The sequence below is a fragment of the Cotesia glomerata genome, linkage group LG6, assembly GCF_020080835.1.
Source record: "Cotesia glomerata isolate CgM1 linkage group LG6, MPM_Cglom_v2.3, whole genome shotgun sequence".
Taxonomy (NCBI): domain Eukaryota; kingdom Metazoa; phylum Arthropoda; class Insecta; order Hymenoptera; family Braconidae; genus Cotesia; species Cotesia glomerata.
The window spans coordinates 26,020,234-26,308,591 of record NC_058163.1 but is presented as its reverse complement, the minus strand read 5'-3'; the positions used below and the strand labels follow the sequence as shown (position 1 = coordinate 26,308,591).

Below are 288,358 nucleotides of genomic sequence, written 5' to 3'. Positions count from 1 at the left end.
AGAAAAAAATTTTTTTAATAAGAAAAAAAATTATTATAATGGTTTAATTAATTATTAATCTACCGGTTTCGTCGAAAGAAGCTTCTTAGAAGATTGGGCGTGGAATTAGCACAAATATTAATCCACACACCCATAAAGTATCATAAACACACATGTATTAGTATTAAGGACAATGATTATGAAGAAGTGCGTGACATGCTCATAAGTTAATAGGCTGATAGCCACAGATTACTTGGAATCCACGTGGATATAAAATTAAACTATTCCCACGTAGGGGAGTAAAATAAATCATTAATATAATAGTATAATATATAAATATAGATAGAGAAAATAGTCAATAAAAAAGCTTAGTCACCGTACCAGGTATCACATATTATAGTTAAAAATTTGCAGCATCTGTTATTAAATGATCACCACAATAAACAAATAAATTTCGACAAAATGATATGAATACAGATAAAGATTATCATACCTTCTCGCCCAACAATTAATGACAATTATTCAGTAAGATTGAGAAGCTGAAGTAGATCGAAGCATTAAAATATCCGCGGGCATGGTTAAAACCACTTGCTAAATAAATTGTTATATATAATAGTAGGGATCATCGTGTATAGTATATAGTGAATCGTGAATCATACAACTCGAGTTGAGTATTACCGTGTACGCGTGGTCGAGTTCTACGAACACCTTCCAAGGTAAAACGTCAGCCGGCTGTTGTCCACCTGCTGGAATTCCTCCCATTTACGTCATTGTCGGCTTGTAATCTCTTGATTTCAATTATTATTATTATTATTATTATTAAAAACAAATAATTAATTTAAATCTGGATTAATAATGTGAATAAAAAAATAATAATAATAATGAAATGTACTTAAAATTTTGAAAAATTGCCATTTTTATTATTATAATTATTAATATTATTAAAAATAAATTATTAATTTAAATATGGATTAATAATAATAATAATATCAATAAAAATAAAAATAAAAATAATAATAATAATAATAATAATAATAAAATTTACTTAAAATTCCGAAAAATTGCTATTTTTATTATTAATATTATTAAAAATAAATAATTAATTTAAATATAGATTAATAATAATAATATCAATAAAAATAATAATGAAATTTACTTAAAATTTTTAAAAATTTCAATTATTATTATTATTATTATTATTAAGATTATTAAAAATAAATTATTAATCTAAATATGGATTAATAATAGTAATATCAAGAAAAATAATAATAATAATAATGAAATTTACTTAAAATTTTTTTAAATTTTCATTTTTATTATTATCATTATTATTATTATTAATATTATTAAAAATGATTTATTAATTTAAATATGGATTAATAATAGTAATATTAATAAAAATGTATACTTAATATATGAAGATCGGTATTTTAAATTTAATAAATCAAGGATAGTTAATATTATAAGCCAGCTATACCCGATCCAAATTGTTGGAGAATGACTAATTTTTCATTATTAATTGTTCACCATAATGTTTTATCGGTATGAAGTCTCAATACCATCAGAGAAAATTTAGGTGACAATAATAATTAAAATTTGTTTAGACAATTATTATTAGAGAAAGATGTAATTTTTTACTCAGTGTAACTTTTTTCAGTGACTGAAAAAATAATTCGGTCAGCCCAGACCAGGACTCGAACCTGGATCTTTTGGTTACGCGCCAAATGCTTTACCAGTTATACTATCCGAGACCTATCCATAATTACTATTCAGTTACCTATTAAGTTAGACTGAGTAATTCTCATTTGGCCAGAAATTTTTAATGTATATTTAATATATGAAGATCGGTATTTTAAATTTAATAAATCAAAGATAGTCAATATTATAAGCTATTAATAATAATAATAATAATAATAATAATAATAATAATAATAATAATAATAATAATAATAATAATAATTAAATTTACTTAAAATTTTGAAAAGTTGTCGTTTTATTATTATTATTATTATTAATATTATTAAAAATTAATTATTACTCTAAATATGGATTAATAATAGTAATATCAATAAAAATAATGAAATTTACTTAAAATTTTGAAAAGTCGTCATTTTATTATTATTATTATTATTATTATTATTCATGCATCGAATTTGAAATATCTAGTAATTAATAATAGTAACATTAAAAATAGTAATAATAACAATAATAATAATAAATAAAAACTTTGATTTTTAAAAATAAAAAAAAAATGATTATAATAAAATTAAATTAAATGATTAAAAAAATTAATCCAAATAGTTCTTTATATATAATAATAATAAATAATAACAAGTAGTTGTAGTTTATTGCGGTCGGCAAACACTGCACTCTCAGTTACGCAACACACGGTTTTATTTAATGTCAGAGTACTCAAGAGTTCAACAATGAAGTAAGTTTATCATACTCTCTATTTTTTGCTGTCTTGTGGATGTCAATTCACTAGATCGTTGTATATTATTATTATTATTATAATTATCATTATTATATAATATTGTAGAGTAAATGGAGTTTTCTTTTAATAAATTCAGCTTCCATGAATAGAAGAGCTAGTTAAAAAGTATCAAGAGCTGGTAGGTGCATATAAAATTTTATTTCACGTTACGTGATTATCATTATGATCACGATAGGATGACTATCAACTCTAGTGACGATGACTAATCAGCTTAACGTGAAGTTGGTCATGATCATATTGAGATATTAAGTCAAATTACCCCAATGAACAATCCTAAAAGATGTTAATATTATTATTATTAATAATAACAAGATTTTAATGTGTGTTTTATAAATTAACGCGTAATGACCCTACATCAATCATTAACGTCGTAATTACGAGAAAATAATTTATGGGACTTTCATATCACAAGGTTCTACACACATTCTTCACCTTATTTAATTTTTTTACTTCAGACCATTTCACATAGACAAGAATAAACTCTTGCGTAGTGGTTCTGTGAAATTCCTGGTCGATAATGTCCCGGAAAGGTATGAAATCATCACATGTCCGCTTGCAACCCCATTATTTAAATATTCTTCTTATCTTAATCTTTCGCATTGTTTTCTTCATTGATTTTTGGCCTGCATTGTCCACTTTAACCTCAATTTTGTCCCAACAAAGTAGTATAACCATTAATTATCTAGTTTGTTGTGAAGAATATGAATAAATTATGGTAATTTTAATCATTAATCAATTCAATCATTAGAAAATACTTCAAGTGTGTTTATATAAAACGAAGAAAAAATTATTTGTTAATTTTAAGCAAACAAACTTAAGTTAAATTGACAAAAAAACTATTTCTTCTCTTCTGATCGTTTGAAGGATTGATTTTTTTATTTCAAAAATGACAAGTACCTTCAATAATAAAATAAACTTTTAGGATGTAATTAAAAATCAATAACAATTATTTCTAGAGGATAAAAGAATTAAAGACCACAAGAAGTATAAACCAATAATTAAATTGACATTGAAGAATATTTTGGGGATTTTTTTACAAGTTATTTTTCGATTATTTTTCATCCGCTAATTTAATAACTGATAAGTTCTTGGAACAATCGGGTTAAATATTCAAAGTACGGAGAAAGTTTTTTTTTCTTCCTATTATATATATTTCGTTCTTCCAAATTATTGATTAGAGTTTTCAATCAATATTTCCTGTTCTTAATTAAAGATTTCTTCACAGAAAAATAGAACATTTAATATAAAACAATTTTTATAGTCTTCATAAAAATTTTGTTATAAAATAATCTTCAATTAATTAAATTTTCCAAATAAAATCTCCGTCTCAATTCTAAAGTTCCCGTCACCAAGTAACGTAACTATAAATTACGCCGTGGTAATTTTGTTTTGAAAACTATGAATAAATTATTTAAATCATTCTAACTAGCAACCTTGCAGTCACTATGTGACTGCCGTGACTTGTAAAATATAAATAAATAAAATTTTGCTAAAATAATGAATTTTTTTAAATTGCACTGTATTTTTTTAAATATTGACGTTTTTAAAGTTATAAGCTCATCCCGATGTTACCCTCATCAAGAGCTTTCATTTGAGTACCTACATGCATTTTTGATATATTTTTCATATATACATATATATTTTAAAGATATAAGCTCATCACGATGTTAGACTCATCGAGAGCTTTCATTTGAGTACCCACATGTATTTTTGATATATTTTCCATATATACATATATATAAATATATAAAATATATGAAAAATTGATGTGGGTACTCAAATGAAAGGTCTCGATGAATGTAATGTCGGGGTTAGCTTATATCTTTAAAAATGTCAATAGTTCACGAGATACAAGGTCAATTCTTAATTATTAAAATTTTTAAAGATATAAGCTCATTCTGATGTTACACTCATCAAGAGCTTTCATTTGAGTACCCACATGCATATTTGATATATTTTCCATATATACATTTATATAAATATATAAAATATATGAAAAATTGATGTGGGTACTCAAATGAAAGGTTTCAATGAGTGTAATGTCAGGGTGAGCTTATATCATTAAAAATGTCAATAGTTCACAAGATACAAGGTCAGTTCTTAATTATTGACATTTTTAAAGATATAAACTCATCCCGATGTTACACTCATCGAAACATTTCATTTAAGTACCCACTTGACAATTTTTATATATTTCATATATATGGTATTTGTGAAATATATAAATATATAAAATATATGAAAAATTGATGTGGGTACTCAAATGAAAGGTCTCGATGAGTGTAACATCGGGATGAGCTTATATCATTAAAAATGTCAATATTTCTCAAGATACAAGGTCATTTCTTAATTAAGTATCTAGAGATAGAGCATTTTTAAATTCAGCCTAAATACTTATCATAATAAATTTACTATCATCAAGAATGATATGAACCTTTGAAAAGGCATAAATTAAAGTCAAGACACTAAATTTCTTCTTTAAACAATTAAAGAGTTTTCTACTAACTCCGATCACCAATTTTCGACTCCAATCATGACTCAAATAAAATTTCCCCTTGTATAAATACCTGGAACAATCAAACAAAGTTAAACTATTGACAAAAAAAAAGTTCCAAGCAATTAAAAATCAATAATCACCTTTACTGAGAACATAAATAATTACCTCGAAAACGTAAAAATAAAAAAGCGCTGAAGCCTTGAAGTTGCCTTGAATAGTCACCGGGACATCCCCTGAGAGGTTGGTTCCAGTGAATCCGAGTTCCGACGAAGGTAAATTCCGTTACGGACACAAACATTTACACTGGTGTTATTTGAATAGCGAGGGCGCAATAATCGAGTCATGGGCAATACGCAAGTACTCTCTTATTATTATTATATTAACAATTGTTTGTTTCAGAGATCCGAGCGAGAGAGAAGATGGATCAGTGGTTTGCGGACCGAATGAAACAGAGAAGAATAGAGCGAGTGTCTCGTGCCTCCCGACAACTCAGCGGCGAGAGCGGGAGCCCACTTATTATATAGACGGGCCAGCACACATGACTCCTAACAGTCGACACGCGGCAGTCGGACGAGACAAACCTGTACTAAAAACTATTTTTATTAACAATATTTCTTATAAAAAATTACAAAATATTTTCTTCATAATAACAATAATAATTTATATTTAAATTCACTCAGTGCTTAACCTTAAAATAAGTGTCAAATTTTTTGGCGGGAAAATTAAATTAAAACAAGTGAATTTTTTTTAGTTAATTTAAAAAGTGCAAATGGTGGATGATTTTTTTAAATACATTACTCTGAAGTTAACTGACATAAATTTTTTTAACAATTAAATTTTTATGAAAAAAAATTCCAGATGTGAAAATTAAAAAAAAATTATCAGTGAAAATTTTTAAAAACACTTTTATGACATTAAAAATTTTTTTATAATTTTATAATAATTAAATTATTATAAAAATAATTTTTAAAAAATCCAGATGTGAAAATTAAAAAAAATTATTAGTGAAAATTTTTTAAAGGACTTTTATGACACTGAAGTTGACATTAAAAATTGTTTTATAATTTTATGACAGTTAAATTATAAAAAAAATTAAATTAAAAAATTGCACATGTGAATATTAATAAAAATTACAAGTGAAAATTTTTAAAAGCACTTTTAAGACACTAAAGTTGACATTAAAAATTTTTTTATAATTTTATAATAATTAAATTATTAAAAAAAAAAATTTAGATGTGAATATTAAAGAAAATTATCAGTGAAAATTTTTGAAAGGATTTTTATGACATTAAAAATTTTTTTATAATTTTATGACAGTTAAATTATAAAAAAAATTAAATAAAAAAATTCCACAAGTGAATATTAATAAAAATTATCAGTGAAAATTTTTAAAAAAATTTTCTAATTATAATTGATTTGTTATAAAAATTTTAAAAATTAACAGCTGACAGCTAACTTCAGTATCATACTTTTATAACACTGAAGTTGACAGATTAAAAATTTATTTATAATTTTATGACAATTAAATTATTTTTAAAAATTCAGATGTGAATAATAATAAAAATTACAAGTGAAAATTTTTTAATTATAAAAATAAAAAAAATTGACAGCTGATAGCTAACTTCAGTATTTTAATAAATTTGTTGAAATAATTAATTTTGACATTTAAATTATTATAAAAAAAATTTTTTTTAAAATCCAGACGTGAAAATTAAAAGAAAATTATCAGTGAAAATTTTTAAAAGCACTTTTATGAGAATTAAATTATAAAAAAAAATTCCAGATGTGAATATTAATAAAAATTACAAGTGAAAATTTTTATAAGAATTATTTAATAACAATTGATTTGTTATAAAAATGAAAAAAATTGACAGCTAACTTCAGTATTGAAATACTAACAATAAGGAAGAAATATTTGGATAAATATATAAGAATAAATATACCTGGAGATATATAATCTTTTATAGAGATTTTATATGGACAAGCAGATAATCGAAGGCTGGCGGGGCGGGATTCCCGTGGAGAAAGCCGCTGATGACGGAGGAAGGACTCAATGTAATTGGATCTCATGTGAATTAAAGTGTCAATATCTGTAATTTATCTACAATTAAAATAATACAACAAACAAATAATTAAAAATATAGAAGAAGAAATATACCAGGCGATTATTGTAAATAATCGCCTTGCGCTAGTGGTTCCTGGCTATGGGCGAGCATCCAATAAGAATAATCTTGTCAGGTAATCGAGACACGGAAGAGCAAGCGGAGGATGTGAGGGCGAAGAGAAGACGGAGGGAAGACAAGAAGAAAAGTTACAAAATTTGCAGCAAAAAGAGTGACAGTGAGAGTGATAAAGATAAAGGTGAGTTCCGGACTTGTGGTAGTTCTTCTTCTTCTTCTTCTTCTTCTTCTTCTTCTTCTTCGTCAGGGAGTCCCGCTGAAGGACTGCCACCGTCATCATCATCGTCATCTCGACGACACCCGTCACTTCTCGTGGTATCGTCGCTCGGGTTCTTGAGGGTGTCCTCGCCCTCGAGCCTCCTGGCTGGGCTGCTCCTCGTTAGTCTACTGGTGAGTCACTTCAGGGCAACTTTGGCGGTGCCCACGAGAATGGAGCACCAGCAGAGCCACCGTCACCAATACCGTCATCAACCTGAGAGCCTCGAGGCTCACGAGCCGCCCAAAGAGGGGACCGGAGACAATGCTGGGCTTCGTGATGATGACGATGATGAGCTTGAGACCTTGAGGAGAAGCATCGTGGAGGGTCTCGGTCTCAAGAGGATACCCGATCCTTCAAAGGTATTTCTCACGCCCGACCCGGCTTCCAACATGTTATATATGCTAACCCATTCTCTTATTCTCTTACTTTCGAGCTCTATGCTTTTATCACCCTCTTTTGTGCATGTGTCATGTGAGTATGCACACGGAAATCAAACGTTATTTATTCTTCCAATGGCTTCTGCTTTTTTTTATGGTTTTAGTTATTTTTATTTATCTGGAATGTTAGTTGGGAAATTATCTCAGAACAAATGGTAATTTTTTATTAATTTAAATTTACCTTCAAGTTTATGAAGAAAATATTTTTTTTTTTTTTTTCAATTGTTTTAGTCATTTTTATTTATCTGAAATTTTAGAATAGAATTTTTAGTTATTAGGTAGGAAATTATTTGAGAAGAAATGGAAATTTTTTATTAATTTAAATTGATCTTACAATTTATAAAGAAAATATTTATTTTTTGTTTTCTTTTTAATGGTTTTAGTTATTTTTATTTATTTCAAATTTTATGAAGAAATTTTTTAGTTATTAGTTGAGAAATTATTTGAGAAGAAATGGAAATTTTTAATATTTTTTAATAATTTAAATTTATCTGAAAGTTTATGAAGAAAATATTGTTCTTTTTTTTTTTTTTAATGGTTTTAGTTATTTTTATTTGTTTAAAATTTTATGAAGAAATTTTTTAGTTATTAGTTGAGAAATTATTTGAGAAGAAATGGAAATTTTTAATATTTTTTAGTAATTTAAATTTACCCTAAAGTTTATGAGGAAAATATTTTTTTTAAACGGTTTTAGTTAGTTTTATTTATCTGGAATGTTAGTTGGGAAATTATCTCAGAAGAAATGGTAATTTTTTATTAATTTAAATTTACCTTAAAGTTTATGAAAAAAATATTTTTTTTTTCAATTGTTTTAGTCATTTTTATTTATCTGAAATTTTAGAATAGAATTTTTAGTTATTAGGTACGAAATTATTTGAGAAGAAATGGAAATTTTTTATTAATTTAAATTGATCTTACAGTTTATAAAGAAAATATTTATTTTTTGTTTTCTTTTTAATGGTTTTAGTTATTTTTATTTATTTAGAATTTTATAAAGAAATTTTTTAGTTATTAGTTGAGAAATTATTTGAGAAGATATGGAAATTTTTAATATTTTTTAGTAATTTAAATTTATCTGAAAGTTTATGAAGAAAATATTGTTCTTTTTTTTTTTTAATGGTTTTAGTTATTTTTATTTATCTGGAATGTTAGAATAGAATTTTTAGTTATTAACTGAAAATTTATTTGAGAAGAAATAGAAATTTTTAATATTTTTTAGTAACTTAAGTTTACGTTAAAGTTTATTAAGAAAATATTTAATAATTAGTTATTAGATTCTTTGAAAAGTAATGAAAAATTTGGGAATTGTAATTAATTTAATTTTAATACAAAATTATTAATTAGTTGGTAAAGATTTTTTTTTTTAATGAAATTCTTTAAGAAGAAATAGAAAATTTAGTAATTGTTTACCTCATATTTTTTATTGCTTTGAAATTCATAAAAAAATATTAAATAATTTTTTTTTTAATTAAATTGTTTGAGAAGAAATGCAAAATTTAGTAATTGTTTACTCTAAAGAAGAGATTTACTTGAAAAAAAAAATTTTTTTTGAACACTGAAGCAAGAAGAAATTTTCTTCAGTCAAAAAAATTATTTTTCTAATGAAGATCTTTTATTTTCTAATAAACAATACTCTAAATCATTTAAATTATAATTAGAATTTCATTTTAAATTGTATTTAATAGTTTGTTTTTAGAAATTTGCATATTTATTATTGTAAATCCTTCTTAATAATTGCTTACAACTTTTTCTTACAAAATTCTTAAAAAATAAATGGATTAAAATTTATCGAAAATTCAATCACAACAAATTTGTTTAATAATATATAAAAAATTCTAATGCTGAAAAAAAACTCATTTTACAGTTAAAAATTTAATGATGAAATCAAAATTTTCATTGAAATTATATTACAAGAATTTAAAACTCTCCTACACTTTCGACATCTAAAAACTCAAACGCTTTATCATTTAAATTTTCATTAAACTACAAATCGCTCATTTGAATAAATTAAAAATTAGGAAATATTGTCCTAAAGTTAAGTTCAAAAAACTCGAATTCTTTCCTGAAGAAAAGAAAAAATTTTTCAACAAAAGAAAATTTAAATTTATTCTTCGAAAAATTTACAGCTTTGATTAAATAAAAATCTTTGAAAAAATGACTTTGGATGTTAACAAGTGTGTTGTTAACATTGCAGAGCCAAAAACACTTTAGTAGAAATGAATGAATCGATTTAAAAATACTTGTTTGAAAGAAGAATAAGAACGCGAGATTGGTATTTAAAGTTACAAAAGTTAAAGTTAAACATTGGCAACAGGTGTTACGCGGTTCTTACAAATAAATCACAGTCTCTTGACCCAGGCTTTAAATAACTATTTTTTGCTATCATCTATAATTATAATTATATAACTCGATCATCATCATCAATTATTATTCCTAAAAAATTAATTAATATTTAACCAAAATATTTTTTATAATTTATTTTTGTGCACAAATTTTCTAAAATATTTATTTTCTACCAAAAATTTTTCTCAGCAAAAATGAAATTAATAACTATTTATTAAATCGTACATCAGTTGAACATAAATATAAAGGTACTAACTGGAAGAATATACATTAAATATAAAATAACGGAGCGCTCGGAATGTCGCTGGGAAATTCCTCACTAAATGGTTGCTTCAGCTTCAACATCTTATTACTTGAGACTTGTCGCGAAGTAACGAGTTATGAAGAGTAAAGAGTAGATTGTCAGAGCAGCTTGTATGAAGATGATGATGATGAAGTCTATTTGATGCGGGATTCCCGCGGATGCTTTACTTGTATTGAAACAAAGTCTTGAGTCTTGAATTAAATGATTCTTGGGCACTTTTAGTGATTACTTCAGACATAATTACTGTGGCTCGTTAGGAGTTTGGTTTTTTAAGATTAATTTTTCGAACACAACTCTCAATCAGCTATGGTATGAGATGGACGTAATGTGTTATGTGTTAGCTGTAATATGTGTCGAGCGGCGCTTCAAAGACCCGTCAAAACTCACCCGAAAAACAGTGATTTAACTCCTCGAGATTACTAAAGCGGCTCTGGACGACTCAAGTAAGACTTAAGTGAGTTTAAACAAATGCCAGGTGGTGGTTAACTGAGTAACTGAAAGAAGAAATAAAAGAAGAAAGAGCCTGATGATGCTGAGTATTGTGTAGAGAGAAAAGGCGTCGCGACGCACATACTCACTTTTTAAAATTGTTCCTTCTTGAGTTAATATCAGTCGAGGTTTTTAGTCCACGCTCTTTCTTCATTATGTCGGTAATACACTCTCAACTTCTTGCACGAGATTTAAATGAGCAATTCCACTGTCTCGAGGACCAACGCCATAAACGGTACCTTTATGACGCGGTTAAAACCTGAAAAAAGTTTTAATAATTATATTTAACCGCGTACAGGCTTTTAATGTTGTTTTTATTTTATTTATTTTTTTTTTTCTTCATTTCGTAGAAATATGTTATTTGTATTTTCTTTATAAATATTTTTAAAAAACTTACCGAGCTTAAATTGAAGCTTTTAAGCTGTAGATTATTGGTAGTCTTTTTTTATTTTTTTATTAAGTGTTTTAGGGACAAAAAATATTACTTGAGACTTGAAGAGATTTTTTTGACAAGAGTTATACTTAAAAAAATTTATAAAGTTTTATTTCTTTTTTTTTTTTTTATGGAAAAATTTACTTTTGTTAAATTGTACTGTACTTTCTTAAATATTGATGTTTTTAAAAATATAAGCTCATCCTGATGTTATACTCATCAAGAGCTTTCATTTGAGTACCCACATGCATTTTTGATATATTTTTCATATATACATATATATAATGTATATAAATATATGAAAAATTGATGTGGGTACTCAAATGAAAGGTCTCGATGAGTATTACATCAGGATGAGCTTATATCTTTAAAAATGTCAATCGTGCACAAGATATAGAATGACATTTCTTAATTATTGATATTTTTAATGATATTAGCTCATCTTGATGTTACACTCATCAAGAGCTTTCATTTAAGTACCTACAAGCATTTTAATATATTTTTCATAGATACATATATATATATAATATATATAAATATATAAAATATATAAAAAATTGATGTGGGTACTCAAATGAAAGGTCTTAATGAGTGTAACATCGGGATGAGCTTATATCTTTTAAAATGTCAATTGTGCATAATATAAAATGTAATTTCTTAATTATTGATATTTTTGAAGATATTAGCTCATTTTGATGTTACACTCATCGAGAGCTTTCATTTGAGTACCCACATGCATTTTCATATATTTTTCATATATAAATATATATAATATATATAAATATATAAAATATATAAAAAATTGATGTGGGTACTCAAATGAAAGGTCTTAATGAGTGTAACATCGGGATGAGCTTATATCTTTTAAAATGTCAATTGTGCATAATATAAAATGTAATTTCTTAATTATTGATATTTTTGAAGATATTAGCTCATTTTGATGTTACACTCATCGAGAGCTTTCATTTGAGTACCCACATGCATTTTCATATATTTTTCATATATAAATATATATAATATATATAAATATATAAAATATATAAAAACTTGATGTGGGTACTCAAATGAAAGGTCTTAATGAGTGTAACATCGGGATGAGCTTATATCTTTAAAAATGTCAATAGTTCACCAGATATACAATAATTTGCAGCCTAAATTCTTATCATAATAAATTAACTATGACACTAAATCTCGCTTCTTTAAATTTTTTTGAGTAATATTAAAAATATTACTCAAGACTTGAGTTAAATTTTCAATCATAATTTATTAGACAAGAGCTGTAATTACTTTTAAAAAATTAAAATTTTTTTTTAAGGAAGAAATAACTTAAAATTTGTCAACAAAAAATAAAATTATATTTATCTCCAAGGAAGTTAAATATAAATATTACCTCCGTAATTGTAAGTAACAGATAAACGTACCGCCCATCGATTCCAGTTGCACAAAATTTAAAGGGTTTAGCCTTGAGCTATTGATGCAATAAATCTTACCGGATTGAGAAATTTCCGTGCGGTATAATTACTAAAAAAAAATTAAAAAAATCAATTAACTCTAAAACTAAAAACACACATTTGTTTAGTTTTAAATTGCAATTACAATATTTAAATATTTTAAAAATAAACTACCGCTTACTGACATATTTATACACTTTTTTATGCAGTCTATTATAAATAATAAATCCATTTAATACTTATTTCTTAATTAAAAAAAAAAATAATAATAAACTAAAATAATTTCGTTAAAAAGATAATTGTTTTAAATGATTAATAAATAATTATGATTATGATAATTTAGTGATGCAAGATATTGTGTTGTGAATTGAGATACTTTAAAGAAGAAATAATAATAAAAATAGAAACGATTCTTGACCCAAGTAAATATTAATACGAGATAATATCAGGGCGAGCATTCGGGTCAATTATAATCCGTTTGCCCGGCAGAGAATCAATTAAGAGGGCTAAGTTTAATCGGTGAATCGTTTTATTAAATAAATCTTATTTTTTATTTATTAGCTTCCCAATCCGAGTTTTTCGTCCACTTAGCCCGGACAGAATTTTACTGGGTCAATGTTTGCGAATGTCAACAACCCAACTGACTCTTAATAGCATCATCTTCATCTTCATCATCATCTTCATCACTTACACCAGCATTATCTTAAAACATATTAAATATCTCAATCACTTAATAACTTACTCGCTTTTTCTTTTTATTCTTGGTCTTGATCATTCACGCTTATCTCGAAACACCCAGGCAATTTATCCTTCCGCTTGTATTATATATTTAGTAATTAGCAACCTCGACGTCTCGCCTACTATTTGTCCATTTAAATTTCTTAATTCTCCTCTTTTTCTTCAGTCTTTTATTTCTTCTTCGGTCTCGGTCTTGCCGAGTGCTAAACTTTTAGTTGATTAATTTTTTTTTTTTTTTTTGTATATCCAGGCTAACGTGAGTCAGACCGAGTACGAGAGAGCCCACGGAGAGTACCTGACCAGGCTGCAAATGTCCAGAGCACCTGGTGACAGAAGACGTAAGAGACTTCACACTTTTAATGCAACAGGTAATTAATATTTATTCCATGGATTGTTCTGAAAATAATTGTTTTAGAAATTATTTCATTTTTATAAGTCTTGAAAATTTCTATAAAAAATTTTTTTAATTTTTATTTATTAAAAATTAAAAAACTATAAAATATTTTTTTAATAAAATTTTGCTTTATTAAATTAATGACTTTTGTTAAATTGTACTGTACTTTCTTAAATATTGACGTTTTTAAAGATATAAGCTCATCCCGATGTTATACTCATCAACAGCTTTCATTTGAGTACCCACATGCATTTTTCATATATTTTTCATATATACATATATATAATATATATAAATATATAAAAAATTGATGTGGGTATTCAAATGAAAGGTCTCAATGAGTGTAATGTCAGGGTGAGCTTATATCTTTAAAAATGTCAATAGTTTTCAAGAAACAAGGTCATTTCTTAATAATGACTTTTGTTAAATTACACTGTACTTTCTTAAAAATTGACATTTTTAAAGATATAAGCTCATCCCGATGTTACACTTATCAAGAGCTTTCATTTGAGTACCCACATGCATTTTTGATATATTTTTCATTTATACATATATATGATACATATAATATATATAAATATATGAAAAATTGATGTGGGTACTCAAATGAAAGGTCTCGATGAGTGTAATGTCGGAATGAGCTTATATCTTTAAAAATGTTAATAGTTCTCAAGAAACAAGGTCATTTCTTAATAATGACTTTTGTTAAATTGCACTGTACTTTTTTTAATATTGACGTTTTTAAAGATATAAGCTCATCCCGATGTTACACTCATCAAGAGCTTTCATTTGAGTACTCACATCAATTTTTCATATATTTATATATATCATATATATGTATGTATTAAAAATATATCAAAAATTGATGTGGGTACTTAAATGAAAGCTCTTGATGAGTGTAATATCGAGGTGAGTTTATATCTTTAAAAATGTCAATCGTGCACAAGATACAAGGTCATTTCTTAATAATGACTTTTGTTAAATTGCACTGTACTTTCTTAACTATTGATGTTTTTAAAAATATAAGCTCATCCCGATGTTACACTCATCGAGACCTTTTATTCAAGTACCCACATGGCAATTTTTATATATTTTATATATATCGTATTTGTGAAATATATAAATATATAAAATATATGAAAAATTGATGTGGGTACTTAAATTAAAGGTCTTGATGAGTATAACATCAGGATGAGCTTATATCTTTAAAAATGTCAATATTTCACTAGATACAAGGTCATTTCTTAATTAAGTATCTAGAGATGGAGTATTATTCGAATGCAGCCTAAATACTTATCATTATAAATTGACTATTGGTATTGAATTTTGCTTATTCTCTTAATAATATAGATTATTATTATAAAATCTAAAAAATTATTTTTTAAACTTTCCTCACGCCGAATTACTAGCTACAAATAATCAAAATTAAAAATGATAAATAATTAAATTAAACGACATATTAGTTAGTAAATCCAAGTTTCACTTTCAATTATTTATAAGAGTTGACTTTCATGGACTATTGAGCAATTTTCTCGGAATTATTGATAAATTAATAGCGTGATATAATGTCTTAATATTTTATTATTCAAAAAAATTTTTAGCTAAAGCTTTCTGACATGTAAAATAATTAAAAATATATTCAAGCAATAAATTATCGAAACACTTGAAAAAAAAAAAAAAAAATATAAATAAATAATTGGTGAATTTAAAATCAAAAAAATGAAAGATTAAAGTTAATTAGAAAGACTTTCACGGTCTAAAAGTCTAAGACTTATGTGGAGGCGAGTGGATGGTAATTCCTTGCATCCTGTTTATTCTGACTCGTCATAACCGGACATTCTGTATGTCATCTCAGAAAATATGTACGTGAAGATATATATGTATAGTCAATGAGCACAGGAGCTCCAGTAGTCGCGGGGTCAAGCTGGGGCCCGTTTCCGGTCCACGTTTTCTCGTCTGATGAGACGGGACGAAGTCTCCTGACCTCGATTTGTCCAAGCAATTTTCTAACTTATCTCACTATTAAGATTTAATATTTAATGTTAATACTAAGCTTGTATGTTTACAGTATCGGCAATCTCTTTTCCTCCTCACCTTATTTTTTTCACTGTTTATCATAATTATCATTATCATTATTATGTTTTTAATCTCGTAGTAGTCTTCCGAGATATCGATAGGAGACCTATGATCAAAGAAACTGAATTAACTGAATTAAACTCATCTGAGATATCTAATATCTTATATCTAATGTATAATGTCTAATAATATTAAATTAGTGGATATGTCCGTGTATATATATACTCATATATTAGCATTAGTCATGTCATTAATTATCTTACCGTACCTTTATATCTTTTTTAGTATATACATATGTATTAATTTAATGTATTTAAGATGGATTTAATAGAGATGTTGGCTGGCTTCTTACGAAATAGAAATTCCGATGGAATGTACAATGTAAAGTTTACATCAATGCACTCGCTGAAAAATAGTTATTACATTTTTATTATTATTTTCGAAGAAAATATTTTTTTTTAGGTTGAGAAGAAAAATCTTTTATTAAAATGAAAATTCATTCTAAAAAAAAATTAATAGGAGAAGGAATAAATGAAATTTTAGTGAAGATGATAAAAATGAAGAAATATGTGTTTTAAAAATAACTAGCAACCTTGCAATCACCATAAGACTGCCGTGACTTGGCAACTATACATAAATAAAATTTTGATTTATTAAATAATGACTTTTGTTAAATTGCACTGTACTTTCTTAAATATTGACCTTTTTAAAGATATAAGCTCATTCCGATGTTACACTCATCAAGAGCTTTCATTTGAATACCCACATCAATTTTTCATATATTTCATATATTTATATATATATCATATATATTTATATATGAAAAATATATGAAAATGCATGTGGGTACTCAAATGAAACCTCTTGATGAGTGTAACATCGGGTTGACCTTATATCTTTAAAAATGTCAATAATTAAGAAATTACTTTTTATCTTGTGAAATATTGACATTTTTAAAGATAGAAGCTCATCTCGATGTTACACTCATCGAGACCTTTCATTTGAGTACCCACATCAATTTTTCATATATTTTATATATTTATATATATATATATATATATATATATATATATATATATATATATATATATATATATATATAAATAGATATATATATATGTATATATGAAAAATATATCAAAAATGCATATGGGTATTCAAATGAAGGCTCTTGATGAGTGTAACATCGGGATAAGCTTATATCTTTAAAAACGCCAAAAATTAAAAAAGTACAATGCAATTTAACAAAAGTCATTATTAAGAAATGACCTTGTATCTTGAGAACTATTGACATTTTCAATGATATAAGCTCATCCCGATGTTACACTCATCGAGACCTTTCATTTGAGTACCCACATTAATTTTTTATATATTTATATATATATTATATACATGTATATATGGAAAATATATCAAAAATGCATGTGGGTACTCAAATGAAAGCTCTTGATGAATGTAACATCAGGATAAGCTTATATCTTTAAAAATGTCAATATTTAAGAAAGTACATTGCAATTTAACAAAAGTCGTGGTTTAATAAGGCAATATTTTATTTATTTATAAAATAAAATTTATTTTTATACTTTCCAAACTAGAAAATAGCCCGGAAAATGAAGCGAAGAAAAGAGCGTGGGCGCGGAATTCTCGGAATCTAAGATATTTAGACGGACTTTTTTAAACAGTGAATAAATTGCGATGACTCGTTGATTCTATTTAATAGTTTTTTAGCCGAGTGTGAATAGAAGATATAGAATACGTATTATATATAATAAATACCAAATTATATATATATATATATATATATATATATATATATATATATATATATATATATATATATATATATATATATATATATAGCTCGGATCTCAATAGTCAATATCGTATCAGGGCGTAATCTATGGAAGAAATAAAGTTTGATACATAGCTGAACTTAAATAGAGCCGAGCGTCTCAACTGACTAATATATAGCAATATATAATAAGATTAATAAGAGAAGCAAAGAGTAAGAGGCTTTATCACTCACTCACACGGCACTCGATTAAAAATAGATACAATCCAACGGGTGGCGCCTTCCCACGCACTTGCCGTTTAAGCGCCAAAGATGCGTGGGATAAGATTTGTATGACACGCGCGATCTCACCTTGTGTGTAATGTGTAATGTAGCAACACCTTTTTAGTTTTTTAATAGTACGAAATTTTTCCCAACGCTCTCTAGTATTTCTTCTTTATTTTTTTTTTTTTTTTTTTTTTTAATTATTATATATATTTTTAACGGTTCAAAGAAACGATGTCGTAAAGTCATTCCTCCCCGTCATGATGGGCAAGCAAATGTGTACAACCCATTGTCGGTGACATTTTTACGAGGCGGAAGTTGAAATAGATGTGTGATGACAACTTGACATACTCAGTTTTCGGTGCCCTTACTTATCTATACTTTGCCTCATCATCATCATCAACATCATCATCATCATCAAAAGCTAACAAATTTAATATTGCCGTTAATTATTTTAACATCCTTTCAATTTTTTAAAATCTTTCAGTTCTTAAGTTTGTTCTATTTTATGATTATTTTTAAAATACACATTTCCTAATTTTTATTCTCACTTTTTTCATTTCTTTTTCTAATATTTTTTTTTTATTTTTATCCCTTGTATTTAAAATTTTTAAATTAAATAAAATTAAAGATTTCAGCTTTTAAAAAAAGCTTCTAATTATGTATCTAGAAAGAATATTTTCAACTGCAACTTAAAAACTTATCATAGTAAATTGACTATCGGTAAGAATAATAAGAAATTTTAAAAAGGCACAAATCAAATCAAGACCTTTGCAATGACACTAAATATTACTAAAAAGTCCAATTTTATCATATGACTATCCCGAAGACAAAATTTTTCTTATTTTCTTAATAATATAGATGAACTATAAATAAATAAAATTTTGCTTCATTAAATAATGACTATTGTTAAATTGTACTGTACTTTCTTAACTATTGACCTTTTTAAAGATATAACCTCATAACGATGTTACACTCATCAAGAGCTTTCATTTGAGTACCCACATGCATTTTTTATATATTTTTCATATATACATATATATAATGTATATAAATATATGAAAAATTGATGTGGGTACTCAAATGAAAGGTCTCGATGAGTGTAATATCAAGATGAGCTTATATCTTTAAAAATGTCAATAGTTCTCAAGATACAAGGTCATTTTTTAATTATTGACATTTTTAAAGATATAAGCTCATCCCGATGTTACACTCATCAAGAGCTTTCATTTGAGTACCCATATGCATTTTTGATATATTTTTCATATATACATATATATAATATATATAAATATATAAAAAATTGATGTGGGTACTCAAATGAAAGGTCTCGATGAGTGTAATATCAAGATGAGCTTATATCTTTAAAAATGTCAATAGTTCTCAAGATACAAGGTCATTTTTTAATTATTGACATTTTTAAAGATATAAGCTCATCCCGATGTTACACTCATCAAGAGCTTTCATTTGAGTACCCACATGCATTTTTGATATATTTTTCATATATACATATATATAATATATATAAATATAAAAAATTGATGTGGGTACTCAAATGAAAGGTCTCGATGAGTGTAATATCAAGATGAGCTTATATCTTTAAAAATGTCAATAGTTCTCAAGATACAAGGTCATTTTTTAATTATTGACATTTTTAAAGATATAAGCTCATCCCGATGTTACACTCATCAAGAGCTTTCATTTGAGTACCCACATGCATTTTGATATATTTTTCATACATACATATATATATAAATATATATATATATATATATATATATATATATATATATATATATATAAATATATAAAATATATGAAAAATTGATGTGGGTACTTAAATGAAAGGTCTCGATGAGTGTAATATCAAGATGAGCTTATTTCTTTAAAAATGTCAATAGTTCTTAAGATACAAGGTAATTTCTTAATTATGTAGAGATTAATAATATAGATTATTAGTAAAAAGTTTTAAAGCATTTTTTTTGTTTAATATAACTAATTTGTTACAAAAATAAAATAATATCTCTTACTAAATTGAAAAATATTTTTCCAGAAGTGCCGAGTCGAGTAAGAAGACAAGCGATAGAAAACGAGCACCACCACCTGTTCTTCCCAATAGAGATGCCAGTGGACGCTGAAGTAGAGCACGCGAACTTGAGGCTGTTTCTGACGACAGACCTTGAAGAAGCGCCAATAGAAGCATCAATTTACAGACTGACTAACTCCTCGCGACACTTGGTGGCCAGAGAAACAATCCAAAGACTCTCAGGCCCGCGGTGGATCGAGCTGGACACCACGGAGGTTGCTGCTTACTGGCACGAAGCTCTGGAGGACAATTTGGGTCTGGAGCTGCGCTTGGAGAGTCTTGTGGGGAGAAACATCGCCTTTTCTAGCCCAGTTTTTAACGTGTTCACAACGAGCCACGGCTCGCGAAGACGCAGGTCAGCTCCAGAGCAGCTGATGTCGCTTCACAAGGGTCGCCGGACAGAATGCCGGGACAACAATAAAAAGTGCTGCCGCCATGAAATGACGGTGATCTTCAAAGACATAAAAGGGTTTGAGTTCATAGTTCAGCCGAAGAATTTTGACGCTGGGTACTGCAAAGGACGGTGTCCTCCTCGGTACAATCCTGCGCACCACCACGCGCTTCTTCAAAGCTTGATTTGGAAAGAAGACAAGCGCAAAGCGCCCAGACCCTGTTGCGCGCCCAGCAAACTTGCCGAGCTTGAGATTCTTTATTTTGATGAAAATGATCCTACCAAGCTTAAAGTCTCCAGCTGGAAAAACATGAGGGTTCTTGAGTGTGCGTGTTCTTAAAAGCTGGTTAAAGGAAAAAAAATAAATTTTTAATTAGATTTAAACCGAAGAATTATTTTTAATAATAACGAACAATAATTAACTCAGACAGTGGAATTATGTAAGTGATTTTTTGCAGACCGACTAATGATAATGATAACAATGATATAATGTCTAAAGTCAATGTTTTGTCGTTAAAACATAATAACATTATTGCGATACTTTATTATAATTAACAAAATATTGATATTGGGTAATTGTTCTGTCTCGAGGCTCCACTTATCTTTTAAGTTACAAGCTGTCAGTTTTATTTATTGCCAGTCACTTCCGTGGATAACGTGTTCTAATTTAGATTTTTTTTGAATCTTGAGGAAAAGCTTATGAGGTTATGAGTTTGTGGGATTTTAATTTTAATTTTATGACCTTTAGGAATTTTTTTTAATAAATAAATTATAAAAAAGAACTTTGGGTCAATTTTTAGCACAATTTCACTATGTGATTTCTGTGACTTGTGGACTATTTTAATTTATTAAATAATGACTTTAGTTAAATTGCACTGTACTTTCTTAACTATTGATGTTTTTAAAGATATAAGCTCATCCTGATGTTACACTCGACAAGAGCTTTCATTTGAGTACCCACATGCATTTTTTATATATTTTTCATATATAGATATATATAATATATATATTATATATAAATATATAAAATATATGAAATATTGATGTGGGTACTCAAATGATAGGTCTTGACGAGTGTAACATCGGGGCAAGCTTATATCTTTAAAAATGTCATTATTTCACAAGATACAAGGTAATTTCTTAATTATTGACATTTTTAACGATATAAGCTCATTCTGATGTTACACTCATTAAGAGCTTTCATTTAAGTACCCACATGCATTTTTGATATATTTTTCATATATACATATATAAATATATAAAATATATGAAAAATTGATGTGGGTACTCAAATGAAAGGTCTCGATAAGTGTAACATCGGGATGAGCTTATATCTTTAAAAATGTCAATATTTCACAAGATATAAGGTCATTTCTTAATTATTGACATTTTTAGAGATATAAGCTCATCCTGACGTTACACTCATCAAGAGCTTTCATTTGAGTACCCACATACATTTTTATATATTTTTCATATATTCATATATATAAATATATAAAATATATGAAAAATTGATGTGGGTGCTCAAATGAAAGGTCTCGATGAGTGGAACATCAGGATGAGCTTATATCTTTAAAAATGTCAATAGTTCACAAGATACAAGGTCATTTCTTAATTAAGTACCCTGAAAACAAAATTTTTCTTACTCTCGTAATAATATAGTCTAAAAATGAAAATTTTTATAAAATTCAGATTAAAGTAATAATGAAATTATTGTAATTTTTAAAATTATGCACAACAATGTCAACATATTTAATATCTAATGACTTTATAACTACATTGGCATTAAGAGTTATAAAATAGTATCTGTTATTGGAGCCATAAAGGTTAAGCTGAGCAAACAACCGGTAAGCGCATAACGCTTGTGTTACAATTACATCTGATCGAGGTGTTACAATTGAGGCCTTGCGCTGACCTCATATTAAAAAACTATAAGGAAATTAACGTCAAAACGGACTATCATTCCTATTAAATAATCCAAGTGTTATTAAATAAATAAAAAATTAAATAAAAAGCCAGAAGACTTATAAAGAAGAAAAATAAATTTTTTAAATCTTATCAAATATGTGGAGCCGCGATTCTAAACAATTAACAAAGTGTTTTTTTTTTTTTTTTTTTTTTTCGTATTCATCTCACCAAAGATTTCGCACAGGAAGTCTGACCTTCTTCTTATAAAACTTTATTTTCTGCCTCTCGTGACTGTGATATTAAGAATACGAAAAATATTCTTCCTGTTTCACCATATGACTCTGTAATTTTTATATTATTAATATTAATATTAATTATTATTGTATGTAGTTAATTATAATTATAATTACACTAATAATAATTTTAATAATTATTGTATAATGCCATAATTATTAATAGTAAGATACTGAAATTAAAAGACATTTGATCATTTTTATAATTTTTTTAGTAAATAATTTATAGCAAGAAAATTTATTTAAAAATTTTCATCAGAATTTAAAAAAATTTTTAAATTTTAATCTTTGAATAATAATTTTATAGAGTTAATTTCTTTTTTAATAAATCTTTCTGTTAATTACAATATCATAAATTATGATACTGAAAGTAATAAACACCTAAAACAATTTTTTTTATTAAAAAAATTATTACAAAAAAAATAAAAATTCCACCATTTAGAAAATTTAAAAAAACTGTAAGTACAATTTTTAAAAAATATTTTTTTAGTTCTAATTTAATTAATGACAAAAATAAAAAAAAATTTTTTTATTAAAAAAATTATTACAAAAAAATAAAAATTCCATGTAGAAAATTTGAAAAAATACAAGTACAATTTTTAAAAAATATTTTTTTAGTTCTAATTTAATTAATGACAAAAATAAATTTTTTTTATTAAAAAAATAAATCATAAAAATTCCATTATTAAAAAAATTTAAAAAACTATAAGTACAATTTTTAAAAAATATTTTTTTAGTTCTAATTTAATTAATAACAAAAATAAAGAAAAAATTTTTTTTATTGAAAAAATTATTACAAAAAAATAAAAATTCCATGTAGAAAATTTGAAAAATTATAATTACAATTTTTTTTAAATATTTTTTTTTGTTCTAATTTAATTAATGACAAAAAATAAATTTTTTTTATTAAAAAAATCATAAAAATTCCATTATTAAAAAAATTTAAAAAACTATGAGTACAATTTTTAAAAAATATTTTTTTAGTTCTAATTTAATTAATAACAAAAATAAAGAAAAATTTTTTTATTAAAAAAATTATTAAAAAAAAATAAAAATAAAAATTCCATGTAGAAAATTTGAAAAATTATAATTACAATTTTTTTTGTTCTAATTTAATTAATGACAAAAAATAAATTTTTTTTATTAAAAAAATCATAAAAATTCCATTATTAAAAAAATTTAAAAAACTATGAGTACAATTTTTAAAAAATATTTTTTTAGTTCTAATTTAATTAATAACAAAAATAAAGAAAAATTTTTTATTAAAAAATTATTAAAAAAAAATAAAAATAAAAATTCCATGTAGAAAATTTGAAAAATTATAATTACAATTTTTTTTGTTCTAATTTAATTAATGACAAAAAAAAAATTTTTTTTATTAAAAAAATAAATCATAAAAATTCCATTATTAAGAAAATTTAAAAAACTAAGTACAATTTTTAAAAAATATTTTTTTAGTTCTAATTTAATTAATAACAAAAATAAAGAAAAATTTTTTTATTAAAAAAATTATTACAAAAAAATAAAAATAAAAATTCCATGTAGAAAATTTGAAAAATTATAATTACAATTTTTTAAAAATATTTTTTTTGTTCTAATTTAATTAATGACAAAAATAAAAAAAATTTTAACGGTCTGCTAATTTCAGTGTCATATCAATTAAATGTAATTAGTTATTAGTTATTAATAATAATTAATTGTGACTATTGTATTGATTATTATAATTAAATACAGTAAATTTGAACTTATATATTTTCTATAGTTATTATATAGAAATATAAAAAATTGTGTGCGAGTTATATATATATGGTGCTCGATGTAACAATTATTACTCGATATGTCACAGTGTGTTCCTTAGTTCATTAATTATTATTATTTTTATAATTAATTTTACGGACGATAATATTATATAAATTTATTTGCATGTGTATATTTATTCCTCTAATTCCTGATAAGAAATCTCATTTGAAATTATTAAAAATAATTAAAATTAATTTGTATAACACTTAGCATGTGTTAAATAATTTCAAATTAGATTTCTTCTTAGGAATTATAAATCACTAATGTACATAGATATTTATTGATTAATTAATTAATACACTTGTAACTTTTCACAATCATTATTGTATTTATGTTTATAAAATTGTAATTAGTTATAGTAATAATAATAAGTGTAGAATAATTAAATTTAAAATGTATAAAATAATATTTAATTGAATCTCAGCGGGAATCGCTCCCCGCATTTTTATATTTTCACTCACGTGAGGCCGTTTTAAATATAGTTTGTTTAATAAATAATTAGGGTCTATTTTGTAAGGGTAGACTGATTGTACGCCTCATAGAAAATTTTTAATAAATCAACGATTAGAATTTAAAAAATTAATCCTCTTGTTTATTTCCTTGAAAAAATCCTCTTTTTTATTTCTTCTTTACTTAACAGGATATTTGTGTTCCATCTGAAGAATATGAAGAACACAGCCGTCGAGCAATCGATAAAGAAGCTTGTGTTTTAAGTACAGAGAACTGGAAGCAGATGACTCTGCGGGCCTGAATGATCAGGAGGAAAATTAAGTTAAAAATATTTAAAAATAAGTGTGATTAGATTGGGGATTAATTATAAATTACAAGCACGGTCTACATTTATTTATGCAATTTTAGATAAACAAATTCTATGGAACTAATTAGGTATTATTAAAAATAAGACAATCGATAATTAATTCATGTTTTGCTATTTTTATTAACTTTCTTGTTCGATAATTATGTTAACTTTTTTATTGCTCAATTAGATATCACCAGCTGGTACCCGCGTATTTAAATATTCTGGAGTACAGTTTTAACGGTAACAATTTATAAAATAGAAAATTTTTTTTAACTATTATAAATTTCTTTTATATTTTTTACATCAATTATTTTTAACACAAAAATTACCATTAAATTTTCCTGATTTGATAAATTATTAACGAAAAAATTTTTTTCAAGTAATTATTGAATTAAAAATAACAATTAGCAAATTAAAAATAACAATTCATGATGAATGATTCAAATTTTCAATATTATGGCAAAAATATTGGTCCTATAAAAAAATTTTTCAAACAAAAATTGTTGATGTAACTTATGAACTATTGAAATTTTTAAAGATATAAGCACATCTTGATGTTACACTTATCAAGAGCTTTCATTTGAGTACCCACATCAATTTTTCATATATTTATATATATTATATATATGTATACATGAAAAATATATGAAAAATGCATGTGGGTACTCAAATGAAAGCTCTTGATGAGTGTAACATCGGGATGAGCTTATATCTTTAAAAATGTCAATATTTAAGAAAGTACAGTGCAATTTAACAAAAGTCATTATTTAATAAATCAAAATTTTTAATTTTGATTATTTGTAGCTGGTAATTCGGCGTGAGGAAAGTTTAAAAAATAATTTTTTAGATTTTATAATAATAATCTATATTATGAAGAGAATAAGCAAAATTCAATACCAATAGTCAATTTATAATGATAAGTATTTAGGCTGCATTCGAATAATACTCCATCTCTAGATACTTAATTAAGAAATGACCTTGTATCTTGTGAAATATTGACATTTTTAAAGATATAAGCTCATCCTGATGTTACACTCATCAAGACCTTTTATTTAAGTACCCACATCAATTTTTCATATATTTTATATATTTATATATTTCACAAATACGATATATATATATATATATATATATATATATATATATATATATATATATATAGATATATACAAAATATATAAAAATTGCTATGTAGGTACTTGAATGAAAGGTCTCGATGAGTGTAACATCGGGATGAGCTTATATTTTTAAAAACATCAATAGTTAAGAAAGTACAGTGCAATTTAACAAAAGTCATTATTAAGAAATGACCTTGTATCATGTGCACGATTGACATTTTTAAAGATATAAACTCACCTCGATATTACACTCATCAAGAGCTTTCATTTGAGTACCCACATCAATTTTTGATATATTTTTAATACATACATATATATGATATATATAAATATATGAAAAATTGATGTGAGTACTCAAATGAAAGCTCTTGATGAGTGTAACATCGGGATGAGCTTATATCTTTAAAAACGTCAATATTAAAAAAAGTACAGTGCAATTTAACAAAAGTCATTATTAAGAAATGACCTTGTTTCTTGAGAACTATTAACACTTTTAAAGATATAAGCTCATTCCGACATTACACTCATCGAGACCTTTCATTTGAGTACCCACATCAATTTTTCATATATTTATATATATATTATATGTATCATATATATGTATAAATGAAAAATATATCAAAAATGCATGTGGGTATTCAAATGAAAGCTCTTGATAAGTGTAACATCGGGATGAGCTTATATCTTTAAAAATATCAATTTTTAAGAAAGTACAGTGTAATTTAACAAAAGTCATTATTAAGAAATGACCTTGTTTCTTGAAAACTATTGACATTTTTAAAGATATAAGCTCACCCTGACATTACACTCATTGAGACCTTTCATTTGAATACCCACATCAATTTTTTATATATTTATATATATTATATATATGTATATATGAAAAATATATCAAAAATGCATGTGGGTACTTAAATGAAAGCTCTTGATGAGTGTAACATCGGAATGAGCTTATATCTTTAAAAATGTCAATATTTAAAAAAGTACAGTGCAATTTAACAAATTTCTTGTGAACTATTGACATTTTCAAAGATATAAGCTCACCCCTACATTACACTCATCGAGACCTTTCATTTGAGTACCCACATCAATTTTTCATATATTTTATATATTTATAAATATTATATATACATATATATAAAAAATATATCAAAAATGCATGTGGGTACTCAAATGAAAGCTCTTGATGAGTGTAACATCGGGATGAGCTTATATCTTTAAAAACGTCAATATTTAAGAAAGTACAGTTCATTTTATCACAAGTAAATAAATTGATAGTTAATTAAAAAAATTCTTCAATAACTAGATAATCATTTTTACTACTTAATTTTCTCTTAAAATAATTTTCTTAATATTCCTTATAGAGTCTTAATAAATAATTTTTCAACAGTAATAAATTTAATAATTATTTAATAACTTTTCCTTATCATAAAAAATCTTCCACTGTAAAAAAAATAACTAATTTGAATTTCAATGTTACATACTTAAATATTACCAAGTGAACTATTTCATAACTGAGTTGATATAACACCTACAACGTTAACCTCGATATTTTATGATCTTCACTATAAATATTTATAAAAAATTCCCAGCAAAATATTGATATGTCTCGATGACCGGAAAGCTGAAAAACAAAAAATAGAGTAATAAAGTCATAAAATAAATTTAATAATAAATATTAAGATAATAAAAAAGAAAAAGGAAATAATAACAATAATAAAGTATTTAAAGTATTAATCTAATTCCCTTAGGTAGAATCGATGGGATCGAGACGATATTAGCTCGGGGCAATTTTGAAAAATCCCAAGTAAAAGATCGATCTCGCCCACATTTACGGAGATGCTTCGAGGAACCAAACGAGTTTGTGCTCGCACGAGAAACCAAACGATCGTCTCTCGACCTTTTGAACCTCCCTATCATCCTCACCTCACCCTCTTGTAAAGCTAAGTATATATATATATATATATATATATATATATATATATATATATATATATATATATATATATATATATATATATATATATATATATATATATATATATATATGTATAGGCATAAAAAGATGCACTTATCTTAAACTTATTTCTCATAGGTTCAATCGAAAGAACAACCCTGTCGCCATAGGCTCTATACTCTGCAAATCAGAAAAAAAAAAAAAAAGAAGAAAAAAAATAATCTGAATCAGAAAATAATGATAAAAAAGTTAAGACTTTCTCCGAGTATTTACGAGAAATCGTACAAATTGATTGACAGTAAGGACAGTAATGACTCACCATCAACTGATCATCTGATCAGTAAGTTATGTACTCATTCAGTTAAACTGGTACTGGCGTCCCGATCCCAGTATCTCTTCGGTGATTCCCTTGATTTCCTCTGAACTCTTTTATCTTTTGTTTGAGGCAAACTTATTTTTCTTCTTTCGCAAATACGATTTATGGAAAAGTCTTCTACGTCAAACGTCAACTTAAATTTAATCTTAATCTCACTTTTATTCCTGTATTTAATATCTCTGTCGCTGTTATTTTATCTTCACAGTTTTAGGAAAAGGAAACCATTTGTTAGCTGATAAGTTGCCTTTTTTATTTTTTATTTTATTTCTTCTTTTGAATTATTTCTTTTGGTTATTTAAATATTTTTTATTAATTTATTTTTTGGATTATTAATGTCAAAATTAAGGACGTATAAATTTTTTTTTTGCTCTAATTAATTTAAGAATTTTAGGAAATTTCAGTCAAAAATATATTTTTGAGGCCTTATTGACTTAAAAAAAAATTTTTTTTTCAATTTTCTGTTTTAAGAATTGAAAATTTTATTTAAAAAAAATATAAATAAAAATTTTTGAGGCCTTATTGGCTTAAAAAAAATTTTTTTTTAATTTTCTGTTTAAGAATTGAAAATTTTGAATTTTTAGCTACAAAAATTGAAAAACAATTCAATTTGATTTCAAAATTTTTTTTAATTTTCAATTTTCAAAGCCAAAAATTAAAAATTTTCAATTTTCAGTGTTATAAGTTTGAAGATTTTAATTTTTTAGCAAAAAAGTTAAAAAATAAATATTTTTGAGGTCCCATTGACTTAAAAAAAAATTTTTTTTTCAATTGTCTTTTAAAAATTAAAAATTTTCAAATTTCAGTCAAAAAATTAGAAATAAATATTTTTGAGGCCCTTTTGACTTAAAAAAATTTTTTTTTAATATTTTTTTCCAATTTTCGGTTTTACGAATTGAAAATTTTGAAATTTTAGCTTCAAAATTGAAAAAAATTCAATTAAATTTCAAAATATTTCAAATTTTTAAATTTTCAATTTTCGAAGCTAAAATTAAAAATTTTCAATTTTAATAGTCAAAATTTGAAACTTTTAATTTCTTGACCAAAAATTTGAAAAATAAATTTTTTTTTGTTCGCGCTTTCGATCATAATTAAGAACTTTATTTTTTTTTGTTTTTCATTAGAAGAAAAAATTTTTTTATGCGCCTTTTTAATTATTAACATGAAATATTAATTATTAATCAATATTATAAGATATAAAATCACTGACAAATTGTCTTCTTTATAATTTCAACAAAATAATGAAGAAATGAATTTTCTTATTAAAAAAAAATTAAATTATATTATGAAACTATTTTCAAATATTTGTCTTGATTAATAAGTATATTTACTTATTTCCTCATTTCAGATAATTTACAACTCTACAACAAGTTATGAAGAGGCATAAATCATTAATGTACCTCATTGTTATTGCCACTGATAATCTCATGAAATATTGTTGTTTGACTTTTATTTTACAATATGAATAATCATTGCGATATGTTGCTTTTATTATCATTATTATTACTTCAAATTTGCACGGTATATCTATAATTGTTGTACTAATATATGTATATGTATGTATGTATTTGTAACGAACTGATACAAATAATGTGACAACGATGCGTGCGTTTATATAACGGTGAGCATTGAAAGTATCATCATTGAAACGTCGGCAGTCTTTCGGACAACACTATTAATTATTTTAAAAATGAAAGGATTCATTGCTATTTTCGTTGTTATTCTCGCTTCTGCATATCTTCAAGGTTAGTTTTATTTTTTTTTTTAATTTTTATTTGAATTTTAACTTGTAGATAAGTCAATAGTGAGTCGTAATTATTAGCTTCTAAAAATCGCGATATTTGATAAATATATGATTATTTTTTGTATACAAATTATCTTACTGAAGATAATACTTTGTAATATGTATATTTAGTTTTTAATAAGTAATATATTATTTTGTTTTTATTTTTAAAATTATTTTCAAAAATTTTTTTAATTTCTTTCCTTTTTTTTTTATCTAAAAAGAAATTTTTTCAATATTAATTTTATGATTGCAATTTAATCAATTACAAAAAATTATAATTTAATAAATTATATTTATAGAGTTTTATATGTATTTCTTAATAAAAAATTGAATAATAAATTTAGAATTTTTACTTGAAAATTTTAAAAAAATATATCTATTAAAAAAATTGATAAATAGTGATAAAAAATTGACATATTTTGAAAAATATGTCAAATTTTTTGTCTTTTTAATATTTTAAATATTTTTTTTTTCTACACGACTTTTGCCTTGACACTGAAATTTATTAATCTAAATAAATGATAACTATTATTAATAAAAAACTTGAAATATAGTTTCAGCTGGACAAGAAATGTGCCCACCTGAAAATTGTCTTAAAGCTGAAGCATGCGAGGAACCAGTACGTAGTACGTCAATATTTTGTACCAATGGGTTAACCTGTTGTTCTATAGGTATTTAATTCCTGAAAATTAAAATATAATAATAATTGTAAATTGTTAATGAAAAGAAAAAATTTTTAGTGAAAAACGAGTTCCAAAACCTATGTCACCATTCGGGAGGTGAGTGTATGTCATCTTGCAATCCAAGAATATCAATTCATCCTGAAAAAGCAAAAGATTGTAAGTCAAATGAAGTATGTTGTGTATTAGTACAGTGATGGCGCTATACTACTGAAATCATTAAAAAATAAAATAATTGTCATTTATTTGGAAACTTTATTTTGAAAATCTCTGAATTTTTTTATTTTTAATTTTTAAACTAAAAGTACTATTTTATTATTTTTATTTAATCAAAAACTAGCAACTTTGCAGTCACTATGTGACTGCCGTGACTTGTGAACTATAAATAAATAAAATTTTGCTTTATTAATAATGACTTTTGTTAAATTGCACTTTCTTAAATTTTGACATTTTTAAAGATATAAGCTCATCCCGACGTTACACTCATCAAGAGCTTTCATTTGAATACCCTCATGCATTTTTTATATATTTTTCATATATTTATATATATAATATATATAAATATATAAAATATATGAAAAATTGATGTGGGTACTCAAATGAAAGGTCTCGATGAGTGTAGCATCGGAATGAGCTTATATCTTTAAAAATGTCAACCGTGCATGAGATACAAGGTCATTTCTTAATTATTGATATTTTTAAAGATGTAAGCTCATCCCGATGTTACACTCATCAGGAGCTTTCATTTGAATACCCACATGCATTTTGACATATTTTTTATATATACATATATATTATATATATATAAATGTATGAAAAATTGATGTGGGTACTTAAATGAAAGGTCTTGATGAGTGTAACAACGGGATGAGCTTATATCTTTAAAAATGTCAAGATTTCACAAGAAAAAAGGTCATTTCTTAATTATTGATATTTTTAAAAATGTAAGCTCATTCCGATGTTACACTCATCAGGAGCTTTCATTTGAGTACCCACATGCATTTTGATATACTTTTCATATATACATATATGTAATATATATAAAATATATGAAAAATTGATGTGGGTACTCAAATGAAAGGTCTCGATGAGTGTAATGTCGGGATGAGCTTATATCTTTAAAAACTTCAATATTTCACAAGATAAAAGGTCATTTCTTAATTAAGTATCTAGAAATAGAGTATTTTAAAATGCAGCCTAAATACTTATCATAATAAATTAACTATCAGTGAGAATGAAATGAAACCTCGAAACGGATCAAATTAAAATCAAGACCTTTGCAAAGACAATAAATTTTACTACAATAATCGATTTTCTTAATAATATAGATTAATAATTGTCAATTCTAATGAATAAAAATCAGCAAGCTGATCAAACAGATTTTCGTTTAATACAGTACAGAAAGAAAACTGTCATTTAACGTTATTTATAAACCCCTTCTCTGCCTAAGAAATTTAAAGTTATCAAGCTTTACTGTATACAAAAAAAAAGCAAAAAAAAACTGTATACAATATAAAAATAAAGACGATGACGAAGAAGAGAATGAGAAATAAGAAGAGGAGGGTATGACCTGAGGCAATGCAGGCAGAGCCATTGCAAGGTAGAGCCATTGTGAAAGCCTGAGGCCAGGCGGGAATAATGCCGCGCTTGGAAGGATGCCCTGGAGAAGGAGAAGGACACACAGAGGGAGACCCGACCTGGTGCCAGCAGAAAGGGGCAGCCTCAGGCGGGGACGAGGTTGCTGGTTGCTGGTTGCTGCTCCGGGGACGGAAACGGCCGGAGATAGTGCGGTTTTTATTTTAATCGGGGGATTTTGTTCCCAGCGTTCTCCGGGTAGACGGGGCATAGCGTCCAGAATCATCCAGATGTAGATGTAGATGCCGAGAGCTGCATAGAAGTCTACGTAAGAGGAAAGAAGAGAAGAAACTGGAGAGAGAAAGAGTGAATTTTGGTGGAGCTGCTGCTGGAGGCAAGCAAGAGACAATGTGCCTGGTATGGCGCCTCCAGCTAAATAGCGACCAAGGCTCTTGGAACAGAGAACAGAGCCAGTAACGATGCCTCCAGGGCAGAAGGACTGAGCTGTCCTGGAGAACGATAAGCACTAAATGAAATATTAATGAACGCAACGACCACTCTCCTCGTTTAATATATACACTTACTCTTACTCTATTATATTGTATTATGTATTATGTCTGTTGTGTTATATATCTTCTGTGGACTAGACGCAAGCACACTGTTATTCTTGATCACCCTCTGTGATCTGGATCAAACGAGGATTAAGTTCTAGGCCGTTGGTCTTGTCAGTGGTTAGCTTCTTAGTCTTGTCAACAATTCGATGTATTGCTTGATAGTTTATGAAAAATTTATTTATTAAATTTCGTATAAAATTTCTTCTAATTGATTGTATAAGAGAAAAATGTAAGAGTATTTAATAAAAAATCATTTTTTTAAATTTCCTATTTTGCGGTTTTCCGCGGATTGATATTTTTTATAAAATTATTTGGTAAATAAAATTTTGCTTTCTTAAATAATGACTTTTGTTTAATTGCGGTGTACTTTCTTAACTATTGACATTTTTAAAGATATAAGCTCATCTTGATGTTACACTCATCAAGAGCTTTCATTTGAGTACCCACATGCATTTTTGATATATTTTTCATTTATACATATATATAATATATATTTTAAAGATATAAGCTCATCTTGATGTTACATTCATCAAGAGCTTTCATTTGAGTACCCACATGCATTTTTTATATATTTTTCATATATATTTATATATGATATATATAAATATATAAAATATATGAAAAATTGATGTGGGTACTCAAATAAAAAGTCTTGATGAGTGTAACGTCGGGATGAGCTTATATCTTTAAAAATGTCAGTGATTGACAAGATAGCAGTCAGTTCTTAATTATTGACATTTTTAAAGATATAAGCTCATTCCGATGTTACACTCATCAGGAGCTTTCATTTGAGTACCCACATGCATTTTTGATATATTTTTCATTTATACATATATATAATATATATTTTGAAGATATAAACTCATCTTGATGTTACATTCATCAAGAGCTTTCATTTGAGTACCCACATGCATTTTTTATATATTTTTCATTTATACATATATATAATATATATTTTAAAGATATAAGCTCATCTTGATGTTACATTCATCAAGAGCTTTCATTTGAGTACCCACATGCATTTTTTATATATTTTTCATATATACTTATATATGATATATATAAATATATAAAATATATGAAAAATTGATGTGGGTACTCAAATAAAAGGTCTTGATGAGTGTAACGTCGGGATGAGCTTATATCTTTAAAAATGTCAGTGATTGACAAGATAGCAGTCAGTTCTTAATTATTGACATTTTTAAAGATATAAGCTCATTCCGATGTTACACTCATCAGGAGCTTTCATTTGAGTACCCACATGCATTTTGATATACTTTTCATATATACATATATGTAATATATATAAATATATGAAAAATTGATGTGGGTACTCAAATGAAAGGTCTCGATGAGTGTAACATCGGGATGAGCTTATATCTTTGAAAATGTCAATAATTCACAAGATAAAAGGTCATTTCTTAATTATGTATCTAGAGATAGAGCATTTTCGAATGCAGCCTAAATACTTATCATAATGAATTGATTATTCTCTCAATAATTTAGACTATTTTTTCTTTGAATGTCAAGTCTTATTATCATATTAATGAAAATATACAAGTGAATAAATACCTTTTTCTTTAATGTATCTAATTTCAAAGAAGAATAGTTTTTTAAATAATTTTCATAGTTAAAACAACATGTTAGATAAAACAAGTTACTTTGGAAGTCTTACAAGTTTAACGCCATGTTTACTCCGAAAAATTGAAAACTTTCGAGCGGTTAGAATATTCAAATTTAATAATATAGACTTTAAAAAAGGAAAAACAATTTTTTTTGCCAAAAAAAAATTATTACTTTACATAAAATAAATTTTTAATTGTCCCAGAAATAAATTTTTTTATGGATCTTTTATAGGTAAGAACAAGGAATTAATTCATTATAATATTTCAATTTTTTATTATTTATATTTTCATGCCAATTAACACGTTATATTAAACAAAAATTGATCTAGTAATTAATTATCAATATTATTGATAATATTGTAAGAATAAAAAATAACAATTATACCGAATTAAAATTCGAGCGACCAAAAAAAAATCAATTACTTAAATTAATTAAAATTTCCCAGAAGAAATAAACAATAAATTTCCGTAATACAAGTATTAAAAGCTCTGGACAGCCCAGCCGTCTAATTATTTAAGTAAACTGACGCTGATATGCGTCCTGATAATGAAACAAAATTTTCCTTGTTTAGAGCGGGCAAGTTACCATAAAAAGTTAAGTACAACGATATCTTGTTCTAAACGCTTGCGGTAATACTCGTCTTCTCCGCCTTCGCTGGCTTTCTCTTCACTGTTCCTTCTTCGGTCTTGCAATCTCAACTTTAGTTATATTTTTTGTTCCCGTTCCTCTTTTTACTTTACATTGTTCGGCGTTGAAGATGCTCCGCATGACGCCTCCACAGCCACAGGGTGATCTTACTCGTGCACGATCCTCACGAGTCGCCTGGGGTCATCTTGCCATAGACCTCGTGGGGCCGCTCCAACATTCCCAAATCTCCGTCAAAACTTTGTCTAATTAATCAATAAAAAAACGAAGAAATCAATAAACAATTTTATTTCGGAAAGAAATCGAGAGACTTTCTTATACTACATTTGTATTTTTCTACATTTACAGATTTATACATACGGTGAATTTTCTTTATGGCAAACATAGACGGGGTAAAATACTAAAATACCCAGAGGCAGTTATTCTCGCTGGTTAAACTCCTCGGTCTTCTCAAAATGATTCACAGCCTGAGGTAATTTACATTCGTTTGCGTGGGTGATCGCCGGCTCACTCTCCCTCTCTTCTTCAATACTTTACTACTATACGTTAGGTCTTTTCCTTTTCCCTTTACTCTTTACTCTTTGTGCTGTTGCATTACATGCAGATGGATACAATATAGTTGGAAAAGGTTAAGCACACACCCAGTTGGAGGTCGGGTCGCCCAAGCCCGATACAAGTCCACCGAATCCAGGGTGAAAGAGAGAGATAAGGGTACACATTACATATGTATGTATTTATATTCCAGCATTTACATACATGAAAAGTAATATTCTTGCATACTAGACAGTATTTTCAATATTAAAATATTATTTTCAATAAACAAAGAAGAAATGTAGATCTTGTTCGGTTCACTTAATTTATTTATTATTTTTTTTATTCAAATACTTAGAAAGTTTCACTTTTATTAAATTTATTTGTTTACATTTATCAGCAAGACTTGAAAATAAAAAAATCTATAAATATTTTGTTCAATATTCCAAAAATAAAATTTTTGGAAAAATATTTTAATAATTTTGAATATAAAAAATTTACTCCATACGCGGAATTTTTCATTTCTTGACTTTAATATTATCATGAAAAAATGACATTATTATTTTTATAAAATAAACTATTTGATTGAAAGAATTAAACTCGTGAAAATGCGCGTTTGAAAATTAAAAAAATTATTATTATAAAAAATAAATTGTAATATTTAATGAAGATTGCTTCAATATTTTTTTTTAATCTCTAAAAGTTGCATTTAGTAGATTTCATAGAAATCTAACTATTGCATTGGTCCTCATGACGGAACTTTTGAAAAATTTTGCTATATTTCGACTCAGCTCGTCAAGCGGATTCAGAAAATGCATATGGTTCAAAAGTTTATATATATATACGATATAATCGGCATTGTCTCTTCTGTAACTCTCGTAATTCTATACAGATCTCAATAAAACGTAACATACTTATTCTTAGGACGATTTCCGAGGTTAAGTTCTAAGATGAGCCAAATCTGTCGATTAGTTTAGAAGTGAGAGCAATTCAAAAATTTTCAAAAATCGCAAAAAATTTTCACTTTTACCATATTTCCGTGCAATAACAATGGAACGCGATATCTTATCAAAATTCTATAAATGATATCTGAAAGCTTATTAAATAAGCTTCAATTTGTGTACTTATTTATTTCTCCAAATTAAATAGTTTAGAAATAATAGCAATTCAAAAATTTTCAAAAATCGCAAAAATTTTCACTTTTACCGTATTTTGGTGCAATTACAATTGAACGCGATATCTTATCAAAATTCTATAAATGATATCTGAAAGCTTATTAAATAAGCTTTAATTTGTGTACCTCATTATCAGTCTAGGCCAAAAATCACCTACTTCCTCAGACAGATACAATGAAATTTTACTTTTGCATTCGTTTTGACGTCATTGTTGTTTAATCAGACAGAAATTTATTTTTTTTTTTTTTTTTTCGTATGCAACCCTAGTAGTATTTTTATTATTCATCATGAAATCTACTTCCATTTCGGCTGCCGAATGGCCTTTTTTTTTGATTGATTTTCTCTATAATAATTTATTCATTAATAAATCCTAAAAATTGCTGTATAAAAGTCAATTTCAATATTTTTATTTAATTAAATGTAGCAATATTAATAATTAATTTTCTTTTCTCTTTGCGTTAAAATTTATTAACAAGGCTTGAAAATAAAAAAATCTATAGAAATTTTCTTCAATATTCCAAAAATAAAGTTTATGGAAAAATATTTTAATAATTTTGAATACAAAAAATTTACTCCGGTACGCGGAGTGATTTATTTCTTGACTTTGATACTCCAGATGAAAGTGAAAATTCACTTGGAATTTTTGCGTGTCCTGTGCAGCCTTTCGCGAAAAGTCGCGGCATTTACACACTGCCGACATGTAAGAAGACAAGAATACTTATACTTATATATTACTTGAGAGTACGCGGAGTAAAGGCGAAACATTTAAAATACCCCGGAGGGTTTTTGGTACTTGGCTCTGGTCTGTCTTTCTCTCTCTTGGAGAGTACCTATCATCCTTAAATCGAACTTGCCGGAGTCCGTGCTGGCTCTGGGGCATTTCTCTTTCCTTTCTCCCCAGTATTTTCATAATGCAGCCTTGCAAATAATTCCGATTAGATCACGTCAATTTTTATTTACATTTTTTCATAATCTTATTTTATTATTTTATTATATAGGTTTTTTTTTATCTAGTCAATTGCAAGCCTTCCGGCGGTTATTCTAGATCATAACTAATGAGAACGGAAGAATTCTTGAATACCTATAATTTAACATTGAGACTGAGGTGCGATCGTTCTTCCGCAAACTCTTGCTCCGGGTACGTATCACTGTGCATATGTTTCTTTCTCTTTTCCGTTCTAGATTATATTAATGTGGATACCAACACACGTGTTAGTGTGTACATTCACTGGTTTTAAAAAAAATTCTTGTTGAGTTTAAAAAAAAAATAATAATAAAGTCAGCAAGTATCTGACGATTTTTTAATTTCCTTAAAAAAATAAATTATTATGAAGAAAATTAAATAAAAACAAATTAACGTCTGAAGTTTACACATGTGAAATGACAAAATTTATTTTGTTTTTAATAATTTATTAAAGATAAAGGTAGAAAAAATTAATAATATATTTCTTCTTTGTTTCAGATTATTGTTAAAATATATTTATTATTATTTTATATAATTTAAGCAAAAATAAAATTTTAATATTGTAATTTTTTCTTTAATTTTCTTTATAATTATTTATTTACTTATTATATCTTTATTTACTTATTATATCTTATTATATCTTTAAAAATGTCAATAATTAAGAACTGACATTGCTATCTTGTCAACTAATGATATTTTTAAAGATATAAGATCACCCTGACATTACACTCATCGAGACCTTTCATTTAAGTACCCACATCAATTTTTCATATATTTATATATATTATATATATGTATATATGAAAAATATATGAAAATGCATGTGGGTACTCAAATGAAAGCTCTTGATGAGTGTAACATCAGGATGAGCTTATATCTTTAAAAATGTCAATAATTAAGAACTGACATTGCTATCTTGTCAACTAATGACATTTTTAAAGATATAAGCTCATCCCGACGTTACAATCATCGAGACCTTTCATTTGAGTACCCACATTAATTTTTCATATATTTATATATATTATATATTGTAACGGGGTGGTTAGCCCTGTCCAATTGGTCACCCCTTTCCTCTTTGAAAAGGGCGCCACTGGGATTTTATACTCGGTGTCCCAGAAACCGGGGAGCATGAGAAGGAAAGATCGGGTCGTGAGAAGTTGAGAAAGGCTGAAAAATTAATACTGAGAAACAATTATTAACAATTTAATTATTTATTCAATATAAACAATTTTATTTTAACAAAATTCCTTAATAATATTACCCTTAAAATTAACCTATCAATTACTTAATTGTGAGGACCTCTCACCTACGCAGGCACTTGCCAAAACTTATAACTAAATATCCTTAAATTCTTTCAACTATAGATCATTACGCATCTATCTTCTTAATTTCTTAACTCTACATAGACCATTACGCATCTATCCTTAATTTCCTAATTCAATCATAGACCATTACGCATCTAGATTCCTAATTTCTAAATTTAATCATAGACCATTACGCATCTAGATTCTCAATTTCTTAAACCCTCGTCCAACTGACGGAATAACAAACAACATGTTTTACCCAATAAAAACTTCTTAATTATTCAATTATCTGAACTAATTTCACATAAACAACCTCGTCTACCTGACGGAATACCATATAATCTTATTCAATTCCATATAAAATCATCCACCGGACGTTAACTTCATTTCTCAAATTTTCTTAAATAAAATTTTAACCAATTTTCCTTAAATAAATTTAATCTCCAGATTAACTAAATTTACCAAATTCACCAAATTTTCTTATCGAATTTATCTAATAAATTATCCTTAATTCAATCAATTATTTAATAATTGATTTAGCACTTTTCTAACTTAAACAATTCAATTACATTTATCCACCGGCCTAAATTTAATTTTCCAAAAAACTTTACAATACTATCATAATCTACTAAATTTTACGCCAACACTTGTTTACTGCAAATAAATTTTACTACATTACATAATCACTAAATTTCTGTACTAGTTCACTTACTAAATTTTCTACTAATATTTTCAATTAATAAATTCTACTGAACTCATTACAGGATTTACTAAATTTAATCTTCCTAGACAAAATTCTAAACATCAACTATTCGAATCCTAAGCGTCTCAATACAACTCTTAACTACATACATTCTAGAATGACCTTCACTGACTTAATTACGCATTTTCATTTCTTATTCAAATTTACTTTTCGTTGTATCTCGAAAATTCTTAACTAAAATTAATTTATCATAGCCAACAGGCCTATAATAAATTACTTATAAATTCTCTACAGTAAATTCACAAATAAACTCTTAATCTCATTCTTTTAAAATAAATATCCAATAACAAAAACTAGCTAAATGACCTTGGCGCATGAATTTCTAAAGTACAAAACTTGCTAATATAAAAAATGACCGCTCGAGAAATTAATTTTAATTATTTCAGCCTCTTAATTAAATTAATAATCAATTTTGGCCTAAAAATCGAAAATACCTGGAGACTCAATTATTGTTTTATCGAACGACGATTCTTATTCGCGTCCAACTTGGCTGGCTCCGCCGCTTGACGTCTTGTCGTCTCAAACCACTATGTTAGCTTCCGGTCAGGGCTTGTCCAATTCCAAATACCGTAATAAACTCCTCAGTAGTTGCTTTCTATCGTCGGCGTTCAAAACTGCACTCTCTTGACTTATCTAATCTCAACAAGGTCACTGATTCACAAAAGGCAAAAGGCCACTGGCTTCCAGAAGGGAAAAAGCCTCGATGTTTTTCGTGCTCGCTCTTTTATAACCCTCAGCTCAGGCTCTCGAACTTTCCTATTGTTACGCCCCGCTTCATTTTCCGGGAACAGTAGTGGGGAATCTTGATTAGCACGCCCGGTGACAAGTCGAAACTCTTGTCAAAAATCGAAAAGTAAGGGAAAACCCTTACCTACCGTGCGTCAATTATCGGGGTCGATAATGACCCCGGGAAGTTCGATTTTCCCTGTTACAATATATGTATATATGAAAAATATATGAAAATGCATGTGGGTACTCAAATGAAAGCTCTTGATGAGTGTAACATCAGGATGAGCTTATATCTTTAAAAATGTCAATAATTAAGAACTGACATTGATATCTTGTCAACTAATGACATTTTTAAAGATATAAGATCACCCTGATATTACACTCATCGAGACCTTTTATTTAAGTACCCACATCAATTTTTCATATATTTATATATATTATATATATATGTATATATGAAAAATATATCAAAAATGCATGTGGGTACTCAAATGAAAGCTCTTGATGAGTGTAACATCGGGATGAGCTTGTATCCTTAAAAATGTCAATAGTTAAGAAAGTGCAGTGCAATTCAACAAAAGTAATTGTTTAAAAAGGAAAATTTTATTTATGAAATAGCTTGAGCAAATATCGAATATGGACTTGCAATTAGTGAAAAAGCACAATTAAAGATAAAGAGTATTATCGTTATCATTATAATTATAATTAGCATTATTGTTAAAGTTATCAATGTCCACATAAGAGTAGATAGTGATAGCCAACAATATATTTTTATTGACATGTAAATCACTTGAGGTTGGATGGGATAAAATGAGCGTCGTGGTCACCATCGCCCGGGGGCTTTCTTAAGAAAATAATGTGATGTTTTTGTATCATATAAATACATACATATAATATATAAATGGATATATGTATATACAGACGTGGAGAAACGGGCGGCGTAGTTCAAGGGTTCCCGGGGGCGTTAAGCCACGACGTTGTAACGAGAAGAATCCAGAGAAGAGTCGCCCAGAGCGTCACATATTTTAGGGCTTGCACTTCTCCCCTTCATTTATTCTTTTCTGCCTTATTCACTTCGGCACCTCGGGTTTCGTCCACTTGGTGTATAGTAGTGCTGGCGAACGTGTCTACCAACCGGGTCGCGGCAGACCCCGGGGCTTTTTTTTCATCGTCCCGATAGAGGTACGCTCAAATAAATTAAAATATACATTCTAAATAATACAAATGATAACGATAATCACCGGTGAATTTTCTTAAGGGTAAAGGATCATTAATTCAAGAACCAGGAATTTATAATTCTGCACTGATAGAAGGATTTAGTTCTATTTAATAAGATTTAGTAACAGAGATACTAAATGATTTAGTAACAAACCTTTCATTACCAAATATTTAGTAATAGGTACTAAATCGTTTATTAAAGCCCATTTAGTCCCACCAAATAAATATTTAGTAGTATTTAATAAATGATTTATTGCTACTCAATAAATCGTTTATTGGTATCAAAGAAATTAATTTTTTAACTAATTTTAGCGTGTAATCTAACTTTCTAACTTAAAATAAATAAAAATAATTAGAATAAATAATTTTAAGTAAAAATATAAGGTATTATAAAGAAAAGAATCTCATTAAATTATATTTTTTTTGTTTGAGACGTTTATAAAATTTAAAATTAAAGAAGTTTTTAACATATCAATAATAGACAAATTAAAAAATGTAAACTAAACTCCACTGAGAAAAGACATAAATAGAAGACATTTATTGGGAGCATGTGTGTTTTTGAAGGTTTAATAAATTTCCTAAAATCGAGCTGAATAAAATAATCTAAGTTAATGAATAGGTTATATATCACATAAACATTGGAATTAAAGCATAGCCATCTACCGACAATACTTACCAAAGAAATATTTAGTACCTGTTACTAAATATTATTTGGTGGAACTAGATATTTATTTCTATGTAATAAGGCTTTGTTCATATAAATAAATCATTTATTAAACTGTAACAAATATTATTGATAGGTACAAAATATTTGTTTCTCCCAAATAAATGAATAAAAATTTTGTTACTAAATCCTTCTATCAGTGTGTGGTTTGCACTGTGGAAAATTTGCCGAGTCGATGATTTTTAATTGATTTCATTCTTTCGAAATAAGAATTTTATTTATATCGTTAAAAGAAAATTCTGCAAAATTAATCTTTATTATTAAGAGAATAAGAAAAATTTCGTGTCCAGAATAAGAATATGATAAAATCGGTTTTTTTTAGTGAAATTTAGTGTCATTACAAAGGTCTTGATTTGAATTTGTGCCTTTTCATAGAATTCTCACCGATAGTCAATTTATTATGATAAGTATTTAGGCTACATTTGAAAATACTCTATTTCTAGATACATAATTAAGAAATAACCTTATATCTTGAGAACTATTGACATTTTTAAAGATATAAGCTCATCCTGACATTACACTCATCGAGACCTTTCATTTGAGTACCCACATCAATTTTTCATATATTTTGTATATTTATATAAATATATATATAAATATATGAAAAATTGATGTGGGTACTCAAATGAAAGCTCTTAATGAGTATAACATCGGGATGAGCTTATATCTTTAAAATATATATTATATATATGTATATATATGAAAAATATATTAAAAATGCATGTGGGTACTCAAATGAAAGCTTTTGAAGAGTATAACATCGGGATGAGCTTATATCTTTAAAAACGTCAATATTTAAGAAAATACAGTGCAATTTAACAAAATTCATTTTTTAATAAAACAAAATTTTATTTATTTATAGTTCACAAGTCACACAGTGATTGCGAGATTGCTAGTAATAATTATAAAAAATTTATTGATTTTTTTACTTTATTTTAAATTTTAGATCAAAGAAGAAATGTGAAAAAAATTGACGGTTTTTTTTTTGGAATTATTTTTTGGAAATTTTTAATAATTTTAACAAGGATTTGTTTTCAATTTCTAATTATTATAATATATAAAAAATTTAATTCAATATTTAGGGATGAAAATTAAATTTTACAATTAAAATTATAAAATAAATATAATTTTATTTAGTAGATCATTAAAAATGTAGGAATATGAATTCCGTAATAACGAAGACAGCTCGTAGTTAGAAGAAGAGTTGTTGGTACTCAAAAGGGTCGCGAAGTATATATGTGCGATTGCCCATTGGGAATAATGGGTTGGGTATTGTTGAGTACATGGGCAGTGTAGCAGCATTACAACCCGAGCCGAGAGAGACAGTAAAGAGCAGTACAATATAACACAAAGGGAACGTGCCCGCGGGGAAAATAAAGATGGATCCAAGTAAACCAGGTACGAGCACAAGCGAGAGGGTGAGAGCGACTGCAGAAGAGTGCAGGGGTACTGTCGTATTGGCGGTATGCCCGCGGGCCAAAACGGCCACGGCCGACAACATCGTTCCAGGATAGCTCAAGGTGCTCCGAACCCAACGCGATGGATCTCCATACGTTAAACCTCTCCAACTTTACTCGCTCTTTCAGGATCCTGGAAAACCTGCATCACTTGCTTCGAATTTTTCAAGCTGGATGATAATCTCCGAAATTTACGTTTAAAATTCATTTTTATAATAATTTTATGCATGACTAGAAAAAATTTCTAGTTATTTAAATTAATTCATTTATTTGGAAACAATGTTTGTTTTTATTAAATTATATTATTTCAAAAATTTGATTTTTGGAACATTGAACTAAATTTTAATAAAGATTATTTTGTTTTTAAGTCGATAAATTCTAAAATAAAAAATAAGAAATAATAAATTAGTTAAATTAATACGTCTAATAGAATAAAATTAAAGACTTTAATTCTACTGAAAATAACTAAATAAATTTTTATAAAAAATTCATCAAAAAGTGCTACTTTCTTAAATATTGATGTTTTTAAATATATAAGGTCATCCCGATGTTACACTTATCAAGAGCTTTCATTTGAGTACCCACATGCATTTTTGATATATTTTTCATATATACATATATATAATATATATTTTAAAGATATAAGCTCATCTTGATGTTACACTCATCAAGAGCTTTTATTTGAGTACCCACATGCATTTTTGATATATTTGTCATATATACATATATATAATATACATAAATATATGAAAAATTGATGTGGGTACTCAAATGAAAGGTCTCGATGAGTGTAACATCAGGATGAGCTTATATCTTCAAAAATGTCAATAGTTCGCAAGATACAAGGTCATATCTTAATAATGACTTTTGTTAAATTGCACTGTACTTTTTTAATTATTGACGTTTTTAAATATATAAGCTCATCCCGATGTTTCTTTCATCAAGAGCTTTCATTTGAGTACCCACATGCATTTTTGATATATTTCTCATATATACATATATATAATATATATAAATATATGAAAAATTGATGTGGGTACTCAAATGAAAGGTCTCGATGAGTGTAACATCGGGATGAGCTTATATCTTTAAAAATGTCAATAGTTCACGAGATAAAAGGTCATTTCTTAATTATGTATCTAGAGATAGAGCATTTTTGAATGCAGCCTAAATACTTATAATAAATTGACTATCGCTGAAAATGATATGAAACCTTGAAAAGGCACAAATTCAAGTCAAGACCTTTACGATGACACTAAATTTCACTGAAAAAAAAATCGATTTTATCATATGACTATCTTAATTAATGAATTATCCATATGCATAACCAAAATAACTCTTGATCCTGAGACTTTCTCGTCGATATATGATCCACAATATCCGAAGAAACAATGTAAATATTTCGATAGCCAGGAATGGGAGAAACGAGATAGAGAGTCGCGCGCGCGCTCCTCTGGCCCGCAAGTGCGGTTCAGTTGCAGAGAGACCGTCGAGCCGTGCATTCCGTCCGTTCTGGAGCACGTGCTGACACCCACGTGGTGTACCTGTAAACAATCAGTAACTCACAATAAATAATATAAATTAATCAATTAAACTTGTGAATAAAAAGTGAGTCAGTGCTGGAGTGTGGATTTTTTCCCGAAGGATTTATTTAAAGTGGAGCACAGAAAATCCATCAACCTGGAGCCGACTTGTCAGAAACGGTATTTAGAATCTAAATTTACAATTACAATAAAAAAAAACTAAAACAAAAAAAAAATAAAATAAAAAAAATAAAGAAGAATAATTGAAATAAAAGTGAGTTAATTAATTGACAATAAAAATTTATTAATTAAACAAATGTCTGACAGGGCATTGACAAATGTGCAATTATCGTAACACTTAACACTTAACACTTGGTAAGCTGTTTAAATTAATAATCAATAATCGCACGTGTATCAATAAATCACTCGGCGTATTTTGAAAGGAAGTTTTTTTAAACATTCCAGTACTTGTTTATTTTTATTGATTGCTTTCTTATCTCGGAGTAATTGCGATGGTTTTATTTTCACAGCGTTTAATCTCAATCTCGGATCATGAACCCATAAATTTATTGGAATCCTCTTGAGTCCTTGCGCTTACACTTGTACTTATATACTCACTCTATCTTCCATATCTATAATTGACAGAAGCAAATTATTAGCTCGTATAATTAGAGAAATCGTACGTGTTTAACGTCTGATTTATCGTCTATTAACTCATCTTACTCAATTATTATCGGCAAATAATTACATCAAATTATCGCATACCTACACGCTTTAGCTTTATCATTTTTTTATTCATATCGTGACTCAATCGCTTCTTTGTTAATAAATTAACACTTTTACATTATCCAATGTTTCTTTCGCAAGTGTCACCTTAGCTGGTAATATTTAATTATTTTTAATACCATGACAAAAAAATTTTAGCAATTATAAAATTAAAGAAAAAAAAATCATATGTAAAAATTAAAAAAAAAAGATATGTACAATTTTTTATTATTAAATTAAAATTAAAAAAAAATTTGTAATAGAGATAAATAAAGTGAAATTATATTTTTGCCATCAAGTAGATTAAAACAAAAATTACTTAGATTTTTTATCGTTCAAAAGGAATTTATTATTAAAAAAATAAATCGTGAGGTGAGAATGTGTTTTAAAATGGCGTAGGTTTAAATTATCACGGCAAACTTCACTCTGCTCAAAATTTTTGAAATTTCTTCCATTTTGTTCCAAAAAATAATACTTATTATTATTATTAGTATTAAAAATTTCGAAAAAAATAAAGTGAAATTACAATTCTGCCATTAAATAGATTAAAAAAAAAAATTACTTACATTTTTTATTTTTCAAAAGGTATTTATTATCAAGATAATAAATCGCGAGGTGAGAAAGTGTTTTAAAATGGCGGAGGTTTAAATTAACGCGGCAAATTTTTGAAATTTGAAATTTCTTCTATTTTAATCTGAAAAATAATAATTCTTACGAGTATTTAAATCTTGAATTGTGATTAGAAAAAAAAATAATGAATAAAAATAAAATTGAGTATTTTGAGATAATAAAAAAATATTAAGAAATAATAAAAATTTTTCAAAAATTAAAAATTACCTCGGGTACAACAGAAAACATCCTGAGGCGATACAATAATATCTTTTTACTACTGCCAGCTCAATTGTTATTGTGCATCAATATATATTTATAAATAATATGTAATTGCGTTCATATTTATCGTCGAATGGAAAATTACTTGGCCGTAAAATATAAAAAATGACGATGTAATTTGTTCAAGCAAAATATTAAAAATATTAAATATTAAATATTAAAGTGAAACTATAAAAATTGAAGTTAGTATTGTGGAATATTTTTCTTGTAATTAAAGTAAATGTATTAAAGTAAAATTAGAGGTAAATTTAAATAAAAGAGAAGAAAAAAGAGGCTAGGGTGGAGGAGAGAACTTTGTTCCTTGGTGCCCAAGGGCCCAGAGAGACTTTGTTGAACCAAGGGCAGATGCGGGCAGGACGCGTGCCCCCGGGCCTTGCTCCAGGCGCGGACGAGCTCCGTACTCGCAGTTGCCGTAATTAGAACAGATCGCTTGGAGGTATGTGCCCGCGGGCCGACGAGTCTCCGCTGAATCGAAATTATTCATGAAACATGCTCCCGGACATATTTTCCGACAAATATTTCGTTTCATTTTACCATCATGATCTTTACGAGAAAAAAATTGATATAAAACAAAATTACGCTTCATTTTATGTAAATCCATAGTTACTTTTTTTTAAATATATATTTTTAATTGAAAACATTAAACACATTTTTTTACCGAGTAATACTTTTTTAAATTAAAATTTTGTTTAGCAATTTTATTCAATCATTTAAAGTTTCGTGTTTATTAAAACTTTGTAATTGGAATATTTTTTTTTTAGTACACATAATTTTTTTATTTTGTTTGTGTAATTTTTTTTATGAAATATTGAACAACTATTTCTATTTTAAATTAAAGAATTTTCTGCAAGTCATTAAAAAAATTTTATTAAGATTCAAGTATTGATTATTTTTAATTTAAATTTAATATTTAAGATATGGCCGTAAAAAAAATTTTTTTGGGTTTAATTAAAGAAGAAATTTATTTATTTGGATAAAAAAAATACAATAATTTTGAAGCAAAATATGAGACTTAAATTTTGATTTTATATTTTAAAAAAATTAATTATAAAAAGTTTAATTAATTTAAGAATTGAATAAAAAAAAATAAAAAGTTTAATAATAATTAAGACGAAACAATAGCAAAATTTTCAATAATTTCTTTTTAAAAAAATGGGAATTGTTATGACAAGAAATAAAATTGTAAACAATTTTATTTCTTAGCAAAGAAATTGTTTTTTTCTAAATCTAGAAAATTTTTTTTTCAACAAGAAAATTACCGTGAGAAAAATTTTATTTCTTCAGCTAAAAAATAAAATTGTTTAAAATTTTCAACAAATTAATGTCTAGTTACAATTTTTTTTTAAATAAATTTTTTTTCTAATAAGATTTTTATTAAATCTTTTAAAATAATCTATTAAAAAAGATAAAAAAAATTAATTTGAATCAAGACAAAAATTCTTAAATAAAGTAAAATTTATTTAGACCAAAAAAAAATTAATTTAACAATTTTTCTACTCAAAAAAAAAATAAATTTCTTCAAGATCATTTTTTAGATTTAAATTAATTTTTTTTCAATGTCCATGTTAATAAATTATATTCTTATTATTTTTAAATAAATAATTAATAAATAAAAAATTTTCTAGTAACGTGTTATTAAAATTTTTAATAGAAATTAAAAAAAAAACAAATAAATAATTTTGTTAATTTTACAGAGATTTTATTAATAAATACAAACTAAATTTAATTCTTATTATTTAAAAATAAATAAAAAATTTTCTACTAGCGTGTTAAAATTAAAAATAAAAATTATAAAAAGCAATACAAAATAATTTTGTTAATTTGAGTACAAAGATTTTATTAATAAACACAAACTAAATTTAATTGTTATTATTTAAAAATAATAAATAAACAAAAAATTTTCTAGTAGCGGGTTAAAATTTAAAATAAAAATAAAAAAAAGTAATACAAATAATTATTTTAATTTAACTCCAAAGATTTCATTAATAAACACAAACTAAATTTAATTGTTATTATTTAAAAATAAATAAAAAATTTTCTAGTAGCGTGTTAAAATTGAAAATAAAAATTATAAAAAGCAAATAAATAATTTTGTTAATTTAAATCCAAAGATTTTATTAATAAACACAAACAGGTATTTGTATGTATTAATTTATTGAATGAACGGTGGTACTAAAGGCGTAAAATATAGATGGTTAAATTGACAGAGAGTTACCGTCTGGTGAATAAGTGGGTAAGTAAGTGTAGAGGGAATGGACCGAGAATGAAATGGAGCAAGACATGCATTGGCGCGTGTCGGGAGTGCCCTCGTCGACATTACATCTAAGATACAGCCTCTATATACTGCTCAGTACCCGCAGAACTTACCAATGATAAATTTAAAAAACAATATTTAAAATAAAAAAAAAAAAAGAGAGAGAAAATAAATAAAAGTAAAAGAGTAAGACGTTAAACCCGAGGGAGAGTACAAAAGTATCAGTGAGAAAGAGAGAGTAATATAAATTGCATGTACCTACATATAATATAAATACTATTCTAGTATTTATATATATAAATACAAGCTTAGTTATGTCTTGTTACTTTAACTTTGCGTATTTCTCCCAGCAACACTCTTAGGGTACGATGCAAGGATCACCGCTGGCAACCGGAGAGATTTACGCCGCTTTCGTTGTTTTACGTACATGTACAAATATATATGAAATGTTTTAAGTTTATATACATATATATGATAGGAGAAACAAGACGACGGGCTGCATAGGTCACGCGTTACGAATTTCACAGTGGAATGCAGGATTTGCTTAATGATATACGTCCCGAGGATATTGAAATAGGAGGCGAGTGAATGCCCACGTTGTTGTATTTCTACTATACCTCCTATATACCCTCCTTTCCCTCTCTAAACTCTTCTTTTTATTATTCGCTTAAATCATACTCTTACTTTACTTATTGCTCTTTACTGCTTAGTGCTCGAAATTTTTACGCGGTCTTTATTACATCTGGAACATTGCTAATCCATCGGGTTATTGCGAGACGCTAAATTCATTTCAGCTTATCTTATTATTCAAGATCTAAATCTAAAGCGTCTACTTACCAGCAGTATATTAAATTGTTTTATTATTATAATTGTAAAATTTCTTATTATAATTATTATAAATCTCTGATTTTTATTTACAAAATAATTTCTAAAACATTGGCTGTTTTTTTCACACTATTTCTTTTTTCTGAAACAAAGTAAAAAATCCATTACAAAATTTCTAAAGCATATACTTAAAAATTATCAATTAAAATTTCTTTTTATTTGAAAATAATTAATAAAATTTTTTACAAATTACAATATTTACTAATTTAAAAATAAAAATTTCAGATTTCAACAAAATTATGCCAAAAAAATCTTTCTGTATTTTTTTTATATCATTTCTTCTTTAATTTTAAATCTCAGAAAAATTTTTTAATGTAAATAATAAAGTTTATGCTTACAAAAATTAAATTTGACATATTTGATAATTTTAATTGTAAAATTTATTTTCATTTTAAAATAATGAATGAAATTTTTCAAAAATTACAATATTTGCTAATTAAAAAAATAATTTATTTAAAATTTCCAATTTTAACAAAATTATGCCGAAAAATTTTTCTATTTTTTTACGGCATTTCTTATTTAATTTTAAATTTTTAAATAAATTTTAAAAATCCATCAAAAAATTACCGAGCTGAGTATTATGATTATAGTAAAAATTTAAATAATAAATCTTATATTTACAAACATTAAATTTAAATATTTGATAATTTTAACTGTAAAATTTCTTCTAATATCAAAATAATGAATGAAATTTTTAAAAAATTATATTTGCTAATTAAAAAAATAATTTATTTAAAATTTCGGATTTTAACAAAATTATGCCAAAAAATCTTTTTATTTTTTTTTACGACATTTTTTCTTTGATCTTAAATTTGAAACTAAATAATAAATTTCTCAGACAATTGCTGAGCTGATTATTATTATTATTATTATTATTATTATAGTAAATTTTATACTTACAAAAATTAAATTTAAATATTTGATAATTTTAATTCTAAAATTTTTTCTCATCTTAAAATAATAAATAAAATTTTATTTAAAAATTAAAAAAAAATCAATCAATTTTTTTCACACCATTTCTTCTCAACTAAATTTTGAAACAAAGTAAAAAATCCATCGTACAATTGCAGCACTAAGTATTATCATTACAATAAAAATATTCGCAATAAAGCGTGTACTTACCAGTAAAATAAAAAAAAAAAGAAAAAAAACTAAAGTAATGTATAATTTTCTTGTTAATTTATATACTAAATATTATTATTGTTAAAATAATTCTTTAAAACAATTCCAACGGGCCGTTATTATTTACCGAGACAACAGCTTTCGTTCCCTCTTTACTTGTTCTTAAACTTTAGTATTATTCTCATTGGCAAATCACCGCGGGAGATATGAGCGATGTGCGTTAGTGTACAGATAAATGCATGCAGGAGTTTGTAGTCAGTATTATACACAAGTAGTAGTAAAGCGGTTGTATATGCCGACGACGATGAGAAGAGTCACTTCTCATTCTCTCGAGACGGTCAGTTGAGTACATGTGGGGGTGGGTGAAGGCGGTAAAACCGCAACCAAGACCACAACAGCCTCCACTGTACCACCGCACACTTAACTGCCTTGGGCTTAAAACCACGAGAGTCCAGGTCCAGGTATATATAGCAGAGGCTTCAGACCCCCGGGCAGTGACAACTTCCAGGCGATATTCTGCTCTACTCTTCTTTTATCTTCTGTTTCTCTGTATATCCTTTCTTCGGGTCTACAATGTACATACACTCCAACCTCTCGACTATTATTCATATATATATTTCCAAACTACTGGACCCAATACAAGTGATATTGACTCCTAATAAGATTTTAAGTCGCGGAACCGCCTTGAAGAAATAAAATCTTTAAAATGCTAATTTGGCAATTAAATAAATTATTTATTCGCCGACTGTCATGATCTTAAATAATATATGTTTATTAGTATTTAATAAAATAAACTAGTAACCTTGCAGTCGCTATGTGACTTATGAACTATAAATTAATAAAATTTTGCTTTATTAAATAATGAATTTTGTTAAATTGCACTGTACTTTCTTAAATATTGACATTTTTAAAGATACAAGCTCATCCTGATATTACACTCATCAAGAGCTTTCATTTGAGTACCCACATGCATTTTTGATATATTTGTCATAAATACATATATATAATATATATTTTAAAGATATAAGCTCATCCTGATGTTACACTCATTAAGAGCTTTCATTTGAGTACCCACATGCATTTTTGATATATTTTTCATATATACATATATATAATATATATAAATATATAAAATATATGAAAAATTGATGTGGGTACTCAAATGAAAGGTCTCGATGAGTGTAACATCGGGATGAGCTTGTATCTTTAAAAATGTCAATGGTTGACGAGATAGCAACGTCATTTCTTAATTATGTAATATATATTTTAAAGATATAAGCTCATCCCGATGTTACACTCATCAAGAGCTTTCATTTGAATACCCACATGCATTTTTGATATATTTTTCATATATACATATATATGATATATAAATATATAAAATATATGAAAAATTGATGTGGGTACTCAAATGAAAGGTCTCGATGAGTGTAACATCGGGATGAGCTTATATCTTTAAAAATGTCAATAGTTTACGAGATACAAGGTCATTTTATTGGTGAGAATGATGTGAAACTTCCTTAATAAAATAAATAACAATATTTAAGCAAACTTGGCAAGGATTGGTTACGCCACTGTTCTCGAGAGTATCGTAGGCGGATGAATCCACTCTCGTGCTCGACTGCGGGCAGTAAATAAAAGTCGCTCGAATCGTAAATCCGTGTTCTTGCCTTCGTATCTCATGGTTTCAGCACACTCGTGTTATGTGTGATTTTTTACATACCTGGAACGCACGTTAACTCAAGGATCACGTGAAAATTCGCAACATGATAACGCATACCACATACTGAAATAATTATTTTATTATAACATAACAGATTGATAATGTATTCAGCTCGATAAATTTTATTGACAGAGACATAAATATCGAGACATGATTTTTAGTTTTCAAGACACGCAATTCATATTGAGAATATCATTCAAAAATTACTTAGGACATTTTTCTTCACAGAAAAAAAATAAACTTTAATCAAGAGAAAAATTCTTTAATTTTTTTTTAAATTCTTTAAATAATCAAATAACATCAAGAAAAATTTCTTAGTCTAAAAATTTTTCTTGATATTTAATTAATAATTTTATTTATTTTTTTTTTATAATTAAATGTATGAATTATGTTTTAGACGAAAATGTGAGCCTGATGGAAAGGAGGCAAAGGCTGAATTAGCTGTGCAACGCAATATGTTTCCTAGCGCTCAAATTAAAATGAGGTACTTTCGAATTATATATGAACTTTGCTCTAGAAATTTTCTTCGTATCATTTTTTTTCTCTAATAAAAAACTTATGTAGTATCTTAATAATATTTTCTATGAAAAAAATGTTTATTAAAATAATATACTCAAAAGTAATTATAAAAGAAACATATCTTAAAAATATGTGCATAAAAAATTATTTATAACTACATAATATTTAAAATTTTTTTTTTTTAATTTTTTATATGCAAATATTCCTTATATATTTTAAAGATAAATTTATAAAATATTTTAATTAAAACATTTACTAAAATCGGCCTAAAAAAATCAGCTATTAAAAAAATATTTTATGCATATTTTTTAAATTTATTTATTAAATTTTGAACAACTTTTGTTTAAAAAAACATTTTATAGCCATAATATAAAAAATTTGAATCATTCATAATGAATTGTTATTTTTAATTTGCGGCAAAATTATTGACGCTCTTCGTAATAAAAATTTTTATTAATTTTTCAATAAAAAAATTTTGAACGTAAATCTAATTGACATCCTAATGTTGAAAAGTATATTTGTCAGATTGCTGTCGCCAAGCAGTTCGCCAGCAACATCGCCCACGATGTCTAACTCATCGTCTCCAACACCGCCAACACCAGTAGCTCCTGCATACAACGCTAAAATGCCAGGTATACCGTGTGTTGCAGCAGCATCGAGGTACACCGCGCCAGTTCACATCGACGTCGGGGGTACCATATACACCTCCTCGTTAGAAACGCTTACAAAGTGAGTACAGTAGTTTTCAATAACATTCAAGTCCGCCTGTTATGTATAGATAAAATAATTAATTAAAATCCTAATTGAAATCCCGGGAGCAAAAAAAAAATCCCCGACTCAGAATTTCATTTTTAAATTAAATCGAAAGCTTCAATCACATCCGAGCTATTAACTATCGAACGCATTGAAAAACCACCCAAATAAATAACGAAATAAACATATAGAGTATGTGGGTGATTCTCTGTAAGGACGTCTTAAATCTGTACAAAATTGTCCGACCAAATTATTTTTGATTTTATTAGAAAAAAAAATTAACAAGGGCTACAAAACTATCAGCTTAATTATAATAAATAAACAGCCGAATTAATTTTTGCTTTTTCGATATTTGTGTATCTTTTGCCATATAACATCACAGGGGACTGATTTTTTTTATCAAATTGAAAAAAATCAAGCAAATTATTTCAATGCATTCAACTTTTTAAGTTCTCAATCAATGTTTGCATTAATTAGAATAATATTAAGACTTATGGATCCAATTTTATAAATAAATTATAAACAAAAATAGCTGCATTGATAGAAAGATTTATTTGTATTAAAAAATATTTGTTAATAGTTAACAAATCATTTATTAGAGACCACTTTTTAGTATTAAACAAATATTTCTTAGTATTTAAAATGATTTGTTTGTATTTAATAAATCTGATATTCGTTTATTAAATATTAATAAATCTTTTTAAATACTAAGAAATATTTGTTAAGGACTAAAAAGTGGTCTCTAATAAATGACGTTAAATATTAACAAATATTTTTAACTATAAACAAATCCTTCTATCAGTGTGCCAGGGGACTGAGTTTTCAAGTGGCCCAGACACATATTTCCAGAACAAACGGTGCTTTGACACTAAATAAAATGCCGATAAAGCGCTAACAGCCCTATGGTTATTAACTTACGGCTACACTGATAGAAGGATTTGTTTATAGTTAAAAATATTTGTTAATATTTAACAAATCATTTATTAGAGACCACTTTTTAGTCCTTAACAAATATTTCTTAGTATTTAAAAAGATTTATTAATATTAAATAAATGAATATCAGATTTATTAAATACAAACAAATCATTTTAAATACTAAGAAATATTTGTTTGATACTAAAAAATGGTCTCTAATAAATGATTTGTTAACTATTAACAAATATTTTTTTAATACAAATAAATCCTTCTATCAGTGTAGTTAGATCCTTATAAACCTTACAAAAGGTAAAATAACACGCTAGATTTTTTTTTTTTGGCTTGAACTTCTGGCAGGGGACTGATCTTAAAATGCCTGGGACAAACTTTGGTTTAATGAATTTAATGAAACAAATGAACTTTCAGTACTTTTTATTGAAGAAGATTGTTAGTTAATTAATTAAGTTTATAAACATTATGGACCAAATTATATATTATTGACGAATAACTTAAAATTTAATCTTAAAGTTTTAATTTTGGGACAGCCCAGGGGACTGGCATTTCGGTGGTTTACGAATTTATAGCAAAAAAACCAAAATTTATTCCATTTTAGTTTTCAATGCTCCAAATAGAAATGTTTTTTTACTTCCGTAATAAATTTTTTTTAGTATCAAAATAACAATTTTTCTAATAAAAAAATGCCTGGGACAGCAAAAAACATCCTTACAGAGAATCACCCATATGCATATAAATAAATTTATAAATTTATACATTGAGATGACGCGAACAGATCTTGATGAAGAACCAGCTCTTCCACTTGGATTTACACTGGGTTATTGCACGCTCCGTTGCACCTTCCTCCCTCATTACGTGTCATTGACCTTATTATTTTGTCGAAAGTCCTCCAATGCATATAATATAATATTAAGATTAACTGCATACATACTTATTATTTATTGATATCCGCACACACACAGAAACCTGCAAGATCATTAGGATTAAAATGATTTATCGTAACTATCGTTGAGACATCGGTCTCTTCTGTTGTGTTGTAAAATAAGTATTAAGTATATAGATATATACTTGGACTACTTATATTATGTTCCATGATAAGTTGTAAGTGTCCAATCAAACTCAAGTGGATTAACGGTCAAAATATTTAATGGATATCTGCAATTCCATTGAGACATGACAAGTATATTACTTTTGAAATATTCTTGAGAGTTTGATCAATGTGCTGAGAACTTTAGGTCTATTATAAGTGTAAAATTTTATAAAATTTAATTTTATTTAAATTTTCTGATAATTTATACTTATAAAAATAATTTAGCATGTATCTTGAATATTTTGTGAAATACATTCTTTTGAAGAGTCTATTAATCTGTAAGAAATATTACTAACATTTAAGTTGACAGACATTAGAACTTTTTTTAGAATTTTATAACGATGAAATTATTGTAAAAAAATATTTAATAAAGAAAATTTTACATGAGAAAATTAATAAAATAAACTAGCAACCTTGCAGTCACTATGTGACTGCCGTGACTTGTGAATTATAAATAAATAAAATTTTGCTTTATTAAATAATTACTTTTGTTAAATTGCACTGAACTATTGACTTTTATAAAGATATAAGCTCATCCCGATGTTACACTCATCAAGAGCTTTCATTTGAGTACCCACATCGATTTTTCATATATTTTTCATATATACATATATATAATATATATAAAATATATGAAAAATTGATGTGGGTACTCAAATGAAAGGTCTCGATGAGTGTAACATCAAAATGAGCTTATATCATTAAAAATGTCATTAGTTCTGAAGATACAAGCTCAGTACTTAATTATTGACATTTTTAAAGATATAAACTCATCTCGATGTTACACTAATCGAGACCTTTCATTTGAGTACCCACATGGCATTTTTTATATATTTTATATATATATATATATGGTATTTGTGAAATATATAAATATATAAAATATATGAAAAATTGATGTGGGTACTCAAATGAAAGGTCTCGATGAGTGTAATGTCGGGATGAGCTTATATCTTTAAAAGTGTCAATAGTTCTCAAGATATTGGTCATGAAAGATACATTCTCAAGAAATGGTCATTTCTTAATTATGTATCTAGAAATAGAGAATTTTCAAATGCAGCCTTAATACTTATCATCATAAATTATGAAAATTTTTAGAAGTATTTTTTTATCGTAATTGACTTAATAATTGTTAGAAAAATTTTTTAAATTATCAGCTGACAGCTAACTTCAGTACCATCTTACAAGTAGATGCTCTAAATAAATTTTCAATCTAAAAAAATAAAAAAATAATGTTTAAAAATTGTATTAAGTAACTCAAGTTTGATTTTTATGTTAAATAAATATTAAAAATAATAAATACGATCAAAGTAATGCTGGGTACTACTTATATTTGAGAGTAAAGCCTTTCTCGTGAGAACCTTCATTAACGTCAGCTGAAGAATTTAAAAAGTATGCAAGTCCACTGCAGAATGCATGCATAAAACCGGCGACAATCGACCGTTGCACAATAAAATAGTCAATGCAATGAAATGTAATGCAATATAACAAATCAACCGACTCTAATTCATTAAAGTACGTATTACCATAATTAAAGTAGGGATTACCATTCACCGCGTCGTCTTAATTTGTCTTAGTCTTTATCCGAGCTCATCTCGACTCTGTTTTTTATAAAAAAAAAAAAACGTATAAAGAGATACAAATACATTAATACGAAAGCAGAGCGATTGTGAGTGATGTGAGCCGATCATTTAGCGTTTTCCCATAGCGTAGTAAGCTACGAACGGATCTGACCCGGGTTGGGACCTCAGCCAGGAATACCCTGAGGTAATCACGGCTCACGTCCTCCGCCCCCGGTCTCGTTTATTCTTCTCGTCTCGTATCCTTTTCTTCTCATTCGAATTTGGATTTTTTCCTGTACCTTCCTTACCTAGAGGTAAAGGGCATCCCCTTCTCTATTTTTGCATCCCTTTCCATCATTCATTCATTTATTTATTTATTAAACAATAAACCCAAGTCAGAGACAATTGCAGAGTTACTGGTATAGATATTTATAAATTGTCTATAAAAAAAATATAAATATAAACAGGAATTTTTTTTAAATAAGAAATGTAATAAAAAAATTAATTTGTTTAAAATTTTAAACAATTTATTTTTCAGCTAAAAAAAATTTTAAAAAGTAATTTGAAAAAATAAATAGAATTTTGCTTTATTAAATAATGACTTTCGTTAAATTGCACTGTATTTTCTTAACTATTGACCTTTTTAAAGATATAAGCTCATCCCGATGATACACTCATCAAGAGCTTTCATTTGAGTACCCACATGCATTTTTGATATATTTTTCATATATACATATATATTTTAAAGATATAAGCTCATCCCGATGTTACACTTATTAAGAGCTTTCATTTAAGTACCCACATGTATTTTTGATATATTTTTCATATATTTATATATATTATATATTTGTATACATGAAAAATATATCAAAAATGCATGTGTGTACTCAAATGAAAGGTCTCGATGATTGTAACATCAGGATGAGCTTATATCTTTAAAAAAGTCACTAGTTCACAAGATACAAGGTCATTTCTTAATTATTGACCTTTTTAAAGATATAAGCTCGTTTCAATGATACACTCATCAAGAGCTATCATTAAGCTCATCCCGATGTTACACTCATTAAGAGCTTTCATTTAAGTACCCACATGCATTTTTGATATATTTTTCATATATACATATATCTATATATATAAAAGAGGATGTTTGTATATATGACATCGATAAACTCAGAAACTATTTGACCGATCATTATGAAAATTGGTATGTATGTATTTTTTCACGGAGAAGGTTTATATGCTATGCCCATTGATGTAACTCGCCATCAGGCGGCGCTGTAAACTATCGACTTCCACCCCGTTCAACCGATTGTCATAAAAATTGGTACGACCATGTATTTTTCCACGGAGAAAGTAAATATGATGTCCATGTTATTAAATATTACCATCAGATAGCGCTTCAATGCATTAAGTTCTATAGCAATCAACTGATTTAAAATTTTATATGCGGCAATGAAGGCAATAAAATGTTTTCTCATTAAATTCAGTGAGTTATTTTACAACTTATATTAAATAAGAAAATAAGAGAAATAACTAATCTTCATTTGTAAACAAAAAAATATAATTTATTTAAAAAGCAAATCAGCTCACTTCAAATATATAATTTGTTATTTAACATCAATATTTGTCTGTCAAAACTAAACGTAATTTTTTTTTTATACCTGAACAAAATTTGCTGGAGTAATTTCAAATATAATTGGCTTAAGAACATCCGGGAACACAAAATATTTTATGTTTACCGTCGAGAAAAATAATGTGAACTACTTGATGGTGTTAAAGGAGTATTCTGAGCTGTTAATTCTAAAATTTTATGAACATCAGGTAGAATATAAGTGAATTCGATATATTACATATAAAGTCATAATTATAACTATAGAAAATACAAGTTTGCGATCAAAAACAACAATTTAAAAATGATTATCTCTTCTTTTTCTTAATTGATACGATTTTCGGGTTATCCACATTTACAATATTGTATTGAGCATATGATCAAGCCTTGCGTCGTATTTTGATCGCCGATGTTGAGATGAACTCGATATTTTTTTGTATACATCACAAAGCCATATTAAAGCAAATTTTAAGGGAGTTGGGAAAGAACGGATCGGGGAAAGGGGGGACCTACTCAGTGGGAATTTTTCCGTAATTGAAAAAATAATCAGACAGCCCAGACTGGGAATCGAACCCAGATCTCTCGGTTACGCGCCAAGGGCTCTACACTAACTGATATGTTTATTAGAGTTTGGTTAACAATTTTCACCCGCTAGAGAGAAAGCTTGAAGAAAATGAACTCGAAGATGAATGATGGTTGACATATTGCGATAATAGAATTAATTAATTGCAATGTATTGAAATATATATGTACTTTGTTTAATAAACTAAGCTTTAGCCCGGTGAAGAGGGCTGGGTTCGCTAGTATTTAATATATATACATATACAAAATATATGAAAAATTGATGTGGGTACTCAAATGAAAGGTCTTGATGAGCTCAACATCAGGATGCACGGAGAAAAAAGTGTTACTGTTGCTATTATCACGATACAGTATAGTGATGATCACGATCCACGTATGACTATACTTTAGATGCGCATATGTCCAATCTAGTGGATCGTGATTATCACGATCCACATGGATTCGGATATCGAATGTCTATATTTCTACACTGATAGAAAATTTATGTTGACTCAAGAGATATTTTCTTGATCTAAGAATTTATTTTGGCAGACAAATGATTATTTTGCTTCAAGAATTTCTTGTCTTGATTTAGATTTTCTTGGCTTAAGAGCTATATTACCTTTAATCGATACATTTAAGTTTTTCAATCAAAATAACATTATCGTTTAAAAAACTTAAAATAATTCATCAAAGTATAATTCAAAAACTAAATAGTCTTTAATTGTTATACCAAAAAAAAAATTATTTTTTGGAAATAAGTAAATTAATGACTCAAAAAAAAAGCCATTCTTAACACAAGGCGGTAACATCTTGAATCAATGTTATCGCCTATCTTGAACCAAGAGACAAAAATTCTTGAAAGAAATATATCTATATCTAGTTTCAAGAGTTCAAGTTTTGAAGAAAAAAAGTTTCTTGAATGAAGATTGTTTTTCTATCAGTGTATGGTTTATAGATGATTATTAGTTGTTTTTGATTAAATGTTAATTATATGTTATTGCAGATTATTTTTTTTTTTAGTTTTTTCGTATATTATTGTTATAAACATAAATACAAATTCCTTGTATAGCTTGATTAGTTTAAAATTTTTGTGTAGTTTATATGACAGTCAAGAATTAAGTTAGGTTTAAAAATGTTTAAATAATGACTGACAGCAGTTGGAATTTATTTTATATGACTTTTTTTTTTATTTTTAAAAATATTAGCCTAGAAATTTGTATTATTGATATATTCATTAAAAATACGCAATTATTTTTATCATAAGAAAAATATTTTTTAATGGAATTTTTACTTCTTTATTACTTCATGTACTCTATAAAAAAAATAACATATTTTTGCGTAAAGTAGTATGGGATCAAATTATTTATGCTAAAAAAACCTTTTATGAAAACACAAATGTTATTTATTTAATATTTAATACAATATATAATGTTCATTGTTTTTCTTTATCAACGCAGTAGAATTATATATAATAACCACGGACACAGCATTAACACAGTTAACATAGGAAGATTTATTTCTTTGCTAGACCTTCAAAAAACGACACGAGTTTTTCAAGATTCCACTCGAGTAATTTATCAACAACCCAATTGTCCATATCGCTGTTAATATAAATTGGTGCAATTATCGCTATTTCATCACCAAAATTGTAAATAAATAAACTCATGTTTCAGACTTGGTTATGTGTGGTGGCACTGAACGCGTCGTGGATAGTGATAATCACGATCCGTTTCGCTGTAGTAAGAAAACGTTTTGAGATATTCACTATACAGTTGAGCGTGATATTCAGTATTCACTGTTTCGAGCATAACTGCATTCGTATGGTGAATATGACAATACTGTTTTGAGCTAATCACGATACTTCGTTCACGATCCACTGGATCGCTATAATAGCATAGTATATTACACATCTAGGGCAGTAAAATAAGAAATGTCTCAGATCACATGTAATTGTTGTCCGAGGCGAAGCCGAGGTCAATAAACATGTGATCTGAGGCTTTCTTATTTACTGCCCGTGGTGTGTATACTATTTTTCTCCTCGACGGAGGCGGAAAGCGGCATTTTCGTTTAGCGCAGCGGGAGGAAAATTGACGCTTTCCGCCCGGAGGTGAGAAATAGTATATTACACACCTGTGGCAAGAAAATGAGAAATGTCTCAGAACACATATATGTTGCCCGAGGCGAAGCCGAGGTCGACATATATGTGGTCTGAGATATTTATTATTTTCCTGCCATAGGTTTGTATACTATTTTTCTGTCCGACAGAGGCGGAAAGCGGCCGTTTCAGCGGGCCGTTGCCACTTTCCGCCTGGAGGGCAGAAATAGTATATTACACACTTGTGGCAAGAAAATGAGAAATGTCTCAGAACACATATATGTTGCCCGAGGCGAAGCCGAGGTCGACATATATGTGGTCTGAGATATTTATTATTTTCCTGCCATAGGTTTGTATACTATTTTTCTGTCCAACAGAGGCGGAAAGTGGCAACTTCGTTTAGCGCAGCGGGCCGAAAGTTGCCACTTTCTGCCTTCGTCGAACAAAAAAATAGCATACACTCCTCGGGAAATGAATAAGAAAGCCTCAGATCACATGTTTGTTGACCTCGGCTTCGCCTCAGCCAACAATTACATGTGATCTGAGACATTTCTTACTTTACTTCCCTAGGTGTGTAATATACTATTTCTCCGTGTGAGCTTATATCTTTAAAAATATCAATGGTTCACAAGTTACAAGGTCATTTCTTAATTATGATACTAAATTTAACCATAAAAATCCATTTTATTATATAGATAGTATGACCCAGAAAGTTTTTATTGTATTAGTGTATATTGCTTATATTGTTTCTTGATTTTGAACCGCGAATATGTGTGAAAAGAGTGTTCTAATGTATTGTTTATATTGTTTAATTTGATTATATTGTTTATATCGTTTATTAAAATGATCAGGCCAATAAAGAGGTTTCCTTTTTCTTTGATTTATTTAAAATGAAGTGTTTTGTTTATATTTTGTTACTGATAATGTGATCCCCGTTTATGACCCTGGACTCCGACGAGCAAATTTCGAGCCGGGGACAAATATTGATATTTATTTATATAAATTCTGAAAACGTGGACGTTACAATAGATAGATAGGTAGATAGATAAAAAATTTATTTGGCTCTGGAACCTAAACTCCCTCAAAGCCATCAATATTTAAATTACATTGGTTTACATAGGTTACAAGATTACTTAACTAATTAAAGGTTTACAATTAGATTTAATTTCAAATGTTATAAAATCCAAATAGATTATTTAATACAAACAACTTAATTTAAAGTCATAATAATTCTACAAGAAAAAATATTTAAATAAGATCAAAAATAAAGATTGCAATTGTTAATTGTCATGTTTAAAAAAGTGATTGAAGCAAGCATTTTTAAATTAAACAAAATTATCTACAGCCGCAGTCTCAGCTATAAATACACTACATAGATAATTTATTTTTTATTTATTCTCTGGAACAAAATCCTTGACTTTTTAGTTTCTGACTATAAATTTTATACGAAATTGAAATTGATAATTAATAATATATTTTTTTTTTAAATAAATGATAAAAAAAATTCCACGAGTATAAATTGTAAACAATTATAAAAGCAATTGTTTAAAACTAATTTATATTTAGAATAAAAAGTAAAAAAATAATGTAATTCATACAAAAAAAACAAGAGGTAATACATTACATGCAGTGATGGCAACCAAAAGTTTAAGAGAGTACCTACACATACCTATAAGTCTCTTAAAGTTTACCCCGCGGTATTTCCAAGTCGAACATCTCGAGGCTAGCGCGGTCGTCATTATTATACGTTATCAAGAAGGAAGAAGGTATGGGAATCAGCCTTGGGCGTCCGGATAGGTGGATACGTACCCCTTTCGCCTCCACCACCTACAGATGCCTCACAGCCTCCTTTCCAACCATTTCTCTCCCCCACATCCACCATTACCTCTTCCACCCTCGCTCTTTACCTGTGTACGTCTCGATTGTGTGTGAAGATACATATATGTATGTACCTCGCCATTCGTCTGATGCCGTAACGCATTCACGTTATAACAATTCGTTGCTGGCGAATCCTCGCTTCTATTATATGCAAAATGCCGTCCGCGACCTTGCTCAAGCCCTCAAGCATTTTGCCTGGGAATTCGTGGATGAATTTTCGGCGTCAATTATACTCGGGTTTTATTTTGTTTCTGCCTTAAAGGAATTTAATTTTTAAAATTAAGATCGTTAATTGGGTTTCAATTTTTCAATTAATTACTAACAAGAGAAAAAATAATTACCTGTTATATCTTAGGGATACATGATTAATAAAAAGAATTTTTATTTTCAAAGGGTTGGACTTACTTAGAGCGCAATTTTTAGATAATTGTTTTTAAAGAGAGTTTTTAATTAATTTTTATTAAAGTTCTTGTGAACTATAAATAAATAAAATTTTGCTTAATTAAATTGGACTGTACTTTCTTAAATATTAACGTTTTTAAAGATATAAGCTCATCTTGATGTTATACTCATCAAGAGCTTTCATTTGAGTACCCACATACATTTTTGATATATTTTTCATATGTACATATATATAATATATATATATAAATATACAAATTATATAAAAAATTGATGTGGGTACTCAAATGAAAGGTCTTGATGAGTAAAACTTCAGGACGAGCTTATATCTTTAAAAATGTCACTCGTGCACAAAATCCAAGGTCGTTTCTTAATTATTGACATTTTTAAGGATATAAGCTCATCCCGATGTTAAACTCGTCAAGAGCTTTCATTCGAGTACCCACATGTATTTTTTATATATTTTTTATATATACATATATGTAATATATATTTTAAAATATAAGCTCATCCCGATGTTACACTCATCAAGAGCTTTCATTTGAGTTCCCACATGCATTTTTGATATATTTTTCATGTATACATATATATAAAATATATGAAAAATTGATGTGGGTACTCAAATGAAAGGTCTTGATGAGTGTAACATCGGGATGAGCTTATATCTTTAAGAATGTCAATCATGCATAAGATACAATGTCAGTTCTTAATTATTGACATTTTCAAAGATATAAGCTCATCTTGATGTTACACTCATTGAAAGCTTCTATTTGAGTACCCACATGCATTTTTGATATATTTTTCATAGATAAATATATATAAATATATAAAATATATGAAAAATCGATGTGGGTACTCAAATGGAAGGTCTTGATGAGTGTAACATCGGGATGAGGTTATATCTTTATAAATGTCAATTGTACATACGATAAAGGTGATTTCTTAATTATTGACATTTTTAAAGATATAAGTTCATCCCGATATTACACTCATCAAGAGCTTTTATTTGAGTCCCCATATGCATTTTTGATATATTTCTCATATATACATATATATAAATATATAAAATATATGAAAAATCGATGTGGGTACTCAAATGAAAGGTCTCGATGAGTGTAACATCGGGATGAGCTTATATCTTAAAAAATCTCAATAGTTCACAAGATACAAGGTTATTTCTTAATTAAGTATCTAGAAATGGAGCATTTTTAAATGCAGCCTGAATTCTTATCATATTCAATTGACTATCAGTGAGAATTAAATGAAACCTTTAAAAGGCACGAATTAAAGTCAAGACCTTCGCAACGCCACTAAATTTCACTAGAAAAATCTATTTTATTAAAAAAAAAAAAATATTAAAAATAATTACAATACTAAATAAATATAATAAAATATTAAAAATAATAAATATTTATTTTCTCCGAAGTAAATTCGTTCCGGCAGCTTTCACAAAAATAATAGAGTTCCGATAAAGTAGAATAAAACGTTATCGTGATTATCCACGGGTAATAACAATGATTGAGTTCTTCGGCGGAAGTAGGTGCGTACCTCAGTGGTCAGAGAGTTCATCTGGCTCTCTTAGCTCAGAATAAATATTAAAAATAAATAATAACAACATGAACAAAAATAAGTACGTGGAGCAAAGCTTGCTCGAGGATATATCCAAGTCCCCGAGGGTCTGAGCGCGTGTCCCTATTTCGAGAATGCAATAAGAGACTCGCTTGAGGCTCTAGCGGCGTTAATTAAGGTAAGAGAAGGTCGTCGAGACAGTTTGATGGAGAAACATCTGCGTCTGGGTGAGCCTCGGGCTCATCGGGTTGCAGCAGGTGCCGATGTCGATACACTTTTTGGTCATCTCACCTGCTTACTGCATCTTCGCTCATGCGTCTACCTTTTAATAATAAATATACTAATTACACTAACAATTTCTTAGTTAAAACTTATAAATTATTGATAATAATAAATTGTCTTTCAGGTACCCCGAGTCGAGACTGGCCAAGTTATTTAACGGTAGCATCCCCATTATGCTGGATTCCTTGAAACAACATTACTTCATCGATCGAGACGGTGGCATGTTTCGACACATTCTTAATTTCATGAGAAATTCACGGTTACTTATACCTGAAAATTTCGCCGACTTGGATTTACTTCTTGAGGAGGCCCGGTACTTTGATATTGCGCGTAAGTTATTTTATTTTTACTCTTAGGATGACACTTACCTGAAAAACCAGGAAATTTCATTGAAAATTTTTCATTCTTTGATTTTTGTTAAATTGCACTCTATTTATTTTATAATTAACATTTTTAAAGATATAAGCTCATCCCGATGTTGCACTTATCAAGAGCTTTCATTTGAATACCCACATGCATTTTTGATATATTTTTCATATATACATATATATGATATATATAAATATATAAAATATATGAAAAATTGATGTGGGTACTCAAATGAAAGGTCTTGATGAATGTAACATCGGAATGAGCTTATATCTTTAAAAATATCATTAGTTAACAAAATAGCAATGTCAGTTCTTAAATATTGACATTTTTAAAGATATAAGCTCATCCTGATGTTACATTAATCGAGACCTTTCATTTGAGTACCCACATGCATTTTTTATATATTTTTCATATATACATATATATAATATATATAAATATATGAAAAAATGATGTGGGTACTCAAATGAAAGGTCTTGATGAGTGTAACATCGAGATGAGCTTATATCTTCAGAAATGTCATTAGTTCACAAGATAGCAGTGTCGGTTTTTAAATATTGACATTTTTAAAGATATAAACTCATCTCGATGGTACACTAATCGAGACCTTTCATTTGAGTACTCACATGTATTTTTGATATATTTTCCACATATATAATATATATATATAAATATATGAAATATATGAAAAATTGATGTGGGTACTTAAATGAAAGGTCTTGAGGAGTGTAACATCAGGATGAGCTTATATCTTTAAAAATGTCAATAGTTCACAAGTTACAAGGTCATTTCTTAATTATGATACTAAATTCAATCATTTTATTAAATAAATACAGTGACCAAAAAATTTTGCTTATTCTCTTAATAATGTAAATTAACCACTTTTTACCGTAATCTGATGGCCTTCGCGTAATTTATTACACTATTCCGGATTGTAGAAAGTTTTACAAGTAATTAGTTCCAATTTTTATTACTTCAGATTGTAATAAATTATTTTTTATTAATTAAAAAAATTATAACACTTAAATTAGCAGACTTACAATAAATTGTTAATTTTTCTTGAAATCAGGCTTAAAAAATTATTTTAAAAATGTAATTAAATTTTACAGCAATGTGCCGACAAATAGAGCAATTAAAAAAAGAACGTACAAAAAATGGAAGCACAGTGGAATCATCAAGCCCACTGTCATCCCTGATAGGCCGAGACGGAAGAGTGACACCACCCAGCAGAGACGGTGACAAAAGATCAACACCGTCTTTCGAGTGTCTGGCTTTGCACGTGAGCCCAGACCTCGGAGAACGCGTGATGCTGTCAGGCGGGCGTGCGCTGGTGGATGAAGTCTTCCCGGAGACAACGCAAGCGGTAATTGACGCGCGCTCCGGAGTCGCCTGGCATCAGCAAGATACTCGTCACGTAATTCGGTTTCCTCTCAACGGGTACTGCAAGCTCAACTCGGTCCAGGCGATCACGAGGCTCCTCAACGCGGGCTTCAGAGTGGTCGCCAGCAACGGCGGTGGTGTTGAGAGCCAGCAGTTCTCGGAGTACTTGTTCGTTAGACAGGGCATCAACACTTGACAGCCTGCTTCTTGCAATACCATTGAAAAATCTTAAGATAAGACTCAACATCCAAGAAGTTTATTGTTAAATTATTAATTACTTAATTTTCTGCTATTTCTTCTTCTTATATTTTTATTTTTATTTTTATCTACTTGTTATATATATACGTTACTCTTAACATGTACCTAATGTATTTATGAATATACAATATTATTTTATTTCATGTAAATATTTAATAACATTTAAAACTATGTATGACAACTCAAAGACTTAGCTTTGATGTTTTTTGGGTAAAAGATGCAAATAAAAATGTTTATTACTTTAATTTTCACTTTTAACTCTATAATTACATTAAATATTCTTTTTAAAATATTATTTGTGAGAAAGAGCGCGAATAGCGCGTTTGAATTTGCGCGCGAACCTCCATTTTGTGGAACAAGACTCCATCTTGTCAAACTTAGTCTTGAATTTGACTAACAATGCTTTTCACCTAAAAAAAAATGTTTATTACTTTAATTTTCACTTTTAAGTCTATAATTACATTAAATATTCTTTTTAAAATATTTATAAATAATATTTATATTGGCTAATAATGCTTCTTTCTTAAAAAAAGATGTTTTTTACTTTAATTTGCACTTGTAACTCTATAATTAAATTAAATATTCTTTTTAAAAAATTATTTGAAATAAAAAGCGCGAAAAATACGTGGAATACGCGCGCGAACCTCCATTTTGTGGAACGAAACTCCATCTTGTCAAATTTAGTCTTCAATTTGGCTAACAATGCTTTTTAACTTGAAAAAAAAAAGTTTATTACTTTAATTTTCACTGTTAATTATATAATTACATTAAATATTCTTTTTAAAATATTATTTGTAACAAAGAGCGCGAATAGCGCGTTTGAATGCGCGCGCGAACCTCCATCTTGTGAAACAAGACTCCATCTTGTCAAGCTTAGTCTTCAATTTGGCTAACAATGTTTTTTCCTTAAAAAAAAAAATTTATTACTTTAATTTTCACTTTTAATTATATAATTACATTAAATATTCTTTTTAAAATATTATTTGTAATAAAAAGCGCGTTTGAATAAGCGCGCGAACCTCCATTTTGTAAAACAAGACTCCATCTTGTCAAGCATAGTCTTCAATTTGGCTAACAATGCTTTTTAACTTATTTCTTCTTTAAGGACATTGTTGCAAGCTCAAAAAAACATTCATTTTTTTTTTAAGAGACATTTTATTCAACAAATATACAAAAAAAATATACATATAGTGAATTTCTGTTTATTTTTAAAAATATATTGTGTTGTACTGCGCTTGTAGATGATCTTCTGGAGGTTCTTCACAAAAAAGTGTCAGGCGGTGAGTAAGATATCTCTTCTTTAGATTATATGAAATAAAAAATTCCAAAAAATTTATTTAATGGATAGATTAATTAAAGATTTTTATTTTTGACAAAATGGCGACTTCTCAATAAAAAAATTATTTACATTGCGAAAATATAAAAGAATATTAATATTATTAATTAAAGAAGAAAAATTATTTTTTTTTTGTTGATAACTAAAATTTAATTAGATAAGAAATAATTTTAAATTATTTTTATGTATAATTAATTTTTTTTTTTACACTGAAAATCAATCTATTGAAAATCAAATAATTAATTTAAATTTGTTATTAATATTATTATTATGTAAATAAAATGTAATTCCGACATATATGTCACATCAAACATGAAATTGATATTGCATTTGCTATTGACATATCAACGAATAATAAATAAGCAAATATATAATAGGCACACATATAAAATTGATAAAAATAAAAATGTGTAATTTTTCATGAACATAATTATAATTTCAGTAAAATCACAAGTTTTAAAATTGAACAAAATGAAATAATAAATTTTGATTGTAAAAAATTAAACGTAGACTTTGACTTTGAAGCGTTTGAAAAATAGAAGCCACATGAACTAATAAAATAAAGATGTATAAGTAAATAAATATAAAAATAGGGGAGGTGTGAGTATAGCCGGGTTACGTTGACTGGGTTGATAACGTAACCGCAGGAATAAGGGATAAAGCGAACAAATGTTAACGCTCAAGGGTAAGTTACCATGGTTACTGTGAACTCAATATCCGTGTAGCCGGAGGATTATACTGGCCTCGGGCGATAATCCCTCGCCGCGCAAAACCCACCAAGCGAAGCGCCTAGCTGATTATATTCCATTTCTGTATATCGCCGACGGGTTTTCAGCTTCCAGCCTTTGGTCTTCAATACCACCTCTCGACACACGTGCTATCGCCAACAGCGATCACCTTCAAGACTATTAGAAAATTTTTTAACAGCCAAAAACGCCTCGTGATATAAATCTCTATATATAGGTACATGAAAATAATCATCATCATCATCCACACTCTACATTCAGAAAAAAAAATTCTTTTTGAAAAAAATTAATTTTTTGAAAATTTCAAACAATTATTTAAACACTATGTGACTGCCATGACTTGTGAACTATAAATGAATAAAATTTTGCTTCATTAGATAATGACTTTTGTTAAATTGGACTGTACTTTCTTCAATATTGACATTTTTAAAGATATAAGCTCATCCCGATCTTACACTCATCAAGACCTTTCATTTCATTACCCACATGCATTTTTGATATATTTTTCATATATACATATATATAATATATATAAATATATAAAATATATGAAAAACTGATGTGGGTATTCAAATGAAAGGTCTCGATGAGGGTAATGTCAGAATGAGTTTATATCTTTAAAAATGTCAATATTTCACAAGATAAAAGGTCATTTCTTAATTATTGACATTTTTAAAGATATAAGCTCATCCCGAAGTTACACTCATCAAGAGCTTTCATTTGAGTACCCTCATGCATTTTTGATATATTTATATATATAATATATATAAATATATAAAATATATGAAAAATTAATGTGGGTATTCAAATGAAAGGTCTCGATGAGGGTAATGTCAGAATGAGTTTATATCTTTAAAAATGTCAATATTTCACAAGATAAAAGGTCATTTCTTAATTATTGACATTTTTAAAGATATAAGCTTATCACAAGGTTACACTCATCAAGAGCTTTCATTTGAGTACCCTCATGCGTTTTTTATATATTTTTCATATATTTATATATATAATATATATAAATATATAAAATATATGAAAAATTGATGTGGGTATTCAAATGAAAGGTCTCGATGAGTGTAATGTCAGAATGAGTTTATATCTTTAAAAATGTCAATATTTCACAAGGTACAAGGCACAATGCTGATTTTTTTCAAAATAAATTTTTTTAGTTTACAAAATTATAAAAAATAAAATTTCAATTTGAAATAAAAAACATAAGAATATATAAACAGATAAATGAAATTATTCACTATTTCATAAAATGACAAACCCGAATTATTTTTTTTTTAGATAAAACAATTTTTTTGTTCGTACCTTTATTTTTCTTATTATTTGTTTATCTCGACTACCTGACTTAATTCATACAATTTGTAAAAATATCATACTGTACCAAACACTGTTAAATCCATTATTTTTACATTTATTCCGTGTTTTTGGTTTATTATTTATTTAATTATGTTTTTCAAAATCATTATCGTCTAATAAATTCCACTGTGGTGGCAGTTGAGGAAAAAACGTCAGCTATTTCAAGCTGTAGTACGTTTTTTTTTTATAATATTCTTTCAACAATTCTATTTTGTGTATGATATATTAATATTATTATTAGTAATATCATAATTATTATTATTATTAATATTATCATTATCATTATTATATATTACAAGTGACGTTAATTTTTTGACGCAGGATTATTTAAACATTTAAAATTTAATTTTATAAACTATTATTTACACTTAGAATACACCACGCACTTTTTTTATTTTATTACATATTAATTAAATAAATTGCTATCTTCAACGAGACTAGTTCGCCGAAATATCAAAATAATTATATAAAAAACAGAAAAAAAAAAAAGTAACTTACATTTATAACGCATTATTAGTAACAAGTCCTTAGAATAATTAGTTAATATACTCAATAGTAAAAAGACCGCACTTACATGAGTTTAAAAAAATAATGTACGGTCTTTTATTATTTGATTAATTATGTATTAAATAATATTTTAATAAAACTTGAGATAAATATACGATATAATTATAAAGTGTAATTAAATGTGATTTGATTTAAAATAATTTGTCGCGTTATTTTGTTCAGGAATAATGATTGTCTCGCAACACAATTTATTTTTTACGGATTTTTTTTAATTATATTTTTTCTTTATTATTTTATATCAAAAATGAAAGAATTCACGTTCTAGATGCCATAAGGATGTATAAAAAAATTCTATTATTTTTTTTTGTCAAAAAAAAAAATTTTTATTAATTTTATTATCATTTTTTTTTGTCTAAAAAAAAATTATTATTAATTCTATTTTTATTTTAAGTCCAAAAAAAATTCTTATTAATTCTAAAATTTTTTTTAAGTCCAAAAAAAATTTATTATTAATTCTTAAATTTTTTTTTATGCCAAAAAAAATTTTTTTCAATTCTAAAATTTTTTCTAGGTCCAAAAAAAATTTTTATTAATTCTATTATTTTTTCTAGGTCCAAAAAAAATTTTTATTAATTCTATTATTATTATTTTTTGTCCAAAAGAAATTTTTATTAACTCTATTATTATTTTTTTTGTCAAAAAAAAAATTTAGCTAGTCAAAAATTTTTTTTTTGTATTTCTGGACATTTCATAAAAAAATATCAATTTTCAAAAAAAAAAATTTTTTTTTTTGTAATCAACTTATTTTTGTAAAAAACGTCCAAAAATGCAAAAAAAATTTTTCTTTATACTAAAAATTTTTTTTGGACTTAGAAAAAAAATTAGAATTTTTATTATAGCATCTGTAACGTGAATAAAAAATTAATTAATAATAATAATAATTTTTTAAATGTTTTTTTTTAATTATTCTTTAAAGTGCGCAACCAATATTGTGATAATCATTAAAACTGTACAATGTACTATACAAACAATTGTTTCGTAATTGAAACTTACATTTGTTTTATTTTATTTCTTTTATAAATTATTAATGCAAACGATTAATCTTCACTGAATTGTCAAAAAAATCATTAATAATATTTTTAAATAATAAAACTGAGAATAATTAATTATAAAATGACGCCATAAAAATTTTTTTTTTAAATTAAATCAATTATTTTTTCAAATTATAAATCAGGTACACGATTTTTTATTACACATTTATTATTATATTTTTCTGATAAAAAGAATCGTGTTTATTTAATTATTTTTTTTATTTTCAATTTAAATTTTTAAATTTAATCACTTACGTAAATTTAATTTTACTTAGTTTAATTAATTAATAGAAAAAAACATAACAGCTAATTTACTAAAAAACATTGAAAATCTAAATTACAATACATAGAATAAAAATAATAACAATTAAATGGTGAAGAATAATCGAGTAGCCACTTAAATATTCGGTTGTACCAATAAGAAAAATTATTTAATATTAAAAATGTTTTTTTTCACATAATTATAATAATTAATAACTAATAATAATAATTAATAATGACAATAATAATAGTAAGAGATAATTATATACTTATAATATATTGTACAAATAAAACTATACAATTTGGACAGTGCTTCACGGATTATTAATTATTTATTTTAATTAACTAATTAATTATTTGCAAAAATACAATTTACTAAATATATTACCATATTATTATAATTATTAATAATAATAAAAAGAATATTAATAAAATAATAATATTTACTTATAATATAATCATAATATTTATAAAAAAAAAAAATTAATTAAAAAAAAAAAATGTAACTAATTACTTATGATACAACTTGCACTGCACGTCCAAATGTATAGACCAAGTATTACAATTAAAGAGCAGACATACACATAAGTGGCAATGTATACGCACATAAATGATTGTATCACTCCGAGAAGGTTCTCAGATAAATCTTTTCAACATACACGAAAAGAACAAGATGACACTGGATATAATCCCAGATTATACTCAGTGATATCTGTGGTGGAAAAAATTCCAGATGATAGCTAACAAAATCCAGATTATACTCAGTATAATCTCCGATTATACTCAGTACAATCTGAGATTATACTCAGTATAATCTCAGATTATACTGAGTATAATCTGGGATGGTATCCAGTGTTATCTTGTTTTTTCCGTGTATTTTTCGTTTTACATCAATTAATAACATTTAGATCTTTATCACTGAGTAGAATAGAATTATTAAAAATTGATCGAAAGTAATTTGAAAAAGATTTTTTAATTTAAACACAACCGTCCCACAATCCCTATTCACAATTTACATAATCGCATTTCACTAAACGTTTATATGTTCACTATAAACCAGCCAATCCATGGTATTTTTTTATAATTATTATTATTATTATTTTATTACTTTGTTTTTCTTCAAAAAAATAAAGAACAATCTATTTATAAACCTATGTATATAATATTATTATACATTAAAAAACTTTTTCAGTCGTTAATAGGAAGTGTGTGTGTATGTTGTATTATCGACATGATATTATTATAATTATAACTATTTATATCGCAGTACTTACTTCAAAAAATACATCGTAGGAATTTTATTTAATATTAATAGAATTTATTGGAGTATTGATCTTCAAATTACTAATAAAAAAAATTATGTCATTTTATAAAATTATTTTTGAATGAATGTAATTACTTGGATTAAAAATTTATAAAAATTTTTTTTTCTTTGCATAGAAATTCTTGTTTAAATAATTAGTCATTAATTAATTAATTAAAAAAAAATTAACTCTGAAATAATTTAAAAAAATTTCAAAAATTAATTAATTAATTAATTATGAAATTAGTTATTAACTCAATTAATTAAATTGATAATTAATTAATTATTAATTAAATTAGTTGTTCACTTAATTAATTAAATTAATAATTATTTAATTATTAATTAAATTAATTATTAAATTTTGAAATTACTACCGCGATAAAAATTATAACTATTATTATTTATCAATTAATAATAATCAATATTTGATTATCAATAATCAATAAATGAATTTGGAATTTATAAAAAATACCAGGCCGATCCGAGTGAACATTAGCCGAGTACACGTCCCATGTATACAATTTACGTATAACGCAATATTGTTGATATTATCATCATCATTATCTGAACAATTAGAATAATAATAGCAGCAATAGTAACAGCATAAATAGCAGAGGAGGACCGTCGAGGCCAGCTCGAGCCAATCACTCGCGTTCCTACCCCTTACAGAACATCACTTCAAGTATGCTTTATAGAGCGTTGTGCTTCTACACGACTCCTTTTCTTGCTCGAGGAGGAACAAAAGGTCCCTAAAGTTAACTCTCTTCACTCGCGGCCTCATTGGCATTGGTCGGTTACCTCCTGACGCGGAAGCATTCACACTCGCACTCCCTCCAGGGTTATTTGTCGAACTACCAGTGTCTAATTTCGGCTTTTTCCGCGGACCTATCGCCTGCAATGCTGTAAGATTCGCTTCACGTTGCCGTAATTCTTCCATCTCAGCTCTTTGCATCTGAAGAAATACAAAAATTTATTTATTCATTCATATAAAACTTGTTTAATTTAAAAGAAGATGATAAAATTACCTCCTTGGCTTTAGCTTTTAATTTAGCTTGCTCAGGATCCTCGTTTTTCGCGCGGCTTTTCGCGGCCTTCAACAGCAACTCACGTTCCTGTTCTTCGTGTCTTCTACGTTCTACTCTGTCGAGTTCCTCAAGAAATTTAAGCTGAGCTCTCACGTCTTGCGTTACTTCATACCGAGGGTCAACCTAAATTAGTTATAAAATATTTAAAATAATACTAGTAACCTTGCAGTCACCATGTGACTACCGTGGCTTATGTAATATAAATAAATAAAATTTTGCTTTATTAAATAATGACTTTTAAATTGCACTGTACTTTTTTAACTATTGACATTTTTAAAGATATAAGCTCATCCCGATGTTACACTCATCAAGAGCTTGCATTTGAGTACCCACATGCATTTTACATATATTTTTCATATATACATATATATAATATATATTTTAAAGATATAAGCTCATCCTAATGTTACACTCATCGAGACCTTTCATTTGAGTACCCACATGAATTATTGATATATTTATCATATATACATATATATAATATATATAAATATATAAAATATATGAAAAATTGAAGTGGGTATTCAAATGAAAGCTCTCGATGAGTGTAATATCGGAATGATCTTATATCTTTGAAAATGTCAATCGTGCACAAGATACAAGGTCATTTCTTAATTATTGATATTTTAAAAAATGTAAGCTTATCCCGATGTTACACACATCAAGAGCTTTCATTTGAGTACCCACATGCATTTTTGGTATATTTGTCATATATACATATATATGATAAATATAAATATATAAAATATATGGAAAATTGATGTGGGTACTTAAATTAAAGCTCTCGATGAGTGTAACATCGGGATGAGCTTATATCTTTAAAAATGTCAATAGTTCACAAGTTACAAGGTCATTTTTTAATTATGATTGTTTTTATAAATAAAATACTCACTTTTATAAAATCTATCCGATGTTCAGCGATAACCGCCAGTTTTTCAACTAAATTCTTTAACCTTTCTTGAGTCGCATGAGATATTAATGCTGCGACTTCTTGATTTGGTTCTTCAAGCCCGTAACTCGAAACTAAAATTACATCAAATGTTAAAAAAATTTTTTTTTAATTTTTAATTAAAAAAAAAAAAAATTACCAATTTGTTTAATCCTCTGCTGAAGTGGCGAGACATGTAAGAAAACTTCATCCTTACAAGACCGTATTTGCGTACCGACAAATTCTGTAGATCCAAGAATTCTCTGAGACTCTTCAGCGAGATTTACACCTCCCATCGCCGCGACATCGTTGATGTCATCATCACCCCTTTAATTTAAAAAAAAAAATTCATGAAATAAAATTAAAAAAAAAAAAAATGTAAGAAAATAAAATATGAATATTAATAATTACGTGTAGCCTGCTGATGAAAAAGTCTTTTTTTCTTTTTCTTTATTCGGTGGTTTAGTAACAAGAGAAGGCACTGTGGTTTTATTAACAGTAGTGGCGGCGTTAACTGTCTTACCCTGCGTAACAGTGGGTATCGTTTTAATAAGTGTGCTGGTAGTTATCGGGGATTTCTGTACAGTTGGCGAAGCCAGTCTCACATTCGTAAGCGCTACGGTTGATTTCACAGTATGTGCCACTGGAGTGCGAACTATTGTCGTCATAGGTCGTATCTAATTTGAAAATTAATTATGTTTTTACTATTATTTTAATGACATTGATTGATAATAATTAAAAATATTCAGTTCATTAGTTTATTGATTAATTACCAGTCTAGATGAGATCGCTTGAGGCGCTCGAGGACCAACTGTTGATGTTACTACAGAGGGAGGTGCCATAACTCTTAATGGAGCTGGTGAACTGGACACTACTACTGGTACCGTCGACATTGCAACTGTTGGCCTTATTTGATTCTAGAAAATTTTATTTAGTTAAAATTTTGCTTTATTAAATAATGAATTTTGTTAAATTGCTCTGTAATTTCTTAAATGTTGACATTTTTAAAGATATAAGCTCATCCCGATAATACAATTATCAAGAGCTTTCATTTGAGTACCCACATGCATTTTTGATATATTTTTTATATATACATATATATAATATATATAAATATACAAAATATATGAAAATTGATGTAGGTGCTCAAATAAAAAGTCTCAATGAGTGTAATGTCGGGATGAGCTTATATCTTTAAAATTATTATTAGTTGATAAGATAGCAAAGTTAGTTCTAATTGTTGACATTTTTAAAGATATAAGCTCATCCCGATAATACAATTATCAAGAGCTTTCATTTGAGTACCCACATGCATTTTTGATATATTTTTTATATATACATATATATAATATATATAAATATATGAAAAATTGATGTGGGTATTCAAATGAAAGGTCTCGATGAGTGTAATGTCAGGATGAGCTTATATCTTTAAAAATATCATTAGTTGACAAGATAGCAATGTTAGTTCTTAATTATTGACATTTTTAAAAATATAAGCTCATCCCGATGACACATTCATCAAGAGCTTTCATTTGAGTATCTACATGCATTTTTGATATATTTTTCATATATACATATATGTAATATATATAAATATATAAAATATATAAAAAATTGATGTGGGTACTCAAATGAAAGGTCTTGATGAGTATAACATCGAGATGAGCTTATATCTATAAGAAAGTCAATAGTTCACAAGATAAAAGGTTATTCTTTAATTATGTATATAATTAAAATTATTAAAAAAAAATTTTAAAGATAAAAAAAAAATAAATAAATAATAATAAAACATACTTGTGTAATGATTGGAGATGATGCTATCGAATAAACAACATTTGGAGGTGGTGGTTTGATACCATCGATGACCAATTCCTTGGTAACAAGTGATTGCCTTAAAAGCGGCAAACTCTTTTTGAGAAAACCAATTAAACATGGCTGAGGTGATGCGTTTAATAATTTCTCGAGTCTATCACAAAACTCTTCAGGTTCAACTTTAGTATCAATTAACTCTTGTATTAACGACCGTACATTACGTTCCACTGCTTTAGGTTCCCGACTAGATAATTCTAACAAGTTTGCTAAAAATTTACGACACTTTTCTTTGGTATTATCTGCGGTTTGGCGCTATAAAATAAAAATCATCAGGGTTAAATAATTAATACAATCATTCCCCACTATCACTCATTGCATAGCTCCAATAAGTACCTGTTGAGGTGTTATTGGCGCTACTGGAGTTGTCGTGGCTGGCGTCGTTGCGGGTGTTGCCGTCGTAGTAGAACTCACTACTGTTCCTGGTGTCACTGTCGTCGTGGTTACGCTCGCAGCTACCGTCTAATTAATTAATAAATAAATTTATAATTAATAATCATTGTCAATAAATCCACAAACCAATTTACTGTAATTTATCTTTAATAAAATTTTAAAATCAAGCCAAACGATTTTATAATAAATAAATAAATAATTTATTTACTTGCTTGGAAATTACTCCAAAAAAATAAAATTTTAAATGCAAAATTTCAAGACGCACTCAAACCTCATAGACCCATTTAAATATTTTAAAAATATTATTTTGAGAAATAAAAAATTAAAAAACCCCATAATATTTTTTATAAAATAAATCCTGATAAATTACAATGCTCACTAATTGATAGAGTAATTATTGTAAGCTAAAATTTATGTCCCAAAAAATAATTACGATAAAATTAGATAATAATTTTTTTTAATTTAGATACTAAGAGAAGTAATTTAAAAAAAATATGTTCTTCAGCATGACATTAAAGTTAGCAGTTATTAGAGAATTTTTAAATATTTTTTAACAAAAAAATTTGTTCCAAAAAATTATCTTTAAAAAATTGCATTTTTAATTTTTTAAAATTTCTACATGTCAATTTTTTAAATATTTTTTTTTGCTATAATTTATTTGTTAAAACAAATTCTAAAAATAATTAAGTATCTGCTAAATTAATAATCATTTCTTCAGCACATGCTTAAAAAATTTAGCAAATAAAATTCTTTAAATAAAATAAACTCCTAAGCGATTGCTACATAACATGCAAATACTCGTATGAACGTTGATGCACAAAGCTAGGAGCTATAACAATAAAAAAAAAAAGTGATATACTGTAAACCTTACCAGAATCATTCAACTAAAAAATAAATAAAAATCTAAAATTCTACACGAGCATTTAAAAATCGGTCTGAAAAGGTATGAGGTGCGTCACCTGAACGGGTTTTCGAATGGTGGCGAGTGGTGGCCCAGTGAACTGAGCATTCAGCCTACTTACAGCCGGTACAGAGGTCAGACGATAAGCAGTTGCTCCAGGAGTCGAGGCAACCACTGCGTTCCCCGCAATGTTATTAGGAGTGACAGCATTCCCGCCAGGAGTTGCCGGGACCGGGCCTACCCTTAAAAGTTGATACTGTCCATTTTCTGTTTTGACAATCAGGTGTCCCTGGGTACCGGGTTGCAATCCATGAAGAGCTTGCAGTGTAATCTAAATAATAAAATTCAATAAACGAAAATTCGAGTTATAGAAAATTTCGTAGAACTGTTACCTACAAAGGTTGCAATAAATAAAATTTTGAACTATAAAGGCATTTAATTAAAGTCACGTCAACATTATTTATTTCAATATAATGTATGAAATTTATACGTTATAATTGGCAAATTGTCTAACTCCATTTTAGAGAATCTTCCATTTATATGAAAAAACAATTGATTCAAAATTTAATATCACTTTAAAAAACCATTTAATATCATTAATATCTAATAGAAGTATAATATTTTAGTTTGAATCATTCAAATAATTTATAATTAAATGAATTAGATTATTGCTGTATCAAAATGTTAAAAAATCACCCTCTAAAAAATAAGGAGTTAGACCAATTGCTAATTAGACCATCGAATTTATTAATTTAAATAACCAGTAATATTTTTCTGAGTTAAAAAATTCAAATATTGATTGTCTATAGTATTTTCAAGGATCAAATATTCAATCATCATTATTACATCTTACAATCATATGATTAAAAATGAGAGAATGAATCTCAATATAAACACTAAGATTTATTATTTAGCGACGTTTCGTGCACTTTATTTACACTTCTTCAGGCTATTTTTTTTTTTTGGTTTGAAAAAGGTTATTTATTTTTAAAATATTCTAATTTTACACTGAGAAAAAAAAATTCTTTTATCAAGAAAATTTTCTTGATACAAGAATTTATGTTCTTGAAAATTTTTATATTCTTAGCTCAAAAAATTGTTAAATTGATTGAGATAATTTTTACTTAATTTAAATAAAGCTATTTTTTGTTTATCCAAAGATAAATATTGATGTTTTTCTCTTCAGAAATTAATAATTAATAATAATAGAATATTTTATCGTCAGCGAGTTTCTTGAACTAAGAAATTGTTAATTGAGTAAAAGTATTTTTTTTTACATAATTAAGTAACAAAAACCTTATAAAAACTTAATAATTATTTTTTTTTATAAAATATTCAAGTGGTCTTTTATTTGAAGCATCTCTCTTAAAAACTGTCAATTTAAAAAGCTTAAATAAAATAAATAATTTTATTTTATATAATGAATTTATTAATTTGAATGATATTTGAGAGAAATCTTAACAAGTTGTTAATATTGTAATTTAAAAAGATGTTTGAGATTATGAATATGCTGTTTTACCTTATTACATTGTAAAATGTAATTGACTTTGTAAAAATGAGACGAGGATGGTAACCATAAGAGTAACTATTGTTATTTTAATTTATTTTGTTTTATAAGTCAATTATTTGTATTAACTAAAAATAATTTATTTTTAGTTTGCCTGATGAAGCTGAAATAAATCAGCAAAACGTTGCAATTCCTATAATTTAGCATTTTTATTTATTGCCCAAATTGCCAAGATTTAATCATTTAAATAAAATAAATAATGATGGTAAAAAAAATAAAATTTTAAAAACAAAAAAAATGATCTGTGTTTTGCCTATGAGGCCTTCCTCAGTCTATCTAAAAAAATACAAACAGAAAATTAATAAATAAAAATAAATAATTATAAATAAAAAAAATTACCCCTGGACCTCCAGGTCTAGTATTGACAATATGCGGCCCAATAACAACCCTAGGAGCAGCGACTTGTTTCCCAGGTTGCTGACCAGCCACGGGAGTTCCCGGCCTGACCGCATTGACATTAACAAACTGGACATTGCTAGGCACAATGGACGAGGCGACTCCTCCAGCTTTGGCCTGTAACGTCGTGGTGACGACATTACCAGCGACAGAAGCCGGAACGGACATCGGAACAGAAACCATGCCCCCAGGTGCACCACTACTAGTCTTAATAACAAGCGCAGTACCCGGGTGCCCAGGTTTATTAACCCCACCGACAACAGTTTGCTGTCCACTTTGAGTCACTACCGAGCCGACATTGCTGACGACGACATTCGAGGCACTCTGAAGCACAGTTCCCTGCGAAGAAACCCCGAGAGTCCCGTTGGCTAGCTGCCCGACAGTTTGCGCGGGGAAAGTTAGTTTATTATTAACATTAACAACACCAGAGGTAACCACTTGCCCAGCTACTGCCGGGTTGTAGATCAACTTTACGGACTCGTGGGCCTTGGTCAGGGCGATGTTGCTCGGCTGTTGCTGGTTGCTCGTCACCTGGACCTGGTTGATCGGGAAAGCACTACCGGCACTGCTGATGTTCCCCCCGCTGGTGCTTACAGTCTGGTGTTGTTGTTGGTGTTGGTGCTGCTGCTGCTGTTGGTGATGATGTTGTTGATGTTGTTGGTGTTGTTGGTGTTGTTGGTGTTGTTGGTGTTGTTGATGTTGCTGTGCTTGATGTTGATGTGGTTGATGTTGCTGCTGCTGCTGCTGCTGCTGCTGATGTTGGGTAGAAACTACGACCTGGGAAGAGCTGACGACGTTAACTGGCAGCAAGGTGGTCGTAGTAATGGACTTGGTGACTTCCTGAGTCATCAGTGAGTTGTTTACGGTGGTGGTACCGCCGCCGTTGGCAACCCCATGTTTCTGTACCGCGCTGGGGATGCTGCCCCCGTTGGAAATACCCGTTGTTAACTGGTGATGATGGTTCTGGTGACCGGTGGCTGAAGTTACTAAAGAGTGACCCGCGACTGCCGGCGACGACGTTACCAACTGCGTCTCGAGCGAGCCCACGATCGCGTTTACCGCGGATTCATCGACGTCCGTGCTGAGAGCTTCCTCCAGAAACTTAGCTGACGCCATTTTCTTCCAAGCTCCAACTGTAAACTAAAATACGCAGGCGCGTGGCCAAAATAATTCCCATGGTGCATTGCCCCCTACCTCGGGCTTACTCAATCGCGCTCTCTCTTTTACACAAAGTATAATCAGTGTTACTGGTAAACTTGAGCCCGATGCTGATGATCCTGATCCTCTAATAGTCCACATTGCTATCAATTCAACACTATTATAACTGGGTTTTAATTTTGTGTTTTATTTTTTAGTTATAATAAATCTAGAACTTTGTTGATATTTTTTTTTACAACACACTTTTGGATATTTTATTATGTTAATTGTTGAGACATTTTTTTTATTACACTTTTAAACACTAATAAATTTTTTTAACATTTCCAGTTAACTGTATACGTAATTATAAACGCTCAAAGCAAAAGGAGTGATAATCATAAAGCTCCTTTCCCAACACAACACTACATATATCAATTTCAATGGCAATATGGCTGCTGTCAATAGCCGCTGAGTTGTTGAAACACGTCACCCCGCCAAAATACTCCGGGGGATATAATAAATTTATTTTGGGTTATTTATAATTGTTTTTTTCATTTTTTAGTATTTTAAATGATTATTTTGAGGACTTTTTTGTTTATTCACTTTTACTATTTTATTAATCTATATTTTCACACTATTATTATAATATACCTATAATTATTTTGTTCTTAAAGACACACTGGGGGCGTTGTTGTTTCACACCGGATTTGTTAAGACGCTTTTTTCAGGATTTTTTCTGGTTTTTATTGTTTTATTTTATTATTTAATTTTATTTATACACTGGGTTTTTTATTTATTTGAGATTTTTAGGAAAAGTTGGAAGAAAAAGAAAAAATTTAATGGAGTTTTAAAATTTAAACTTTTCCCGCTGGTTGGAATTGTTTTGAACAGTGTGGCGCCACTTTTGAAATATTAAAAGTAATTACCGTAAAATTAAACTACTATTTGTAAAAAAATAACTGATTTTTTTAAATCAATAATTGTAAGTAAAAAAATATTTTTTCTAATAATTTTTATGATATTAAAATATAACACTAAAGTTAGCCAATATTTTTAATTTTTTTTCAATAATTAAATTAGAACAAAAAAATATTTTTTTTAAATTGCACTTACCGTTTTTTAAGTTTTTTACAAATGAATTTTAAAAAAAATTTTTTTGTAACAATTTTTTCAATGAAAAAAAATTCTTAAAATTTTTAGATGTCGGCTAACTTAATTTTCATCATTTAAATTAGCAAACATTAAAAAATTTTTGACTTTTTTTTATTAATTAAATTAAAACTAAAAATAATTTTGAAAAAATTGCACATATAGTTTTTTAAATTTTCTCTTTTAATTTTTTTAAAAATAATTTTTCAATAAAATAAATTACAGAAATTTTCAGACGTCGGCTAACTTAATTTTCATTATTATTTAATGGATTTCTTAAAAAATTTCAGCTGAAAATTTATAAATCTAGTAAATAAATTAAAAGAAGTATATTATAAAAAGTTTGTCAGTCTAAGAAATATTTTTATTAATACATAAAAATTTTCTTTGAATAAAAATACAAAGTAAGTCGCTAAAAACAATGATGTCTAATTTAAAAGTAAGGATAAATATAAGAAAACACCCCAAAGCTTAAAGTTATCTCTAATATTGTTATAACAATACCTAAAAAAAAAGAAACTGCAGCTAAAATTTTTATCCAATTTGGAACCTTTTTACGTTCTTCAGGTAAATACTTTTTGATAAATTGATCAATTTTATCTTCAGCTACGTCCATCTGCACAGGTTTGCCAGCTTCAATGTCGATGGGTGGTTTGTATTCTAAAAAAAAACCAAAAATGTTCAATTAATCTTTTTTTTTCCCTAAATATTCAAGAAAACACCAATCAACAGATAATTTACAATTTTTTAGATTTTTACAAAAAAATTTAGTGAAAATTTAATGAAAATGAAGTCAGCTGACATTTCAAAATTTTTAGAAATTTTTTATTGAAAAAATTTCAATTAAATAATTTAAAAAAAAAATTTTACATGTAAAAAACTTGAAAAACTATGAGTGCAATTTTTTAGATATATCTTTTTAATTTTAATTTAATTAATAAAAAAAATCAAAAATTTTTAGACGCCTGCTAAGTTCAGATGAAAATTAAGTTAGCCGACATCTAAAAATTTTAAGAATTTTTTTTCATTGAAAAAATTATTACAAAAAAATTTTTTTAAAAATTTCATTTGTAAAAAACTTAAAAAACTGTAAGTGCAATTTTTAAAAAATATTTTTTTGTTCTAATTTAATTATTGAAAAAAAAATTAAAAATATCGGCTAACTTTATTAAGTTCAGTATCACAAAAAATTACCATAGAGTTCTGCATACGTGGGAAGCGTCATGTTTATTAATGAAGTTATCTCTTTATCCATACCTGCATCACAGTTATTGCATTCCGATCTCTTAAAAATCAAAATTAAAATTTATTAAAAGAAAGAAAATTTATTGAATAAAAATAAGTACTTCTTCTTATTAATTATTAAATAACTAATTTTATTTAATATTTACATTCATGTTAGGTAAATTTTTGGACTCGGAAGCCAAATAAGCGCTTGAGTTTGAAAGAAATGAATTCCAAATTTTGTCTTTTAAAGCACTGGCTTCCATTTCTTGATTCTGCTGGTTAGTTAATCACAGAATAAATAATAATATTCACTAAAAAACTTTCAAATTATAGATATATATAAAAAAATCTCTTACATTTTTCTCGTCAGTCTTCATCCAGTCGTACATAAATCTCCAATTCGGAGACGGGAACATTAAAGCCATTGGAGATAGCGTCGCGTGAACGAACTCTTTTCTGGTCTCTGAAATAGCCGGCATCGTCACAAACTTAAAAAGTGATTGCAAAAAATTATTAAAATAATATAAACACGTTAGCGCGTGATAAAACACCTAAGTACTAACGTTACAATTGTAATAAATGAAAAGAAGTTCTACTAGTCAGAGGAACCTTTGTAGAAAAAAAAATGTAGCAGGTAGAAAATTTTTCTCCCTCTATGGCTAGGATTGTCTTATCTTACCAATGTAGGTACCAAAATTTTTATGACATGAACTATACAAAGATTTCTTTCAAGCTCTTTAAAATTTATTTGTCCTTCAATTCACGCCCTTAGTTTTTGAAACAAAAATATATTTATTGTACCTATAGGTAAAATAAATTTTCTTTTGTCATCAAAAATTTAACATTGTTTTTTTTTGTCTTTCTAATTTTTTTAAGTGAAATCAAAAATGAGTAAAAAATTAAAATTTTAATAATTACAAATTTTTTATTAATGATAACACCTAAATTTTTGGACAATTATTTTCATCAAACTTATAAATTTATAATTTTGTTTTTGGAATTTAAAATTCCTTTTTTTTTAATGATAATTAATTTAGCAGATAGTTGATAATTTTAAGAATTTTTCTAACAAATAAATTGTGACAAAAAAAAAATTATAAAAAAAAATGACATTTCAAAATTTTAAGACTAAAAATGTAATTTTTTAAAAATAATTTTTTGGAGTAAATTTATGTGTTAAAAAAATTAAAAAATTTTTAAGTGACAGCTAAATTTAATATCATTTTTTTTTATAAAAAAAAGTCAAAATTTGTAATTTAAAAAATTAAAACAATTATTGTAATAAAATTTCTATTTACTTAAAAAATTTTTCCTTTATTTAAAAAGTCCAAATAATATTTTTTTTTAGCTTAATTTTCATATAAACACAAAAATTAACTTTTTGCAGTCAGTGTAAATAAATAAATTAATTAAAAATGTTTAGTCACAAAACCATAACATTTTATTTTTCAATTATGAATTATGAAAATTTGTTAACAATAAATTAACTAATAAGTATGAATGAAAAACATAAGCGCGTTAAAGTTTAGTTTGAATTTATTGAATGGTCTGAAGCTCGCGCGCTACGCAACGATGCAAAATCTTTTGACTCCATTTTATTGTAGGTAACTTGAGAATTTTTTGTGATTTTTAAATATTAATTTCTCAATAAATATCTCGGTAACTGATATATTTTATTGCAAAAAAAGAAACCTGAATATTTGGAAAATCTGATTTTTAGTTTTTTTTTACTTCATCTAATCCATGACTGATAGTATAATTCGAGAAATACTGCAAACGTCTGATTTTCTCGTAAGACTCTGAACAAATACTAACATTTAAAAATTTTATTTTTTCAAAAATTTGTCCGGTAAAGTATAATTTAAACCTCACTATAAGATAAATAAGGACCTTAAGTATTAGAAAAAAATTAAATTTACTCATAATCTAATATTTTTTATTTTACATTGGCGGCGAAAGGACCTCCTTAAATGATTAAAATTAGTTAAATTTTATATTCGAAGTAAATATTCAAATCATTTATTTAATGCTTTTACTCTTACCAGTTGTAATAAACATCTTTTAGTTAACTCTGTTTTATTTACAAAAGAAAATAAAATAAAATAACAAAACATATTTCGGTACAAAAGGACATTGTAACCGAATTCTCAGAACCCATAAAAAGTACTTGAATAATTCAAGGACTATTTCTCGCCACATGGAACTTAAAACCCTATGAGGAAAAGTCGTAAAAGACACGTGTGAAATTCAATAGACTCTTGTTCTAAAGTAACAAAGAATAATACAAAACCATATGTAACTAAACAAAAATAAGATTGTTAAATAACATTTACTGTTAAAATCTAACTTTATATAATATTGTAGTAAAGCAAAATTAAGTTAAAATAATTAATAATTATTATCTTGTATTTAATTTATAATTAATAATTATTATTTAATTTATTATTAAACGATAATGTCTATTCTTTTATACATGATAATAATTAAACTGACTTATAATTTTATTAGAAAATCCGATTGTAAAATAATAGAAACAATATTTAATTCAAGTTATTAATTAGTCAAACTCAAACATTAATTCAACATATTATAAACAATATAATATATATATTTTCATGTTATAGTTTATTATAATTTTTATTGTAATTTAATTTCAAGTTAATTATAAGTTAATTTTTATTATAAATAGATTTTAAAAGGGTCTGTTAAATTAATAAAAATAGTTAAATAAACATAATGACTGTATTGCTAAAAGTGTATATTATTGAAGTCTAACTTTCAGGCCGATAGGCTGAAATAAATATATATAGATCCTAACATAAAATTCCTAACATAAAATTGAGATGAAATGTATGTGGCATCAAACTATTCGTAACGTGATTGGTCGAATATATCATAAGCATGAAAATATATGCAAATGCTATAGTCAGGCGCGCGCTTGCGCGCGCAAATTCAAATTCTAGTATAGAGAAAATACATGTTAGTATATAAGGATCATTTATATGTAGTAGAAAATGTGTGTGCTTATGTATTCCTTAGAGTGGATGTAAGTATGGAAGTTATGGTGGGAGAAGAACGGAGTTTGAAGCTCTTCGGAAAAACTATGTAACGACACTTCTCACCGAGAGCTTAGATTGCTAAGATCACGTCATTGTAAACCTCAATTTTATATTTTGAAGCTTTTTAATATTTTGTCAACTTGAATAATAAATTGAAACCAACTAAATAATTTTGATCAAAATTAAATAACGTCTAAATAGAATTCTTTTATTTAAAATGATTCCTTTCCCGCGCTGAAACCGAGTATTTTAATACTCCCGGGCGAAATAACTACAGTAAGTAAAGTTTTCCCATAATAAAATTGAGATGAAATGTATGTGAAACCAAAAATTAATTATCAGCGTAAATAAGATCGAACAATCATTTTTTTTGATCGAACAAACAATAACTAGCTTAGATTGATTGAAAAAAAAAAAAAAAAAGTCTAGATACCATAATTGTCGGCGCTAGGTTTAGATCAAATTTTTGAAAATTAAAAAAAAAAAAAAACGAAAAACGAACAAAAATTTTTTTTGTTCAAACAATCACGAACAAACGACGAACAATCGAATTAGCAAAAAAAAGTTGCAAAAAATTGAGTTTTCCCCGCCAACTTAAGGTAGCCGTGAAACCAATTTATTCGTGATGTGATTGGTTGAAAATATTTATTCTCATTCTGATTGGTTGAAAGTGAATATAATATACATAAACTACACATAAATATATCATGACCATAAATATGAGGCGCGCGCTTGCGCGCGCAAATTTGAATTCTAGTCAATAAATAAAAATAACATCCACTAGATGGAAGCATAACATTGCGCGCGCAATAATTTTAAAAACTAGCCTTAAAATTCTAGGGACTTTTAAAAAAAATAGTAACTTTTTTTTTTTATTATTAAATTACTATTTTTTTGCTATAGTTTAATATTCACGGTGACACTGTACACTATATTATAGAGCTAGGACAACTAACCTCTCATCCCCATCTTTTTCATTTCGCCTCGCTAAGGTAACGGTACGTGTATATGCAACTACTCCAATTAAATCCTTAAATAAAAATATAATCTTTGTATTAGTAAACATAAAAAATTTTTAATTTTATAAACAATTACCAAAACTCAATTTTTCTGAGAATATTCTTTCTAGAAATGATCTGAAAAAAAAGATGAAACAATTAAACTCGCCACTGTGCTCGTGATAGTTTGGAGGTTATAATTGATACTAAATTGTGTTTTTTTATTTTTTGTATTTCAGATTTAGCGATAAAATGGCAATCAGACCAGCATACCGGCCGACAATTGTCAAGAAGAGGACAAAGAAGTTCGTCAGACATCAAAGCGACCGCTATGACAAGCTCAAGGTATAACCTCTTGCTAAGTATTTGTTTATACACATTAATTTTCTTAAAGTCAACAATTACTTATTTGTTTAATTATTCAGCGTAACTGGAGGAAGCCCAAGGGTATTGACAACAGAGTACGTAGACGTTTCAAGGGCCAGTACTTGATGCCCAACATTGGATACGGTAGTAATGCTAAAACTAGACATATGCTACCCACTGGATTCAGGAAAGTCCTCGTACACAATATCAAGGTAATTTTTACTCCAAATTATTTATTAGAGTGGCAAAGATTTAATTTGGAAATTAATCATCTTTCATTTCTTAAAATGATGAGACTTATCAATTAAATAATAATACTAAAGTTAGCCAAAGTTTTTAATTTTTGCTTTATTTATTAAATTGAAACTAAAAAATATTTCTTTTAAATTGCACTTGAAGTTTTTTCAAATTTTTTACAAATCAATTTTTTATTTTTTGTAATACTTTTTTTAATATAGAAAATTCTAAAACTTAATTTTTATATTAATTAAATCGTCGTTAATTTTTATTATATTCTTTGATATTAATTATTAAAATTACATTGAGATCTTAAAAATTAAGAGCAGATATCTGACAATTTTTAGAATTTTTTTTTATTGATAAATTTATTGCAAAAAATAAAAATTTCACATTTAGAAAATTTAGAAAATATGATAAAAATTTTTTTTATTTTTAATAATAATAATAATTTATTGTTTAGCAATTAAAATTTTATTTAAAACTAAAAAATTTTTTTTATAATTTCTTTTAATAATTTTTATTAAATTCAACAATCTATCCTGTTTTTTTATTTCGTCTGGGAGCTGATTATAATATCGAAAATTAATTATTATAAATCAATAATAAAAAAAAAAAATTAATTGTAATTTTTCTTAATTTCTAATTGTAAAATTTTTTCATAATAATTTAACATATAAAAATTCTAAAAATCGACAGAAGTCTATTAATTAAATTAACATTTTAATAATTGTCTCGATATTAGAGTGTAATTTAAAAAATTTATTAAAACTTAGTCAAAAAAAATTTATTTTCCAAATTATGAATTTTATATTTAATAATTTGCTAAATAAGTTTTTTTTTGGTTAAATTATAATATTTGATATTTTTTTTTTGACAAGATTTGATTAAAATTTAAGATCGTTTAAAAATTGTTATTTTTAATAATAATTTATTTTTTTGTTTTAGGAGTTGGAAGTCCTGATGATGCAGAACCGTAAATTCTGCGCTGAAATCGCCCACGCAGTAAGCAGTAAAAAACGCAAATCCATTGTTGAACGTGCCCAGCAATTGTCTATCCGTGTAACGAACGCTAACGCACGTATCCGTTCTGAAGAAAACGAATAAGCTGGAAATTTGTATTTTACTTTTAATTAAATATAAACAAAAACTAAACAACATTCACAGTATTATTCATTATTATTAACTGAGGTTTAAAATATTTTCTAGGTATTAAAATAATTCTATTTTTATTTATATTTATAGTTACAGTTGATAATCTCAGTAAGACGCAGAACAAAAGAAGTACTGGATAAAACAGTTGCGTGTCAAGCCAGTAACTATTTCTGATTGCATCGACAATCATGCGAGTCCCCTCATTATAATCACACGATACTGAATCGTCTACAGATCTTAAAATGAATCATTAAATAAAAACCCAATAGATTAATATATCTGTAATTTTATATTATATATTTTACAATAGAAAAGGTAAAAAAAAAAAAAAAAAAAAAATAGGACGAGGCGCCGTAAAAAATAAATTACAGATCTTCTGTACTGCACTGGAACAGATTTAATTCCCGTTTAAGTTAGCGAACCCGAGTACTATACAGAGTTCGCGTGTCAAGCGTTAACTGACCCAGGAGCAAAAGATTATCGACCTCTGCTTGACCGTCTTAACTTACGACGGGTAGTAACACACTTTGACTGAAAAGCTATGCGGACGTTACTTTGCATATTCTGATATGTCTGCTGGATATATCCAGTCTTCTCTCCGTACTTCTAAAGTTTGAACCATTTTATTCAACTATTTTATATTAAAATTGTGTTAAATTGCACTGTACTTTCTTAAATATTGACATTTTTAAAGATATAAGCTCATCCTGATGTTACACTCATCAAGAGCTTTCATTTGAGTACCCACATGCATTTTTGATATATTTGTCATATATAACATATATTTTAAAAATATAAGCTCATCCTGATGTTATACTCATCGAGAGCTTTCATTTGAGTACCCACATGCATTTTTGGTATATTTTTGATATATACATATATAAATATATAAAATATATGAAAAATTGATGTGGGTACTCAAATGAAAGGTCTCGATGAGTGTAACATCAGGATGAGCTTATATCTTTAAAAATGTTAATAGTTCACAAGATAGAAGGTCAGTTCTTAATTATTGACATTTTTCAAGATATAAGCACATCTCGATGTTACACTTATCAAGAGCTTTCATTTGAGTACCCACATGCATTTTTGATATATTTTACATATATACATATATATAAATATATAATATATATGAAAAATTGATGTGGGTACTCAAATGAAAGGTCTTGATGAGTGTAACATCGGGATGAGCTTATATCTTTAAAAATGTCAATAGTTCACAAGATACAAGGTCATTTCTTAATTATTTATAGAATTGAGTAATCTAAAATAATTTATATTATTTCATAGGAAAAAAAATCCGTCAATAGAGCAAGCAGCAGAGCGTTAACATCATGACAATCATCCGACAAGATCACTTCCCAAAATCATTAGCATTTCCTATCACGCATTAGTACAATTGTTACAATATTTTCATGCGTATAGTGACAATTTTTTCACTGGTGTTAATTTTTTTCATTACTTATTCAGCGATTTCAATGACCGTGCAAGCAATTGCTTTTATTTTCTATTTTTAAAAATTTTTAGAGAAGAAATAATGAAATTTGATAATTAAAAATTTTTTTTATAAATAAATTATAAGAAGAAAAAATTATTAACAAAATTCTATGTTTAGAAACTCAAAAAAATTACAAATTTAATTTTTTAAAAACAATTTTCTAGACCTAGTTTATTTTTAGAGAAAAATAAAAAAATATAAAAGTTTTAAGATTTTGATAATAGAAAATTAATTGTAAATTTTTTTTTACTTTTGTAATAATTGATTACTGGGGTGCATAGCAGCATATCAAACTTTCTAGAATTTAATTGGGAAGAAATAGTTTTATTTTCTGCATTAATTTGGATTTATTTAATAGTACACCGCACTGAGAAATAATATATAACAGTATATAATAGTAAGAAGAAGTTTATAATCAATGATAGATTATCTGAAGCTGATGATCTTATGAAGTCGACTTTTAAATAATGTAAGTCGGACAAAAAATAAAAACCGAAGGCCGGGGGCTTAAAAATAAAATCAAAAGTTTATTACGTCGATTAATTTGTAAAAAGAGTAAAAAAGACAAATTAGAGAGTTGACTTTCTTAGCCACGGTAAATTAAATAAACTTTTACTTTGAAAAAGACTGTTATTTATATTTACAAGAGTATGAAGATAAAATATGAGTTTTAGTTTTAGCAATTGAAGAATACAAATGATCCTGCGTACGAATCGATAAACAAAGGGAGCTCTGGACTGGACATTAAACACCTGAGCATACTCGTAATGCTGCTGGCAGGTTGCAATGGAAGGGTCGTAGTATATTACAATATAATAGCACAGTGGACGATACTTTTACGACGTAGGTAAATTTCAAACGTTTCGTGGTGTGTAAATCCGCCGGCCGCTGGCCAGTTCTTCACCGTGACTCGACCCGACCGGATTGTGCCTGGTGTTCTCGATACTCTCTAAGCTTTCGTTCTAATCTGTTTGTTACCATCTACCCAACTTCTCTTTGCCAAGTATTATTTTCTTCATCGATCCAAGACTGCTAAATAATATTATTTACTTATTTTACTCAACAATTACAACGAGTAATTTATTATTTCTTCTTTGATATAATATTTAAATTTTTAATTGTGACATGAAAGTTTAAAATTTTATCTCTTATTACTGGTAAGAATTTTTATTATTATTACTTAATCCCTTTTTATTTATTTAAGTGCAAGAAGATGAATAATTTTAATATTTCTTCTTTAAAATTTATTTAATATTTTTTTTTTAAATATTTTTTCTATTAATTATTGTGACATAAAATGAATATTAATTAATTTGTTATATTAACTGATTAAAAATTAATTTAATAAAATTGTTTTTTTTTTTTTTTTTTAATTATAATATTTAAATTTTTAATTGTGAAATGAAAGTTTAAAATTTTTCCTCGTATCATTGGTAAGAATTTTTAGTTTTATAATTATTTTTTCAATAATTATTAAGCGCAAGAAGAATAATTTTATCCCATAAATTTTAATGTTTCTTCTTTAAAATTTTTTTTTTTTTAATATAGTTTTTCTAATAAATTTTTTATATTAATTATTTTGACATGAAATGAATATTAATTGGTTTGAAAAAATTTATTATTTTTAAAGTAAAAAAATTTTTTAAGAAGAAATTTTAACTTAATTTAATATAAGAATTTTTATCTTCATTTAAAGCGATAAAACTCTTATTTTATTTAATTTTTATCAAATTATTTATTTTTTATTAACATAAAAATTGTTCGAACTTAGAAAAAAAAATTTCTTGACTAAAATAAATTTTATTTAATTTAATTTATGAATTTTTAATTTAAAGTAATAAAATTCTTATTTAAATATTTCTTCTTTTGATTTAAAATAATTTTTTATTCGTATTATATTTTAGAAACTATTAGCAATTTTTGAATATCAATTTAAAAAATATCCACGTTGATAATAGAACTTATTATTACTTCAAAATATTTACATAAAAATTGATCGAATTAAAAAAAAAAACAAAATTTTCTTAATTGAATTTTATTTAATTTAATATAACAATTTTTTGTCTTAATTTAAAGTAATAAAATTCTTATTTAAATATTTCTTCTTTTGAATAAAAATAATTTTTTATCAGTGCAATATTTCTAACACTTTAGACAATTTTTTACATCAATTTAAAAAATATCTACTTATTTTTACTTCCTTATTTACATAAAAATTGATAGAATTTTTTCACAAAAAAATTTTCTATTAAAATAAACTTTATTTAAAAATTTTTGTCTTAATTTAAAATGTTAAAATTCTTAAAAAAAAATCTTATTTAAATATTTCTTCTTTTCAATAATAATAATTTTTTATCAGTGCAATATTTCAAAAACTAGGAAATTTTTTACATCAATTTAAGAAATATCTACTTTGATAACAGAACTTATTTTTACTTCACCATATTTATATAAAAATTATTAGAATTTTTTAACAAAAAAAATGTTCTATTAAAGTAAATTTTACTTAATTTAATTTAATAATTTGTCTTAATTTAGAGTTATAAAATTCTTAAAAATGAATATCTTATTTAAATTATTTCTTCTTTTAAATAAAAATAATTTTTTATCAGTGCAATATTTCAAAGACTTTAAGCAATTTAAAAAATATCTTTAATAATAAAACATAATTCAAGATATTTACATAAAAATTAATAAAAAAAAATTTTATTTCCTCACAAGAGTTTATTTAAAAAAGTCAATGATACTATCAATCATTGTCGCGACGACCTAAATGTAAATTCCTTTATCCCTTAAGGGGTTGCCGCCAAGTGAAACAAATCGTGATAGAATGCAGTCATGTAACAATGAGCAAAAAGTGATTAAAGGAATTAAAACTTGAATTTTTCTAACTCTGTACTTATTTTTGAGCTTTACCCAAACAATGTATCGGAACTCTTCAAGGATTTACCCTTGCACTTCTTTACACTGCAATAATTTATGATTAATCGATTCGCCTATAAGTTAATGTAGTTTTCATAATTTTAATTTTTATTAAAAATGTTACGTCCGCATAATGACTTCAATACAAATTTAAATCTATGAAGTAATACAGTTCTTATTATTATTAAAAAAAAAAAAAAAATAAAATTGGAGGACACTGAGGGGCTTATTTAACTAGGAGCTTACGGTTCAGTGGCTGCACATGGGTGCACTCAGGTGTGGTCTTTGTTGTCTTTCCTGCGCTTACAGTAATGTAGGAAATGTCCATAACATATAATAATGTTAGCAAATATTCTGGAACCCTCTCTCCGAGCGGCTGCCTACTTTTACCTGTGAATCAATTAAATAAAATCAAACTTTGTTTGCCCGAGTTTTTATTTTAAACACACGTAATAAGTAAATAAAAAAAAAGACAATTAATGGTTTAAGGTAGTAGTTAATTATTCCTTGACTTTGACTTTGAAACTTGTCTAAATTTTAACTTAAAAATGTTAAAGGGTAGGCAGAATTACATAGAATTATCTTGATTAAATATTTAATCGCAACCTTGCGAAACTGACCCACGTTATCGACATCATCGTTTACTAATTTAGTATGAAAGGTGATATAGATTTAGGAATAACACTTTTATATTATTTTATTTTATATTAGTCTATAAAAGATTCTTTTTTAGTTTTATTTATAAGAGGAGTTTTTTTTCAAGTTTTTTAAGTAATTTTTAACACTTATTTCTTCTTTAGAGTATTAAAGAAATTATACTTGAAATTTCTTCTCTAAATAATGTATAGTATTTATTTTTTGGACATAAAAAATAAAAAAAAAAATTTATTTTTAATTTTATTTCTTCTCAAAAATATAAAATGATTTTTTTAATTATCACTTGAATTTTAAATCTTTAATTGAATGTAAAGATTTATATAAATATATTTTTTATAAAAATAAATTTATTTTATTTTATTTTGTTCTTTAATTTATTTTTTAAAATTTTATATAAATAAATGTTTTTTAAATTATTCAAAAAAATTTTAATTATATTATGAATTTTAAAAAAATTTTCTTTTTTTATTTGGTTTTTTAAAATTAAAAAAAAAATTTATTGTAAAATATTAATGTCTAAAAAATAAAAAATTTTTTTTTTTACTTAGAAAATTAAAAAATAATTATTTTCAAAGTTATGACCATAAATTCGCTGTAATTAAAAAAAATTAAAGAAGAAAACTTAACGCAGTAATTTTAAATTAAATTATATAAAAAAAAAATGGATAAACAATTTTTTTTATATAATTTAATTTAAAATTACTGCGTTAAGTTTTCTTCTTTAATTTTTTTTAATTACAGCGAATTTATGGTCATAACTTTGAAAATAATTATTTTTTAATTTTCTAAGTAAAAAAAAAAATTTTTTATTTTTTAGACATTAATATTTTACAATAAATTTTTTTTTGTATAAACAATTGTACCTGTGATTAGTATAAACATTTGTATAAACAATTTTTTTTTATATAATTTAATTTAAAATTACTGCGTTAAGTTTTCTTCTTTAATTTTTTTTAATTACAGCGAATTTATGGTCATACCTTTAAAAATAATTATTTTTTAATTTTCTAAGTAAAAAAAAAATTTTTTTATTTTTTAGACATTAATATTTTACAATAAATTTTTTTTTAATTTTAAAAAACCAAATAAAAAAAGAAAATTTTTTTAAAATTCATAATATAATGAACATAAGTTCATTAAATTTAAACTTTGAAATATAATTCTTTGAAGTAACAACTTGAAGTTACTTAAAGAATCTTTTAACAAAACTAGTTAAAATATTTTGATACTTCTAATTATATCTAACTATCATTGACATGTATTTTTAAATAAAACTAGAGTACACTTGAATCAATATCACACCTGTTAGATATAATTTACTCACCCTCGTGCTATAATTTGTCATAGCTGATAATGACAACCATGTCCTAAATAACAATCATAATCACTAAATCTGTTATTTTAACAGGTAAAAACGTATCATCGTTGAATAATGTACTCGCAGCTGGTTCTTTTCGCGCTCATATTAGTCAGTAAGTATATTCTCTGAAATAAAATTAATTAATCATTATTATTAAAATGTCCAAGGCAAGTGCCGCTATTGAATAAATTATTTATATTCATTTAAATAATTAAACAGCGGGTCAATATTCAAATTCGTCGATTGCCTGACTGATTAAATATTACTTGAATAAATCAAATCAAAATGTAATTTTCTAAATATTTAAGGAATAACTAAAATTTAGGTCACACTAATTACCTAGAGCTTTTGTAATTTATCACTTTTTTTATGTTAATTCAGACGGTGCAAGTGTGATTTCAAGTTACGGGTGTGGGAGAGAAGATCATCAGAAATGTATCACGTTAGCAGATCCGTTGCTAAAAGATCCTCATCTTATCTTCCCTGATAATATGGAAGACATTGATTTAGTTTGCAGGTAATTTATTATTTTTTTTTACTTCTAAAATAAATATAATTATTATTATTATTTAAATTAGAAGTTTAAAAATCATTAATTAAAACTTTTTCAGTCATTAAAAAATAAAATGATAATGGAGATTAATAATTCTTTAAAAAAATTTTAAATGATATAAAATGGCAATTATTTGAAATAAATTTAAAAATTGTAATACTTACATATTTTTTTTTTATACTAACTAAAAAAAATTAAATTAAAAAATTAATATTTTCATAAAAGTCATTTCTTCTTTAGTAATTTTTTTAAATCTTTTGAAAAATAAATTAAATTTTAATTTATAATAATAAATAGGTTTTATTTGTACCACATAAGTTGTGTTTTACAAAGTATTTTACAAAGATTTTTTAAATCTAAAGTAACTCCGTTTTGGTCTCTTATTCTAACATAGCTTTGGTTCACTTAATTCTACTTTGTACTATTCACTATGAGTGTGACTGCAGCGCCAGTCAAAATATGAACTACGGGAGGCTGTCAGAGTATGTTTTTATACGTATGTCAATAGCAAGAAACATAAAAATAAATAAATTTTATAAATAATTGTAAAAAAAAAAGTTATAAAAAATATGTGACAATTTTATACACCGATAGAAGGATTTGTTTGTTAATGAATATTTTTTAACTGTTAGCAAATATTTATTTAAAATCAAAAGCAAAAATAGCATTTTCTTTTGACACTTTTTATAATCCTATAGCTGGAATACATGATAATAATTCAATTCACTAAATAAATTAACCTTTTTAATATTTATAAATACAAAAGATAATTATGAGCTATGATAGAATTCGGTATTTTACAATAAACGTTATTACCCTAGCGGTTTTGTAAATGCCGAAAAAATGTCGCAATTATACAGTATTAATGCGGTATTTTTTCAGCATTTTTGCGGTTGTTTTGGTCAGTTTTTTTATCGAAAAATTACGGAACATTTACCGTAAAAATGCGATACATTTACGCTGGAAATGCGGCATATTTACGGTAATAAGGCGGTAAAATGACTGTATTAAAACCATATTTAAAAAATGGTGTCAAATTAAATAACGCTTGGACTGGGATTCGAACCCAGAACCTCCCGGGGACATGTCGGCTACTCTACCATTTGAGTTACCCGGTCTGTACCATATTGTTTTTTTACTTATTTTATATACATTAAGCCACACCGTCCATCTTACGATAAGCATATTTAAAATTAAATAATATAATTATATATGTGAAACAATATAACTTTTCGATTTTAGAAAATTTGCAACTTTCTAAGTGAGAAATTAAAAATTGAAATTAAAATTAGAATATATTTACTTAACATATGTATTATTTTATATTAATTATCGCTAAATACCTAATTAAAAAATAATATTCCACATATTTTTTATTCAAAAACAGTATTTGTTTTTGCAAAGTAGCGATGGAGAATAAAAAGCAAAATTTGAAATTTTTCATTTTATTCATTTCTAACATAGAAGTGAACTAAAAATAAAACTAAATCTTTAATAATTGTCCATTATGTCAGAAAATATTCGGCAGAATTACTGTATTATTACAGTAATTATTTGGAATTTTTTGGGTAAAATTTGGGCATTAATGCGGTAATTGTATAGTATATTTTTGGTAACTGTACAGCATAAGTGCAGTATATATACTGTATAACTACAGTATAAAAACTGGCCAAAACAACTATAGTTTAACCGCATTATTACCGAATTATAACGGTAAATATACGGCATGAGCATAAATGCCGAAAAATTACGGTATTTTTACGGCATTATCAAAACCGCGAGGGTATAATGTAATATAATTAATACAAATAATTTATAAAAATGATTTTTGTTTATAAGAAATCTTCATATCATATGATATTACAAGCAAAACAAATTCACTCAACAAAATATTTATTAACTGTTAATAAATATTCGTTAACTATTAATAAATAGTTATTAACTATTAATAAATGTACTTTCCTACCAAATAAATATTTATTGAATGTTAAAAAATATTTATTAAAGTTTAATAAATTAAATAATTGTCTTCAAATAAATTAAATTATTAATAGTTAATAAATCCTTTTATCAGTGTAATAATTGCAGTTTTGTTTTTTAGTTAAACGAATCAACAACAAGTACGTATAATGATAAAAAATAAAAAAGAATGCAGTAAATATTTCTGCTGGTATTTTTTAAGACACAACAACTCTGGTGTCTCATTTTTTTTTAATTTATTAAAATTAAAACAAAATAAATACTTCCACGTGTACTTACTTACAATTTTAGGAATAATAGCCTCCCGTAACTCCGAAAGTAACCACTGCGAACGCTTCAGTCGATTTCATTTCCCCTACCATTGCTTCACTCAGAGCGAATAGATCTTTTTTTTTATTTTTTTATAATTATTTATTATATTAATGTTGTGCACCAAGAATTTACACTTATCTTTTTATTTTTACTTCAATTGTTTATACTTATGAATTTTAATTTATAAATAAATTATTTATAATTTTTAAAATAATGGATAATAATAATAATAATAAATTATTCCAGATCATGGGCAGGTTTTGTCGACTGCATAAAGCGATATATCGACCGTTGTTTCTCTAAACAAAGAAGAGATCAATTTAATGCGGCGGTCGAAGCTCCTATTTCTTCAGTTCATCAAATGTGCTCTGTGTCAACCTATCAAGCTGGTACTCTATTTAATTTGCTTACCTAAATTGAAACAATCCATTAAATAGAAAAGAAATAAAATAACAGTGAAGATAATCACAACTATTTCTTCTCTATAGAAATAAAATATTTATACCGTAAATGAAAATTAATTTAGCAGATATTTATTAAATATTAATAATTTGTTGCAACAAATAAATTATAGCAAAAAAAATTAGAAAAAATCATTTTTCAAAACAAATTTGTTTGTTAAAATAAATTTTAAAATTTTCAAGTTACTGCTAACTTTAATGGCATATACAGTGAAGGTATAACAATTAAATAAATATCTATATTTATATATTTAATTAATATTTTTAGAGTATCTTCAACATGCTAGTTGTTTAAAAGCAACAGTAACAGAGCCACAACATTGTGGAAACGAATATAGTGCCCTGGTGAACGAAGTTTCACGTGGAGAAATGGCGCGAGCTAATCTCTGCTGGTAAATAAAAATAAAATCACATATTTTTGTTAATAAATTTTTTTTTTTTTTTTTTTTTTTTTGATTAATTTCTCATCAAGTTTCTAATTACTTTTTAGTTTACATCACCACTTTAGATCGTGTGTAATTACTGAGACACGTAAGAGATGTGACAGAGGCGATCCTTCAGGTCCAGCTTCAAGATTTTCACGGCAAATTCTTGACCGTGCTCTTAGTTTCCTACAAGAACAATGTCAAAATTATATGTGAGTAATTAATTAATAATAATAATAAATTTTATAACAAAATTACTTTTAAATTAGGAGACACTTGACAATTTTTTGATTTTTATTGCAAAATGAACTAATACTAGAAAATTACTTTTAAAAAATTGTATTTATAATTTTTTAGAGCTTCTATAGATGGAATTATTTTATGACTGAAATTATCAGACAGCTAATTTAAAAAAATTTTTTAATAAGTATTAATATTTGGTTAAAAAAAAAGAAATGACCTTGTGTCTTGTGAACTATTGACATTTTTAAAGATATAAGCTCATCATGACATTACACTCATCAAGACCTTTCATTTGAGTACCCACATCAATTTTTCATATATTTTGTATATTTATATATTTATATATATGTATATATGAAAAATATATCAAAAATGCATGTGGGTATTCAAATGAAAGCTCTTGATGAGTGTAACATTGGAATGAGTTTATATCTTTAAAATATATATTACATAATTAAGAAATGATCTTGTATCTTGTGAACTATTGACATTTTTAAAGATATAAGCTCATTCCGATGTTACATTCATCGAGACCATTCATTTGAGTACCCACATCAATTTTTCATATATTTTATATATTTATATATATTATATATATGTATATATGAAAAATATATCAAAAATGCATGTGGGTACTCAAATGAAAGCTCTTACTGCGTTTAACGTCGGGATGAGCTTATATCTTTAAAATATATATTACATAATTAAGAAATGACCTTGTATCTGGTGAACTATTGACATTTTTAAAGATATAAGCTCATTCGGATGTTACATTCATCGAGACCTTTCATTTGAGTACCCACATCAATTTTTCATATATTTTGTATATTTATATATATTATATATATGTATATACGAAAAATATATCAAAAATGCAAGTGGGTATTCAAATGAAAGCTCTTGATGAGTGTAACATCAGGATGAGCTTATATCTTTAAAAAGTTCAATATTTAAGAAAGTACAGTGCAATTTAACAAAAGTCATTATTTAATAAAGCAAAATTTTATTATTTTTAGTCCACACAACAGAGACTGCGTAAATTCAGTAACTGATACTACGATCCCACTGTCAGTTAGTTCCATCGACGAAAGCTCTAGCATCTCCAGTAGCCGAGGTGTCAGTCGTCGTCCTTATCACCGTACATTATCTCCTGACAGCTATTCTGGTCAAGCAAGCACTTTCCACGGAGCAAGTACTAGTGCAATAAATGGTCCGACTCCATACAGGAGCACCGGAAGATCTCTGAATGTTCTGCCAAGTAAAACAATCTTTTATTCCAATAGAATTAAAAAAAAAATATATGCGAACCTAAAATAGCCGAGGCTTGTTGAATCCTATCATAAGTATTTATACAGTGATTTATCACTTTGTAGAAAATGAAGAGTTTGACATTCGCCCTGCACCGACGATCGTCGCCTCTGAAACTCAGCGGCAGTCGACTACAGAATCTCCAATTCCCAGTTCGGAATCCGCGACACCTAAGAGTACTGCCAGCTCAGCCACAGAGCCTGAAACTAAATTGACCGAAGAGAAGAAAGAATCTTCGACGATTGCCCATAGTATTGAAGAACCGGCTGTCGTTGTAACTCAGCGGTCACAAAATTATGGAAGAGGTATTTCTTGGACTACACCTACTCCAAAAGTCACTACGGAAATTCCAGCATGGGCTACTAGTTCTTGGGTAACTTCTAAAGATGTAAGATTTTAATTTCTTAACTTCCCTTTTATTTAAAAGAATTTTTTACAATAAATAAAGGGAAGTTATCTTAGATTTTTTTTCAATCAGCAAAAGTCTGACAGTTTTTGTTAAAAAAATAAAAATAAGTCTATATTATTAAGAAATTGCCGTGTATTTTGTGAACTATTGACATTTTTAAAGATATAAGCTCATCCCGATGTTACACTCATCGAGACCTTTCATTTGAGTACCCACATCACTTTTTCATATATTTGATATATTTCTATATATTACATATATGTATTTATGAAAAATACATCAAAAATGCATGTGGGTACTCAAATGAAAGCTCTTTATGAGTGTAACATCGGAATGAGCATATATCTTAAAAAATGTCAATAATTAAGAAATTACATTGTATCTTGTCAATTACTGACATTTTTAAAGATATAATCTCATCCCGATGTTACATTTATTGAGACCTTTCATTTGAGTACCCACATCAATTTTTCATATATTTTGTATATTTATATATATTATATATATGAATATATGAAAAATATATCAAAAATGCATGTGGGTACTCAAATGAAAGCTCTTGATGATTGTAACAACAGGATGAGCTTATATTTTTAAAAATGTCAATAATTAAGAATTGACATTGTATCTTGTCAATTATTGACATTTTTAAAGATATAAGCTCATCAGGGTGTTACATTCATCGAGACCTTTCATTTGAGTACCCACATCAATTTATCATATATTTATATATATTACATATATGTATATATGAAAAATATATCAAAAATGCATGTGGGTACTCAAATGAAAGCTTTTGATAAGTATAACATCGGGATGAGCTTACATCTTTAAAAATATCAATAGTTAAGAAATTACTTTGTATCTTGCGCACGATTGACATTTTTAAAGATATAAGCTCATTCTGACGTTACACTTATCAAGACCTTTCATTTGAGTACCCACATCAATTTTTCATATATTTTATATATTTATATATATTACATATATGTATATATGACAAATATATCAAAAATGCATGTGGGTACTTAAATAAAAGCTCTAGATGAGTGTAACACCAGGATGAGCTTATATCTTTAAAAATGTCAATATTTAAGAAAGTACAGTGCAATTTAACAAAAGTCATTATTTAATTAAATAATTTTGTTTGTTTTCAATGTTAATAATTTTAAAATATAATTATTACAAATTAAATTAACAACTGTCTGATTTCTGCTATAGAAATAAATTAGCATGCTTTTAAATCTTTGGGTAAAATAAAAATTCTTACGAATCTGTAGTGTAACTCTTTCCTAAACTTTTAGATGCAAATTGACTCATTCCTTAAACTTAGTCATAAGTCATAAGTCACAAGCATGAGCATGATAACTAAAATAAACATTTTTTTTCATACCAGGAATCAGTAACTGAATCATGGTACCCAGACGCTGGGAGTTTTGGCGGAAACAATCTCGATGAACCAAACCAGCAAGGTCTGAGAAATGGACAATCTCGATTAAGAATGAATTTATGTCTAACAGTTATTTTAATTTTCGCGATTTATTCAATGTAAATTAAATTACTTTAAATTAAGTAGATCATCGAATCTTGTATAAAAATTAGAAATTTCAAGGGCGAGGCAATTAATTAATTGAATTATAAATATAAGAAATAAATCGTGTTCCAACGATTTATCATCATTTCCATTAATTAATAATTATAATTAATTATTATAAAAGTTAACTTAAATTATCTTTGGAAATGTATATTGTATATAATTATAATAAGATTGTTATTTTTAAAAATTACGTAAAAATAGACATCGAGCATTATTGAGTAATTAAATTTTCAGTATTTTAGATGTAGAGTACCGCTCGTTCTAGTCCATTTAATTACATAATTTTAATTACATAAAATATTAAAAAAAAAAAAATAACAAATATATTTTTTTTCATATACATCTTTTATTTTCTTTTTAATTTTTATTTTTTTTTCTTCAAGTATATTTTTTCCGAATCGGCTAATAATTATATACATTAAAAATAACGCAGGCTAGCACAGAAGATAAATTATAACATAAAAATAAAAAAAACATACACAAATATTTATCGTTTAAAGAAAAAAAAAAATTATTAATACCGTTCTATTTTATTAATATCTATGTACAGTAACTAATGCTGACTAATTTGAAAAAATTGATTAATAAATAATAATAATAATAATATATATTTATATATATATATAATATATCTATACTTTCCTTTACACATGACAACTCATTGAATAACAATTCGTTATTATTACTTAAACGATTCGTATTCTTTTAATTAAATTATTTAAATTTATTACTTTGTTATTGTTATTATCACTCTAATTTATTTAATTATCAACCTCTAAATATCGCACTTTATTAGATAATGCAAAAATATTCTATTGGAAGAAACTTTGTATTTATAATACAATTGATTTAACATAACAGATTTTTTATTTATTTTTTTTTTTCAACTAATCTACATAAATTTGTTTTAATAACACTTAAAACATTTTTTTTCTATCCTGCTCCCGGGTTAATTTGACTTAGCGTCGTTAGTTCAACTAAATCTATTTAAATTCATTTAGTTTTATAATCACCGTATGTTTTTTTGTGCTTAGTATTTATTATTTAAAAACCGCAAATACGGAATTAAAAATTGTGGGCTTCATTATTCTTGGTCCTCCAACAAAATATCTTAAATAATTAAATTTTTCAATAAAACAATTCAAAACAATAAAGTTGAAAAAAATTATCAATTTTATTTTAACACATATTAATGGTATTTCAACAATGTGTTTATCTAAAAAAAATATGCCTCATATTTTAACACAAATATAAGATTTATATAAAAGCCATCTCAATATACATTTGAGATCTGTAATAAGTAATACTTATGGGAAAGAATTTTTTTTCAAAGTAGATCAGTAAAATTTTCATTTTTTCTGTTAATCAGAGGAAATGTATAATAATTGAGAAAAACAGTATTTTTATCATGCACTATACTGTTGAACTACTTTACTTTCTTCCTTAATTTTCTTAACTTAGACGAATATTTAGAAAAACACTAACTATCTTGGTTTGAAAAAATTTTTTATTTTGAAAAAAATTTGAATCCTGCTAAAAATTTCTTTGATTAAATTAATTTGCATCATTTCCTGTATATAGTTATGACTCAATAATTTTTTAGTACGATTTAAAAAGGCTAACAATATCACTATGATTTTATGCAGATATAATCATCACTTTATTCCAAATTCTTGTTAATATCATGATGATTTTCGTAATCAAATTACTAGAAATTGTCTTTCTCCAACAAGAAAACTAAAAATTTCATAATCTAGAGAAAAAAAAAGTTTGTTCCCATAAATATTTTTACTTGTTATAGGTTTAAAATGTATATTAAATATGGCTTTTATATGAATCTCATATTTGTGTCAAAATAATAATAATGAACCTCATCATGATATCAGATGATTTTTACACGGGATTGTTACCGTGTTGTGCCCTTTTATCATGGGTTTTATGTGTGTTTATTCGACATTATTAATCTTAAAAAGATTAATATTTATATATTTTTTGCCCTCTTGGCGGAAAGTGGCAACTTTGGTCTCACTGCGCTAAACAAAGTTGCCGCTTTCCTCCTTCCTCGGACAAAAAAATATTATACAGCCCTTGGGAAGTAAAAAAGAAAACCTCAGATCACATGTTGATTGACCTCGGCTTCGCCTTGGCCAACAATTACATGTGATCTGAGGCTTTTCTTATTTTCCTTCCCAAGGGGTGTAATATACTATTAAATATTTTATCGCAGTGATATTGAACCTCGGAGATTTTTTGTCCAGAGATATTTTTTTTTTTTTTTTTTTTTGATATTTTGTTGGGGATATTTTGTCGGAGGATCAAGACGTCTGATACCAAAATTGTGTCAAGTATAAATTTTCTTATTTGGAATAAACTTAAAATTTTTAAGTTAAAAGAAATAAAAAAAAAAATAACAGTAAATTTATAACTAATTAATTTACGTAATCTTATGAAGCTTGACTAGGATTTCTCCTTAGTGGTGAATAGATAAATTTTATAATTTATATCTAATAAAATTTTTCTTACACACTTTACCCTTTATACATTTTAATAATCACCTTTTTTTTTCTGTAAGACTTACTTACGGAAAAAAAAAAAAAAAATAAAACTCGACAATTTTTATATACATATGTATACATGTGCAGTCGAATGTAAATAAAACGCATGATATGACGATTTAAATGACATTAGATTAGGCCAACAATTACGGCGTTACTTATTCAGTATCTAGAGAAGAAATAAACTAAAAAAATATTATTTAATTAATTTAAATAAACACTGACGATTAATAACTCAATACCGTGAGCGATTGGCTGAAGCGTGCTAATTAAAAATAGTAATAAATACATAATATATGTTTATAAAATAAATACACGCTTACCAAAAATATATTCATGTTATTAATAGTAATAATAATAAGAATAATGATGATAACCTTGGTTATATTAATCAACCAAATGGATATATAGTCACTATATAATTTTCACTTCACTCCAAAGGTTTGTTGGCATTTTTATTTTAAAATACTTAGTATTTAAATCTAATCGTCCCACTCATCGTCATCACTGGTGCCACTGCTCGAGTCTTGACTGTCCCCAGTGTAACCGAGCAAACGCGAACGCTCGGCTAAAGCTGCCGACAGAGCCGAGGCCAGTCCACCTTGAGCGACTCCTATCGAAGTTGGTTTTGGTTCATTAACCACGGGTTTTAATTCGATTCCTTGCCTTATTTGATTTAGTAAATCACTTCTTGAGTCCATAATGGGAGTTGTCTTCTTTTCTGTTTGCTCGACTTTCTGTAATTTTTTTTAAATTTGTTAGGGGAAAAATTAAGATACTGAATTTTAGACATTTAAAAATTTTTTAGATTTTTGTAACAATTTAATTATAATTAAGAAATTACCTTGTATCTTGTGAAATATTGAAATTTTTAAAGATATAAGCTCACCCCGACATTACACTTATCAAGACCTTTCATTTGAGTACCCACATCAATTTTTCATATATTTTATATATTTATATATACTATATATATGTATATATGAAAAATATATCAAAAATGCAAGTGGGTACTCAAATGAAAGCTCTTGATGAGTGTAACATCGGGATGAGCTTACATATTTGAAAATATCAATAATTAAGAAATGACATTGCTATTTTGTCAACTAATGATATTTTAAAAGATATAAGCTCGACCCGACGTTACACTCATCAAGACCTTTCATTTGAATACCCACATCAATTTTTCATATATTTATATATATTATATATATGTATATATGAAAAATATATCAAAAATGCAAGTGGGTACTCAAAGGAAAGCTCTTGATGAATGTAACATCAAAATGAGCTTATACCTTTAAAATATATGTTACATAATTAAGAAATGACCTTGTATCTTGTGAAATATTGACATTTTTAAAGATATAAGCTCATTTCGATGTTACACTCATCGAGACCTTTCATTTGAGTACCCACATCAATTTTTCATATATTTCATATATTTATATATACTATATATATGTATATATGAAAAATATATCAAAAATGCATGTGGGTACTCAAATGAAAGCTCTTGATGAGTGTAACATCAGGATGAGGTTATATCTTTAAAAAGGTCAATATTTAAGAAAGTACAGTGCAATTTAACAAAATTCATTACTTAATAAACCAAAATTTTAATTTTTTATAGTTCATAAGTGATTGCAAAATTACTAGTATTTTATAAAATAAATAAGGAATATTAAAAAAAAAGAAATTTCTCACGGCTAATAAATAGAAGTAACAACCAATTACCAACTTGTAAAACAATAAACTCACCTTAAGAGTAGTGCCATTTCTAATTGCATCCATAAGTTTCGGCCTCAAGTCGTTAAATTCACCGTTATTATTACCACTAATAGAAGACGACGAAGAATTAAAATTACTCGCGGGACTACTGTCCGCATTGAGCTCCGGAAGAGGAGGTGGTGGAGGTGGCGGAGGTGGAGGAGCTGGAGCACTGCCCGAAGAATTCGACACATTGGATATACTTGAGCTGCTCCTAGGCGGCGGCGGCGGAACCGTGGGAGGCGGCGGAGGCAGTGCGGGTGATCCTGCCGGCGGTGGTGGCCTCGACGGCAGAGTCCTGTGTGCAGGTGGAGCGCTTGGCGGGGGTGGCGGGACGTTTGTCCGTGCTGGAGGCAAAGGTCTCGTAGTCCGCGATTGGTTCTATAAATAAACGTGTGACACAATACGTGAGACCTCTTGCATGTTAAATATTTATTATCTGCTACTTATCCTACTATATTAATTCTGTAATTTAATACGCATCACACGTAATGATGCTACTGGTATGTACTGTAATTGTTACTGTATTGATAATATAAGTACTTACATTATTTATTCCCGGACTGCTGGTAACGGGGACCGTTCGCGCTGGTATCGGTGGTGGATTGTCTGCTGTCGGTGGCGGGGGAGGTAAGGGATGATGATTGTTATCTGCGGATGTTGGAACCGAAGTACTTGTTAAACCTAATTCATTTTTCACAGCTGTTATTCCGCCGTGGCCACGAATAAAATCGTAAATAAAGTCACGGGTCTCACGGCTTGTTAGTTGCCGCTGTGTCACACCAGCTACGTCGAAAAATTTTCTTAATGTTGGATCTATTGACTCTGGGTCGATACATTTACTGGTGTTACTACCTAAATGCACTACGTGTCTGTAAAAATTAAAAAAAAAATTATAATTAATTTTTTACAAGCTAGTAAAATATTTTTACAATAATAACCCTAAAATTATAAATGATACTAAAGTTAGCTGATGTTTTAATTTTTTTTTTTAATAATTAAATTAGAACAAAAAAATTGCACTTGTAGTTTTTCAAGTTTTTAACAAATAACAATTTTTTTTTCTTCATTTTTTTAATCAAAAAAATTTTTTTTATTTTTAAATGTCGGCTAACTTAATTTTCATAAATTATGAATGAAAATTAAGTTAGCCGACATCTAAAAAATTTTATGATTTTTTTTTTTATTAAAGAATTATTAGAAAAAAATAGAAAAAATTTTTTTCATTTGTTAAAAACTTCAAAAACTATAAGTGCAATTTTTTAGTTATAATTTAATAAATTAAGCAAAATAAAAAAATCAAAAATCTCAGCTAATTTTATTATTATAAATTATGATACTAAAATTAGCCGACAAAAAATATTTGATTTTTTTTTTTATTAATTAAATTAGAACAAAAAATATTTTTAAAAAATTGCACTTATAGTTTTTGAAATTTTTTACAAGTGAAATTTTTTCTTTTAATGATTTTTCAATAACATAAATTACAAAAATTTTTAGATGGCTAATTTTATTTTCATCTGCAATTAGCAGACATTTGACAATTTTTTTATTCTTTTTTTTTCTAAATAAATTAGGTCTAGAAAATTATTTTTCAAAAATTGCACTTATAATTTTTTAAAGCTCCTAGAGATGAAATTTTTTAAATACATTTTTTTTGCTATAATTTATTTGTTAGAAAAATTTTTAAAATTACTAAATGTCTGTCATTTTATGAAAATTAAGTTAGCCGAGATCTAAAAAATTTTTTTTTATTAAAAAAATTATTAAAAAAAAATAAAAAAAAAATTTCTTTTGCAAAAAAACTGCAAGTGCAATTTAAAAAAAATTTTTTTTGTTATAATTTAATTATTGAAAAAAATAAAAAAATAAAAAATGTCGGCTAACTTTATTATTATTCTCAATTTCAACATCATTCAAAAGAACGTTTAAAAAAATTTTTAGAATTTTTTTTTATTGAAAAAATTATTAAATAATATTTCATTTGTAAAAAAAAGTTTAAAAACTAAAAATGTATTTAAAAAAAAACATTTTTTAGTTCTAATTTAATCAAAAAAATCAGCTAGTTTTAAAAATAATAGTTTTTATTATTTTTTTTTTTTTAATAATAATTTTATATTTTGTAAGTAATATTTAAAATAATTACCTAAAATTTGAAGGTTGACTAATATCAGCTACAGTTAATTTTCTTTTGTGATCTTTCTCACGCTTTTTCTTCCTCAAATACATCGCACTACCAGACAAACCCCCGTTGACACTCACCGAAGATGAGGACCCGTTGATCATATTGACACTGGTGGTCGAAGAAAAAAAATTAGTCGAGCTATTGGGACTCCTCCTTGGCAACGTGACTACTTTTTGCTGAGTATCTGTTTCTATTCTAGTTTTACGCTCCTGCCGCCTCTGTTTATTGCTATTGAGTCTTTCTAAAATAATATTCCTACGAACAATGTTATCATTATCATCATCATCATCATCATTATAATCATTTAATTATTTAAAAGTTAAGTAAATGGTCTATTACGGTAATTTTCTAAATTAAGTAATTACCTCATAATAACGGCTTCGGTTTCATTAGCAAAATTAAATGCAACCATACATTCTTCGCCTTCAAATGTATGGAAATATCTCAGCGGAGCATTGTAGTCCATCGAATTGTACAGCTCTTGTTCCCACAGCATTGCTTTTCTTTGAGGACAATATAATCGTAGAAAATAACTTCTTTTCGGGTTATCCCGTATCAATGTTATTATTCCGGTATTTTTTTTTATCCATTCTCGGTGGTCGGGTAATTCTGTTAAATACAATTGAATTACACCCGCTGCTAGGCACTGTAAAAAATTATCTATATTATTAAGAGAATAAGAAAAGTTTTGTGTCGAGAATAGTTATATGATAAAATCGGTTTTTTGAGTTGAATTTAGTGTCATTGCAAAGGTCTTGATTTGAATTTGTGCCTTTAAAAGGTTTCATATTAATCATTCTCTAGATACATAATTAAGAAATGACCTTGTATCTTGTGAACTATTGACATTTTTAAAGATATAAGCTCATCTTGATATTACACTTATCGAGACCTTTCATTTGAGTACCCACATCAATTTTTCATATATTTTATATATTTATATATATTACATATATGTATACATGAAAAATATATCAAAAATGCATGTGGGTACTCAAATGAAAGGTCTCGATGAGTGTAACATCGGAATGAGCTTATATTTTTAAAAATATCAATAATTAAGAAATGACCTTGTATCTTGTGCACGATTGACATTTTTTAAGTTATAAGCTCATTTCGATGTTACGCTCATCGAGACCTTTCATTTGAGTACCCACATCAATTTTTCATATATTTTGTATATTTATATATATTATATATATGTATATATGAAAAATATATCAAAAATGCATGTGGGTACTTAAATGAAAGGTCTTGATGAGTGTAACATCGGGATGACTTTATATCTTTAAAAATATCAATAATTAAGAAATAACCTTGTATCTTGTGAACTATTGACATTTTTTAAGATATAAGCTCATTTTGATGTTACACTCATCGAGACCTTTCATTTGAGTACCCACATCAATTTTTCATATATTTATATATATATTATATATATGAATACATGTATATATGAAAAATATATAAAAAAATGCAAGTGGGTACTCAAATGAAAGCTCTTGATGAGTGTAACATCAGGATGAGCTTATATCTTGAAAAACATCAATATTTAAGAAAATACAGTACAATTTAACAAAAATCAGTAATTAATAAAGCAAAATTTTAATTTTTTATGGTTCACAAGACTGCAAGATTACTCGATATTAATTAATTTCACATAATTTTTAATAAAATTATAAATAATAAATAAAAAATATTTTTTAATAAATTACTCTAATTTATAAAAAAATATTTATATTTATATCAAACGAAGAAAAAGTTCCCAAGTACAAAATACAAGATTGAAATAAAAATAATATCGATAAATCAAAAGATATTTTTACATATAAAAAATCGCTTGGTGGTCGTTAGATAAAAATAAACTAAAAAAAAATATAGTGCCTGTCAATGACACTCAATCTTTATCAACCGACAGGCATACAGAAAAGAATAACACACACAGACATTCTCACAGCACATACTTACACACCAAACGATTTTTTATCTCTCATTGTACCACTGAATATAAAGTATAAAATGTCATGGTGAAAATTGAGGGCAATAAAACAATACAGTAAAAAATAAAACTGAAAATATTCTCACACTTAGTACTCGACAGAAATGTAGGTCAGTGTTAGGGATAATTAAACGTTAAAAATTCACAGACACTCTTACTTATCATTAGAAACAAATTCATAAATAATATTCACTGTTTCACTAAATAATTTACCTGACAACGATTACCAATTAATCGAAAAATCTCTTCATTTTCCTCTGGTTTGAGGAGCACACATCCCCGATGCTCTTTCGCACCCGTCGACTTCATTTTCTCATCAATATAATTATTTCCAGGTTATGTTCATCACTATCTACTGTTCCCTGGTTTTCGTGTATTTAAAAATACACGTACAATAATGGACATGTCAAAAAACATATTTATCATTGTTATTGTTGTAAATTTACAAAATTAATTTTTTAATCAACCGCAGTAATTAAAATAAATAATTAATAATAATTACATGGTAAGTTAAATGCCCGTCCGTTTGCCACTTTAATGAAAACATTTATAGTTGCTCTTAAAGTTAAACTCGTAGTTGCTAAACTAAAATCTTCTCTGCTCTGATGTTTCAGATGAGTCTTACAACTTACAACTACTACATTAACCAAGTACAAGTACACTAGTTACCAGTATCAGTAGTAAAACACCACCCACGAAGTGGTGTCTCTCAACACTCAAACAGGAAACTCAAATGACGGTTTGATGACATTCCCATGCATCCGGTTCGTTTGGACCTTGTTCCATCATTCCTCCATTCTTGCGACAAAATATATCACGTCAATTGTCGCTATACACATTAAAAAAAAATATACACAACACTTTAATACGTATCAAGGCAATAATTACTTTTATTAATTAAAAATATTAATTAATAGGTACTTTTCCCTTGACATCGTATTTTATTAGAAATAAAAATGACATTTTTTTTATGAAAATTAATTTAGCTGATATTTTATCATTTTTCTAATAAATAAATAAATAAATTGCTAAATAAAAAAAATTGACATTTAGAAATTTTAATAAATTAAAAATGCAATTTTTTTTAAATAATTTTTCGGAACAAATTTTTTTTTTAATAAAATTAAAAAATAGTCGACAGATAACTTCAATATTATTGTTTTTAAATGAAAATTAATTTGTGAAAAAGTTAGCAGTCACTTGACCATTTTTTAATTTTTTTTTAACAAACAAATTTCTTCCAAAAGATTATTAAAAAAAATGCATTTTAAAATTTTTTAAATTTCTTCATGTCAATTTTTTTTTATAATGTTTTTTGCAATAATTTATTTGTTAAAAAAATTCTAAAAATTATTAAATATCTGCAAAATTAATTTTCATAATTTTAATAATTTTTTTAACAAATAAATAATGGCAAAGAAAAAGTTAACATGTAGAAATTTTAAAAAATTAAAAATGCAATTTTTTGTAAATAATTTTTTGAGAAAAATTTTTTTGTTTAAAAAATGATCAAGTAACTGCTTTAATGACATTGTTTTTAAATAAAAAAAAATCTAAATTTTGTAAAAGTTTAAAAATTTATACTAACATTTGTAAATATATTTTTTTTTCAATGACAATAAAAAAAATAAATACCTTTTGGTTAATATTAATAATACTGAAGTTAGCCGTCAGCTGTCAATTTTGAAAATTTTATTAACAAATCAATTACAATAAATGCCTCTAAAAATTTTCACTTGTAATTTTTATTAATTTTCACATTTAGAATTTTTATATTAACAATTATTCATAATAATTTAATAGCTAAAAATTTCTAATTTCTGTCAACTTAATTGTCATTAAATTAATTTAAACTAACCTTTTAGTTTATAAAACATACAATGGCACGATTATCAACTAAAAAATTCCGGTGTTATCGCTCCAGGCGTTTTTTGTTTTTCGATTATTGTATACTTTTATCGGTGATTAAATGTTATTGATTAATTTATCGACAAAATCAAGGCTGCGCCGAAGATGGAAAGCTAATAAATAAAGTTTGCATGTATGTGAGTCATGATGACGCATTGGTGAATAATAAAATATAAATATTAATAGAAATTTATTATTATTGTTATTTAATAATTATTTCATGACAATAACAATATCAACAATAATAATAATTCAATTAATTTTTTTTTTACTTTTTAAAATGAGCCCAAAAAAAGTATGAAAATTTAGCCGACATTTAAAATTTTTTTTATTGAAAAAATGACTACAAAAAATAAGAAAAAAAAATGTTCTTTTGTAAAAAACTTTAAAAATTATAAATGCAATTTTTTTAAAATATTTCTTTTTCTAATTTAATTATTAAAAACGTCAGCTAACTTCAGTATTATAAAAAAGCGCGTTTGAATTATTTGGCGGGCTTTATAAAAAAAAAAAAAAAATAAATAAAAAAGTAACTGATTAGATTGATAGAGGGAGTAGAGAGAGAAGGAAGATGTTTTTTTTATTCATTTTAATTTTCTCGCGGGCGCAGATTGCAAATGGCCGCAAGTGGACACAACTTGTTCACCTATCATGTCAACAAATAATGTCGTGCATTATCGGATAATAAATGTAACAATAGTGATGATAGTGTCGGTGTAGGGGTGTTTTGTGGCAATAAATGCCATTAGTGTTAATAATTAGTTTTGAGTTATTTTTGCGCGGGAAAAAAAAAATATTAGTTTAAGTAATAATATAATAATTATTATTACACACCTATAGAGAGTTGTAACGCGTTTGCTGGGTGATAGCGATGTCTGGATACCGCAGAGTTAATTATTATGAGCTGTGTCGACTGTGCACCAGCAGCGAGGGCAATAAAATGAACATATTCCGCGACGAGGGACGTAGAAGACAGTTGCAGACTAAGATACAAACTTATTTACCTGTCCAGGTATGGAATTATTTATTTTTTAATTTAATTCAATAATAAATAAATTAATGATTTAATTTATAATGATAAAATAATAAAATGTGTAATGGAATATTTTTCTTCAGGTACTTGAAGAAGACTCGTTGCCAAAGATAGTGTGTCATGAATGTGTCAGAAAGCTGGAGAGCTTCATTGAGTTTCGCGAGACTGTGGTCAGTGCTGAGGGCATGCTGGAGTCCTACTTTACGTCTCTGAGATTCTCTGAGGACTTTCTGAAGGAGGGCAAAGTTTATGTGAAGAGCACGGAGAAAGAACACCAGTCGCCGGTTCCAGAAGACCCGCTTAAGATTGAGAAAATTGTGACAGTTCCAGCGGTGCCGAGCCAGATTGTTATAGAGCCGCAGCAAGCTCAGCACCAGCCGGTAGTTGTTAGCAATCTTAATGCTTCTAATATTCAAATTATTAGCGGGGTTCAAGCTAGGGTCCAACAGTACAAGTGTGCCATGCAGGTATGACTTTTTTGGATGGCCAAAAAAGGGATTTTTTTTAATTATTGTGAAAAAATTTTAATAAACAAATTCTATTTAGAAAATTTTTAAAATTGCAAGTGCAGATTTTTTAAAAATATTTGTTTTTATAATTGATTTATAATAATAATAATAAAAAAAATTGTCAGATATCTGCTGATTTTAGTATCATTTTTTTTTTAAGTTTTAAATTTAATTGATATGAAAATATATGTATATATAGAATTCACTTTTAATTTTAATAATGATTTCTTTTTATTTAAAAATAATTATCTCTCTATTTTTTGTACAAAATTTTTTTTTTATAAAATATTAACGAGTGTTTGAAGAGATTATGAAAACATTTATTTTTAAAAAAATAGCTTCAAAAAATTTTTTTTAAATTTATAATAAAAATTTTTTCCTCAAATTTGAATGAAATAAAAAAAAAAATTAATTTTTTATAAATCTTCAGTGTACTTATATAAGCCCTTGAAATTATTAAACGTTCTGATAAAAAATATCTTCCAGATGCAACCTGGAGGAGTAGCTGCGGCAGTAGTTGAAGCTACAGCAGAAACTCATTACAGTTATCAGCAACAAACCTCCCAAGTGTCTCCACAACATCAGCCTACCCATGGAAATCGGCTTGCTGATCAGCAGCAAGCCCAGCATATTCAAGTTCAAAATCAAATATCAAGCCAAAGTCAAATTAACCAGCTGCAGAGCACGCGACAGGTACAAGTGACACCCAATCAGCAGCAGCAACAGCAGCAACAGCAGCAACAGCAACAGCAACAGCAACAGCAGCAACAACAACAACAACAACAACAACAACAACAACAACAACAGCAGCAACAACAACAACAGCAGCAGCAACAACAACAACAACAACAACAACAACAACAACAACAACAACAACCTCAAAATCAGAACCAGGCTCAACAAAATCAACAGGCTCCTCAGCCCCAGCAGATCCAACAGCCTCAGCAGTGTCAAATGACCCAAATGCAAATTCGTGAATTTGAGAAGAGACTGCAAATAGAAAAACAAGTGCGAATGTCACCGCAAGAGAATCAAACGCATCAGAATAATAACGTGTTAATAAAAGCAGAAATAGCGACGGATCAAAATCAGAGGACACTAAAATCAGAAGTTGTGGACTCTAGTAGTATTAATTCGCCAAATGAAAATGTACAGCAGAATTACGCAACTGTCCATCAGGGTACGCCAGAGGTGTTCCTCAGCTTGGGATTTAAAGAAGCCGGACTTAATCCTAATGCCCAGCAATCGAGTGACGAAACCAAGGACTTCAGAGATTATATTAAAAGTTCAACAGACGATGCACTGTCGCGTAATTCTATCGGACAGATATCAGAATTTCTTCGAATTCGTTCGTGTCCCGAGCCGACGACATTGATTACCGTTAATCCCCAAGTTATCTGTCAGACTACCCGAGGCTTGGCGTGCCGGGAGTGTGGAAAAACATTCGACTCTGACAGTCAAATGAACAACCACCAGTGCCCCAATTCTCCGATAATAAGTGACATTACGGACATCAGCAAGGAGGATTCCGTTCAGAATAACGCCAACTTGGCGACATTTAATTGCGACATTTGCAGCAAGCCTTTCAAAAGGAAAGAACACTTGTTCCAGCATCGGAAGCTTCATACTGGGGAGAGACCTTACGTTTGTACGACCTGTACCAAAGCTTTCAGCCGCAAGGAACACCTGGTGAGGCACTCAGTCTCTCATACTGGGCAAAAAATGCATGATTGTGAAATGTGTGGCAAAAGCTTCTCGCGCAAAGATAATCTGCACAAGCACCGGAAAACTCACGGGGTAGCTGGTCCTTATATTTGTGAGACTTGTGGCAAGTCTTTCGTCGTCAAGCATTACTACCTGGTCCATCTGGGGACTCACGCGCCCCTCGACGGGGACAATTGCCCGGATCCGCTACCGTACAAGTGTGATCAATGTCACAAGGCCTTCTCGGTCAAGCAGTATCTTACAACTCACAAATCCCGGCATAGAAAGAATGCTAATGCTAATGCTAATAATCCCGGTGGTTTGTCAAACTCTCAAGCTCAAACTCCCCAGCAAGTACCAACAGTTCAAAATAATGGGATAAGTGTCCCCAGTAATGGGGTTACGAATACTAACGGGCAACCTAATGACAACGTCGCTGAAATTCACAGCGTTATTGAGAGAAATGACTCCCAGACTAGGCAGCAGCAACATGGATCATTTGATAACAATCAATATCACGGTAATGTTCAACAGTTTCAATGAGATAAAGATAAGCGTGTGTACTACGTACTCTTACCTAATGGCAATAATCACAAAATTGTGCTTGTTTAAGTTTGGTATTTTTCAAGGTTCTTGCTTAGACTTTACTATTTTTTTTTTCATTTGATAAATTAAGTCAAACGTTGAATTGAAAAATTATTTAATTAGTTATTTTGAAGGAAAATTAATTGCAATTATTTTTTGAATGAAATTAGGAAAAAGTTCAATTTAAATTTTTTTCTGAAGAAAATTAATAAAAGAAATTAGGAACAACGGTTGACCTTACAGGCCATCTCTGTAACTTCCCGCTAATAATATACTTAAGCGCTCAAAATTAGACATTACGTTTTTGAGCTGTTCGAGAAAAACCGCTAGAACTTTTGAACGAATTAACCGATTTCGACGGGATTGGCTAACGTTAAGAGCTGTTTAGTTTTTAAAATTTATATGTAAAGCCGTTTAAAAGTAATTCCAAAAAAACATCATTTAAAAAATTTTTTTTCGTAGTTCTTTTTTTCAATTTTCCAAATTTTAAGTAATTGCTCCTGAACTTGTAACAACTTCTGAAGTTGTTTTTGATGATGGTTCTTTAGTTGTTGATAGTGGTGATAGATTTATTGGTTTTGTTGGACGTTGATTTAAAGGATGAAAAGATTCAGTTGGTTTTGGTGGTCGTTGACTTGAAGGTTGAGGCTGGGGAGAGTCAGTTAATTTTGGAGGGTAAGGATGAAGATGAGGGTGTGGTTTTTCAAACTGATAAATTAATACAATCTAAAACTTGATATCGGGAAACAGTATTTTTAATTTGACATTGATGGTGATAACATAATAGTGTGATAGAAAATTACGGAACGGCGTTTTGGATAAATTAAAAAATTTGTTTATCTATTTAGATTCTTTTATTGATGATTTATGGACAGAGTCAAGAATTCTGGTATTTTTTTTGTTAGTATATACAAGAATATACAAATAGTGATTATATTTTATGTATAGAAAAATTAAAATTGTAGAAAACATTTTTATAATTTTCATTTAATAGAATGAAGAATTAATGACATGAATCATTCGATAATTAGAGCATTCACTGACGTATTCATGATAACAGTGTTCAGTTGTTACATTAATAAAATAGTAATGCTGGCATTTAACTCGATATAAATTACATCCGTAGGAACGTTGTTCCTTGTGAACATACTGGTAATTAAATGTATATGGAATATATATAAACGGTCGAATCAATTGTTTAATAGGCAAAATTTGATAAGCTTTAAAGTTATTACAATCTCCCACCAATGAGTATGTACATAAACTTTGATTATTGAGACGATTGTGGCAATTAATTTGGTACCAATTGCAATATTCCGGTGTTTCGTGTTTCAGAACAAACTGACTGGTGTGAAAAATGTGAGCAGTATCTGTACTTTGATTGTTTTGTTCTGCGGTTTCTTCAGTAGTTGGAGTTTCTGCTGTTGAAGTACTGATTACACCAATAGTAGCTGGGTTCAGTGTTGTATTAATAGCCTCAAATGCTGAAATTGGTGCACCTGTAGTTGATTCAATTGGTGTTGTTAGAGCAGGGAATGATTCTGGCGTTAAAGTACTAAATACACCATCTGTAATTGATTCGAATGGTGTCGTTGAAGCAATAAATGATTCTGTAGTTATTTCAGGTGTCAAAGTAGTAGTTGTACTATCTTCAATCAATTCATTTGGTGTTGTTGACACGAAGAATGATTCAGCAGTTGTTTCTGGTGTTAAACTACTAATTTCATCATTTTTACTTGATATTGTAGTAATACTTATTTTAGTTTCTGTAGTTGGTGTATCTGTAATCATTTCAGGTATGAAAGTAGTAGTTGTACTATCTGTAGTCGATTCGATTGGTGTTGTTGACACGAAGAACGATTCAGTAGTTGTTTCTGGTGTCAAAGTACTAATTTCATCATTTGTAGTTGGTGTTATAGTAATACTTATTTCAGTTTCTGTAGTTGGTGCATCTGTAATCATTTCAGGTATCAAAGTAGTAGTTGCACTATCTGTAGTTGATTCCATTGGTGTTGTTGACACGAAGAATGATTCAGTAGTTGTTTCTGGTGTCAAAGTAGTAGTTGGACTATCTTTAGTCAATTCATTTGGTGTTGTTGACCCGAAGAATGATTCAGTAGTTGTTTCTGGTGTCAAAGTACTAATTTCATCATTTTTACTTGGTGTTGTAGTAGTACTTATTTCAGTTTCTGTACTTGGTGCTTCTGTAATCATTTCAGGTATCAAAATAGTAGTTGTACTATCTGTAGTTGATTCGATTGGTGTTGTTGACACGAAGAATGATTCAGTAGTTGTTTCTGGTGTCAAAGTACTAATTTCATCATTTTTACTTGGTGTTGTAGTAATACTTATTTCAGTTTCTGTACTTGGTGCATCTGTAATCATTTCAGGTATGAAAGTAGTAGTTGTACTATCTGTAGTCGATTCGATTGGTGTCGTTGAAGCAATAAATGATTCTGTAGTTATTTTAGGTGTCAAAGTAGTAGTTGTACTATCTTTAGTCAATTCATTTGGTGTTGTTGACACGAAGAATGATTTAGTAGTTGTTTCTGGTGTCAAAGTACTAATTTCATCATTTGTACTTGGTGTTGTAGTAATACTTATTTCAGTTTCTGTACTTGGTGCATCTGTAATCATTTCAGGTATCAAAGTAGTAGTTGTACTATCTGTAGTCGATTCGATTGGTGTCGTTGAAGCAATAAATGATTCTGTAGTTATTTTAGGTGTCAAAGTAGTAGTTGTACTATCTTTAGTCAATTCATTTGGTGTTGTTGACACGAAGAATGATTCAGTAGTTGTTTCTGGTGTCAAAGTACTAATTTCATCATTTGTAGTTGGTGTTGTAGTACTACTTATTTTAATTTCTGTAATCGGTGAATTTTTAGTTGTTTCTGGCGTTACAGTACTAATTGAACCATCTGTTGATTTAATTGATGTTGTTTCGTTAACAGTCGATGGTCTCAATGTGGTCATCTCTTCAATTACTCCTTTCAAATCCGTTATCGTTGATTCTGTTGGCGCTGCCTGTTATAATAACATTTTTTTTAAATTAAATAATTTCATAATGAATCAAAAACAAAAAACTACTAGGATCTACTAAAATATGATTGTTCAAATACACGTGGATAGGAATTAGTATTTTGATTTAACCTAAAAATTTATATGAACAAGTTACTCATGTTTAAAAAAAAAATTACAATAATTACCTGAACAAGAGCACTGGCGAATAAAATCACAAATAAATAGAACAACATCGTGGTAAATAATAATTTTCGATTTACTAAAAAAAATCTCGGTACTTTACTTTAGACACTGTAATTAGTATTGAAGCACCGGAACGTGAATGATAACTAAGGATCGGGTCCGTAAATGTTTATCATGGCCTTAAGGGATAAGTAATTAGAAAAGTATACACTAATTACTATACTCTTCATGTATAATATATACATACAGACAATTATAGGTAATATTATCGTCCATAGTTATCATAAATACATTTTTTTATCTCAGGAATGTGGACAAGATAGGATCATAACTCTGTGACGTTTCGGTCATTTATTTGACCTTCCTCAGGCATCTGAAAATTTCACATGTTAATAACCAACAACATAACATAACAATTGTTACAAATACAATATTTACCATAATACGAATTCTAACAATCACTATCTTACATTGCACAGTTGCCTTAGTCTTATAAATCTTTACAGAATTAATAAAACTGGTAAATTTATTAATTATTACAAACTCCAGAAATAAAGTCAACACGTGGAGTTTGTAATAATTAATAAATTTACCAGTTTTATTAATTCTGTAAAGATTTATATGACTAAGGCAACTGTGCAATGTAAGATAGTGATTGTTAGAATTCGTATTATGGTAAATATTGTATTTGTAACAATTGTTATGTTATGTTGTTGGTTATTAACATGTGAAATTTTCAGATGCCTGAGGAAGGTCAAATAAATGACCGAAACGTCGCAAAAATAATAATGTAATTTTGTTATTATGATCCTATCTTGTCCACATTCCTGAGATAAAAAAATTTATTCATACAGACAATTTTCAATTTTCTTAGCGGGAAGTTAAAAAATTGAAACTTTTATTAATTTCTAATAAAATTTATAAAAAAAATTAAATTGTAATTATTCTTTTAACAATATTTTAAAAAAAATTCAATTTTAAATTATTATTTAAATAAAATTTTTGAAATATAGAAAGAAAGTACTATTTTAATTATTTACAAAAAAAATCAAACAAGTACACGCGCTTATTATCAGCAGACATAAAAAACACTGCCGTAAATCTGATAAAAATTCACTGTTTTGTTCACTTTAAAAAATTGATTAAGTATCGTTTTACATAAATATATTTATTTATAGATTTCATCTATTAATATCTAAAAACTCTGAAAAATTTTTTGTATTTTAATAATTGAGATAATCAAACGATAAAATCAAGCAAAAAAAAACCCCGATCACACAACAAATACCACATGCATATATAAAAAAAAAAATATGAATAAAGATTTGATTTAATGTGGTTTAAGAGACTGATAAATATATTCAGATTAATGGTGTATATATTTTATCAGATACAAAGTATTATCGAATATGAAGACAGTGAACTGCGTAGCCGATTTTAGCCTAGATTTTTTTTTTATAAATATTAATAATACTATTATTAAAAATATAATTTGAACTAGGCAGTTGTGACTAATGGGAGCAAGAGTTTTAAAAAGAATGAAAGGTTTAAATATAAATAAATAAATAATAAGTATATACAAACTTAATAAGAAAGAACATCAAAAATATTAACTATTATAGTTTTTGTGTAGTACAGATTAAATAACGGAGCTTTGTTTCCGTTATTAAACTATTTTTTCATAAGATTCCAATAGATAAATATTTTATATTCGATAATATTTATTATTCAATTTATTTTATTTTATATAAATATATTAAAATAATATTCTTTGCTTTTTATTAAGACATAAGACATTAAATTGATTTATTATTTTTGGAGCTATGGTTTAAAAAATTCTTAAATTATTGGCAATTAATTAATTAATTAATTTATTGATGAAAAAAAAATTTTAATGTGATTTAATTGATATTATTCATTGGATTAACGCTGTGCAATAATTATCGCTGTGCGATAATTTAGTCAAAATTATTTTGTATTTATTTAAAATTTTTAATATATATTTTCGGCTTAAATCAAACGCGCCCCATAGCTCTAATAAATCAATTAGTCAAAAATTAATTATAGAAATGGTGTGATTGAAAATTTAGTTTATATATTTGTATAAATATGTATATGGATAGGATATAAATATTAAGACCAAAGATATATTGTGAAAAAAAAAAATAATTATTATTATTATTGAATCGTGTGTAATGTTTATCTAACTAGACCGATAGTTAACATTAATTATTATTATTTTTTATTGATTAATTGAAAAGTGTTAGTGTGACTGGAGTGCAAGACTTAATAGAGATTTAGAGTGCCATCGACCAAACTAAATTGCATTTTATGATCTCTTATTATTAGTTATTATTATTAATTACAATTTAATTGTAATTAATTTAAGATGAAAAAATACAGGAAGAAATGTGTGAACAAAAAGAATGTTATTTGTGTAAAATTGATACAAAAACTGATATTTGTATTTGGCTAATTTAGAATTATACCTGATAATTTAGTGCGATATTTAGATAGATATAATCTATTAATCCATCGCAATTATTAATAAAAAAATAACTCAATATTGTCTTCTTTTTATTATCTTTCCACTACTCTTCAACTAATTAACTAAAAATATTTTTTTAAATTAAATTAAATTATCTTCTTACAACATAGTTTAGTTACACCCGTAAGACTGTCAAATATTTATACGGTGCTGGTGTACGAAATAGTTTTCTCCAGATTAAAAATTCATTTTTGTGTTTATTAAGAAAAGAAAAGTTTTAATAAATATTTCATTTAAAAATACTACGAGGTTAGTATGTGGTTTATTTCTTAAACGTTTAGTTAATTTTGTATTTTGTATATAAATCATTGAAAAATAAACATGGCAGCTTTGTTTATTTCTGGTAAGCTTATTATAATTTTTTTTTATCATTAACTCAGTAATAAATTTGTATTTAAAAAATTCACTGATTTTTTTAGAATTTTTTAAATACAAATGTTAATTTTTTTTTTAATTTAAACTCGATTTTTTTAGAATTTTTTAAATATTTGGTGTACAATAATGCGCTGGTCTAAGCGCAAGGGGGCGTTAGTGTGCGGGCTTCAAAGTGGGAAGTAGTATATTACACTACGAGGGCCGAAAGTTGAATTTTCGGCCCTGCGCGTCATTATGCCCGAGGCGAAGCCGAAATTGGATTGAAAACTGGAATGTATTATTTACGTACCAAGCCGTGCGTAAAGTTGAAATTAAAAATTTTTAATTTAGCGGTAAACAATAACGAATGAAAACGGAGCCTCGGCTGTTTTCGAGTATAAATATCCTATTAAACTAAAGAAGAAATAAATAAGAGGAGTTCTTAAACTGCCAATTCTTAGAAATTTTGATTTTAATTAAAGTAAATAGTTAATCTTTTAAATGAAATGGTTTTGGGTATGAGTCACGGAAAAATTCTTTACTTTCAGCTTATTCTGAAGCAAACTGTCTAAAGCAACGTGGAGCTCCGTTTATAATTTTAATTTCACCGTTTCATTTCATAAATCTAATTTTTTCACCATGTTTATTTCCGTTCGTAATCAATTTAAGAGTTTACTCGTTTTTACTTTCTATATATTATGGTCGAATTTAAACTTTAATCATTTTGAGACTATGGAATTTTACAAAATTATGAGAAGTTTTCAAAAAAATGACGCTTATCATGATAAATTTGAGTCGGACTCTGCGAAAAAAAAGGAGTTTTGTGGATACCAATGTTGATACTAGTGATCAATTAATTGAAACAAATGATCAACTTCCATCAAAAAATAAAGATGTTAGAGAGTCCAACTCCAATCAAGTAATTACTCTCCAAGAATATGAAAAGCGATTAAAAAAATTGGAACTAAAGCTAGTAGCTGACCACAAAAGTATTTTAATTAAAAATTATACTTTATAAATTAAAAAAAAAAATTAACCCAATGGTTGACCCTGAAGGCTATCCCTGATACTTTCATACCTAGGCACACTTTTCACTTATTTTATTTTTGAGCTTTTATTTATTATTTTTGTATTCTTTAAGCGCCTTAACCTAAAAATATAACATTTTATATAATTTATATTTTTTATTCCGAAGATCGGTAATTTCATTAATTGAAGAGTTCAGTAATTCAAAGCCAACGTTCCCGATCCAAATTGACGGTAGACTAAATTTTAAATTTCATTAAATTTTAATTTTTACTTATTATTTATTTTTACCACATTATTGTCGGTATGGGCACTCATACCATCCTTGGGTGAATATATCTATCTAAAAATTAAAAATCTTTATTTAATTAAGATTAAGGTAGTTCTTTCCCAACCTATAGTTTATGCTACTGCTGTCTCGGTCACGCGCTAGTGTTGCCTCTCTTACGGGCTATTGCTCACTTACTTCCACGCATCACTTTATTTGTTTACTTTACTAGTTTATCAATGATTTCTCAAAAACTACGTGGTAGGGAATTCCAGAGTTTTGTAGGGTAATTATACATGTATTAATCTAAGTAATGTTAGTTTTTCGTGAGATTCTTAAAATTTCTTCAATACAAAAATAATAAAACTCACGGTTTTCTCTCTCTTTTCCCATACCGCCTGTGTAAAAATGTCATTTTCAATTGCAATTATCTTCGGTTAGACCGTGGTAAATCGTCTCTAAATTTTTAAATTTTAACAGCGTGTGTATTATGTATTTAACTACTTCTATACGGAGTTTGGGAGATTTCTTGAATTTTTGCTTTTTGGGCCTAACTACCTTAATAGTTAATAGCTCTTAAGGAAGTATAGGACGTACAGTCCGTCCACTGAGTTTCATCTCACAATGCATATATATAGCTATACTATAGTACGTGACTTGAGAAGGACTAATGTTGTTCGAGACTGTACTTTCAGAAAACTTAACAACATTTTAGTTTACTAGTGATTTAATTAAATTTAGCTTACCGAAATAATCTTTTATGCATTAAATAACTATATTATTATCAAATAATTGATAATTTATTTTAAATTTGAATAAAATAATAAGTTTTTTAATTTTAAATATTTTTTAAAAAGTTTGGCAACGCAATAAATTTTATCGCGGTTGCGCATGCGTTGACTGCTCTATTCGTGTTTGAGATGTGTACGTGTGTATCCACAGATTCGGTAGAATCTGGCGCCAAGTTCCGTTCAAATTCGTTGTAAACGGAGCGCGAGACTACCGACTGTGTTTACTGTAAGCAGAACGGTATTTTGAGGTTGCAAAATTTTATTTAATTCTACGGTACTTCTTGTTCCTAAATTTTATATTATAACAGTAATTCATGCTTTATTTTACTGATATTAATTAATTATATTCCATTATAACAATTAATCTACTTGAAATTATTAAATTTTATCAGCACAAACTATAGCAAGCTCAAAAATTTCGATCCTGACTTTTTTTCTATGTAAAAAGTGACATGCCACAGACTAAATAATTCGAGAATTCATGGTTATCTTCCAATAGATGGGAAACTACAGTTAAAAAAATACATTTCACAGCTTGCATCTACATCCGCCAGGGTGCGCTGGAATTGTTTTTACATAAACTGTAGCTTCGAGGGGATAGTTTGCTATAAAAAATGCAGCCAACGCGAGATTTAAGTTGGTACCAATTGTAAATTTTTATTATAATTACAAAAAATACTAAAATCTGAACAAAAACAGTTTTACTGTATAAAAATCGCGCCAAGTCCACGTTCATAAGACTATCAAGATAAAAAAATTTCTTTTTTCTTTACAAAAAAAATTTTATTGTAAATTTGAAAATTAAAAAAAAATTTTAGAACGTACTTGGTGTGCGTCATTGTGTATTTCAATTTTTTTAAAGTCCTAGTAAATAGATTTTACGAATTTCATTAAAAGTAAAATATTTTGCAACCATGCACACTAAATACGTTCCAAAATTTTTTTTTTTATTTTCAAATTTACAATAAAATTTTTTTTAATTTCCGAAAATCAAATACAATCATATCGGTTACTTGGATTTTTTAATTTTTTTATTTTATATCTTTTTGTAAAGAAAAAAGAAATTTTTTTATCTTGATAGTCTTATGAACGTGGACTTGGCGCGATTTTTATACAGTGAAACTGTTTTTGTTCAGATTATGTTTACAAGTAATGCTATTAAAAATATTAAAATATTAAAGCATTAAAATATTGATTATTTAATTATGTTATGTTTTATAATAAATAACAACAATTTTATAATACTTTTCTTAACCTATTTGATATTTCTTTTAACCTATTTCATTGAAGCTTTAAATTTCCCGCGTGACCCACCATGTACGGCGTTGCCGTCAACATAACCCACATTTGCTATGGCTGACTATTTTTTTTTAAATTTAGATTTTTTAAACTCAATTATTTTTATAACTAAGTACCCTCAACTTAATTTTACTTTTTCAATAATTTTTGAAAAATTTTTTTTTTTCTTACAATGATCTTTTCGAAGCTTTCTCATTATTTTTTCATCGTGAAATTTATTAAAACAAGAGTAGTTGTGAGATTTGGTATGTCATTACAATGTTAAATGACCTGTTTTAAATCTTGTTTTATAACTAAACTATGAACCCTATAACCTAGCTCTTTGAAATTTTAACACAACACGTATTAAATATATTTCTATCGATCCTAAAAATTTTAAATTGATCTCATTATTTCGACTTAACTCCCATACCTCCTTAAGAGCGGTTTATAGTTGATTTTCAAACGTGTTTTTCTCATGTATGTGATAAAATTTCGAAAAAAAAACGCTTCGCTCTTCGATAGATAATTAAATTATCGAAGAGCGAAGCGCTTTTTTGGAAAATTTTCATTTATTTATGCATAAAATGCGTTTTAAGATTCCATTTGTTGTACAAGTATGACAGAGATACTTTCGTTTGTCCAATAGAGGGCGAGAGAGAGAAAAAATGTAAACCCTTCTTAACCCTTCAGCACTCTCGCTGTGAGATTTTCTCTCACGCTCATCAATAACTCAAATTTTCTTTCAAATTTCAAATGGAATGACTATGTGATTTTTTTTATATCTGTCAAAAAATTAATATTATTTCAGATTGCAATATTATTATTTTAATTGTTCTATACTATAAAAAAATAAAATAAATTTTATTAACTCTGTGAGATATTTTCTCATCGCAATAGTAAAGTAGGGGGGTCAGAATTTAAAAAATCGGGTCTGATCGGTACAGTTCGGAGGTTCCCGTAAGAGTGCATTTGTGTTTGGATGTATTATTATTAAATAAGTCAATTTTTTTTTGTTTTAAGAAATTTATTTTATTTAAGATTTTTTAAATTAAAGGGACTATAAGCATGCGTGCGCTTCCACATAAGGCGTGAGAGTTTTTCTCATCGCGCGAGTAATGATAGTAAATCGTTTTGCGAGAGTGCTGAAGGGTTAAAGCAAAATGACACTGAAGTTAACAGACATTAAAAATTTTTTTTAAATTTTATGGCAATTAAATTATTATAAAAAAAATTAAATGAAAAAGTTCCACATGTGAAAATTAATAGAAATTATAAGTGAAAATTTTTAGAAGCATTTTTTTATTGTAATTTATTTGTTAACAAAATTTTTTAAATTGACAGCTGACGGCTAACTTCAGTACCATAAAGCAAAGATGTTATATTCTTTACTCAGTGAGACTTTTTTCGGCCACCGAAAAAATAATAACTCGGAGATGCTCAGACCAGGAATCGAACCTGGATCTTTTGGTGTCGCGCTAACTGCTCTACCCTTAACAAGCTATCCGAGACACTGTCCGTAACTATTATTCATTTTATATAATAATAAATAATAATATATTTTTTATAGGTAAAAATCTGAAATGAATATTAAAAACAATATATTTTTTTAATCATTGAATTTATAGTTCCAGAACTATCAGATGCACCCGGCGGAATTAACGACAAAAATGACCAACGGCAAAGAATGTGAAGCACCAAAGTGCGTTCTCGCTCCATATTCCAAGATGGAGAAAAAAAAATCGAAAACGCGCAGAAAAAAATTCCGCAAATCTATGCAATAATTTTAAAGTTCAATTAATCAGCGAGATTGACTCCCCAAATTTTGACAGCATTTTCCACCACCAAAATGAGCTAAAAGAATTTTATTATTTTCTAATTAAAATTTTTGTTCTAAAAAAAAAAAATTAATTACAAATTCGACTAAAGTTTTCACAACCTAACTTGTATTACTTTAATCTCGTTAAAAAAAAATTGAAAATAATTACAATGACAATAAAAAAAATAACAAATAGGTAGTAAAAGTCAATAAATATTTTTTTAAAAACTGTAATTATTATTAATCGTAATAATATGATTATTGACAATGATGCGGCTATGTGCACATTAAAACACCTTATTCATTTTATCTTACAAGTCCAGCTTCTCGTACACTATGTACAAATATAATTATCCTAAACATTAATAATTAATAATTAATCATAATAAACCGTAATTGTTAATATACCGAGGTTATACATTTATTTGATTAGTTAACTAAATACGTTTTATTTCTTCTTCACATACTCATATTAATATCAATGTTAATAATATTTACCATAATTAATCATAATAATAATAATAATTAATTCTATCTATACAATATACAGGCTCTTAAAACTCTTCTTATCACTGGCATATTATTTACATCTTAGAGTAATAAATATAGGGTATGATTTATGGGGTTTTTTATTTTGTTTCTTCTCAATGAGTTTTATCATTAAATAATTCTTACTATTATTTAACTAGACATTTATTATATCCGATAGAAAAATTTAGCTAAATAAAATAAAAAAAGTATTAATTAATATTATTAAAAAAGATTGAGGCAGATCGTACCAAAGATTTTATCGGCACATATAGTTAAGATTTCTTCAACAATTTGTACAGGATTTCTTGTTGTTAATTTTATATTTTTAATAATTATTTTATTAGTTAGTAATTAGTATTGCCATTATTTTAGATTGGTTTGAATTTAAAAATTCAAAAACAATCTTTGGTGCTTTTAAATCAACATACCGTTGATTTATTAATTTAATTAATTATTTTCACTCACGTATCATCTTCTTTCAATAAAAATCGATTATAATTAATTCAACATTAATTTCTATCAAACTATAAATAAGCTTAATGGAAGATATGCTAATTCTGTAACATTAAAAATTATTTAATTAATTTTTTCCGTCCTTTATTTATTTGTAAATAATTAAGTGCATTAATAAAAGTTTTAACACTTTGGAAGTAACGGTTGCACAGCCGTTGTGAAGATTTATTATTTTAGTTATAAAAATGTTATTGACAATTACAACTGAAAAAAAAAAAATTATTTAATTTATGTATTACATTATTTACATTTTAATTTAATAATTAATAAATAGTCGGAGCGAAATAAATTTTATAAAAAATTCTATTATTTCTTCTCGTTAATTATATTATCAAAAACAACAATTAATCCAGACATTTATTTATTTATTAAGCTATATACACCTGTAGATCATGGCACGATCACTTTTGTTATGTTAGCCGTGAGTATTTTTTATCAATTGAAATAAATAAATTATTTAAAGAATAAATTCTGTGCGTAAGATTTCTTCTTCCAAATTAATAATTTAGATTTATATTAATATTAACATTATTATTATTTATGTTATAAAGGTAATTAAATAACATAGAATTTTTAAAATTTGAATTTATACTATTTTTTATAATAATAATAATATGAATGTACATAAAAGTGGCGATGAAAAAATTACTAAAAAATAAACAACTTAATTTTAATGACTCAGATGAAAAAAATTAATCCCTTTTATTTATTTTTTTCATTAAATGAGCTTATTATTATACTGAAATAATTAATATTATTTTTTTAATAATCCTTTGTTCAAATAATCACGTTAAGTAATTTATATAATAGTTAAAAAATTATTTTATTATTCAATAATTGGTTTTTTGATCACTCACTATTCTTCATTAATAAATTACAAACATTTTTCACTCGATCATAAACGCCGTAATTTTTATAATAGATATTTCTTTAATAAATATATCAAGATTCTTTTTTCAATAAAAAAATGTTTATATTTGTTTTTTTTTTTAATTCTTAATCATTGTATAAATTTAAAAAAAAATTAATGTGATTTTAGAAATATTTTTTTTAAAATGAATTTTTAATTTTGTTATTACAATAATAATTTTTTTTTTGTACAATAGTAAATTACTCATGGCCTAAGGTATCAATCGTTATCTTTGAGCATTTTATATTCTTCAATTACTTCAGTAATTAATTAATTAATTAATAATTAATCATTTTATCTGTGTTTGACAATAACTTTTATAAATATACCTAATATGCTTTTAATCTTTATGCTCACAAACATTTTTTTATTAACTCACACAAAATCACTTTCGCTTTTAAAAATTACAATTTTACTTCCACATATTTATTTTTTATCAATATAATAAACCTGATATAAAAAAAGAAAAAAAACAATTAAAGAAAAAAATACGGCGATAAAAAAAATTTAACTAAAACAAAAAAAAAATATTAAAAAATATTTTGATTTATCTTTTTACCTACTGTACACTGACAGAAAAAAAAATAATAGTTATTATTAAAAATAAATATATACATAAAGAAAAATAATAACAGAAATTAATAATTAAAAAATATCAAGAAGATAACACAAAAATATCCATTTGCACGGAAAGAACAAGATGACACTGGATATCATTCCAGATTATACTCAGTGATATATGTGGTGAAAAAAAATTATGACATTAAAGTTAGCAGTCGCTTGACAATTTTTTAATTTTTTTTAATAAATAAATTATGGCAAAAAAAAATTATTAAAAAAATGGAAATTTTAATAAATTAAAAATGCAATTTTTTAAAAATAATTTTTTAGTTAAAGAAAATCAAAAAATTGTCAAGTGACAGCTAAATTAAATGTCATAAAAAATTCCAGATAGTAGCTAGTATAATCCAGATTATACTGAGTGATATCTGGATTATACTCATTATAATCTTGGATGATATCCAGTATCATCTTGCTCTTTCCATGTGACCGAGTTTAAAATATTAAAAAAAAAAAACATCTTGATCATGATCCATACACTTCAAAATAATAATAATAATAATAGTAATAATATTTTGTCTTACTCTCAAAAAATGCACATACTACTAAATTACAGTGAAATATTTTTTGTTTGGGCACTTTGTAACATTTCACTAGACCCTCAGATCATAAACATATTATGTAATTAATGATAATAATAAAACAATAAACTAATAATTTAGATATAGAAATATAATAAAAAAAAGCGAGTGTCTTCTCTTTCAAATGAGTCACATGAGTGTACGTTTTTTAGTTTAAATGTCTAACATTGAATTAATATCGTACATCTTAACATACCTTACAACTAAATATTACAATTATTATTTTCCATTTTTATATACATTAGGCAGATATATATACATATATTTATATATATAATATAATTATATATATAATATATATAATATATACATAGTTCTAAATAATCAATATATTCTTCATTTAAATTTATTTACCTAATCTACTATAATATAAACCTAGTAAAGAGCCATTAATATTACTGTATTTTATACAATTAAAATTAATTATCACCTAACTTGGCATCCTTGGGGTAGAGGTGCAGGCGGACAACCGGGTGAATGACTGGCCGCGTTGGCCGTACTGAGAATATTAAGATCCTCTGATTTGGAAGGCTTATCATCTTCTTTATCCTGCTGTTGATTTCCAACTCTTTCATTGTCTCTCCCCTCAATATCTCCTTCTCCACTCAACTTATCAACAGAATTTTCCTTTCTAGCCTTATTATCAACACTCCCAGCGGGTGCTTTTAGCTCATAACCTTCATGACAACGCGTAAGTTTTAACCTAATCGGTGTAACTTTAACAGATTTAACATTATCAAGAGAATTAGTAGCAGCTGCGGGATCACCGGAGGCTTTTTCAGCGCTCGAATTATTATCCTGATACCCCGAATCATCTTTAGCCTTCCCACTTTTATCCAAATTATCCTCTGACTGAGTAACGCGTTCATTATTACTGCCACAAGCTTCAGAAGCCTCATTAGGAGTCTTTTTAAGCTTGATAATAAGCTTAGGAGTAGTAGAAGAATTTCCCTCATCAAGAATCTGAACCCTGCTCTCCTTTCCCCGCTGTTTCTTCCTTTTCTTCCCATTCTTATCCTTCTTACTCTTCTCCTGAGGCGCATCATCATCCGCAAAGTCAGCCATGATCATCTTCCTGAACTTCATGCTCTCTCTTTTAAGCTCCTCAATACTAGGTTTATTCTGCATATTACTCAGCCTTTTCTTCGGAGGTCTAATCCTAGCTTCAGAACCACCAACATCCTGAGCAACGACACCAGTACTGATTTTAATCTTCAACTTAGGAGGCCCACTATTAGGAGCCGCAGCAGGAGGTTTGGGTTGACGACCACGTCTCCTATCAGCACTAGTCCCCGCAAGCCTTCTTCTATCCGTATTATCTTCATCAATCTCATTAATCCCTCCACTTCTTTCCTTCCTTCTCTTCTTCTCCATATTAACCATATCAACAACAGCCTTATAGTCTTCTCTAGTAGGAATGCTGGTCATAGAAGCCACAGCCTTGGGAATAGTAATAACAGTCCTATTTATCGGCTGTATAATCGGTACAGAAGTAATCTTTTCCGTAGGATCCTCCATATTCATATCTTGCGAGACATACTGCCTCAGGAGCTCCTTCTTTCTCATTCTCCTTAAATTAGACGTCCCAGAAGTCATTGAGACACTAACTGGAGGAATAGTCGGCGCTTGAGGCACCAATTGATTAACAGAAGTCGAAGCTACGTAATTAGCAAATGGTCCCTTGATCTTAACCTTCAATTGGTTCCTAGAATCACTCAATGACATCTTGGTGATATCACTGACTCCTGATGACAAATCAGCGTTAGGATCATTAGGATCTACGGTATTAGAATTGAAAACTGACTTGGAGGCAAGGTCAGAGTGCAAAGCACTCAATTCTTCCTCAATATCCGGCAAAGTATTATCTGCCGCAGCGCCGCTGAAGGAACAAATCAGATGATTAGCATAAGACTGACCATGTAAAAAAGAAGCTTGGCCTTCTACGGTAGAATTGTAGGTCCTCATATCCACCGGGCCTGGAATAACCGGAAAGACAGCGTCGTTGTTGTAAATTTCTTCAGATTCTTTGGAGAACACTGGAGGAGTCTGAGGTGGTGATGGAGAAGCAGTAACTCGCTTTGTTTTATGCACAGTTGGACTAGACAAACTCTGCAACGCGTTGTCTTTAGCTAGAGCTAAAGAGCTCTCCCGTTTCTCAGTAACATCAGTAGACTTCTTTCTCTCCCGCATGGTCTTAAGATCCGCGATGTTAGTCTCATTAGTGGAATCTTCATCAGAGTCAAAGTCATAAACAGTCCCCAGGAGTTTATTTTGTATCGAGTCGTCGCTGATAAAAGAGCTGCTTAAATTAACCAGCGGAGTTAAGCAGACATTTTGATTATTCTTCCCTCTGCCTCTGCCTCTTCCTCTTCCTCTTCCACGATTATTTTGTTGAGTTCCTTTCCCGCCTCTTCCTCTGGACCTGGAGGTTCCAGTAACTTTAGCTTCTTGCCTGGGAGATTTTCCGGGTGATTTTCCTTGAAGAGAAGTAACTCTTGCTGAAGTTCTCGTTGGTTTGGAAGGACTCTTCTTTCCGTGAGACGGGGTTTTCTGACCTGGAGTAGCTCCAGAGTGCTGGACGTCTTCAGGAACAGTCTCCGCAGTTTCAGAGACAACTGGTTGAGCTTCAGGGACACTTCTGTTGTCCATGAAGATCATCGGGGTGCAAACTGCTGGAGATTCTACCTGAGTTTGGGTTGGTTCTTGTTGATGTTCATTCTGCTCCTGCTCCTGCTCCTGCTCCTGCTCTTGCTGCTGCTCTTGCTGCTGCTGCTGCTGCTGCTGTTGCTGCTGCTGCTGCTGTTCAACTGGAGGCAATAAATTCTGGACAGAAGGAGGAGGAGGAGGAGGAGGAGGTGTAGGTATTTTCGTGGGAGACACCATAGCAGCAGTGAGCGCCATGTTGTGAGACGAGGAAGTAAACGCAGCAGTACAAGGCGAGGCTTGAATATTAAGAGAGTCTTCCAGAGGCTTTGGAACATGTGGCAGAATATTTTGCCCACTTGGAAAAGCAGCTCCAAAGGCTGTCGCAAACATCGCGGTGCCTGTTGCGGGGTAAGACAACGACGTGGGACAATTCTGGGGTGGAAACAGCGACACAGGTGGCGCGTAGGTGTTTCCATCGGGGTACAGATGGTAAGGACCACTCTCCAGGCTTCCAGGAGGGAACGGCATCGAGGGCATGTTCTTGTACGGCGGCATGGCCACGTGCTCTTCCGTAGAAGACGCGGAGGTTATCGAGGAGGAGGTTGACCTTCTGGAAGGAAGAACCTGGCTCTCTTCCCACCTGGTGTCAGGTCTCACACTAGGAAGGTCGTTGTACGGCGAGCTGCACTGGGTGTAATCTTGTCTCATATCAGAGGATCCGTCGTCCTTCTCTAATCCCCTGTCTATGTCGTTGTTCTGGGGATCTTCTTCTATACCAGGCATTAAATGCCTGCTGACCATCTCCATTGGTATGTTCTCACCAATAGGTCCTGGTAAGAATCCCTGGTTCATCATCGGGACCTGGAGTTGCGATTGCAACCTGGAGTCAATTTGCTCCAAGTGGCTCCGGGAGAACGGATGTTGATGCTGGTGTTGCTGCTGATGCTGTTGTTGCTGTTGTTGCTGTTGTTGCTGTTGTTGCTGGAGAATCTGTGGATATTGGTCTATAGTGTTAATTTGAGAGTGAACTAGCTCAGAAGTGTCATGCATCACCGAGCCAATGTCATTCACATTCGTGAAAGGATGGCTTGCAAATCTATGATTCTGACTCGCTATCAAGTGGTTCAAATGCGGGACTTCATTCAAATCAAAACTATCCAAATTACTTGGTGGAACGCAACGTCCATCAGATTCAGCGCGGTTTAATTTTGAACAGTCGTCAATGCTAACTTTAGAGCCTAAATTTTCATCGCCATAAGCTGGGCCAAAGGTGTCATTATTGCTAGTGTAACTCTGCTTTCTTTTATCGTCATTTTTGCACACCTCGGTTGGCTCTAGAGCTTGCTCTTGGTCCTTTAAATTCAACTCAATTGTTGGAACAACTGGCTGAGAATTTACCTCAATAATTTCCGGCTTCTTTTGATCTACCTCTTTTTTATTATTATCATTATTAGAGTCATTCTCGGCGTCTTGTTGGCTGGAGTTTGATTTGTTACACATGTTCATCCTGAGCGACCTTACAAGATCAAGAGTTTCTTCCCTAGCGCTGTCCTCCTTCTCCTCCTTCAGCCACATATTACAAACATCAGTGTTGGTAAATGAAAAGGCCACGTGTTGCTGACGCTCTTCAGGATCCGTAGGAATTGTAAACCCGTCATCGTCGTTTATCTTCTCGTTCAAAAGAGCTTGCCCGAACTCAAAAAAGTCCGAGTCGCTCTGGTCCTTAGACTGACCGTGAGGAGGAGAAAATATCGACCTGTTGATAGACTTTTTCCTTTTGGGAATCGCAGGGTCTTTATCTTCACTAGGCTTGTCAGAGTGAGATTTTTGAAAGACTTCTTCAACTACTACTGATGGCTTGTCTCCTAAATTACAAGGCTCCAGTCGCTCATTAGGATTTTCGTTCTTCTTACCAACCCTACAAACCTCAGTAACATCCAACTCAATATCACCATCAATTCTCGGCGGATCTACTATTTTTTCACTAGGTATTACTTCAATAATCTCTTCACTAGCATGATTCTTCCGCCCCTTATCCCTTTCTCTCTCCTGACTCATTACCCTATCCTCCCTATCGATAGTTACCTTATCAATTTCTTTATCCTGCACCTCAGGAACCTTCTTTTCAGATTTAGCTTTGAAAAGTTTATCAAGATGCTCTCGCTTTTCCAAAAATTTATCCAAATTCTTCGAAGACTTTTTCGGACTATCCCTTTCGGCTCTTCGCTGTTTCATTTCTTCTTCCAAAAGCAACAAATGAACCGGACTCTTATTACCCTTTTTAATTTTCTGCTCCTCTTTAGGCGCCTCCAGCAACTTAGTCTCACTTATTTTCCCTGAAACAGCAGACGTACTAATATTTTTCCCCTCAATTTTAGCTAAATCTTCCGAAGAATCCCGAGTATCATCAATATTACCCGACTCATCTTTACTTTTACTCAATTTATCATTACTCAGCCTCTTATCATTCTTCCTGAGCGAAGCCGCATTTTTACTAACTTTGTCTTCTTTAGTAGCTTCGCTAGATTTTCGTTTGCGTGCTTCAGGCTTAACCTTCGTGGGGGTCGTAATTTCTTCCTCCTTTTTATTACACTTGCCACTGGCTTGCTGCTGCTGCTGCTGCTGTTGCTGTTGTTGCTGCGAGTGTGATTCTCGTTGCTGAGACTGATTTTGCGTTTGAGATTTACCAGAGGGCTGACTGCTTGTGGTCTTTTTACCCTTGGCCCGAGCAGGACCTCGCGGCCCATCATTATCTCTGGACCCACTGAGCAAATCTTGGGTATTTCCTGAAGAGACTGCAACTGAGGTTGCTTGCTGGTGGACCCTGTGTTGCTGTTGCTGTTGCTGTTGCTGTTGCTGTTGCTGTTGCTGCTGCTGTTGCTGAGATAACTTTTTACCTGAGACAGTACCAGCCGACACTCTTTGATCTGGTTTTTTATGTTTGGTAAATGACTGCCTTGATTGGTTTGGATCTTTAGACACTGAGGTTGTTCTAATTGATGATTCTTTTCTCTCAGCAGGCGGCGGTGGAAACTCGGATCCATGCCGCCCGTCGGAAGTTTTAAGCTTCTTATCAGGCAGCTTCTTGAGTTTCCGCCCAGCCGTTGTCTTTTTATCCTGACTTTCAGCGGCGTCATCACTGGTCGTAGTCGTCGTAGTAGTCGTAGTTCTACTGCTACCACTACTACCACTACTATTATTATTACCACTTTGCCTTTTACTACTCGATAATACTTTAGAAGAACGATTACTAATATCGCTCTCGGAGGAAGTTGACGACGAAGACTGTTCTTTCTTCTTCGGCGATCTCACGGAGCTCTTGACCACCTCTTGGTCATCCGAGTCGCTGCTAGAGTCTGAAGAACTGCTGCAACTATTGCTGCTACTCGAGTCACTGTTAGTACTCGAAGAAGTTTTACTCTCCGGCTGAGATTTCTTCGGTTCCTCTTTCTTAACAATTTCCTTCTTTAATTTCCCCTCTGGAGACTCCTTAATTTTATTCTTAGCTTCTGAGACATCAGAATTGTCCACTGGAGGAGCAGGTTTGGTTCCCAAGCCGCTTTTAATATGCTCAGCGGCTTTTTTAGCCGCTTGTCTTTGAGGAACATACGCCAAAATCTCACTGGGATCTCCAAACTCTTTCTCTTTATCAAAATCATAAATATCATTGTTCTTAGAATCTTTATGATGTAATTTACCATCCCTGGGTTTCTTAACAACACTTTTTTCTTTAACCTTCAAATTTTTCTCCTCAACTGGAGATTTAATCTGCGATTCCAGTGGCTCAGCAGGAGTTTCCTTTTTATTCTGCGAGCGCTGCATTATTTCAGAAGCTTTTTTAGCTGCCTGTCGTTGAGGAACAATTAACGCAGAAGGAATATACTCTTTTTCCTTTTTCTTACCTTTAACATTCTCTTTATTGCTAGTTTCTGCGGATTCATCCTTAGAATCTTTATTAAAACCTTTAGATGTAGTATTTTTAGAAATATCCGCAGCTGAAAATTGTTTAACAGCAGCTTTACTGATAAAAGGCGCAGTGACAGATCTACTGCGATCCTGAGAATCAGAATCAGTGTCAGAATAAATATTAGCAGCAACAGAAGGTCCACTAGTATTTTTATTCAATGAATATAATTCATCGCTATCACTACCACTTCCAGTAAGTTCTTTTTCCATATGCTCTAACGTTCGAGATCTTGCATTAGAATTATTACCCTGTTTATTATCACTTTCACTGCTATTGGGTGCTGCTGGCCTGGGCCGACTAGCAATACTTGTTGTCTTTTTCGTTCTACGTCTTGTTACTTTAACCGATTTTTTATTATTAGAATTAACAGGCTCATCCTCCGAACTCGACTCCGTTTCTATTTTATTTCTCGCGGAATTTTTATTAGAAGAGGAAGAATTTTTACTTGTAGTGGACGTTAATGATTTAACAGTAGGTTTAGCAGTATCAAGCTCACTACCACTCATAGAGGATAATTCACTATTGCAAATATCTTTTCGTCTTACATTACCATTAAAGTAAAATTTCTTATTAGACGCACCATTAAAATCAGTCATAGGTTTTTTCTCGTCACTTGACACCGGTGTTGGTGATTTAATACCCCTAATACGTGCAACTATCGTATCAAAGTCACGTGTATGATCTTCAACGTCCGAGTGAGAATAAAGACGATCGTAAATAGACGGACCGTGATTAGCTTCAATAACAGCAGCTACAGCAGCGGGTGGTAATGATGGATTATTAGACAAAACAGCGGCTTGCTTATGAAATGTTTGTTCGCGTAGCTTTAAAAATGACCTACACAATTTTTCACGTCTATTAACCATATAACAGAGATTACGCACACGCTCTAAATCTTGCCTTAATTGTACAAACGTCCGCATTTTTTCAAGATCAGCAGCCTGACCTTGAGCCCGAGCACCGGCACTCGATAGCTCACCACAACGCGGGGCTAATAATGGTTTATTATGACCAGCACGTCTTTTTAATTTCCAATAATTATAAATATAAGTTATTGCATCGGTATCAACGTCTAATTGCTGGCAAGTAATGTCTTTTAATACAACGTGTTTATCAAATTCAGCCTCTATTTCCTGCAATTTAGCAGCACGTGCCTGATTTTTTTCCTCAGATGTCATGTCTTTACGCTTACGCTTGTTCCGGGTATCCCCGGGCTCGTCAGAATCTGAGCCAGCTTTATCACCAGTACTACTGCCGCCAACACCAACTTTGTCTTTATTATTTATCCTCCCGTGCTTGAGACAGTAAGACCTTAATTTAACCCCGTCGTCTGCCTGCTCGTCCTCGATAATTGCCTTCATCTCGAGCCCGGATTTAAACGCACACGTCACGTGGTACGCTGTTTTGCAGGTCTTTATACTGCATTGAATACAAGCACCTACGCGCTCACGACACAGCACGCAAATAAGTGCCCATCTGCTTTGTGGAATACTGGATATTTTAGTGATCGGCTCCATACGCTCGACACAACCGATGCTTACCTCGGGGATCCACAGCGCACATGATACGTGCGCCCATTTTTGACCGCTACGTGTACTTTTCATTGCACCACCTTTGTTCGGACATAACACGCAGTCTGGCCGCTGACTTAGAGAGCAAGTTCGACACAGCCAAGAGCCGTCCGGTATCGAGGTGATACCGTAGCATGCTTGGTGAACGCATATATTACAAAAGTCACAGAATACCATCTCGTTATTCTCTTCAGAGTCCGGGGATCTGCACACATCACATATTACGTTCTCGTCAAACTCTATTCCCAGACCCTCCTCGTTTTTTACTATTGTCTGGATTCGTTCCCAACAGCGCACCTCCAGCTCTTCGATCACTCGCTCGAGTTGCGGCTCTGTTATCGCTGGTTGGCCCGCCTGGTAAAATTTTTAATTATTTATTAATTAGTTGGTTTTTTTTTTTAATTGTTTTTTTGTTTGTTGCTCTTACCTGAGCTCGTTCTCCGTTTAATACCTCCAGCCAAGCGATATCAGTGTCGTCGAGATCGTAAGCACAAGCCTTTTCAGCCTTCGCTGGAGTTGTGCTCAAGTGATGTTCGTCGGGATTGAAAGAATCATCACGGGATATTCTGATAAATTTTTTAGGTCTGAAATTTATAAAATAAAATTTGTTAATTTTTTACAATACTAAAGATAATAATAGTTAGCCGACGTTTTTAATTTTTTGTTTTTTTTTGTTTATTAAATTATAACTACAAAATATTTTTTTAAAATTGCACGTGTAGTTTTTTAAATTTTTTACAAATTAATTTTTTTTTTTATTTTTTTGTAATAATTTTTTTAATTTAAAAAAAAATTCTTAAGATTTTTAAATTTTGGCTAACTTAATATTCATATACTAAAGTTAGCCCTCAGCTGTAAATTAAAAAAATTTTTACGTAATTTTTATTAATTTTCACATGTAGAATTTTTTAATGAAATTTATTTTTATTATAATTTAAGTGCTACAAAAATATTAAAAAATTTCTAATGTCTGTCAACTTTAGTGGCATTTCTTTTTTAATTAATAAATTTAAAATAAAAAATACATTAGAAAATTCTGTAATTCTAGATAAATATATGAAATTTAAATTTTTTAATTGATTGGAAGGATAAATTAATTTATAATAAAAATTATTGAGGTAATTATTTACAAGTGGGGTTAAATTTATTTTTGGCGATATTTAGGTGAATAATTAACATTTAAAAATTTTTTTTTTATTCTGCTTGTTTTATAGTAGTGGTATTGAAAATATAAAAAAAATTAATATTTTGATTGTAGCTTTTTTTGCCTTTAAAAGTTGGAAAAAACTTTGGCTCTAGTTTTTGAATAAAATTTCTATTTTTATCTTTTTTTGATATTTTTTTTTGTCAAGTACATAAAAAAAACGCTTTAACAAAAAAATGGAAATTACAATTTTTTAAAAAATTCAAATTATTTTAAAAATTTGTTAAAATTGTGATCAACTTTTTTTTTTTTTAAATTGTTTAATTTTTTTTATGTATTTTTGATAATATACTGATTAGCCGTCAGCTGTCAATTTTAAAAATTTTTATAAAAAAAAAATCAATTACAATAAAAAAATGCTTCTAAAAATTTTCACTTGTAATTTTTATTAATTTTCACATGTGAAATTTTTTAATAAATTTTTTTTTACAGTAATTTAATTGCCATAAAATTATAAGAAAGTTTTAATTTCTGTCAACTTCAGTGTCATTATTTATAAAAAAAAATGAAAATAAAAATAGTAGACCCTTGCAAATAATTACCATTATTTTTGTAGCAGTTTTAAATGTACAAAAAAAAAAGATTATTAAAGAATTTTAAAGACAAAAAATTAGAGAAAAAAAAATTGTATTAGACTGGACAGCCAATAAACTAAAAATATAAAGTATTATAAAAACCAGTCTTTAGAAAAAAATATTAAAATTATTAAAGAATATTTAGAAAACTTACAATTTAAATTCCCCATGAGGTTTATTACTACTCGATTGCTGGGTGACAGTAACGGTAGGCTCTGGAAGTGAATCGGGATTAACAGGGACCTGAACACCACGTTCCCACTCCTGTTTCCACTGATCAGTAATAACCCAATACTCATTAAGACTAAGAGGTTCACTGTCAGGTAATTTCATCGCACTTATCAAGTCTTTACGAAATAATTCAGCGGGAATTTCGTTAGTTGCACGATTGTATATACTTTTGATATCAGCAAGCGGCCGAGAAGTCCAAGAGGCTCCAGAAGACCCGGCACCTGCACCACTGCTCCCAGCGGCACTACTACCGGCACTTGCACTTGCACCGAAACTTCCAGCCCCAGTTGTACCAGTACCAGTAGCACTGGCTCCAACATTTGACGGTACAATCGCCATCGTTTCTTCCTCTTCGGAGGGCCCAATAGTTGATACCACAGACGATGTACCCGCGGCTGTTGGGCCCAATTTGCATTTGCGTCTTTTAACCGCGGCCGGGCAGGAAGCCAAGTCATTATCGTTTTTGTTTATTCGCTTGCCTCGTTGTGCCATCACTACTACGCCAAGTTATCTATAGGTACGTAGGCACATGTAGGTAAGCTATATGTACCCTAAAACAAAATAACAATACAAACAATCATAGATATTAATTACAACCCACTAAAATTAATTAATTATTAAAAATTTTAAATTATACTCACTACATAGCTGTCCATATAAATTTATCCGTTTTTAATAATTCAGATATTCAAAACTGTAAAATAAAAATTTTTAATTACAATAAGTACGATAATTAAAATAAAAAAAAATATAAAATACAGTATTTATATTGGCAGCCTAATTTAAAAACACAGTAATTGAAAATTAAAAAATTTTTTTTATTAAAAAAAAATTTGCGCGCCTAATTGATAAAAAATTTTATTTTTTAATAGAAAATAAATATTTTTAAGAAAAATACTTGAAATTAAGCTCTAAAAATTATAAAAAATGCAGAAATACTAGAAAAAAAATATTGAATTTAAAATTGAGCAGCTGAATATTAAAAACTGTAAAATAAAAATTTTTAATTACAATAAGTACAATAAAAAAATAAAAAATATAATATAATATCAGCAGCTTAATTTCAAAACACAGAAATTGACAATTTTAAGATTTTTTAATAATTTTTTTTGTTAAAAAAAAATTTGCGCGCTTAACTAATAAAAAATATTTCAATATAAGTATTTTTAATAAAATAAATAAATATTTTTAAGAAAAAATACTTGAAATTAAGGTTTAAAAATTATAAAAAATACTAAAAAAAAAAAAAATGAAGTATAAAAATTTAGCAGTTAGCAAATAAATAAAATATTTGCGCGCCTAATTAATAAAAAATTTGATTTTTTAATAGAAAATACTTCAATATAAATATTTTTAATTAAATAAATATTTTTAAGAAAAATACTTGAAATTAAGGTCTAAAAATACTAAAAAAAAAATTAAGTATAAAAATTTAGCAGTTAAAATTGAGCAGCCGAGTATTAAAAACTGTAAAATAAAAATTTTGAATTAGAATAAATACAATAAAAAAAATAGAGTATGTATATATATTTTCAAGTGTAATGAGAATTAACTAAAACGTTAGAGGTCACTGATTATTTAAATGATATTATAATATACACTAACTTGTCCTGAATTTACGTAAACATTATCATATAATTTAAGGCTTTTAATAATTAACCAGCTAAATTATTTTTTAAAATGTCAGTTTATAAAACCACAACAATTAATAAATAATATGAATGTCTGTATTATAAGTAAAATGTAAATAAATAAATAAATAAATAAATAATTACCATTGGCTCATTGGAGTACATTAGCAGCATGTGTATGTATTATCCGTCAAAGTGACGGCTGACCACCGTGGATATAATAGTGGTTGTTGATGTTGACAATAATATTGATATAAGTAGTAGTAGTTGTTGTTGTTGTTGTTGATTAAAAATAAAAAATTTAGGTAAATGAATAAACTTGAAAGACCACTGTGGCACTGACTGTGGTACTTGATACTCAGCTGTGGAAAAAACACAAGAGAGGTTATAAAAAATAATGTTGTGTTTGATAAAATGAATATAAATAACAGTGCTGTGAGTTTTAATTATTAATTAATATAAAAAAATAATTGTAATGACGCCGGGATAACCCGGGTATTTAATGTTTAGATGGAAGTTAAATCACACAAGAGGTTGTACCCCCACATCTACGGGTAAGTACGAGAGAGATCATGTAAACATTGTCTTGACGTTAATAAACCTGTGAATTAATGGGACAGTATTATCACACAGTATAATAAACTCACTAAGCGTTACGCTGTACATGGAGGCACCGGGTTACCAATAATCTCCATAATCCACAATAATTATTCACAAGAAAACGATAGTGTGTCGTATAGAACAGACAAAATGCCTCACGGCTCCATTACGCTGCTGCTGCTTTTCGCTCTTGCTCCTAACAACATTGACAATACAGATGGCAGTCCAGTCGCCGTCACCGTCAGTACAGCAGCAGTCAGTTATATTAGCAGTACAGCCGACATTGGATACATTGGACGACCAACCAACGAGATGTTCACACTGTACATCACCTGCTATACTTTTATCTCTTTGTTTTTTTCTCTGTCGCTCCGCAGCGGAGCGCAACACGGTTGTCCTTCTTCTTCTTCTTCTTCTTGTTCTTCTTGTTCTTCATCGGCTCGTCGGTCGGTCGTCAGTCGTCCACCCTCGCCCACCAGCCAACCGACCCAACCTGCAACCAACGATCACACGGCCAGACAGCTCTACTATACAGCTCTGCTCAAGTTTTATACGGACTGTAGACTGTACAGTTCAGAGCAGACGACAACAACGACACAACGAGCAACAACAACTATACTAAGGCACACCACCAGCACCATTAAATACCTTATTATTGATCTCTATTAGCTGAATATATTTTCGCGCGCACTCGTACACGTGATTACTACTTGAGTGATAAAATTATTTTATTTTTTAGATTTTTTATTTATTATTTTTTTCATCCTTAAATTTCGTCATTTTTTTTTGGGGTTTTCTTTTTAGATTCAGCAATCAGGGATTTAATTTTAGTGGTTTTGGATTCAATTGTGGAGGTAATTTAAAAGTACTCCTAGGATAATGAAGGGTCTAATTGGTTCAAATTGAAAAACGACATTTTTTATAATACTAAAGTTAGCCGACGATTTTAATTTTTTGATTTTTTTTTAATAATTAAATTAGAACAAAAAAATATTTTTTAGAAAATTGTACTTACAGTTTTTAAAGTTTTTTACAAGTGAAATTTTTTTTTTTTATTTTTTTGTAATCATTTTTTGAATAAAAAAAAATTCTAAAAAATTTTCAATAACAATAAAGTTAGCTTACTTAATTTATTAAATTTGAACTAAAAAATTGCACTTATAGCTTTTGAAGTTTTTAACAAATGAAAAAAATTTTTTTTTATTTTTTTGTAACAATTCTTCAATAAAAAAAATCATATAAATTTTCAGATGTCGGCTGACTTTATTTTCATTAATTTTCATCATTTTTTGGGTTTTATTTATGAAAATTAAGCTAGCTGACATCTAAAAATTTTTAGAATTTTTTTTATTGAAAAAATTGTTACAAAAAAATAAATTTTCGTTCATTAAAAACTTGATGACTATAAGTGCAATTTTTAAAAATTATTTTTTAGTTCTAATTTTATTTATGAAGAAAAAATTCAAAAATTAAAAACCTCGGCTAATTTATTTTTCATGAAAATTAATTTAGGATATATTTAATAATTTTGTTACAAAAAAAATATGGCAAAAAAGAGTTATAAGAAAAAATTGACACTTAGAAATTTTAAAACGTAAAAATTGCAATTTTTTAAGAAAAATTTTTTTGTTAAAAAAAATTAAAAAATTGTCAAATTATTGCTAACTTTAATGTCATCTTTTATTTAATTTATTAATTAGGTTTAGAAAATTGTTTTTTAAAAATTATGACATTAATTTAGCTGTTAATTTACAATTTTTTAATTTTTTTTTAACAAACAAATTTGTTTTAAAAAGTTATTTTTAAAAAATTGCATTTTTTATTTTTTTTAATTTCTACATGTCAATTTTTTTTTATAATTTATTTATTTAAAATATTGTCAAAGTTATCAAATATCTGCTAAATTAACTTTTATTTAAAAATTGCATTTATAGTTTATGAAAATTAAGTTAGCTGACATTTTAAAATTTTTAGTTTTTTTTTTTTTATTGAGTTTTTACAAAAAAAATTTTTTTATTTATAAAAAACTCGAAAAACTATAAGTGTAATTTTTAATAAATATTTTTTAGTTATAGTTTAATAAATTAAAAAATTAACTTTAGTATTATTTATAGATTTATTTTTATTTGTAAAATTGAATTTTATACTAAATTTTAACAAAAAATAATTAAAATCCAGTATCAAATTTTTGAAAAATCTAAAATATATATCATAATTACATGAAAAAAATTTAATACAAAAATTCCAGATGTAAAAATTAAAAAAAAATTACAAGGGAAAATTTTTATTATTATAATTAATTTTTTCTAAGCATTTAAAAACCGACAATTGTTGGTAATTATTAAAGGAATGATTAAAAAAAAATAATATTAATAACAAAAGATCATTTGACATATACTTTTATTTTTCAATTCTATATCAATGTATAAAGCAATTATTTTTTCTTCATTACGTTCGAATCGATACGTTGGTCAATTACCCATTTAAGTTAGTCAATAATTGTTTTTTATTTTGTTTTTTTTTTTTTTTATATAAAAAGAATATGCGAAAGATGATAATGAAATAAATATGCATATAAATAATCACAAGTTACTATAATACAGATTAACTATTATATAAAAACAATCATACACTCACGTCTGCATTTTTAAAAAAAAATGTTCACTTGCTTTACTTCATTTCATTAAAATTGAGCACAATATAATAGTAATGATAATGAAAAATAAAGAGATTAATTAAAATAAAATAATTACAATTGAAACAAAATTAGTTTTATCACAGGATTAAAATTAATCGATAATGTTATATAGTCAATTAATAATTCAATTTATTTTCACTGTCTTGATTTTGAATATTTACTTTTTCCTTTTTTAATTATTTAGTATGTATAATTCATATGAAATACAGGCAGTATCATGAGTTAGTATTTCATCGTCTCCAAAACATTCAGTCATATCTAATTTTTTTTTGCTTAAAAATGAATGATTATACAAAAAAAAAAAGCATAATTAATAATTAATAATTATATTATAAAGAAAATAAAAATAAGAGTATTAATAATAATAGCAAACAATGTACAAGTATTTATAAATTAAAAAAAAAAAATCATACGCTGAGGAAGAGCATTTATCGACTGTTACTTTCTAAATAATGAATTTGATTTTATTAACTAATTATCCCGTTAAACTATTTATAATTTATGATAATAAATGTAGGCGCGTAATGGCTGATAATCCATTAATTTTACCATGATAATTAATTAATTAATTATTATTTTTTTTTATACAAATACAAAATTGTTTATATTGTCTCTCAGTAGATAAACTTTGTAATTAATGTTTGCATTTAATTAATAATTTTAATTAGCTTAAATAATTATTTTCTGATGATTCTAATCTACCGCGTTACGATATACTAAGCCTTTTTTTTTTATTTTAAATATTTATAATGATAAATTACGATGAAAAAATGAGTACATTATAAATGGCATGATATAAATATCTATTGAAAAATTTTTTATTTAATTATTTTTATTTGGGTATTTATCGGCAAAAATTTAAAAAATAATCTCAGCTTATTTTGATTGCAACTACACGCTGATTTAAAAACTAATCCAAATATTATTTATTATTTTCTTTGACTTAATTATTTTTTAATAAAAATTTTTAATAAAAATTCATACTGAGCAGACACATAAATTCCATAATAGTGATCATCACTCTTCTTGCATTTTAATTATCCATTAATTAATCAGTATACTTATTGTAAGTGTAAAATTTGTTCACTCTATAATAGCAATAGCTATATTTATATTTATATCTTTATATATATATTTATATATTTATTTATATTTATATTTATATGTATATGTATATGTATATGAATGAATGACCTCATGACATAAGACGACATTGACCCTTTAAATAATATTAATTTACTTCTGGTATCATACGAAAGAGAATACTGTCCTTTCGGTCGTCTGCTAATGACTTAGATTATGTATTAATATTTATAGTAATAATAATAATTAATATTTATATATAATATTTATATTCATACGGTACGGCCTTCAATTAATGAGAAAATTACACGGAAAAAAGTAAACTGTAATAAATAATAGTCGATTTATAATAAGATGGTAAAAATTACCATTTCAAACAGTAAAATTGTGATTTTACTAATCACTTTATTAGATTTATTATTTAAATGCTTTAATTTATAATTTACATGGAAGAAAAAGATCCATTTACTGACACTGGCTTAGTTAATTGACACTTGCAATTTTATTCTAATTGAAAAAAAAAAAAAAAAATGTTCTCAAAAAATCAATTATCTTAAATTTTATAATTCAAAAATTATATTTATTAATTTATTAGAGTCGATTTTTTTTATTTAATTAAAATAAAACTACAAGTGTCAATAACTAGTTCAGTGTCAATAATTGGGTCTTTTATCTTATCTAAATAAATGATCGCATGCACGGAAAGAACAAGATGACACTGGATATCATCCGAGATTATACTGAGTGAAAAAAATTTTTAGATAGTAGCTAGTATAATGCAGATTACAATGAATATAATCCAGATAACAATAAGTATAATCCAGATAACAATGAGTATAATCCAGATATCACGCAGTATAATCTGGATTTTTTTTAGCTACTATCTGAAATTTTTTTTCACTACAGATATCACTGAGTATAATCTGGGATGATATCCAGTGTCATCTTGTTCTTTCCGTGTGATATGTAAAAAATGTAAAATACTATTACTAAATTTCCAATACAAGCTACGTTAATATTTACAAAGTAAAATGGTAAATTTCAAACACAACACTAAAAATCAAACTATAATTATTGACTTGTTTGGACTGGTAGAATATATATTTTAAGAGTATAATTTTTACTGTTTTAAATGTTAAATTCTCCTAGATTGAGATCCTCTTCTTTTCATCTGAGTTCCCCTTCTCCTCATAGAATGGACTATATATTGAAACGGCAATTTTTACTGTTTGAAACAGTAATTTTTTAAGATGACACACTGATAGAAGAATTTCTTAGTATTTAAGAAAATTTCTTAGTATTTAAGAAAATTTCTTTGTATTTAAGAAATCATTTCTTAGTGTTAAAAAAATATTTCTTAGTATTTAAGAAATATTATAAATACTAAGAAATGATTTCTTAAATACAAAGAAATCTTCTTAAATGCTAAGAAATCCTTCTATCAGTGCAGAGTCGTTATTTACTATAGTAACAGCTACTCATAACTTATTTTCGACATAAAATAATAAAAATTGCGGCTTTTAAATTTTCTACATTAAGTTCTTTCATATTTATATTTTAGCCACCCCGATTTTCGCTGTACTATAAAAATTAACCGGAATTTTACAGTTAACTTTTTTCCGTCTACCTTCCAAACATTATTATTATTTTTTCACCGTCATATCCACGATTACAAACGCAACTGTTCTAAAATTTTTTGATTTAATTAATAAGTGCTCGTAGAGATATCAATTGAATAGAACCTTTACCTCTGAATCATATTCGTCACATCTTTAATCGTGTTATGAACATCACTAAGTAGTCTTGTGTTCTCTGTGATATTACGAGTACCAGCGGCTCTCAATTGCCGTGCCTGTAATTCAAGCCGTGACAATAAATCACGAAATTGAAATCTCGCGTGAGATGGCGCACCAGCAACTTCCGTAGAATTAACTTCCTGAAGTAGCCCATGAAGAAGACCAACTTTATCAGACAATTGAAGCCAACTGGCCATAACAATAACCGGAGTACCTTTTAAATTAGTTATACTACCTTCAATAGCATTTGATAATTCTAATACGTCATGTTTAGCTCCTTTAGTCTCTTGTTGCTTACCACTCACATTATCCTCCTCCTGCTTATCGCAATTAGGCGTAGCATAAATCGAAGATCCAAAATACTTTCCCGAAGAACCAATAGATTTAGAACCCGAGGGTTTAGCCGGGACTAAAGGCTTTTCAATATTATCCCCACTCCCAGAAGTAGTTGAATTACCCGGGTGACTAATTCTACTATCACTTTTACTAGTAATAGAACTCCTAGTGGAAGCACCACTGTGATCTTCAGGACTTTCTTCACCCGGATCACCACCGTCTTGTTTATTGATACTCCGAGTGCTTAATTTAGGACTAAGCGGTTGATTTTCCCACGAGGATTCTTTATTTTCCCACAAACGTTTCAAGCTACTGATACTACCCGTGCTTTTGCGTTTATCATCAGCGTCATCATTCTCCGACATATCAGCACCCACGTCATCATTTTTCTTAATTTTATCATCCTGCTTATCAATATTATCCTTCTCAACCTTTCTCAGTCTCGCTTTAAAATCAATTATCTGCCCATCATTATTATCATCTTTTTGCAAATTTGATTTCTTATCAACCTTTTTTAATTTAAACCCAACACTCCCGGGATTCAAAGTGTCTGGCGATACTTTAGTAGTATCTTTATTAATATTATGACTCACTGATTTTTCAACATTACTCAGCTGATTATTTGTCTGGTCATAAGGTGAGTCATTTAAACAATTTAACGAAGCGTACTCTCCTTGAATAGGCGATTTATTTACTGTAGACTGATCGATATTAAAATTAGCACACAACTCGGAGAGTAATTGAGAGGCCGGATCTAAATGCTGTGAAACTATATTACTAAATACATTAGACTTACGTGAGGTACCACTTTGCTTCAAATCAGCGTTTTGTTTTATTTCATTTATTAATTTAAGCTCAAGCATTTCTTTCATACCCGGTTTTAAATTAAATCCGTCGTCTGGATCATTGTTAGAGGGTGGCGGTAAAGGTGGCGGAGGCGGTGGCGCTTCAGTCGGCGGTGAAAGTATCCCATCATTTTTTTCTTTCCCACGGAAAATATTTTTTTTGTCCTCTGTTTTATTACTCTCACTTCCTCCAACACTAGTTGTCTCTCTACGCCTCAAATTAACGCCAAATCTAGAACTAGCTTCTTTAACAGAAGGCTCAGCAGTTCTTAGGTCATTATTTTTGTCATCTTCTTCAATAATTTCTTCCTTAGACTTGCGATCTATTTTTGATTTTCTAACACAAACTGGAGAACCGGAAGGTTTGTAAGGAACATCACCAGTTGTAGGTGGATTAAACGTCGAAAAATCCGGGGGGTCAATATTAGGGTCACAAGGCGGGGGTGGAAGATCTACAGGCGGGGGAGGGAATTCCAAGTCTGCTAAAGTCGGCTGTACCGATCTTGAGGGACTAGCTGTTCGGAATGTCGAGGTATTGGGATTGCGAAAAGTTCTGAGTCCAATGTTATCATTATTATTTTTACTGCGACTCGACATGCGGCTGCGGGGTGAGTTGGGAGGCTGGTAAGTGTTAACAACACCGCTGGACGAATTACTGCGAGTCATTTGTGGCTGGTTTCTTAAATTATTTTGTCGCGGTGAGAGCGACCGGTGTTGAGACGTTTCGATAATATTTATTGCTTCGTGTGGTTGCTGGTGTTGAGGATGTTGTTGTTGTTGTTGTTGTTGTTGCTGATGTAGGTCAATAGACGATGGAGATTCGTGGGCAGATGGCATACCGCTTTGACGGAGCGACTCTAGATACGCGCCTATTCGAGCGCCTTTTGGTAGTGTTCCGTATCGATTTATAGCACGTTTAACATTTTGTACTTCCAGGGCACCCACGTGGACTAGCTGTAATAAATAGAGTTTGTTAGGGTTGATAATGTTGGTTAATATTACTGTTATTTTTTTTTAATAAAGCGGATTCTATTCAAGCAGTGCTAGATGCATTTACCGGACGGCTCGTTGCTTTTTATTTTAATTATTTATTTATATTTTGTAAAAAAAAAAAATAGCGGTAAAAATAATTTGGCTACCACCTTTGAAGCGTCAATAAATAATTTTGTTTAATTGTTTTAATTTTAGTTAGTTATACCTTCTGTGGTAGTACTTCCTTAGACGAGTACTGTCTCGTTTTTATTTGTTTCTGATTGCATATGTTGAGTATTGGTTCGGGTGAAGCCGATGGCTGGGGGAGAAAATTAGACTCCGTCCCCTGGGATCCGTCGCCGTCGTCCTCCAAGTCACAGCCTCCTGGAGGTATTGATTGTGTTGCCATTGTCACGAGATCTCGCGTGATACCTGAGTTGTCATTTAATAAACAAAATAAAAATAATAAAAATAAAATTGTGTGTATTTATAGGTGATTCTCTGTAAGGATGCTTTTTTGGGTAATCGGAAAAAATAGACCGGAAAAAATTTTTAAGTTATGAAAAATTCATATTATTTCATTAAAATTGTTATAAAATAAAAACTATTGTATCATATCCACAATTTTCCTGAAAAACAAATATTACCAGAATGATCACTCCATTTTTTGTTAAAAAAAAAATATTATAATTTTTATTTTATAATAATTTTAATGAAATAATATGAATTTTTCATAACTTTAAAATTTTTTTCGGGTCTATTTTTTCTGTTTTTTTTTGCTGTCTCGGTGATTTTTTTTTTTTATTAGAAAAATTGTTATTTTGTTACTAAAAAAAATTTACGAAAGTAAAAAAATATTTCTACTTGAGAGACTGAAAATTAAAATGAAATAAATTTTAACTTTAAAATTTTAAGATTAAATTTCAAGTTATTCGTTTATAATATATAATTTTTATAAACTTAATTAGTTAACTAACAATTTTCTTTAATAAAAATTACTGAAAATTCATTTGTTTCCTTACATTCATTAAATCAAAGTTTGTCCCCAAATTTTTTTTTTATTTATAAAATTAGATCCATAAGTCTTAATTATTCTAATTAACGTAAATATTCATTAAGAACTTGAAAAGTTTAATGCATTGAAATAGTTTGTTTGATTTTTCTCAATTTGATAAAAAAAAAAACAGTCCCCTATTATGTTATATGGCAAAAGATACACAAATATCGAAAAAAAAAAAAAAAATTCAATTGGCTGTGTATTTATTATCATTAAACTGATAGTTTTGTAGTCCTTGTTAATTTTTTTTTCTAATAAAATAAAAAATAATTTGGTCGGAAAATTTAAGACGTCTTTACAGAAAATCACCCATTTATTGTGAGTATGTTTAAGGTATTTTAATTAAAAACGAATGTGTTTTTTTATTAAAAATAAATGCTAAAGCGTATCGATGTAATGATGATGGTGGTAAGCGCTGGATAAAAGCACGAGCGAATTTTTTTTTTTTTTTTCAGGTTTATTTTATGATGCTTATCAGGTCATTCTCCATTAATCGAACGATCTTTCAACTATCCATAGGCTCACTATATATTTTAATGGTTTTATTAATTACCAAGCATGAGTCAATTATGAGTATCATGATAATAATTATTAAAAGTGTTAGTAAACTCACGTAACACTGCTTGAACGTATGATGTAATCTTTTAGGTGATAAAAAAAATAAATAGTATAATAATAATAATTTACATATGTAATTAGATTATATAAAACTATTTTTATTATTTTAATTAATTATGTTTATTATATGAATTAAAATTCTACTACGAATCTACTGACTTCATGCATTTTCTATAAAATTATTTATTATTATTATTTTTTTTTTATTATTATTTACAGAAATAAAAAATATTTCTGATTAATTAAATTAATAAATTAAATATAGGGAGTCTACAATTTTTGAATGAAATTTAATTTTAATAATAATAAAATAAAATTCCGTAACAACTAGACTAAGTACTTAGGCTTATTACATATTATATAATAATCGAGTTAATAATAAAAGTCATAAATTAATAAAATTAGATTCCAGGAGAATGACCCACGTGCTGTTTTTTTTTAAGATTGTTTCACGATGCAAATTATTTATTAAGTTAAATAAAGGGAAAGAAAATAATTAAAATTTATTTATAATAATGGGATGATAATTAAGCAGTACGTGCATTATTTATATGATAATAAAAAATATAAATAAATACGCGTTAAAATACTTTTAGAAATATTATCAATACCATTTAGATCGGTTCCATCATCAAGATTTGTAGTCCCGACAGAATCGATATTATGCTGATCTTGCTCCTGGTACGCAGAGTCACGAAACGAACTGCATGACGACAATAAGCTATTGAAAAATAATAATAAAAAAAAAAAAAAAAAAACGTGTGGATTATTAAATTTATTATGCTAATTTTATAAATACACCCGAATAAAAATATTAAGCCAAGTGTTTACAGCCGTACCTGGTTCTTTTGGGCGGGGCAGGAGCTTGTTTTCCTCTTTTATTTGTAGAGCGACGCATCTGTACCATGTTACTGTTAGCTTTGTTGGTAAGACCACCCATGAAAGTACTAAGTTTAGTGACATTACTTCCAGCATCTATATTAAATTTTATTTTATTAGTATTGTACTAGTAACCTTGCAGTCACTATGTGACTGCCGTGACTTGTGAACTATAAATAAAATTTTGCTTTATTAAATAATGAATTTTGTTAAATTACACTGTACTTTTTTAAATATTGAAGTTTTTAAAGATATAAGCTCATTCCGATGTTACACAAATCTAGAGCTTTCATTTGAGTACCCACATGCATTTTTGATATATTTTTCATATATTCATATATATAAATATATAAAATATATGAAAAATTGATGTGGGTACTCAAATGAAAGGCCTTAATGAGTGTAACATCGAGATGAGCTTATATCTTTAAAAATATAAATATTTCACAAGGTACAAGGTCATTTCTTAATTATTGACATTTTTAAAGATATAAGCTCATTCCGATGTTCCACTCATCAAGAGCTTTCATTTGAGTACCCACATGAATTTTTGATATATTTTTCATATATACATATATGTAAATATATGAAAAATCGATGTGGGTATTCAAATGAAAGTTCTCGATGAGTGTAATATCGGAATGAGTTTATATCTTAAAAAATGTCAATATTTCACAAGATAAAAGGTCATTTCTTAATTATTGACATTTTTAAAGATATAAGCTCATCCCGATGTTACAGTCATCAAGAGCTTTCATTTGAGTACCCACATCAATTTTTCATATATTTATATATATTATATATATGTATATATGAAAAATATTTCAAAAATACATGTGGGTACTTAAATGACAGGTCTCGATGAGTGTAACATCAGGATGAGCTTATATCTTTAAAAATGTCAATAGTTCTCAAGATACAAGGTCATTTCTTAATTATGTATCTAGAGATACAATTTTTTTTCTCTTAATAATATAGATTACACTAATGTAATAATCAATATACTAATAACTACCTTGCGTTAAACCTGTGTTAGATAATTGGTCAGATACTAAAACAAGACCATGAATATTTCCTGTACTTCCTGTTTGGGATTTCTTGTGATTATAAGAAAACATCGGAGTATCACAACCACCTTGTAATTGTTTTTCTACCTCTAAAAAAAAAAAAATCATCATTTATAGCTTATTTACAAATCAAAAATATTAATAAAAAAAATAATATACCCTCTGTAATACTGGACTCTTGAAACATATTTTCCAACGAATGATGAATTTCTTTGAACGTCGGTCGTTCGATAGCCGACCACTGCCAGCACTGTCTCATCAGCTCGTAGACTTTCGGAGGACACCCTGGAGGACACTCCATCCTGTAGCCCTTCTCCAGCATATGATAAACATCAGTCAGGTCAACACCAGGATACGGAGACATTCCATAGGTCGCAATCTCCCAAAGTAAAATACCAAACGCCCATACGTCAGATTTTGTTGAAAATTTATTATAAGCTAGTCCTTCAGGCGCAGTCCATTTTATCGGAAATTTAGCGCCAGCGTGAGCAGTGTAGGTGTCATCACGCATCAGTCTCGCGAGACCAAAATCAGCGACCTTGACAAGGTGATTCTCACCGACGAGACAATTACGCGCAGCTAAATCTCTGTGAATAAAATTACGACTCTCAAGATAGCTCATACCACTTGCTATCTGTGTTGCCATGTGCATCAACACTACCGCGTTTATTTGATGTTTACTTTCGTTACGTAAATAATCCAATAAATTTCCTTTGCTCATAAATTCAGTGATAATATAAAAAGGTGGCTCGCGCGTGCAGACACCCAACAATTGAACAAGATTCCGATGTTTCATTTCTTTCATTATCGCTGCTTCTTCTAGAAAATCTTTCAAGGCCATTGTATCCTCTTTAAGAGTCTTAACAGCTACAGTCATATTGTAACGCTTCCAGACGGCTTCGTACACGTCACCGTACTGTCCACCCCCAAGTTTATGTCTCATCACAATGTCAGTGCGATTTATCTCCCACTCATCCGGCTCAGGACTAAGTGGAAATACTGTTGGTTTATTGTGTTTAGGCGCTGGGTACAAAAGTTGCGTTATCAATCCGTCAGCTAGCATTGAATGATGATGAACCAATTCTGCCAGGGTGTTAAATTTACTCTCGGTTGTTACAAACATCTAAAAATAATTTTTATTAAAAATAGTTTATTTAAGTTTGAGTTTAAAAAAATGACACTGAAGTTGACAGACATAAAAAATATTCTTAAAATTTTATGGCAATTGAATTATTATATAAAAAACTAGCAACCTTGCAGTCACTATGTGACTGCTGAAACTTGTAAACTATAAATAAATAAAATTTTGCTTTTTTGAATAATGAATTTCGTTAAATTGCACTGTAATTTTTTAACTATTGACATTTTTTAAGATATAAGCTCATCCTGATGTTACACTCATCAAGAGCTTTCATTTGAGTACCCACATGCATTTTTGATATATTTTTCATATATACTTATATATAATATATATTTTAAAGATATAAGCTCATCTTGATGTTACACTCATCAAGAGCTTTCATTTGAGTACCCACATGCATTTTTGATATATTTTCATATATATATATATATATATATATATATATATAAATATATGAAAAATTGATGTGGGTACTCAAATGAAAGGTCTCGATGAGTGTAACATCAAGATGAGCTTATATCATTAAAAATGTCAATAATTAAGAAATGACCTTGGATCTTGTGCACAATTGACATTTTTAAAGGTATAAGCTCATCCCGATGTTATAATCATCAAGACCTTTCATTTGAGTACCCACATGCATTTTTGATATATTTTTCATATATACATACTTATAAATATATAAATATATGAAAAATTGATGTGGGTACTCAAATGAAAGGTCTTGATGAGTGCAACATCGGGATGAGCTTATATCTTTAAAAATGTCAATAGTTCGCAAGATACAAGGTCATTTCTTAATTATGTATCTAGAGATGAAAAATTGACAACTGTCAGCTAACTTCAGTATCATGGAAAAAAATGAAAAAAAAAAAAAATGAAAAAAAACCTTTCCATCACTGTCTTCATTGATTCTATAATGATAAACACGTCCCTCGTATCTTAATGAAATACTTCGTTGTCCAGGACTGCTCTCAGACTCGCGTACAAGAAAACTCCCATTGATCCCCGAGCTCAGCAGATATTCAGCAGCGTTTCGCGCTATTCTCCCATGGTACCAGGAATGTTTTTCTAAAGAATTTACTGGTGTTACATAATTCGAGGGTACCCATCCTACTTGACCGGTACTTGAGTGTGCTTCACACCATTCACCGCTCTTATTATAACTTAATATTCGTACTTGTTCACCTATCAACAATAATAAATTGCTTAGTAATTTAATCTATAACAATTGATACTTTTTATCTAAGCAAATTGACATTCAAAAAATCATTCTCTATTTAATTATTACTATCACAATTACTATTAATTAATAAATAAAAAAATTAAATAAATTTGTTAAATTAGGATAATAAAATAAATAAAATCAAAGCGATACCTTTTTTTAAACTAAGCTGATTTTCACCACCGGCTTGAAAATCATAAAGAGCAACAAACAACTGAGGATCATCCTCCTCCTGTGCTAAAAGGTTTTCCTTACTGGTCCATCTATTAGCAGCCTCGAGTAAACTTCCACCCGTGACATTGGAGTGTGCAGAAAAATTCGACTGCTGTGACAGTGATTGAACACTCGAACCCGTGGGTGGATCACCTTCAGGCAATGCTGGGATATGTGGCAATGGTCTACTTTGTAAAAGAGCTTCTGGAAAAAAAAAAAAAAAAAAAAAAAAAAAAAAAGTAGCATTCAGCATTTACAGCAGCGTGTACTTACTTTTTATATACTAACTATTAAGACACTGAAATTAGCAGACACTTTTTTTATTTTTCTTGAAAAATAAACAAGGTGTAAAAATTTATTTTTAAAAATTTCATTTATAATTTTTAAAATGACATTTAAGTCAGATGAAAATTAATTTAGTAGATATTTGATAATTTTAAGAATTTTCTTTTAACAAATAAATCATGACAAAAACGAAGTAGAAAAAAAAATTGTCATGTAGAAATTTTAAAAAAATAAAAAATGCAATTTTTTTTAAATAATTTTTTGGAAAAAAATCTATTTGTTAAAAAAAATGAAAGTGGTTAAGTGACTGCTAACTTTAATATCATTAAAGTTAATAGTCACTTGACAATTAAAAAAATTTTTTTCAACAAACAAATTTGTTCCAAAAAATGATTTTTAAAAAATTGCATTTTTAATTTTTTTAAATTTCTACAAGTCAATTTTTTTTTTAATTTTTTTTTGCCATAATTTATTTGTTACAAAAATTTTTAAAATTATGAAATATCTGCTAAATTAATTTTCATATTTTTAAAAGCTCTGAAATATAATATTTTTTAAATAATTTTTTTTTTTGATAAATTAATTTGTTAATAAATTAAAAAAAATTATTAGATGTCTTTCAATTTCAGTGTCATAAAAATTAATTTACCAGATATTTAATAATTTTAAGAATTTTTCTATTAAATAAATAACTGATAAAAAAAATTTTTAAAATTAAAAATGCAATTTTTTAAAAAAAATATTTCAGGACAAATTTTTTTGTTAAATATTATTAAAAAATGGTCAAATAGCTAACTTTAATATTAAGTAAAAAATTGTTTAAAAAAATTTCATTTATAATTTTTAAAATCTCTAAAATATATTTCTTAAATAATTTTTTTGTGATAAATTAATTTAATAAATTAAAAAAAATTATATCCTTAAATTTCAGTGTCATACTATCAATTCAATAATAATACTCTACACACTTGATAACAATAACAAATTAATTAGCATAATCAAACATCCGTAAATAGATAAATAAAGCCGACTATTGAATAAAATAACCCAGACAATAACACTATTGAAAATTACTTAACAAAACAATTGAAAAATAACAAGACAAGCATATGGAAAAATCGATAACACAAGTGGTGAGTAAAAAAAAAAAACATTACGGATAACATAAAACAACAATTACATATCAATAGAGTCTATAAATATGAAATATAATTACCGCTGTGCTCTGTAAATATATTAGAACCAATAAGCCGTGATTCTTTAGGATTTCTTGGTTGTTTTCTGGTTTGTCTTACAGTCGAGCCGGTGGGTATGACTCTGTCCTTGGTTTGTTGAGCACCCATAGTTTGACAATTAGCATGCCCCAGCACTTATAATTCCCCCTAGATACTTATTACAATGTATCTACATACACTATTTAAATAAAATAACTCCGGTATGTAAAGCTTCCGGCACCCAGATATTTAATCATGTTTCTCCAACGATTATTATCATCTAGATTCAGACTTTTTTTATAAAAAAAAAACCACACACTGTGTTATATCTTGACAAAGCACATTTATCACTATATGTTACGAAAAATCCCTATTTATCATGACACCAATTATAATTTACACTTACAAGTCATCATTACAGTACGATTTATTGTTAACGTAATAATATTTTATTTAAATAGTATTGTTACGTTAAAACATGTCAATTAAATCTCCACACCACGACTCCGGCCATATTTGACAGCTTTTGACGTCGATTATTTTGTATCGTGCATTACCCGCACCTAGAGAGGGGACTCGACTCACACTTTAACATGTTACACACACATACACCTCACTGTGAACAACAATATATATCAGAGGGGGCTTGACAAAATTTAGTTATCCAAAAAAAATAAATCACGTCATTAAAAATTAAAGCACCACAATAAATCCAACAATTTTATAAATTATAAATTATCAGTTCTTTTCTCAGCATTAATTTATTTTATTTGGAGCAAAAAAATTTTTTTTAAAGAAATTCAACCAATCTCATTGGTCTATCAGTGTTGTTATATATTTATATATATTTATATACATATATGTAGCAGTACAGTATGAAAATGAAGTTAGCTGACATTTTTAATTTTTTATTGAAAAAATTTCAATTAAACAATAAAAAAAAATTTCACATGTAAAAACTTGAAAAATTATAAGTGTAATTTTTTAGAAAAATTTTTTTAGTTGTAATTTTAATTAAAAAAAAAAAAAATCAAATTTTTAGACTGCTAACTTCAGAGTTGTTAATTCATGAATATGAAGTTAGCCGACATTTTAAATTTTTTATTAAAAAAATTTCAATCAAACAATTACAAAAAAAATTGCACATGTATAAAACTTGAAAAACTACAACTGCAATTTTTTATAAATATTTTTTTAGTTGTAATTTAATTAAAAAAAAAAAATCAAAAATTTTTGACGAAAATGAAGTTAGCTGACATTTAAAAATTCTTAGAAATTTTTTATTGAAAAAATTTCAATAAAACAATTAAAAAAAAAAATTCACATGCAAAAACTTGAAAAACTACAAGTGCAATTTTTTTTAGTAGTAATTTAATTAAAAAAAAAAAAAAATCAAAAATTTTTAAACATCTGCTAACTTCAGTGTCATTAGTACAGTGTGTATGTATATAAAATATAAAACAGGGATTTTATAACTACTGGAAGTCTTTCTAGTTGGAATTATTATTAGTGAGCATCAAAATGGTCTGTGTTGTGAATCTACTGAATTTAACACTCAACTTTACCGTCTATATAATTATTACAACTTCCAACTTCACTTATTATTTCAGAACAAACTCCTTGCTCTGATTGGTTTAAATAAATTCACACTGACAGAGCAGTCCAATGAGAAGCTTAAAATTTTCTGGCGGCATTTTACAGCTCCCAAATAATATTGATTAAATAAATTTAAATATTAATTTAAATTAAAATAACTTACAGATAATTAAAAAATAAAATAATAATAAATTAATTAATTATTTTAAAGTGACTTGGAGTTGAGTGAGTTAAAAGTGGTTTAATTAAAATGACAAGTTTGAGGCGGCCATTTTGGTTAATCACGTGACCGCTGGTTGCCACCAGAGAGAGCAACTAGTCTCGGTCTTGATGATGAGAGAGGTGATGAAGTGAGTGCGCCGGGTCAGATTAGCTCAAGGAAGTCCTTAAAATTATCGCGTGTGTTAACATTACTTTACAGTTGTAATTTATTAAAAACCTTTTGAAGAATAATTAATAAAAAAATAAATTAATAAGTAGTATTAATAAAAATGGATCCACGGAGGTTAACGGAATATTTACGTGCGACGATTGATCCAGCTCAGCAGAAAGATGCGGAGGATCAACTTAATCAGGTGAGCCGCCCCTGAAAAACGTGCTCGTGGGTTATACCTTGATGCACATCGTATTTTAATCGACATGTGGCTTTTTTTAAAGCTATTGCTTATTATTTTAACAATTTAATCTTCATAGCTATTTTTTTTTTCATTTATTTTAGACTTGTAGCTATTTTCACAAAAATTATGTCTAGATTTTTTTTATTATTCATTATCTCAAAGGACAATTATTTAATGATGATTATTTTAGCTTCGCATATGTATATAAAATTACTATTTCATTTTATTGCTAAATAATAAAAATCTACAGTTGCAATAGATTAATTTTAACCTTAATTTTTATGATTATTATTTTTATTTCAATTTTACAGCTCATTTTTTATATTCTTGATATATATATATATATATATATATATATATATATATATATATATATATATATATATATATATATATATATATATATATATATGTATGTATATATGTATTTTTTATTTTTATATATTACTATATGTTCTAGTACTTGCTTGTACCATCCCTAGTATTTAGATATAATAAATTTTTATCTCCAAATGGACTTAAGACTTGGATGTAACGAATAAATGATTCATATCTGATTAAAAATTTCTAATGAATATTTTTTTTTCAGATTCATAAAATCATTGGATTTGCCCCGACGCTTTTGCAAGTTATTATGTCAGGAGAAGTCGAAATGCCTGTTCGTCAGGCAGGTAAGTAAAATGTCTAAATTATTTTAGAAAGGTCTTATAAATTTTTAATGCTCATTATTAATGTAATTATTTATTATTGTGTTTGTCTTTCAGGTGTTATTTATTTGAAAAATTTAATAGTCTCTAATTGGGCTGATCGCGAGCCAGAAAATGGTGTAGCACCATTTAATATTCATGAACAGGATCGGGCGATGATACGTGATTCAATAGTTGATGCAGTGGTTCACGCACCGGAACTCATAAGAATTCAACTGGCAATGTGTATTAGTAATATTGTCAAACATGACTTCCCGGCACGCTGGACGCAAATTGTTGATAAAATTACTATTTACTTACAAAATCCTGAACCTACTTACTGGCCTGGTGTTCTTTTAGCGCTTTATCAACTGGTTAAAAATTTTGAGTAAGTTTAAATTTTTAATTTTAAAATAATTAGGGCCCAAATTTTTAAAATAATATAACGGCGAAAATATTGGTCGTATAAATTGTTTAAATTTTTATTTAAAAAAAAATGTTTCTTATGATTTTTTTTAAATCAATATTTTCGCTGTGATTCCAAAATTAAGGTTCATAATTAAATGTTCAAATTTTATGAAAATTAATGCAGCAGATATTTAACTAATAATTATGGCAAAAAAAATTTAGAAAAAAAAAGACTTGTAGAAATTAAAAAATGCAATTTTTTAAAAATAATTTTTAAAAACAACTTGTTTGTTAAAAAAAATCAAAAAATTATCTAGTGACTGCTAATTTTAATGTAATAATTTTATGAAAATTAATTCAGCAAATACTCAACAATTTTCAGAAATTTTTTAATAAATATTTATGGCAAAAAAACTGACATGTAAAAATTATAAAAAAATTAAAAATGCAATTTTTTAGAAATAATTTTTCAAAACAAATTTGTTAAAAAAAAATTAAAAAATTATCTAGTGACTGCTAACTTTAATGTCATTCAAATTTTGTGATAATTATGGATCTAACTTTAGAAATTATGGCCAAATTTTTTATCCTAAAGAAAAAACATAAGACATTTTTTTTATAAAATTAAATTTTGAACTTTTGTTTGGAAAAAATTTTACAGCACTAATATTTTTCCCGTAATATTAAAAATTTAAACAATTTAATGTGAAATCACATTAAAGTTGGCAGTCACTTGAGAAATTTTAAAATTTTTTTACCAAACAAATTTGTTTAAAAAAATTACTTTTAAAAAATTGCATTTTTAATTTTTTAAAATTCCTATGTCAATTTTTTTTGCCATAATTTATTAAAACAAAATGATTAAATATCTGTTAAATTTATTTTCATTATTTTAAACTGTTATTTTGAATTTGCAAAAATCTTGGCACTAATTATTAACAAAATATTTATTTTTATTTATCAAGGTACAAGAAACCTGAAGAGCGAGGACCATTAAACGAAGCAATGACATTATTATTCCCAATGATTTACGAGCTGATAATCCGCCTTTTACCAGACCCATCAGAGCAATCAGTTCTCCTCCAAAAACAAATCCTAAAAATATTCTTCGCATTGACTCAGTATTCTCTGCCCTTGGATTTAATATCCAAGGAGTCATTTTCCCAGTGGATGGATGTGATCCGACAAATAGCAGACCGTCCAGTGCCCCCAGAAACAAACAACCCCGACATAGACGACGACGAGCGCGCCGACTTACCCTGGTGGAAGTGTAAAAAATGGGCCTTACACATTCTCCACCGTGTATTCGAAAGATACGGTAGTCCCGGTAACATCACCAAAGAATACAAAGAATTTTCCGAGTGGTATTTACGTACCTTCAGCGCGGGTATTCTCGAAGTATTACTGAAAATACTGGACCAGTATCGCCGGCGTATATACGTATCCCCGCGCGTAATACAGCAGTCGATAAATTACATAAACCAAGGAGTGAGTCACGCTTATTCGTGGAAATTCCTCAAGCCACACATGTTTGAAATAATCCGCGACGTTCTATTTCCCATTTTATCCTACTCAGCTTCCGACGAGGAACTTTTCACCAACGACCCTTACGAGTACATTCGTCTTAAATTCGACATTTTTGAAGATTTTGTATCCCCAGTAACAGCAGCGCAAACCCTCCTACACTCAGCTTGCAAAAAGCGCAAAGAAATGCTCCAAAAGACAGTTCAATTTTGCATTGAAGTCCTGACAAATCCAACAGCAGATCCCCGTCAAAAAGACGGAGCTCTTCATATGATAGGCAGCCTCGCGGATGTGTTGCTAAAAAAAAATCTTTACAAAGAACAAATGGACAAGATGCTCATGTCATATGTCCTTCCAGAATTCAGCAGTCCTCACGGTCACATGCGAGCACGTGCCTGCTGGGTGTTACACTACTTCTCAAAAATAAAATTCAAAGAAGAGCACATTTTAATAAACGCAACAAAAATAATTGTCCACTTACTATTAAATGACTCTGACCTACCAGTCAAAGTTGAAGCTGCTATTTGCCTCCAGTCATTATTATCATCCCAGGAAAAATCACAGAAATGCGTAGAGCCAATGGTCAAAAATATAACCCTTGAATTATTAAACATCATAAGAGAAACTGAAAATGATGATCTAACGAGTGTTATGCAAAAAATTGTTTATACGTATACAAAACAATTAACTCCGATCGCTGTTGAAATTTGCCAACACTTGGCGACAACTTTCAGCCAGGTTTTGGAGACAGATGAAGGAAGCGATGAGAAAGCTATCATGGCTATGGGGTTGTTGAACACGATAGCTACTTTATTGTCTGTTATGGAAGATCAGCCGGAAATAATGGCTCAGCTTCAACCAACAGTCTTGAGAGTTATTGCTCATATATTTGGACAAAGTATTATTGAATTTTACGAAGAAGCACTTTCGCTAGTTTATGATCTGACTGGTAAATTTATTTCTGAAGATATGTGGAAGGTACTTGAATTAATGTACCAGTTGTTCCAAAAAGACGGCTTTGATTATTTCACTGACATGATGCCGGCTTTGCATAATTATATTACTGTTGATACTCCGGCATTTTTGTCCAATGAAAATCATATTTTAGCTATGTTTAATATGTGCAAAGCTATATTAACTGGTGACGCTGGAGAAGATCCTGAATGTCACGCTGCTAAATTGTTAGAAGTAATTATTTTGCAGTGCAAAGGAAGGATTGATCACTGTATTACACCTTTAGTCCAGTTGGTTTTAGAAAGATTGACTAGAGAAGTTAAAACATCGGAACTGAGGACAATGTGCCTGCAGGTGGTTATTGCTGCGCTTTATTACAACCCCGCGTTGTGCCTACAAGCTATGGATGGGCTGCAAGGACAACTGGGACAGTCGACGGAGCCAATTGCGTCGCATTTTATAAAACAGTGGATTCATGATACTGATTGTTTTCTGGGGCTGCATGATCGCAAGCTTTGTGTCTTTGGACTTTGTACATTGATCAGCATGGGACCCAATCGGCCACAGGCGGTAAATGAGTGCGCTCAGCAGATTATTCCTTCGTTGATACTTTTGTTTGATGGGCTGAAACGCGCTTATGCTGCTAAGGTTGCTGAAGATGACGATGAGGATGGTGATACTGAAGACAGCGAGGGCGACGAGGAGGTTTTGTCCTCTGATGAGGATGAAATTGATGACGCTAGTCAGGAATATCTGGAGAAGTTACAGGACAAAGTTACACGGTCTGCTGGACAGCATGGGTTTAATATTAATGCGTCGATACAGGATGGTGATAGGTCTGATGTTGATGATGATGACTCGGAGTTTGAAGCTAATGAAGAAACGGCGCTTGAGTGCTACATTACTCCTCTTGATTTTGATGAGAATAATCAGGATGAATATGTTGTTTTTAAGGAAGTTATGCAAAGTAAGTTTTTTTTTTATTTTTTTATTAAATTTTAATTAATATTTAGTTTAATTTATTTAATTAATAATAACTAGCAATTTTGCAGTCACTATGTAACTGTCGTGACGTAAACTAAAAATAATGACTTTGGTTAAATTTCACTGTATTTTCTTAAATACTGACATTTTTAAAGATATAAGCTCATCCCGATGTTATACTCATCAAGACCTTTCATTTGAGTACCCACATCAATTTTTCATATATTTTGTATATTTATATATATATATGTATATATGAAAAATATATCAAAAATTGATGTGGATATTCAAATGAATGGTCTTGATGAGGGTAACATCGGGATGAGCTTATATCTTTTAAAATATCAATAATTAAGAAATGACCTAGTATTATGTGCACGATTGACATTTTTAAAGATATAAGCTCATCCCGATGTTACACTAATCGAGACCTTTCATTTAAGTACCCACATCAATTTTTCATATATTTTATATATTTCTATATTTATATATATGTATATATGAAAAATATATAAAAAATGCATGTGGGTACTCACATGAAAGCTCTTGATAAATGTAACATCTGAATCAGCTTATATCTTTAAAAATGTCAATAATTAAGAAATTACCTTGTATCTTGTGAAATATTGACATTTTTAAAGACATAAGCTCATCCTGATGTTACATTCATTAAGAGCTTTCATTTAAGTACCTACATGCATTTTTGATATATTTTTCATATATACATATATATAATATATATAAATATATCAAATATATGAAAAATTGATGTGGGTACTCAAATGAAAGGTCTCGATGAGTATAACATCGGGATGAGCTTATATCTTTAAAAATGTCATTAGTTCACAAGATACAAGGTCATTTCTTAATTATGTATCTAAAGAATTTTCGAACGCCGCCTAAATACTTACCATAACAAATTGACTCTTTTCTATTCTATTAATAATATAGATAATTATTATTAATTATAATAATTATATAATAATAATAATAATAATAATAATAATAATTTAATTAATTAAATTTAAATTTTAAAAAAAATTTATTACTAATTGTTTTATAATTGATTTTACAGACATTGAAAGAACTGATCAAGCGTGGTACGTAGCTTTAACTGGTCATTTAACAGTAGAACAGCAAAAAGCCCTCCAGGAAGTAATATTGCTTGCTGATCAACGTAAAGCGGCCTTAGAAAGTAAACGAATTGAACAGAGCGGTGGTAATTATTTTTTTTTATTTTTCATTTACAATAAGTACTTGTCTAAAAAATTAATTGATGGATTTTTTTTTACTACAGGATACGCCTTTCATTCACAGACTGTACCCACATCATTTAATTTTGGTGGGAAGCCACCAGGTCGATAAAAAAAAATTGTCTATGTGTTTTAGATTTTTAGGTAAACAAGAAATATAAATAATGAAGAATAAAAATAAAATAATCAACTTAAATAATTAAAATAAAATTGTCAATAAATTCTTCACTTACGGCACTTGTATCATCGACCACTTTTAAAGGGTAAAAAAATTACCTAATTATGCATTTTCTATTTACTATTTTTATGTAAAATGATCAACTGTACATTACTATATAAAGGAAAAAAAAAAAAAAAATAACTTGATAATAAAAATATGATCACGATGTTCCAATATCTGTGACGATAAAGAAAATTCAATTTATAAAATAACAATCAAAGTTTAAATTACTTTTGTACAATAAGAACAGTTATAGATTTATTCAAGAGTACACTTGTCCAGTCTAAACCTTTTAAAGCATATATATTTATTTACATAAATATGTTTTTTGAATGATATTATAAATTATATATTTTTCATGCTTATACATATATAAATATTTTTTTTTCTCTTTCATCAGTATCTCTTTTTTTAAATATTATTTTGTTATTATAATAATTGTGAAAATAAAATAATTTTACTTTATAATTTATAATTAAAATTTTTCGGGAAAGTATAAGTAATTTAAACAAATATTTCACTTATTAGATCATGCAATGTTCTAAGCAATTTTAAATTAAGTAAAAAAAAAATATTGACTCTGATTAAAGCCCGCCGAGAAAAATTTAATTTGTAATATTTGTTAAAAAAAAAATTCTATGTAATGTTGACATAAATACAACAAATTAAATTTTTTTTAAATACTCCAAATTACTTTATTTTTTATTATCTGTATACTTGTTAATTATTCGTCTTATTAAAAAAAAAAAAAAAAATAATATTAATTGAGTATCTTGTTGTGTTAAGTGATTAATAAATTTAATAATAGTATGTAGCATTTATTATTCATATCGAGGAGTACAAAAAAAGTAACTTCGGTATTCAAGTTTAAATTACATTTTTTTTTTTTTTTTTTTTTTTTAAATTATTAATACATAATAATGCAATCCATAAATATTTTTATGGCTAGTGTATTATTATGAACACGACGAAGCGACAATTATAGAATTGATTTAATTGAATCTGAGGAAAAATTTTTAAAATTGTAAAAAATTCTTATTATTTCATTAAGATTATTATAAAATAAAAATTATAAAAATAATAATTGTGGTGAGAATAATGAATAAATAAAAATTGAATAGTCTTTAAGTGGATCGGGTAAGTTAGCTTAAAAAAATAATAAATCTTCTTTAATAATTAAAATCACCGATCTTAGTAATGACCTTTGTTAAATTACACTGTACTTTCTTAAATATTGATATTTTTAAAGATATAAGCTCATCCCAATGTTACACTCATCAAGAGCTTTCATTTGAGTACCCACATGCATTTTTGATATATTTTTCGTATATTCATATATATAATATATATAAATATATGAAAAATTGATGTGGGTACTCAAATGAAAGATCTCAATGAGTGTAACATCGGGATGAGCTTATATCTTTAAAAATGTCAATAGTTCACAAGATACAAGGTCATTTCTTAATTATTGACATTTTTAATGATATAAGCTTATTCCGATGTTATACTCATCAAGAGCTTTCATTTGAGTACCCACATGCATTTTTGATATATTTTTCATATATACATATATATATAAATATATAAATATATGAAAAATTGATGTGGGTACTCAAATGAAAGGTCTTGATAAGTGTAATGTCAAGATGAGCTTATATCTTGAAAAATGTCAATAGTTCACAAGATACAAGTTCATTTCTTAATTATTGACATTTTTAATGATATAAGCTTATCCCGATGTTATACTCATCAAGAGCTTTCATTTGAGTACCCACATGCATTTTTGATATATTTTTCATATTTACATATATATGATATATATAAATATATGAAAAATTGATGTGGGTACTCAAATGAAAGGTCTTGATGAGTGTAACATCGGGATGAGCTTATATCTTTAAAAATGTCAATAGTTCACAAGATACAATCTCATTTCTTAATTATGTATCTAGAGATACTTTTCAGGAAAATTGTAGATGTAATACAATTATCATTATTTTTATTTTATAATAATTTTAATGAAATAATATAAAATTTTTCTTACTTTTAAAATTTTTTCCGAATAATTAAAAATTAGGTTTAAAAAATTTTTATCGTCTCGCTTCGTTAGATACAAATGGAGATCTTTTATTAAAAAAATAAAAAAAAAATGACATCCAAGCGTTTATCACCACGATTACAAAATTATATTTAAAAAATAATTATCAGTTACATTACTCGATAAATAATTGGATCTAGTAATTACTACGGCTATCACACTTGGTATTAATTTAAATTTAAAATACAATTCAAATCACTTGGTTTATTTTTTTATTTATTAATAATTATCCTCAGTATCAATATTTATTTATATATAAATCTCCACGATATTTTCTGTTTTTAAATATTATTATTATTAATAGTAGCTATTATAATAAAAAATAAACAACAGAATCGGGTAATTTAAAACTCGCATGAATGTGCTTAAAATTAATTATTATTATTAATGTTAATTTAATTAAAATTGTCCCAGCAATTAAACGATGTCTTAGATGGTATTACGACGACATTGAAAAATTTGGCTAGCCACAACTCACTTATTTTAAATAATAAAATTATGTATAATTAATTAAATATTGTATAGATATTTATAAGTAAAAATTACTTGTATTTTGACAGAAGCAGTCTAGAGTATTGAACTAAAATGTTATAAAGAATCGCAGATTTATTTTACAAACGTGATTAATTTTTTATTCAATTAATTATGATAATTGTTCTTATTTACGGACGCGCAAGTAACAAATAAATGTTTCATGTACGTCCGATTATTATTAATCCACAGTTTTATTTTCTAGTAGCAACTTTCAGTGAGATTGCGTGTAACATATATCTTCATAAACTTGGAATAAAAATGTATCACTTGAGACACCGCTCAAAATAAAATGATCCCACGTACCCACCTCTCATGGCTTTCGTTACATTTTGTTCAAAGGCCCGTCGGTTTGTTTGTAAAACTTCAGCCGCGTCTTTATTTAAAGGATCTTCTGGATTCGGTTCCTGTTGATAAAATTATTATAATTATTTTATAAATTATCATTCAATTGAAATAAAAAATTAATTTGAATTTTCTAGAACTTTGATAGAAGCTTTCTTTAAAGAGATATCTTGAATAGATAAGAAACAAGCCGCTTTTAATCCAATGATAATTTATTAAGTCAAGTTAAAAATTTTATCAATAAAATGTTTGATAAATAATTTATGTAAAAATTAATTTAGCAGATATTTTATAATTTTAAGAATTTTTTAAATAAATTATAGCAAAAAAATTAATGTGTAGAAATTTAAAATGCTATTTTTTAAAAATAATTTTTCGCTAAAAAATTGATTTAATTTTTTTGAATTTCTGTCAATTTTTTTTTGCAATATTTGTTAATTAAATTATGAAAATTAAGTTAGCCGACATTTAAAAATTTTTAGAATTTTTTTTTATTGAAAAAATGATTAAAAAAAAATTTTTTATTTGTAAAAAACTTTCAAAACTATCAGTGCAATTTTTTAGAAAAATTTTTTTTGTTCTAATTTAATTATTAAAAAAAATTAAAAACCTTGGCTACCCGGAAAGAACAAGATGACACTAGATATCATCCGAGATTGTACTCAGTGATATCTGTGGTGAAAAACAAAAAAAAACAGATAGTAGCTAGAAAAATCCAGATTATATTGGGTGATATCTGGATTATGCTCATTGTAATCTGGATTATACTAGATACTATCTGAATTTTTTTTTACTAAGTATAATCTGAGACGATATCCAGTATCATCTTATTCTTTCCGTGTAACTTTAGTATTATAAAATTATAAAACATCGGATGAAAATTTAGCTGATATTCAAAAATCTTTAGAATTTTTTTTTATTAAAAAAATTATTATAAAAAAATAAAAAAACAATTTTAATTTGTAAAAAACTAAAAACTGTCAGCGCAATTTTTTAAAAATATTTTTTTGTTCCAATTTAATAAATAAAAAAAAACAAAAAATTAAAAACGTCGGCTAACTTATAGTGATAAAGTTAGCCGACGTTTTTAATTTTTAATTTTTTCTTTCAATTAAATTAAAACAAAAATATATTTTTTAAAAATTGCATTTTCAATTTTTCAAGTTATCTACTAATGAAATTTTTTTTTATTTTTTTTATAATTTTTTCAATAAAAAAAAAAATTCTAAAAATTTTTAGATGTCGGCTAACTGAATTTTCATAGCTACCTTTAGTGTTATAAAATATCTGCTAAATTAATTTTTCTAAATCCTGTAAGATATTAAAATAATAAAAAATTTACCAAAAATAGATATTGTAAGCCATAGACAATCGAGTTGATGGTGAGCACAGGTTTCCAATCTTCTCTCAAAATATTTAAACAAACATTTCCTTCGAGATCAATGTTTGGATGATAAACTTGCGTTTCACACTTGACTTTAGGTGGCTCATGTGGGTAATTGGGGCCGACTTTAAAACTGAATGTGAATTTACCGCCCCGATAAAAGCCCTAAAAAAATTTTAAAAAATGACAGCTGATTACAAAAAAAGACAATTAATAATAATAGCCTTACCTCATCGGGGCAAATAATTAATTTGAAAGTTAATAAATCATCAGGATCAGGAAATTCAGTGCCACATGTCTTCGGCAAATTTAACTCATTAATATCTTAAAAAAAAAATACCAATTAAAATTCGATATAAAATAAAATAATACAAGATTATAAACAAACCTTTCGTGATCCTCAATTGCGCAGCCGATGCTTTCTTTTGGCTACCTGGTTTTGGTGATTCGCCATCTTTCTTAGCTTGTTTCAATGAAAATAATTTGATCATCTTAACCTTTACCCGCGTTTATTATCTATTTAACAATACTAAATTTAATTAAAAAAATAAATTAACTAGGATTAATCAAATTTCACTAGTCATTAATAACAACAAAGTAAAAAATATTATTGTTTTTATCACAATAGAAATATAGCTAAATATAAGTGCTAAATAAATATCTCTTGTGTGTAATGGTAATGTGCGTCAGTCACTCGTACGACCTTGCTACTCCAACGGAACACGCTGGCCCTCTGTACTCAATAACTGTTTTCTCGGAGTCACTTTTTTTCCCCGTCAAATTAGCGCTAGACTATTTTCACGTGAATTTTAAAAACTTAAAATAAATTTTACTGTCAAAAATTTTTTAATTACTTTATTGTTTTTTATTTTGCAGAAAAAATATTAGTAATTAATTAAATAATAAAAAATACTCAACTGATAATTTACAAACGTTGGAGCGACGCGTAATTTTAACACAAAATGGAGAGTGGTTTAAATTGAACGGTTTTTTTTTTAAATCGTTTCCGTAGTAACGAGAGTAATACAAACAACATTTATGTCAAAGTCGAAATGTTTTGTACTTAATATTTTAGTGTTGTTGTTATTGTTATTATAAATATTAATTTAATGTTATTGGAGTTGGTGTAAAGCAAATAAAATTGTAAGTATTTGCAATAATATACTTTGATACTGAAATTAGCAGACAGTTGACATTTTTTTTATTTTTATTGCAAATTAGTTATAAAAAAAAGTATTTTTTTTAAATTTGCACTTGTAATTTTTTTAAAATTATTAAATGTAGAATTTTTTTATTAAAATTTTTTAGTTATTGTAAAAATAAAAAAAATTGACAGGTGTATCTTAATTTTAGTTATTAATACACAAAACAAAGCCAAGTTCCAATCAAAACATTTTTTCCTAAATGAAAACTCACTAATCAGGTGAATAATAATTATAAATAAAATTTTTTTAATTTTATTTAAAAAAAAAAATTATTTTAAAAAATTGCATTTTTTAATTTTTTTACTTTTTAAATGTCAATTTTTTGCTAGGTATAATTTATTTGTCAAAAAAATTCTAAAAATTAAATATCTAAATTAATTTACCATTATTATTAAACATAAATAAATAACTCCAAATTTGTAAAAAAATTTTAGAATGAAACTTGAGGTATAGAAATGACACTGAAGTTGACAGACATTAAAAATTTTTTTAGAATTTTAATGAGAATTAATCCAGCCGATATTTATTAATTTCTAGAATTTTTTTAACAAATAAATTATGGCAAAAATAAATGAGAAAAAAAAATTGACATGTAGAAATTTTAAAAAATATTATAAATGCAACTTTTTTAAAATAATTTCTCAGTAAAGATTTATTTGGGAAATAAAATTAAAAAATTATCAAGTAACTGGTAACTTTAATGTCATAGAATTTTATGGCAATAAAATGATTATAAAAAAAAATTTCACATGTGAAAATTAATAAAAATTACAAGTGAAAATTTTTAGAAACATTTTTTTATTATAATTAATTTTAAATTTAGCTGTCACTTGACAATCTTTTAATTTTTTTTAACAAAAAAATTTGTTCGAAAACATTATTTTTAAAAAATTGCATTTTTAATTTATTAAAATTTTATAATAATAAAATTAGCCGAAATTTTTGTTTTTTTTATTTTGCTTAATTTATTGAATTATAACTAAAAAATGTTTTTAAAAAATTGCACTCATACTTAGTTTTTAAAGTTTTAAACAAATGAAAAAATTTTTTTGTAATAAATTTTTAATAAAAAAAATCATAACAATTTTTAGTCGGCTAACTTTATATTCATTAAAATTTCTACAAGTGCATTTTTGTAACAATTTTTTTTTGCCATAATTTATTTATTAAAAAAAATTGTCAAGTGACAGCTTAATTTAATGTTATTTATAATTAATTTGTTATAAACATTTTTAGAATTAACAACTGAAAGTTAACTTAAGTATCATATATAAAAACCAATAATTGTAATAATAAATTAATATTTAATTTTAGAAACAAACAAACCAAAAATGCGAGCCCATTTAAGATGGGTAGACAAAGTCCAAGACAAAAGCGAGCAATGTATCTACGACTTGTGTTTCAACCCGGACGGATCTCAGCTTCTTGTCGCAGCTGGCCAGCAAGTCCTCGTTTACGAAACCACCAAAGGCGCGTTGGTCCAGCCCCTAAAAGGCCACAAGGACACAGTTTACTGCGTGTGTTACTCCCGAGACGGCAAGAGATTCGCCTCAGGAGGCGCGGACAAGTGCGTTATCGTCTGGACCTCCAAACTCGAAGGAATCCTCAAGTACTCTCACAACGACGCAGTCCAATGTATGAAATTCAACCCAGTATCCCACCAACTATTCAGCTGCTCAATCTCCGACATAGCCTTCTGGTCCAGCGAGCAAAAAGCCGTACAAAAACACAAATCCGGCGGTCGGGTGAACTGCTGCGACTGGACAATAGACGGCCAGTACCTAGCAATCGGCCTCTCAGCGGGCTACGTCTCCATCAGAAATAAAAACGGCGAGGAGCAGCTGCGCATAGACCGATCCAGCGGCTCTCCAATCTGGAGCGTGTCCTGGTGTCCATTACGCGACGACACCAACGTGGACATCCTCTGCATCGCAGAGTGGAACGGAGTGCTGTCCTTTTACACTCCAGTCGGCCAGCAAATCGGCCGGGAGCGCGCTCTGGACTTCATACCGCTAAAAGTCCTTCACTTTCCCGAAGGACAGTACTTGCTAGTCGTCGGGAGCAACAAAAAGTGCTTATTAATGAACCACGAAGGCATTCAACTAACAGAAGTCGGAGACTTGCAGTCATCTTGGATCTGGAGCTGTGCTATTCATCCTACCTCCGGTTACATAGCTCTAGGCTGCCAAGACGGGACTATAACTTACCTCCAGCTCACCTGGAACATCGTCCACGGTCTCTACGGCGACCGCTATGCCTACAGAGAGAACATGACTGACGTAATATTTATTTTTATTTATTTATTTGTTGTAATTTAAATGCCAAGGCATAAAGTCAAATAGCAAGAAGTAAAATACGTAGAATTTTGTTTCACATAAGTAATAAAATTTAGATTAGAAGTATTTGCTTCAGGGGGTATTCTAGTCTAGAAGCATGAATTTCAGGTAATTTTTTTAAGTGCCGTAAAAAAAAGGCAATCAATATTTTTACCAACCATTTTTTTATAAGTTATTTATTAACATTACAAGAATATAGAAAAAAATAAAAAAAGTTGAAAATTTAAAAAATTAGCAGCTGATGAAGTGGGGGGGGGGGGGTCTCAAAAAATTGGCACGTGACCATGCCCACGATTCCAACCCTCCTAGAAATCGGAAATAAAAAAGATTATTAATTTAGAGTAATGTCGTTATGGTATGAACTAGGATTATCCCCAAATTTCAATTTTTATTATTTTTAAAAAGTTTGAAAAAGTCAAAAAAAAATAGTACAAAAAAATTTTTTTTTTTCAGGCAGTCGCCATTTTAAGAAAAAATTTTTTACAACTTTTCCCTAGTTCATGCCATAGCGACATTACTCTAGGTTAATAATCTTTTTTATTTTTTTATTTCCGATTGCTAGGAGGGTAGGAATCGTGGGCATGGTCACGTGCCAATTTTTTGAGACCTCCCCACTTCATCAGCTGCTAATTTTTTGAATTTTCAACTTTTTTTATTTTTTTCTGTATTCTTGTAATGTTAATAAATAACTTATAAAAAAATTGATGGTAAAAATATTGATTGCCTTTTTTTTTACCGCACTTAAAAAAATTACCTGAAATTCATGCTTCTAGACTAGAATACCCCCTTAAATATAAAAATTTTGTAATATTTATAAATAATATACTTTGAATTTGAAGTATATCTTAACTAATGTAATAATTTAGTATATTCAGAAAGAGTAGCATGATTACAATTTTATATTATAATATATTTTATATAATAAAATAATATTATATTATTAAGTATCTTAATATACACATTTTTACACTTTACCAGTATTTCACAGTAATATAAATAGAAATCTAGCTAATCTAAACTTAAAAGAAAATCGAATAACTTCGATTTAAATGATTCTAAGCTGAGAATTTGGGATTTCAGGTAATAATCCAACATTTAATATCAAACCAAAAGGTCCGGATTAAATGCAAAGATTTGATCAACAAAATCGCAGTTTATCGCGACAAACTTGCGGTTCAATTACCTGAGCGTGTAATTATCTACGAGCCATCTGGCACAGCCGACGGGATGCACTACAGAATCCAAGAAAAATTATCCAAGACAATTAATTGCAATTTGCTAGTTGTTACATCCAACAACTTAGTCTTGTGCTTGGAAAAACGACTCCAGAGCTTATCATTCAGCCAAGTGGTAGAGCGTGAGTGGGTATTGGACAGTACAATTACGTACATAAAAGTAGTAGGTGGTCCAGCTGGAAAAGAATGCTTGATAGCTGGCTTAACAAGCGGGCAAGTTATTAAAATATACTTAGACAATCCATTCCCTGCGCACTTGACCAAAATTGATGGCCCGGTTCGCTGTCTTGATATCAGTTCAATGAAAGAGAAGCTTGCTGTGGTGAGTGAGCATGGTGTGCTCTCTGTTTTTGACCTATATACTGAGTACAAAATTTATGAGTCCGAAGATGTTACCAGTGTGGCATTTAATAGAGCTTTTGAAGACATGATGTGCTTTTCCGGGCGGGATTATTTGACAATAAAAGTCGGAGATTTTCCGGAGTTCCGGCAGAAATTAATTGGCTATGTTGTGGGGCACAATGGTTCTAAACTTTATTGTATTAATGGGACTAATATTGTTACGGTGGACATTCCTTTGTCGACTACGATGTACCAGTACTTGGACGCGGGGATGTTTGACGAAGCTTACGCTGTTGCTTGTCTGGGAGTCGCTGAGAGTGATTGGTTGGCTTTGGGGACTTTAGCGTTGGATAAATTGCAGCTTAATATAGCGCACTCGGCTTTTGCGAGGCTGAAGAAGCTGAGGTATATTGAGGTGGTGATGGAGATTGAGGAGAAGCTTAAGAGTGGAGAGTGGGGACAAGAAGCTTGCATGGCGACGGCTGCTGCTGCGATGGGAAGGTTAGTTAGTTAGTTAGATATATATTTATTTGTCCTTAGAGCCGAAGCTCCCTCAAGGCCATCAATAAGCAATACATTTTTTATATCGACGTTCTAATTAGCAAATTGTCTAACTCCATTTTAGAGAATCTTCAATTTGTACGAAAAAAACAATTAGTTCAAAATTTATTATCACTTTAAAAAACCATTTAATATCATTATAATCTATTAGAGATATAATATTTAGGTTTGAATCATTCAAATAATTTATAATTCGATTATGGCTACATCAAAATGTTAAAAAAATATGGCGTTAGACAAATTGCTAATTAGAACGTCGATATATATATATATATATATATATATATATATATATATATATATATATATATATATATATATATATATATATATAAGTATACAGTATTAAAATACAATTACAATAGTACTATTAGTTTGATAACATAACAACAGTAGAGCAAGGTTTTAGAGTTACCTAATACAGTAGTTAATTAGTAAATTAATAAACACTTTGAAACAGAAATTATAATTAACTAGCTGACTCGGTGAACTTCGTATCACCTACAATATATTTTATTACACATTTTGAACAGCGATTATCAATCTTTAAACTCTAATTTACTTCGATAAAGAATAAATACTGCACGGAAAAAAGTAAACTAATATTTACTCGGATTCCGGTTAATTTTTATAGTTTCAAACAGTAAAGCGGACATCGGGGTGGCAAAAATATAAATATTACAGAACTTAATGTAGAAAATATAAAAGCCGCAATTTATAATTTAATATCCAAAATAAGTGATTAGTAGCTGTCACTATAGTAAACAACGACTCTTTCATCTTAAAAAATTACAGTTTCAAACAGTAAAAATTGACATTTCAACATACAGTCCATATTATGAGGAGAAGGGAAACTCAGATGAAAGAGAAGAGGGTCTCACTCTGGGAGAATTTAACATTTCAAACAGTAAAAATTATACTTTTAAAATATACATTTTACCAGTCCAAGCAAGTCAATAATTACAGTTTGATTTTTAGCGTTGCGTTTAAAATTTACCATTTTACTTTGTAAATATTGACGTTGCTTGTATTAGAAATTTACTAACTTTATTTTATACTTTTTACATATCACTAGAAAATCGAACGCGCTTTGCGCGCTTCCGTCGACATATTTATTGTCGGCAATTTAATTAATCAACATTTTTACAAATTTAACTCATTAATATTTAACCGTTGCCATGGTAACCGTTGCTATGGTAAATGTTATCATAGTAACCGTTGCTATGGTGACAGTTGCTATGGTAATCGTTACCATAGTAACCGTTGCTATGGCAACCATTCTCATAGTAACCGTTGCTATAGTTACTATTGTCAAAGTGGTCACCATAGCAACGGAAAGCGACAACAATGAAAACGTCACACCAACTTTTTAATAAAGGATAAGATCATTTTTTAGGTACGAAATGATAAATATCAAAGTCTGAATTGTTAATTATTATACTTAAACATTTTAGACATTTACATAGCGAATATTACTGTTTGAAATAGTATTTTCTCCCATTTAAAGAGTAAATTGTAACGTTTAAATGGTAAATATTATAAAGTGAATAGTAAAATCACGATTTTACTGTTTGAAATGGTAATTTTTAGCAGTTGATCATTACTTAGTATAAATCGACTGTTATTTATTACAGTTTATTTTTTTCCGTGTGGATTATAAAAGATTGTTCATACATATTACAGGTTGAGAGAAGCTGCTAAGCTTTATCAGAAAGCGGGACTGCAGCAAGCTGCGCTGGATATGTACTCTGATTTGAGGATGTTTGATATTGCTCAGGAGTTTATTGCGACGGGGAATAGTCATGACAAGACTGTGTTGTTGAGGAAGAGGGCTGAGTGGGCGAAGAGTCTGGGAGAGCCAAGGGCTGCTGCTGAGATGTTTTTAGCGGCGGGAGATGTTGAGAGGGCTATTAATATTGTTTCGGAACATGGATGGATTGATATGCTGATTAAAATTGGGAGACAACTGGACAAAGCGCAGAGGGACAGTTTGTATACGATTGCGAAGAAGTTGAGGGAAATGGGGGCGACTCATGGAGCTGCGGAGGTATTTAGTAGGTTGGGGGATGATCCGGATGTTGCTGATGTTTTGGTAGATGCTCAGGCATGGCCGGAAGCTTTTGAACTGGTTGAGAGGAATCCGAAATTAAAGTCTAGGGTCTATGGACCTTATGCTCGGTGGTTGGCTGAGACTGGACGATTTTCGGAGGCTCAGGAAGGTAATTTGATTTTTTTTTTTTTTTTTTTTTTTTTTTTTTGGGATTGAGGAGTAGGGGGTTGATGAGGAAAAATTTTAGCGTTTCAGATGGCTGGACAGACTGAAGAATCTATAGCGGTATTGAGTACTCTGGCGAATAATGCGGTGCTGATGAATAAATTTAGGGATGCTTCTTATTTTTACTGGCTTTTGTCTCAGCTTAGTTTGAACTTGCCGAAAAATATTGAAGATATTAAAGCTATGTATCATGAGTACTCTGACAAGGCGGATATTTATTACGCTTATTATGATGTTTATAAGTATATGGTAAGTTTTTTTTTGGAAATGAAAGGTGTGGATGATTCTTGTGAATTGTTGATATTTTTAAAGATATAAGCTCATTTTGATGTTACACTCGTCGAGAACTTTCATTTGAGTACCCACATCAATTTTTCATATATTTTATATATTTATATATATGTATATATGAAAAATATATCAAAAATGCATGTGGGTACTCAAATGAAAGCTCTTGATGAGTGTAACATCGGGGTGACCTTATATCTTTAAAAATATTAATATTTAAGAAATGACCTTGTATTTTGTGCACGATTGACATTTTTAAAGATATAAGCTCATTCTGATGTTACATTCATCAAGACCTTTCATTTGAGTACCCACATGCATTTTTGATATATTTTTCATATATACATATATGTAATATATATAAATATATAAAATATATGAAAAATCCATGTAGGTATTCAAATGAAAGGTCTTGATGAGTGTAACATCGGGATGAGCTTATATCGTTAAAATATCAATAATTAAGAAGTGACCTTGTATCTTGTGAAATATTGACATTTTTTTAAGGTATAAGCTCATCCCGATGTTACACTCATCGAGACCTTTCATTTGAGTACCCACATCAATTTTTCATATATTTTATATATTTATATATATTACATATATGTATATATGAAAAATATATCAAAAATGCATGTGGGTACTCAAATGAAAGCTCTTGATGAGTGTAACATCGGGATGAGCTCACATCTTTAAAAATATCAACATTTAAGAAAGTACAGTACAATTTAACAAAATTCATTATTCAATAAAGCAAAATTTTACATTATTCAATTTAATTAATTAAATTTTTAGGCTGAACCATTTACTTCATTAATGCCAGAAGCTTTGTTCAACATATCAAGATTTCTATTAATAAAGCTCCAAGGTGTTTGCATGCCCAAAATATCCATGATAACAATCATCTACTGCCTTGTGAAACAAGCACGAACACTGGGTGCAAATAAGCTGGCAATGCAATTGCTGGAACGGTTACGAGGAATGAGGGTTCCCGATTACCTGCAAGCTCAAATAGAAGTGGAGACTCTGGCTGCGCGAGCTAACCAGTACCAAGATCCTGAAGAATTACTGCCTCTGTGCTACCGTTGCTCAACATTCAATCCTCTTCTGCCAGCTAATAACTATCCCAGTAATCGGTGCGTGCAGTGTAATCTAAAGTTTCATCACTCGTATGTATCCTTCGAAATCCTGCCTATTGTCGAGTTTGAACTGGAAGACGGAATCTCGAATGAAGAAGCTAAGAAACTTATCGAGGAGCCCATGTCGATTCCAGAAGACGCTGAGATCACTGAAGACCAAATGACCATAGCTACTGATCATACTGATTTATTTACTGCTCGGCTTATTAAATATGAGGTTTGTTTATTTATTAGATGATCTAATAACTAATGTTTTTTTTTTATTAATTTTATTCATTTAATTAATAAATAAAAATAAAATTTTTTTTGTATTTTTTAGACAAAATAAAAAATAAATTTTTTAAATAAAAAAAAAATAAATTAAAAAAAAAATTTTTTTTTTAATAAAAAAAGAATGAATTTTTTTCATAAAAAATACATAAATTTTTTTAATAAAAATAAAATACTTCGATAAAAAAAAAATTTTTTTAAGAAAATTAAAAAAAAAATTTTAAATCAAAAAATTAAACAAGAAATTAATTTTATTATTTATATAGGACAAAGTTGAAGGATCAACAATTAAAGTAGGACGAAATGTTTTAATGAGTTTAGAACCTTTTGAAGTATTAATTGTTCCTTGGCCAGAACCATTTAAAATTAGATACTACAGAAGAATATTAACTGACCTTCCAATTACGTATTGTAGCTCATGCTTAAGAGTAAGTTAATTATTTAATTTTATATTAATTAAACAACTGTTTAAATTTGTTATTATAAATAGTGTAATTTTTTTTTTAGTTGTTTCAAATGGAAGATTTCGAGATAGCGTTAATAAGAAACGGCCATTGTCCGTTTTGTCGAGACGCAAATGCAACAATAAATTAAATAAATAAATAAAGTACCTGACAATCTAAAAAAATCCGTCCAATTAAATTTAAAATTTAACTAAGTAGAGAAATTATTGTATAAATTTAATTTTAGTGTATCATAGAGAACATAACAAAACAGTTATTTAAACATTTACTTACTACTGTACGCTAATTGTCACCACTGTTAGGTAAATACTTCCCGTTATTGTAAAGATTGTCAAATCACTGATCAGTATCGAGCAAGCATGTCTCTGATCTTTAACATAGTCTTCTTCATTGTTTTTTCTACATCTATTACAATTATTTATAGTGATACTACATTAGGAGTGACTCGCAGCGAAAAATGTAAGATTTTTTTTAAATTTATTATTCATTTATTCATTAGAAAATTTTTATTGATAATTTTAATTGATTTTTTAGTTTTCCCACTGTTTAGTGTTGTAAGATTTGCAAATTCAGAATGCTCAGGCTGGAATTCGTTCAATGGAACTTGTTTTACACGTAAAGAATGTTATAATTATAAAGGAACAGCTTCTAGTACTTGTGCTAATGGAATCGGAACTTGTTGCATTTGTAAGTAATAAAATAACTAAAAAATAAATTTTAATTAATTAATTTAATTGTTGATTTGTAATTTAGTTAAAAGAGAATGCGGATCAGTTACAAGTTTAAACAACACATATTTTGTGAACCCTGGATACTCTTACAGCTATGCAGGTGGTCAAAGGTGTACAATAACTGTCTATCCCTGTAATTCAGATGTCTGTCAATTACGCATCGACTTTATGAAGTTCAGCTTAGCCCAGCCAAATGCCACCGGGGTTTGTGATAACGATTTTCTTCTTATATCTGGCGGGGCATCAACAGTACCCAGACTTTGCGGAGAAAATGATGATCAGCATGGTAAATAATTTGAACTTAAATCTATATTATTGAGAGAATAAGGAAAATTTTCGTGGCTAGTGTATTTATATGATAAAATGGGTTTTTATGGTTAAATTTCTCTATCTCTGGATACATAACTAAGAAATTACCTTGTATTTTGTGAACTATTGACATTTTTAAAGATATAAGCTCATCCCGATGTTACACTCATCGACACCTTTCATTTGAGTACCCACATCAATTTTTCATATATTTTTCATACATACATATATATAAATATATAAAATATATGAAAAATTGATGTGGGTACTCAAATGAAAGGATTTGATGAGTATAACATCAGGATGAGCTTATATCTTTAAAAATATCAATATTTCACAAGATAAAAGGTCATTTCTTAATTATTGACATTTTTAAAGATATAAGCTCATTCCGATGTTACACTCATCAAGACCTTTCATTTGAGTACCCACATCAATTTTTCATATATTTTGTATAATTATATATTTATATATATGTATATATAAAAAATATATCAAAAATGCATGTGGGTATTCAAATGAAAGCTTTTGATGAGTGTAACATCGGGATGAGCTTATATCTTTAAAAACGTCAATAGTTAAAAAAGTACAATTTTAATAAAAATTAAAATAAAATTATAATTAACTTTTATTTTCAGTTTACGTTGATTTTAATGGAGCTAATCCGATAACAATATCAGTAGATACAAATACAGATTATTCATTTTCTCGCGAATGGAACTTAAGGTTACGACAAATATCTTGCGATTCATCGTGGCTGGGTAATAAAAAACTCTAATAATGTGTCAATAAATAATAATAATAATGGTGTAACAATAGAGCTAATATATGTTTATAATTTAGCTCCAAAAAATGATGGGTGTCTTCAGTATTATAAAGCAATAAGTGGTACAGTGACAAGCTTTAATTACGGGACAATACCAAATACTAGAGGTAAAAATTTTTTTATTTTTAGAGCATAATTATAGATTGATTAGTTTTTAGGGTGAAAAAAAATTGTTTATCTCAAGAGTAAAACTTGTAGTTTATGAAAAAATAAAATTTTGAAAGAAAAAAAAAATTAGTCCAAATTTTAAAGTGACTTATTAATTTTTAAAATAAATTATTTAATTGTTCTTCTTAAAAAAAATTTTTTTCTGATTATTATTGTAACTCCAAAAAAAAATTACAATGCTGTTTTTTTTTATAAAAGTGAAAGCTGAGTTGAAAAATATCATATTTATCAATTCTTAGATTTTTTCAAAGATTATAAGTTGAAAAAAAAATTTATATTCCAACAAAAAAATTAAATTGATTGATTTATTTAAATTAGATTGATTGATAATTTTAAAAATTATTGAGCCACCAAAAAATGTTGAGTAAGAAAAAAAATTTTTTTTTTATAAGCTACAAATTTTACCCCTAAATTAAAAAAAAAATTTTTTTTTCGCTCCACCCAAACAATTATTGTAACTAACTACAAAAATAATTTAATAATCAATTGGTTAATATTTTATATAATATATCATATAGTTTCAACGCCACTTCTAACTCCAAATACTCGACAAATACAAAATTTAAATTACGGAGTCTGTATTAAAATGGCTCCTGGGTACTGTACTATCGAATGGTCGCAAGCAGACGCGTCGTCCTTTACTATTTCCAGTAATTCGGGTATTGTTGATAGTACGGCAGGTAATTAAAATAAAAAAATTTTAATAAATAAAATAAAATTGTACACGGAAAGAACAAGATGACACTGGATATCATCTTAGATTATACTCAGTGATATCTGTAGTGAAAAAAAATTTCAGACAGTAGCTAGAAAAATCCAGATTATACTGAGTGATATCTGGATTATACTCATTGCAATTTAGATTATACTCATTGTAATCTGGATTATACTAGCTACTATCTGAAAATTTTTTTTTTACTCAGTATAATTTGGGATTATATCCTGTGCCATCTTGTTCTTTACGTGTAGATAATAATTTGAGCAGATTTTTGTGATAATAAATAATTTTCTTAGGCATCGATTACTCATTATCAGGAGAACTATGTACACATAATTTTGTAATAGTACCAAATCCGTCAGTAAATGGTACACGTTATAACACAGACAGATTTTGCGGTAATAGTTTTGAAACAAAACAGAGCAGTTCAAAGCCGTTTGTACTTTACGTAGTAACAAATCCAGATCCGAACGAAAACTTAGCTGAGAGTGATGATTTTGTAGACCACGACTTGGCTAACAGAGGTTTTGTTTTAAAATACCGTCAATTGGCCTGTGCAGTATAAAATAGATCGTTTTATAAATTTACAATTACAGTTATTGAAATTAAATAATTAAATTAAATTATTTTATGTAGAAACCAATTTAATTAAATTAGTATTTATTTTACCTAACTAACTTCAATAACTTAGCCAGTTAAAAGCGAAGCACCAGCGTGGTTGTTAACACGCTCGGTCATCGCCTGGTACCAGCTGGATAATTTTGTGTGCTCCAGAGCGTCTTTGAATGCCTGGCACCCTTCAATACTGCGCAGTATGCCGTAGACCGCCAGGTCAGATAGGTCTGGATTATTGCCACCCATAAACGTCGATCCTCGCGCGTCTACTGCCTTCAGCCAATGGTTCAATTCGTCGAAGAACGACTCTCGGACGTTTGTCTTCAGGTGGTGCCTTTTTTGCAATCTCTTTCCTATCATCCACATCGCCCATGCTCCTACGTTTATCATTATCTTCCTTTCCCACGTTGGGAAGTATTCTTCCCATTTCCCTACCTTTAAAATTTTTAAAATTAGTTATTATTTTGGAGAAAAAAAATTAAATTTGTTCCGAAATTTTTTTTTTTTAATTTCTAAGGTTTTATTTCATTCTCACCGATAGTCAATTTATTATGATAAGTAATTAAGCTGCATTTAAAAATGCTCTATTTCTAGATTCATAATTAAGAAATGACTTTGTATCTTGTGAAATATTGAAGTTTTTAAAGATATAAGCTCATTCCGATGTTACACTCATCGAGACCTTTCATTTGAGTACCCACATCAATTTTTCATATATTTATATATATATTATATATATATATGTATATATGAAAAATATATTAAAAATGCATGTGGGTACTCAATTGAAAGCTCTTAATGAGTGTAACATCGGGATGAGCTTATATCTTTAAAAATGTCAATATTTCACAAGATAAAAGGTCATTTCTTAGTTATTGATATTTTTAAAGATATAAGCTCATCCTGATGTTTAGCTCAACAAGACCTTTTATTTGAGTACCCACATCAATTTTTCATATATTTTATATATTTATATATATGTATAAATGAAAAATACATAAAAAATGCATGTGGGTACTCAAATGAAAGCTCTTGATGAGTGTAACATCGGGATGAGCTTACATCTTTAAAAATATCAATAATTGAGAAATGACCTTGTATCTTATGAAATATTTACATTTTTGAAGATATAAGCTCATCCTGATGTTACTCTCATCAAGACCTTTCATTTGAGTACCCACATCAATTTTTCATATATTTTATATATGTATATATGATAAATATATGAAAATGCATGTGGGTACTCAAATGAAAGCTCTTGATGAGTGTAACATCAGGATGAGCTTATATCTTTAAAAATGTCAATAATTAAAAAATTATCTTGTATTTTGTACACGATTGTACTCAAATGAAAGCTCTTGATGAGTGTAACATCGGGATGAGCTAATATCGTTAAAATATCAATAATTAAGAAATGACGTTGTATCTTGTGAAATATTGACATTTTTGAAGATATAAGCTCATCCTGATGTTACTCTCATCAAGACCTTTCATTTGAGTACCTACATCAATTTTTCATATATTTTATATATTTATATATATGTATATATGAAAAATATATGAAAATGCATGTGGGTACTCAAATGAAAGCTCTTAATAAGTGTAACATCGGGATGAGCTTATATCTTTAAAAATGTCAATGGTTAAGAAAGTACAGTGCAATTTAACAAAAGTCATTATTTAATAAAGCAAAATTTTACTTATTTATAGTTCATAAGTCACGGCAGTCACATGGTGACTGCAAGGTTGCTAGTTTATTTCTTAAAATAATGATTAAATTAATTTTCATATATAAATACTTACATCTGAAAACCATTGGAAAGTTTCATAAGATTCACCAAGTGTTCTATAAACATTTGGTGACAAGGTGTGAACTAAAACCTCATCAGCCCATTTTCTCCATTTGCGTTCTTCCCTAAAAAAAAAAACAAATTATAAAATAATCTAAAAAAATTAACAAAATAAATATAATACTTAATTACGCAAACATCTGACAATTTTTAAGATTTTTATAACAATTAAATTATAATGAAAAAAATTAGGCAAAATGATTCCACATGTAAAAATTACAAAAAAATGTAAGTGCGAATTTTTAAATTAAATTACATGATATCATCAAGAGTCCGATCTTTAGGAATTTCTCCTTGGTGCATCAAGAAGTACTTGTTAATAATTTCCTGTTTGAATTTTCCACTCTCGTCGTTCATGGCAATGACAGGATAATACTCAGCAAGATCATTCAAATTGTTGGACATGTCAGTTAAATACGAAGCCAGCACTGACACGATCATGGAGCTGTCATTCAGCGGACGGTAGCCGCCGTCGACCTTGGCGACCAATATCGGAACCTTTCTGTAACTCGACCAGCTGATTTCGCGTCTTAGCACGGGGTCCACTTCTACGACGTCGTAAGAGATTCCGTAGTAGTCTAAAAACGTCCGAACTTTGCAGCAAAACGGGCATGATTGATACTGGAACAGGGTGAGCTTCAAACCGGTCGAGTCTACCGGCGACAGAATCTAAAATTACAAGGAATATTTATTAAATTTTGAGAATTTTTGTAATTATTAATAAATTATATTCAAGCCAGCTGTCACTTAAGAATTTTTTAATTTTATAACAAACAAAATTGTTCAAAAAAATTATTTTTGAAATATTGCATTTTTTATTTATTAAAATTTCTACATGTCATTTTTTGATGAAAATTAAGTTAGCCGACACGTAAAAATTTTTGATTTATTTTATTAATTAAAAATTAGAACTAAAAAACTATTTTTAAAAAATTCCACTTATAATTTTTGGAATTTTCTACATGTGAAAATTTTTGTTTTAATTTTTTAAAAATTATGTTTCAATAAAATAAATTATAAAAATTTTTAAATGTCGGCTAATTTAATTTTCATCATTTTTGACTCAATTTTTTTGACAATAAATTAAAAAAAAAATGATCAAATATCTGCTAAATTAATGACATTAAAGTTAACCGACGTTCAACAATTTAAGATTTTTTTTATTAATTAAATTAGAACAAAAAAAATATTTTTACAAAATTGAACGTATAATTTTTAAAACTTTCTACATGTGAAATTTTTTTTTTTAATTTTTTCAATAAAAGAACTTGTAAAAATTTTTACATAAAACTAACTTTATATTTCACATAAGGCTAACTTTATTGTCATGCTAAATTAATTTTAATAAAAAATTATAAAAAAATATTGACATGTAGAAATAAAAAAAAATTGTCGTGACTGCTAACTTTAATGTCATAAACAAACTCCATAATTAGTAAATAAAATTTTTAACATACTCTTCTAGACGGTGTGATCGGAGGCTTGTACTTGAGGAGTTGAACCGGTAATTCGGTGCCCTCAAGTGACAAATTTTTTCTGTCACGTTCAATTTTCCAGAATGCATAACCTGCTCCTATTGCTGTACCAACCAATGCACCGATTATGCTTGTCTTTAAAAGCCCACGAGTAGGTTTTGGCTCCTGGACAACTGTCCTGAATGACTTTGTTAACTTTAAGTCATGTGTTAGTGGAGTTTTGTTTAAAAAATAACACGAAAAGCGTGTTGATTTACGAAAAACAGCCATGATTACTGACTAACTGAAATAAGCTCACTGGATTGCATAAAGTTTGATAACTTTTTTTTAAATTACCGTGCACGGGTACGTGAGACGACACTCCGTTTTTTAAATTCACCGCTTACTGACATTAGGTAAGTTGATTTCGTCATGGTGTTACAGTTATTATTGACTGCAGAAACAAAAATGCCGGCCATTTTGAATTTTATTATATAGTTCACAAATTTATCCACAGATGTCTCTTCCAGTAACTTTTTACACTTTTTACATAATACTAGAATTCAAATTTGCGCGCGCAAATTGTAAAGTATAATAATTAAGAATTCAGACTTTGATATTTATCATTTCGTACCTAAAAAATGATGTTATGATATGTAAAAAGTATAAAATAAAGTTAGTAAATTTCTAATACAAGCAACGTCAATATTTACAAAGTAAAACGGTAAATTTTAAACGCAACGCTAAAAATCAAACTGTAATTATTGACTTGTTCGGACTGATAAAATATATTTTAAAAGTATAATTTTTACTGTTTCAAACGTTAAATTCTCCCAGAGTGAGACCCCCTTCTCTTTCATCTGAGTTCCCCTTCTCCTCATAATATCGACTATATATTGAAATGGCAATTTTTACTGTTTGAAACTGTAATTTTTAAAGATGAAAGAGTCGTTATTTACTATAATGACAGCTACTAATCACTTATTTTGGATATTAAATTATAAATCGTGGCTTTTATACTTTCTACATTAAGTTCTGTAATATTTATATTTTGGCCACCCCGATGTCCGCTTTACTGTTTGAAATTATAAAAATTAACCGGAATCCGAGTGAATATTACAGTTTACTTTTTTCCGTGTATCTTTGTATAGTAGGTAGTATAATTAATTTTTCTCCGTGTACCCATCAAAATTCCACTTCTTGTAATAAATAATCCATCATCCTCAAATTTCATAGAAACCAACCAAAAGTGATACGTAAAAGGGCATCGGCCTGATCTGAGTGACTTTCGACCAAGAAAAAGAGAGCCAAGTTCTTTTTCAATTACCAGAGTTCTCTCCAGAGACAATATAAGCCCGCGGACATTTTTATCGTTCCTTGGAACCCACCCACGAAATTCCTGCGCCAAAACAATCTGACCGACTTGAAGTAACAGTACGTGAGTGTTTTTATTTATAATAACAATTATTACTACTCTATATAAGTTTATTTTAAATTCCTCTTGGACGTCAGAGGACCTACCATCATCAGTCGTGAAGTCCTTCTTCTAATTACAATGATCGAAGGGATTCTGCGAAGGCATACGAGAGCCCTAAGTGGTAATCATCCCCTGATGGCTATTCCCTATGGCCGGATGCTCAAAAACCAAATAAGTTTCTTCTCCAAGAGTTTGTGAGCGATAAAAAGCCCCCAGGAGTTTTCTTCTCAGTCTCTGATTATTCTAGACGTGATCCACCCACGAAAGAGAGTTCTCTTGACATTCCGCTGGCTTAAAATCAGTATTAGTCAGTCTGTCGTTCCTATCCATTCGGCCTTAATACACGGAATGTTTTTGATTCTCCGCGATGACCATTTCGACGTCCCTTCAGGTGATGCCGGTCCTTATATATATATTCTCCAGCGAATGCTCTTCAAATAACAGGTTGATAGATTTTTACTCCGCTAAAATTAGCCCGAGGGTTTTTTTTTTAAAGTTTGTCATTTTTAAAAAATACTTTTTCGTCTTTTAAATTTATTCTTCGGACAAGTATAACAATTAATCCTCAATCACTGTAATCCCGGCAAGCTGTTTGAAATTTAAATAATATAAATATTAAAATAGTGTTTAAATTTAAATATAAGCGAAAATAAAGATCCAGTTAGGTGGGGAATTACTGGCATTACAAATCGCATTCAAATGAGAGCGTTGTATGTATATATATGCCTTGGTCTTGGTCCTGCATAAACGTTCTTGGAAAGGTATTCTCAAAATTCAAGATCATAATAATCATTTGAATCGGTCCACTTAGCGTGCGTGTAATTTGTCCAGGATGTTTTTCTGTTTTGACTCTTTTTTGCTTTCTCCCACTTTAGTTTAATCTTCTTTAAGCCAACACCCCGTCGCCAATCCACTCGATCCTCTCAAAAAGTTAGTCATATTTTTTACTTTTTTTTCGAAGCCAAAAGACATAATAACCGTGATAAGCAGGATTATCGAAATCATAATTTAAAATTATGATTATTTATTTTGTTATCTAATAAGGAATTATTTTTTGTAATTGATTCGCTGCATTATGAGTTCAAATCACTGCACTAAAAAAAACTAGTTTAAAAAAAATTTTGCGTTGAAAATTTGATTTGTTTTAAGATAGTTTGTTTAAATTAATTCTAGAATTTTAGAACAGAATTTTATTTTAAAATTAAAAATTATTTTAAAATTAAAACACAAGGTAATAATTAATTAATTTTTTTTTAGGATATCAATAGTTTATTATTAATGTATTTTTTGATTAAAAATTGAATTTCTGATTAATTTTTCTTCTATAAAAAAACAAGATTAAAAGAAAAGATTTTAAATTTTCTAAAAAAAATCATTTATATTTTTCTTAACAATTTTTTTTTTTAAATTAAGACACAAGGTAATATTAATTAATTTTTATTTTTAGGATATCAATAATTTATTATTTTTGTTATTTTTTTGATGAAAAATTTAATTTTTGATTAATTTTTCTTTTATAAAAAAAAAAGATTAAAAGAAAAATTTTTAATTTTCTAAAAAAAATCATTTATATTTTTCTTAACAATTTTTTTTCTCAAAAATTAAGACACAAAGTAATATTAATTAATTTTTTTTTTAGAACATCAATAATTTATTATTTTTGTTATTTTTTTAATGAAAAATTTAATTATTTCTGTTGATTTTTTTTTTTTACAAAAAAAACAAGATTAAAAGAAAAATATTTTTTAAATCAATGATAGAATAATAAAAAATTTTTTTTCCAAAATTTTGTCTAATCTACAAAGAAAGTCAAAGAGAATTTGCAAAAAAAAATTAGCACTAACTTTCGTGACACGAGTGAACCTTCCGTGATACTACTATGATTTAAAAATAAAATTATGTATTGAGAATAACTTTCTCAAGTATATTATAGTTATTCCGTTAAAGTATATAACATGATTATAAATTTGAATTATTTCGTCTACTTAGATGAGGTCTAAAAATTTTTCCGGCGCGTATAATAACAATAATTAAAAATTCCAGATTAATAAAATGTTCGAGGTCGATTAACCCCGTTTGCGGATGATTTTGTGTGCTCAAAAAGTGTAACGAGTTTGCGGGTTCTTTTGAAGGGAATAAACGCGATGATGTAACACAAGTTTAATTACAACTTTGTAATTAAAACTTGAAAATAACTTCTTGAATTTGAAATAAACTTCAAGATAAACTTAATTTGCACTCTGTAAATTAGCTTACGTCGGGAAGACATGATGATGATGAGGTGTATATCTTATAAAGAGTTGATATTAACTAAAAGGTCTTACTTTTTTTATTTTTTTAAGTATTTACAAAAGTTGTAATTGAAAATTTTCTACAAATCCTAGTAATTTTATTTAATTAATAGACCAAACAATATTTTACCATTGCTGGTAATTCATTTAAAAATAATTAAGTAAAAATTCGCGTAAAATTTTTTTTTAATTACATAATTCTTAAAAATTTAATTGAAAATAATTTTAGACTTTCAAATTTTCTAAAAAAATTTTTTTTTGATTCCAAAAAAATAAAAATTTCTAATCCCAACTTTTGACTCAAAAATTGAATTATAAATTTTAATTAAAATTAAAAAATTTGCAACTCTTGAGTGAACCCTTAAATTTTTTTTAAGAAAATTAAAAACTAACATAAAAAAAAAAGTTTTATTAAAAATTTTCTCGAGCGTGATCTCGTATTGGATCTGCGTTTCTACTCTTTCATCTTCCCTGTCTGAACGGTACACCCATGACGATAAATCATGGTAAGCGGTAACTAGTAACCGATTCACATTTATACGACTGTTGTGAGATATTAGCTATTACAAAGAATTATGAGCAAGTCTCCACTCTTGTGTATCGCTATCTCACTCAACTTATCATCTATTCTCTTTTTTTTCTCTCTTTCTCTTTTGTATATAATAATTCCACAATGACTGTGATCGCGCGTTATGAATTACACCGCGAAACCCGCTATCGTTTCGGTTTTCGAATTAGGCGTCGTAATGATGGACGGCTCATCCGATACCAACAACCTAAGACGCTAAGATCCATCTGTTCTGTGGAGTATTTTTCATTTGCCGTAATGCACCACGGAGAATTAACTTTTTATAGTAGATACGCATCCAAGAAAATTTTCTTATGCTAGAAATACCACTTTTTTAAAAAGGATTAATTAATCATGCCTTTAATTCCGCAATGGAATTATATTTTGTTGTTAATTCTATTTTACTGATTTATTATTTTCATTATTCATCTTCATCTTCATCTCGTATTCAAATAATTATTTTTTCTATTCATTGCATGCGTTTTACATAAGCCATATATCGGTGCTTGCTAGAAATTATTTTTAAAATTCGATCAAAAATAAGTTTTAAATATATTTTATAATGAGTGGACGTCGAAAAAAAAAATTTTTTGTATTTTTAATGAAAAAACTTGATCTTTAATTGAAAATATTATTATTTTATTAATCTTTCATACTTTTGATCACAAATTGGTTGGAAGAAAATTTATCATGATCCAAGGTATTGCTAACCAAAATTTATTAAAATTAATTATTCTGAAGCGAACACAGTTGTAGTTTCAATATCTTGACAATGTTAATTGTATTGAATTATAACAATGTTTCATTGTTATAATTCATCTTTATTTTGAGGTGATTTTCCAGTTGGAAAAGCCGAAATGTTGAATGGTTGAAGAATTAATGACGTTGGAGAATAAATAGCATGAATCATTTGATAATTAGAGCATTCACCGACGTGTTCATGATAACAGTGTTCAGTTATATTAAAAAAATAGTGGTGTTCGCATTTAACTCGATATAAATTACATCCGTAGGAATGTTGTTTCTTATAAGTATAATGGTAATTAAATCTGTATGGAAAATATGTGAACGGTCGAACCGATTGTTTGTTAGGCCAAAATTGATAAGCTTTAACCTTATTACAATCTCCTACCAATGAGTATGTCCAGAAACTTTGATGATTGAGATTATTGGGTACTCAAATATTATGGGTACTCAAATGAATGGTCTCGATGAGTATAATGTCGGAATGAGCTTATATCTTTAAAAATGACAATAGTTCAAAAGATACAAGGTCATTTCTTAATAATGACTTTTATTAAATTGCACTGTACTTTTTTAATCATTGACATTTTTAAAGATCTAAGCTCATCTCGATGTGACACTCATCAAGAGCTTTCATTTGAGTACCCACATGCATTTTGATATATTTTACATATATACATATATATATATATATATATATATATATATATATATATATATATATATATATATATATATATGAAAAATTAGTGTGGGTACTCAAATGAAAGGTCTCGATGAGTATAATGTCGGGGTGAGCTTATATCTTTAAAATATCATTAGATGACAAGATAGCAATGTCATTTCTTAATTATTGACATTTTTAAAGATATAAGCTCATCCCGATGTTATAATCATCAAGACCTTTCATTTGAGTACCCACATGCATTTTTGATGTATTTTCCATGTATACATATATATAAATATATAAATATATGAAAAATTGATGTGGGTACTCAAATGAAAGGTCTCGATGAGTGTAATATCGGGATGAGCTTATATCTTTAAAATTGTCGATAGTTCACAAGACACAAGGTCATATTTTAATTATGTATATAGAAATAGAGTATTTTCGAATGCAGCCCTAAATACTTATCATAATAAATTGACTATTGGTGAGAATGATATGAAACCTTGAAAAGGCACAACTCGAGGTCAAGAGTTATCTAACGATTTCATGTAATTTTGTAGATGACAGAAATTCCTAAAGTTTTAAACCCCAATAAAAATATTAAATAAATAATCGTATTCAAGCTATCATTTAATTCTTAACATGATGATACACATTCTAGTTAAAATCTCATATAAATATATACATACATCCATACATCTCTAGACTTAGACTTTTAGATTCTAGTAGCCTGTGGGCCCATCTGAAACTCGGCATGACAATTAAATCTCTTTTAATCGCTGGTGAGTAATTGTTCGAAATTAGAGTCGCTGTCAGTTTGGACCGCATGAATTCGAGCAGCTCTTTCATTATCCTCTACTCCACACTCGAGTAGACAGACATGGAGAAAGAAAATCAGAGAGTACGAAAAATAAAATTTCGAATAAAAAAGGCATCCTTTCACTCTCGCTTTATTATATCGTTCTGGTATCTCGCAATGTAGAGGTATATACTCTGGCTTTTTTATCTTTTATCTTGCTCTACTGTTCCACAGCAGCACTTAGCAAAATACATCCCAGTGATTATTGGCCGCGATAATGATCGAGTCGCTTGGATGCGAGAGTTGTCTATGCCAAGTTGAGATTATTGCTGCCCATCCAGTCCATCCTTAGGCAATGCGAGGGTGGTTATTAGGACCCAGTAACATCTTAAAGTCTCTTGTCACGCCCTCCTTGCTCTCAATCCTCACCCAAGTACCTGTCACTTTTTTAACTCAACAGTTTTTTTGTTTAATAATAATAACAATCATAATAACTTTAATTTATCATTGTAAAGTTGCGGATATTTTTTATTGTAACTTTAGATTTTTTAACAAGTAAAGTCAAAAAGTTCATTCGAATCCTAATTTTAATCCTTAAATATTTTTTTATAAATTAAAATTTTATTTTGATTATTTTATTTTAATAATTATTTTAATTAGCATTAATAATCATTTAATAAACTTTTTATAATAAAGTATTGTAATATTTTTCGTTTTAATTGTAAGAGTTATTATTGAGGATGGTAATGGTCACTATCGAGGATAATAATTATGATTTTTTATGTGGAATTTAAATTAGCTTAGAAAATAATTATTATAGTTTATGATGGTAACTGTTACCATTTTTCAATTATTATTTATTTAATAACCTAAGTGCTATTTAATGAATATTAAGATATTTTGCATGGATATTCTGACAAAAGATATTTTATCTCAAGGATATTTTGTCCGTGGATATAGACTCCGGTCACCGTACTATTAAATGCTACAAAATTAAATTAAAGAAACCTACAATAACTAGATGGTTGTTTTTACTATTTAAATTTATTTTTGTAATACCCGACTAAACCAACAATTTCAGATAAGGTCCTTAAAAAATAATAAAAAGTTCATTTTTATTTTATAATTCAATATTTCAAGATTTCTTAACTAACTCTTTATTATAGGGCAACTTCTAACTGTCTTGTTAGGGGAAAATTTAGCGACCATGCGCCACCTCTCGGGAATTCCCAGAACTAGGTTTAATCGAAATGATTGTATAGCTATAGTAAGCATAATATGTCGTCACATCAGGATATATCAAACTAGTATTTAGTTATATTATTTTTAATCAATCTTAATAAATTCGGATTGATATTAATTTTTTTTAAATATATAATTAAATGAACATTATAAAAATGATGTGAAAAAATAGATTTTATTTTTTTTTTTTAGCGCGTATGGCTGAATTAAATTAGCCAAAATAATTTACGATTTATTTTTTGGATAAAAATTTTTCTATTTCATCACCTTAATTATTTTTCTAGTATAAATATAATTTTAAGAGAAAATTATTATTTATTACAAACCGTAATTTTTATATCAACCACACGATTTTTATAGCCAATTATGATAAACATTAACTATGAGTTTAATAATCAATAACAGTATTCGTTAAGCCGCCGACTACTTATTATTAATTCGCAAAAAGAACTTGGCTACCAGTTGGCTATAAATAAAATAAATAAAATAAATGAAATAAATAAAAAATGTAAAATGATAACCCGAAGACAAATACATAAAACGTGGATCTAAAAATGGTATTAAATAAAAAAAATAAGTGAAGTGATGTGATGTGATGAGTAAATCCCTACAAGGAGCTTCTACTCCATTAACGACAATTTAATGTTAAATTAAATCCTCCCTCTCGCAATGTAATGCAGCTTCTTGAAATAGCCGACCGCGAAGATATAAAAAGGGACAGGGTATGATCATCAGAACTAAACAAAAATACAAATATATAAAAGTAAAGAAGCGGGTCGTAATGGCACTTGGAACGACATAGTCGTTGGTTATACACGGTGCTCGTTCGAATACTCTATCCTAACTTATATACGACCGGTTTTTATGTTACTCGTTCACCATCAGGGATTCTTAACGATCGAATTTACCGATCAACACTCAACTTTTATCGATTATTCCCCAGCGTCCTTAAACTTGGACATTTACGTTATATTACGACAATAACCGCCGGATCGTACCTCCATTGATGTAATTTCAAGAATCCAGTAGCTAATTTAATCTTATGTGCCCGCAAGTTTAATATTTTAATTATTGCAATTTTTAGATCAATTTTATTTTATTAAAATTATTTATAGAGGATACATTGTTCTTTTTGTTATAAATACACTCATATTGTAAGGATCTGTATTGATAAAAAATTAATTTAATTCAAGAAAAAATTTTTTAGCTAAAAAAATATCTATTTTATTAAGAGAATAAGAAACATTTTGTGTCTAGGAGAGTCATGATAAAATCGATTTTTTTTAGTAAAATTTAGTGTCATTGCAAAGGTCTTGATTTAAATTTGTGCCTCTAAAAGGTTTTATAGTATTTTCACCGATACTCAATTTATTATGAGAAGTATTTAGGCTGCATTCAAAAATGCTCTATCTATAGATACATAATTGAGAAATGACCTTTTATCTTGTAAAGTATTGACATTTTTAAAGATATAAGCTTATTCCGATGTTACACTCATCAAGAACTTTCATTTGAGTGCCCACATGCATTTTTGATATATTTTTCATATATTCATATATATAAATATATAAATATATGAAAAATTGATGTGGGTACTCAAATGAAAGGTCTTGATGAGTGTAACGTTGGGATGAGCTTATATCTTTAAAAATGTCAATAGTTCACGAGATTCAAGATAATTTCTTAATTATTGACATTTTTAAAGATATAAGCTCATCCCGATGTTACACGCATCAAGAGCTTCCATTTGAGTACCCACATGCATTTTTTATATATTTTTCATATATACATATATATATATATATATATATATATATACATATATATATATATATATATATATATATATATATATATATTTATAAATATATGAAACAATGATGTGGGTACTTGAATGAAAGGTCTTGATGAGTGTAACATCGGAATGAGCTTATATCTTTAAAAATGTCAATAGTTCATAAGATACAAGGTCATTTCTTAATTATGGTATCTAGAGATAGAGCATATTCAAATGCAGCACGAATACTTGTCATCATAAATTGACTATTGGTAAGAATTATATGAAACCTTGAAAAGGCACAACTCCAGGTCAAAACTTTTTCAACGTTACCAAATTTAACTATAAAAACACTGGCCACAAAATGTTGCTTATTCTCTTAATAATTTTGATTATAAATAGTGCAATATATTGCTAAATGTATGAAATATTATTGAAAAAAAAAAAATTAACTTAATTCAAACTCGTAATTAAATAAAACACGCATTGCGCTTTTACTGAAATATTTAGCTAACTCCACTTATTTAAAGTATTCGAAAAATAATTAAACCAAGGGTACTCAGTAGAATTTTCTTCTTAAATATACTGTACGCATACCGATGATCATGATATAACCAGCAGATTGCGATGCAAATGAAAAAAATTGAAAAAATAATGGCGCCGAACGAAGACGCGGGGCGTGTTTATAAATATCGTGTACCCCTGTACTAGTTCAGTACATATATGTGCAAATAAAGTACGAGTATGATCGGTGTTACACACTTTTCTATCTTATTTACTGGTGTATAGATTGGAATTAAATTGGCGGAAAGTGAAATAAAGACACGGCAGGCGTCCTTCCATCTCGTCGCTCCTCATTCCTCTCGATCTCAACTTGTCTTCTTCACCTGTCGTCATTGCCCATTGAAATATATAAGTACACATGCGCCGATTCCGGTTGCCGATCGTCCTCCGCTTCCTCCAGCTCTTCATTGCAAGAGAAGATACAATTACAAGATCGACACGAGATATTGCGAGTAGATGAAACTTCTCTACTCAATGATCGGTTGATTCTTCCTCCCTGTTGCTACTGTAATCCTCCGATAGTATAATTATCCTATTAATAGACAATTTAATGAATTTTATTTTCAAATATTTTTAAAAATTTTATAATCAAGTTTATCAAACTTATTAAATAATGATTTTTTTTTAAATTGCACTTAAAACTTAAAACTTAACTCTCTTGAAAGGAGACAATTTAGCGATCATGCGCCATCTGTCGGCGATTTTTAATACTATCTATTCTAAAAAAATTAGATATAAAAATATTTTAATTTTCATTTAATTTAAGTAAAAGGTGATATTTAATGAATTCTAATTAATTATAACCGGAAAAATTATTTCCTCAATATTATCGATATATTTTCATTCGATATAATATTAAAAATCTTTATTAGTCTGGTATAGAGTGAAGATGGTTGTTGATGACGACACCTCATCTTCAGAATATGTATATATATGTATAAGATTATTATTAGACGTAGAATTATCGTTTCCATGCATCAACGTCGTGTTTGTTTGACCTATTATGTGTGTTTGGTAAATAAAATACAGGTGCTATTGCTTTGGCAAATGAGTTTTATTGTGTTGCGTACTTTCTTAGTGTATAAGTATATGGATGTATATAGCGGGTGATTAATTACACCCGAGTCATGTCGATCATGGGATTATTCATTTTGAAATGGCTAAATCATTTAGTAAACATGATGAAGAGGATCACATGATAAAGACTATGAAGAATTCGAGTAATTCATCTTGGCTCGGAGTGTAAATAAATTAGTCAAAAAAAGTGAATAATTATCTCGAGGTGTCGTAACTTTTAACTACATACTGTGTTGAGAATCTATAGGTAGTTAATTTTTAAAAATTGCCCGTTAATCTATTTTATTGAAGGATTAATCACAGTCTTTAAATCCTTGTTATTGAATATTAAATTAAACGGAAATATTTATAGCAAATAATTTCGATTTAGTTGAAGCAACAATGTAAGATTTTTTGTTTATTTCCGTTGAATTTATCGCAATTATAGGAGATGTATCTACTTTTATAGCTCTCAAATTTTTGAAAATAAGAGCAGCGTCCAGTAAACTTTTGATGTTCTGAATTGCATACACATTGATGTGTCCTGTAACAAATAAAATTATTTTGGCTTTAATAAGTATGGAAAAATTTATTTTACATTTTTATGTAACTAAGAATTAATTATAATAAAGAGATATAAATTTTAAATCGAAAAAAACATGTACATACCTTAAAAAAATTGAATTTTGTTTAGTAATATTTGCAAGTCGATCAAAGAAATAAAAAATTACTGCACTTAATATTATTTTTATGGAATATAATCCTAAATGCGAATAAAAAATAGCTATTTTTTCATAATTTATTCTCACCTGTGTTTAGTCCAATCAACAAAAGATCTGCAAACATAAAAACACATGTAACTATTTCATTTTTTGCTAAAGGTACACTGCAGACTTTCCAAACAGCTATTGCCTCCTCAGATTCTATTACTCTAGCAGTGAGAAATCCAGCTGAATATAAAATAAATACAATCACTACTTTATAAATTATAAGTAAAATATATAAATCTTTATCTTTTATGTAAATCAAGTTATTGATAAATATTTTGTTAAAAAAATACGAAAAATATTACCATGTGCAAAAATAGTGACATTCATACTAGAAATATGGAATTCACATATCAGATCATCATCGTGGATTATATTATCACGGACCCGAGTAATGCTGGGTCTTAGTGGAAAAAAGTCTTCGTCAATCTGAGTAAATACTGGAATGTTTTTTTGAATCCGAAAAATTGTAATTGCTGCAACCGTTCCAAATCGCATCAATACTTGTAACTGTGATAAATATCAAAAAAATTATTATCTTTGTTGAAAAGGCTTAGAGTTATCCAACTTATGAAAAAATTTTCTGATTTAACTAAAAATTAATGTCACATAAGCTTTAAAAAAATTATTTTTATTTTGTAACTTAATTTATTATCCTTAACTCTGTTATAGCGAGATGATTGAACGATCATGCGCCATCTGTTGGAAATTTTCAACACTAAATTTGATCGGAAGATCTTTTATGGTCATAATTGGCCTGATATAGCTAATTTTTAACTATTTTTGATATTGGAACATCAAAAATTGTAAATAAATCTATTAAGCCATGTATGGTTATCAGAAAATTTTTTTATAGTTATAAATAAGCATATCAAAAAATTTTTTATGGGTTATTAAATAATAAACTCTATGCAATTGTTGTAATCAATTTTTGTAAGATTATATAAATAAAAAATTTGGAAAATCCAAAAGTGCACGACTCATAATGCTCATTTAATTATGAAATATTAAAAAAAAAAAAAAAAAACATAAGTCGTTCGAAATTAGTTGCCGAAAAAACAGCTGTACTAGAAAGGTACTGCACAAGCGCCCCTAGTGGAATAAATGTACATAATATCTATAGATATAGATATATCACCATCCATGTTAATTTTACATGGATATATATAGATATACAGTCTTGTAATTTTCGTTTTTTATTAATTGTAATTAAATGACACTGAATTAATTAGCCATTTGCATTCGGTGACCTACAATTGTCGATTAGAATTAAAAAAAAAAAAATTAACTCAAACAATTGAGTTTTTCACAAGTTACAGTGTTTCCGGAGTTTCATACATGACGGACAGGAAAATTTTTTGACCTATTTTGATGTTTTTTTTCGCTTCTATTGCACTAAATAAATTTTTAGAAAGTATGGAATCAATCTCCATTAAATTATCTCGACAATAGTATGCAAAATATCTTGATTCCGTGAATTAACAAGACTATAATACTAAAAATAGTTGGCAAAATGAGGCGAAAAAAATTTTTCGATCGTAAAGCAATCTCTGATGCTACGCATCATGAGTCGTGCAATAAATAAATAAATAAATAAAAAAATAATTAAACAAATATATGTACTTAAAAAATTACTTTGTCTTGTTCGCTGTAAAGTGCCAAAAATTTAGCATCTGGATCGTTGAATGTCTCAACCCTACAATTAGCTCCTTGATGAATTTGGTTTAAATCGAATTTATATTCAGTTATTGTATACTCATATTCAACAAACAAACGACGGTTCAAGCCAACGCTATTGTTTAAAAAAATTATTAACTTAAAATATTTTTATTGTTATAAGTAGTATGAAAATTTATTATAAATAACCATAGATTTCTGCCGTAGTATACTTCAGAAGTAACAATTTCTCTCTTTCGAGAGACATTCCAAAATTTGAGCTGTTCTCTCGCGGATGTTGTGACTGCAATTAATCCCTTGGCGCCTGTTGAATAACTGATCTTTTTTAGAATCTTACTTACAGAATTTGTAACTCATTGATTTTAGAAATTTAGAGGATATAATTACCCAAGTACCATAATTTTATTTGAACGACAGAATTTTGATGTTTTGTGTGATAAATAGGTTGATGGTTTATTCGGTCTACTTTGTAAAAGTAAATAGATCCATTATTTGTTCCAACAGCTAAAATTTTTACTAAAAATGATGTGGAAAAAAAAAATAAGTTTTTCAATTCAAAAATTATATAATAAGAAATATTTTTTTTTATTTAAATTTTGAATAACTTTTATTTGATAAATTTTTTTACAGGACCAATATTTTCGCTTTGATATTAAAAATTTGAATTATTTATTTTAAAATTGCGGCAAAAATTTTGGCCTGATTTATAAAATAATTATCAATTATTTTTTACAAAATAAAACATTATTCTATTCATTAATTAAAGCTCTGAGTAATGCAAATTGTCATTAAATGACATGATATTACCGATGTTATGACTGACGATAAAAGTGACAAGCGACAAAATGTTAATCGAACATTTTAGAACTGATAAATTTCATTATATTTCTATAATTACATTTTTAATTCTTATATTTGTATTACAAATATAAATAATGCTGTGAAGCGGGAAAGAATAGGAGTTACAGTAATTATTACGTGAAGCGTTCCACATTCACTTAACAGGATATTGGTAGGAAAGGATTGAGAAAGAAATGTGGAGAGGATCATCTTAATGTGAGTTTATACACTGATAGAAGGATTTGTTTATAGTTAAAAAGATTTGTTAATATTTAACAAATCATTTATTAGAAGCCGTTTGTTAGTCCTTAACAAATATTTCTCAGTATTGAAAAAGATTTATTAATATTTAATAAATGAATATCAGATTTGTTAAATACAAACAAATCATTTTAAATACTAAGAAATATTTGTTTAATACTAAAAAGTGGTCTCTAATAAATGATTTGTTAACTATTAATAAATATTATTTAATACAAATAAATCCTTCTATCAGTGTAGAATATGCGAGAAAAAATTATTAGATAGCTCGGACTGGGATTCGAACCCAGAACCTTCCGAAGACATGTCGGCTACTCTACCATTTGAGCTATCCGGTCTATACTAAATTTCCTTTCGCTTATTCTATATACATTAAGCCACACCGTCCATCTTACGGTAAGCATTTTTACAAATATAAATAATACTGTAAATTACGGTGAAATACTTATTTAATTCAAAGACTTTTGACGTTAAGACGTAGAATTTTTCTTAAATAAAAAATAATTAATTTTATTACAAAATAAATGTAAGTAAATTAAAGAAAGTCATATTAAATAAATTTTCCATGTACGTAATTGATTATATTCTTACCCCAAACATCAAAGCAAGTAATTACTTTATTTTCTCCGAAATTTTTAGTGAAATTACAAGAATTTTGGCCCAGTTCGCGATTACTATTTCCGAACAACTTCCATTTTTGGTAGGAAAGAAACATTTGTTTGAAAACACTTTGGAAAAATAATCTCCACTGTTTTAGTCTCACTGTCGGAAATCGCTTGTCTATAATTTGACTCTTCCAATAAATTGCATCTTTTTGGAATAGCGTTCCCCATAACTTATTTCTTGCAATAATTCTTTCAATGGCCTCGTGAAAAGTTTGACACACAAACCGAAATTTGAAACGTTCTTTGTTGCTTAATTTTAAGAAAATCTTTTCCCAAATTTCACGAGGAAAAATTTCCAGTGCATGCTTCATGTTCTCCAAATTAAAGGTTTATAATAATTTAAAATTAATGACAGTAAATTTAATTAATTTATAAATATGCTGCATATACACTTTGTCAAACTAATAATAAAAATATGTCTCTAAATAATGATTATTTTACTTTTGTTTTAGAATGTTCTGTAAGTCGACAGACTATTAGATCATCACGCTATTAAGACTGAAATATATTTTTATAATTATCATGTATAAGTAAACTTTACTTACAAAATACTTGAAATTAATTTGTTTCTAGTGTTTTTTTCATCAAGAATTTTAACAGAAAAAAAAAATTATTTACGCCGATAAGCTCAAAGAAATTTTGAATTTCGACTTAATAAAGAAATTTCATTTTTGATTTAATTATTAATTTTATAAACTATCAACTAATTAAATTTTTTTTTAATTATTAATTTTATTTTTTAAATTATTAACTATTAATTTTTTGAATCATTTCAATGTTATAAAAAAAACCTTTAAGTTTACTCCAAATTTATTAATTTTTTGGTCAATTTTTACAATTTATTTTTTTGTATAAAAACTTGATTTACTTTTTCTTTTACTTTTAAAAATTTCCTTTATTCATATTTCAAGAGTACAAGTGTAATTTGTTAGTTGATAAGAATTACAGAGTGTTCCCATTTTTATAGCTAAAAAATTTTACACTTTTGGTTGATAATGTTATAATTTGAAAAAATTTATGTTTTTGTTATTTCATGTTCTTGAATTTTTTTGTGAGTAAAAATTTGTGAAAATCCTCATTAATTTCTTAAAACTTGATTTAAATTAGTACAAATTATAAAAAAGGCCATTCGGCAGCCGAAATGGAAGTAGATTTTTCAAATAAAGAAAATTGATTTTTAATAAAATAATATAATAACACTAATAATGTATAACTTATTTATGAATTAAAAACATAATTCAATGATAAATTTAAAACTATTTAGAACAAATTTTGGAAAAAAAATTATCTTTTGAAGAAAAAGTTTCTCAAAGAATTGCAAAGATTATAAAATTTGAATTATAAATGACTAAATTTTAAATAACTGCTTAGGAACAACAATTTGCAAATCAATCAGATGTTTGAAACCGGATAAAATTTTAATTGAAGAAAACAATATATAGAACTAATTTGTGACATATTTACTGACGAATTACCTGAAAACATTACACGAAAGACTAATCATTATCGTAATTATTGAATTTACATCATGATTAAGCTATGATGCAGACAATAATTTTAAAACGGCTGAAACAGTAAAACTGTTTCATTAAACGAACTCTAAAAGGAGTAATATTGCGGCTATTACACGGGAAAAAATTTATGGGAAAATTTACGATACAACTATTGTAAATCTGGACTATACTTTTATTACTATTAATTGTCAAATATTTTATAAGAAAAAATACTATTTATTCATGAAAAAATACGATATTACTATTGTAAAAAGTAAGAGATGAAAATTTCCAGTGCTGCCTCTGTATCTTTCCAATAGAACTATAGCAAATTTTACAATAGTTGAATTGGAATGTTTCTCAATTAGTGTGAGTGATGGCCGTGCACAGCGCTAGACTCCGAGTTTATGTAAATGTTAAAGGATATGGGTCTTTGTTTACCTTGGATAGCGTAGAGGGAGAGTATCTGGCTGGCCAACACAGAGTTCTGGGTTCGATTCCCAGATAGCACGAAAAGGTTGGTTTCTTTTTTCGATTACTGAACAGGTACCAATTAGTCCAACCTTCTATCTCTCTCCCTCCCTAATATTTCTTTTAAAAAAACCAACTGTGAATTTTTACAATAGTTGAATTGTCAAGTTCACAAACACATATTGTATAATTTGCTCTATAGTATTCGACTTTTTAAGACTCTTGCTAGTCTTATTTGTTTTGGATAAAATTTACAATAGTAGATCGTAAAAATTACTAAATGAGAAGTAAAGTCCACCGTTACTATTTTATTTAGTAAAAATTACAATAGTAAAATAGTAAAAACTCCTTTAATTTTCTTTCCGTGTACCACTTCTGAGTAGTGGAAATTGAAGCTTATTAAAAGAGCTTTACTATGCATTTTACCGAATTTTGATATCTTGTCTCGATCAATAATTATATCAAGTTGAAGTAGTAAAAACATCAATTTTTACGATTTTCAAAATTTCAAAATCCTGTCATTTCCAAATTACTCGCCCGATTAAGCTCATCTTCGAACTTAACCTTGGTCTTGATCAATAGATAAAGCATGTTGAGTTTGAGAAGAATCGGTTATAAATTGAAAACGCTATCGTGCTGACAAGCCGCGTTATACATTTTCTGACTCAGCTCGACAAACTGAATCAGAAAACGACTAAATTTTTTCAAAGTTGCACCATGAGGACGGCTGCAATAGTTAGATTTTTACAAAATCTACTAAAAAAAAAGCCCAAATCGGTCCACATAATTTTTTTTTACCCAAAAAAATTAAAAGATAATTAATGTTAAGTATGCAAGAGGAAAAAAAAATAAATTTTATAAATTCTTTACACAAAATTTATTTTTTTCAGTGGGATCTTGTATCGTCGATGATGAAGCACCGACCAGGTTACCTAATGTCCGCACAATGGCGACAACAGCATGTTCCTCTCTGCCTCTACCTGACTTTTCTGGACATAACATTCTCACCATTAATAAATCTCCGAACAAGGGTATATGCCGCGATATCTCTCCTCGTATCTGCAGAGCTCACTAGAGTTAAATATGTTATAAATCCTCGGATGAAATATTAGAGAATCTTTTGAATGCAACTAATGTCCCGGTTTTCCCAGTTATGTTTCTACATATGATACTCATATTCGCATAAACATCAGTACATCATACACACAACTTATCGTGCAGAAAATCCGATCGGAAAATTTTTTAGATTTTATTTAGAAAATTTGAAAAAAATATTAATAGAATTTTTTTTTAATTTGTTCGATATCCTGCGAGCTTCATTAAAAATAATTTAATAACTTCCGTTAAAAAATTAGTAGTTAATAATGTTTTTTTGAAACTAAGCTTAAAGTTATTGAACGGATTGTTATAATTTTTTAATACTTTTCCAATTAAAATTGATGTAATAAAAATCATATTTATTTAATGATTATAATGACCTCAAACCGGTATCTAGTATTTAATTTTAGTAATGTTTAGTATTTACGCACTACTGGTTCAAATTGAGTCATTGAAAATTCTAAGTAATTTTGAAGGAATAAATAATAATTTGAAAATTTTTTTTAGGTTAAAAATTAATAAAATATAATTGAAACTCAAAAAATGTCGACTAGTTTTAAATTTTTGGTCATTTTTATTACATTTTCTTCAATAACGCAAGCAGATAGTTTATTAACACAAGATCAAGTTGATGTTGAATGTGCTTTTAGAAATTCTTTAGTAAGTATATTCATATAAATTTGAAAATCAAATTTTTACTTTAATTTATTCTTTCAAACAGTGTGATTTGAATCTCAAGCGTCCATGTTGTCATATAAGAGACGTTTGCATGCCAAGTGGGCCGGAAAATCTCTTCAGATGCACTGAAAAAGGTTGTTATGATTTAGCGTTACTAGAACCATAAGGGCGTATAAAAAAATTTTTTTTGCTCCAATCAATGTAAAAATATTGAAAACATTAACATCTATGGAAAAAACGAAAAAAAAATTTTTTTTGTGACACGCCCTTATGGTTTTAAGAAAACATTTTTCTAAAACCATAAGGGCGTATCCTGTTTTTTCGGTTTATTATCAATTATAAGTCGGAGTAAGAAAAAAAAAAGTTTGGAAAATCCAAAAGTGCACGACTCATAATGCTCATTTAATTATGAAATATATAAAAAAAAAAAAAAAACTTAAGTCGTTCAAAATTAATTGCCGAAAAAACAGCTGTAGTAGGAAGGTACTGCACAAGCGCCCCTGGTGGAATAAAATGTACATAATATCTATAGATATAGATATATCACCATCCATGTTAATTTTACATGGATATATATAGATATACAGTCTTGTAGTTTTCGTTTTTTATTAATTGCAATTAAACGACACTGAATTAATTAATCATTCGCATTCAGTGACCTACAATCGTCGATTAGAATTTTTTTAAACAAAATTTAACTCAAATAATGGATTTTTTCACAAGTTACAGTGTTTTCGGGTTTCACACATGACGGAAAGGAAAATTTTTTGACCTATTTTGGTGTTTTTTTCCAATTCTATTGCAGTAAATCAATTTTTAAAAAGTATGAAATTAATCTCCATTAAATTATCTCGACAATAGTATGCAAAATATCTTGATTCCGTGAACTAACAAGGCTATAATAATAAAAATAGCCGCCAAAATGAGGCGAAAAAAATTTTTCGATCGTAAAGCACTCTCTGATGCTTCGCATCATGAGTCGTGCAATTGCAAAGGTGATAGAAATCATCACTCCACAACTTAATTTATATCAACAAATATTTATTTGAGTGACAAAACGAATGAAAAATTAAGAAAAAATAAATTCATAACAACTTGAGAACAATCGGTATGTCTTCAAGTTAATAAAATTAGCCGCAAAGTTTTTCAAAATTGATTTTTTTTTACTTCAGATCTATTTACAATTAACAAAAGAGTTTTGTAAGCCATTTAGAATTGTAATTTTAAAAAAGTCATTCAAAAAGAACTTTGTTCTTGAGAATTGTTATGATTCTTCAATACCAATATCTTGAAGCAAGTTTGATCTAAATCATTTTTGTACATCAGTCACTGTCCCACAAAATATCATCGATATTATCAAAGTTTAATTTTCAGCCATGATCATAGTTTATAAATTTTTTTGTCATTATCTAGTTAAAAAAAAAAATTAAGAAATCTTTTTTTTACACGCTTTTTATTAGCTTCACTTGTATGTCAGTTTGTCAGTTTGTCAGTTTGTCAGTTTGTCAGTATGTAACTCTCCTTCGCATAAAGAGACTACCATAATGATATTATTTAAATTTTGATTATTATCAACCTAGAACCCAGGTGATGACCTTCCTAGTCATCCTCTGATGACCATCCCGAAGTTATATCTCGAAACCAGGTGTTTTCCTCCGTAGGTTTTCATCGGGAATGGCACAGATAAACCCGTACATCAACCCGGAATCCTCTGATGACCATCCCGAAGTTATATTTCGAAACCAGGTGTTTTCCTCCGTAGGTTTTTTACACGCTTTATATTAGCTTCACTTGTATGTCAGTTTGTCAGTATGTAACTCTCCGTGGGTAATTTGCGCGCCTGAATATTTTTGATAATCAACAAATAATAGTTTAAAAACTAAAAATCACGCTTTTATAAATAAACCAAACTAAAAAGTAAAAATAAATAATAGTTTAAAACTAAAACACGCTTTTTATAGAAAACCAAACTAAAAAATAGAAAATAAATTTTAATAAATTTAAATTAAGAATAGTGTTAAAAATTTCAATAAATATAAATTAATAATAGTGTAAATAAAAAAATGTATTTTATTTTAAAAAAAGCGTGGGGTGCATGGTGTCAATAGTTATAAATATTTTATTGACAGATATGAGTAGAGTGATTATCATTTTGATATCTTAAAAAGCACCCCACGCTTTTTTTAAAATAAAATACATTTTTTTATTTACACTATTATTAATTTATATTTATTGAAATTTTTAACACTATTCTTAATTTAAATTTATTAAAATTTATTTTCTATTTTTTAGTTTGGTTTTCTATAAAAAGCGTGTTTTTAGTTTTTTTAAACTATTATTTATTTTACTTTTACAATCTTAGACACAGATGATCCTGACGATGGAGATGGCATTGGAGTAATACTCTGATGAATTTATTTTTCCTTAATTTTTTATTAGTTTTCTCACTTAAATAAATATTTGTTGACATAAATCAAGTTGTAGAATGATATTCTATTACCTTTGCAATTTTTTTTCTTACTCTGACCCATAATTGATAATAAACCGAAAAAACAGGGTACGCCCTTATGGTTTTAGAAAAATGTTTTCTTAAAACCATAAGGGCGTATCACAAAAAAAATTTTTTTTTCCGTTTTTTCCATAGATGTTAATATTTTCAACATTTTTACATTGATTGGAGACAAAAAAAATTTTTTATACGCCCTTATGGTTCTAGTAACGCGATTTATAATACATATCAAAAATTATAATTACAACTTTTAATACTTTCCGATAGTCGGATTAGGAAAGTTCTGTTATCGTGATGATGAATGCGATGAAATCCAGCACGCGAAATGTTCAAAAGATAAAAAGTGCGTTTGTAGAGCTAAGAATGTTCAGATAAGTGAAATGTTATGTAGGCCGCAAGTGGGAGGATTTTGTTGGAGAAATGAGACTTGTATAACGAACAATTCTGTTTGCATTGATAATGAGTGTAAATGCAAAAATAATTACACTTTAAGATTCAATGATCAATGTATTTTTGGTAAGTAGCTTCAAATAGTTTGGAAAATCCAAAATTTTTTAAAAATTTTATATCAAACCTCGGAAAAAAAAAAAATAATTATCTATTGTAGACTTCAGGAATAAATTTAATTAAAATAATTTTAATAATAGGTTAATTACAAGAAAATAATTTGACTTAAAATTCTATTTTAAAGCGCGTTTAAATTTTTCCGTGACTATTTTTCTCTTACAAATTGAACGCCCTCTTTCGTTTCAAAAAGTGAATCACAAAAAAGAACTAACTAAAGACTGTTTTACCTTTGGTCAGCCAGCGAAACAATTGAGTATAGTATCAGCTATCTTAAAGCTGTATTTAAAAATAAATTTTTAGATATGGCTGCTCAAAGGACGGAAAATTTCTCCAACTGCCAGCCGGAAAAAATTAATTATAATTAAACAAAACATTATTAAGCTTCAATTTTAATACCGGAACTTCTTATTAGATAGATGAAGAGATTAAAAAATAAATTGATTTAAAAAATTGAATTTTTCAAAAGTTATCATGTTTGTCCCTTGATAAAGACTAAAAATCCACACCAAAAGTCATTAAACCACTTTTTTTGTATCATTTAAATTAGAATCTTAGTTTTAAGGCGACAATATAGAGCATAGCTCTACGCTTGCGCTTAAGGCATCCAATATTGAAATCGCTAACATTTTTCCAGCTAAGTTTATTGTAATTTTCTGTTGAAGATATATTAGGAGCTCATTGTAAGAATGACATCCTTTGTCAACAAGTTAAATTTGCAAAATGTTCAACGGATAACAATACTTGTCAATGCTCATCAAATACTGTTGCTGTCAACCCTACCTACTGTGCTGCAGTAATAGGAGGATTTTGTTGGACAAAAGATGACTGTTTACCTCTGAATTCTGATTGCATTGATAATAAGTGTCAATGCGACGATATGTATACAGCGGAGTCTAACGAAAAATGCACGTTGGGTAAATACAGTGATTAACCAACGAATACATGCACAGTGAAAAATTTAGCGTCATTGCGTCAAAAAATTTTGTGTTACAAATTTAACACTTTTATGTGTAAATTTAACATTTATTATGTTAAATTAACACAAAAAAGTATTAAATATTTAACATAAAAATTTTTAACACCAAAAATTTTGACGCATTGATGTAAAATTTTTAACTGTGTGGTGATACATGTTATAGCTAATAGATTATTGAATATTTTCAGCCCTTATCGGAATGTCCTGTGAAGAAGATTCTGAATGCAGCCGTTTGATACCATTTTCAAAATGCTCCAAATTCAAAACATGTAGTTGTAAAAAAAATTATTTGGCGCATAATTGGACAACATGTTACCCAAGTACGGAGATTAACGAAAAGTGCATTGATAATAGTGTGCCATGCAGGAAGAAAAACTTTGTTTGCATCAACCACTTCTGTCAATGCAAGCCCAATTTTGTTTATAAAAACTCTAAATGCCTTCCTGGTGAGTTTGCATTATCAAATCTGATCAATCCATAATTTTATAAAATTCTGATGAGTTACTTTTTAATAGATCGGTTGTACGAATCTTGCAACAGTACTTTTGAATGTGACAATATAGAAAATGCTATATGCTCAGATGACAATATATGTGTTTGCGATAAAAATTACGGTGCTTGGGATGAAAAATTTTGTAGACCATTGCTCGGTGTAGATTGTTCTACAGATAAAGATTGCTATGCAATCAATTCGATCTGCATTGACAAAAAATGTCAATGCAAAAAACTCTTCTTCAAGGTTTCTGAAAATTTATGTTTGTCACGTAAGTTGAAAATTTGATTCAAATTCATGAAGAAAAAATTGAGAAACTTGTCAATGAATTTGCAGAAAGATTAGGAGAGACTTGCTTTAATCAACATGATTGTGCGACAATTCTGAACGCTGAATGCACTGAGAACAATGTATGTGAATGCGTGCCTGGGTATGGTCAGTACAATATTACAACCTGTGCTCCATTACTCGGCATGGATTGTTCGAGAGATAAACTATGTGCTCCAGTCAATTCTGTCTGCTTGTTAAATCATATCTGTGTGTGCGAGGAAGGACATCAGCCAGAAACTAGTACCAAGTGTGTTTCAAGTAAGTTGATCGACGGTCTAATTAGCAATTTGTCTACACGGAAAAAAGAAAACTCGAAAAATTAAAGTATAAAATGTAAAATCGGTCCCGTCGTAATCAAAACTAGAAAAATTACAGTTTGAAATAACATTTTTCTAAATTTAATTTTTTGATTTAATATTCAGAGCTTTCAATGTAATTATTACATTCTACAATGTAATTCTTACAAAATCTGTAATAATTACAATCTGAAACTGTAATTTTTCCAGTTTTCATCACGAAGCACCACGTTGCATTATATACTGTAATTTTTCGAGTTTTATTTTTTCCGTGTAACTTCTTATTTTTTAGAGGGTGATTTTTTAACATTTTGATGTTGCAATAATCTAATTATAAATTATTTGAATGATTCAAACCTAAATATTATATCTTTATTAGATATTAGTGATACTAAGCTTGTCATCCTTATTCAGAAAATACATATGGTTCAAAAGTTTATATACAGTAACACTCAAAAGTATTTTGACAACATTATGCGTTAGTTTTTTTCAACAATATCAAAATACTTTGTACGATATAGCGCGGCTTGTGTCCACCATAACTACGATTCTTAATGAGTCTTTATCCGTTAGTTAGTTAAAAAATGCCAGCAGCTGGAAATTTTTGGAAATTCCAAATTTTTCACTTTTGATGCTTTTTTCCCAAATAACTTTTGAACAAGATTTTTTTTTTAGTTTCTCTAAATTTCATATCAAAGCCAGTAAAATGAGCTTCAATTTACATACCTGCATGAATTTCTAGCATGAAAATTTCCCATATCTTTAATGAAATTTTACTATTGCATTCGTTTTGATTTATTTTTGATATAATTAATTTCACATTTCTTCTTGAAAAATTTACTTCATTTATTTATTATTATTAATAAATGTAGCTGTCAATGAAATTTACTTCTATTTCGGCTGCCGAATGGCCCTTTTTTTTTTAGTTAACACGAAAAATTCCCCATTGTAAGTCATATAATTTAATTTTCTTCGTGTGAGGTTCTGTAGTATTTTTTCTCTGCACGTTTTAGACAAATTGGTAAGGCAATGTGAAGTAGATGATCATTGTAAAGCAATACTTAATTCAAAGTGCGTAAATAATTTTTGTGTTTGTAACCACCACCACGTCCTAATTGATGGGTCAATTTGTGCACCATTATTAAACGAATATTGCGAAGAAAATCAACAATGCGCTCCCGAAAATTCGATTTGTGTCGATCATAAGTGTGAATGCATGGATGATTACAAGAAACATTTTAATTACAAATGTGTATCAACATTAGGTAGCTATATTGTATTATAATCTAGGCAGTCATTCCAATTATTCAGCGATTCTAATCGTTTAATATTGCAGGACACTTCAAAATATCTTGCGATAGAGATGATCATTGCGCTGACATTAAATACGCAGAGTGCACAAATGATAATAAATGCGCGTGCAAATCAGATTACGTTCCTCTCGGTAATGATAAGTGCGTAGCACTTTTGGGTCATTACTGCGATGACGACATGGAGTGCATTTCTTATAATTCAGTTTGTTTTGATCATACGTGTAAATGCAGGGAAAAATTCTTGATGCAGTCGGAGTATCAATGTGATCCTAGTAAATATAACTCTTTTTTTGATTATTATGGACGCAATTTTAAGAACTGATTGTGATTAATTGTATTTTTTCAGTTTCGCTGGGAAGAGTCTGTGAGAGGGATCGTGACTGTGAAGTTGCGATTAAAAATTCTAGATGCTCTGAAGAGAAAATTTGCGTTTGCCAGAATAATTATTACGCTTTTAACAAGGTTGGATTCTTATCTTTTGAATGCGCACCTTATTTAGATGAACGTTGTATAAGTAACGATGACTGTCGGTTCAATTTTTCTGCTTGTATTAATAATCGATGTCAATGCGAACCTGGTTTCCGATCTGTGTCTGGGAATCAATGCCAGAAAAGTGAGTAAAATTTAATGGTAAAAAAATTTAATCGGAAAAAAATGAAGATTGAACTTGATCATTGATCATTGATCATTAATCTTATATACTTCATATGTGATCAATCTGATCAGGTATATTTTATATGCTTCATATCGAAAGTCTAATTAGCAATTGGTCTAACTTGATGTAATAATAATCCAACTATAAATTATTTGAATGATCCAAACCAAAATATTATACTTCTATTAGATATTAAATGGTTTATTAAAGCGATAATAAATTTTGAACTTATTGTTTTTTTCATACAAATAGAAGATACTCTAAAATAAAGTTAGACAATTTGATAATTAGAAGGTCGATATGACTACATATCGACGTTTTAATTATCAAATTGTCTAACTTTATTATAGAGTATCTTCTATTTGTATGAAAAAAACAATTAGTTCAAAATTTATTATCACTTTAAAAAACCATTTAATATCATTAATATCTAATAGAGATATAATATTTAGGTTTGAATCATTCAAATAATTTATAATTGGATTATTACTACATCAAAATGTTAAAAAATCACCCTCTAAAAAATAACGAGTTAGACCAATTGCTAATTAGACCGTCGATATATATTTCATATGTGATCATGTACACGTAATATGTAATCATATGCTTCATATGTGAACAATGTGATCAAATATACTTTATATACTTCATATGTCATTATATATGCTTCATATGTGATCATATAAACTTCATATGTGATCAATCTGATCAGATATATTTTATATGCTTCATATGTAGTCATATATACTTTGTATGTGATCAGTGATCATATATACCTGATTTTTGATCATATATATTTCGTATGTGATCATCTATACTTCATATGTAATCATATGCTTCATATCTAATCATATATACTTCATATGTGATTATATGCCCTTCATATGTTTTATAAGTGGCTTATGGTTGATCATTTTTGCGTCAGATATGACCACTATAATCATATATTTTATATGTGATCAAAAATACTTCATACGTAATTCTTCCTGGCCCTGATTCATAATGAATACCATGGTTTCAGTTCAATCGTTGTATACCTGCAAAGAAAATATCGATTGTGGCGATCCATGGCACAACAAATGTTCGGGTGATAAAAAGTGTATTTGCAACAAAAATAATACTGCAATAAATAAATTCACATGCCAGCCACTTTTAGAAGGCTATTGTTGGGTAGATCATCAATGTGTTACTAATTATTCAAAATGTGTTGATTATAGGTGCAAATGCTTACAAGGCTTCAAAGCTATATCTGATAACTTTTGTGTGCCAGTTGATAATAATTTATAGCAAATAATAAATTTTTTACTAAAAATTTAACAAGTAATTTAATTTTCTACACGGAAAAAAGTAAACTGTAATAAACAACAGTCGATTTATAATAAGTAATGATCAACTGCTAAAAATTACCATTTCAAACAGTAAAATCGTGATATTACTAGTCACTTTATAATATTTACCATTTAAACGTTACAATTTACTCTTTACATGGAAAAAAAAATACTATTTCAAACAGTAATATTCGCTATGTAAATGTCTAAAATGTTTAAGTATAATTATTAAGAATTCAGACTTTGATATTTATCATTTTGTACCTAAAAAATGATCTTATGATATGTAAATAGTATAAAATAAAGTTAGTAAATTTCTAATACAAGCAACGTCAATATTTACAAAGTAAAATGGTAAATTTTAAACGCAACGCTAATAATCAAACTGTAATTATTGACTTGCTTGGACTGGTAAAATGTATATTTTAAAAGTATAATTTTTACTATTTGAAATGTTAAATTCTCCCAGAGTGAGACCCCCTTCTCTTTCATCTGAGTTCCCCTTCTCCTCATAATATCGACTATATATTGAAATGGCAATTTTTACTATTTGAAAGTCGTTATTTACTATAGTGACAGCTACTAATCACTTATTTTGGATATTCAATTATAAATTGTGGCTTTTATACTCTCTACATTAAGTTCTGTAATATTTATATTTTTGCCAACCCGATGTCCGCTTTACTGTTTGAAACTATAAAAATTAACCGGAATCCGGGTGAATATTACAGTTTACTTTTTTCCGTGTACTTTAGGAGTTCTAAAAAATTTTTTATTGTACTGTGACGTCACGTAATGACTGTTATTCAATTTGATTTTAATATTAGTGTCGCCATCTGATTGCACACTAAATAATGTTTTAAATACAAATAAATTTACACCATTGATTGTGTAAATGAAATATTAAAGGTTCTCTTATTATGAGAAAAGGGATTAAATAAATAAATAAATAAGTAATGTTTTAGAGAAATAAAATAATCAATATATTGAGTTGTAACTTAAGGAAGTCCTTTCGCTCCAGTTGAGTCATAACAACTGTAGTAGTAAATTTTTAATAAATTAAAATACAAAACCCATAAAAATTCCTAAAATTAAAAAATAAATAGTAAGGTAAAAGCCCCAATAGATGATCACGTACCAGTATATGATCACTCCATGTATTTGTATATCTATATTCACAAATATAGGTATACAAATACATGGAGTGATCATATACTGGTACATGATCATATATTGGGGCTTTTACCTTATATGAGGCATTAATCGTTGAAATTTTGAAAATTAAAAAAAAAAATAGTCAAATACAAAAATTAATTTGACTGTTGTAAATCAGCTGTTAGTAACCTGTTCGTGATTTGGCAACGCTTTATTTCGGTTGTTTACATTTTTATTTGCACAATATAACCTTAACCGTGTTTAACTTTTTGCAGTCAGTGTAAATAAATAAATTAATTAAAAATGTTTAGTCACAAAACCATAACATTCTAATGTCTCATGGCAGGAATGCTAGTATTTTTTAATTATTGTTTTATTTTTCAATTATGAATTATGAAAATTTGTTAACAATAAATTAACTAATAAGTATGCATGAAAAACATAAGCGCGTTAAAGTTTAGTTTGAATTTATTGAATGGTCTGAAGCTCGCGCGCTACGCAACGTTGCCAAATCTTTTGACTCCATTTTATTGTAGGTAACTTGAGAATTTTTTGTGATTTTTATATAATAATTTCTCAATAAATATCTCGGTAACTGATATATTTTATTGCAAAAAAAAAAACCTGAATATTTCGAAAATCTGATTTTTAGTTTTTTTTTACTTCATCTAATCCATGACTGATAGTATAATTCGAGAAATACTGCAAACGTCTGATTTTCTCGTAAGACTCTGAACAAATACTAACATTTAAAAATTTTATTTTTTCAAAAATTTGTCCGGTAAAGTATAATTTAAACCTCACTATAAGATAAACAAGGACCTTAACTATTAAAAAAAAATTAAATTTACTCATAATCTAATATTTTTTTTTGCCCTCCGGGCGGAAAGTGGCAACTTTCGTCCCGCTGCGCTAAACTAAGTTGCCGCTTTCCGCCTTCGTCGGACAAAAAAATAGTATACACTCCTCGGGAAGTAAATAAGAAAGCCTCAGATCACATGTTTGTTGACCTCGGCTTCGCCTCGGCCAACAATTACATGTGATCTGAGACATTTCTTACTTTACTTCCCTAGGTGTGTAATATACTATTATTTTACATTAGCGGCGAAAGGACCTCCTTAATATCAATGTTAATACGGACTATAGGCCGTAAGAAAAGAACTTATATATATATATATATATATATATATATATATATATATATATATATATATATATGTATATAAATATAATTAAAGGAATAATTATTGATTGGTTATTGTCTTATATTGTCCAATCACAATTAAATAATAATTAATTGGAAGGGAAGTTACTTGGTAACAGTTTTACTATTTTAAAAAGAAGTTTTAGTTTCCATTGAGAACTCAATCAGTCAAGATCAATGAATAAAAAAATAAAAAGATTAATTATACAGATTGAAAATAATTATAATTGAATTATTAAGTTAATATATTTCAAAGAGTTATTTGAATCAAATAATCAATTATTGAGTTTTATTGAATTAAATTATTAATTTTAAATTATGAATCATTAACTTCATAACTTAATAAGAATTTTGATATTTACAATGAATGAAGTTATAAATTAAAATAAATAATTATTATAATAATATTAATATACTTCGGGTTCCAATGGGTAAATAGAAATTCTTCTAAGAATTCAACTAAATTTAACAAGGTAAATTCTAAATTCTTAATTATTTAAGTATAATATTTTAAATTGATAACTTGTAAAATTATGGAACTCGAATTTATAATTGGGTATTTGATTGTTTAGTATTGAATTTATAAGTGTAATATTGATTTTTGTAAATTATTTTATTTGATTGTTAAATAAATTCGGCTTTACTTAAAATAGTTGTTCATACATATATTTCATAATTAATAAATTTCATTAATTAAACTTTGAATTAAAATAAAGTATTATATTTAACAGTCACTTTTATAGCTCCATCCCAGTTATTTCACTTGATGAAGGATAAAAAAGGAGCAAGGTAATTATACAATTAAAGTACTATTTTCTGACGTAACAGTACTTTAAATGATCGATTCAATCATCATAATTTAGAACCCAACAATAAAACTCTTATCAGAAATTATTTTTGAAGTAATAACTGTTGTTTTTCTTTTTTCAATATATTTTATCACTTTCGGAAATGATTGTAAAAATATAGTCGTAAAAAAAATCGTTTTTTATTAGTTTACTCAATCATTTGTAAAAATATAAAATAAATTTTGGGTGGTCGACCTGTCAATAAGTAAGCTAACCATCTTAGCATACAGTCAAAATTTATTAGACTTTAACTAAAGTGTTTTTTTTTTAACTTTGATTAATTATCCACTCAAAATGTCGGCTTCAACTTTGAGTGGATTATTTTTATTGATAATTCTAATTGAAAGCTCTCCTCTTTTGGTCGATGATGATCCAGAGAATCGGTGCGTGCTAAGGGATGTTGAAGTAAGTAATTGATGATATGATTATAAAATGAGTTCAAAAAGAAGATTTTCATGAATGATCTCCTGTTTTGGTAGTGTAAGCCCGGTTTACAGCGACCGTGCTGTAACCTAAATGATTATTGCAAGCAGATGGACTCTGAAGATTCATTCAAGTGTACGGAAAAAAACTTAAAACGTAATAATTGAACGATCCTTGAAAAAGTTCAAAAAAGTTTTTTTCTTTTTAGTACACAGTTAATTTTGATAATTTTTAGCTGCGTTGGGAAGATTTTGTGAAATACATGAGGACTGTGATGGAATATGGCATTCAAAATGTTCAAAAAACAAGTGTGTTTGCAGGGAAAACAATATTAAATACAATGAAACAGCTTGCGCTCCAATATTGGGCGGATTTTGTTGGAAAAATGAAACATGCGTGACTGAAAATTCTGTTTGCATTGATCAGGAGTGTCAATGCAAGGAGAATCACACACAAATTTTGAACAAGTGCATATTTAGTAAGTTATACACTGATAAAAAAATTAACGACTCAAGAGCCAAAATCTTCAACCAAGAATACTATTTTGAAGAAAATGATATTATTGAGTCAAGAAATTAGTCTTGATTTAAGTAAATTTTTCTTGTCTCAAGAAAATCATTTTTTTCAAAATGGTATTCTTGGTTCAAGATTTTGGCTCTTGAGCCAAGTTAATTTTTTTATCAGTGTAACGTATTAAATACACAGAGGAAAGTAAATAGTAAAAATTATGATCTAGTTATAGTAGATTTTTTAATTTAACTCGATAGGAATTAATACTACTTAGATAATTAAATAAAAAATCTCTACCCGAGTCAGAATAATAAACCTATATGAGCCTACATGAACCTACATGAGCCTACAGAATAATTTTCAATTGTTTTGATCGATATTATTCAATTTATAAATTGAATTTTTAAGTTTTTTTATCAATAAATTTTTAGTTACTATTTAAATTTATTTATATTGTACTATTTATTATTGGTATAAGTGTATTTTGCGAGGTTATATTGATCAATCAAAACAATTAAAGAAAAATATCGATCAAAACAATTAAAAATTGTCCTGTAGGCTCATGTAGGCTTATGTAGGTTCATTATTCTGACTCGGGTATTCGGCCATTAGGCCTTTGCATAATAAAGCAAATCTATCTATCTCTCTACCTATCTATCTATTAAAGTACCTACCAACTCTATAATTCTAATTATAATTATTTATATTAATAACAGCTGTCTAATCAATTCACCTTGTGCATTTTTTATGCAACCAATACTTTTTGACACCGTTTTTATTGTTCTCAATTTTTTTACAGGGTGAATTAATTTTAAAAATTAAAGAAAAAATTTTTATGTTAATTATTTAATACTTTTATGTGTAAATTTAACATTTATTCTATTAAATCAACACAAAAAAGTGTTAAATATTTAACATAAAAATTTTGACCACAAAATTTTTTGACGCAATGACGCAAAATTTTTTACTGCGTATCAAGTTTTTGAATTTTTTTAAATCTTACATTTAATTTACGTTTTTAATGTTTACAAAATGAAATTCATTTAAATTATGCTTAATATTTCGACTCGGGGAAACATATTAGGATACTTTATTATAGAAATTGGTAATAAATGATTATTAATTCTAATTCCAAAATTATAAAACTAATTTTTTCAACACTGGACAAATTTCCTATTGTAGATAATATAATATAATTTTCTCCGTGTATTAAATATTTTTTTATGGGTTGTATTTTTTTTTCTGATAAATGAATCAAAAAGCTACACGGAAAAAAGTAAACTGTAATAAATAACAGTCGATTTATAATAAGTAGTGATCAACTGCTAAAAATTACCATTTCAAACAGTAAAATCGTGATTTTATTATTCACTTTATAATATTTACCATTTAAACGTTACAATTTACTCTTTACATGGAAGAAAATACTATTTCAAACAGTAATAGGTTGTAGGTCCACGGTTATATACGTGACTGAATAAAGTAGTCAGTACTTGTCTCGGATAGCTTAACTGGAAGAGCCCTTGGCGCATAACCGAGAGATCTGGGTTCGATTCCCAGTCTGGGCTGTCTGATTATTTTTTCAATTACGGAAAAATTCCCACTGAGTAGGTCCCCCCCCCCTTTCCCCTATCCGTTCTTTCCCAACTCCCTTAAAAAAAATTTGCTTTGATATGGCTAAAGGATATAATAATTAAGAATTCAGACTTTGATATTTATTATATCTATAGCTTCGTTCTCAAGATCACTAAGTAGTACCGTCCATGTACGCTTATACTTACCACATATTTAAAAGTAAAAACAAAAGCTTTACGCCCTAGCAACCGCTTTGTTTATTAATCATTACGTTTTTTGTGCGCTTTGAATAAACATCACAAAATCTTCTTATATTGATTAAATAGTTATTTTTTGATTATTAAACATCATGTCTAAGCGTAAGGCTGAGGATAATTCCCTCTTACAATCCTTCGAAAAAAAGTTACAAAAGTATCGTGATTTAATTGATCTTGAAAAAGCTAAGGCATCAACTAAATCTCCCGTTGATAACCTCTTATCTGAGGGTAATTATTTATATTTTGTTTTATTTAATTTTTTATCATTTTTGGGCAACAATTTTCTATTTTGAATTTGTTGTACCTATTTTGACTGGGTTAAGCTTTAAAATAGTAAAATTAGATTTTTATAATCTGATTTTATTTTGCATCAGGAATTTATTTATTTATTTCCTGGTCGCTTATCTTAACCTAGCTCTTATGCTCATTGCAGACTCAGATGATGACGACCGTCGTCAGAGTGTTTATTCTGACTCTGATCCTGAAACTGATTGTACACACGATCTTAAGGCGTCAGGCGAACTGCATGAGATCGAAGGGTCCTGAAGTTCCCTCCCTGTCCAATTCCGTTCTCCAAATGCTGGGCAAGGATAAACGCCTTCACAAGGAAAAACCTACAGCATTCATCCTGAATTGTCGGACTGTTGGAAAGCTATCATTTCATCAGGTTTAGATAAAAATGATAAGACGACAATTATTGATAAATATCCCAACAAGGGTAATTGTACTTTATCATCTCCTGTTTTAAACCCGGAGTTGCTGCCTCTTCTCCACAAGACGGCTAAATCTCGTGACAAATATCTATCAAATAACCAAGATTTGATTGGTCGTGGTTTAGTTTCTCTTGGTCAGGCAATTTGTAATATTTTTAATGATGAAGTTGAACCTGTCGATAAAACCCAGTTGTTACAACTTCTATGTGACTCCAGTGCTCTTTTTTGTGAGTCATTTCATCAGCTCTGTAAATCCAGACGCTCACAAATTTACCCCTGTGTGGATGACAAAAGAAAATCTGTCCTTGAAGATTCTATTACTGACGATTTTCTTTTTGGTCAAGATCTTGGCAAGCGCATTAAAAATTCGGTTGCCGTGGAAAAAACAGGGTTATCTATTAAACCCCAACCTCCAAAAAAGGATTTTCCAACTACACGGACTTCTTTAAACTGGAAGGGCCCGTCTGGCCCTCGAGCAAACTTCAATCAGACGGGCTACCAGCGTCCTCCGTTTGCCAAGCCAACGTACCCAAACAAACAAAACAATCAAATTGCAACTCGATCCCGGGCTCGGAACCAAACGAATCAGGCCCAACATCCTCCAGCTTCAACTCAAAAGTAGAGGTGAGAGTTATTGCTGGTCGTTTAAAATATTTTTTACACGCTTGGTCTAGCATAACCTCTGACGCGTTTATTTTAGAAACAATTTCTGGGTATAAAATTCCTTTTTCTTCGACACCAACTCAATCTTTTATTCCCACAAATGATAATTTTTCTAATAATGATAAAATTAAAATGCAGGAAGCCATTAATGACCTTCTGTCTATTGGTGCTATTCAAGAATGTACAGAAGAAAATGGGCAATTTTTATCGGGTATTTTTCTTGTTCCTAAGAAAAATGGGAAAATGAGATTTATTCTGAATTTAAAAAATTTAAATCAATTCACTGACACTTCTCATTTTAAAATGGAAGATTTCCGTACGGTTCTCAAACTGATGTCAGAAGGATGTTTCATGGCTAGCTTTGACCTACAGGATGCTTATCTCATGATTCCAATCCATAAAAACTACTGGAAATATTTAAGATTTATTTGGAATAATCATCTCTACGAGTTTATCTGTTTACCTTTCGGTTTAAGCACTGCTCCGTGGGTTTTAGAAAAATTTGGGAGGCAATCGTTAGGTTTTTACGGTCTTTGGGCTGGTTATCAGTAGTTTATTTGGATGATTGGTTGTTAGTAGCAACTTCTGCGGCTTTATGTGCGCAAAATATTAAAGTCACGCGAGAATTTTTAGAATCTTTTGGGTTTTTTAATTAATGAGAAGAAAAGTAACTTCATTCCTTCTACTTCTTGTAAATTTCTCGGTTTTATTTTCAATTCAGTTAACATGACAATGGAGCTCACAGAAGAGAAAAGAATTAATCTTTATGATTTAATTTTAAAATTTAAAAATCTTTCATACTGCTCGATTAGAGAATTTTCTCAATTTGTTGGTAACATTACAGCAGCTTGTCCAGCGGTTAATTATGGTTGGCTCCATTCAAAGAAATTTGAAAGACACCGTTACCTCGAATTATTAAAATTTAATTATAATTACGATTGTGTCATGCAATTACCACTTCATTTAATCAGTGAATTTGATTGGTGGTTAAATAATATCAATTCGTCGAAAAATCCTATTAGAAATTCAAGATTCTCAAAGATTATTTTTTCTGATGCTTCATCTACTGGCTGGGAGCTTTTTGTGAAGGTCAAGTAATTTATGGTCATTGGAATTACCATGAAAACAATTTCATATTAATTATCTTGAGCTTTTAGCTGTTTTTAATGGTCTGAAGACTTTTGTTTTTAATTTATCTAACTGTGAAATTTTGCTCCGAGTTGATAATTCTACGGCTATCGCTTATATTAATAAAATGAGCGGTACTAAATACGAGTACCTGAATGATTTAACCTTTAAAATTTGGAGTTGGTGCGAGAGTAGGAATATTTGGCTGTTTGCGTCATACATCCCATCTAAAGAAAATGTGGACGCGGATGAAGCTTCAAGAATTAGTAATATTGATACAGAATGGGAGTTATCACTTTCTGCTTACCAAGAAATTGTTTCTCTTTTAACAAACCGGAAATTGATTTATTTGCATCAAATCTTAATAAAAATGTAAGAAATATTGTTCCTGGCATCGTGATCCGCTAGCGTTTTGTATTGACGCGTTCACTATTGACTGGAACAATTTTTATTTCTTTGTTTTTCCTCCTTTTTCTTTAATTTTGAAAACATTAAAGAAAATTCAAACAGACCAGGCTTGTGGTATTTTAGTAGTTCCTAATTGGTGTGGTCAGCCATGGTATCCCTTATGGCTTTCATTACTTGACTCACAGCCAATTATTTTTCAACCTGATGTTAACCTTCTACGATCTCCTTGTAGACAAGTACAACATCCTCTTGCCCAAAAGATGTCACTGATGGCTGCACGATTATCCGCCAGGCCTTCAAGGAACGAGGTGTGACTGAGGACGCAGTTGATTTACTTATCAATTCTATTTCCCATTCAACCCTACATCAATACTCTAAACCAATCGGTGATTGGGTTATTTTTTGTTATTCAAGGAATATTAAAATTTTTAAGCCGCAAGACGAAGACATTATTCATTTTTTAACGGATAAATTTAATAATGGTGCTAATTACAGCACACTCAACACTGCTCGTTCAGCTTTATCTTTAATTTGTGTTACTGAAATTGGTAAAAATCCTTTAATTTCTCGCCTTTTAAAAGGCGCTTACAATTTAAAACCAGCTAAGCCTCGCTACGATCGAGTTTTTAGCCTAGATCCTGTGTTAGAGAAATTAGAATTATTAAGCCCTTTAAATGATCTTGATTTACCTGCTCTTACTACAAAATTAGCTGTTTTGTTGGCGTTAATTACTGCTCATCGTATTCAAACTATTGCATCTATTAAAAGGTGTAATATTTTGAAGAGAGGTAATAATTATGAAATAGAAATATCTGATAAGATTAAGACTTCTAGACGAGGTGTCTCTCAACCTCTCTTACTTTTACCAAAATTTTTACAAAATTCAAAACTTTGTATTGTTTTAACTTTAGAAAAATATTTAGAAAAAACTTCTGATTTAATTGTTAATCCAAATAAATTATTTATTACTACTGTTAAACCTTTTAAAGAAGCGTCGAAAGATACTGTAAGTAGGTGGATTCGTTCTTTTTTACAAAGCTGTGTAGGTAATGACTTTACGTCTCATAGTTTGAGACATGCATCTACCTCTACTGCTTTTAAAAAAGGCGTTAACCTAGATATTATTAAAAACTTAGCTGGCTGGTCGGATAAATCAAAGACTTTTGAGAAATTTTATAACCGACCAATTATTCCTGATAAAAATACTTTTGCTGAGACAATTTTATCATAATTGTATTTTGTTCCTCTATGTGTGTTCATTAAAATTTAAAAAAAAAAAAAAAAAATGTAAACTGTTTTGAATTTAGTTCTATTTTATTTAAATTATGTTCACTGTAGCTCTGAACATCTACTTAGTGATCTTGAGAACGAAGCTATAGATATAATTGTAAGATCGAGCGAGCCTGGCGAAGCCAGGCGAAGCTCGATATTAATTATATCTATAGCTTCGTTCGAAGAGATCACTCCCTCCCTGCTTCGTTCATAATTTTATTCTTTTCCCTCCCTGCGATCTCTTCTTTATTTAATCTTAGCTAAACTATATGATTAATAAACAAAGCGGTTGCTAGGGCGTAAAGCTTTTGTTTTTACTTTTAAATATGTGGTAAGTATAAGCGTACATGGACGGTACTACTTAGTGATCTCTTCGAACGAAGCTATAGATATAATTAATATCGAGCTTCGCCTGGCTTCGCCAGGCTCGCTCGATCTTACAATCATTTCGTACCTAAAAAATGATGTTATCATATGTAAAAAGTATAAAATAAAGTTAGTAAATTTCTAATACAAGCAACGTCAATATTTACAAAGTAAAATGGTAAATTTTAAACGCAACGCTAAGAATCAAACTGTAATTATTGACTTGTTCGGACTGATAAAATGTATATTTTAAAAGTATAATTTTTACTGTTTCAAACGTTAAATTCTCCCAGAGTGAGACCCCCTTCTCTTTCATCTGAGTTCCCCTTCTCCTCATAATATAGACTGTATATTAGAATGGCAATTTTTACTGTTTGAAACTGTAATTTTGAAAGATGAAAGAGTCGTTATTTACTATAGTGACAGCTACTAATCACTTATTTTGGATATTAAATTATAAATCTTGGCTTTTATACTTTCTACATTAAGTTCTGTAATATATATATTTTTTTCACCCCGATGTCCGCTTTACTGTTTGAAACTATTAAAATTAACCGGAATTTGATTGAATATTACAGTTTACTTTTTTCCGTGTATGCTTGTTTCGAAATAATAGTTGAATAATAAGACTTATAATAATTATTAAAGACGTTTTGGGGAAACATTGTGAAAACGATGAAACTTGCCAGCAAGTAAAATTCGCAAAGTGTTCGAAGGAAAAAATTTGTACTTGTCCCGATCAACCAAGTGCATTGAAAGTGAAACAATATTGCAAATCTCCAATGGATGGTTTTTGCTGGTCTAAAGATGATTGCTCAACTAAAGAGTCTATTTGCGTTAATAATACGTGTTCATGCGAAAACGGAATGGTATTTTATAATAATAAATGCGTAAAAGGTAAACTGGTTAATAAAACTATAAAAACAAATTTGAATTGCAGATAATATTGAAGTATAATTTCAGTTTTCATTAATATGCCATGCCTAAAACACAGCGAATGCAGTTCTTATTTGCCCTTTTCAAAATGTTCTCCATCCTATGAGTGTTCTTGTGATACATATTATTCTGATCACATAGGCCGATGTGTACCTGATCCAGTAAGTTTTTGTACACCTTATTATCCCTGCAAATTAGAAAATTCAACTTGTAATAAGCTTGTTTGTGAATGCAAGCCTGGATTTGTGTACCGACAAAACGCATGTATTCCTAGTAAGTACACAACTAAAAAGTTAACTTGATTTAAGTAAGAAATTTCTTGATCTAAAAAATTATTCTTGAATTTTACGTTATTTAAAAATTTTTTTACTTGATACAAATTAATTAAATTATCCAAAATTATAATCTTGGTTTACGATTTCATTTTTTTTTTTACACTAATAGAAGGATTTAGTTCTATTTAATAAGATTTAGTAACAGATAACTAAATGATCTAGTTACAAACCTTTCATTACCAAATATTTAGTAATAGGTACACGGAAAAAAGTAAACTGTAAAAAATAACAGTCGATTTATAATAAGTAATGATCAACTGCTAAAAATTACCATTTCAAACAGTAAAATCGTAATTTTACTATTCACTTTATAATATTTACCATTTAAACGTTACAATTTACTCTTTACATGGAAAAAAAAATACTATTTCAAACAGTAATATTCGCTATGTAAATGTCTAAAATGTTTAAGTATAATTATTAAGAATTCAGACTTTGATATTTATCATTTTGTACCTAAAAAATGATCTTATGATATGTAAATAGTATAAAATAAAGTTAGTAAATTTCTAATACAAGCAACGTCAATATTTACAAAGTAAAATGGTAAATTTTAAACGCAACGCTAATAATCAAACTGTAATTATTGACTTGCTTGGACTGGTAAAATGTATATTTTAAAAGTATAATTTTTTATTTGAGACATCTATAAAATTTAAAATTAAACAAGTTTTTAACATATCAATAATAGACAAATTGAAAAATGTAAACTAATCTCTACTGAGAAAAGATATAAATAGAAGCTATTTATTGGGAGTATGTGTGTTTTAAAATGGAAGATAAATCTCCAAAAATCGAGCTTAATAAAATATTCTGAGTCAGTGAATAGGTTATGTATCACATAAACATTGGAATTAAAGCATAGCCATCTACCGACAATACTTACCAAAAAAATATTTAGTACCTGTTACTAAATATTATTTTGTGCAAATAAATATTTATTTCCATGTTATAAAGCTTTATTCATATAACGAAATCATTTATTAAACTGTAACAAATAATATTGATGGGTATAAAATATTTGTTAGTACTTCGTACTAAATCCTTTTATCAGTGTATCAATTAAATTATTTTAATTAAATCCATAGGCAGAATTAGTGTATAAATTTGACTGTATTTAAAAGAAAAAATATGGAAAACTCAAAGTGTTAAAAAATTTATCAATTAGTTGATTTATGAGCTGGAAAATCTATAAATTGTTTTAAAATAGTCAATTTTTCAAAATTTGAAACCTATTCACTTATCAATAGACTTATTGATAAAAATTTGATTCTCTAAAAATTGGACCTAATTGAATAATTTCTTAAATTTTGAAAATCTTCAATATTTTTAATCGAGAAAATTGTTCTGAAAAATTTGATAATTTTTGAAAAATCTTTAATTAAGTTAGAGATTTTTTTTTATTTATTTTATAAAAAGATGCTTTTTTTCTTCCGAAGTAAGTAATATGATGATTATGTTGTAGTTTCTCTGAAAGATTCTTGCATAGATGATTATAATTGCCACCCGATACCCAATGCAATATGCTCAATAGATAAAAAGTGTGAGTGTGCTGAAAATCACGAACTAAAAAATAAAAGCAGTTGTATACCAATGCTTGGTGGGAATTGTAAAGAGGACAGCGACTGCATAATAGTAAATTCTATGTGCAGTAACTCACTTTGTCAATGCAAACCAAATTTTGCGAATCTCAGAGAAAATGAATGTATGTTAGGTAAGTCGACATCAGCTAATTTATTTTAAAAACGAAATAAATCAATCATTTTTGACAAAAAGTTGGAACTAATTTTCAGTTGGATTAGGAATGAATTGTATATATGACGAAGATTGTCGTGGTTTAATAAATAGTAAATGTTCTGACAAAAATACATGTGAATGCATTGCAAATTCTGTTAAACTTAATAGCACAATGTGTTTTCCACTTTATAGTACGCATCGTCAACCTAACTGCTTGAATAATAATAGTTGCCGATCCAATGATGGCTCTGAGGACTATAAGAATAAATACAAACCAAGTAAGTCAATGTACTTTACACCTAGGTGCAGAGATAATTTCACCTTTTTGCAAAAAGTCACTGAGAGACAATTTTATTTAATAGTAATAAAAAAGTTCATTTAGACTTGAAAAAAAAATTTAGTTAATATTAATAAAATTATATTTCATATAAATAAAATTTTATTAGTATTTAATAAAATTTTCTTAAATATTAATATGTGTTTATTAAAATAACCACGAGCGTCGCTTTCGTTTGCTGTCATTAATATGCGAGTTTGTAATTGTTCCAAAAATTTGACAGTATGCAAATAATCTCAAAAAAAAAAAAAAAGAAAAACGGTTGACCCTGAAGGCCATCCCTGCAACTTTCCGCTAATTCCATACCTAGGCGCTTAAAATTGCACTTATGACGTTTTCGAGCTCTTCGAGCTCAAAAATACAATTTATGTGTTATTTTGAGCTCTTCGAGCTCAAAGAGATAGCTTTGCTATGCTTTTGAGCTCTTCGAGCTCAAAAGACTTATCAAAATTCGATGAAACACGATTTTTCTAATTTTCAAACTGGTGTAGGTTTTAAAAAATCAACCGATTTAACCGTGGTAGGCGGCGATCGATGTGGTTTTTTGAGCTCTATAAATGATTCTGAACAAAAAAATTGATCTGACGAAAAATTTCGGAGTTATTACAAAAAAACACTTTTTTTGACAATGATATCTCACGAACGCATCAACCGATTCTGACGCTCCATGTGGAGATCGATGTGGGATTTCAAGGTTAAGAGCTGATTATTTTTTGAAGTTGATCGGTTCAGCCAATTCGGAGATATTTAAAAAAAAAAAGAAAAAAAAAAAAACTTTTTTTTCACTTTTTTTGCAATTTCTCGAAATCTACTGGTCCGAATCGATTCCAACTTACAGGAAATCTAAGTTTGGCGAAGCCCTTTCGAATGATACCAACCGCGATGAAATCGGTCAAGCCGTTCAAAAGTTACGAGAGGTATACACACACACACACACACACATACATACATACAGACGTACGGACATCATCGTGAAAATAGTCAGGAAAGCTTCCTAAGACCTTGAAACGTCGAGATCCGATGAAAACTCGATTTTCGAAAAACGGGGTAAAACCAATAACTTCCCGATTTTTGAAAATTTTCAATTTTTTTAGCGGGAAGTTAAAAATTAATATTGATCAATTTTATTAAGGTGTATAAACATATAAAAGTTAAATGTGCTTAATTACAATACATAATTCATGTTTTATAACATAACATAAATTTGTACACGGAAAAAAGTAAACTGTAATATTCACTCGGATTCCAGTTCATTTTTATAGTTTCAAACAGTAAAGCGGACATCGGGGTGGCAAAAATATAAATATTACAGAACTTAATGTAGAAAGTATAAAAGCCACAATTTATAATTTAATATCCAAAATAAGTGATTAGTAGCTGTCACTATAGTAAACAACGACTCTTTCATCTTAAAAAATTACAGTTTCAAACAGTAAAAATTGCTATTTCAATATATAGTCCATATCATGAGGAGAAGGGAAACTCAGATGAAAGAGAAGAGGGTCTCACTCTGGGAGAATTTAACATTTCAAACAGTAAAAATTCTACTTTTAAAATATACATTTTACCAGTCCAAGCAAGTCAATAATTACAGTTTGATTTTTAGCGTTGCGTTTAAAATTTACCATTTTACTTTGTAAATATTGACGTTGCTTGTATTAGAAATTTACTAACTTTATTTTATACTTTTTAAATATCATAACATCATTTTTTAGGTACGAAATGATAAATATCAAAGTCTGAATTGTTAATTATTATACTTAAACATTTTAGACATTTATATAGCGAATATTACTGTTTGAAATAGTATTTTCTTCCATGTAAAGAGTAAATTGTAACGTTTAAGAGGTAAATATTATAAAGTGAATAGTAAAATCACAATTTTACTGTTTGAAATGGTAATTTTTAGCAGTTGATCATTACTTATTATAAATCGACTGTTATTTATTACAGTTTACTTTTTTCCGTGTGGCATAAATTAAATTACAATTCAAAATTTCATTACTATTACATAAAATTGTCTCTCAGTGTGTGATTCGTGGATGTTTATTTAGGATACAATAAGATCAAATGCCAAAAAAATGATGATTGCAAACTAATCTCTTACGCGAAATGCATTGACCACACTTGTTTATGCAAAGAACACTACGCCATGATAAGTAATACGACTTGTGCGCCAGTATTGAGCCAATATTGTCGGCCGCTGGAACAATGCGCTACCATAAACTCGGAGTGCATTGATGGAAAATGCCAATGCGAAGCTGGTTATGTAAATTATTTTAATAAAATATGCGTGTCAAATGCTGGTGAGTAATGATTAATGATGTACCTTTGAGTTTTTTATGATCAGGGGTGATCCATCTCAGAATTAATTGCAGGTAATTTTGGAATATCCTGTAAAAACGACTACTATTGTATTGATTTTAAATATGGGGAATGCTCTCATGAAAAAAAATGCACGTGCAGATCAAATTACGTCGCTCTTGGCGATGATCAGTGTATAGCACTTATAGGCGAGTATTGCGAATCGGATAGCGAATGCATTTCTTACAATACTGTATGTGTTGATCATAAGTGCAAGTGCCCGGAGAAATTCATTATGCAATCGAAGTATCAATGTGATCGGAGTAAGTAGTATACTTTTTGGGTGTATTATGCATACACGGAAAAAATTATTTTTAAAAATTACAGGTATGAGGGTGTTAAATTTACATGGTTAAATAATGGAATATTCATTAGAAAAAAAGTGTTAAATTTACAGAAATAGATCTATAAAAATAACATAAAGAAACAGAAAAATTTTTTATATAATTATATAAAAGTTTTGATCATGTATAATTTTATACAATTTTATATAATATATTTTTTAAATGGGAAAATTAGAAATTTTCGGAAGATGTATTGTATTGTATTGTGTTTATTGAATATGCCAAGGCAATTAGCTGAATGGCAAGAAATTTTACATACACAGTAAAAAATTTTCCGTCAATGCGTCAAAAAATTTTTATGTTAAATATTTAACACTTTTTTGTGTTAATTTAACACTTTTCTGTATTAATTTAACACGATAAATGTTAAATTTACACATAAAAGTGTTAAATTTTTAACACAAAATTTTTTGACGCAATGACGTAAAATTTTTTACTGTGTAGTTTTTAATAAAAACAGCTTACAGAAACTAATTTAATAAATTTTAACATGACATAAATGTAGATAATAGGGTGTGCCTAGTGATGCGAAATGATGGTCATTTTCAACTTTGGTGAAATCACGAGCAATTGACGAGCAAATGCCTGTCAATTGACGTCATTTTTTTTTTTGGTCAGTCACAAAAATTCATGAGCATTTTGTTTTCTTTTTACTAAAATTCCTCTCAAAAAAAATCAAACCAACATATTTCATATGGAACCTTAATATTTTAAATATTTAAAACGAAATTTGTCTGAAAATTCTGACGGTAATAAACAAATTTGGCTTGCTCAACTACTTAGATGGAAAATGACCGTCAAAAATTTTTCGGTCATTTTTTGTTCAATTTTTTAGACTTAAAAATCCGGTGAAATTTGTTTGCTGAAATTGATTCTACAGATTATTTGTTAAAAGCAATCACTATATCTATAAATACAAACACAAAACTTATCTAAAAATTCTGACGGTAGTAAACAAATCTGGCTTGCTCAACTACTTAGATGGAAAATGACCGTCAAAAACTTTTCGGTCATTTTTTGGTCAAGTTTAAAAATTTTTTTAATTTAGCTTTTAAATTAAATCGCCATTCAATTCGAAAAATGACCGGCGGTCATTTTTTTTAGTTGGTCAATTGACGTCAAATGATGAGCAATTGACGAGCATTTGATGAGCACATGCTTTGCTTCACATCACTAGGTGTGCCAAAATGTAACTTCCGTGGAGAACCTTTTGATATTAGAATTTCGAGTTCCGCTTTTAACAGGTGCTGTGTTTCAGCATTTCCTGAGATATTTTAAGGTGAGACGATATATTTTATTTTCATAGAATTTTTTAACAGGAGCTTAGTTTGGGCATTTCCGCTGAAAATTCAAAATTTGGCCGGAAGTGCCCAACTAAATCTCCTGTTAAAAGTTCTATGAACACCAAATAAATCCTTTCATCCCGAAATATCTCAAGAAATGCCCAAACACAACTGCTGTTAGAAGCGGAATTCAAAATTCCAATTTTAAAAGGTTCTCCACGAAAGTTACATTTTGGCACACCCTAATAGATATATTATATTATAAAATACATTAGATGTTGTTGGTGTATTAATTTGACTATGAGTTTAAATTTTTTTCGTTGTAAATTGAACATTTTTTGAACATGCTAAATTTACATTTTTTGCAGTGTAAAATTTATATTTTTCCTGATGTAAAGTTTACTTTTTGGATTGACAGTTTTTTTAATGTAAAAATTACATTTTTATAATGTAAATTAAAAAATTTGTTTGTATGGTAAATTTACATTTTTTCTATATAAAATTTACATTTGTGAAAAATACCATTTTTCTATACGATAAATTTATATTTTAACATCATAAAATTTACATTTTTCATATGCCAAATTTACATTTTCCGGTTGATATTTTTTATGAACCATAAATGACATTTCTAAAATTGTAAATTAGAAAAACACAATTAGGATTGTTAGTAACTGATTTTGTTTCTACAGTTTCACTTGGTAAAACTTGTAAACAGGATCATGATTGCCAAATTGCAATAAATAATTCATTATGTTCAGAAGATAAAGTCTGTGTTTGTACAAAAAATCATTATACACTGAGCAGTTTTGAATGTGTGCCTTACTTGAACGAAAAATGTACAACCGACGATGATTGTCAACCCAATTTTTCTGCCTGCATTGACAATTATTGTCAATGCACTCTCCTTTATCGATCTGTATCGTTTAATCGATGTGAACTTTGTAAGCTAAAAATTTCTGTCAAAGTCTTTTTAATCATAATTACGCAGCTTCTACTAATCAAATCGCACTTTTCACTGTTTCAGTTGGTTCTTTGTTCAACTGTAAAGAAAATCTAGATTGTGGCGATACCTGGCACAACATATGTTCTAAAGACAAAAAATGTATTTGCAACAACAATAATACTTACATAGATAAATCCACATGCTCGCCACTTTTAGGTGGATATTGTTGGGTGGATCACCAATGCGTTGTTCCAAACTCAATATGTTTCGATTTTCACTGCAAATGCCGTGATGATTTTAGGCCTGTCTCATCCAATATGTGCATGCCCGTAAAAACATAGTGTCTAAAAAGAATGCATTGGAACATCAAACAAAATATAACAAAACATAATAAAGATAATTGAATGTCTTCGATAATTCTGTCATTATTTTTTATAAAAGCTTAATGATATCCAAAGTTCAATAAATTTTTAATTACGTCTCTATTACAGGTCAACAACTTTGGCAATAATAAAACCATTGATGAAAAATTATCATTCTAGGTATTAATATTATACGTTGAAATTTTGTAATTCTACTAATCTATATAATTAAGAGAATAAGCAAAATTTTGAGGCCAGTATATTTATATGATAAAATTGGTTTTTATGATTAAATTTGGTATCGTTGAAAAGGTATTGACTTGAATTTGAGCCTTTTCAAGGTTTCATATCATTCTCACCGATAGTCAATTTACAATGATAAGTATTCAGGCTGCATTCGAAAATACTCTATCTCTAGATAGATAATTAAGAAATTACCTTGTATCTCGTGAACTATTGACGTTCTTAAAGATATAAGCTCATCCCGATGTTACACTCATCAAGACCTTCCATTTGAATACCCACATGCATTTTTGATATATTTTTCATTTATACATATATATAACATATGTTTTAAAGATATAAGCTCATCCCGATTTTACACTTTTCAAGAGCTTTCATTTGACTACCCACATGCATTTTTGATATATTTTTCATATATACATATATATAAATATATAAAATATATGAGAAATTGATGTGGGTACTCAAATGAAAGGTTTCAATGAGTGTAATGTCGGGATAAGCTTATATTTTCAAAAATGTCAATCGTGCACAAGATAAAGGTCATTTCTTAATTATTGTTATTTTTAAAAATGTAAGCTCATCCCGATGTTACACTCATCAAGAGCTTTCATTTGAGTACCTACATCAATTTTTCATATATACATATATAATATATATGAATATATGAAAAATTGATGTGGGTACTCAAATAAAAGGTCTCGATGAGTTTAATGTCGGAATGAGCTTATATCTTTAAAAATGTCATTCGTGGACAAGATAACAATGTCAGTTCTTAATTATTGACATTTTTAAAGATATAACCTCATCCCGATGTTACACTCATCAAGAGCTTTCATTTGAGTACCTACATCAATTTTTCATATATTTTTCATATATACATATATATAATATATAAAATATATGAAAAATTGATGTGGGTACTCAAATGAAAGGTCTTGATGAGTGTAACATCAGAATGAGCTTATATCTTAAAAAATGTCAATCGTGCACAAGATACAAGATCATTTCTTAATTATGTATCTAGAGATAGAGCATTTTCGAACAAGCTTAAATACTTATTAGAAAAAACCGATTTTATCATATGACTATATCCTGAACACAAAATTTTTCTTATTCTCTTAATAACATAGATTATTATTAATTTTTTTTAACATGTTCTATATATAAACTTAACTGACTGTCCTTGCGTGCTCTGTCATTGGTACCACTTAAGTAACCACAGACTCGACATACAAGCGTGGGTGTTCCATTCCTGGTGGATTCTTTCGCTTATTATAAGAGATAATAAATGAAAGTATACTGTCGGTGTCAATCTTCCCGAGAATTTATTAATAATATTATTTTTTATTTTTTTTATTTATCATTTTAACATCGTACAATATTTAAATCTTTTTGTGCGACGATTAGATGTGGATTGTCAAAGAGAGAAAAGTTGAGAAGCCGGTTGTGTTTGATTGCAGCAGGTGGTCGTTTATCAAAAGTTTTATGTTTTTATTTTTTAAATATTTGTTCTTTTTATTTATTTATTTTTAATAGTATATGTAAAGCATTAAATTGTTAAATATTATTAAGTGATTAATCGCTAATCAGATTTGCATTTCACATTTTATTTTATCACTTTTAACATCAAAGTATCAAGACAGCACTTATCAAGGTAGATTTAATTTATATTACGCAAAAAATAGATTTTATAATCATTCTGGAGATAAAAAAAAAATTGTGGAGATAATATTTTGAGGAATGCTAAGTACGTGTAAGTTGATATTTACTTGCGTATTATTTTTGTGGCTGTAAATTAAATAATAAAAAAAAGGGGAAAGGAGAATAATGATGAAAATCTTAGACAGACATCCAGAATAATATAAAGCCTCACGTTCTTTTACTCAGATATAAATCAACTGGGGTCAATTGGATGCCAAGACATTACGGCTCCCACACTTGGCCGAATTTATCTGACGTGGAGATCGATGCCGAGTATTTTCATTTATTATTTTTAATTGTCTATCTCGAGATACATAATTCAGAAATAACCTTGTATCTTGAGAAATATTTACGTTTTTAAAGATATAAGCTCATTCCGACGTTACACTCATCGAGACCTTTCATTTGAGTACCCACATCAATTTTTCATATATTTTATATATTTATATATATGTATATATGAAAAATATATCAAAAATGCATGTGGGTACTCAAATGAAAGCTCTTGATGAGTGTAACAACGGGATGAGCTTATATCTTTAAAAATGTCAATAATTAAGAAATGATATCGCTATTTTGTCAACTAATGACATTTTTAGAGATATAAGCTCATTCCGACGTTACACTCATCGAGACCTTTCATTTGAGTACCCACATCAATTTTTCATATATTTTATATATTTATATATATGTATATATGAAAAATATATCAAAAATGCATGTGGGTACTCCAATGAAAGCTCTTGATGAGTGTAACAACGGGATGAGCTTATATCTTTAAAAATGTCAATAATTAAGAAATGATATCGCTATCTTGTCAACTAATGACATTTTTAGAGATATAAGCTCATTCCGACGTTACACTCATCGAGACCTTTCATTTGAGTACCCACATCAATTTTTCATATATTTTATATATTTATATATATGTATATATGAAAAATATATCAAAAATGCATGTGGGTACTCCAATGAAAGCTCTTGATGAGTGTAACAACGGGATGAGCTTATATCTTTAAAAATGTCAATAATTAAGAAATGATATCGCTATCTTGTCAACTAATGACATTTTTAGAGATATAAGCTCATTCCGACGTTACACTCATCGAGACCTTTCATTTGAGTACCCACATCAATTTTTCATATATTTTATATATTTATATATATGTATATATGAAAATATATCAAAAATGCATGTGGGTACTCCAATGAAAGCTCTTGATGAGTGTAACAACGGGATGAGCTTATATCTTTAAAAATGTCAATAATTAAGAAATGATATCGCTATCTTGTCAACTAATGACATTTTTAGAGATATAAGCTCATTCCGACGTTACACTCATCGAGACCTTTCATTTGAGTACCCACATCAATTTTTCATATATTTTATATATTTATATATATGTATATATGAAAAATATATCAAAAATGCATGTGGGTACTCCAATGAAAGCTCTTGATGAGTGTAACAACGGGATGAGCTTATATCTTTAAAAATGTCAATAATTAAGAAATGATATCGCTATCTTGTCAACTAATGACATTTTTAAAGATATAAGCTCATTCCGACGTTACACTCATCGAGACCTTTCATTTGAGTACCCACATCAATTTTTCATATATTTTATATATTTATATATATGTATATATGAAAAATATATCAAAAATGCATGTGGGTACTCAAATGAAAGCTCTTGATGAGTGTAACACCGGAATGAGCTTATATCTTTAAAAACGTCAATATTTAAAAAAGTACAGTGCAATTTAACAAAAGTCATTATTCAATAAAGCAAAATTTTATTTATTTATAGTTTACTAGTCACGACAGTCACATAGTGACTGCAAGGTTGCAGGGATTAGGAAGAAGAGGAAAAGGGGTTTAGGGTTTAGTGGGTAGGGGCGCTAGTGTCGAGTTTTAGTATGACACTGCGTCGAGTCGCCACATATCCAGGCTAAACAGCTATGCCTAGAATCCGTAAAAAGGATTCCCCTCCCCCTTTAAAAAAAAAAAAAAAAAAAAAAAAAAAAAAACAAAAAAACATAGTGACTGCAAGGTTGCTAGTAATAATAATAATAATAATAATAAACATTTAACCTATAGGGCAATTGGCGTTGCATTATAATTATAATAAATTGAATCGTTAATCCGTCTTCGGAGCCGTGAGATTATTTTTGTTTTAGATGTTATTTTATTTAAGTGTTAATTTCATGTACTTAATAATTAAATATGACTTTTTAGTTTTATTTTAAATTATCTAACGCAAGGATCTATAATAGATACAGTTTAGCGAAATATGAGGCTCTAAACTTACATATGTATAGTAACAGCGTCGGAGGAGAAGTAAAGCCACATGAATATTTATGACGATGCAATCGTCCGTGTATAATTGCATGGCGTATCTCTCTTGAGAGGGACGTACGTGCAGACTAGCCCTTCGGGCTTCTGTGTAACTCGGGTAGCTGAATAATGTCTAATCATGACGCAAGGAAAATCAAATATGTCCAAAGTGATTCAATTTATGGGATACAATCAAGTTTTAATTATCAATATTATGAATTTTATAATGGAAATTAAGTTAGAGGGAAATAAAAAGCCAATAAAAATTTTTATTAATGTTCATTTATAAATTTACACAGAAAAAAAGGTTCACTTGAGCTAAGAAAATATTTTTCTTCCTAATTATTTTCTTGAGCGAAAAAAAAATTTTTTTTTTGACAAGAAATTTCACTTATTCCAACAAAATTAATTCTCTTGCTTTAAGAAATACGTATCATGATCCAAGAAAATTTATTTAAGTCAAGAAAATTTTGTAGTTTTGAGAAAATTCAGCCTCGAGCTCCAAAAAATTTAGTTCTTGATAGAAGAAAATTTTCTTGTCTTGAGAAAATTTCTCTTGCTCGAAAAATTATATATAAAGATAGAAGTAAATTTTCATTAATATTTTTATTGATTAACATGTCAAATGGGAAGATCAAATAATATTGCATCATTTTTTTTCATTCAATATGTATAATTGTACGCTACAGTAATATAAAATGGGTATTTAATATTCTCGAGAAAAATTTTCTCAAGGTGAGAAAATTTTTTTCTCAGCTGAAGTAGGTGGCGCTGCTTCCCTAAAGTATCTAAAAATTTTGATTAAATATAAAAATTTATTGTATCAACACGGAAAAAAGTAAACTGTAATAAATAACAGTCGATTTATAATAAGTAATGATCAACTGCTAAAAATTACCATTTCAAACAGTAAAATTGTGATTTTACTATTCACTTTAAAATATTTACCATTTAAACGTTACAATTTACTCTTTACATGGAAGAAAATACTATTTCAAACAGTAATATTCGCTATGTAAATGTCTAAAATGTTTAAGTATAATAATTAACAATTCAGACTTTGATATTTATCATTTCGTACCTAAAAAATGATCTTATGATATCTAAAAAGTATAAAATAAAGTTAGTAAATTTCTAATACAAGCAACGTCAATATTTACAAAGTAAAATGGTAAATTTTAAACGCAACGCTAAAAATCAAACTGTAATTATTGACTTGCTTGGACTGGTAAAATGTTTATTTAAAAAGTATAATTTTTACTGTTTCAAATGTTAAATTCTCCCAGAGTGAGACCCCCTTCTCTTTCATCTGAGTTCCCCTTCTCCTCATAATATCGACTATATATTAAAATGGCAATTTTTACTGTTTGAAACTGTAATTTTTTAAGATAAAAGAGTCGTTATTTACTATAGTGACAGCTACTAATCACTTATTTTGGATATTAAATTATAAATTGTGGCTTTTATACTTTCTACATTAAGTTCTGTAATATTTATATTTTTGCCACCCCGATGTCCGCTTTACTGTTTGAAACTATAAAAATTAACCGGAATCCGAGTGAATATTACAGTTTACTTTTTTCCGTGAAGTATTTATGATAATTTGAATTAAGAAAAAATTACTACCACCAAGAATATAACTTCAAGAAAATATTTACTTCGGCCAACACAACTTCGGTCTTCTTTCAGGCACCCGACAAATTTTCTTGAGTCAAGAATTTTGTTCTCCAGTCAAGAAATTTTTCTTTCTGTGCATAAGCATCGCGATCGTTTACGTAATTAGTAATCAATCGCAGTAAAAAATAATTTTTTTTCAATATTTTCTTGAATATTCATGGCTAATTATATAAACGACACACACTTTAAAAGGTAGAATAGTAATCAAGACATTTAATATTAATTTCATAAAAGAATAATCTCATTTTATGTAATTAATTTGTTACAATAAATTGATAAGTCTTGTAGCATACAAAGGAAAATTTGTTGTTGATAAAATATTAAATTTATTAGAGAATATGATTAAAATGCCGAAACCTTCTATACAAATACCACCGAGATATGTTGCACCACAACACAAAATACGTAATAGGTTCTTATCATTAGCTTTTCCAGCTATTTTGCTCTTGCTAATATCTTTAGCCGGTACTTTGTGGTACTTTGAATTCCGTAAACCGGCAGTTGAGATTGACCGAGTGAAAACTTTGTTAAGAAAAGTCGAAATCGGGAATTTTAAATATTTTGAATCTGTCGAAGAAACAGTTGTTGGGAGATTATTGTGCAACTTTGAAGATGGATTTGAAGACAGCTTTCCAAATTGGAAAGAAAACGCGTCAAATTTAGTTAAATTGTGCAAATTTGGAAATAAATTATTACAGTACTATTTGATTCACAACGACTGTCGGTATTTGGATGTTGCTACCCGGATAATTTTGACCATTGACAGCAACCTTTTATCCAAAATGAATTTCCAATCTAACGATATTAAATTTGATGTATATAATATGTGTATATACGTCGCAAGATTCTTTGTAATTTACCAAGTGGCTGCTGATGATTCAAATGATGAAAATGAAGTCATCAAAAAAACAAAGAAAGTTTGTCATGATTTTATCATGAAATTGATTCCTATGTTGAATCGAATAAAAGTTTGGGATTTTTCTAAAAGTCCGCAGTTTAGTATTTACAGCAGCATCCCTCGATTGTTATCGGCTTATTTATATCAGTCTGACGCTTATAAATCTGACATCAAAAGTAAAGACATGGTCAGTTTTAAGGATAATTTAAAGACGTGGATTCCGGCTAAGGGTTCAAATGTACTAGAAGATTATAATTTTTATTATGGAGTGTGTTATGCCTTCGATTTTTGGAAAGAATAATTATTTCTGCATCAACGAAATGAATTTCCTTCGGAAATTTTATTTTCAGAAAGAATATTGAAGTTATATAATTAATCAAATTGAACATTTTTTTGAACGATGATTTAGTAAAGTTAATTGAAGGGAAAAATTGTAAAAAAAATTCTAAAAAATTTCTCTGTACTTTAACTATTGATATTATTAAAGATATAAGCTCATCCCGATGTTATACTCATCAAGACTTTTCATTTGAGTACCCACATCAATTTTTCATATATTTATTTATATTATATATATGTATATATGAAAAATATATCAAAAATGCATGTGGGTACTCAAATGAAAGCTCTTGATGAATATAACATCAGGATGAGCTTATATCTTTAAAAACATCAATAATTAAGAAATGTCCTTGTATATTGTGCACGATTGACATTTTTAAAGATATAAGCTCATTCCGATATTACACTCATCAAGACCTTTCATTTAAGTACCCACATCATTTTTTCATATATTTATATATATATATATATATATATATATATATATATATATATATATATATATGTGAAAAATATATTAAAAATGCATGTGGGTACTCAAATGAAAGCTCTTGATGAGTGTAACATCGGGGTGAGCTTATATTTTTGAAAACGTCAATAGCTAAAAAAATACAGTGTAATTTAACAAAAGTCATTATTTAATAATGACTGTACGGTTGCTAGTATATAATAATAATAAATCTAATAATTTTTACAGTTTTTTTTCTAAATAAAATTTTAATCTGTAAAAATTAATATTTAAAATGAAACTTATAAAAATATTATTTCAAATTATAATTTTTTCTTTTTTTCTGTTAAAGCTTCACATTTCAGAACGACATATAATTTTAATATTATTTTTCCTTGCACTATAAATTAAAAAAATAATTTTTAATTGCTATGAATTATAAAATAATCAAATTTTTCTCTTAAAATCATTGTAAGTATTTTAATTATTTATAATAAATTATTGTTTCCAAAATTTGAAAACTGTGAACATTTCATTATAATAAGAATAAGAATCAAATTTAACCGGCTGATTTTTGACATTCTTAATAACACTCCTAAATTTATCCATTTCTTTGCTAGCAATATCACTTTTGTACTGGGGATAATTATTCAAATAAAGCGATAACAATCTTGCAGTATTGCCACGAATGAAGATATTATTGTTTGGAGTTTTTACTTTGTTTAATTCAGGCACAAGTTTCATAATAAAATCATAACAAATTTCATACGTAGAGGGATTGTATCCTTGATGAGCGAGGTATTGATACGCGATGAAAAACCTCGCACACTCTTCTGAAAGCTTCTCGGAGTTCCAAATCACGCTGTCCAAATTGACCGTCTCAAGAACTTTAATATAGATTACGTCAATTATCTTGGTAGTAGCATCTAGGAATTTTCTTTCGCCGTAAATCGCGTAATGTTGTAGCACTTTAGTACCGAATTTACAAACTTTTGAAAATTTATCTGAAAATCTGTCCCATTCGGGAAATGCCAGAGTGAGTTCTGCTGCAGTATCAGAATTTTTTACGAGCTTATTGACAATTTCATGCTCTCCGGGCTCTAGATAAGAGTAATTACTCATGCATATTCTCTTTATTTCCTCGCATACGGGGTCTTTTTTGTATACAATGACAAAAAGGTATACAGCAATGGCATTTAATGTCATTAAAATCACGAGGATAAAGATAAGTGTGTAAGTTGCTTTTTCACCCATTCGAGGTACTCTGCTTCTTATTGCGTCCATTGTTAAAGTCGAAGATTGATAAGAACTTGCAATTGTAGTCTAATTAGAGGAATTAGTTAAGATATATGTTTGACTATGACTCAATAGAAGGTTTTAATTTTTATGTGACTGTAATTTGTCTTATAAATAAATTGACATGAGTCAATAATGAGCTACGAGCAAGTTACTCATTACTGTGTCATAGATAATTAAAATTTGTTACTGCTAAAAAGACTGATTAAAAAAAAATTAATCTTGTGAACTATAAATAAATGAAATTTTGCTTTATTAAATAATGACTTTTGTTAAATTGCACTGTACTTTCTTAAATATTGACGTTTTTAAAGATATAAGCTCATTTCAATGTTACACTCATTAAGAGCTTTTATTTGAGTACCCACATGCATTTATATATATATATATATATATATATATATATATATATATATATATATATATATATATATATATATATATATATATATAAATATACAAAATATATGAAAAATTGATATGGGTACTTAAATGAAAGGTCTCGATGAGTGTAACATCGGGATGAGTTTATATTTTTAAAAATGTCAATCGTGCACAAGATACTAATTCATTTCTTAATTATTGATATTTTTAAAGATATAAGCTTATCCCCATGTTACACTCATCTAGACCTTTCATTTGAGTACCCACATCAATTTTTCATATATTTCATATATTTATATATATTACATATATGTATATATGAAAAATATATAAAAAATGCATGTGGGTACTCAAATGAAAGCTATTGATGAGTGTAACATCGGGATGAGCTTATATCTTTAAAAACGTCAATATTTAAGAAAGTACAGTGCAATTTAATAAAAGTCATTATTTAATAAAGCAAAATTTTTAAATGCTATTAAAAAAAAAAGATCAATTAAATATAAAATACATAAAAAAAACTTACAATGTAGCCCTCCCGTAGAGTGTATCACAAAAATGTATCGGTTATAATTTGGATAAGCATTAATAATTTATAACGTCAACTTGTTAAGAATTTTTTTGGTTTACTTGCACTCTGTCAGTTGGTTTATCATTTCAAGACCACCGATGAGATGACCGGTGTAATGTACTCCGATTCTTTTTAATAATCTTCCGTACACGTAGTTCTTTATGCTGTACACAATTATAAGAGTTACTTAATGTACATTTCCTTTTTATTTTATGAGCATGAATTAATAAAATAACATTTTTTGCAGGTGATAAAAATTTATTTTATTCCTCAAATAAAATTTTCCAAGTGTTTTATTTACTGCATCAAAATAAAGATGAAAAATAATTAGAGGCTTAAAGTGACTCAATCAAGCCCATAATAAATGAAAAGATTATTAAATGTCTTCGAGTTTGTTGTCAGTTGGATTAAAGCAGTTAAAGACTAATTCTACAAAGGCATACTTGGCATTCATTTGGCGTAAGGAACATTAAGAGTCTCCAAGAATAGGTAGCGTGGGTGGTGTACATCACCCACGTGCGTGCACTTCAAACACATTATATCAGCCAGTTTTGTTTCAACTGACGTTTGAAAGAGAATTCCATGGTCTGCTGGTAAAACAAAGCGTCCAACTTGCGGTATAGGTTACTTCAAGAATTTTGTTTCTGACTTACGTTTATGTCTTTTATCTTTTTTACCCGAAACAAATGCTTGGATATCAATTTCAGTGGAGAAATCTTCTCATTTTCACGAAACGAGTCTAGAAAAAATTATATTGTAGTGGCAATCGTCCAATAATTGTCAATTTTTAATTGTTAAATTGCACGGAAAATAATTTTCTTATAAATTTATTGTTATATTTTTGTTACAGACTAATAAAATATAATTTACGTGCACTATGAATGTAAAAACAAAAAAAAAATACAATAAAATTTTATGAATAAGATAAGTGAAGGATAGAGTAATGGATTAATCTGCTTTCAGTATCGCTTACTTCTAAAAGAACATTGTAGATGGTGTTTTTCAGCTGTAAAACACGCCGAGTTATCTCACACGACCTGCAATCACATCTCTGCACAAATACGAATGTCAAGTCGCTTTGATAAACAAATAAATGCTTGTGTATTTCAGAAGTGAATGTTAATTGAACTACTAATTAAATTATTTAACCAAACAAATTTACTTATCATTTTTCATGTTTGTCTACGCTTGTACTTCTCTGTGTGAAGACATGATAAATGATATGGTGATGACATATGACATGTAAAGAATAACTTGCGTCAAAATAAACATTCTTACTTGATTGAAGAGAGAAAAATTTTACTTACATAATATTAATTTTATTTTAAAAAGATTAATGGTTAAAATTAACAAAATTTTTAATTTAATGTCTAGCAGTAATTATTTTAACGATATTATTTAATTATCTTAAAAATTAACAACCAACAAAAAAATATTTCTGACTTTTTCCAAAAATTTGTATTGTTGAAAATTTTTTCGAATAATTTTTAATGATAAAATATTTGAAACTTAATTTTTAAATTAATAATCAGCAAAAAAATTTTCTAATTTTTATGTTCTAAGTAATAAAAATGTCTGAAGATAAATAACAACATTTATTTTTTACAAACTGATTGATAATACTTATGCTTGAATTATAAAACATTAATAAGTGACTATTATGCAACAAAAATTGTGACCGCAATGTCCTTGAGATAATCATTACATTGCATTACATTATTGTTATGTCCAAGATGATCTTATTATCTGTTAGTACGGTTCAATTACAAAAAAAAAAAAAAACGAGCTCAGATGGATAAATACACCCGAGAACGATCGACGATCATCACAGTTGTTACTAATTGTTCGTATTGATAATCATTAGACAAAAAGATGGCAATAAAATTACTATTGTTCGTGTTTTGTATGTTTGTTGCGATTCAGCTTTCAGTGCAGAAATCTCAGATTGGTAAACTTTTTTTTCTTTATTTTTTTTTTCTTAATGAATAAATCAAATTTACACAAATAATATTTTTTACACGCTTTATATTAGCTTCACTTGTATGTCAGTTTGTTTGTCAGTTTGTCAGTATGTCAGTAACTCTCCGTGGGTAATCTGCGCGCCTGCGGCCTTCCTTGGTTCTGGTAGCCGTTTCTCAGGCTCGCTCTCCGAAATCGAACTCTGATTCCCCGTATTTATAATATTTATAAATAATTATTTTTTATTAGCTTCACTTGTATGTCAGTATGTCAGTATGTCAGTATGTAACTCTCCGTGCACGGAAAAAAATTTCTGGGAAAATTTACGATACAACTATTGTAAAGCTGGACTATACTTTCATTACTATTAATTTTCAAATATTTTAGAAGAAAATTTACTATTTATGCATGAAATTTTACAATTTACGATTAGAAAAAATACGATATTACTATTGTAAAAAGTAAGAATTAAAATTTCCAGTGCTGCCTCTGTATCTTTCCAATAGAACTATAACAAATTTTACAATAGTTGAATTCGAATGTTTGTCAATTAGTGTGAGCGATGACCGTGCACAGCGCTAGACTCCGAGTTTATGTAAATGTTGAAGGACACGAATATTAGTTTACCTCAGATAGCATAGAGGTAGAGTCTCTGGCTGCCAACAAAGAGTTCTGGGTTCGATTCCCGGATAGGACGAAAATTCCGATTTCTTTTTTCGGTTACTGTATTGGTACCAATTAGTCCAACCTCCTATCTCTCTCCCTCCCTAAAATTTCTTTTAAAAAAACCGACTGTCAATTTTTACAATAGTTGAATTGTAAAGTTTACAAACACATATTGTATAATTTGCTCTATATTATTCGACTTTTTAAGTTTCTTGCTAGCCTTGCTTGTTGGATAAAATTTACAATAGTAGATCGTAAAAATTACTAAATGAGAAGTACAGTCCACCGTTACTATTTAATTTAATAAAAATTACGATAGTGAAATAGTAAAAATTCCTTCAATTTTTTTTCCGTGTGGGTAATTTGCGCGCCTGAATATTTTTGATAATCAACAAATAATAGTTTAAAAAAACTAAAAAATCACGCTTTTATAAATAAACCAAACTAAAAAGTAAAAAATAAATAATAGTTTAAAAAAACTAAAAACACGCTTTTTATAGAAAACCAAACTAAAAAATAGAAAATAAATTTAAATTAACCATAGTGTTAAAAATTTCAATAAATATAAATGAATAATAGTGTAAATAAAAAAAATGTATTTTATTTTAAAAAAAGCGTGGGGTGCTTTTTAAGATATTATCAAAATGATAATCACTCTACTCATATCTGTCAATAAAATATTTATAACTATTGACACCATGCACCTCACGCTTTTTAAAATAAAATACATTTTTTATTTACACTATTATTAATTTATATTTATTGAAATTTTTAACACTATTCTTAATTTAAATTTATTTTCTATTTTTTAGTTTGGTTTTCTATAAAAAGCGTGTTTTTAGTTTTTTTAAACTATTATTTTTTATAATTTTACTTTTAGGCCCAGATTGCACCGATAGTATGTTACAAGAAGTAAAGGAACATATCGATGAATGTTTCTTGATAACGTGTTCTTCTGGAAAAGCGAGAATTGTTGCGTAAGTTTTTCAATAATAGTCTTTTTTTTTTCGGAAAAAAATATGTAATTTTATTATTTATAAAATTGCAGATGTATGAATGACATTTGCCCACCCGGTCAAATGCCTGTTGGCCGTGAACCAAATGACAATACCAAAACTTATCCAGGATGTTGTGGCCAGTTAATTTGCGTCAACGTTACTGGATCAGCACGTTAGTTTTTGAATGTCCTGAATTATCAACAAATGTATGATGTGGTTTATGGTCTAATGGTTAATAAATGATAATGATAACAACAATTTCTTAAGTATTAATTGCACAATCACTAATAATTAATGATTAATGATTGATAGTAATGAGTAAAAATAATAATCATTATCTCACCGTTTCATCGAAATTACAACCTTAAGAAAACGATAATATCAGAGTGGAAATAAGAAGTAAATTGGAAAATTATCAATAATCTTTTAATACTTAAAAATTAATTACAACATATCTAGAGATCTTTTCAAAATTAAGAGAAGAAAAAGAAATTATAATTAATTCTTTCGACTAATAGTTCGTTAGTTCGTACATTGATAAAAAAATTAAAATCTTGAACTAAGAATACCATTTAGAAAAAAATGATTTTTTTTAGTCAAGAGAATAAATTCTTGAGTCAAGAAAATCATTTTCTTCAAAATGGTATTGTTGGTTATAGATTTTGGCTCTTGAGTTAAGTTAATTTTTTTATCAGTGTAGCTTTAAATTTAAAAATTAAATTTAGTACTATAAATAAATTTACGTATAATATTTTTTTTTAGTTTCGTTTTTTATTGAACGATATTTTTAAAATTTTTTACATAATTTAAAAAAGCAGGATCAAAATTTGTCTACATTAAAAATTTTGATTTGAAACAAAAAAAAGGTTTTTTCTACACTTTTATAAGAAAGAATAAAAAATTAAATTTTTTCTTGCAATTCTACAACTTGATAAGAAAAAATTAATCTCCAGGAAGTGATAAAAATATTAAAGTCGCTGAAAATCTTCACAAAAATATAATCTAGTCTTAATTTCTAAATTGCAGTCCAAATATTTGAATATTATATTGTTTCCCCAGCTATTGTGGTTTAAAATTTTCATGCATGTATAATTGCTTAGATATTCATTTTATTATTTTCTTTGTGTTCCTGAAATATTATTTATAATTATTTAACATTATTTATAATCTTGAAGTCTTTCATGACCATGCTGTTTATGTGATTATTAAATAAACAAAGAAAAAATTGATAAAAAAAATGTTTTTAATAATCAAATTTGTCAATTTTCGCCATTTGTTCAATAAAATAAAAATAATAATAACAGGATAAATATATATTTGTTCGGGAAAATATATAAATAATAATAATAAAATAGTGTTTATACTTATATTGAATATACACTTAAAAGTATTGATGATATGTAATAGAAAAAGGGAAGTCAAAAGAAGCACAAAGAGAAAGGAGAGATGTTGATCGTCAGGTGAGCGTCAGGCGCCCGGAGCGCCGCTGATCACTTTGACCTGCGACCCCATCAATCATCGCCAAATCATACACCGCTTACCTCCTTCACCATCAAGTACACGCAACCGGCGCGCGTTTCACGTAATATAGCGATAGGTGCAGCTCCACCTTCTCCATCTTTTCTTCTTTTCCTCATACTCTTAAATCTCTCCTTACCTCGTGTACCAACTACTATACGTTTATATCTTGTTCTATTCCTCCAGCGAACCTCCGCTCTCCGTCTCATTTTTTCAATTCATATTTCATCCACTCCCTCGCATCAAGCTCACGGAACGGATCATAGGTAATTGCTGAGGAGCGAAAATACACGCCCCCACACTCGACTTAACTCCGCTCTGAGGAATCTTCAATGAACTTACGGAGGTCTCGAGGTGAATACCTATTCATTCATTTGTTAAGACTTGTATCTTTCCTCAGACAATAATTACAGGCCTTTTTTTTCTGCTGGTTTATTTTTGGGATGACAACTTATGTAAGATCACAAAAGAACCATTTTTATTATCATCATCATCAAGTTGAGCAATGAAAATTTCAGATTATCCTTCAGACGAACTTTAATTGACGGCCCACTAATTTTTTTGTTCCGTTTGTCATTAAAATTTTAATCATTAATCATGTGTATGATTCATTACATTAATTGTCGGGATGTTGTAATTTGATAATTATTTTGTCAAATAATTAAATCGTATGAAAAATTACTTTTACTCTGAACAAAGATTTTTTATGAGTTATACAAATTTAAAATATTTAAAATTATTTATTTTTGTTCGATTTTTTTTATTACTCTCTAATAAGTAATTGAAAAATATATTTTTACTAGCAATTTTGCAGTCACTACGTGACTGCCGTGACTTCTGAATTATAGATAAATAAAATTTTGCTTTATTAAATAATGAATTGTTAAATTGCACTGTACTTTTTTAACTATTGACGTTTTTTAAGATCTAAGCTTATCCCGACGTTACACTTATCAAGAGCTTTCATTTGAGTACCCACATGCATTTTTATATATTTTTCATATATACATATATATAAATATATAAAATATATGAAAAATTGATGTGGGTACTCAAATTAAAGATCTCGATGAGTGTAACATCGGGATGAGCTTATATCTTTAAAAATGTCAATATTTCACAAGATACAAGGTCATTTTTTAAATATTGACATTTTTAAAGATATAAGCTCATCCTGATGTTACACTCATCAAGAGCTTTCATTTGAGTACCCACATGCATTTTTATATATTTTTCATATATACATATATATATATATATATATATATATGTATATATATATATATATATATATATATATATAAAATATATGAGAAATTGATGTGGGTACTCAAATGAAAGGTCTAGATGAGTGTAACATCGGGATGAGCTTATATCTTTAAAAATGTCAATATTTCACAAGATACAAGGTAATTTTTTGAATTATGTATCTTATATATTGTTAAATATCTCTGTACTTTTTTAAATATTGACATTTTTAAAGATATAAGCTCATCCCGATGTTACACTCATTAAGAGCTTTTATTTGAGTACCCACATGCATTTTGATATATTTTTCATATATTCATATATATAAATATATAAAATATATGAAAAATTGATGTGGGTACTCAAATGAAAGGTCTTGATGAGTGTAACATCGGGATGAGCTTATATCTTTAAAAATGTCAATATTTCACAAGATACAAGGTCATTTTTTAATTATGTATCTAGAGATCGAGAATTTTTGAATGCAGCCTAAATACTTATCATCATAAATTGACTATCAGTGAGAATGATATGAAACCTTAAAAAGGCACAAATTCAAGTCAAGACCTTTGCAATGACACTAAATTTCACTAAAAAACACAATTTTTCTTATTCTCTTAATGTAGATTAATAAATATCTTATAAACTACCAATTAAAAATTATTTAGCTATCTAAAAAAAACCAAAGTTGTCAAGTTTTCAATGCGATAAATTAAAAAAATTCAATATCACAAATCATTTGAATTAAAAAAAAAAATTTATTTAAATTCTCTAGATAAATCCATCATATTATAAAGCAAATTCCCTTGCAACAGACTATTTATCGAACGTCTAATTCAAAATGATATCGGTATATTATGAATTACTTGAGCTTGTTCACTCGAGTGGATGCTAATCGATAAAATTTAATCTCTTGAAGTCTCATGTATCTGCACTTTAACCTCCTCAGAATCCATACATCTTAATTTTATTTTATTTTATTATTATTATTACCTTTTTGCATGTCAATTCGTGTATCTCCAAGCACAAATAATACCAACTGTTAAGGAACGTTCCATTGATCGTTGTATCAGCGGAGAATGACTCGGAAAAATAGATTAGTTAGATAAAAAGGTGATTGAACTGATGGAACTTATCCGAGCATGATCTTTTGTCATTCCAAAGTCGCAAACTTGCTGGTTTATAGCTTTCACTTTCGCGTTATTTAATTTAAAAATATATAAAAACGATTCATGTATAAGTATTTATATGCATTAAATCAATAAGTGTTGAATCAAATACATTTTTGGGAAAAAAGATTTCATCGCACGTCAGTGAAGCACTTGAAAATGTCAGGCTTCAAACGCGTCAGGCATTCAACCAGTCAAGGAAGAGAGGAGAGACAAGAGCCCAGGGTGGAGGGAAGGGGGATCAGGATTGGAATCGAGATCGGGATCAAGTATGTGAAGCTCGAGAAAATAAAAGGAAGAAGATGATGACGAGCAAGTGAAGAAACAAGTGAAGGGGGTGGAGAAGGTGGACAAGACACGCCGTTATCCCGGTACCATTTTGGCCTCGTGGTTATATGTTATATGTTGGCCCCAGATGAAATTTCCGCATTGCGTTCCCATGATATTCGGTGTCTCCACATCTGTTGCATCCCACTAGACATAAGTCAATACTTTCAATTTTTATTTTTCAACTTTCTGACTTTTTTTTCATTTATTTTATGAGCTCAAATTTATTTGATATTTTTTTTCTACATTTCTTTTGAATCAAATATTTTTTTTTTTTTTTTTTCAGAGCAAAATTCAAAAAATGAAACTCACTTTTTGAATAATTAATAAATAAATTAATTTAATTTTTTTGAATCTTTATTTTTGAAGCTTGATTTTTTTTTCATTTATTTTATGAGCTAAAATTTACTTGATATTTTTTTTTTTATTTTTAGAAATGGTGGACAAAAAAAAAAATTTTTGAAATAAATTAAAATAGGAAAAATTTTTTTTGAGATGAGGAAAATTTTTTTATTACTCAAGAATTTTCTTTTCCCTTAAAGATAGATATTTAAAATAATTTTTTGGATTAAATATTTTTTTTTTTTTTCAGTGCAAAATTCAAAAAATGAAACTCACTTTTTGAACAATTAATAAATATATTGATTTAATTTTTTTTTAATCTTTATTGTTGAAGTTTGACTTTTTTTTTCATTTATTTTATGAGCTAAAATTTACTTGATACTATTTTTTTAATTTTTAAAAATGGTGGACAGAAAAAAAATTTTTTGAGATAAATTAAAATAGGAAACATTTTTTTTAAGACAAGGAAAATTTTTTTATTACTCAAGAATTTTTTTTTTCCTTAAAGAGAGACATTTAAAATATTTTTTTGAATTAACAACATTTTTTTTTAATCAAATATTTTTTTTTTCAGTGCAAAATTCAAAAAATAAAATCACTTCCTGAATAATTAATAACTATATTGATTGAATTTTTTTTGAATCTTTATTTTTGAAGTTTGACTTTTTTTTTCATTTATTTTATGAGCTAAAATTTACTTAAAATTTTTTTTTTTAATTTTTAAAAATGGTAGACAGAAAAAAAAATTTTTGAGATAAATTAAAATAGTTTTGGTCGAAGGGAACATTTTTTTTGAGACGAGGAAAATTTTTTTACTCAAGAATTTTTTTTTCCCTTAAGGGGTTGTACGCAGTTGCAAAGCTAAAAAAACAACATTTTTTTATGAATTTTTTCTAGACACCGTTTTTAATTATCAATTACAAGTGATGGTTACTTAAATAGAGCCTACTTTCAAGAATACAATAGCGCGTCAATCATGTAAAAATATAAATGTGCACCGCTCCTGTAGAAGATGTTCTGAACGACCTCTAAAAAAAAGGCGCTTGGCGGTGATCTCCATTTCGGTGGTTTGGATTATCTGAAATCAAAAAATATGGTGAATTCTTTTACAGGATAGATTAATGCAGGTATTGGACGAAGGAATAAGATTCAAAAAAATTATTACTATTTTTTTTTTAACAATTTGGAAAATTGTTTTTCAACAAAAACGAAAAATTTTTTACAAATCGACGCCATTTTGTCAAAAATCAAAATTTTTCTTATTCCTTCGTCCACTACCTGCATTAATCTATTCTGTAAAAGAATTCACCATATTTTTTGATTTCAGATAATCCAAACCACCGAAATGGAGATCACCGCCAAGCGCCTTTTTTTAGAGGTCGTTCAGAACATCTTCTACAGAAGCGGTGCACATTTATATTTTTACATGATTGACGCGCTATTGTATTCTTGAAAGTAGGCTCTATTTAAATAACCATCACTTGTAATTGATAATTAAAAACTGTGTCTAGAAAAAATTCATAAAAAAATGTTGTTTTTTTAGCTTTGCAACTGCGTATAACCCCTTAAAGATAGACATTTAAAATAATTTTTTGAATCAAATATTTTTTAGTGCAAAATTCAAAAAATAAAACTCACTTCCTGAATAATTAATAAACATATTAATTAAATTTTTTTTTAAGCCTCAAAATCAATCACAAATAAAAAATGCTCTTCTGAAGAAGCTGATTCTAAAAATTAATTAAAAAAAAAAAAATCCGATCAATAAGCCTAAATTGAATAAAAATTCAACCGTAAATTTTTTTATCATTAATTATCAATTCACTCTTCTTAAAGCGGTGATTAAAATTCACCAAAAATGAATTAACATTTCAATTTAGCATTTGCAAAAGCTAGTTAATTATTAAAATCTATAAATTTATTTATTCTTTATTCACTTAAATGCAAATGAGAGATAATCTAAAAAAAAGGCGATTTATCTGAACGTATTATAAAAAATAATATTAATTCACCGATATAACGAAGGATGAAAAATAACTCCCGAGAAATAATTATATAATTAATGGTTATTATTGAGGTGAAAAGAATTATAAGTAGAGAGTAGTGTGTACCAATAATAATGATTATAATAACCGAGAAAAAAATTTAGTAGGTAATATAGCGAAGGTAAAATAATTAACGATAAATATATGTCTATAATACCCGAGGATTGTTTTTTGTAGGCGATCGTTGACGAATGACTCTCGTTACTTTGGGCAAGATCAATCGGTGGCCATCACCATCCGCCTTCTTCACATTATTTCGCCGAAGAGTCGAGGAATGATGCTCGTACGTACTACCGTACCGATAATTTATTTTACCATCCGGTTTGCGAAAAAAGTCAGCATAAATATAAATAATAATAAAGCGAAACGGTAAAAAATAAATAAAAATAAAGGATCGATTCCGAGCGAATTAATGATGACTTAATTGCTGTTTGTTTAGTGTTTGAAATGGCTGAGGAGCGGTGAAGCTTCTTTGAGTGTGAGTGATGGTAATTGCTAACGATTACGTAAATTAAAAAGCAAGAATAATAAAATTTTTTGGATTGATTTCTCGTGCAAGCGAGGAAAAATATTCTTTGTCGGCTTCTATCGGGTTTCTAAGCCGCGGAATGTACAATTGTAGATCTTTCCTGGGACATCCAAACGATCTTCAACGGCCCTAGAAGGTAACATACCAACTCTCGAGAGCGCAAGATCAAGATTCAGAGCCCACTTTGAGACTACTTCCATTCTGCCTAGAAGTTTTTAACCCGTTGGAACACCTGCTGCTTCAAGCTCAAGAGTTTGACGGAAAAACACACGAGAGAATTTTAATATTCGGGTTTTTGGTTGGAGGTTAAAAAAACGTTTTACACGGTTTGTTATCACTGGAAGACATTAAAGAGTTCGAGAGTAAATGCCTTGAGCTTTCATTTTAGAAATAAATTATTTAAATTAATTTATGGGAATACAAGTTCGATCAAAATTACAAAAAAATCTGTTGAATGTATGGTTCTAATCCTGTCAAGTCAATTGTTAAGTTTATAGTTAAAGAAATGTAAACTACATCAGAACAATGTAAAATTTTATATAGAAAAAAAATTTTAATTAATAATTAGAAAATTTGTAAACATTTCATTAAAAAAATTGTATTAAAGATTTATGATAAGGTTATTAATCGGTCTGACACTTGTAAATATCTGGGTTTAATTTTTGATAGTCATATGAGATGGGATAAACATGTCAAAGAAGTTCTGAGAAAGACCAGATATTTCATGTTTATTTTCTACAAGCTAAAGAATGTTATGAATAAAAGAGCCTTAATAATGATTTACTATGCTTTATTTGAAAGTATTGTAACGTATGGTATTATTGCCTGGGGGGAGGGGGGGAGGGGGGTAGTTATAAAAATGTAATGAAAGTGCTAATGAATACTCAAAATAAATTAATCCGCTTTTTACATGATAAAGATGATAAAACTCCGATAATGGGAATTAAAAATAAGTTTATTGCAGAGTCTCTCTGTTATCATTATTCTTACTGTAAAGAAAAATATAATGATTATAAGGGTAAAACTAGAGCTAAATCCTTAAAATTACCAAAGATTAATAAAAATATTTCGCGCAAAAATTCTAAATATATAGCAATTAAGTATTTTAATAAACTACCTCAGACTTTAAAGTCGTTAAATATAAAAAATAAGCTTAATAAAAAAAAAGTATTTCAGTGGATAGCATCAATTGATATCTAATTTCATGATTACACCTTTGTTATCATAATATGCTCTCTTGTTTATTCTTTTTTCATTTTAAAATGATACTTTATATATTAATATTAAGTCTTTTTATTGATAAGTTTTTGTTTCTCCAGGTCTACGTACAGGTGTTTTTTATAACACCTCTATAGGTGCATATTTTGTTACGTATATACTAATTTTGTATCCTGGTAATAATAAATAAAATAAAAAAATAAATAAATATATGTATGGCCATAATTCTTATATAATTTTATAAGACACTGAAGTTAGCAGACGTCTAAGAATTTTTGATTTTTTTTATTAATTAAATTAAAACTAAAAAGATATTTATAAAAAATTGCACTTATAGTTTTTCAAGTTTTTTACATGTGAAAATTTTTTTCTTAATTGTCTAATTGAGATTTTTTCAATAAAAAATTTCTAAAAATTTTGAAATGTCGGCTAACTTCATTTTTATTATTTTAAGAGACAATAAATGTTAATTCAAAATAAGAAAGTAACATTATGAAATATTAATATCATTAATCATTAGCCAAATTAGAAGTTTTTTATTTTAAATCGATGAGTAATTAATGAAATATTGTAAAAAGATGTATTGTAAAGAATAAAGCTTGTTTTTTAATATTTTATTTTTGTTCTGGTATGTATTTTTTATTGTTTAACTATATTTATAATTAATTACAAAAAGAAAATTAGGAAAACGGTTGACCCTGAAGGCCATCCCTGCAACTTCCCGCTAATTCCATACTTAGGCGCTTAAAATTGCACCAATGACGTTTTTGAGCTCTTCGAGCTCAAAAATACAATTTATGGGTTATTTTGAGCTCTCCAAACTCAAAAAGATTGTTTTCCTATGCTTTTGAGTTCTTCGAGCTCAAAAGTCTAATAGGGATGTGATGACACTATTTTTTTAATTTTTAAACCGCAATAACTTTTGAATGAATAAACCGATTTTCACGCGGTTGGCAGCATTCGACGCAGTTTTTCAAGCCTCACAAAGAATCTTAAATTTTGAAATGATCGCGCTAGAAATTTCGGAGTCATTCCGAAAAAACACTTTTTTCGGTTTTCTTTCGTTCACGATATCTCTCGAACGAATCAACCGATTTTGACCGGACTGGTGGCGATCGACGTGGTTTTTTGAGGTTAAGAGCTGATTAGTTTTTGAAATTGAACCATCAAGCCGTTTAAAAGTTATTTCAAAAAAACCACATTTGAAAAAAATTTTTTTTTGATTTTTTTGAAGATTTCTCAAAATCTATTGATCTGAATCGGTCCAAATAGTTTTCAAAATCTAAGTTTGGTCAAGCCCTTTCGAATGGCACCAACCGTGATGAAATCGGTCAATTCGTTCAAAAGTTATAAGCGGTTCACATACTTTCACACACACACACACACACACACATACAGACACCGTGACAACCTCGCGGGGATAGTCAGGGAAGCTTCCTGTGACCTTCAAACGTCGAGATCTGATGAAAACTCGATTTTTCCAAAACGGGGTGAAAACAATAACTTCCCGATTTTTGAAAATCTTTGATTTTCGTAGCGGGAAGTTAAAAATTGAAAAAAATAGCTTCATTTTTAAGCTTCACGCTTAAGAAAAATCTTTTTTATTCAAAATAAAAAAATTTATCGGGATCAAGTTTACTTTTTTGGTGTAAACTCAATGGACTTGTGCTTCTTGAATTACTTTCCTAACTTTGCCTACACAATTATATTGGCAAAGGTTCAAAATAGTTCGAACGAAAGTCGTGAACGAGCGATTTATAAGTTACTTCTCACAGTAACGTTAAATAGGTACTAAAATGCTTCTGCTTTTTATTTATCTCTCCACACAGACAGAACACAGACATACACACATTCGCATTTAAATTTCTCAAGACAAAGCAACAAGCAACATAGTTCGCATCAATTAACTGTACACAATGAACTTCGCGGAAACATTTAGCGATTGATCTTCTCGACTGCTGACACTGTATTACAATCCTCAGGAATGCCTATTATACTTTTTGTCTCTTGTTTCCACCCTTAGCACACGCTAACTCGACTATAGTGCTCTCTTATCGATCGAGACACAAATCAACACGGTCATAGTATTCCCGAGTTTTCATCAAGATCGATTAGGCTGAAGGTATTTTGGTAGTTTGTTTCCACATTTCTTACATTACACACGATCTTCAGGATTTTATTCCATCTTCTCTCAATCAATTAAGAGGAAAATTTTCACCGAAATTTTTTATTAATTTTTTATTGGTTTTGATGCTCTTGATTAAAAAATTTTTTTCCGTCAGTCGATAAGTGATAATTAAAAAAAATTTTTTTTCAGTCGGTAAAAAATTTTCAATGTAATTTTTTTGATGATAAAAAGTCATTATTATTTTTTTTATTAAAATTGTGAATTTAGTTTTTTTAAAATAGATTTTTCTAAAATAGATTTTTTAAAAATAGACTTTGGTAAAAAAAATGTTTGTTTTTTTTTTATTATAAAGTTAATCTTGATAAAAAAAAATTCAATATCTATTTGATACAATGTACTTTTACTTGTTAATGTACAATTTACTTGTTAATAATTGCAACTCAATAAACATTAAATATAAAATTGAATTGACTTTTGAACTGTTCCCACGCAATTAAAACCGAGCTCAAAGTTAATTCACACAATTCAAATATATAATACCTATAATAATATTTTGGTGGTAGAGTTCGATATAATTATCACCCGGGTAGAGTCATTAGTCATTAATCATTCGTAATTTCATTAAAGTAATTATTGTGAGATTGCGCAACCAGTAGAGTGGTCTCTCTCTTTAGTAGCCATTAAACAATAATAATGATAACAATTAATCCGGTAATATTTTGTATTTATAAATACTAAAGGCCACAAGTGAGTGAAATAGAAACCAAAGTTAATACCATCAACTAATTTACTATTAACAGGAAACATTGAAATGCGGGCGTTTAACTTACACGGTTTAAAATTGAAAGTGCTTTGGTGCAAGCTCGTTAATAACGCGATTATTAGGCAACAAGCCAACATCGTTACGCTATTCAGATCTAACCTAATTGGCATGGACAATCGGCTACGCCATGAGCCGTTCCGTGTCCCGATGAATTTATCCTCTTTCTTACGCCTCGCCCGCTATAATTCTCCCTTGCCTTCTTCATGGACCGTAATGTAATCCCACACTTACGCACAATCACACACAAATTTATTTTTATTTATATTCCTTTTGTTTTTCACGAGGTCGATGCCTTTGAGTTTAATTAATTGTCAAAGCATTCAATTAATTCGTTCCTATTGCAAAATATTTTAAAGGACACTGTTATTATTATTATTATTATTTTTAAGAACTTTTTTTTTTAGTATTATATACTTCAATTACAATCTATTATTATATAACAATAAATAATTTTTGTGATTTTATGTACATGGCGGGTATTTGGGACAATGTCCACTAGTTTTGATGAAAACGATTTTTTTAATTAATTCTCAGTCTCGTAATTTCTTTCTTGATCGTCGAAATTAAAGAGAAGGATTGAAGATAATGAAAAAGCATATTTAACATTTTTTGTTGGAAATTTAATTTACTATCGAAAAGGTTATCAATTTTTTCTCATTTTTAAGACAGAAAAAGTCTTAAATGTCGTAAGAAGACATTTTTACAACATTCAAATAAATAAGAAAACTCGAGTGTGTGTAAGTATAAGTGTATTCCTGTGTCTACAAGACACTGAATATGACGTTGTATCTCGTGAACTATTGACATTTTTAAAGATATAAGCTCATCCCGATGTTGCACTCATCGAGACCTTTCATTTGAGTACCCACATCAATTTTTCATATATCTATATATATATATATATATATATATATATATATATATATATATATATATATATATATATATGTATATATGTATATATGAAAAATATATGAAAATGCATGTGGGTACTTAAATAAAAGGTCTTGATGAGTGTAACATCGGGATGAGCTTATATCTTTAAAAATATCATAAGTTTACAAAATACAATATAATTTCTTAATTATTGACATTTTTAAATATATAAACTCATCCCGATGTTAAACTCATCGAGACCTTTCATTTAAGTACCCACATCAATTTTTCATATATATTTATATATATTATATATATGTATATATGAAAAATATATCAAAAATGCATGTGGGTACTCAAATGAAAGCTTCTCGATGAGTGTAACCTCGGGATGAGCTTACATTTTTAAAAATATCAATAATTAAGAAATGACCTTTATTTTGTGAAATATTGACATTTTTAAAGATATAAACTCATCCCGATGTTAAACTCATCAAGACCTTTCATTTAAGTACCCACATCATTTTTCATATATTTTGTATATTTATATGTATTATATATATATGTATATATGAAAAATATATCAAAAATGCATGTGGGTACTCAAATGAAAGCTCTTGATGAGTGTAACATCGGGATGTGCTTATATCTTTAAAAACGTCAATATTTAAGAAAGTACAGTGTAATTTAACAAAAGTCATGATTTAATAAAGCAAAATTATACATTGATAGAAGGATTTATTTGTATTAAAAAATATTTGTTAATAGTTAACAAATCATTTATTAGAGACCACTTTTTAGTATTAAACAAATATTTCTTAGTATTAAAAATGATTTGTTTGTATTTAATAAATCTGATATTCGTTTATTAAATATTAATAAATTTTTTTAAATACTAAGAAATATTTGTTAAGGATTAAAAAGTGGTCTCTAATAAATGACTTGTTAAATATTAACAAATATTTTTAACTATAAACAAATCCTTCTATCAGTGTATTTATTTATAGTTCATAAGTCACGGCAGTCACATAGTGACTGCAAGGTTACTAGTAAAAATTAATTTTAAAAAATAAATTGCGAATTTTTCAGATACACTTTAATCTTACGTACATCAACAAAAAAAGTTAAAATGTGCTTATATCCGCACATATTGTAAATTGGAAGAAAACTCGAGTACGTACGAGTGCGTGTAAGTATAAGTGTATTGCTGTGTCCACAAGGCACTGAATTTGACGTTGCTGAGGCACGATACTAATTAGGGACGACAGATCAAAGGCCCTGGAGCCCGAGAGAGATTTCGCCCCGAGATAAAGCAGACCCTTTTGGTCAATAAAAAAACATAAACAAACTAAATAAAAAATGGGTAACTTGAGGTAGTCGAAAAATAAACATAAAAAATATTCATTTGCGTGTAAATTTTTTTAATCTTGCCGTATTATTTTTGGGTTTGCTTTTTTTTATCCTCATTATTATTTTATTAACATTTGTGAGGGCGTTGGACGGAGATTTCGGTTTAAAGGTGCGTGTCGTGTGTCTTGAGGTCTCTTGAGTCATTAGGTACGCTTCGACGATTCGATTCGTACATTTTGATGGACTCGAGATAACCAGCCAGTCGTATGATTCTTAAATTCGATTTCTCAAATTAAAGAACACCCACGTTATCCACAAATCTTAATCATATATTTATTTTTAAATTAAGCAGCTTTCAAATTTATCTCAACCTTTCATTAATTATCTTTATAATCGCTGAATAAATTAATTCGGTGGAAAAATCTTTATATCCCGTAGAGGAGAATCGATTGTGGGTGCATCGGCGTTATGACGGTCATCAGTTGCATTAGTCAAGGCTCGCTAATAAAATAATCGAGAGAGAGAAAGAGACAGAGGAGGAAATGACGCATAAAAATAAATAAATGTTGTAATAAAAAATAAATGGCACGCACGAAGGGAATCGAGATTAAGACGTTCTGCATGTATGTTACCACCTGCATCTAAAAAATGAACAATAAAAGGACAAACCGCTAAAAAGTTTCGAGTCATCGTGATCAAGTATAATCAGGTCTTGGGACCCGAATTTTAGTATCAGACCCCCAGAGTAAATTAAGATACCATTGGTAGACCTCATTTCATTTTTTCCATCCACTCTTCGTTTGATTTTTAAAAGTAGATTTTTGTTCAAGATAATTAATTTTTGTCTTATAATAATTATCAATTTTATTTGTGTTGAATTAAATCTAGTTATACCTAAAATATAACAAATCAAAGCGCAAAATTTACGGCGTTTAAATATTTTAATATGTTACCAAACGAATTGAAATATTTTGTTGGAACAATTAAATTATTTACTGAAGATAAGGCTAATTCGATGGATAAAGCAATGTGACTTATAATCTCTCTAAACTACTATTATAAATTAATTATATCGGCGGTCTAATTAGCAATTGGTCTAACTCCTTATTTTTTAGAGAGTGATTTTTTAAGATTTTGATGTAGTAATAGTCTAATTATAAATTATTTGAATGATCCAAACTAAAATATTATACTTTAAGAAGATACTAAATTGTTTTTTAAAGTGATAATTAATTTTGAACTAATTGTTTTTTCGTACAAATGGAAAATTCTCTAAAATGGAGTCAGAGAATTTGCTAATTAGAATGTCGATATAATCAAGCTTTTTTGAATTGTAATTTAATTTATGCCACACGGAAAAAAGTAAACTGTAATAAATAACAGTCGATTTATAATAAGTAATGATCAACTGTTAAAAATTATCATTTCAAACAGTAAAATCGTGATTTTACTATTCACTATATAATATTTACCATTTAAACGTTACAATTTACTCTTTACATGGAAGAAAATACTATTTCAAACAGTAATATTCGCTATGTAAATGTCTAAAATGTTTAAGTATAATAATTAAGAATTCAGCCTTTGATATTTATCATTTCGTACCTAAAAAATGATCTTATGATATGTAAAAAGTATAAAATAAAGTTAGTAAATTTCTAATACAAGCAACGTCAATATTTACAAAGTAAAATGGTAAATTTTAAACGTAACGCTAAAAATCGAACGGTAATTTTTGACTTGCATAGACTGGTAAAATGTATATTTTAAAAGTATAATTTTTACTGTTTCAAATGTTAAATTCTCCCAGAGTGAGACCCCCTTCTCTTTCATCTGAGTTCCCCTTCTCCTCATAATATGGACTATATATATTGAAATGGCAATTTTTACTGTTTGAAACTGTAATTTTTCAAGTTTTAAGAGTCGTTATTTACTATAGTCACAGCTACTAATCAGTTATTTTGGATATTATATTATAAATTGTAGCTTTTATACTTTCTACATTAAGGTAGTTGTAGCGTGATAGGCATTTCAACAGAAAATTATGAAATTTTTTTTATTGAAAGATAAATATATTAATAATTCACTACCAAAATTTCAGATCAATTGACCGTACCGTTTTTGAGTAATTAATTTTCGAAATTGTATCTTTTACACGTAGAGGTATAGAGAGATGGTAAAGTTAGTATGAAATCTTCCATACCACTCGAGTGGGCCAAAGATTTCATACTAACTTTATCATCTCTCTATACCGCTACGTGTGAAAGATGCAATTTCAAAAATTAATTACTCAAAAACGGTGCGGTCAATTGATCTGAAATTTTGGTAGTGAATTATTAATATATTTATCTTCCAATAAAAAAAATTTCATAATTTTCTGTTGAAATGCCTATCACGCTACAACTACCTTAAGTTCTGTAATATTTATATTTTTGCCACCCCAATGTCCGCTTTACTGTTTGAAACTATTAAAATTAACCGGAATCCGAGTGAATATTACAGTTTACTTTTTTCTGTGTAGAGATAGAGCATTTTCGAATGCAGCCTAAATTTCCTCAAAAAAACCTAACGTAAAAATTACAAAATAAATTATTAACATTACTACATTGAATTAAATTACATTTTTGAGGATTTTTTGAAAAATTAATTACTATAGAAAGAATTTATCAAAAAATGCTACTCTTAAAAATTAAGAAAAAATATTTTTACAATTTTTTTTAAATATTAAAATTCATTTGTTCTATAAAAAATTTTAGTGTAAATTCAGAACCTTGATTCGATGATCCTCCGCCTAAAACTAGTAGTCAAATTAGTTTTTCTGAAGTGAAAATGAAGAAATCGTAAACATCTAACGAACAAGCAGCAGTTAAGTGCTGAGGTTTTAAGTTCCAAGTCCTGGTTGCATGTTTAGGGCATGTACGCTATCATTACAGTTGTAAGGATGAATGGAAGAGTTGTTATTTACTATAGTGACAGCTACTAATCACTTATTTTGGATATTAAATTATAAATCGTGGCTTTTATACTTTCTACATTAAATTCTGTAATATTTATATTTTTGCCACCCCGATGTCCGCTTTACTGTTTGAAACTATAAAAATTAACCGGAATCCGAGTGAATATTACAGTTTACTTTTTTCCGTGTAAGGCTCATTCGATGGATAAAGCAATGTGACTTATGATCTCTCTAAATTACTATTATAAATTAATTCAATAATCAAGCTTTCTTGAATTGTAATTTAATTTATGTCAGTCTTATGAACAGATGTTCATGATATTTAATGTATTATATTTTATATATTGATATTCTGTAACATTTTTTGGTTATTAAGATTAAATAAATAAATAAAATTGTTCAGATTGTTCAATTGTAATTAATTGAAGAGAAATATTGTTGGTTTAAAAACAAAATTATTTTTAAGAGAAGTTTTTAATTTTAAACAAAAATTTTATTTTTCTTAAAACTCGTTTTATTGACCAAGAGAATTTTTATTGTCTTAAAATCAACATTATTTTATCTTCTATTGATGCAATCAAATTTGATATCAATAAATACTACTTTCAAAACCTACTTTTTATTTAGTTTTCAATTTTACAATTTTTTATTTTTGATTCAAGAAAAAATTTCTTCATTTAAAATACCAAAAAATTTTTTTTTAATTGAGCTTATTTTGTAACATAGAAATTAAAAGCGATTCGAAGATTGTTTCGCTAGAAAAAAAAAATTAATTTGATCCAAATTTCAAGACGATAAAATTTTTATAAATTGAGCAGTATAATTCAGCCACTAACTATCAAAATAATTGTCTAGATTTAATCTTGTCAAACTAATCATAATCTTAATCATAATCTCTATGCAAACTATTTTATGAAGTGGCCTTAATTTAATTTATGTCTATAATTGCTCAAACTTTCTTCATACAATTTTGTTACTTTTTTCTTTTGTTATTTTTTATGTTTATCTACTCGAGTAGCCACGAAGTGATTACTACAATCTGAATTTATTATTTAATTTTCTTGGTTATCTTGTCATTACTACTAAAATAATTTTAAAATAATAACTTTGTAAAAATTATTAACCCTGTTAATGGCTACGGCTGTTGGGTTTGGTTGTATTTAAATAAATAAATAAATAAATAAATAAATTTATTGTTCAAGAGTTTTTTCCTTGAATCAGGTAATTTTTTTTAATATATTAATATAATTAAATTTCTTAGTAAATCATCCTCAACTTATAACACTTTTTTTATCTTTAAAATAGTCCGACTTATTTTTCAAGTATATAAATGATTTAAGCTGTGACTAGAAGCGTAGTATACAAAAAATAAAAAACTAAAGTCTCATAACTTTAGACAGGGCAACCCATGGAGCTTGTAATACCTTACAAAATACGTGTTTACATCACTTATGGCGTATTGTTACGCCACATCAGACACCAGCATCAGATATATGCAAATCTTTTGATTCGTTAACTACTAATCTATTTTTAATTGTAACAATTATTAAAAATAATCAAATGAATATTTTATCATTGTAAAGCTAAAAATTAATATAAGATAATTTTCTTTATTTAAACAGAATGATGTTGCTCTAAATTCCTTATTAATAAATCGCTTCAGAGAAACTACTTAAAAATGTCGGGATAATTAGCGTTATTAAAACGAAAATATATTCATAAAATAATACGATTATCCTTGAAGAGTAACAACCTCCGTAAGATGTAAAGAAAAATAATTTGAATCGAAAAATGAATTTGAGGAACATAAGCATGTATTAATAAAAAAATCTAAAATTATCCTGATAAATATTCATGAACAATTGAAGAGCACAAGAGATAAGTACTCTCACCGTCGTGCACGTATCAGTGATTACCTCGGTTCTTAATTTCGTTGCACAGTAGTCGGAGAGAAAGCCAAGATGAGGACGAAGAATAAGAATAAGAAGAAGATGATGATGATGATGATGATGATTATGATGAAGAAGAAGATTATATGTAGAATAAGGTGGGTGAAAAAATGAATAAAGCCGAGTCGAGAGCAGACGAAGACTAAGATAAGAATAATAAAAGCTTTAAAGAAGTAAGAAGAGGTTTGGTATCGCGTGAGACGGGTAATCATTGGGTATACCGAGTACTCATGAGCGATATAACCCACGCGGTTGATCCTCCATGTATATGCTACGTATTGAGGAGAACATCCTTCAGAAAAGACGTCCCAATACAAGACTAACGTGAGCTTGAGAGACTTTGAGGGCGGTATATAACTTACCGCAACGTTGTGTATAAAGAGAGAGAAAAAGAAATAGGAGGCCAGTTATTATACACGACTCGAGAGGTGGCTCCTTACATTCGCGGATCGAGAAAGAGTATATAATATCCCTCAAGTAATGTATATAATATATAATGCAGTAGTGAGTTAAGGAGAACGGGCCTAATGTCAGGGCGATTTTGAAGAACGTGACGCGCGTGTCTGAACGGAAGGCGCGTGGTGTGCATCCGGTAATCATGTACTTCTTATTCTGCCCGACGTTCATTTTATTTGCTTTACCTCCATAAAATACTCGGTATTATTAAACAGGGACAGCTGATCGATGTCTTTTATTAGAGCTTTTGGTGACGGAAAATTATTTTTAAATTGTATTATACAATAGTAAGGCTTAGTTAAAAGATTTTTTATAATAACAAAAAAATTAGTGATTTTTAAGGATATTTTCCTTATATTTACAATAAATTTTCTCTCTCACGCAGCTATGAATTATTTTTTCACAAATTTGCACTCTCATAATACAGTTATTAGAGTATGTTTGAATAGAATTTCAAGAGATGGCGCCAGGAACTTGTGATGTCATAAAATTAAGGTGGTGGGGAGTATGAAGAGACTCCGAATCACATTTTCTTTTAATTTGATCGTTTTAATGAGCTGAAACGGCCTTAAAATATTATTAGGATACTTTATGATAGAAAAGTTTATTTAATGATTATTAATTTTAATTTAGACTTATAAAGCGTTATTATTAAACAGGGCTAGCGGATCGATGTTTTTTATTAGAGCTGTTGGTGACCGAAAATTATTTTTTAATTGTATCGTACAATATTAAGGCCTAGTTAAGAGATTTTTTTGATAAAAAAAAAAATTAGTTATTTTTAAGGATATTTTCCGTATATTTACACTAAATTTTTTATCTCTAATGCAGCTATGAATTACTTTCTCTCAAATATGTACTTTTATAAGTTAATACATCTATTAGAGTATGTTTGAATAAAATTCCAAGAGATGGCGCCAGTAGCTTGTGACGTCACGAAGTCAAAGTGGTGGGGAGTATGAGGAGACTCCGAATCACATTTTCTTTTTAATTTAATCGTTTTAATGAGCTGAGACGGCTTTAAAAATATTATTAGGATACTTTTATTTTAGACAGTTTTATTTAATGATTAATAATTTTAATTAAGAAATTATAAAGCGTTATTATTAAACAGGGCTAGCGGATCGATGTTTTTTATTAGAGCTGTTGGTGACCGAAAATTATTTTTTAATTGTATCGTACAATATTAAGGCCTAGTTAAGAGATTTTTTTGATAAAAAAAAAAATTAGTTATTTTTAAGGATATTTTCCGTATATTTACACTAAATTTTTTATCTCTAATGCAGCTATGAATTACTTTCTCTCAAATATGTACTTTTATAAGTTAATACATCTATTAGAGTATGTTTGAATAAAATTCCAAGAGATGGCGCCAGTAGCTTGTGACGTCACGAAGTCAAAGTGGTGGGGAGTATGAGGAGACTCCGAATCACATTTTCTTTTAATTTAATGGTTTTAATGAGCCGAGACGGCTTTAAAATATTATTAGGATACTTTATTTTAGACAGTTTTATTTAATGATTAATAATTTTAATTAAGAAATTATAAAACGTTATTATTAAACAGGGCTAGCGGATCGATGTTTTTTATTAGAGCTTTTGGTTGGTGACCGAAAATTATTTTTAAATTGTATCGTACAATAGTAAGGCTTAGTTAAAAGATTTTTTATAATAAAAAAAAAAATTAGTGATTTTTAAGGATATTTTCCTTATATTTACAATAAATTTTCTCTCTCACGCAGCTATGAATTATTTTTTCACAAATTTGCACTCTTATAATACAGTTATTAGAGTATCTTTGAATAGAATTCCAAGAGATGGCGCCAGTAGCTTGTGACGTCATAAAATCAAGGTGGTAGGGATTATGAAGGGATTTAAAATCACATTTTCTTTTAATTTAATCGTTTTAATGAGCCGAAACGGCTTTAAAATATTATTAGGGTACTTTATTATAGAAAGTTTTATTAAATGATTAATTTTAATTAAGAATTATAAAACTAATTTTGAAAGAATTATTAAATTAAGAAATTATAAAACTAATTATTTTAACACTTGAAAAATTTTACTATTATTTTAAGAGATTAACACTACGAATTTTTTAAGATGTTTGAATTATTGTAATATTTATTTATAATTGTTTTAATATAATAATAATTATTTTCAAACGTAATGTAGCCTTTATAATAATTTATATATGGGACAGAAGTAATGAAAGAATGTTACCGAGAGTAAAGAAGTGACGGGCCGGGGCGTGGAGAAATTACCCCGAAAGAAATTACCAGTCGGGGATTCAGAAAGGGCTCGGGGGCTGGTTTTAAAAATAAAGAAACCCGAATAAGAATGAAATAAACAAAATAAAATAATAAAAATAAAGAGAGTGAGATATAGTGGAAGCTTACGCCGATAAACACGTGTAGCTTTTAGCGAGGCATCCGAAGATCTTATCATCCACGTAAAATATGCCTGCGGGGGACAATATTAACTGCTTCTTTGCGCTACTCCTGCACACCCAGGCATCCTGGAAACTTATTTCGGTTCCTCCCACCCTCAACACGGCCGTAGTTACCACCGCACTTCTTCACCCTAATGAACCCCCGGGACATTATACTTTATTCTCTCTCATTTAATATTTATCTCATATACTTCCAGCAAGTAATTAACAGTTATCATATCATTTGTTAACGTCTCTTTTTAAATTATCCTTATTTATCACTACAGCTATTTTTATTTAAACATTTATTTACTTTTTATTAGCAACCTTGCAGTCACTATGTGCCTGCCGTGATTTTTGAGTTATAAATAAATAAAATTTTGCTTTATTTAATAATGACTTGTTAAATTGCACTGTATCTTTTTAACTATTGTCATTTTTAAAGATATAAGCTCATCCCGATGATACACTCATCAAGACCTTTCATTTGAGTACCCACATGCATTTTTGATATATTTTTCATATATACATATATATATATATATATATATATATATATATATATATATATATATATATATATATATATATATATATAATATATATTTAAAGATATAAGCTCATCCCGATGTTATACTCATCAAGAGCTTTCATTTAAGTACCCACATGCATTTTTGATATATTTTTCATATATACATATATATAAAATATATAAATATACAAAATATATGAAAAATTGATGTGGGTACTCAAATTAAAGGTCTTGACGAGTGCAACATCAAAATGAGCTTATATCTTTAAAAATGTCATTAGTTCACAAGATACAATGTCATTTATAATTATCAAAAAGTTCAAAAATGCACGCCCCATAATGCTTATCGAATTTTTAATAAAAAATATGTTAAATTTATTATAAAAATTTTTTTTCTGCAGGATATTTATCCTTGCTAAAAATTTTGTCCAAGTTTTTTTGTTTTTTATCTTAAAATTATTTTTGTTATCAATTTTGTAAGAATTGAAGCGTATTTTAAAAATTAAATTAAAAGATTATTATTGAGTGAGTTTAAAATTGTTTTTTTAATTAAAAATTGACAGAAAAACATCATAATAAATTAATTTTTAGCTAATTAGTGATTCTTTTTAGGAATAAAAATTTTAAATCATAACTTTGTAAAGTTTTTCTTAAAGGAAACACTTGTTTTGGATTTTATACAGTGATACCAAAGGAGATGGAGCCATCGACAGGCTGCTCTTGGAGGCAAAGGCCGAATCAAAGAGAATCGTTATCGTGTGTCCTATAAGATCGCCGAGAATAAACATAAGATTCCTGGATCAGGATCGGGCGAACTATAAAGAAGAAATATACTTGGGTGTGTGTATAAACAGTGTGAATAAAAGAAGAAGAAGAAGAAAAAAGTATAAATGCAGGAACAAACGAAACGTATATATGAACACTGAGACTGAGATGGAGAGGAATAATATCACCGCTGAATCTTGGGAATGTCAGGTGCGTTCTCAATGACGTACGGACCCGTCCCTCTTTACTGATGTCATTGCAACTCGACGCCATAAGTATCCCTTCTTTATCCTTCTCATTTTTATTTTTTAAAAAATTATTACTTTTGTTTATTTATACTTTAAACGTTATTCTTACTCTCGGCGGAGCCCAGCCCGGGGAATGCCGCTCGATTATCGAGATTCGGGAGAACAACCTTCTAAGGATCTGTACGGCCATTCAAAAAATGGTAACTGAAGTAAAAAAAGGACAATAATAATAAAAAAAGATAAAATTTCCGACGAAAACTCGTTTTCAGCCGCAATTTTTAGGACAAATTATATTCATTGGTGTACAACCCGCGACACTAATTTTAACGGGTTTAATTTACTGAAAATCACACCTGATTTTTCTTTTCTCTCGGTAACTTTTTTTCGTGTACGTCGGACAGATTGCAATCTAATTGATTTAATGGGTAATTTTTTTTAATTTATTCATTTTTGTACATACATTTGGCGAGTGAAAAATATTGGCTGTTATAGGATTCATCTTGCTGAATAAATTGTCTATTAAAACAGTTTTTTTGGATTAATTAATGAATAAATAAACTTGTAGGACAATATATCGTGATATTATCGTGACTCGATCTTTTTATCGAGCCATTTATTTTATTCACAAACTCATTTGAATAATCTTTCAGATAAGGTGGAAAAAATTGAGAAATGTGTGTCGAGATATTTATATTAAACTGCACTTTTAAATTCACCGCTTTTTGCAAATTCTTTTATAATATTGAAAAGTAAATATCTTTTTTTATGCAAAAGTATGATTTGGAAATTTTATCAAATGATAAAATCATGAAAATTTATTTATTGAAACTTCATCAGTCATTTATTTATTGAAAAAATTCTTTTGAATTTAATTAATAAGCTTGACTTTGAATTGCACGACTCATAATGCGAAAATCAGAAAGTATTTAACAGGTAAATTGATTAACAATTTAACACAGTCTTTATTGAAAATTCAACGAGGAATATCGTGCATTTGTGGACTTTCCAAAATTTTTTTCTCCAAAATCATGATTTAAAATTTTTATTGAATAAAAAAATTCATCAGTTGATTAAAAATGAATTTATTATAATATTTATCTGTCAAATTATAATGAAAAAAAAATATTAATGGGGAAAAATAATATTAACAATAAACGTGAAATATTTTTTCAATAAAAAAACAAAATTATTAATAAATTAATTAATTAAAAAACGAATTAAAAATCTAAAATTCCTTTTTTATTATCGAAGCTCGTTTAATAAACTTTTTCATCTTATTACAAAATTGCGATAAAATCTAAATTTCCAAATAAGAAACAACCAATTTTCTAACTTTTGTTTAATTGCACTGTACTTTGTTAAATATTGACATTTTAAAAGAAATAAGCTCATCCCGATGTTACATTCATCAAGAGCTATAATTTGAGTACACAGATGTATTTTTGATATATTTTTCATATATACATATATATAATACATATTTTAAAGATATAAGCTCATCCCGATGTTACACTCATCAAGACCTTTCATTTGAGTACCTACATGCATTTTTGATATATTTTTCATGAATACATATATATAATATATATATATAAATATATAAAATATATGAAAAGTTGATGTGGGTACTCAAATGAAAGGTCTTTATGAGTGTAATATCGAAATGAGCTTATATCTTTAAAAATGTCAATCGTGCCTAAGATACAAGGTCATTTGTTAATTATTGGTATTTTTAGAGATATAAGCTCATCCCGATGTTATACTCATCAAGAGCTTTCATTTAAGTACCTACATGCATTTTTGATATATTTTTCATGTATACATATATATATAAAATATATGAAAAGTTGATGTGGGTACTCAAATGAAAGATCTTTATGAGTGTAATATCGAAATGAGCTTATATCTTTAAAAATGTCAATCGTGCCCAAGATACAAGGTAATTTGTTAATTATTGGTATTTTTAGAGATATAAGCTCATTCCGATGTTATACTCATCACGAGCTTTTATTTGAGTACCCACATGCATTTTTCATATATACATACACATAATATATATAAATATATAAAATATATGAAAAATTGATGTGGGTACTCAAATGAAAGGTCTTGATGAGTGTAACATCGAAATGAGCTTATATCTTTAAAAATGTCAATAATTAAGAAATTACATTGTATTTTGTCAACTTGTAAATTTCCAAATAAAAAACAACTAACTTTCTATCCAACGCTCCGCGTTATGAGTGTTAGCATGAATACCGTGGAAAAGAGAACACTTAGAATGACATATCGATGTAAGCAGCAAGCTCCTTTTTATTAAACCCCCCAAACAATGTGAGAAAGGCGTATAATAGAGTGCACGATGCACTAAAGTTTATATTTGGCTTTGTCGGTAAACTTTACCGAAGAATAGTGATACCGAGTAGACGATCACGGTTAAATTCCCATGCAGCCGCCCTCAACTTTAGCATACATGTATGCATACATATACACTTGCAATGTAGAGTTAACTCAACTCTTAAGTGTGTGTGACGTGCGACGCCTATTGTGGTATGAGGGTGATAGATCCAGACAGTTGGACAATGCGATCTAGATAAGGCACACTCGGAATTGTTTATATTTTTTAACGGAAGGGGAGACCCGATGCAAGACGGATCGTAATGGGACTATTGGCGGGTGAGGTGAATACACAAACACCTTTTGTATAAATATATATGAGTGTATATTGAGAGTTTAGTTAAATAACTCACGGAAGTCGAATCTCTATTATATATAAACTTTTGTTGGAAAAAAATGTTGTTCGTTTAATTTAAAAGAGGAAGTTGAAGAGAAAAATAAAATAAAATTAATTTAAATCTAAATATTTCCGTTTCGTTGTTATTACATCAGTGTATTCTCTCATAGAGACCGCAAGTACTTGGATCATAAAGATTATCTCAATTATGAAGGCGTAAAAGAAGCAGACTCATGCCGAGCATCCTCGGTCATCATCATCGGTCTCGTCTGCTGCTACATCTACAATCACTGCGGGTTTCTCGTTTTTCATACACAAACACACAGATGTCTGAGCTTATTATGTAACACATTTATTATTTATGTATATGTTTGTGTGTATGGATAAAAATTAGAAAAAATAAGGAAATACTCACGCCTCCACCTGCTGCCATCGCTCGTCAATGTTAAGTCTTAACGACCAGACGTGGAAATATTTAACTACCGGCTGTAAGATTCTTCTACTGCCGACAATGTTTTTGTTGAAAGCATAAGTTTGTGTTTTAGTATCAAGGAAATACTCTGGGTTGGGTTCGAAATTATTTTCTTCAGTTAAAAAGGAAACATTTGTTGATTTAAAAGTCTAGGTTGATGTCAATTATAATTTATATTATAAAAGAGATGACCTTGTATCATGTGAACTATTGACATTTTTAAAGATATAAGCTCACCCTTACATTGCATTCATCGAGACCTTTTATTTGAGTACCCACATCAATTTTTCATATATTTTATATATTTATATATTTCACAAATACCATATATATGAAATATATAAAAATTGCCATGTGGGTACTTAAATGAAAGGTCTCGATGAATATAACATCGGGATGAACTTATATCTTTAAAAATGTCAATAATTAAGAAATTATCTTGTATCTTGTGAAATATTGACATTTTTAAAGATATAAGCTCATCCCGACATTACACTCATTGAAACCTTTCATTTAAGTACCCACATCAAATTTTCATATATTTATATATATTATATATATGTATATTTGGAAAATATATCAAAGTGCATGTGGGTACTCAAATGAAAGCTCTTAATGAGTGTAACATCAGAATGAGCTTATATCTTCAAAAAGATCAGTAATTAAGAAATGACCTAGTATCTTGTGCACAATTGACATTTTTAAAGATATAAGCTCATCCCGGTGTTACACTCATCAAGACCTTTCATTTAAGTACCCACATCAATTTTTCATATATTTATATATATTATATATATGTATAGTGGGAAAATATATCAAAGTGCATGTGGGTACTCAAATGAAAGGTCTTGATGAGTGTAACATCGGGATGAACTTATATTTTCAAAAAGGTCAATATTCAAATCAAAAAATTCTTAAACTGATAAATTTTATGACTTAGGTAAATTTTATTTTTCTCAAGAATTTTTCATCGTGATTCAAGACATTGAAAGTCTTCAAATCTTTTTTTTTGGTTCACTCAACATAGTATCTAAAATCTCCGACAGATGGCGCATTATCTCTGATTCGTTTCCCTACAAGAATGTTAAGTTTTCAATTATAAATCATCTGACTTTGGTTTTTAATTCACTTAATTAAATACTATTAAGCCAATTTTTATTCAATAAAACAAGAATGAAATTTTTAAGATAATATTTCTCCAAAAAAATTTCTTTTTCTTTTAATATTTTGTCAACGACAACAATAATAAAAAAAATACCTTTTCTTCTCAATTAAAAATGTCTCAAGATACTTAATAAAATAAATTCTGTTTAAATAAATCAAAAATACAAAACCTACTAAAAAATTCAAATTTTTTGTCACCAATTCTCTCTCTCAATACCAACCATAAAATCCCCAATTATTCCTCAGGCGATCTTCATAATTATAATTACACAAGTAAAAACTTATCCTCGGTAACTATTTATATCTCCTATAATCGCGTAAATAAAATTGAGTGCTCCTTAAAGCTATAATTTACAAAGTATCAATCTCCGTGCTAGCAAAAGTAATCATGACCGATAAAAAAAAATTTTTCTCCAACAGAAAACAAACTATCGCGTAACAAACAAACGTATTTTTTGCATGTAACTCACCCGATAATTGTCTTGGGGTTATTTTAACGTCTGAAAAGGAGCTGAACGCTTACTCCCGATTTTTATTTCTTATTTTCTCGAGTTAAGTCTTACAGTCAGGACAAAACATTGAGCGTATAACCCACAATGATTGGAGCCAATTACAGGTGGCGAGGGTGACCGTCGCCTTCTTGCATTAATCCTCATGCAACCTTACTATACCTTGCCTTACCTCAATGCAACATTTATTAGCTTGCCCTTCACGTGCCCATTGAAAATTATCATTCTGCTGAAAATATTCACACATTTAACAATTATTTGAACGCTATTCCGACAGATTAATTTCTTACCAGAAGCTCGCGTGTGTCTGGCAGTCGCAGGTGCAGGTGCGTATGATGTTTTTGTGGGGGTATTAAGCCCCTCTTTGTCCGGCTGAATTTTATTTGCACCTAACCACCTTTACCACCTCCCCCGCCCGCGCTGAGAAAATTAAGCCCCACTTGCCGATAATTGGTGTCACGTAAGACTTGTTAGTTACTTCTCCTTAATTCTTATTCCTTATTCAGCCACTGCAGACACATTACTTTCCCTCTAGCTCTTCGCCTTGGCGTGGACTTCCTGTCCAAGTCCAGAGAAGGCGTACATTAAACGAGGTAACTCTCGCAAACTGACTAACCGAGTACCAGTACACACTTTTACAGATAACAACACTTTTGAATAATCTGAGGAAGGAGTCATGGGCGTGGAATATCGAGACGGTGGAGGCGTTATTTATGACAGTCCAAAGTCCAAAGTCGCTTGTAGATAACTTGGCCTTCTTTGTTATACTTAAATTTTGGTCAGAATTATAAATTTCTTTGTATTCGTGGGAGAATTTTCTGATATTGCAAGAAATTCAATGAATAAAAATTGGGAGTAAAAATGGAGTTTATTTTATTTTTTATTCAATAAAAAAAAAATTAATAATTTAATCGGTGAGGTTTCTTTTTATTAATAATAAGGTGTACATTTTTTTCAGAGGAAATTTTGGGTTTTTAGAATGAAATTTATTTTTATTTACTTGAAAAATTACTAACAAATACTTCGAAAGAGTTTTAAGTGTAAGTTTTTAATTATTACTAGCAATTTTGCAGTCACTACGTGACTGCCGTAAAGTGTAAACTATAAATAAATAAAATTTAGCTTTATTGAGTAATGACTTTTGTTTAATTGCACGATACTTTTTTAACTATTGACGTTTTTAAAGATATAAGCTTATCCCGATGTTATACTCATCAAGAGCTTTCATTTGAGTACCCACATCAATTTTTCATATATTTATATATTATATATATGTATATATTATATACATATATATAAATATATAAAATATATGAAAAATTGATGTGAGTACTTAAATGAAAGGTCTCGATGAGTGTAACATTGGAATGAGCTTACATCTTAAAAAATATCAATACACATAAATATCAATACACAGTAAAAAATTTTTCGTCATTGTGTAGAGTGTTAAAAATTTGTGTGTTTAATATTACACTCTAGTGTGTAGAATTCAACATTCTAGTGTGTTGAATCGTTAAATCAACACATGAGAGTGTTAAATGCTACACATTAGAGTGTAATATTCAACACACAAATTTTAACACTCTACACAATGACGACACTGTGTATGATATATTATGTATTGATATGTTACACTCATCGAGACCTTTCATTTAAGTACTCACATCAATTTTTCATATATTTTATATATTTATATATATGTATATATGAAAAATATATCAAAAATGCATGTGGGTACTCAAATGAAAGCTCTCGATGAGTGTAACATCGGGATGAGCTTATATCTATAAAAACGTCAATATTTAAGAAATTACAGTGCAATTTAACAAAAGTATTCATTTAATGAAGCAAAATTTTAATTTTTTATTATTTACAATTCACGGCAGTCACATACACGGAAAAAAGAAAACTCGAAAAATTACAGTATAAAATGTAAAATCGGTCCCGTCGAAATCAAAACTAGAAAAATTACAGTTTGAAATAACATTTTTCTAAATTCAATTTTTTAATTTAATATTCAGAGCTTTCAATGTAAATATTACATTCTACAATGTAATTTTTATAAAATCTGTAATAATTACATTTGAAACTGTAATTTTTCCAGTTTTCATCACGAAGCGCCACGTTGCATTATATACTGTAATTTTTCGAGTTTTCTTTTTTCCGCGTAGTGACTGCAAGCTAGCTAGCTTTTATATGTATTGTTTTTAAAAATCCCCCTTGGTTTTAGTGACGTCACTAGCTACTGCTGCCATCTCTTAGAATTTTAGACAAAGATCTATATTATTGCCTGAATTCAGGTATTACATGAGTTTATAAAAAAAATAAATTATAACAAAACAATGAAAAGTATAATTATTTTTTTTTACATAAAAAACGGTCTGTATATTTTCAATTTCATCTCCAAAAATTCTAGACTATGAATATTTATCAATTAAAAAAATTGCAAATTATTTTTGTAGTTCATTTATTCTACCAGGAATTTTTTTATCCGTTAATTTCCAAAAAAATTGCTTGTATAGTAAATTATTCCATAAAAAAAAATTCTATCTCGTAATTTTCCATCAAGTGTTAAAATTACTGCAGCTCTTTTTCTGCACAATTCATATTGGATCGATCGACTAACGGATGATTATTTACATTTTTTTATTAATACCCACAAAAGCACCCCGCGAGCTATATATGCAAAGTATTTTAAAACGGTATATTTTGGTTGTGCCTGGAGCCGTATCTCGGTGCATCATTTTTGGAAATTCATTCTCATTTTGTAGCAATGCATTAGAGGAGTTGGCTCCTCTTACCTGTCCTTTTCTCTGCGTGAAATCCCCCTATGTATACAGCTGGCAATCTCGGATGTTCGTTTTCTTGCGGGCAAAAAATTCCGAGCGACGAGCAACGAGCCCCGAGGCCCTCAACTTCTTCTTCTTCTTCTTCTTCTTAGTCGTCATTTCCTTCTTGTTCTCGTTCTTGCTGAAGACGAAGACTGAGAAAAAGAATAAACTCTCATAACCCTTTTCTTTTCTTGGCCATCTACGGGTTCTTAAAGTATCACGTTGTTGCTGAGAGTAAAGAGAATTGTTTCATGAATTATTAACTAATTTTTACTTTGTCATTTTTTATCATCATCTAATTGTTAGCTTTTGAACCGAGCTCCCGTTTTTTGCCATTAAGGTAAAATAATTCATTTAGCTGGGAGCCCTTTCCGCTTTGAATTAATCATATTTGTTCAAAGGTTAAAAAATTTTCGGTGATTAAAAGTTTCAGTCGTAAATTAATTTTCGGAATAATTCTAAACATTTTTTATTTTAACAGATATGACTTTTCATTGCCAGAAGTACTATCCACCTTCCGAAGCATCCTTACAACTGTAATGATAGCGTACATGCCCTAAACATGCAACCAGGACTTGGAACTTAAAACCTCAGCACTTAATTGCTGCTTGTTCGTTAGATGTTTACGATTTCTTCATTTTCACTCCAGAAAAACTAATTTGACTACTAGTTTTAAGCGGAGGATCATCGAATCAAGGTTCTGAATTTACACTAAAATTTTTTATAGAACAAATGAATTTTAATATTTAAAAAAAATTGTAAAAATATTTTTTCTTAATTTTTAAAAGTAGCATTTTTTGATAAATTCTTTCTATAGTAATTAATTTTTCAAAAAATCCTCAAAAATGTAATTTAATTCAATGTAGTAATGTTAATAATTTATTTTGTAATTTTTACGTTAGGTTTTTTTGAGGAAATTTAGGCTGCATTTGAAAATGCTCTATCTCTACACGGAAAAAAGTAAACTGTAATATTCACTCTGATTCCGGTTAATTTTTATAGTTTCAAACAGTAAAGCGGACATTGGGGTGGCAAAAATATAAATATTACAGAACTTAATGTAGAAAGTATAAAAGCTATAGTAAATAACGACTCTTAAAACTTGAAAAATTACAGTTTCAAACAGTAAAAATTGCCATTTCAATATATAGTCGATATTATGAGGAGAAAGGGAACTCAGATGAAAGAGAAGGGGGTCTCACTCTGGGAGAATTTAACATTTGAAACAGTAAAAATTCTACTTTTAAAATATACATTTTACCAGTCCATGCAAGTCAATAATTACCGTTTGATTTTTAGCGTTACGTTTAAAATTTACTATTTTACTTTGTAAATATTGACGTTGCTTGTATTAGAAATTTACTAACTTTTTTTGTCCTTTTTACATATAAGATCATTTTTTAGGTACGAAATGATAAATATCAAAGTCTTAATTCTTAATTATTATACTTAAACATTTTAGATATTTATATAGCGAATATTACTGTTTGAAATAGTATTTTCTTCCATGTAAAGAGTAAATTGTAACGTTTAAATGTTAAATATTATAAAGTGAATAGTAAAATCACGATTTTACTGTTTGAAATGGTAATTTTTAGCAGTTGATTATTACTTATTATAAATCGACTGTTATTTATTACAGCTTACTTTTTTCCGTGTAGATACATAATAAAGAAATGACCTTGTATCTTATGAACTAATGACATTTTTAAAGATATAAGCTCATCCCGATGTTATACTCATCAAGACCTTTCATTTGAGTACCCACATCAATTTTTCATATATTTCATATATTTATATATATATGTATATATGAAAAATATATAAAAATTCATGTGGGTACTTAAATGAAAGGTCTTGATGAGTGTAACAACGAGATGAGCTTATATATTTAAAAATGTCAATAGTTCACAAGATACAAGGTCATTTTTTAAATATTAAATTCTAATTTTTTTAAAATAAATTTATAAAAGATAAAATGGACGATGTAAAATTTTTATTAACAAACTTCTGTTGTTTTTCTTTTAGATAATTTTTATTTTAAGAAAAATCTTTAAGTCCGACATATTTAGATTTATTAAGTGCCGTATTACCTCAAAAAATTTCAGTTGAACAAATAATTATTCTATTTTATTTACTAATTAAATTAAAATTGTAATATGAATCATTACAAAAATGACAGAAATAAATAGATTATTTTTTTATCTAATCAATGAGAATTCAGTAGAGCCATACTTTTTCAGATGTTGCATGCGAGAAATTCACTAAGGATAAGACGGTATTGAGAATAATAATATTAATTCCTTGCGGCGATGACTCGGCGTTCATTCAAGTTGCTAAAGTACTTTCATTCATGAAGTACCATTGAATTGAGTTAATACTTGAATGTTTGGACGGTTGTTAGGTCGCTCGAGTATATACAGATCTACATATATATACATATAAATATTATGATGATGTGTGATGCTTTATGTCTTAATGCATAAATACATTTTGAGCAGAGATTACGGCTCAAGATGTTTTGATGTTAGCTTGAGGGTGTTGATGTGATTTATATCTAGACAATCATCCACATAAGAGACCAGTGTTTGCATTAATTTATTAACAGTGGCATTTGTTTTATTATTGTCATTATTAACATTTTAATTTTTTTTTTAATTGAGGCATGATGGACGGTGTTATGGCAGCTAGAAATAAGGTTATCATTTGAATGAAGAATTTTCGGGGGATAAGGAGTCGCGGAGAGCTTGGAACTTGCAGCCAAGGTAGTTCATCATCTCTGGTCTACTCTAGAGACACTTATATTTACTCGGCGGCGAGAATTTATGGAGTGTATTTGAAGTAATAAATGACATTTAATATTTCGATTAAGACGAGGGGAATTTCAGTGAAATGGAAAATATTTGTTGCGGGAGTAATGGAGGTATTAATTTCTCAGCTGAATTAAATATATTTAGCTGAGAAAATATCTTCACTTTGTACTGCCCCATGAAAAAAAAATATAAAAAAAGTATATGTCGAAATATATAAATATATAAAAAATATGTATGGTAAAAATATTTTTAATAACTAACTTTTGGCCGATTTTCATATATATTTTATATATTTCAAATATATTTTAGATATAGTAAAAATATATTTTTAACTTCCCGCTAAGAAAATTGAAGATTTTAAAAAATCGGGAAGTTATTGTTTTCACCCCGTTTTGCAAAAATCGAGTTTTCATCAGATCTCGACGTTTGAAGGTCACAGGAAGCTTCCCTGACTATCCCCGTGAGGTTGTCACGGTGTCTGTATGTATGTGTGTGTGTGTGTGTGTGTGTGTGTGTGTGTGTGTGTGTGTGTCTGTGTGAAAGTATGTGAACCGCTTATAACTTTTGAACGGCTTGACCGATTTCATCGCGGTTGGTGCCATTCGAAAGGGCTTGACCAAACTTAGATTTTGAAAACTATTTGAACCGATTCAGATCAATAGATTTTGAGAAATCTTCAAAAAACTGAAAAAAAAAATTTTTTTCAAATGTGGTTTTTTTGGAATAACTTTTAAACGGCTTTATGGTTTAATTCCAAAAACTAATCAGCTCTTAACCTCAAAAAACCACGTCGATCACCACCAGTCCGGTCAAAATCGGTTGATTCGTTCGAGAGATATCGTGAACGAAAGAAAACCGAAAAAAGTGTTTTTTCGGAATAACTCCAAAATTCCTAGCGCGATCAATTCAAAATTTGAGATTCTTTGTGAGGCTTGAAAAACTGCGTCGAATGCTGCCAACCGCGTGAAAATCGGTTGATTCATTCAACAGTTATTACGGTTTAAAAATTCAAAAAATAGTGTCTTATCAAATCTCTATCAGACTTTTGAGCTCGAAGAGCTCAAAAGCATAGGAAAGCAATCTCTTTCGAATTAGCGGGAAGTTGCAGGGATGGCCTTCAGGGTCAACCGTTTTCCTAATTTTTTTTATATTTTTAGCTATGTATTTTAAGATATATTTTGAATATATTTAAAATATATAAGAAAATTTGCCAAAAGTTAGTCATATAAAATATATTTACTATACATATTTTTCATATATTCATATATTTTTTATAGACTTTTAATATATTTAAAATATCTTTTTATATATTTCGACATATATTTTTTTATATAATTTTTTTATAGGGGATTTTTCAAACATTATTTCTTTATATTTAAGAAATATTTCTTAATATGTAAAAAATATTTTTTGTTATTTAAGAAGTTATTTTTTAACATTTAATAAATAATTTCTTTCTAGTCAATGAACAATATTTAATATTGTACAATCATTATTTGATAGTTAATAACTATATATTTATTGAGAAAATAAGGTTACACCTTACAATACTTTGAGCAATATTAATGAATGAATATTAAATATCAATATATAATTATTAACTATCAAAAACAGTTTGTTTAATATTAAAAATTGTATTTTGTATATAAAATTGTCACTTTTGGAGTAAGAAATCTTTGTTTCCATCTAACAGCGCTTTGTTAGGATTAAAAATATTTCTTAAAGATAAAGAATCAATTTTTTTCTTTTTAATCAGTGTTTTTAATTATTAAGAAGCTTTTTTTATTCCCTAAAAAATTTTTAAGAAATCAATTTCTTACTTCCAAAGAAATCCTATCATTTTATAGCAAAAGTTGGACAATCTGAAGTTAATATAAGCTAAATGTTTGGATTTAATGTCTTGGGTTAAGTATGGGGACGTCGTCAAGCACTAGGACAACGGTAATTAAGAATAATGGTTGCGCTAATGCTTTTAACGATGCGAACAATGAGCAGGTGGCAAAAGAACAAGCGAATGCGTCGCAAACGACAGTTTCTGTTCACCTCTCATCATTCTTAGTCAGAGTTCCGGCCTTCTATCATGGATTAAAACTTTCTTTTTGCTGTCGCAGACACTCTAACAAATTCTCCGAGTTATAGAGACATTTGTTTGGATATTTATAGATTCATTTGTCATTATTTTTATCTACTAATTAGAATTTATTTACACTTTGTTTTGGCTAGCGAGTTTTTAACTTTTTTTTTAAGTCTTTTTTTCAACTAAGAAATAAAATTTTCAATAAATTAATTTCTTGTCACAATGCTCATTTTTTTTTTAATGTCCAGTGAATTAAAAAAAGTAATAAAAAATTTTTTTTTGGAATTTAACAGCATCAATTTAAATCTTTAAAATTTAAATTAAAAAAACATCGAGTTTAGTATCAATTTTTATTCTTTAATTATTTTATTTTTAAAAAGCCCGCTTTATAGTGACGTCACGCACTACTGCCGCCATCTCTTGGAATTATTAAGAAACATGTATTACTGTCGATATTTACAGGTAAAAATAGTATAAATTTGTAAAAAAATTGCAATAAAATAAAGAAAAATTTAATTATTATTTATAAATTGAATTAATACGTATTTATGCGACAAAATATAAAAATATAAAGCTTATAGGTCCAATATTTCCGAAATTTCAAAATAAAATTGTAAAGAACTTAACCTAAGTACTTTTATACACAGAAAAAAAATATTCTTGAATCAAGTATATAACTTTGAAGAACTTAATATACTTAAATTGAGTAGAAAATTTCTTGATTGAAAGAAATTTTACTTGGT

General features: G+C 28.0%; 20 protein-coding genes and 3 long non-coding RNA genes across 40 annotated transcripts; 13 read left to right on the top strand and 10 right to left on the bottom strand.

The window, feature by feature from the left end:
- The first annotated feature begins 6,795 nt into the window (after window positions 1-6,795).
- On the top strand, window positions 6,796-21,519 carry LOC123266787 (bone morphogenetic protein 2). Its single transcript, XM_044731188.1, has 3 exons — window positions 6,796-7,768; window positions 13,855-13,972; window positions 20,184-21,519. The coding sequence occupies exons 1-3, from the start codon at window positions 7,175-7,177 to the stop codon at window positions 20,945-20,947; spliced, it is 1,476 nt and encodes a 491-aa protein (XP_044587123.1). The 5' UTR covers window positions 6,796-7,174; the 3' UTR covers window positions 20,948-21,519.
- Window positions 21,520-30,451: 8,932 nt separating this feature from the next.
- LOC123266977 lies at window positions 30,452-31,579 on the top strand. Its single transcript, XM_044731430.1, has 3 exons — window positions 30,452-30,600; window positions 31,196-31,312; window positions 31,382-31,579. Exons 1-3 carry the CDS (start codon window positions 30,546-30,548, stop codon window positions 31,516-31,518), a joined length of 309 nt encoding a protein of 102 aa, XP_044587365.1. The 5' UTR covers window positions 30,452-30,545; the 3' UTR covers window positions 31,519-31,579.
- A 14,552-nt stretch (window positions 31,580-46,131) lies between these two features.
- On the top strand, window positions 46,132-69,235 carry LOC123267286 (BTB/POZ domain-containing protein kctd15-like). Of its 2 annotated transcripts, none has more exons than XM_044731838.1 (5): window positions 46,132-46,349; window positions 54,207-54,293; window positions 54,854-55,057; window positions 67,187-67,392; window positions 68,544-69,227. In XM_044731838.1, the coding sequence occupies exons 2-5, from the start codon at window positions 54,265-54,267 to the stop codon at window positions 69,008-69,010; spliced, it is 906 nt and encodes a 301-aa protein (XP_044587773.1). In that variant the 5' UTR covers window positions 46,132-46,349; window positions 54,207-54,264; the 3' UTR covers window positions 69,011-69,227. The 2 variants fall into 2 exon arrangements, with proteins under 2 accessions (XP_044587773.1, XP_044587774.1); XM_044731839.1 differs by having other exon boundaries at window positions 46,305-46,349; window positions 54,842-55,057; window positions 68,544-69,235.
- A 6,811-nt stretch (window positions 69,236-76,046) lies between these two features.
- LOC123266936 (transcription initiation factor TFIID subunit 4-like) lies at window positions 76,047-84,208 on the bottom strand. 3 transcript variants are annotated; one of them, XM_044731375.1, is made up of 11 exons: window positions 83,571-84,208; window positions 82,764-83,480; window positions 80,916-81,188; window positions 79,900-80,025; window positions 79,489-79,818; window positions 78,465-78,608; window positions 78,103-78,368; window positions 77,852-78,018; window positions 77,656-77,786; window positions 76,704-76,886; window positions 76,047-76,630 (listed from the first exon to the last, which is right to left on the bottom strand). In XM_044731375.1, exons 1-11 carry the CDS (start codon window positions 83,934-83,936, stop codon window positions 76,352-76,354), a joined length of 2,982 nt encoding a protein of 993 aa, XP_044587310.1. In that variant the 5' UTR covers window positions 83,937-84,208; the 3' UTR covers window positions 76,047-76,351. The 3 variants fall into 3 exon arrangements, with proteins under 3 accessions (XP_044587310.1, XP_044587308.1, XP_044587309.1); XM_044731373.1 differs by having other exon boundaries at window positions 76,048-76,630; window positions 82,764-84,207; XM_044731374.1 differs by having other exon boundaries at window positions 76,049-76,630; window positions 80,979-81,188; window positions 82,764-84,207.
- A 1,254-nt stretch (window positions 84,209-85,462) lies between these two features.
- On the bottom strand, window positions 85,463-98,713 carry LOC123266484. Its single transcript, XM_044730730.1, has 6 exons — window positions 98,553-98,713; window positions 96,818-96,961; window positions 86,690-86,796; window positions 86,498-86,605; window positions 86,301-86,391; window positions 85,463-85,766 (listed from the first exon to the last, which is right to left on the bottom strand). Exons 2-6 carry the CDS (start codon window positions 96,897-96,899, stop codon window positions 85,540-85,542), a joined length of 615 nt encoding a protein of 204 aa, XP_044586665.1. The 5' UTR covers window positions 96,900-96,961; window positions 98,553-98,713; the 3' UTR covers window positions 85,463-85,539.
- Window positions 90,272-92,153, top strand: LOC123266485 (60S ribosomal protein L32). Its single transcript, XM_044730731.1, has 4 exons — window positions 90,272-90,390; window positions 90,630-90,735; window positions 90,816-90,968; window positions 91,942-92,153. Exons 2-4 carry the CDS (start codon window positions 90,643-90,645, stop codon window positions 92,098-92,100), a joined length of 405 nt encoding a protein of 134 aa, XP_044586666.1. The 5' UTR covers window positions 90,272-90,390; window positions 90,630-90,642; the 3' UTR covers window positions 92,101-92,153.
- Window positions 94,509-106,496, top strand: LOC123266483. Of its 3 annotated transcripts, none has more exons than XM_044730728.1 (9): window positions 94,509-94,806; window positions 98,637-98,700; window positions 98,970-99,105; window positions 101,680-101,822; window positions 102,163-102,286; window positions 102,385-102,531; window positions 103,579-103,820; window positions 103,918-104,243; window positions 105,676-106,496. In XM_044730728.1, exons 2-9 carry the CDS (start codon window positions 98,661-98,663, stop codon window positions 105,829-105,831), a joined length of 1,314 nt encoding a protein of 437 aa, XP_044586663.1. In that variant the 5' UTR covers window positions 94,509-94,806; window positions 98,637-98,660; the 3' UTR covers window positions 105,832-106,496. The 3 variants fall into 3 exon arrangements, with proteins under 3 accessions (XP_044586663.1, XP_044586661.1, XP_044586664.1); XM_044730726.1 differs by having other exon boundaries at window positions 94,511-94,806; window positions 103,918-104,258; XM_044730729.1 differs by having other exon boundaries at window positions 94,512-94,806; window positions 103,936-104,258.
- A 2,346-nt stretch (window positions 106,497-108,842) lies between these two features.
- Window positions 108,843-116,369, bottom strand: LOC123266482 (neural Wiskott-Aldrich syndrome protein-like). 2 transcript variants are annotated; one of them, XM_044730724.1, is made up of 8 exons: window positions 116,244-116,369; window positions 114,888-115,214; window positions 114,599-114,747; window positions 112,752-113,032; window positions 112,348-112,641; window positions 110,749-111,073; window positions 110,193-110,582; window positions 108,843-109,168 (listed from the first exon to the last, which is right to left on the bottom strand). In XM_044730724.1, the coding sequence occupies exons 3-8, from the start codon at window positions 114,692-114,694 to the stop codon at window positions 108,914-108,916; spliced, it is 1,641 nt and encodes a 546-aa protein (XP_044586659.1). In that variant the 5' UTR covers window positions 114,695-114,747; window positions 114,888-115,214; window positions 116,244-116,369; the 3' UTR covers window positions 108,843-108,913. The 2 variants fall into 2 exon arrangements, with proteins under 2 accessions (XP_044586659.1, XP_044586660.1); XM_044730725.1 differs by lacking the exons at window positions 114,888-115,214; window positions 116,244-116,369 and having other exon boundaries at window positions 114,599-114,847.
- Window positions 116,370-116,874: 505 nt separating this feature from the next.
- On the top strand, window positions 116,875-121,106 carry LOC123266751 (zinc finger protein 583-like). 2 transcript variants are annotated; one of them, XM_044731149.1, is made up of 4 exons: window positions 116,875-117,305; window positions 117,410-117,793; window positions 118,322-118,647; window positions 118,777-121,106. In XM_044731149.1, exons 1-4 carry the CDS (start codon window positions 117,165-117,167, stop codon window positions 120,080-120,082), a joined length of 2,157 nt encoding a protein of 718 aa, XP_044587084.1. In that variant the 5' UTR covers window positions 116,875-117,164; the 3' UTR covers window positions 120,083-121,106. The 2 variants fall into 2 exon arrangements, with proteins under 2 accessions (XP_044587084.1, XP_044587083.1); XM_044731148.1 differs by having other exon boundaries at window positions 118,322-121,106.
- On the bottom strand, window positions 121,097-123,526 carry LOC123266753 (uncharacterized protein PB18E9.04c-like). The gene is made up of 3 exons (XM_044731150.1): window positions 123,331-123,526; window positions 122,536-123,148; window positions 121,097-122,115 (listed from the first exon to the last, which is right to left on the bottom strand). The coding sequence occupies exons 1-3, from the start codon at window positions 123,376-123,378 to the stop codon at window positions 121,112-121,114; spliced, it is 1,665 nt and encodes a 554-aa protein (XP_044587085.1). The 5' UTR covers window positions 123,379-123,526; the 3' UTR covers window positions 121,097-121,111.
- Window positions 123,527-127,681: 4,155 nt separating this feature from the next.
- On the top strand, window positions 127,682-132,310 carry LOC123266759. 2 transcript variants are annotated; one of them, XR_006509852.1, is made up of 3 exons: window positions 127,682-127,810; window positions 130,938-131,108; window positions 131,222-132,310. It is a non-coding gene; the product is annotated as an uncharacterized LOC123266759 (long non-coding RNA). The 2 variants fall into 2 exon arrangements; XR_006509851.1 differs by having other exon boundaries at window positions 130,938-131,112.
- A 1,750-nt stretch (window positions 132,311-134,060) lies between these two features.
- On the top strand, window positions 134,061-134,416 carry LOC123267214. Its single transcript, XR_006509994.1, has 2 exons — window positions 134,061-134,098; window positions 134,322-134,416. It is a non-coding gene; the product is annotated as an uncharacterized LOC123267214 (long non-coding RNA).
- Window positions 134,417-134,931: 515 nt separating this feature from the next.
- LOC123267212 (PHD finger protein rhinoceros) lies at window positions 134,932-146,664 on the bottom strand. 6 transcript variants are annotated; one of them, XM_044731763.1, is made up of 6 exons: window positions 146,538-146,664; window positions 145,404-145,456; window positions 144,686-145,313; window positions 143,180-143,336; window positions 137,346-143,106; window positions 134,932-137,297 (listed from the first exon to the last, which is right to left on the bottom strand). In XM_044731763.1, exons 3-6 carry the CDS (start codon window positions 145,252-145,254, stop codon window positions 134,995-134,997), a joined length of 8,790 nt encoding a protein of 2,929 aa, XP_044587698.1. In that variant the 5' UTR covers window positions 145,255-145,313; window positions 145,404-145,456; window positions 146,538-146,664; the 3' UTR covers window positions 134,932-134,994. The 6 variants fall into 6 exon arrangements, with proteins under 6 accessions (XP_044587698.1, XP_044587697.1, XP_044587701.1 ...); XM_044731762.1 differs by having other exon boundaries at window positions 134,932-138,144; window positions 138,181-143,106; XM_044731766.1 differs by having other exon boundaries at window positions 134,932-138,195; window positions 139,819-143,106.
- Window positions 146,665-152,186: 5,522 nt separating this feature from the next.
- LOC123267205 (tyrosine-protein kinase Abl) lies at window positions 152,187-163,108 on the bottom strand. Of its 3 annotated transcripts, none has more exons than XM_044731753.1 (9): window positions 162,425-163,108; window positions 160,864-161,127; window positions 160,375-160,556; window positions 158,504-159,467; window positions 158,293-158,433; window positions 157,238-157,373; window positions 156,989-157,119; window positions 154,950-155,155; window positions 152,187-154,705 (listed from the first exon to the last, which is right to left on the bottom strand). In XM_044731753.1, the coding sequence occupies exons 1-9, from the start codon at window positions 162,549-162,551 to the stop codon at window positions 152,519-152,521; spliced, it is 4,338 nt and encodes a 1,445-aa protein (XP_044587688.1). In that variant the 5' UTR covers window positions 162,552-163,108; the 3' UTR covers window positions 152,187-152,518. The 3 variants fall into 3 exon arrangements, with proteins under 3 accessions (XP_044587688.1, XP_044587686.1, XP_044587687.1); XM_044731751.1 differs by having other exon boundaries at window positions 160,375-160,673; window positions 162,425-163,107; XM_044731752.1 differs by having other exon boundaries at window positions 157,010-157,119; window positions 160,375-160,673; window positions 162,425-163,107.
- A 1,242-nt stretch (window positions 163,109-164,350) lies between these two features.
- Window positions 164,351-170,805, top strand: LOC123267208 (importin-7). Its single transcript, XM_044731755.1, has 6 exons — window positions 164,351-164,593; window positions 165,225-165,306; window positions 165,400-165,709; window positions 166,695-169,174; window positions 170,267-170,410; window positions 170,489-170,805. Exons 1-6 carry the CDS (start codon window positions 164,510-164,512, stop codon window positions 170,554-170,556), a joined length of 3,168 nt encoding a protein of 1,055 aa, XP_044587690.1. The 5' UTR covers window positions 164,351-164,509; the 3' UTR covers window positions 170,557-170,805.
- A 2,320-nt stretch (window positions 170,806-173,125) lies between these two features.
- LOC123267211 (NEDD8-conjugating enzyme Ubc12) lies at window positions 173,126-175,752 on the bottom strand. The gene is made up of 4 exons (XM_044731760.1): window positions 175,414-175,752; window positions 175,255-175,349; window positions 174,984-175,190; window positions 173,126-173,703 (listed from the first exon to the last, which is right to left on the bottom strand). The coding sequence occupies exons 1-4, from the start codon at window positions 175,514-175,516 to the stop codon at window positions 173,563-173,565; spliced, it is 546 nt and encodes a 181-aa protein (XP_044587695.1). The 5' UTR covers window positions 175,517-175,752; the 3' UTR covers window positions 173,126-173,562.
- Window positions 175,753-175,874: 122 nt separating this feature from the next.
- Window positions 175,875-185,326, top strand: LOC123267207 (intraflagellar transport protein 122 homolog). Its single transcript, XM_044731754.1, has 8 exons — window positions 175,875-176,168; window positions 177,545-178,509; window positions 179,647-180,644; window positions 182,388-182,923; window positions 183,002-183,228; window positions 184,063-184,623; window positions 184,943-185,104; window positions 185,184-185,326. Exons 2-8 carry the CDS (start codon window positions 177,562-177,564, stop codon window positions 185,268-185,270), a joined length of 3,519 nt encoding a protein of 1,172 aa, XP_044587689.1. The 5' UTR covers window positions 175,875-176,168; window positions 177,545-177,561; the 3' UTR covers window positions 185,271-185,326.
- Window positions 185,327-185,355: 29 nt separating this feature from the next.
- On the top strand, window positions 185,356-188,577 carry LOC123267210. Its single transcript, XM_044731759.1, has 7 exons — window positions 185,356-185,599; window positions 185,675-185,827; window positions 185,894-186,157; window positions 186,819-186,941; window positions 187,024-187,113; window positions 187,693-187,854; window positions 188,189-188,577. Exons 1-7 carry the CDS (start codon window positions 185,500-185,502, stop codon window positions 188,455-188,457), a joined length of 1,161 nt encoding a protein of 386 aa, XP_044587694.1. The 5' UTR covers window positions 185,356-185,499; the 3' UTR covers window positions 188,458-188,577.
- LOC123267209 (prostaglandin E synthase 2) lies at window positions 188,393-192,157 on the bottom strand. 2 transcript variants are annotated; one of them, XM_044731756.1, is made up of 5 exons: window positions 191,815-192,157; window positions 190,614-191,026; window positions 190,311-190,422; window positions 188,562-188,942; window positions 188,393-188,444 (listed from the first exon to the last, which is right to left on the bottom strand). In XM_044731756.1, exons 1-4 carry the CDS (start codon window positions 192,100-192,102, stop codon window positions 188,580-188,582), a joined length of 1,176 nt encoding a protein of 391 aa, XP_044587691.1. In that variant the 5' UTR covers window positions 192,103-192,157; the 3' UTR covers window positions 188,393-188,444; window positions 188,562-188,579. The 2 variants fall into 2 exon arrangements, with proteins under 2 accessions (XP_044587691.1, XP_044587692.1); XM_044731757.1 differs by having other exon boundaries at window positions 188,571-188,942.
- A 9,725-nt stretch (window positions 192,158-201,882) lies between these two features.
- On the bottom strand, window positions 201,883-207,517 carry LOC123267347. 2 transcript variants are annotated; one of them, XM_044731922.1, is made up of 8 exons: window positions 207,136-207,516; window positions 205,831-205,959; window positions 205,633-205,747; window positions 205,402-205,558; window positions 204,072-204,276; window positions 203,809-203,949; window positions 203,461-203,543; window positions 201,883-202,475 (listed from the first exon to the last, which is right to left on the bottom strand). In XM_044731922.1, exons 1-8 carry the CDS (start codon window positions 207,257-207,259, stop codon window positions 202,446-202,448), a joined length of 984 nt encoding a protein of 327 aa, XP_044587857.1. In that variant the 5' UTR covers window positions 207,260-207,516; the 3' UTR covers window positions 201,883-202,445. The 2 variants fall into 2 exon arrangements, with proteins under 2 accessions (XP_044587857.1, XP_044587856.1); XM_044731921.1 differs by lacking the exon at window positions 201,883-202,475 and having other exon boundaries at window positions 202,977-203,543; window positions 207,136-207,517.
- Window positions 207,518-210,790: 3,273 nt separating this feature from the next.
- Window positions 210,791-219,375, top strand: LOC123268092 (tenascin-like). The gene is made up of 11 exons (XM_044732975.1): window positions 210,791-210,931; window positions 210,993-211,083; window positions 213,726-213,974; window positions 214,688-214,939; window positions 215,190-215,447; window positions 215,517-215,765; window positions 215,831-216,082; window positions 217,134-217,385; window positions 217,457-217,705; window positions 217,780-218,046; window positions 219,110-219,375. The coding sequence occupies exons 1-11, from the start codon at window positions 210,815-210,817 to the stop codon at window positions 219,373-219,375; spliced, it is 2,502 nt and encodes an 833-aa protein (XP_044588910.1). The 5' UTR covers window positions 210,791-210,814.
- Window positions 219,376-222,832: 3,457 nt separating this feature from the next.
- On the top strand, window positions 222,833-224,280 carry LOC123268091. The gene is made up of 4 exons (XM_044732974.1): window positions 222,833-223,028; window positions 223,103-223,202; window positions 223,282-223,524; window positions 224,273-224,280. The coding sequence occupies exons 1-4, from the start codon at window positions 222,918-222,920 to the stop codon at window positions 224,278-224,280; spliced, it is 462 nt and encodes a 153-aa protein (XP_044588909.1). The 5' UTR covers window positions 222,833-222,917.
- A 14,149-nt stretch (window positions 224,281-238,429) lies between these two features.
- LOC123267071 lies at window positions 238,430-249,698 on the bottom strand. The gene is made up of 3 exons (XR_006509959.1): window positions 249,457-249,698; window positions 248,439-249,222; window positions 238,430-238,564 (listed from the first exon to the last, which is right to left on the bottom strand). It is a non-coding gene; the product is annotated as an uncharacterized LOC123267071 (long non-coding RNA).
- Between the last annotated feature and the right edge of the window lie 38,660 nt (window positions 249,699-288,358).

Excerpts from the sequence above, each read along its gene's own strand:
- LOC123266787 (XM_044731188.1), top strand. The coding sequence starts at position 7,175 with ATGGGCGAGCATCCAATAAGAATAATCTTGTCAGGTAATCGAGACACG. Across the intron at positions 7,769-13,854 it reads GGATACCCGATCCTTCAAAG|GCTAACGTGAGTCAGACCGA; the intron begins GTATTTCTCACG and ends TTGTATATCCAG. Across the intron at positions 13,973-20,183 it reads TCACACTTTTAATGCAACAG|AAGTGCCGAGTCGAGTAAGA; the intron begins GTAATTAATATT and ends ATATTTTTCCAG.
- LOC123266977 (XM_044731430.1), top strand. The coding sequence starts at position 30,546 with ATGAAAGGATTCATTGCTATTTTCGTTGTTATTCTCGCTTCTGCATAT. Across the intron at positions 30,601-31,195 it reads CGCTTCTGCATATCTTCAAG|TTTCAGCTGGACAAGAAATG; the intron begins GTTAGTTTTATT and ends CTTGAAATATAG. Across the intron at positions 31,313-31,381 it reads GTTAACCTGTTGTTCTATAG|TGAAAAACGAGTTCCAAAAC; the intron begins GTATTTAATTCC and ends AAAAATTTTTAG.
- LOC123267286 (XM_044731839.1), top strand. The coding sequence starts at position 54,265 with ATGTTTCCTAGCGCTCAAATTAAAATGAG. Across the intron at positions 54,294-54,841 it reads AGCGCTCAAATTAAAATGAG|TATATTTGTCAGATTGCTGT; the intron begins GTACTTTCGAAT and ends AATGTTGAAAAG. Across the intron at positions 55,058-67,186 it reads TCGTTAGAAACGCTTACAAA|GTACCCCGAGTCGAGACTGG; the intron begins GTGAGTACAGTA and ends ATTGTCTTTCAG.
- LOC123266936 (XM_044731373.1), bottom strand. The coding sequence starts at position 83,936 with ATGGCGTCAGCTAAGTTTCTGGAGGAAGCTCTCAGCACGGACGTCGAT. Across the intron at positions 79,819-79,899 it reads CGCCAATAACACCTCAACAG|CGCCAAACCGCAGATAATAC; the intron begins GTACTTATTGGA and ends TTTATTTTATAG. Across the intron at positions 78,019-78,102 it reads TTTTCATCAGCAGGCTACAC|GGGTGATGATGACATCAACG; the intron begins GTAATTATTAAT and ends TTTAAATTAAAG.
- LOC123266485 (XM_044730731.1), top strand. The coding sequence starts at position 90,643 with ATGGCAATCAGACCAGCATACCGGCCGACAATTGTCAAGAAGAGGACA. Across the intron at positions 90,736-90,815 it reads ACCGCTATGACAAGCTCAAG|CGTAACTGGAGGAAGCCCAA; the intron begins GTATAACCTCTT and ends TTAATTATTCAG. Across the intron at positions 90,969-91,941 it reads TCCTCGTACACAATATCAAG|GAGTTGGAAGTCCTGATGAT; the intron begins GTAATTTTTACT and ends TTTTTGTTTTAG.
- LOC123266484 (XM_044730730.1), bottom strand. The coding sequence starts at position 96,899 with ATGGACATTTCCTACATTACTGTAAGCGCAGGAAAGACAACAAAGACC. Across the intron at positions 86,797-96,817 it reads CCATGTGCAGCCACTGAACC|AGACCAGAAAAGAGTTCGTT; the intron begins GTAAGCTCCTAG and ends CGGCTATTTCAG. Across the intron at positions 86,392-86,497 it reads AAAATTTACCTAACATGAAT|AGATCGGAATGCAATAACTG; the intron begins GTAAATATTAAA and ends TTGATTTTTAAG.
- LOC123266483 (XM_044730726.1), top strand. The coding sequence starts at position 98,661 with ATGTACTCGCAGCTGGTTCTTTTCGCGCTCATATTAGTCA. Across the intron at positions 101,823-102,162 it reads TGTGTCAACCTATCAAGCTG|AGTATCTTCAACATGCTAGT; the intron begins GTACTCTATTTA and ends TAATATTTTTAG. Across the intron at positions 103,821-103,917 it reads ATCTCTGAATGTTCTGCCAA|TGATTTATCACTTTGTAGAA; the intron begins GTAAAACAATCT and ends GTATTTATACAG.
- LOC123266482 (XM_044730724.1), bottom strand. The coding sequence starts at position 114,694 with ATGAAGTCGACGGGTGCGAAAGAGCATCGGGGATGTGTGCTCCTCAAA. Across the intron at positions 113,033-114,598 it reads TAATTGGTAATCGTTGTCAG|TGCCTAGCAGCGGGTGTAAT; the intron begins GTAAATTATTTA and ends AATTTTTTACAG. Across the intron at positions 112,642-112,751 it reads ACCGAAGCCGTTATTATGAG|GAATATTATTTTAGAAAGAC; the intron begins GTAATTACTTAA and ends CATTGTTCGTAG.
- LOC123266751 (XM_044731148.1), top strand. The coding sequence starts at position 117,165 with ATGTCTGGATACCGCAGAGTTAATTATTATGAGCTGTGTCGACTGTGC. Across the intron at positions 117,306-117,409 it reads AAACTTATTTACCTGTCCAG|GTACTTGAAGAAGACTCGTT; the intron begins GTATGGAATTAT and ends ATTTTTCTTCAG. Across the intron at positions 117,794-118,321 it reads AGTACAAGTGTGCCATGCAG|ATGCAACCTGGAGGAGTAGC; the intron begins GTATGACTTTTT and ends AATATCTTCCAG.
- LOC123266753 (XM_044731150.1), bottom strand. The coding sequence starts at position 123,378 with ATGTTGTTCTATTTATTTGTGATTTTATTCGCCAGTGCTCTTGTTCAG. Across the intron at positions 123,149-123,330 it reads TCGCCAGTGCTCTTGTTCAG|GCAGCGCCAACAGAATCAAC; the intron begins GTAATTATTGTA and ends TTATTATAACAG. Across the intron at positions 122,116-122,535 it reads AATCGAATCGACTACAGATA|ATAGTGCAACTACTACTTTG; the intron begins GTACAACTACTA and ends AATCAACTACAG.
- LOC123267212 (XM_044731761.1), bottom strand. The coding sequence starts at position 145,254 with ATGGCACAACGAGGCAAGCGAATAAACAAAAACGATAATGACTTGGCT. Across the intron at positions 143,337-144,685 it reads CCTCATGGGGAATTTAAATT|ACCTAAAAAATTTATCAGAA; the intron begins GTAAGTTTTCTA and ends TATAAATTTCAG. Across the intron at positions 143,107-143,179 it reads TAAACGGAGAACGAGCTCAG|GCGGGCCAACCAGCGATAAC; the intron begins GTAAGAGCAACA and ends AAATTTTACCAG.
- LOC123267205 (XM_044731751.1), bottom strand. The coding sequence starts at position 162,551 with ATGGGTGCTCAACAAACCAAGGACAGAGTCATACCCACCGGCTCGACT. Across the intron at positions 158,434-158,503 it reads AGAGTCCAGTATTACAGAGG|AGGTAGAAAAACAATTACAA; the intron begins GTATATTATTTT and ends TTTTTTTTTTAG. Across the intron at positions 154,706-154,949 it reads AGGAAGTACTACCACAGAAG|CTAGTCCACGTGGGTGCCCT; the intron begins GTATAACTAACT and ends TATTTATTACAG.
- LOC123267208 (XM_044731755.1), top strand. The coding sequence starts at position 164,510 with ATGGATCCACGGAGGTTAACGGAATATTTACGTGCGACGATTGATCCA. Across the intron at positions 165,307-165,399 it reads AATGCCTGTTCGTCAGGCAG|GTGTTATTTATTTGAAAAAT; the intron begins GTAAGTAAAATG and ends TTTGTCTTTCAG. Across the intron at positions 169,175-170,266 it reads TTTTAAGGAAGTTATGCAAA|ACATTGAAAGAACTGATCAA; the intron begins GTAAGTTTTTTT and ends TTGATTTTACAG.
- LOC123267211 (XM_044731760.1), bottom strand. The coding sequence starts at position 175,516 with ATGATCAAATTATTTTCATTGAAACAAGCTAAGAAAGATGGCGAATCA. Across the intron at positions 175,191-175,254 it reads TAATTATTTGCCCCGATGAG|GGCTTTTATCGGGGCGGTAA; the intron begins GTAAGGCTATTA and ends AAATTTTTTTAG. Across the intron at positions 173,704-174,983 it reads GCTTACAATATCTATTTTTG|GAACCGAATCCAGAAGATCC; the intron begins GTAAATTTTTTA and ends TTTTATCAACAG.
- LOC123267207 (XM_044731754.1), top strand. The coding sequence starts at position 177,562 with ATGCGAGCCCATTTAAGATGGGTAGACAAAGTCCAAGACAAAAGCGAG. Across the intron at positions 180,645-182,387 it reads GCTGCTGCTGCGATGGGAAG|GTTGAGAGAAGCTGCTAAGC; the intron begins GTTAGTTAGTTA and ends TACATATTACAG. Across the intron at positions 185,105-185,183 it reads ATTGTAGCTCATGCTTAAGA|TTGTTTCAAATGGAAGATTT; the intron begins GTAAGTTAATTA and ends TTTTTTTTTTAG.
- LOC123267210 (XM_044731759.1), top strand. The coding sequence starts at position 185,500 with ATGTCTCTGATCTTTAACATAGTCTTCTTCATTGTTTTTTCTACATCT. Across the intron at positions 186,942-187,023 it reads TTGCGATTCATCGTGGCTGG|CTCCAAAAAATGATGGGTGT; the intron begins GTAATAAAAAAC and ends TTTATAATTTAG. Across the intron at positions 187,114-187,692 it reads GACAATACCAAATACTAGAG|TTTCAACGCCACTTCTAACT; the intron begins GTAAAAATTTTT and ends TATATCATATAG.
- LOC123267209 (XM_044731756.1), bottom strand. The coding sequence starts at position 192,102 with ATGGCTGTTTTTCGTAAATCAACACGCTTTTCGTGTTATTTTTTAAAC. Across the intron at positions 191,027-191,814 it reads CGATCACACCGTCTAGAAGA|ATTCTGTCGCCGGTAGACTC; the intron begins GTATGTTAAAAA and ends TTGTAATTTTAG. Across the intron at positions 190,423-190,613 it reads CGGACTCTTGATGATATCAT|GGAAGAACGCAAATGGAGAA; the intron begins GTAATTTAATTT and ends TTTTTTTTTTAG.
- LOC123267347 (XM_044731921.1), bottom strand. The coding sequence starts at position 207,259 with ATGTTTCTTTCCTACCAAAAATGGAAGTTGTTCGGAAATAGTAATCGC. Across the intron at positions 204,277-205,401 it reads TTTACAGCGAACAAGACAAA|TTACAAGTATTGATGCGATT; the intron begins GTAATTTTTTAA and ends TATTTATCACAG. Across the intron at positions 203,950-204,071 it reads TGTCACTATTTTTGCACATG|CTGGATTTCTCACTGCTAGA; the intron begins GTAATATTTTTC and ends TTTTATATTCAG.
- LOC123268092 (XM_044732975.1), top strand. The coding sequence starts at position 210,815 with ATGTCGACTAGTTTTAAATTTTTGGTCATTTTTATTACATTTTCTTCA. Across the intron at positions 216,083-217,133 it reads TAGTACCAAGTGTGTTTCAA|ACAAATTGGTAAGGCAATGT; the intron begins GTAAGTTGATCG and ends TGCACGTTTTAG. Across the intron at positions 217,386-217,456 it reads CAAATGTGTATCAACATTAG|GACACTTCAAAATATCTTGC; the intron begins GTAGCTATATTG and ends TTAATATTGCAG.
- LOC123268091 (XM_044732974.1), top strand. The coding sequence starts at position 222,918 with ATGTCGGCTTCAACTTTGAGTGGATTATTTTTATTGATAATTCTAATT. Across the intron at positions 223,029-223,102 it reads GCGTGCTAAGGGATGTTGAA|TGTAAGCCCGGTTTACAGCG; the intron begins GTAAGTAATTGA and ends CTGTTTTGGTAG. Across the intron at positions 223,203-223,281 it reads TACGGAAAAAAACTTAAAAC|CTGCGTTGGGAAGATTTTGT; the intron begins GTAATAATTGAA and ends GATAATTTTTAG.